This window comes from Mustela nivalis (genome assembly GCF_964662115.1).
Source record: "Mustela nivalis genome assembly, chromosome: 8".
NCBI classification, from domain to species: Eukaryota; Metazoa; Chordata; class Mammalia; order Carnivora; family Mustelidae; genus Mustela; species Mustela nivalis.
In genome coordinates this window covers 116,835,909-117,100,048 of record NC_139027.1, presented here as the reverse complement: position 1 = coordinate 117,100,048, position 264,140 = coordinate 116,835,909, and the positions used below count along the sequence as shown (strand labels likewise).

Genomic DNA, 264,140 nt, shown 5'->3' with positions numbered 1-264,140 from the left:
CCTGTGTTTACTTCGAGGCCCTAAATGCCCAGGGGCAGGGAGAGGTTGAGGAGGCATGGAAAGGGGAGTCTCCCTCAAGGCAGTGCTCACCTGTGAGTCCCAACAGCAGAACCAGCAGCAGATGAGGAAGAGAGCACATTGTGGAGGCCTGAGGGTCCCGCTTTCTGCAAATGTGTGTGCTAGGGCGATGGGGCCTCTGTTCTGTGGGGAGAAACAGCCCGCCCCATCTGTGATAGAAGAGGAAGGAAGCATCTATGATGCAGTAACAGGGTGGTGAGGCAGTGATCTGCTTCTGGATTGTGAAACAGACATCAGGCAGGGAGGCCTCACATGGTAAGAGGGGCCACTTCTTATATTTTGGTTTTTTAAATTTTTAATTATAATCATGTTTTGTTAGTCACCATATAGTACATCATTAGTTTTTGATGTACTGTTCCATGATTCATCGTTTGCGTATAACACCCAGAGCCCCATGCAATCCGTGCCCTTCTTAATAAGCATCAGTGGGCTCACCCATCCCCCCACTCCCCACCCCTTACAACCCTTTGTTTGTTTCCTGGAGTCCAAATCTCTCATTGGTGGTATCCTGCTCTGATCCCTTCCCCCAACTTTTTTTCCCTCCTGTTCCTAATGTCCTCCATGCTATTCCTTATGTTCCACAAATAAGTGAAAGCATATGATAGTTGACTTTCTCTGACTTATTTAACTCAGTATAATCTCCACATCCACCCATGTTGATGCAAAAGTTGGGTATTCATGCTTTCTGATGGCTGAGTAATATTCCATTGTATGTATGAATCACATTTCCTTTATCCATTCATCTGTTGAAGGGCATCTTGGTTCTTTCCACAGTGTGGCTATTGTGGATATTGCTGCTATGAACACTGGGGTGCCTGTGGCCTTTCTTTTCATTACATCTGTATCTTTGAGGTAAATGCCCAGTAGGGCAACTGCTGGGCTGTAGGGTAGCTCTAATTTTCTACTTTTTGAGGAACCACCACACTGTCTTCCACAAGGGCTGTACCAACTTGTGTTCCCATAAACAGTGTGAGATGGTTGCCCTTTCTCCACAACCACTCTAGCATTTGTTGTTTCTTCTCTTGTCAGTTTTTGCCATTCTAACTGGTCTAAGGTGATATCTCAATATGGTTTTAATTTTAATTTTCCTGATGGCTAATGATGATGAGCATTTTTTTCATGTGTCTATTAGACATTTGTATGTCTTCTTTGGAGAAGTGTGTGTTCACATCTTGTGCCCATTTTTTGACTTATTTGTTCTCTGGAAGTTGAGTTTGAGAAGTTTTTTTTTTTTTAAAGATTTTATTTATTTATTTGACAGACAGAGATCACAAGTAGGCAGAGAGGCAGTCAGAGAGAGAGAAGGAAGCAGGCTCCCCGCTGAGCAGAGAGCCCGATGTGGGACTCGATCCCAGGACCCTGAGATCATGACCTGAGCCGAAGGCAGCGGCCCAACCCACTGAGCCACCCAGGTGCCTGAGAAGTTCTTTATAGATCTTGGATACCAGCCCTTTATCTATAGTGTCATTTGCAAATATCTTCTCCAATTCCGTGGGTTGTCTCTTTGTTTGTTGTTGACTGTTACCTTTGCTGTGCAGAAGTTTTTATTTTGATGAAGTCCTAAAAGTTCATTTTCCTCTGTTTCCCTTGCCTTTGGAGACATGTCTTAAAAGAATTGGCTGTGGCCAATGTCAAAGAGGTTACTGCCTATGCCCTCCTCTAGAATTTTGATGGTATCCTGTCTCACATTTAGGTCTTTCATCCATTAGATTTTAAGCTAAAGACCATAGTTAGAGATACAGAAGGACACTATATCATTATTAAAGGGTCTATCCAAAAAGGGGATCTGATGATTGTAAATATCTATGGTCCCAGCATGGGAACAATCAACTATAAAAGGCAACTGCTAACCAAAATAAAGAAACATATTGATAATAAAACATTAATACAGGAGATCTCAACACTCCACTCTCAGTAATAGACAGATCCATCTAAGCAGAAAATCAACAAAGAAACAAGAGTTTTGAATAACACACTGGAACAGATGGACTTCATAGATACATACAGAACATTCCACCCTAAACCAATGGAATACTCATTCTTCTCAGTGCACATGGAACTTTCTACAGAATAGACCAGATTCTGGGTCACAAATTAGGTCTCAACCAATACCAAAAGACTGAGATTATTGCCTGCAATGTCTCAGACCACGGGGCTTTGCAACTGGAACTCAATCACAAGAAAAAATTTGGAAGAAATTCTTCTTATGTTTCAGAGAGAGTGGACAGGTCCAGCAGAAATGATGATTCCTGCCCACCTGGGGATGTTTTCTGCACTGGGCTCCTCCCCCACATCTTGAGGTCTTCTTGGTGATTCTCTACTTGGGAGCCCCAGGCCAAGAAGGATCAGCAGTTGGGGACTGTGTCCCATCTCCTGAGCTCTGGACACCTGGGGGTGGTTGGCTTGTGGCCTCATTCTGCACCAGCTTCCAATAAGAGTTACTGAGCTGGAGAAAGAAATGGGTTCATAAGGGCCCAGGAAATTTGGGGGTCAAATGAGGTCAGCTCCAGAAACGACTCCTTATTCCAACCCTTTATTGATGGAATAGTAAACTTAGCCCAAATGCACAGTTCAGTGAGGACTTCATAATCTGTATTTGCTTAGGGTATGTGGTTGGTTCAGTTGGTGAAGCGAGCAACTCTTGATATTGGGGTTGTGAGTTTGGGTCCCAAGTTCACTGTAGAGATTACTTAAAAAAAAATCATTAAAAAAAAAGTTGTATGTGCTTGCCTCCAACAAAAAACATCTTTTCTCCCTCTTTCAGGAGAGGAAGTGGGTTATATGTTCCAGAGATTACTCTCCCAGGCATTTATCTGAGCATAATGAAGGCTATAGCTTCACATAGTCTCTGTGTGAATGTTTATAGCAGCTTTTTTCATAATGGAAAAAAAATTGGAATCATGCAAAAATATCCAGTGATAAGTGAACAGTTGAACAAACTGTGGTGTATTCCTACCAGGAAATATTACACAGCAATAAAAAGGAATAACTTATTTACATGTGCACAGCTTGTGAGATTCCAAAGGCATTATGTGGAGTGAACAAGATCACTCTTAAAATGTCCATACTGTGGGACTCCACTTCCACAATATTCTTGAAGTTATAGAAAACATATTGGCATGTGCCAGAGGTTTGGGTGGTGGGGCTCGATGTCATAAGAGAGGCTAGCACAAGGGTGAGCTCTGGGGCCATGGTATTGTTCTGTACCCTGAATATGGTGTTGGTTACCCAAAACACACATGAGCAGATCAACACACACAAAAGCTTGGAATGTTACACGGTTGAGACACTTGATATAATAAGCACTGGGTGTCATATGTTGCTGATGAATCACTAAATTCTACCCCTGAAACTAACACTACACTATATGTAAACTAACTCTGATTTACATAAAATCTTGAAGGAAAAAAGGATTGAGTATAAAACAAAATGTCATTGCCATTATAATGTGGACACTAATTATGACATTATCTAAATTTAAAATATGAAGGGGGTAGGGTAGAAATATGCACATGTAGTGTTGTTTCCATAGTAACAGAGCATTGCATCCCCATCATCCATCTTCCCACTGGGAAGACAGTTAATAATGCACATGGGTGAGAAGTCAAGAAGAGAAAATATATGCATGCTCTATGAGATCTGGTTATAGAATCTGGAAGAATCAGTTAAAAATTATCAATTAAAGGAGTGGAAAATGGTTGCCTCTGGGGTGGAAAATAGTGGGAGGTCGGGAGACTCCAGTTTTCACACATAGAAAGTATAGAACTATTTGCCTGTTGAAGCATGTGCATGTGTAACTTTAATGAAGGTAAAAACTAACCTAGGTGAGATGATTGATGTTGTAAGAGTTACACAGAAGGGAATGTCCGTACAGTAGTCTGAGTGTGATAAACCTGATGGATAGAAGATCAATGTTCAAAACTCAATTACATTCTCATACAGAAGTCACAAACCCGTAATAATATATTTTTTTTTTGAGCAGAAAATAGTTATTTATTTATTTATTTATTTTTTAATATTATTTTTTATTTTTTATAAACATATATTTTTATCCCCAGGGGTACAGGTCTGTGAATCACTAGGTTTACACACTTCACAGCACTCACCAAAACACATACCCTCCCCAATGTCCATAATACCACCCCCTTCTCCCAAACCCCCTCCCCCCAGCAACCCTCAGTTTGTTTTGTGAGATTAAGAGTCACTTATGGTTAGTCTCCCTCCCAATCCCATCTTGTTTCATTTATTCTTCTCGTACCCACTTAAGCCCCCATGTTGCATCACCACTTCCTCATATCAGGGAGATCATATGATAGTTGTCTTTCTCCGCTTGACTTATTTCGCTGAGCATGATATGCTCTAGTTCCATCCATGTTGTCGCAAATGGCAAGATTTCATTTCTTTTGATGGCTGCATAGTATTCCATTGTGTATATATACCACATCTTCTTGATTTTCAACATAACAGTATTCATTATTTTTGCACCACACCCAGTGCTCCATGCAATCCATTCCATCTCCAATACCCACCACCTGATTCCCCCAACCTCCCACCCCACCGCCACTTCAAACACCTCAGATTGTTTTTCAGAGTCCATAGTCTCCCATGGTTCACCTCCCCTTCCAATTTCCCCCAACTCCCTTCTCCTCTCTAACTCCCCTTGTTCTCTATGCTATTTGTCATGCTCCACAAATAAGTGAGACCATATGGTAATTTTAAAGATTCTGTACACCAGAAAGTATTAAAGATAGCTCTATGGATTGCATGGAACACTGGGTGTGGTGCAAAAGCAATGAATACTGTTACGCTGAAAAGAAATAAAAAAAAATAGATAGCTCTAAGTAAGGATGCAAAAGCACATCATGGGACTAAAAAAAAAACCACAAAAACAAAAAAACAAAAAGCCCTGTAAACTGGTGAGCTGAAAGTCATCAGAGAAAATCTAAAACACCTCATGTCCGTGAGCGGCAAAACTCAGTGTCAGAAAGATGTCAATTTGCACACATGGATATACAAATTGAAATCAATCAAATCATAATTTTAAGAGGGTTTTTAATGAAACTTGACAAAGTGATTCTAACTTGCATCTGGGCCAAGGAGAGCCATAGCAGTTCTGAACAACAAGATGAGGTGGGAAGTTTTGCCCAAAAGAGGTATTGAAACATATTATAAAGCTGTTCTAATTGGGACAGAGCCGTTTTTAAATACACACAAACACACTTGTGTGTGTGTATATATATATATATAGTATCAGCAAAACTCTAATTGACGTAAATATATGTTCTTCAGTGGAGCTCTGATGAAATCTTTTTTATGCACATAAAAATGTGATTGTCCATCTTCTTGCTGCTTTGTTGTTACAGTTCTTTAAATATCCTCTCAGCCATTGCAAACTTCTTTTTAGAGGGCCGGACAGTAAATGCCTTATGGCTGCCGCCCTTCAGGTCTGGGCTGCAATCACTTCTCTCTGACACCTCAGCCTGAAAGAAGCCATCGATTATAAACTTGATTAGTACAAACAGGCAGTTGTCCCCAATCCAAGTCCTTCATTAGATTTCACGTGACAATTATTTTGTCCCAGTCAATAACCTTCCTTTTCTTTTTATTAACAGTATCTTTTGAAGAATAAAAGTCTTAAAGCTCATGAAGTCAAATGGATCAATGTTTTCCTTTATTGATTGTGTTTCCCCATCTTATCTATAAACTGTCTGCTAACCCAAGACCAAAAAGATTGAGTTTTGTGCCTCCCCCACAGTTTTTTCTAGAAGCTTTATTGCTTCATATTTTATATTTAGGTGTGATCCATCTGATCATTGTTCATAGTATTTTTGGTGTGTTGTTCACTAATATTGTTATTAGGTAATATTATTTTAGGAAGGAGATTATGCTGAGTGAAATAAGTCAGAGTAGGTCAATATGCCTTCACTTATTTGTGGAACATAAGGAATAGCATGGAGGACATTAAGAGAAGGAAGGGAAAAATGAAGGGGGCAGAGAATCAGAGGGGGAGAGAACTATGGACTCTGGGAAACAAACTGAGGGTTATAGAAGGGAGGAGGGTAGGGGGACAAGTGAGCCCAGTGATGGGTATTAAGGGGGGCACAGATTGCATGGAGCACTGGGTGTTATATGCAAACAATGAATCATGGAACACTACATCAAAAACTAATGATGTACTGTATGGTGACTATCATAACACAATAAAAAAGGACAATATTAAATTTTGTGTGTAAAGAAATAGTTAAGATACTTTTCTTTCTTTCTTTCTTTCTTTCTTTCTTTCTTTCTTTCTTTCTTTTTTGAACATACAAGTATCTAATTGATTTATGGCCATTTGTTGAAAAGATGGTGAATTGTTTTGGAATCTTTGTCAAAAAATCACTTGGCCAGGGCAAAGAAGTAGCAGGCTGAGATGACACCAGGTAGCAGGAGATCAGCTAGATGGTTTATCAAACCATTCCGAACACCTACAATTCCAACAAGAGATCAAAGGAAAGAAGAGCAGCAATTCTAGAAACAGAAAATCGACCACTTTCTGAAAGGTAGGACCTGAGGAGAAGTGAATCCAAAGAGGGAAGATAGACCACAGGGAAGGGTCTGGATCCTGGCCCGCAGTGGAGCAATGGAGCACAAAATCAGAACTTTTAGGTCTGCTCCACTGAGGGACATTGCTCCAGAGGCTAAGCTGGGGTCAAGCCAACACAGGGACTGTGTGTTCTCAGTTCCTGCAGGGTCACAGAAGGATCACAGGTGTCTGAGTTTCACAGAGCTCACAGGTATTAGAGCAGGAAAGCTGGCTACAGAGACAGAGCTGAAGAGTAAGCTCTCAACTTGGGGTTACCTTAACTGTGATCCGTGGCACAGTCAGGCCACTGCTCTGTGAGCAGAGACCCCCACAATATCAGGGGAGATCCCCCTGGAAGAGTTCAGGGATGATGGGTTTGGAGACTCCAGGTAGGGCTGTGTGCCGGAAACAGTGATGCTTGGTCACAGGCTGGGTGAGCTCAGAGCGCAGATGGAGGCCAGGGAGATGGAAGTGATTGAGTGCTTTTCTCCGAGGGCACACTGAGGGATGGGGCCCTGAGATCTTGGCTCCTCTGGACCGGAGATTGGAAGGCCACCATTTTCATTCACTTCCTCCAGAGCTCTACGAAAAGCATTCAGGGAACAAAAGCTCCTGAAAGTGAACCCTAACGGATTATTTAGCCCAGCCCTTATTAAGGGTGGTGCAATTCTGTCTCAGGCAAAGACACTTGAGAATCACTACAACAGGCCTCTCCCCCAGAAGATCAGCAAGAAATCCAGCCATGACCAAATTCACTTGCCAAGGAGAACAGTGGAATTCCAGAGGAGGAGAAAGCAAAGTATGGAATTCATGGCTTTCTCCCCATGATTCTTTAGTCTTGCAAAGTTAATTAAAATTTTTTAATTTTATTTTTTCTTATGCAAATTTTTCTTTTACGCTTTCCTCTTCTAACGTTTTTAAACTAGTTTATCTTAACAATACATTTCATAAAAAAATCTTTTTGAACCTTCATTATTATAGTCATATTTTATCCTTCATTGTATCTAACTTTGTTTTTTGTATACACATAGGGTTTTTTGTTCTAAAAAATTCTGGGATAAAACTTCTTCTAATAGATCAAAATATATCTTAAATCTAGGACAGAGCTTTGTTCTAGTCTCCAGCCTGAGCAAATTCCCTCCACTTTCTTTTTCTTTATTCTTCCAACCAACTTATATTATCAACTCCTCTCAGAAATTTAAAAAAAAATTTTTCATCTTTATAGTCATATTCCATCCTTTCATCGTGTTTACCCTTATTTTCTGTGAATGTGTGTATATATGTGTGTGTGTGTATGTGTATATATATATATATATATATATATATATATATATATAATTCTTTAAAATTTCGGGAGGTAGTTTCTTCTAAGGGACCAAAATACTCCCAAAGTTAAGTGGGTGACTCAGTTTTATTCACCAGTCTCATCCATATATATATATATATATTTTTTTTTTTTAAATATTTTTTCTTTTCTTAATTTTTTTCCCCTAAACTTCTGTTTACCCTCTTTCTTCCCCCCACAATTTGAGGTCTCTTCTGATTTGGTTAAAGCACATTTTCCTGCATTCTTTGCTACACTTTTAGTATTTTATTTGCTCCTTCATAAATTCTTATCTGGATAAAATGACAAGGCAGAAAAACTTACCACACAAAAAAGAACAAGAGACAGTACCTAAGACTATGGACCTAATCAATATGGATATTGGTAATATGTCAGATCTAGAGTTCAGAATGATTACTCTCAATGTGCTAGCTGGGCTCAGAAAAGGCATGGAAGATATTAGAGAAACCCTGTCTGGAGACATAAAAGCCCCTTCTAGAAAGAAAAAAAAATGAACTAAAATCTAACCAAGTTGCAATCAAAAAAGCTATTAATGAGGCACAAAAAAAATGAAGGCTCTTACTGCTAGGATAAATGAGGCAGAAGAGAGAATGAGTGATATAGAAGACCAAATGACAGAGATTAAAGAAGTTGAGCAAAAGAGAGACAAACAATTACTGGACCAAAGGGGAGAGTTCGAGAGATAAGTGATACTATAAGATGAAACAACATTAGAATAATTGGGATTCCAGAAGAAGAAGATAGAGGGGATCAGAAAGTATATTGGAGAGAATTATTGTAGGGAAATTCCCTAATATGGCAAAGGGAACAAGCATCAAAATCCAGAAGGCGTAGAGAACCCCCCGCAAATCAAGAAGAAAAGGTCCACGCCCCATCATCTAATAGTAAAATTTACAAGTCTTAGTGACGAAGAGAAAATCCTGAAAGCAGCCTGGGACAAGAAGTCTATAACATACAGTGGTAAAAATATTAGTTTGCAGAAGACTTATCCAGAGACTGGCAGGCCAGAAAGAACTGGCATGATATATTCAGACACTAAATGAAAAAAACATGCAACCAAGAATACTATATTCAGCTAGGCTATCATTGAAAATAGAAGGAGAGATAAAAAGCTTCCAGGACAGAAAAAAACTAAAAGAATTTGTAAACACCCAAAGAGCTTTACAAGAAATATTGAAACATCAAATATTGGACATCAAAAGACAGCTGGAGTGACAATCCTTATATCAGATCGGTTAGATTTTAAGCCAATGACTAGACTAAGAGATGAGGAAGGACACTATATCATACTCCAAGGGTCTGTCCAACAAGAAGCTCTAACAATTTTATTTTATTTTTTGTTTTGCATTGCTTTATTTTTTTATTGCTTCTTTTTATTTTCTTGTCATTGCTTTTTTCTTTTTTTTTTAATTTAATTTTTCAGTGTAGCAAATTTCATTGTTTGTGCACAACACCTAGTGCTCCATGCAACATATGCCCTCCATAATACCCACCACCAGGCTCCCCCAACCTCCCACTCCCCTCCCTTTCAAAACCCTTGATTGTTTTTCAGAGTCCATAGTCTCTCATGGTTCATCTCCTCCTCCAATTTACCTCAACTCCCTTCTGCTCTCCATATCCCCATGTCCTCTGTGTTATTTCTTATGCTCCACAAATAAGTGAAACCATATAATAATTGACTCTCTCTGCTTGCCTTATATCACTCAGCATAATCTCTTCCAGTCCCGTCCATGTTGCTACAAAAGTTGGGTATGCATCCTTTCTGATGGAGGCATAATACTCCATAGTGTATATAGACCACATCTTCCTTATCCATTTTTCCATTGAAGGGCATCTTGGTTCTTTCCACAGTTTGGTGACCGTGGCCATTGCTGCTATAAACATTGGGGTACAGATGGCCCTTCTTTTCATGACATCTGTATCTTTGGGGTAAATAGCCAGTAGTGCAATTTCAGGGTCATAGGGAAGCTCTATTTTTAATTTCTTCAGGAATTTCCACACTGTTCTCTCAAGTGGGTGCACCAATCGGAGAGGTTACTGCCTATGTCCTCCTCTAGGATTCTGATGGGTTCCTGTCTCACGTTGAGTTTACTTTGTGTACATGTAAGAGAATGGTAAAGTTTCATTCTTCTACATATAGCTGTCCAATTTTCCCAGCACCATTTATTAAAGAGACTCCCTTTTTTCCACTGTATACTTTTTTCCTGCGTTGTCAAAGGTTATTTGACCATAGAGTTGAGGGTCCATATCTGGGCTCTCTACTCTGTTCCACTGGTCTTTGTGTCTGTTTTTATGCCAGTATGAGATTGAAGCAGTGATCAAAAACCTCCCAAAAAACAAGAGCCCAGAACCAGATGGATTCCCTGGAAAATTCTACCAAACTTTCAAAGAAGAAATAACACTTTTTCTCCTGAAGCTGTTTCAAAAAATTGAAGCAAACTGAGGGTTGCTGGGGGGAGGGGGTTTGGGAGAAGGGGGTGGGATTATGGACATTGGGGAGGGTATGTGCTTTGGTGAGTGCTGTGAAGTGTGTAAACCTGGTGATTCACAGACCTGTACCCCTGGGGATAAAAATATATGTTTATAAAAAATAAAAAATTAAAAAAAAAAGCCACATAACTTGGGTCTCCGGTCATGCCCTATAAAACCAGCCTGTGAGATCAGGACGGGGTTTCCCTCTTCGGAGGTGGCCCTGACCGGTCAGTCTGACTTCTGATGCCTGGCATAAAAATAAAGCTTTGCCTTACTTTCAAAAAAAAAAAAAATTGAAGCAGAAGGAAAACTTCCAGGCTCTTTTTATGAAGCCAGCATTACCCTGATCCTCAAATCAGGCAAAGACCCTACCAAAAAGGAGAATTTCAGACCAATATCACTAGTGAATATGGATGCAAAGATTCTCAACAAGATCCTAGCAAACAGGATCCAACAACACATTAAAGAGATTACCCACCATGGCCAGGTGGGATTCATCCCTGGGTAACAAGGATGGTTCAACATTCTCAAATAAATCAATGTAATAGAACAAATCAATAAGAGAAGAGAGAAGAACCACATGGTCCTCTCAATTAATGCAGAAAAAGCATTTGACAAAAGCCAGCATCCATTCCTGATTAAAACGCTTCACAGTATAGGGGTAGAGGGAACATTCCTGAACTTCATAAAATCTATCTATGAAAGACCCACGGCAAATATTATCTTCAGTGGGAAAAAGCTCACAGCCTTCCCGTTGAGATCAGGAACACGACAAGGATGCCCAGTCTCACCACTCTTGTTCAAAATAGTGTTAGAAGTCCTAGCAACAGCAATCAGACAACAAAGAGAAATAAAAGGTATCTAATTGGAAATGAAGAAGTCAAACTCTCTCTCTTTGCAGATGACATGATACTTCATATGGAAACCCAAAAGACTCCATCCCCAAACTACTAGAATTCATGCAGCAATTCAGTAATGTGCCAGGATACAAAGTCAATGTATAGAAGTCACTTGCTTTCTTATACACTAACAATGAAAACACAGAAAGGGAAATTAGAGAATTGATTCATTTACTATAGCATCAAGAACCATACGTTAACTGGGAATAAACCTAACCAAAAAGGTAAAGGAACTGTGCTTGAGGAACTACAGAACACTCATGAAAGCAACCAAAGAAGACACAAAAAGATGGAAGACCATTCCATGCTCTTGGATTGGAAGAATAAACATTGTTAAAAAGTCTATACTGTATCAAAAACTTTTGTAGCAACATGGACGGGACTGGAAGAGATTATGCTGAGTGAAATAAGTCAAGCAGAGAGAGTCAATTATCATATGGTTTCACTTATTTGTGGAGCATAACAAATAGCATGGAGGACATGGGGAGTTAGAGAGGAGAAGGGAGTTGGGGTAAATTGGAAGGGGAGGTGAACCATCAGAGACTATGGACGCTGAAAAACAATCTCAGGGTTTTGAAGGGGCAGGGGGTGGGAGGTCGGGGTACCAGGTGGTGGGTATTATAGAGGGCACGGATTGAATGGAGCACTGGGTGTGGTGCAAAAATAATGAATACTGTTATGCTGAAAATAAAAAATAAATTTAAAAAAACCACAATGGTTCAAAATATGTGGGACACAACAAAAGCAGTCCTGAGAGGAAAATATATAGCGGTACAAGCCTTTTTCAAGAAACAAGAAAGGTCTCAGGTACACAACCTAACCCTACACTTAAAGGAGCTGGAGAAAGAACAAGAAAGAAACCCTAAACCTAGCAGGAGAAGAGAAATCATAAAGATCAGAGCAGAAATCAATGAAATAGAAACCAAAAAAACGATAGAACAAATCAACGAAACTAGGAGCTGGTTCTCTGAAAGAATTAATAAGATTGATAAACCCCTTGCCAGACTTATCAAAAAGAAAAGAGAAAGGACCCAAATAAATAAAATCATGAACGAGAGAGGAGAGATCACAACTAACACCAAAGAAATACAGACCATCATAAGAACATACTATGAGCAACTCTATGCCAACAAATTTGACAATCTGGAAGAAATGGATGCATTCCTAGAGACATATAAACTACCACAACGGAACCAGGAAGAATAGAAAGCCTGAACAGGCCATAACCAGTAAGGAGATTGAAACAGTCATCAAAAATCTCCCAACAAACAAGAGCCCAGGGCCAGACAGCTTCCCGGGGGAGTTACCAAACATTTAAAGACGAACTAATTCCTATTCTCCTGAAACTGTTCCAAAAAATAGAAATGGAAGGAAAACTTCCAAACTCATTTTATGAGGCCTGCATCACCTTGATCCAAAACCAGACAAGGATCCCAACAAAAAAGAGAACTACAGACCAATATCCGTGATGAACACAGATGCGAAAATTCTCACCAAAATACCAGCCAATAGGATTCAACAGTACATTAAAAGGATTATTCACCACGACCAAGTGGGATTTATTCCAGGGCTGCAAGGTTGGTTCAACATCCACAAATCAATCAATGTGATACAACACATCAATAAAAGAAAGAACAAGAACCATATGATACTCTCAATAGATGCTGAAAAAGCATTTGACAAAGTACAGCATCCCTTCCTGATCAAAACTCTTCAAAGTGTAGGGATAGAGGGCACATACCTCAATATTATTAAAGCCATCTATGAAAAACCCACCACAAATATTATCAATGGAGAAAAACTGAAAGCTTTTCTGCTAAGGTCAGGAACATGGCAGGGATGTCCATTATCACCACTGCTATTCAACATAGTACTAGAAGTCCTAGCCTCAGCAATCAGACAACAAAAGGAAATTAAAGGCATCCAAATCGGCAAAGAAGAAGTCAAATTATCACTCTTCGTAGATGATATGATACTATATGTGGAAAACCCAAAAGACTCCACTCCAAAACTGCTAGAACTTATACAGGAATTCAGGATATAAAATCAATGCACAGAAATCAGTTGCATTTCTCTACACCAACAACAAGACAGAAGAAAGAGAAATTAAGGAGTCAATCCCATTTACAATTGCACCCAAAACCATAAGATACCTAGGAATAAACTTAACCAAAGAAGCAAAGAATCTATACTCAGAAAGCTATAAAGTACTCATGAAAGAAATTGAAGATGACACAAAGAGATGGAAAAATCCTCCATGCTCATGGATTGGAAGAACATATATTGTGAAAATGTCTATATTACCTAAAGCAATCTACACATTTAATGCACTCCCTATTGAAATCCCATCCATTTTTTTCCCAAAGAAATGGAACAAATAATCCTAAAATTTATATGGAACCAGAAAAGACCTTGAATAGCCAGAGGAATATTGAAAAAGAAAGACAAAGTTGGTGGCATCTCAATTCCAGACTTCAAGCGCTATTACAAAGCTGTCATCATCAAGACAGTATGGTACTGGCACAAAAACAGACACATAGATCAATGGAACAGAATAGAGAGTCCAGAAAGTGACCCTCAATTTTATGGTCAACTAATCTTCGTTCGACAAAGCAGGAAAGAATGTCCAGTGGAAAAAAGACAGTCTCGTCAACAAATGGTGATGGGAAAATCAGACAGCCACATGCAGAAAAATGAAACCGAGCCATTTCCTTACACCACACATGAAAATAGACTCCAAATGGATGAAGAACTTTGATGTGAGTAAGGAATCCATCAAAATCCTTGAGGAGAACACAGGCAGCAACCTCTTTGACCTCAGCCACAGCAACTTCTTCCTAGGAATATCACCAAAGGCAAGGGAAGCAGGGGCAAAAATGAACTATTGGAATTTCATCAAGATCAAAAGCTTTTGCACAGCAAAGGAAGCAGTTCACAAAACCAAAAGACAACTGACAGAATGGGGGAGGATATTTTCAAACGAAATATCTGATAAAGGGCTAGTATCTAAACTCTATAAAGAGCTTAGCAAACTCAACACCCAAAGAACAAATAATCCAACCAAGAAATGGGCAGAGGACATGAACAGACATTTCTGCAAAGAAGACATCCAGATGGCCAACAGACACATGAAAAAGTGCTCCACATCACTTGGCATCAGGGAAATACAAATCAAAACCACCTCACACCAGTGAGAATGGCTACAATTAACAAGTCAGGAAATGACAGATACTGGCAAGGATGTGGAGAAAGGGGAACCCTCCTACACTATTGGTGGGAATGTAAGCTGGTGCAACCACTCTGGAAAACAGCATAGAGGTTCCTCAAAAAGTTGAAAATAGAGCTACCCTATGATCCAGCAATTGCACTACTGGGTATTTACCCTAAAGACACAAATGTAGTGATCAGAAGGGGCATGTGCACCCAAATGTTTATAGCAGCAAGGTCCACAATAGCCAAACTATGGAAAGAACCTAGATGTCCATCAACAGATGAATGGATAAAGAAGATGTAGTGTATATATATATATATATATATATACATATATATATATATATATGTATATATATATATATATATATATACATATAATGGAATACTATGCACCCATGAAAAGAAATGAAATCTTGCCATTTGCAACAACGTGGATGGAAGTAGGGGGTACTATCCTTAGCGAAGTAAGTCAATCAGAGAAAGAGAATTATCATGTGATCTCCTTCATATGAGGAAGTTGAGAAGCAACTGGGGGGGTTGGAGGGTAGAAGAAAAATGAAAGAAGATGAGACCAGGAGGGAGACAAACCATAAGAGACCCTTAATCTTACAAAACAAACTGAGGGCTCCCAGGGGGACAGGAGTAGGGAGAGGGTGGTGGGGTTATGGACATTGGGAAAGGTGTGTATTATGAAGTGGAATAACCTGGTGATTCACAGACCTGTACCTCCAGTGCTAATAATATATTATATGATTTTTTTGTTAATAAAAAATAAAAAATTATTTAAAAAACCACTTGGTCAAATACATATTATCCATGGGTCTTTTTCTTTTTCCATACAAAGGCAAGTTTTATTTTTAGAATATTTTTTAAAGTGTTTATTATTAAAGTTGTCATACAGTGCTGTATGTTTCAAATGCACAACACAGTAATTTGAAAATTCTATTCATTAGGCAATGTTCACCATAGTAAGTGTAATCACCCTCTGTCACTGCACTGTGTTATTCAAGAACTGTTATTCCCCTGGGCTGTTCTCACATCCCCATGACTTATACGGTGAGGAAGTTTTTTTTTTTTTTAAATATTTTTTTTACTACATTATGTTAGTCACCATATAGTACATCATTCATTTTTGATGTAGTGTACCATGATCCATTGTTTGCCTTTAACAAACAAAATGCCACATGCAATCCATGACCTCCTTAATACCTATCACTGGGTAACCCATCCCCTCATCTGCCTCTCCTCAGTTTGATTCCCAGAGTCCATAGTCTCTCATTGTTTGTCTCCCCCTCTGATTCTCCACCTCCTTCATTTTCCCCTTCCTTCCCTTAATGTCCTCCATGCTATTCCTTATGTTCCACAAATAAGTGAAAGCATATGATAATTGTCTTTCTCTGTCTGACTTATTTCGCTTAGCATAAGCTCTTCCAGTTCCATCCCTGTTGATGCAAAAGTTCGGCATTCATCTTTTCTTATGGCTGAGTAATTTTCCATTGTATATATGGACTACATCTTCTTTACCCATTCGTCTGTTGAATGGCATCTTGGCTCCTTCCACAGTTTGCCAGGATTCTTAACAAGATCCTAGCTAATACAGTTCAACAGTACATTAAAAGGATTATCCATCACCACCAGGTGGGATTTGTCCCTGGGAGGCAAGGGTGGTTCAACATCTGCAAATCAATCAATGTGACAGAACACAGAAGTAAGAGAAGAGACAAAAACCACATAGTCCTCTCAATTTATGCAGAAAAAGCATTTGACAAAATACAGCATCCTTTCCTGATTAAAACCTTCAGAATATAGGGATAGAGGAAACATTCTTCAATTATATAAAAATCATCTATTTAAAGCCTATAGTGAATATCATTCTCAATGGGAAAAGCTGAGAACCTTTCCCTTAAGATCAGGAACAGGACAAGATGCCAACTCTCACTACTATTGTTCAACATAGTACTGAAAGTCCTAACAATAGCAATCACTCCATGGTCAAATAATGTTCAACAAAGCAAGAAAAAATATCCAATGGAAAAAAGATACTCTCTTCTAATAAATGGTTCTGGGAAAATTGCACAGCCATATATAGAAGAATGAAACTCAGTCATTCTCTTAACAGCATCAACGATAAACTCTAAAAGGATGAAAGACCACAATATGAGGCAGGAATCCATCAAAATCCTAGAGGCGAACAGAGGCAGTCACTTCTTCAACATCAGCCACAGCAACTTCTTTCAAGACACGTCTCCAAAGGCAAGGGAAACAAGAGCAAAAATAAACTTTTAGGACTTCATCAAGATGAAAAGTTTCTGCACAGCAAAGGAAACAACAAAAAAAGAGACAACCTGCGGAATGGGAGAAGATATTTGTAAATGACACTACAGATAAAGGGCTAGTATCCGAGATCTATAAAGAACTTCTCAAACTCAACCCCCAGAGAACAAATAACCAAGTCAAAAAATGGGCATAAGACATGAACAGACACTTCTCCAAAGAAGACATACAAATGGCTAACAGACAGATAAAAAAAAATGTTCATCATCATTAGGCACAGGGGGAAGCTCAAATCAAAACCTCATTGAGATATTGCCTTACATCAGTTAAAATGGCAAAACTGACAGATAAGAAACAACAAATTCTAGAGTGGTTGAGGAGAAAGGGGAACCCTCTTACACTGTTGGTGGGAATCCAAATTGGAGCAACCACTTTGGAAAACATTATGGAGCTTCCTCAAAAAGGTGAAAATAGAGCTACCCTATGACCCAGCAATTGCACTACTTGGTATTTACCCCGAAGATACAGAGTAAAAAGAAGGGCCATATGCACTCCAATGTTCAAGGCAGGGAACTTTTGACGGAGATAGAAAAGTAGTTCAATAGCAATAAGACCTTCAAAAAGAATCACACATTTATGGAGTAGTCAGCTCTATGGCAAAGGCAGCTGTCTAATCAGTAAGTTCTGGACACTTTATCTCAATGGGAGAAAAAAAAAATAACATTCCTACCATCTCTAACACACACAAGCACAGAGCTCAGAAGAATAAAGCTAGATCAAAGATAAACAGAAAGAGCAAAACTTCATAAAAAATTGAATCCTTTTTTTATATTACAAAAGTTCCCAAAGGATACTAAAACTGTTGCTGCATGGGCCACAGCAGAGGAGCAGGAGGGACGCTCCCATGTGAGCCCATGGACACACAGAGAGAAATATTTCTTGCAAAGTTGTATTACCCAAAGAGCAGACAGAGCTTTCATACCATCCTGAGAAGAATTTCTAAGTTGTAGCATATTCTTATAAGAGAGCTACACAGTCATGGAAAATTGACAAAATGGAGCTATGTACAGCAACATGAAAATCCCACAAACTGTGTTGAGCATAAAAGAATAGAAGTTCCAGAATACTGTATATATATATAACAGCATTTATATAAAATTTGAAACATGCAAAGTAATACTACATATTGCTTAAGTACCTATAGTATGTTATAAAATAAAATCTAATTTGAGAATAATAAACAGCAAATTTAGAGTGGGGTTTTTAGAAGAAACAGAGGATTACAATGGCAAAATGTTAATATTTTGCAAAATTTGGGCACATTCTATGTGGCAGGCCCTCTCAAGAGGAGATTGATGGTGGAAATAAAAAAAAAAGAAGAACCCTATTCACTACAACCCAGCCCCTCTGCCTGAGTTATGAACTCTAACACATCCACAATATTCTGTGCCATTAGTTAAAGCCTTCCAGTCCTTCGTCAGCTCCATTAGTAAAGTTTAGTATTACTTTTGTTACTTACTCTGAAAGTAAGTCCTATGAAACTTGGCCTATGAAACAGCATATGGGGGCACTCTCTGAATTTTGGAGCTGAAAGCTTTGACCTTCATCCCATCTTCACATCTTGGACCCACACCCAGGATTCAAGTGACATCACAAAAAAGACTTCAAACTCCAGGGCACTGCAGGATTCATGACAGCTGGAAGTCTCTGAGATCTCCTACAGACATTTAGAGAAAACAAGACTGTTCTCAACATTTCTTTGAGGCTGGATTCACCCCTGATATGTGCTGTGTCAAATAGTGGCATCATCTTAGACTCCTCTGATCAGCCTATGATAGTGAACACGACCTCTCTCCTTATGGAGAGAGGCCTGTCCCCAACTCATCTGTTATAGCTCTGCCACCTGCAGATGTAGGTGACTGTGAAACTCATCACCAGTACCTTGAAGCCCAGAAGGAAAGCCACAAATGTAAGGGCAGGCATCTCTGGACTTACCACTAGGCAGAAGGAGACAGCAAATGGGACTCTGTGACTTTAAAGACCTCATGCCACTCAGTAGACAAGGGTGACACCCAGTAGCTCAGAGCAGTAGATGTGAGCTTACCTGAGCTTCCAGTGACCCGTGTATGTGGAGGGCTGCTGTGGACAGTAAGAGGTTGGCTTAGGTGGGAGGTTACACCTTATGCTGCACCTTATAGGTGAGGATCCACTTGGACTCCTGCCCCAACACATTCAGCAAATTCAAGCTTTCTAAAGTGTAAGTCCCATCGCTATTCTGCTTGGATGTGAGTTGCTTGGCTCCCTTGAACATAGGACACTTCTCTACCTACGTGAGATGTACATTCTGTGGATAGAATCTCTGCACATGGTAGCTAATAGGCACCAAGTCCAAGGGGAGTGAAGACTGGGACACTGTCACTATAGGGGGAACTGACATATTCCAGAGAAAGCAGAGAATTACTGCAGGAAATCCACCATGGATGCCGGGGGCCTCCTGGAAGATGGGCCATCTGCTCAGAATGAGGAAAATCTGAAAGATATTTAGATACTATAAAATATTATATATTTCAATAAATTTCGTACAGATACACAGCGTAGTTCTAACACTAAACCAAGGGCAGGCATATCTAGATTGTGGTCCTTGCAGTAACCACAGTCAAATGCAAGAGAATGGCAGGTAAGCCACCCATACTATATTTTTCAGCTTGAGGGAAATATGTAACTTTTCCATGGCCAGTTGGATGGCATGGAATGTAGCTGGACTTGAAGAGAACATTACTGAGGAAGACTAGTTTTCCCAGCAGAACATATGGACACACTAATCTCACTGCATTTAATGTAATTAATTCAGGGAGTGGCAAGAAAACACTGGTGGATCTCAGAGAATAAGAGAACAGCAGAGCTGGGGGGTAGACCAGGGCAGACCAGCGAAAGAGTAAGTGCCAGGAGAGTGACTCTTCCCTTCCAGGACAGCTTTTCCAAACAAGACCTGGATATGAATGACACACAAGACCCCTCCTTCTAGTCTCCTGGCCCCCCAGAAGTCATAGTAGGAAACCACACTCACTCATTGACTTTCTGTGTGAAGTACAGGTCCCTGACTGCACTGTGGGGACCCCTCGTGACCGGCCACTGGGCCTCAATCACATTAAACTTAGAAATGGATGAGTAGAATTGTGAAGGCTTGTAGAGGTTCTGTCTGCCTGAGGATCCCTTTGTTTTGATTTAGGAGCAAGTAGGCTTGGCGGCTAACCACACCCATGTTGAGATTTCATCCAAATCCAGAAGCTAACTTGTGGCTACAAGGACTGTGAGTGAAGGGTAGAGAGTCAGAAAACAGGCTACAATAGACACAATGTATATTCTTGAGGTCAAGTTTGTCCCTATACCTCAGAAAGGCCAATCAGACTTCTAGGCTCAGTTCACAAACTTTTTGGACCATGCAATGCACACTTTGGGTTGCACTTTACCTACTGAATATCCTTTTATTTTTTAGTTTCTTTTGCCTGGTGTTTCAGTTTGGGGGGTTGTGCCATCAAAGAAGAGCACGGTTTGTCAATATGGCTTGATTCAATATGGGGCATAGGGTCCATGACTATTAGAAGGGCCAGCTACAGAATCCCAAACTACAAGGTGTTCATGGGTTAAGGGGCATAGTATCCAGTGTATAGTGATGATTTGGTACATGTTTCAGGTTTTGAAAATTTTATTTTTACAAGCCAAGGAAATGGAGTTTCTCAGGCTGTACTCACCATTCACAGACACATAGGTGCGTGGATGAGGTCCATATGCCGTGTCAGGATGCCCTATTACTTGTAAAGATTGATTGATTGATTGATTTTAGAGATGGAGAGAGAGAGCCCGACCCGGGGCTCATTCTCACAACCCTGAGATCATGAGCTGAACCAAACATGAAGAGCGAGATACTGAACTGACAGAGGCACCGGACACCTACAGATGCCCTCTTGTTCACGTCATACAGTAACAGGTGCCCACATCTTTGGGCTATATTTCACTGATGAGATGGAAGAGTGAGTTTGATTGACCTCTGTGTTTTCTACTTGGTGTATTCAGTGGCAGTGGTTTCCACTGAACCTGTAGATTAATTGCTGTTCTTGCCCATTTTCCCAGAACCACAAGACAGGCCCTGCTGGGGAGAGAGCAGACACATTGCAGTCCAGGGTCAAGGTCTCTCCTGCTCTGAATGAAACTGAACTCTCAGGCTGGGGCACCTGGAAGTCTTGACCCGAAGTTCCTGGAAAGAAAATTGGCTTCAGTTCTCATGTTCTTTGTTTTGGTCCAAGATGATGTGAGGGTCTGGTTCTAGTTCAAGGTGGAGACTCGTTACATACTCTTAGCAACGTGTACTGACACAAATTGATGAAAATTAAAAATTGCGTTGGTATATGGGATAAGGGGAAAGGGACCCATGTACAGAAAGGGGGCGGGTACCTTCCTTGTGCATTATGATAGAATGGCCTGGAGCACAGTCGATGCTGTGTAAACAGGGGAACTTGCTGCATAACAAATTACCACAAACTTAATAGTTTAAGAAAACACATATTATTTCATAGTTTCTGTGCACCAGGAGTTTAGGCACAGCTCAGCTTAGCTGTCATACACAAGGGAAGATGATGTGAAGATAAAGGGGAATGCCATGTACAGTTCGAGGATGGTCTGAAGCTACCAGAAGCTAGAAGAGAGGCCTGGAACAGATTCCTCCTCGCAGTTTATAGCAGCGTTAGTTATAATTGCCAAGCTTGAAGGCATCCAAGAAGACCTTCAGTAGGTGAATGGATATAGAAATTGTGATACATCCTGACAGTGGAATATTATCCAGCACTAAAAAAAATGAGCTAGCAAGTCTTGATATGGAGGTAACTTTAATGCTTAGAATTGATTGAAAGGAAAAGTCTGCATACAGCAGGATTCCAACTATATGACATTCTGATAAAGGCAAAATGTGGTGAATGTAAATATATCAGTGATTGCCAGGAGTAGAAGGAGGTTAAAAGGCAGGGCAATGAAACTACTCCGTAAAATACAATAAAAGTTGATATCAAACCCCTAGACTATGCAATACTAAGAGTGAACCACAATGTGAACTATGGATTTTGAATGCTAATGACATTTCAGTGTAGGTTCATAATTTTAAATAAATGTATCACTCTGGTGGAAGATACTGATAATAGCAGCAGGTGTGATGTGTGGGGATGGGAGTCTCACGGGAAATCTCTGCACCTTTTGCTCAATTCTATTGTGAACCTAAAACTGCTTTAAGATAGAAGTCATACTATCAAAAAAAGTAATCCAGGGGCCCCTGGGTGGCTCAGTGGGTTAAAGCCTCTGCCTTTGGCTCAGGTCATGGTCTCAGGGCCCTGGGATCTAGCTCCGCATCGGGCTCTCTGCTCAGCAGGGAGGAGGAATCCTCTCTCTCTGCCTGCCTCTCTGCCTTCTTGTGATCTCTCTCTCTCTGTCAGATAAATAAATAGATGTTTAAAAAAAAAAGCAATCCAAATCAAAGATCATCTAGATTTTCTTCCATGGTATCTACTAGGAATTTTATACTTTTGTGTTTTATGTATGTTTTTTTTTAAGATTTTATTTATTTATTTCACCATTTGCTGAAAAGACTGTCTTGGTCCTTCTCAAAGACAGTCTATATTTATGAGGGTGTATTTCTGGACTTTCTATTCTGTTGCATTGATCTGTGTGTCAGTTCTTTCACCAATACCACTGTTTCAATTACTGTAGCTTTCTTGGAAGTCTTATAATCCAATGGTATCAATCTTGAGTTGGCTATTCTAGGTATTTGGACCAATGGCCTTGGGGAAGAGACTCCACAGCTCATTTAACATTTTCAGCAAGTAGAGACAGAAATTCATAGTTCTCTGGAGAGCCTGCAGGATTCAGCTTCCATCACTGACCCAGAGAGACCTCTAGTGACCACTTCTGGCCAATATTCCATGAGCACAAAAACTACAAATTTTTAACATTGATTATCTTTGGATGGAAGCATTGTAGATTCTTGTCCCGCTTTATAATTTCATGTTCTCCAACATTTGTTGTTCTTTGAGAGGTAGCATCTCTATGATGGTAGTAAATTGAAAAGACAGGTTCTTTGTTCTTAGTGGCTGGGGGATGAGAGTTCTGATGTGTGTGCTGTGCTCAGGCCTGTGGCCATTAGCGTGCACCCATTCCCTGAACAAAAGTGTGTGGGACAGACACAGCCATTGGGAGTTATTGTGAGCTGGGAACCCTTCCAATTTAGTTCTGTAAATGCTGGGGAGGACAGAAAAATTCTCTCCCCAAGAAATTCTAGGTAAACAGGTGAAAAGAGCACAGAAAACAGGCATAGGGGTGTCCCCAGCAGATACACCTGAGGACCCATTCCCCTGTAAATGCCAGCAGCAGTGTCAGGAGTAGGGATGGGGGATCCAGACAAGATAGTGGGGAAGTAGGAGGAGATGCCATTTCAACCTGTACCCTAAAGTGAGCTGATTACCCCTGCTGACATAGAGGCTCAAAGACATGGTGTGGAAAAAGGTTAGAGTTTTGGAGATGGTGATAATTTTTGTCTTCGAGGATGGAAGGGGCTCCATCCCCATGTTGATGAGACACTGGATGTGGCAAGGTCCCAGGCTTGACCTTGGGCATGGGGGATTTCCTCAGCTGAGGCCATCTCAAAGAGGGATGACAGCTGAGGGCCATCTCCTCAGGCCTGGTGTATCACAGCATCCACCACCCTCTGCAGAGCCCTTTCCACCCAACTTGATTGGGAACAGGACACAGATTAACTTCATCCACCACTGAGGTCTTAAAGCTACCCTACTTCAAGCACGCAGAGTTCCCTGACTCCACCTGATCTAACCTGGGCTTCACTAATTGGAAACATTTAGAGTGAATATCATGCGGGACTGAGAAGCAGGTTCTTCTGGGATCTCTGGGTGTCAGGCTTTGGAGTGAGCTCTAGCAGAGGACAGAGGACAGAGAAAGGAAGAGGAACCTTAGACCTGTGAAGTAAGATAAAATCTGGGTATAGAAACGCAGACATCTCCCTACCACACATTTCCTCGAATTGCCCTCCAAGGGGCAGTGATCCAGCTGAGGACAAGATGTTGACTTTTTTTTTTTTTTTAGAATAGAGTTACATTTTTGGAACAGTTTTACATTTGGAGAAAAGCTGAGACAATCACACAGATTTCCAATATATAGGTGCATACAGTTTCCCCTATTTATAGCATTTTACAGTAATTTGTTGCATCTGTTATAATTAGTGAACCAATATTGGGGCATTGTTATTAACCAAAATCTATAGTTTAATTTTGTCTTAGCTTGGGCCACTATAACAAAACAGCATAAACTGGATGCCTCAAAACAACAGAAACTTATTTCTCATAGTCCTGGAGGCTGGAAGTCCAAGATCAGGGTTGTGATGAGATCTCTCTTTGAAGTTGCAGACTGCCAACAACTTGTATTTTCACCAGGTGGATGGAGTGAGCTGCCTGTCTGGCCTCTTTTCATGAAGGCAATGATCCCCTTCATGAGGACTCCACCCTCATGATCTCATTATCTGCAAAGTCCCCCACCTCCAAATCCCATGAGCATTTGAGAGATACAACTATTTAGTCCAGAAGAGATTTCCTTAATTTTCACTCCATGTCCCTTTATGTCCTAGAATTCCATGCAGGATACCACATTGCATGTCCTTGTCATGTCTCTCTAGGCTCCTTTCAGCTGTGAGAGCTTCTTGGACTTTCCTTGATAGCAACAGCCTGACAGTTTTGCGTGCTGCTCAGGTATATGGTGGAATGTCCCTCATTGCAATTTGTCGGATGCTTTTCTCATACACAGACTGGGGGAGTGGTTTTGGGGAGGAAGGTCACAGAGGAAAAGTGTTGTTTTCATCACAATATATCAGAGAGCACACTGTGGCCGTGGCTTATGAGTATTGGTGAACTCATGATCATGTGGCTGGACTGTATTTGTCAGATGTTCCCTCTGTAGTTTAATTAGGTTATGAGCTGTGGGAACACAGAGTGAGAGAAAGGAACTGATATTTTATACAGGGTGGTTTATGGAAGGGACTTTTTAATAAAGTGACGTTTAAAAAGAGCTTCAAAGAGGGAGAGAGTGTCATGCAGATCTTTAGGGGAAGAAGCAGAGGAAAGACACAGTTTGACTTCCATTGCCACGGAATCACTGTAGCTGAACCTGGAGAGCCTGTAAGAGATGAAGAATGGTCCAGGAAGGTGTGCTGGTGGCCAGGACCAGGGAGCAGCCTTGGGGTTAGCAGTGTACAGATTCTGGGTATAGCTCACTGGTTTGGGGAGGAGGCTTGCACTCACACCTGAGAGCTTCTCAGGAATTTTATAAGCAAGTTGTTAAACACTGTTAGCTTGCGTTGATCACATCAGGAGTGTTGACAACACAAAGTCCACAAGTACTACAAATCAGGCTTCTTTTCCTTTCCCTGAGTAGATTACTTCACATTTACCATATTGCCACTGCACACAGCATTCTGAAGGCAGAATTGAATATGGCATATAAAGTAAGAAAATCAAGGATGGCTCCAGACTTCTGGACTGCCACCTTATGTTCATGAGCAGTGGGGCTGGGAAGAAAGAAGGGGACAGAAGAGCTAGTGTTCCCATCACAGGGAAGAGGGCATTTTGTCCCTGGGACTGAGGAGTAGGACATGTAGGCAAAGGGAAAGAGAATCATTTCTCTTATTCAAACCAGGATGAGATTCATCTTATTTAAGACCCAGTGAAGAACCTCACTAAGGCTAGAATGTCTAGGGGTTGGAATAAATAACCCCCAACATGGACATGAGCATGTAGTTCATGGCCATAGTCCCCAGAAGATGAATGATAGACACCTGGTAAGTGTAGGTGTGACATACCCATACTCAGGCACATACCCATGCATCAGTCCCCAGAGAAATTTCCTATGGCCCCTCTGAGGACCTGGTATGAAGACCCAGCTCTGAGGGCATCAAGGATTGTGAGAAGGAGCAGAAGGGACTGTGAGAAGGTGGTCTCTGGAAGAAGAAGGCATTTGGGGCAGAGTTGGGAAGCTTTTAGTTGTTCCTTTTCTTTAACTGGGCCCCTCAAGGAAGGAAGGAGGCAGCAGAGACTGAGGGTGACATGTAGTAGGAGAGGAAGGGAGAAGTTGTGGGGCCCATGTTCACAGTTGATTATAGGCTCAACATTCAAGAAATATTCCCCATGTGTCTCTTATGTCCTCGGTGCTATTTTCCTCCTGGGACACCTGTTGTGAAAGGACAGGCAGCCCCTGATAAAGGACTCTGCCACTTTAGCCTTCCTCCCTTCCTCCCTTAGGGCTTGATCCCCTCTCTCCATCACCTCCATCACCTCCAGTATGTCCCACAGAGGATCAGATTGGAAAAATTCCTGAGAGCAGCCCTCTGGCACCTGTCAGCATTCCTCTAAATGGAGAAATCTTGTGCCCAAAGGAGACCCAGTTCTTCGTTATCTAGTGATGGTTTCCAAGGGATCCTCCCACCCAGCTGCCTCTCATTCAGCCTCTCTGCCCACTTCCGTCCCAGAATCCCTAGGACTCTGTCCACACTCTTTGATAGCCTTTGACCCTGCCCACATTTTATAGGCTAAATGCCCCCTCCCCCAACACCTCAGGGAATTGGAACCCTGAGACTCCCAAGGGTATCAAGGAAGGTGTGTCACATGTTCTTTACTGCAGGTGGGCACTGACCCTGTGTGACCTGTGAGCTGTCCCTCTTCCTGACCTGGCTCTTTCTGGGACTAACCATGGCCGGCCCTCCCTGACCCACAACTTACAATTGGGCGCTCCCTTCTTGTAGACATAGATGGCAGAGATAGTGATGAGCAGCAGCAGCAGCAGCTTCGGGCCCAGGGTGACAGCTATCAGGATGGGAGTAGATGGCCTTGACTCTGGAAAAGAAGGGATAGGAGGCACCATCAGAGGGGGGCACCTTGGAGTCCATTACCAAGGTCCTCTACTTAATCTGAAGTGACTCAGTCTTATCAGCACTCTGAGACTCATGAATTCTTCCCCTGCTCAAGGCAGAATTCGGGGTAAGACATTCCTCACCTCAGTCACCCTTTTCACACTTCCAGGTGTCCTTCTTGAGGGAAGAGGTGGGGAGAACGAGCACTCAGGAATGGGTAAGTTTGGTTTACTGAATTGGTTCTCACACCCAGTGGGGCAGGTCACACAGCCTCTTTCTGATGAGCCAACAGGCTCCTAGTTTACAGATGGTGGGCAGATGAGGTGGATAAGACCCAGGGAACCCCCTCACTGCTGGCCTGCAGGATGACTCTGAGACCTTGTCTTTGGCCCAGGACAAAGCCAAACTCTCTGGGCCATAGGGTCAAATGTCTTCTTGGCCTCAAGTGGAGTGAGAACAGATGTCACGGTCAGTTGGGGATAAGGCTGCACTGCTTTGCTCCATGCACATGGTTTGACGACTCCCATGTACAGAGGTGAGGAGGGGGTCCTCAGGATAACCTGACCTCAGGAGACCTGCTGGGTCTAATATCCTGGGAAATCAAGGAAATGGGGTCTAATGCTCAGGAGAGTTTCAAACACCATCAGACCACCTGAACCCCACTGCCACTGTCGGCTGACGTCTGTCTCTTGGACATAGACTGTTGATCTGAAAGAACAGCTTCCAATATTTTTTTATATTCTAAATTTTTAATTTTACATAATGATAAAATTTATAAAACTTAAAACTGTTACAAAATATTTTAAAAATTATTTATTCCATTGTTTACCTAGGTAATATGAAAAAATTTAAATGATTTTGTAAATTCCTAGCAGGTTTCTGGTTATTATATGGAACTGTGAAAAGAGTCTTTGAGTCAAAAAGTTTAAAATGCTGTCTTGATTGCTTTAGTACTCAAAATAAAGAGCTTGGGAAGTGAAATACTAGCTAACATTTGATATTTTAGGGATAATGTGATGAGTATCCCTTTTTTTTTATTTTTATTAATTTATTTATTTTCAGCATAACAGTATTCATTATTTTTTTTTAACCACACCCAGTGCTCCATGCAATCCGTGCCCTCTATAATACCCACCACCTGGAACCCCGACCTCCCACCCCCCCGACACTTCAAACCCCTCAGATTGTTTTTCAGAGTCCATAGTCTCTCATGATTCAATTCCCCTTCCAATTTACCCTAACTCCCTTCTCCTCTCTAATACCTCTTGTCCTCCATGTTATTTGTTATGCTCCACAAATAAGTAAAACCACATGATAATTGACTCTCTCTGCTTGACTTATTTCACTCAGCATAATCTCTTCCAGTCCCGTCCATGTTGCTACAAAAGTTGGGTATTCATCCTTTCTGATGGAGGCATAATACTCCATAGTGTATATGGACCACATCTTCCTTATCCATTCGTCCATTGAAGGGCATCTTGGTTCTTTCCATATTTTCGTGACCGTGGCCATTGCTGCTATAAACATTGAGGTACTGATGGCCCTTCTTTTCACGACATCTGTATCTTTGGCGTAAATACCCAGGAGTGCAATTGCAGGGTCATAGGGAAGTTCTATTTTTAATTTCTTGAGGAATCTCCACACTGTTCTCCAAAGAGGCTGCACCAACTTGCATTCCCACCAACAGTGGAAGGAGGTTCCCCTTTCTCCACATCCTCTCCAACACATGTTGTTTCCTTTCTTGTTAATTTTGGCCATTCTAACTGGTGTAAGGTGATATCTCAATGTGGTTTTAATTTGAATCTCCCTGAGGGCTAGTGATGTTGAACATTTTTTTCATGTGTCTGATAGCCACTTGTATGTCTTCATTGGAGAAGTGTCTGTTCATATTTTCTGCCCATTTTTTGATATGATTGTCTGTTTTGTGTGTGTTGAGTTTGAGGAGTTCATGGTCCTCTCAATTGATGCAGAAAAAGCATTTGACAAAATCCAGCATCTGTTCCTGATTAGAACACTTCAAAATATAGGGATAGAGGGAACATTCCTGAACCTCATCAAATCTCTTTATGAAAGACCCACAGCAAATATCATCCTCAATGGGAAAAAGCTTGCAGCCTTCCCGTTGAGATCAGGAACACGACAAGGATGCCCACTTTCACCACTCTTGTTCAACATAGTATTAGAAGTCCTAGCAATAGCAATCAGACAACAAAGAGGAATAAAAGGTATCCAAATTGGCAACGAAGAAATCAAACTCTCTCTCTTCACAGATGACATGATACTTCATATGGAAAACCCAAAAGACTCCACCTCCAAACTACTAGAACAAATACAGCAATTCATCAACGTGGCAGGATACAAAGTCAATGTGCAGAAATCAGTGGCTTTCTTATACACTAATAATGAAAATACAGAAAGGGAAATTAGAGAATCGATTCCATTTCCTATAGCACCAAGAACCATAAGATACCTGGGAATAAACCTAACCAAAGAGGTAAAGATCTTAGTTGAGGAACTATAGAACACTCATGAAAGAAATCGAAGAAGACACAAAAAGATGGAAGACCATTCCATGCTCTTGGGTCGGAAGAATAAACATTGTGACAATGTGTATACTGCCTAGAGCAAAATTCCACTGGTATTCTTCAAAGAGCTGGAGCAAATAATCCAAAAATTTGTATGGAATCAGAAGAGACCCCGAATCACTAAGGAAATGTTGAAAAACAAAAATAAAACTGGGGGCATCACGTTACCTGATTTCAAGCTTTACTACAAAGCTGTGATCACCAAGACAGCATGGCACTGGCATAAAAACAGACACATAGACCAGTGGAACAGAGTAGAGAGCCCAGATATGGACCCTCAACTCTACGGTCAATTAATATTCGACAAAACAGGATAAAATATACAGTGGAAAAAAGACAGTCTCTTCAATAAATGGTGCTGGGAAAACTGGGAAGCTATATGTAGAAGAACGAAACTCGACCATTCTCTTACACCATACACAAAGATGAACTTGACCATTCTCTTACACCATACACAAAGATAAACTCAAAATGGATAAAAGACCTCAGTGTGAGACAGGAATCCATCGGAATCCTAGAGAAGAACATAGGCAGTAATCTCTTCGATATCAGCCGTAGCAACTTCTTTCAAGATATGTCTCCAAAGGCAAAGGAAACAAAAGCGAAAATAAACTTTTGGGACTTCATCAAAATCAAAAGCTTCTGCACAGCAAAGGAAACAGTCAAAAAAACGAAGAGGCAACCCACAGAATGAGAGAAGATATTTGCAAATGACAGTACAGACAAAAGGTTGAGATCCAGGATCTATAATGAACTCCTCAAACTCAGCTTCCAATTTTTTGACTTTATACAATGACCCATTTTTTATTTTATATTTGAGTTTTAAAAATCCAAATATTTTTTGAAATATATAGAGCAATCTTAAAAGGAGTAGGTCCTCAGCATATTTGCCCCTGGCATGTTAGAGGATGTCAGTTCTCTGCTTTGGGGCCCCTGGACATTTTCTGAGTTGAAAGAGCTTTATTGGCCATGTTTGTACCCGTTTCTAGAGGGGAGCCAGCAGGAGAAGCCTTGAGAAAGTGGGGGTACAGAGGCTAAACAATTCCTCTCCATTTAAAACAACTCACGAAGAGCAGGCAGCTTGCTTGCCCTCTGTCTGGCTGAGTCTTGCCGTCCTGAATTGTGTCAACATCTCCCTCTGCCAGTCCTGCCTCCTTCACTCTCACACGCAGGATCAGGCAGCAACCCCACAGTGAGCTTTCTCTCTTCTCATATCATCCGAGAGTCTCCCTCCATGGGTCACCTGATGTGTGGAGTTTATCTGGTTGGGGCCTGGAAAGCCAACTCTAATGGGCCCATTTGGACTGGGGTCTCTTTCTGCCAGCTGGTCATGAGGCCCCCAGCCCTGTGGGAGGTAGAGCAGGGTAGGTGTCGGCTTGCCCTGCCCTTGTCACTGCTGAAGCCTCACCACGTTGACCTGGGCTGGTGTAAGCAGAAGCAGGGAGTATCCTAACATTCTGGAAATGATGTGATAATTACAAGAACTACGGGTTGGGTGGCTGTTGCAGGGCATCAACCATTCGGAGAAAGTGCAAAGCGAAGACTGATCACATGTGAAAGGTTATGTGTGAATGTCTGGGGACTTCTGAGTAACACTGCAGACTCTTACCTCCTAGAGCTGGAGGACAGAAAAAGCTGAGGACACAGTTGGGTCCAACATAAACATAAGAGTATCAGTGCTACAGAGCGGACTGAATTCTCAGCTACACTGCACTTACTGTGCTGGAGTAGGGCCCTGATGGGGAATTACGGGAGATGGATACCAAGATGTGGGATAGGGACACTGGGCCCAAGACTTTCAAAGCCCTCTGGGCACTTTTTAATGTGCTGCTGAGTACAAGACAGAGGCTTAACTACTCATCTTCAAATATAGCCTCTCAACCCAAAGGAAAAACAACAAAAGGACAGTAATAAATTCTATGGAAAACTGGCTCTCGGTAGTCCTTGAAGAGCAATGCCCAAACTGCAGAATCTCTGGAGACAAAAGAGAAAAATCTCCACGTCCAAATGCACATCCCCTTATGCCATTCCCCTGCCACCTCCACCAAACGCAAGCGCAGGAAAGGGCAGGAGATGGTACGGACTCATCTATCTCTCCCACCTCTCCTGGCTCAGTAGAAGCCTGCCCCCTGGAACTCATGTGAGGTCCATCCATGGAGGGCTCTGAAAAGTGGAAGAGGAAGGCAACTGGGCTAGTTGCTTCCATTCTGGAGGAGGAACCTACACCAGGTATCCTGGGTCCACACTCCCAATTTCCCAAGACCAGAGGAGGCCCAGGTGTGGCCTCCTTGAACAAAGAATAGTCTAGACTTGATAATATTTTTCCCATTCCAAAAAAAAAAAAAAAAAAAATGAGGAGGAGCAAAATAAGCCCAAAACAAGAGAAGGAAATAAAGAAAGAGGAGAAAAAGTAAAGAGATTAACAACAAACAATAGAGAATATCACTGAAATGAACGTGAGTTCTTTGAGAAGACTGATAAATTTGAAAAACCTCTAGCCGTTGTGACAATGAAAAAAAAAAAAGAGAGAGAATTGACACATTTCCAATATCAGGGATGAAACGGGATACCCTACAGACATCACAAGGATTACTAGGTAATACTATAAAAAGATCTATGTGCAGAAATTTGACAACACAGAGAAAAAGACCACATTTCTCAAAAGCACAGCCTACCACAAGCATCCAATATGAAATGAAGAATTTGATTAGCCCCAGATATTCAGATTCTATTCAGAAATAAAAAAATCGGGCGTCTGGGTGGCTCAGTGGGTTAAACCTCTGCCTTCGGCTCAGGTCATGAACCCATGGTCCTGCGATGGAATCCTACATTGGGCTCAGTGCTAAGCAGGGAGCTTTCTTCCACCTCTCTCTCTCTCTCTCTCTCTGCCTCTCTGCCTACTTGTGATCTCTCTCTCTCTGTGAAATAAATTTTAAAAATTGGAAAAAAATCATGGGGACCCTGGTATTTCACATGAAAATTCTTTTAAACATTTACAGGTGAATTAAAACCAAGTTAGGTCCATAAAATAAAGTTAATAGAAGGAGCTTTGGAAAATTGGAATGTATACTCCATTTTAGATGATACTGGAATTATTGTTAATTTTACTAAGCGTGTGATAGTATTGGTTTTATAGAAAGAACCATGTCATTAATCACATGACCACACAAGTGTGGACTCCATTTGGAGCTGGATGTGGATCCATGACTAAGTCATTAGTGGACACAATTAGGCAACTTCTGCATACCTCTATTCCCAATTTTAAGGGAAATTGTTCCTTTTCTCCTTCCTATCTCTAGTCAACTGGCCAACAGTGACATGAACACTTGGTGGCCCAGTGTTGACTCAGAATACTGTCATTGGGCACCTTAGAAGGAACATGGACCTTTGAAAGATCTTCTGGAACAAAGACTCCTGGAAAACTGGCTTGACCTCTTCCTGATGTTACACAAGAGAGAAATAAGGAATGCGTTAGTTGTAGAAAGGGGACTCCATAGTTCTTTGGGACAATGCTCCCCTGCTATAATTAATCCCCCACTTTTTTTGCACAGGTTGCTGGTCCATCTTCAGGGACTCAGGTTTCCCTCGACTAGCTTAGCTCATCAGCTGTACTAAGGGCAGAAAATGTTCATCATCTGTCCTCATTGTTCCCTGAGTCCCTTCTGTAAAATTCCCAGTCACAGGGTTGGTTAAGCAGGAAAGGAGACCAGAAATGAGTTGTCATTGGCATAATGTAAATGTACTGTGAGCAACCATGACTATTGCTGATCTGCTGTCACAAATAAAGGGAGAGAGGAGACCCCAGGTGTGACCACACATGGTCACCCGGGATCCTGGTCAAGACTCAAAACTCCAGGTCCTGAAGGTCCCTTTGGAATTTCAGAGTGCAAAGTGCAGACATTTTCTGCCATGATGATGGAAAAGCATAGAATGGATAGAGATCATGCCAGGTGCGAAATAACAGGGGGACGGGGTGTCTGGCCAGGCATAGTGACTTAATCATTGTCAGGTGAAGGAACAGGGAGCAGGACACATGAAATAGGATCACTGAGGTCTCACCCTGGGTTTTATGGGTTTCCTGGTCCTTCTGGTGGGCTGAGGCCACAAGGGTATGGTTTCTGGTGACCGCGGGCTGCCCGTCATGCTGCACCAGGCAGGTGAACACAATGCCTTCCCTGTGGGCAGATGAGTTCACCAGGAGCCAGCTTGTCCAGTTAAAGGTCCCATCCTTGTTCTCTACGAGGTTCGAGGCCCTTGAGGCCATTTCTGTTCGGGACACGTTGCCATTCTCTAACCAGGTCAGCTGGAGGCGCTGGGGGTAGAACTTCTTCACTTGGCAAGTGACCTTCACCTGGTCCCCTGACACGGGCTGCTGGGAAACCTCCAAGGTGGGTGGAACTGAAACAGCACAGGGCAGAAACTCTCACCTTATGGAACAGACAGGAACAGTTATCTCCCCCCCACACAGCAAGAGAGTCACCCAGAACAGGGCTAGGCATGCAGCTGGTGCTCAAACACTGAGGGTAGTGTTTGCATATGAATGAAATCCCTAAGCACAGTGCCCAGCACACAGTAGGTGCTCAAGGAATGATGGCTCCTCATAGGCTAAGACTGACTGAAATCAAGATTCTCATCCCCATGCATACAGTTGGAATAGAATAACTGTAGCAAAACAAATGACCCCACCAAGCACACTGTGGCATAAAGTACAGCAGGTGCTCAATAATTGGAATTGCTACGGTAAAGTAAGGGATACAACCGAGCGCAGTAATTGGCACATGGTAGGTGTTCACCACCCAGCAGCCATGGAAACAGTAGGAGGGGACGGCACATCTAGGTGCAGGTAACCTGGAGGGTCTGCCAGGGGTCAGATCCAGGAAATGGAGGGCCTGGGGCAGGAAGCAGGGGAGGGGCAAGCTCAGGGGCTTGGGGGCCAGACCCAGGCTGGGGCTGGGGAGGAGGGGCATCTACCTCGGAGGACCTCAGACAGGTTGGCAGTCCCACGAAGAGGAGGGCCCCCCTGCAGGGTCACGTGGGTCACCTCGCAGATGACCTGGGAGTGAACATCCCCCAGGGCCAGCACCAGTCTGGTTGTGCTGGAGATGCTGTAGGACGTTCTGTCTCCCTCTGGGTCCACGCTGGTCTGGGAGGCTGCCAGCTCATTCCCGTTTCTGAACCATCTCAGGGTGATGTTTCTGGGAAAGAAGCCATGGGACTTGCAGGTGAAGTTCACTGTCTGCTCCGGAGAGGCCCTGGCCGTGGGGCCCGACACCATTGGGGGAGATGGTTTGGCTACAAAAGAACATTTTTGAACAGTCATCATGACTATGGTCCTCAGCATTCAGGATATGTGTGAGGTGCTGTGGAGAACCTGCTGTTCTTCTGAGAGTGTGCGGAGGGCGGTGTTCTCCTCTTCACACAGAGGAAGGCATTAAATACCATAGCTCAACACTGAGTCGGAGGCAGGGCCCAGGTGCAGTTCTAGGCCCCTTTTTCTTCCATGCCAGGTGACTTCCCACCAATCTGGGCACAAGAAGGACGTTTCTGATGGGTCTGAGTGTTGGCATCAACTGCTCCTAGCTGCCTTCCTGGAAATTTCACCGAGGTCAGAGAGCATGTGCAGCAGTCAACGCAGGGGGCAGGGGACCCCCAAGAAAGCCGCAACCAGCTGGCCAGCTGAACACTAGTGGGGCTGTGGCAAAGCATGGCTCCTCCTCTGTGACATGGGATAGGAGAGATTTCTCCTTCTGGGGTTGCAGGGAGGGGCGAGTTAGGGAATGTAAGCAGTTTTGCTTGGAATTTCTCACTGGAAATGGAGATGGAAAAGAGCAGATGAATCAGAAAGTCAAGCAGAATGAGTCAATTATCACATGGTTTCACTTATTTGTGGAGCATAACAAATAGCATGGAGGACATGGGGAATTAGAGAGGAGAAGGGAGTTGGGGGAAATTGGAAGGAGAGGTGAACCATGAGAGACTATGGACCCTGAAAAACAATCTGAGGGTTTTGAAGGGGCGGGAGGTGGGAGGTCGGGGTACCAGGTGGTGGGTATTATAGAGGGCACGGATTGCATGGAGCACTGGGTGTGGTGCAAAAATAATAATAAAAAAAAACCCAAAAATAAAAAAGAAAAGAAAGAAGATCCTAAAAGTTCTCATCAAAAAAAAAAAAAGAAGAAGAAGAAGAAGAAGAAGAAGAAGAAGAAGAAGAAGAAGAAGAAGAAGAAGAAGAAGAAAGTGGCTGACAGTAACCTCAGTCTCATTACTGTGTAAAAATCTCCCTCTGAATATTCTTCTCCAGCCCTAATACAGAGAGCCTACTTGCCCCTGTTCTGCATCATGGCTTTGGAAATAATTCCCTGTGATCCCTTACCTGTAAAATAAAGACAGATTTGTGAGGAAACTTCCCCGGGATGGTCTTTGTCTGTCCCTCACCAAGGAGCCAAGCTCCTTTGGTCCTGTTACAATGGGACTGCTCCTTACTGGTCATTGCATCCCAGGGGGACTTCCTGTGGCCTCCAGCTGTTTCATTCACAACAGAGCAAATGTCCCACCTTCTCCAGCCTGACAGTGACAGCCACCCTCCTTTTCCATCTGACTTTCTCACTGCAAGTGGTTATGTGGAGGGGTCCCTCCAGGTGTTCAGACATGTTGACTGGACAAACACCAGATGGAAGATGTGGGGTCCCGACAACTGAGTCTAGAATATGAACTCTCGCTCACAGAGCTGAACGCCCTCCAGGATGTGCCTCCCAGTCATCCTTAGTCTGCAGAGCCAGGAATGGAACGCCCAGTGTTGTTGGGATTTCTAAAGTTGGGGACACCCACCGCAATGCCTGATTCTTAGCTGTTGGTCAGATAATGGAGGGCATTCTTATTGGCTTGTTGTCACAACCACAGGACAAATGAAGCCCAGGCCGTACTCACCACTCACAGTGACCTGGGTGCCTGGTCCAGACTTAAACTCCACATCAGGGGTCCCTCTCTGGAACTTCACACAGTAGTAGGTTCCAGTGTCTGCTGGGGTGATGTTACTGATGCGGATGGAAAAGTCCATGTTGTTTCTCCTTGTGGTGTCTGAAGCATTTGTTACTCGGGGAAAGTGGCCTCCTTTGTAACTGAAGATTAACTCCCGGCCTGGCCCTGTCCCCCTGAACCACTGAACTGTCCCTATGGGGCTCAGGGAGGTCATGGTGCAGCGCAGAGTGGCTGTCTGTCCGGCTGCGACAGACACTGACTTGTCAGGCTGGATCACCTGCAGCCCCGCCTCACCGGCCACACCTGGAGGGAAAACAGAGCAGTGGTCTACTCATCCTGCTGTGATCCTGCGTGTCTCCTCACGAGTTTACGCACAACAGCTCCCTGACCAAGTGCGCACCAGGAGTGGCCCTCCCCCGGAGCCTGTATTGAGACACTCCATCACAACTGAGGAAACGAAACAAAGACACAGAGAGGCTCAGTGATGTGTCACAGAGCAGGTTTGAATTCGCAGCTGGATTTCCTGCCTTGGTGACTAGCTAGTCTCTGGAGACATCAAGAAACAGAAACTCTTTCCTTCTTACGTTAAGTGTCTTCAAAACTGGGCAGCGACAGAAATCAGAGAAGCAGGCTGCTGGTGCATCATACAAAATTGTTCTTTTCCATTTCTTTCCTTCTCCTCAGGGAGGAAATTTGTGGTTCAACCTTGCAACATGTGAGTTGGTAAAACCCATGCACTTAGCGGTATTTGCAACCAAGCATGCCTCTTAAGGAGGACAGGTATTACAGGCAGGTCCTAGGTGTGCCAAGAACAATACGTACTTTGGTTTCAAGTCTGGAGAAGACTGGGGTCAGGACACTGAACTGCTAGGAGAATAATGGAAAGTAACAGGAATGCACCATGGAGGGAGACATGGAGGGAAAATGGAAGAGGAGAGGGAAGAGGATCAGATGGTCACCAGGAGCCAAGGAAAGGTGAAATAGCTACCATTTGTGTATCTATAATCCTCTTATTACTATTTCTGGCCCAGGCCTTGCCTCTGAGCTATGCACTTAGGTTCAAACACCATTCGACCTTTTTCTTAGCTAGGAGTAAACCTCTCACAGCTAACATGTCCTAAACTGAACTCAGTTTCCCACACACCTTTGCACATCCCAGCAGAGGCACCTTTATTTTCCTCGATGCTTATTGTCCCGACCCTTGGGTACCTTTCCTTCCCACCTCAATTCTTATGCACCAGGACATCCTAATGGCTCCCCTACTGCAGGCACCCACAGTCTGACCTCTTCCCCTTTTCTCTGCTGGCTGCTGTCTTGCTGCAAACCACTTTTCCTTGTTCTCATGGATGCACTGAGCTCTTGAGGGCTCTAGATGCTTCTCTCTATGTCCTGTGGCACTCCATTCTCAACCAAATGTTAGAATGAAACTCATGTCAGATTGTGTCACTTCTGTCTTCAAAACCTTACATAGGTACCATTTCTTTCAGAATAGAACCCCAAATCCTTGAACAGAGCAAGAGGATTCTGCTCTCATGCTGTTCCCATGCTATTTGGGAAACCTCTTCCCCCAGAAAATCACATGGCTCACTCCCCCGCCTTCTTACAATCTTTGCTCCAGGCTACCTGTTTAAGTACATCCCACCCTAGCATTCTCCAATTGTCATATCCAGCTGTACTGTCCTGTTTTTTTCCCTTAACGCTCCTCACTTTCTGTATTCTGTTACTTACTGATTTATTTCATCTATAGTTTCCTGTCCTTCCCTCCACTATGATACAACTTCTACGAGGGCAACTACTTTGCCTCTTTTATTCATCAATATGCCCTACATTAATATAACTGTTCTTATCACCTAGTAGATATATAGTTAATATTTGTATAATGTGTAAGTGCCCAATGTGACCCCTTTGACCCCTTTCTGATACCAGGAACTCTATTTTCAGCAAAGAATTTCTCAGGACTGTATATCAGAACCTGAGTTTCCCACATAGATGACTTGGAGGAAATAAACACTTGCATATACCCAGAATACAGAAGCACTTGAAAGAAGCAAACCGCAAACGTTCTTCACCACACCACTCCCTTCCCCACACTGATTGGAAGATCTGCAGAAATATCATGGGATGGATGTGGGGTCATAGGGTTTGAAAAGAGCAATGATTAGACCTGTGAGATCTAGAATCGGACTGCCTAGGTTCAAATCCTAGCCCTCCCACTTATACTCAGTGACCTTGGCCTTTCCTGTGTCTTCTTTTCTTATCTCCAAGGTAGAAGTGATAGGAATGTCTACTTTGGATACAAAGATTGCATTACGTAATACACATAGGTATTTCCAGGTGTGTGTGTGGCACATGGTGAGTGCTCAGGAATTTAGAAGGTTATCACTCAGGAGATTTCCGGAGGCATGGAGGCATCAGTGGATACCAGATAATTGGGATTGGGATAGGAAAATGTATATAATTACAGATGCAGATCACACAGGCAGGAGTCTCTGAATTTGTGACTGTTCTTTCCTCAACCACTTGAATCCAGCATGGAGGCATTTCCAACGTAGTAATGCACAAGGTTCTACTCATTTTACCAAGAGAGAAGTTTGTTTAACTTGAGAGCTTGGTGAGGGGTGAGAGGTAGGTTTAGAGAATTAAAAAGGAGGATGAGTAGCTCAGAGATAGGGAACCAAACATCTGTCCAATGTGCATTTCACGCAGAAGTGAAATTATTATGAGGAGAAAAAGCAAAGTGTTTTAAGTGTTTTTAAAAATCCCATGTGTGTGCACACAGACACATGTGGACCTTTCCCTATGCCCATTCCTATGCACACATGCATGTACGCACACACAAAGAGGTAAATGCATTCCCTGTGTATGTACAGTGTGGCCCAGCATGCTAGTATATTGATTGTTTTGAGGATTAAATGAAATTATAGTATATGTTAAACTTCAGTAATAATTTTGGCACCTTGAAAACATGCAGCACATAATCAACAAGAGTTTAAGAATACACACAGCACAGTGGAACTCTGAACACCTCTGCGTGTGCTGTGTGATGGCTCTTCTACTGTTTGCCTCTCTGTGTTTCTGATGTTTCTGCACTTGGCCTCCACTGAGGAACCAGGCAGAATAACATGGTTAACAGGGTGAACTGTGGAGCTCACTGGGTTGGACATGAACCCCAGCTGCTCCAGGTACTTTAGTAGGTGACTCTGGGCTGGTGGCTCTCTCTGCCTTGGTTTCCCCATCTGCGATCAGGAGTATAGTCATAGATTTCAGGCAGGGATGTTGTGAAGATTAGATCAATGAACATGCACAAAGCTGTCATTGTTACCCACTGAAGCATTGATTCTTTGGTTGCCGGTGATAACCAGCTACAAGTGATGGATCCCCAGAAGAAATGCTCAGATCCCTGATTTCAAGCTCAGATGAGATCCAGTCCTTGGCTTTCTGTGGAGGGTGTGAGTAGCACACCTGTGTTTATGTGGAGGCCCTAAATGCCCACGGGCAAAGAGAGATTGAGGAGGTAGGGAAAGGGGAGTCTCCCTCAAGGCAATGCTCACCTGTGAGTCCCCACAGCAGAGCCAGCAGCAGATGAGGAGGAGGGCAGGGTCCGGAGGCAGGGGCCCACATTGTGGAGGCCTGAGGGTCCTGCTCACTGCAAATGTGTGTGCTAGGGCGATGGGGCCTCTGTTCTGTGGGGAGGAACAGCCCGCCCCTCTCGTGATGGAAGAGGAAGGAAGCATCTATAATGCAGTGACACAGCTGTGAGGCAGCGATCTGCTTCTGGATTGTGAAACAGACTTTGGGCAGAGAGGCCTCACATGGTGTTAGGGACCTCTTCTTCCATTTTGGGTTCTGTGTGTGTGTGTGTGTGTGTGTGTGTTTTCTTTATTTGAATCTATTTATTTTCAGCATAACAGTATTCATTATTTTTGCACCACACCTAGTGCTCCATGCAATCCGTGCCCTCTATAATGCCCACCACCTGGTACCCCGACCTCCCACCCCCTGCCCCTTCAAAACCCTGAGATTGTTTTTCAGTGTCCATAGTCTCTGATGGTTCACCTCCCCTTCCAATTTCCCCCAACTCCCTTCTCCTCTCTAACTCCCCATGTCCTCCATGCTATTTGTTATACTCCACAAATAAGTGAAACCATATGATAATTGACTCTCTCTGCTTTACTTATTTCATTCAGCATAATCTCTTCCAGTCTCATCCATGTTGCTACAAAAGTTGGGTATTCGTCCTTTCTGATGGAGGCATAATACTCCATAGTGTATTATCATGTTATGTTAGTCACCATACACTACATCATTAGTTTTTGATGTTGTGTTTCATGATTTATCCTTTGCGTATAACACCCAGTGCCCCATGCAATCTGTGCCCTCCTTAATACCCATCACTGGGCTCACCCATCCCTCTACTCCCCTCCCCTCTAAAACCCTCCATTTGTTTCCTGGCCTCTATAGTCTCTCATTGTTGGTCTCCTGCTCTGATACCCCCCACCTTTATTTTCCCCTTCCTTCTCCTAATGTCTTCCATGCTATTATTTATGTTCCACAAATAAGGAAAACCATATGATAGTTGATTTTCTCAGACTTATTCACTCAGCATAATCTTCTCCAGTCCTGTTCATGTTGATACAAAAGTTGGGGATTAGTCTGAAATTCTCCTTTTTGGTGGGGTCTTTGCCTGGTTTGGGGATCAGAGTAATGCTGGCTTTATAAAAAGAGTCTGGAAGTTTTCCTTCTGCTTCCATTTTTTGAAACAGCTTCAGGAGAATAACAAATAACCTGGAGGACACGGGGAGATGGAGAGGAGAAGGGAGTTAAGGGAAATTGGAAGGGGAAGTGAACCATGAGAGACTACGGACTTCGAAAAACAACCTGAGGGTCTTGAAGGGGCGGGGAGTGGGAGGTGGGGGGAACAAGGTAGTGGGTGTTAAGGAGGGCACGTATTGCATGGAGCACTGGGTGTGGTGCAAAAACAGTGAACACTGTTACACTGAAAAGAAATTAAAAAATTTATTGGGTATTCATCCTTTCTGATGATTGAGTAATATTCCATTGTACATATGAACCACATCTCCTTTATCCATTCATCTCTTGAAGGGTATCTCAGCTCTTTCCACAGTTTGACTATTGTGGATATTGCTGCTATGAATATTGGGGTACATGTGGCCTTTCTTTTTACTACTTCTGTATCTTTACACTAAATGCCCAGTAGAGTGTTTACTGGGCTGTAGGGTAGCTCTGTTTTCTATTTTGAGGAACCTCCACAGTCTTCCATAGTGACTGTACCAACTTGCATTCCCGCCAACAATGTAAGAGGGTTCCCCTTTTTCAACAATGAATCCAGCATTTGTTGCTTCTTGTCAGTTTTTGCCATTCTAACTAGTGTAAGCTGGTATCTCAATATGTTTTTGATTTGAATCTCCCTGATGGCTAATGATGATGAACATTTTTTCATATGTTTGTTAGCCATTTGTATGTCTAATTTAGAGAGTGTCCGTTCATGTCTTCTGCCCATTTTTTGACGTGATGATTTGTTCATTGAGGATTGAGTTTGAGAAGTTCTTTAGAGATCTTGGATACCAGACCTTTATCTGTAGTGTCATTTACAAATATCTTTTCCCATTCTGTGGGTTGTCTCACTCACTCTCTCTCTCTCTCTCTCTTTTACTTTGTTGAATGTTTCCTTTGCTGTGCAGAAACTTTTTATTTTGGTGAAGTCCTAGAAGATAATTTTCACTCATTTCCCTTGACTTTGGACACATGTCTTGAAAAAAGTTGCTGTGGCTGATGTTGAAGAGGTTACTGCCTATGTTTCCTCTAGGATTTTGACAGATTCCTGTCTCACATGGAGATTTCATCCATTAGATCTTAAGCTAAAGATCATAGTTAGAGATACAGAAGGACACTTTATCACTGTGTGTTGTATGCAAAGAATGAATCATGGAACACTACGTCAAAAACTAATGATGTACTGTATGGTGACTATCATAAAAGTAAGAAAAGACAATATTAAATTTTGTGTGTAAAGAAATAATTTAAGAGTCTTCTTTTTTTAAGTTTATTTTCAGCATAACAGTATTCATTATTTTTGCACCACACCCAGTGCTCCATGCAATCCATGCCCTCTATAATACCCATCACCTGGTACCCCAACCTCCCACCCCCCCGCCACTTCAAACCCCTCAGATTGTTTTTTCAGAGTCCATAGTCTCTCATGGTTCACCTCCCCTTCCAATTTCCCCCAACTCCCTTCTCCTCTCTAACGCCCCATGTCCTCCATGCTATTTGTTATGCTCCACAAATAAGTGAAACCATATGATAATTGACTCTCTGCTTGACTTATTTCACTCAGCATAATCTCTTCCAGTCCTGTCCATGTTGCTACAAAAGTTGGGTATGCATCCTTTCTGATGGAGGCATAATACTCCATAGTGTATATGGACCACATCTTCCTTATCCATTCGTCCGTTGAAGGGCATCTTGGTTCTTTCCGTAGTTTGGCGACTGTGGCCATTGCTTCTATAAACATTGGGGTACTGATGGCCCTTCTTTTCACGACATCTGTATCTTTGGGGTAAATACCCAGGAGTGCAATTGCAGGGTCATAGGGAAGTTCTATTTTTAATTTCTTGAGGAATCTCCACACTGTTCTCCAAAGTGACTGCACCAACTTGCATTCCCACCAACAGTGGAAGAGGGTTCCCCTTTCTCCAAATCCCCTCCAACACATGTTGTTTCCTGTCTTGGTAATTTTGGCCATTCTAACTGGTGTAAGATGATATCTCAATGTGGTTTTAATTTGAATCTCCCTGATGGTGGGGAATCCTGATTGCTCAGAAGTGTTCCAGGGTACACCTTGACTGCACCACGGTCAATACATACAGCTACATCTGTTCAGTCATCTCTCACCAAAATGACTAGGAGGAGGAATGCCCAACAGAAGAAAAATACAGAGGATGGACCTTCTACAACAGAGCTAATGGCTATCAAAATAGACAATATGTCGGAAAGAGAATTCAGGCTAACAATTATCCAGGCAATAGCTAGGTTGGAGAAAGCCATGGATGACCAAACAGAATTGATTAGTGCCAAGCTGAAAGTGACCAGAGATGATGTTCACAATGTTAGGGCTGAGCTAAAAGCTACTAGGGCTGAGGTTCACAATGCTCTCAATGAGTTCCAATCTAATCTAAATTCTCTCAAAGCTAGAGTAACTGAGACAGAAGATAGAATTAGTGATCTGGAGGACAAACAGATAGAGAGAAAGGATCAGGAGGAAGCCTGGAACAAACAGCTTAGAAACCATGAAAACAGAATCAGGGAAATAAATAATGCCATGAAACATTCCAACATCAGAATTATTGGAATCCCTGAAGGGGAGGAGAAAGACAGAAGTCTAGAAGTATAGTGGAACAAGTTCTTCATGCAAATTTTCCCAATCTCGTGAATGAAACCAGCGTTCATGTACTAGAGGCTGAACGGTCTCCACCCAAGATTATACATTCCAAAAAAAACCACGACACCTGATAGTCAAATTGAGGAATCATAATTGTAGGTATAAACTCTTGAAAGCCGCTAGGACAAAGAGACTCCTTACTTACAGAGGAAAGCCCATCAGAATAACATCAGACCGGTCCACAGAGACCTGGCAAGCCAGAAAGGGCTGACAAGATATATTCAGGGCACTAAATGAGAAGAACATACAGCCTCTTTTTTTTTTTTTTTTGACTGTTTCCTTTGCCGTGCAGAAGCTTTTGGTTTTGATGAAGTCCCAAAAGTTTATCTTTGCTTTTGTTTCCTTTGCCTTTGGAGACATATCTTGAAAGAAGTTGCTATGGCTGATATCGAAGAGATTGCTGCCTATTTCTGCTCTAGGATTCTGATGGATTCCTGTCTCACGTTGAGGTCTTTTATCCATTTTGAGTTTATCTTTGTGTACGGTGTAAGAGAATGGTTGAGTTTCATTCTTCTACATATAGCTGCCCAGTTTTCCCAGCACCATTTATGGAAAACCCAAAAGACTCCACCTCCAAACTACTAGAACTCATACAGCAATTCAGCAACGTGGCAGGATACAAAGTCAATGTACAGAAATCAGTGGCTTTCTTATACACTAACAATGAAAATACAGAAAGGGAAATTAGAGAATCTATTCCATTTACTATAGCACAAAGAACCATAAGATACCTGGGAATAAACCTAACCAAAGAGGTAAAGGATCTGTACTTGAGGAACTACAGAACACTCATGAAAGAAATCGAAGAAGACACAAAAAGATGGAAGACCATTCCATGCTCTTGGATCGGAAGAATAAACATTGTGACAATGTCTATACTGCCTAGAGCAATCTATACTTTTAATGCCATTCCGATCAAAATTCCACTGATATTCTTCAAAGAGCTGGAGCAAATAATCCAAAAATTTGTACAGAATCAGAAGAGACCCAGAATCGCAGAGGAAATGTTGAAAAGCAAAAATAAAACTGGGTATGAGAAGAATAAATGAAACAAGATGGGATTGGGAGGGAGACAAACCATAAGTGACTCTTAATCTCACAAAACAAACTGAGGGTTGCTGGGGGGAGGGGGTTTGGGAGAAGGGGGTGGTATTATGGACATTGGGGAGGGTATGTGCTTTGGTGAGTGCTGTGAAGTGTGTAAACCTGGTGATTCACAGACCTGTACCCCTGGGGATAAAAATATATGTTTATAAAAAAAAAATAAAAATAAAACTGGGGCCATCATGGTACCTGATTTCAAGCTTTACTACAAAGCTGTGATCACCAAGACAGCATGGTACTGGTATAAAAACAGACACATAGGCCAGTGGAACAGAGTAGAGAGCCCAGATATGGACCCTCAACTCTATGGGCAAATAATCTTCGACAAAACAGGAAAAAAATATACAGTGGAAAAAAGAGTCTTCTTTTTTTTAACATACTAGTATCTAATTATTTCACGGCCATTTGTTGAAAAGATGGCCCTTTCCACATTGAATTGTTTTGGAACCTTTGTCAAAAATCACTTGGCCAGGGCAGAGAAGTAGCAGGCTGAGATGACACCAGGTAGCAGGAGATCAGCTAGATAGTTTATCAAACCATTCTGAACACCTACAATTCCAACAGGAGATCAAAGGGAAGAAGAGCAGCAATTCTAGAAACAGAAAATCAATCACTTTCTGAAAGGTAGGACCTGTGGAGAAGTGAATCCAAAGAGGAACGATAGACTGCAGGGTGAGGAGCTGGCTCCCAGCAAACAGTGGAGCAATGGAGCACAAAATCAGAACTTTTAAAAGTCTGCTCCACTGAGGGATATCACTCCAGAGGCTAAGCTGGGGTCAAGACCACATGGGGACAGAGTGGTCTCAGTTCCCGAGGGGTCACAGAAGAATTGGGGGTGTCTGAGTTCCACAGAGATCACAGGCACTAATGCCTGTGGTAAAGCCAGCTACAGAGACAGAGCTGATGAGTGAGCTCTCAGCTAGGGGTTACCTTAAACCTAATCCATGGCTCAGTTAGGCCACTGCTCTGTGAGAAGAGACCCCACAAGGCCTAGCAAGAGCCTCCTGGAAAAGTGCAGGGATCTGATGGGTTTGGAGACTCTAGGTAGGGCTGTTTGCCAGAGAGGGAGACACTTGGTCACAGGCTGGGTGAGCTTGGAGTGTGGCTGGAGGCCAGGGAGATGGGAGTCATTGCATGCTTTTCTCCGAGGGTGCACTGAGAAGTTGGGCCCTGAGATCTTGGCTCCTCCAGGCCAGAGATTGGAATGCCACCATCATTCTTCCAGAGCTCAACAGAAAGTGTTCAGGGAACAAAAGCTCCCAAAAGCGAACCCTAGCAGATTACTTAGCCCAGCCCCTATTAAGTGTGGTGCAATTCCGCCTCGGGCAAAAACACTTGAGAATCAATAAAAAATCCCCTCTCCCAGAAGATCAGCAGGAAATCCAACCACAACCAAGTTCACTTACCAATGAGAACAGTGGAATTCCAGAGGAGGAGAAAGCAAAGCATGGAATTCATGTCTTTCTCCCTATGATTCTTTGGTCTTGCAAAGTTAATTAATTTTTAAAATTTTTTTTCTTATGAAAAAATTTTAAAACATTTACTGTTTCCTCTTTTAACTTTTTTAACTAGTTAATCTTAACAATACCTTTCATAAAAATATATATTTTTGAACGTTCATTATTATAGTCATATTTTATCCTTCATTGTATCTAACTTTGTTTTTTGTATACAGATAGGGTTTTTTGTTCTAAAAAAATCTGGGATAAAACTTCTTCTAATATGTCAAAATATACCTTAAATTTAGCACAGGGCTTTGTTCTAGTCTCTAGCCTGAGAAAATGCCCTCCACTTTTTTTTCTTTATTCTCACAACCAACTTATCAACTCCTCTTTTAGAAATTAAAAAAATATTTCAGCTTTATATTCATATTCCATCTTTTCATTGTGTTTACACTTATTTTGTGTGTGTATAGACACACACAAACATATATATATATATATATATATATATATATATATATATATATACATTCTTTAAAATTTGGGGAGGTAGTTTCTTCTAAGAAACCAAAATACTTCCAAAATTAAGTGGGTGACTCTGTTTTATTCACCAGTTTAATATATATATTTTCTTTTTTATATTTTTTATTTTCTTTATTTTTTTTCCTGAACTTCTTTTTAACCTCTTTCTTCCACCCACAATTGGAGGTTTCTTCTGATTTAGTTAAAGCACATTTTCCTGTGTTCTTTGCCAAACTTTTAGTATTTTATTCACTCCTTCATATATTCTTATCTGGATAAAATGACAAGGCAGAAAAACTTACCAAAAAAAAAAAAAAAAAAAAAAAAAAAGAACAAGAGACCATACCTAAGGCTAGGACCTAATCAATATGGACGTCGGTAATATGTCAGATCTAGAATTCAGAATGACTCTCAAGGTGCTAGCTGGGCTCGGAAAAGGCATGGAAAACATTAGAGAAACACTGTCTGGAGAAATAAAAGCCCTTTCTGGAGAAAAAAGAGAACTAAAATCTAACCAAGTTGAAATTAAAAAACGTGTTAATGAGGTACAAAAAAAAAATGGAGGCTCTTACTGCTAGGATAAATGAGACAGAAGAGAGAATTAGTGATATAGAAGACCAAATGATGGAAATAAAAAAGTTGAGTAAAAGAGAGACAAACAACTACTGGACCACAAGGGGGAATTTGAGAGATAAGTGATACCATAAGACGAAACAACATTAGAATAATTGGGATTCCAGAAGAAGAAGAGAGAGGGGAGCAGAAGGTATATTGGAGAGCATTATTGTAGAGAATTTCCCTAATATGGCAAAGGGAACAAGCATCAAAATCCAGGAGGTGCAGAGAGCCCCCCTCAAAGTCAATAAGAAGAGGTCCACACCCCATCATCTAATAGTAAAATTTATAAGTCTTAGTGACAAAGAGAAAATTCTGAAATCAGACCAGGACAAGACGTCTGTAACATACAAAGGTACAAATATTATATTGCAGCAGACTTATCCACAGAGACCTGGCAGGCCAGAAAGTATTGGCATGATATATTCAGAGCACTAAACGAGAAAAACATGCAGCCAAGAATACTATATCCAGCTAGGCTATCATTGAAAATAGAAGGAGAGATAAAAAGCTTCCAGGACAGACAAAAACTAAAAAGAATTTGCAAACACCAAACCAGTTTTACAGGAAATATCAAAAGCAGTCCTCTAAGCAAAGACAGAGCCTAAAAGTAATAAACCAGAAAGGAACAGAGACAATATACAGTAATAGTCACCTTATAGGCAATACAGTGGCACTAAATTCATATCTCTCAATAGTTACCCTGAATGTAAATAGGCTAAATCAAAAGACACAGGGTATAAGAATGGATAAAAAAAACAAAACCCATCAATATGCTGCCTACAAGAAACTCATTTTAGAACCAAAGACACCTCCAGATTGAAAGTGAGGGGGTGGGAAACAATTTACCATGCTAATGGACATCAGAAGAAAGCTGGGTTGGCAATCCTTATATCAGATCAATTAGATTTTAAGCCAAAGACTTGAATAAGAGACGGGAAGGACACTATATCAGACTCAAAGGGTCTGTCCAACAAGAAGACCCAACAATTTTAAATATCTATGCCCCTAACATAGGAGCAGTCAATTATATAAACCAATTAATTAAAAAAATCAAAGAAACACATTGACAATAATGCAACAATAGTAGGGGACTTTAACACTCCCCTCACTGAAATGGACAGATCATCCAAGCATAAGATCAACAAGGAAATTAAGGCCTTAAATGACACTGGACCAGATGGACATCACAGATATATTCAGAACATTTCATCCCAAAGCAACAGAATACACATTCTTCTCTAGTGCACATGGAACATTCTCCAGAATAGATCACATCCTGGATCCCAAATCAGGTCTCAACCAGTATCAAAAGATTGGGGTCATTCCCTGCATATTTTCAGACCACAGTGCTCTGAAGCTAGAACTCAATCACAAGAGGAAATTTGGAAAGAACCCAAATACATGGAGATTAATTAGTGTCCTTCTAAAGAATGAATGGGTCAACCAGGAAATTAAAGAAGAATTGAAAAAATTCATGGAAACAAATGATAATGAAAACACAATGGTTCAAAATCTGTGGGGCACAGTGAAGGCAGTCCTGAGAGGAAAATATGTAGTGGTACAAGCCTTTCTCAAGAAACAAGAAAGGTCTCAAATACACAACCTAACCCTACACCTAAAGGAGCTGGAGAAAGAACAATAAAGATATCAATGAAGTAGAAACCAAAAGAACATTAGAACAAATCAATGAAACTAGGAGCTGGTTCTTTGAAAGAATTAATAAGATTGATAAACCCCTGGCCAGACTTACCAAAAAGAAAAGGAAAAGGACCCAAATAAATAAAATCATGAATGAAAGAGGAGAGATCACAACCAACACCAAAGAAATACAACAATTATAAGAACATAAGAGCAACTACACACCAGCATATTTGACAATCTGGAAGAAATGGATGCATTCCTAGAGACATATAAACTATCACAACTGAACCCAGGAAGAAAGAGAAAATCTGAACAGACCCATAACCGGTAAGGAGATTGAAGCAGTCATCAAAAATCTCCGAAAAAACAAGAGCTCAGGGCCAGAGGGCTTCCCAGGGGAATTCTACCAAAAATTTAAAGAAGAACTAATTCCTATTCTCCTGAAACTGTTCCAAAAACTAGAAATGGAAGGAAAACTTCTAAACTCATTTTATGAGGCCAGCATTACCTTGATCCCAAACCAGGCAAGGATCCCATCAAAAAGAAAATTACAGACAAATATCCTTGATGAACACAGATGCGAAAATTCTCACCAAAATACTAGTCAATAGGATCCAACAGTACATTAAAATGATTATTCACCACGACCAAGTGGTATTTATTCCAGGGCTGCAAGGTTGGTTCAACATCCGCAAATCAATCGATGCAATACAATACATTAATAAAATAAAGAACAAGAACCATATGTACTCTCAATAGATGCTGAAAAAGCATTTGACAAAGTACAGCATCTTTTCCTGATCAAAACTCTTCAAAGTGTAGGGATAGAGGATACATACCTCAATATCATCAAAGCCATCTATGAAAAACCCACCACAAATATCATTCTCAATGGAGAAAAGCCATTAATGTCCATTATCACCACTGCTATTCAACATAGTACTAGAAGTCCTAGCCTCAGCAATCAGACAATAAAAAGAAATTAAAGGCATCCAAATTGCAAAGAATAAGTCAAACTGTCACTCTTTGCCAATGATATGATACTATATGTGGAAAACCCAAAGACTCCACCCCAAATCTGCTAGACCTTGTACAGGAATTCAGTAAGTGTCAGTATATAAAGTCAATGCACAGAAATCAGTTGCATTTTTTTACACCAACAACAAGACAGAAGAAAGAGAAATTAAGGAGTCAATCCCATTTACAATTGCACCCAAAACCATAAGATACCAAGGAATAAACCTAACCAAAGAGGCGAAGAGTCTATACTCAAAAAACTATAAAGTACTCATGAAAGAAATTGAGGAAGACACAAAGAAATGGAAAAATCCTCCATGCTCATGGATTGGAAGAACAAATATTGTGAAAATGTCTATGCTACCTAAATCAATCTACACATTTAATGCAATCCCTATCAAAATCCCATCCATTTTATCAAAGAAATGAAACAAATAATCCTAAAGTTTATATGGAACCAGAAAAGACCTCAAATAGCCAGGGGAATATTGAAAAAGAAAGACAAAGTTGGTGGCATCACAATTCCAGATTTCAAGCCCTATTACAATGCTGCCATCATCAAGACAGTATGGTACCGGCACAAAAACAGACACATAGATCAATGGCACAGAATAGAGAGCCCAGAAATAGACCCTCAACTCTATGGTCAACTAATCTTTGACAAAGCAGGAAAGAATGTCCAATGGAAAAAAGACAGTCTCTTCAATGAATGGTGATGGGAAAAATTGGACAGCCACATGCAGAAAAATGAAACTGGACCATTTGCTTACACCACACATGAAAATAGACTCAAAATGGATGAAGGACATCAATGTGAGAAAGGAATCCATCAAAATCCTTGAGGAGAGCACAGGCAGCAGCCTCTTCAACCTCAGCCACAGCATCTTCTTTCTAGGAACATCATCAAAGTCAAGGGAAGCAAGGGCAAAAATGAACTATTTGAGACTTCAATAAGATCAAAAGCTTTTGTATAGCAAAGAAAACAGTTTACGAAAGCAAAACACAACTGACAGAATGGGAGAAGATATTTGCAAACAACATATCAGATAAAGGGCTATTATCCAAAATGTACAAAGCACTTACCAAATTCAACATCCAAGGAAAAATAATCCTGTCAAGAAATAGGCAGAGGACATGAACAGACATTTTTGCAAAGAAGACATCCAGATGGCCAACAGACAAATGAAAAAGTGCTCCACATCACTCGGCATCAGGGAAATACAAATCAAAACCACAATGAGGGGTGCCTGGGTGGCTCAGTGGGTTAAAGCCTCTGCCTTCAGCTCAGGTCATGATCCCAGGGTCCTGGGATCAAGCCCCGCATCAGGCTCTCTGCTCAGTGGGGAGCCTGCTTCCTCCTATCTCTCTGCCTGCTTCTCTGCCTACTTGTGATCTCTGTCTGTCAAATAAATAAATAAAATCTTAAAAAACACACACACACAATGAGATACCACCTCACACCAGTCAGAATGGCTAAAATTAGCAAGTCAGGAAATGACAGATGCTGGCAAGGATGCAGAGAAAGGGAAACCTTTCTACACTGTTGGTGGGAATGCAAGCTGGTGCAACCACTCTGGAAAACAGCATGGAGGTTCCTCAAAAAGTTGGAGATAGAGCTACCCTACAACCCAGCAATTGCCCTACTGGGTATTTTCCCTAAAGATACAAATTTAGTGTTCTGAAGGGGCATGTGCACCTGAATTTTTATAGCAGCAATGTCCACAATAGCCAAACTATGGAAAGAACCTAGATGTCCATCAACAGATGAATGGATAAAGAAGAGGTGATATATATGTATATAATTTCAAGAAATGAAATCTTGCCATTTGCAATGACATGTATGGAACTAGAGGGTATTATGCTTAGCGAAGTAAGTCAGTCAGAGAAAGCCAATTATCATATGATCTCCCTGAAATGAGGAAGTTGAGAGGCAACGCGGGGGGGTTGGGGGTAGGAGAAGAATAAATGAAACAAGATGGGATCGGGAGGGAGACAAACCATAAGAGACTCCTAATCTCACAAAACAAATTGAGTGTTGCTGGGGGGAAGCGGGTCGGGATAGGGTGGTGGGGTTATGTACATTGGGGAAGGTATGTGCTATGAAGTGGGATAACCTGTACCCCTGGGGCTAATAAAATATTATATTTTTTTATGTTAATAAAAAATAAAATATTATTTAAAAAATCACTTAGCCAAATACATATTGTGCATGGGTCTTTTTCTTTTTTCATGCAAAGGCAAATTTTATTTTAAGAATATTTTTTAAAGTGTTTTTTATTAAAGTTGTCATACAGTGCTGTATTAGTTTTAAATGCACAACATATCGAGGAGGAGTCAAGATGGCGGAGAAGTAGCAGGCTGAGACTGCTTCAGCTAGCCGGAGATCAGCTAGATAGCTTATCTAAAGATTGCAAACACCTGAAAATCCATCTGCAGATCGAAGACAAGAAGAACAGCAATTCTGGAAACATAAAAGCAACAACTTTCTGAAAGGTAGGACCGTCGGAGAAGTGAATCCAAAGCGACGGGAAGACAGACCCCGGGGGGAGGGGCCGGCTCCCGGCAAGCGGCGGAGCAACAGCACACAAAATCAGGACTTTTAAAAGTCTGTTCCGCTGAGGGACATCGCTCCAGAGGCTAAACCGGAGTGAAGCCCACGCGGGGTCAGCGTGGCCTCAGGTCCCGCAGGGCCACAAAAGGATTGGGGGTGTCTGAGTGTTGCAGAGCTTGCGGGTATTGGAACGGGAAAGCTGGCTACAGAGACAGAGCCTATAGTAAGCTCGCAGCTCGGTGTTACCTTGAACCAGTCGCAGGCTCGGTGAGCTCGGAGCGCGGCCGGAGGTCAGGCAGACGGGAGTAACTGGGCGCTGTTCTCTAAGGGCGCACTGAGGAGTGTGGCCCTGGGCTCTCGGCTACTCCAGGCCGGAGACCAGGAGGCCGCCATTTGTATTCCCGTCCTCCGGAACTCTACGGAAAGCGCTCAGGGAACAAAAGCTCCTGAAAGCAAACCCAAGCGGATTACTCACCCCGGCCCCTGGTAAGGGCGGTGTAATTCCGCCTCGGGCAAAGACACTTGAGAATCACTACAACAGGCCCCTCCCCCAGAAGATCAACAAGAAATCCAGCCGAGACCAACTTCACCTACCAAGGAGTGCGGTTTCAATACCAAGGAGAGCAGCAGAATTCCAGAGGAGGAGAAAGCCAAGCACGGAACTCATGGCTTTTTCCCTGTAATTTTTTTTTTAGTCTTGCAGTTAATTTAATTTTTTTCTTTTTCATTTCTTGTTGTTTTTTTTCTCGCCTTCGGGTAAAATTTTTTTTTTAACTGTTACCTTTTTCTTTTTTAACGATTTTTTACTAGTTTATCTAATATATATATATTTTCTTTTTTACATTTTTCTTAGGTGTTTTCTTTTTTTAAATTCTTTTCTTTTCTTTTTTTTCTTTTTTTCTTTTTTTTAATTTTCTTTCTACCTTTTTTAACCTCTTTTTATCCCCTTTCTCCCCCCTCACGATTTTGGATCTCTTCTAATTTGGTTAAAGCATATTTTCCTGGGGTTGTTGCCAACCTTTTAGTATTTCACTTGCCCCTTCATATACCCTTATCTGGACAAAATGACAAGACGGAAAAATTCAACACAAAAAAAAGAACCAGAGGCAGTACCGAAGGCTAGGGACCTAATCAATACAGACATTGGTAATATGTCAGATCTAGAGTACAGAATGACAATTCTCAAGGTTCTAGCCGGGCTTGAAAAAGGCATGGAAGATATTAGAGAAACCTTCTCAAGAGATATAAAAGCCCTTTCTGGAGAAATAAAAGAACTAAAATCTAACCAAGTTGAAATAAAAAAAGCTATTAATAAGGTGCAATCAAAAATGGAGGCTCCCACTGCTAGGATAAATGAGGCAGAAGAAAGAATTAGTGATATAGAAGACCAAATGACAGAGAATAAAGAAGCTGAGCAAAAGAGGGACAAACAGCTACTGGACCACGAGGGGAGAATTTGAGAGATAAGTGACACCATAAGACGAAACAACATTAGAATAATTGGGATTCCAGAAGAAGAAGAAAGAGAGAGGGGAGCAGAAGGTATACTGGAGAGAATTATTGGGGAGAATTTCCCCAATATGCCAAAGGGAATGAGCATCAAAATTCAGGAGGTTCAGAGAACGCCCCTCAAAATCAATAAGAATAGGCCCACACCCCATCACCTAATAGTAAAATTTACAAGTCTCAGTGACAAAGAGAAAATCCTGAAAGCAGCCCGGGAAAAGAAGTCTGTAACATACAATGGTAAAAATATTAGATTGGCAGCTGACTTATCCACGGAGACCTGGCAGGCCAGAAAGAGCTGGCATGATATTTTCAGAGCACTAAATGAGAAAAACATGCAGCCAAGAATACTATATCCAGCTAGGCTATCATTGAAAATAGAAGGAGAGATTAAAAGCTTCCAGGACAAACAAAAACTGAAAGAATTTGCAAACACCAAACCAGCTCTACAGGAAATATTGAAAGGGGTCCTCTAAGCAAAGAGAGAGCCTACAAGTGGTAGACCAGAAAGGAACAGAGACCATATACAGTAACAGTCACCTTACAGGCAATACAATGGCACTAAATTCATATCTCTCAATAGTTACCCTGAATGTTAATGGGCTAAATGCCCCTGTCAAAAGACACAGGGTATCAGAATGGATAAAAAAACAAAACCCATCTATATGTTGCCACCAAGAAACTCATTTTAAGCCCGAAGACACCTCCAGATTTAAAGTGAGGGGGTGGAAAAGAATTTACCATGCTAATGGACATCAGAAGAAAGCAGGAGTGGCAATCCTTATATCAGATCAATTAGATTTTAAGCCAAAGACTATAATAAGAGATGAGGAAGGACACTATATCATACTCAAAGGGTCTGTCCAACAAGAAGATTTCACAATTTTAAATATCTATGCCCCCAACGTGGGAGCAGCCAACTATATATACCAATTAATAACAAAATCAAAGAAACACATCAACAATAATACAATAATAGTAGGGGACTTTAACACTCCCCTCACTGAAATGGACAGATCATCCAAGCAAAAGTTCAGCAAGGAAATAAAGGCCTTAAATGACACACTGGACCAGATGGACATCACAGATATATTCAGAATATTTCATTCCCAAGCAACAGAATACACATTCTTCTCTAGTGCACATGGAACATTCTCCAGAATAGATCACATCCTCGGTCCTAAATCAGGACTCAACCGGTACCAAAAGATTGGGATCATTCCCTGCATATTTTCAGACCACAATGCTCTAAAGCTAGAACTCAACCACAAAAGAAAGTTTGGAAAGAACCCAAATACATGGAGACTAAACAGCATCCTTCTAAAGAATGAATGGGTCAACCGGGAAATTAAAGAAGAATTGAAAAAAAGCATGGAAACAAATGATAATGAAAATACAACGGTTCAAAATCTCTGGGACACAACAAAGGCAGTCCTGAGAGGAAAATATATAGCGGTACAAGCCTTTCTCAAGAAACAAGAAAGGTCTCAGGTACACAACCTAACCCTACACCTACAGGAGCTGGAGAAAGAACAAGAAAGAAACCCTAAGCCCAGCAGGAGAAGAGAAATCATAAATCAGAGCAGAAATCAATGAAATAGAAACCAAAAAAACAATAGAACAAATCAACGAAACTAGGAGCTGGTTCTTTGAAAGAATTAATAAAATTGATAAACCCCTGGCCCGACTTATCAAAAAGAAAAGAGAAAGGACCCAAATAAATAAAATCATGAATGAAAGAGGAGAGATCACAACTAACACCAAAGAAATACAAACTATTATAAGAACATACTATGAGCAACTCTACGGCAATATATTCGACAATCTGGAATAAATGGATGCCTTCCTAGAAACATATAAACTACCACAACTGAACCAGGAAGAAATAGAAAGCCTGAACAGACCCATAACCAGTAAGGAGATTGAAACAGTCATTAAAAATCTCCAAACAAACAAAAGCCCAGGGCCAGACAGCTTCCCGGGGGAATTCTACCAAACATTTAAAGAAGAACTAATTCCTATTCTCCTGAAACTGTTCCAAAAAATAGCAATGGAAGGAAAACTTCCAAACTCATTTTATGAGGCCAGCATCACCTTGATCCCAAAACCAGACAAGGATCCCATCAAAAAAGAGAGCTATAGACCAATATCCTTGATGAACACAGATGCGAAAATACTCAACAAAATACTAGCCAATAGGACTCAACAGTACATTAAAAGGATTATTTACCACGACCAAGTGGGATTTATTCCAGGGCTGCAAGGTTGGTTCTACATCCGCAAATTAGTCAATGTGATACAACACATCAATAAAAGAAAGAACAAGAACCATATGATACTCTCCATAGATGCTGAAAAAGCACTTGACAAAGTACAGCATCCCTTCCTGATCAAAACTCTTCAAAGTGTAGGGATAGAGGGCACATACCTCAATATCATCAAAGCCATCTATGAAAAACCCACCACAAATATCATTCTCAATGGAAAAAAAGTGAAAGCTTTTCCACTAAGGTCAGGAACACGGCAGGGATGTCCATTATCACCACTGCTATTCAACATAGTACTAGAGGTCCTAGCCTCAGCAATCAGACAACAAAAGGAAATTAAAGGCATCCAAATTGGCAAAGAAGAAGTCAAATTATCACTCTTTGCAGATGATATGATACTATATGTGGAAAACCCAAAAGACTCCACTCCAAAACTGCTAGAACTTATACAGGAATTCAGTAAAGTGTCAGGATATAAAATCAATGCACAGAAATCAGTTGCATTTCTCTACACCAACAGCAAGACAGAAGAAAGAGAAATTAAGGAGTCAATCCCATTTACAATTGCATCCAAAACCATAAGATACCTAGGAATAAACCTAACCAAAGAGACACAGTATCTATACTCAGAAAACTATAAAGTACTCATGAAAGAAATTGAGGAAGACACAAAGAAATGGAAAAATGTTCCATGCTCCTGGATTGGAAGAATAAATATTGTGAAAATGTCTATACTACCTAAAGCAATCTACACATTTAACGCAATTCCTATCAAAGTACCATCCATCTTTTTCAAAGAAATGGAACAAATAATGCTAAAATTTATATGGAACCAGAAAAGACCTCGAATAGCCAAAGGGATATTGAAAAAGAAAGCCAACGTTGGTGGCATCACAATTCCGGACTTCAAGCTCTATTACAAAGCTGTCATCATCAAGACAGCATGGCACTGGCACAAAAACAGACACATAGATCAATGGAACAGAATAGAGAGCCCAGAAATAGACCCTCAAATCTATGGTCAACTCATCTTCGACAAAGCAGGAAAGAATGTCCAATGGAAAAAAGACAGCCTCTTCAATAAATGGTGCTGGGAAAATTGGACAGCCACATGCAGAAAAATGAAATTGGACCATTTCCTTACACCACACACAAAAATAGACTCAAAATGGATGAAGGACCTCAATGTGCGAAAGGAATCCATCAAAATTCTTGAGGAGAACACAGGCAGCAACCTCTTCGACCTCTGCCGCAGCAACATCTTCCTAGGAACAACGCAAAAGGCAAGGGAAGCAAGGGAAAAAATGAACTATTGGGACTTCATCAAGATCAAAAGCTTTTGCACAGCAAAGGAAACAGTTAACAAAATCAAAAGACCACTGACAGAATGGGAGAAGATATTTGTAAACGACATATCAGATAAAGGACTAGTGTCCAGAATCTATAAAGAACTTAGCAAACTCAACACCCAGAGAACAAATAATCCAATTAAGAAATGGGCAGAGGACATGAGCAGACATTTCTGCAAAGAAGACATCCAGATGGCCAACAGACACATGAAAAAGTGCTCCATATCACTCGGCATCAGGGAAATACAAATCAAAACCACAATGCGATATCACCTCACACCAGTCAGAATGGCTAAAATCAACAAGTCAGGAAATGACAGATGCTGGCGAGGATGCGGAGAAAGGGGAACCTTCCTACACTGTTGGTGGGAATGCAATCTGGTGCAGCCACTCTGGAAAACAACATGGAGGTTCCTCAAAATGTTGAAAATAGAACTGCCCTATGACCCAGCAATTGCACTATTGGGTATTTACCCTAAAGATACAAACGTAGTGATCCAAAGGGGCACGTGCACCCGGATGTTTATAGCAGCAATGTCCACAATAGCCAAACTATGGAAAGAACCTAGATGTCCATCCACAGATGAATGGATCAAGAAGATGTGGTATATATACACAATGGAATACTATGCAGCCATCAAAAGAAATGAAATCTTGCCATTTGCGACAACATGGATGGAACTAGAGCGTATCATGCTTAGCGAAATTAGTCAAGCAGAGAAAGACAACTATCATATGATCTCCCTGATATGAGGAAGTGGTGATGCAACATGGGGGCTTAAGTGGGTAGGAGAAGAATAAATGAAACAAGATGGGATTGGGAGGGAGACAAACCATAAGTGACTCTTAATCTCACAAAACAAACTGAGGGTGCTGGGGGGAGGGGGTTTGGGAGAAGGGGGTGGGATTATGGACATTGGGGAGGGTATGTGCTTGGGTGAGTGCTGTGAAGTGTGTAAACCTGGCGATTCACAGACCTGTACCCCTTGGGATAAAAATATATGTTTATAAAAAATAAAAAATTAAAAAAAATAAATGCACAACATAGTAATTTGGAAGTTCAATGCATTGCCAATGTTCACCATAGTAAGTGCAATCACCCTCTGTCACTGCATAGCGTTATTCCAGAACTGTTGACTGTATTCCCCTGGGCTGTCCTCACATCCCCCCATGACTTATACAGTGATGAAGGATTTTTTAAGATATTTTTTTATTATGTTATGTTACACCATACAGTACATCATTAGTTTTTGATTAGTGTTTGATTAGTGTTTCATGATTCATTGTTTGTCTATAATGAACAATGTGCTTCATGCAATCCACTCCCTCCTTAATACCTATGACCGGGCTCACCCATCCCCCCACCCGCCTCTCCTCAGTTTGATTCCCAGAGTCCACAGTCTCTCATTGTTTGTCTCCCCCTCTGATTCTCCACCTCCTTCATTTTCCCCTTCCTTCTCTTAATGTCCTCCATGCTGTTCCTTATGTTCCACAAATAAGTGAAAGCATATGATAAGTCTCCTTCTCTGTTTGACTTATTTCGCTTAGCATAAGCTCCTCCAGTTCCATCCATGTTGATGCAAAACTTGGGTATTCATCCTTTCTGATGGCTGAGTAATATTCCATTGTATATATGGACTACATCTTCTTTACTCATTCATCTGTTGAATGGCATCTAGGTTCCTTCCACAGTTTGCTAAATTCTCAACAAGATCCTAGCTAATAGGGTCCAACAGTACATTGAAAGGATTATCCATCACCACCAGGTGGGATTTATTCCTGGGAGGCATGGGTGGGTCAACATTTGCAAATCAATGTGACAGAACACATAAGTAAGAGACAAGAACCACATAGTCCTCTCAATTGATGCAGAAAGAGCATTTGACAAACTCCAGCATCCTTTCCTGTTTAAAACCTCCAAAACATAGGGATAGAAAGAACATTCTTCAATTACATAAAAAACCATCTATTTAAAGCCTACAGTGAATATAATTCTCAATGGAAAAATCTGAGAGCCTTTCCTTTAAAATCAGGAACATGACAAGGATGCCCACTCTCACTGTTATTGTTCAACATAGTACTGAAAGTCTAGCAACAGCAATCACTCCATGGTCAAATAATCTTCAACAAAGCAAGAAAAAATATCCAATGGAAAAAAGACAGTCTCTTCAATAAATGGTGCTGGGAAAATTGCACAGCAATATACAGAAGAATGAAACTCAGTCATATTCTTACACCATCAACAAAGATAAACTCTGAATGGATGAAAGACCACCGTGTGAGACAGGAATCCATCATAATCCTACAGGAGAGCATAGGCAGTCACCACTTCAACATCAGCCACAGCAACTTCTTTCAAGACACGTCTCCAAAGGCAAGGGAAACAAAAGCAAAATAAACTTCTAGGACTTCATCAAGATAAAAAATTTCTTCACTGCAAAGGAAACAGTCAACAAAAAAAGAGACAACTCACGGAATGGGAGAAGATATTTGTAAATGACACTACAGATAAAAAACTAGTATTCAAGATCTATGAAGAACTTCTCAAACTCAACCCCCAGAGAACAAATAATCAAGTCAAAAATGGGCACAAGACATGAATAGACACTTCTCCAAAGAAGACATACAAATGGCTAACAGATACATGAAAAAATGTTCATCATCATTAGCCATCAGGGGAGACTCAAATCAAAACCTCATTGAGACACTGCCTTACAATAGTTATAGTGGCAAAAACTGACAAGAAACAACAAATTTTGGAGTGGTTGAGGAGAAAGGGGAACCCTCTTACACTGTTGGTGGGAATCCAAATTGGAGTCACTTTGGAAAACAGTATGGAGCTCCCTCAAAGAAGTTGAAAATAGAGCTACCCTATGACCCAGCAATCGCACTACTGGGTATTTACTCCAAAGATACAGATAGAGTGAAAAGAAGGGCCATATGCATTCCTATGTTCAAGGCAAGGAACTTTTGACAGAGATAGAGAAGTAGTTCAATGGCAATAAGACCTCCAAAAAGAATCACACATTCATGGAATGGTCTGCTCTATGGCAAAGGCAGCTTTCTGATCAGTAAGTTCTGGACAATTTATCCCAGTGGGAAAAAAAAATAACATCCCTACCATCTCTAACACACACAAGCACAGAGCTCAGAAGACTAAAGTTAGATCAAAGGTATAAACAGAAAGAGCAAAACTTCATCAAAAACTGAAAGTTCTTTTTATATTACAAAAGCTCCCAAAGGATACTAAAACTGTTGCTGCATGGACCACAGCAGAGGAGTTGAGGGATGCTCCCACATGAGCCCATGGACACAGAGAGAAACGTTTGTTGCAGAGCTATAATACCTAAATGGCAGAAAGAGCTTTCATACCATCCTGAGAAGAATTTCTAAGTTGTAGCATATTCTTGTAAACGAGAGCTACAGGGTCATGGAAAACTGACAAAATGGAGCTATGTACAGAAACATGAAAAATCCCACAAACTGTGTTGAACATAAAAAAATGAAAGCTCCAGAATACTGTATATATATAAAAGCATTATTTAAAATTTGAAACATGCAAAGTAATACTACATATTGCTTAAGGACTTATAGTATGGTATAAAATTATAAAATCTAATTTGAGAATAATAAAGACCCAATTCACAATGGTGTTTTTAAAAGAAAGAGAGGATAATAATGGCAAAATGTTAATATTTTGAAATTTTGAGCACATACTATGTGGCAGGCACTCTCAAGATGAGATTGATGCTGCAAAGCAGAAAAAAGACCCCTACTCACTGAAAACCAGCCCCTCTATCTGAGTTATGAACTCTCCCACAACCACGATCATCCATGCCACTAGTTAAAGCCTTCCAGTCCTTCATGAGCTCCATTAGTAAAGTTCAGCATTACTTTTCTTAATCATTTAGAAAGTAAGTCCTAAGAAACTTGGCATATGAAACAGCATATGGGGGCACTCTCTGGATTTTGGAGCTGAACACTTTGACCTTCATCCCACCTTCACATCTTGGACCCCCACTCAGGATTCAAGGGAATTCACTGAAAAACCTGCAAACCCCAGGGTACTGCATGATGCATGAGAGCTGGAAGCCTTTGAGATATCCTACAGACATTTAGAGAAAACAAGGCTGTTCTCAAACTTTCCTTGAGGCTGAATCCCCCCGTGGTTTGTGCTGTGTGAAATAGTGGACTCATCTTGGACTCCTCTGATCAGCCTATGATAGTGACCACAACCTCTCTCCTTATGTACTAAGGCCTGTCCCCAACTCACCTGTTATAGCTCTGCCACCTGCAGATGTCTGTGATTGTGAAACTCATCACCAGCACCTTGAAGCCCAGAAGGAAAGCCACAAACACAAGGACAGGCATCTCTGGATTTACCACTAGGCAGAAGGAAGCACCAAATGGGACCCTGTGACTTTAAAGAACCTCATGCCACTCAGTAGCTCAGAGCAGTAGAGGTGAGCTTACCTGAGCTTCCAATGACCTGGGTATGTGAAGGGCTGCTGAGGACAGTAGGAGGTTGGCCTAGATGGGAGGTTGTACCTCATGCTGCACCTTATAGACGAGGATCCACTCAGACTCTTGCCCCAACACATTCACCAAATGCAAGCTTTCCAAAGTGTAGGTCCCATCACTATTCTGCTTGGATGTAAGCTGCTTGGCTCCCTTGAACATAGGACACTTCTTTATCCATGTGAGATGCACACTCTGTGGATAGAATCTCTGCACATGGTAGGTAATAGCCACCAAGTCCAAGGGGAGTCATGACGGGGGCACTGTCACTATAGGGGGAACTGATACATTCCAGAGAGAGAAGAGAATTATACAGGAAATCCACAATGGGTGCCAAGGACCTCCTGGAAGATGGGCCATCTGCTCAGGGCCTGCTCCAGAGGAGGATGCAGATACCCATTAACAGGTCCATGCATAAGTAAATGCATTGCTGACTGAGAGAGTGCATTGAGTGAATGAATGCTTGATGTGTGAGTGAATGGGGAATGCATGCATGAAAGAATGATGGAATTGAGGAAAGCCATCCAAATCTCTCCATTTTTTCCCACTTTGGCTATGAAAGATGAACATTCCATTCCATTTAAGAACCTCTAAATCAGAACATTCCATTTAAGAACCTATCACTCCTTCTGTGACTTGAGAATTCTAAAATTTGAGGAAAAGACACTACATGGTTATGAGTCCAAGATTTTACATAGGAAGGAACTAGGGTTTGGAGAAGTTCAGTAAGTAGCCCAAGGTCAGGAGTGGCAAACCTCAGATTATTGCAGATGCAGCACGTTTTACCATCATGCTCATCTAACAACTTTAAGGCTATATGCATTTGTGATTCTTGGCTTCTGCAGTCATTACCTATGCTTCTAGAAGTCTTTTCAACTGGAATTTCAGCTGTACAGTAGAATGTGTTCATAATGAGGAAAACCTGGAAGATATTTAGGTATTTAGATACCATAAAATATATATTTCAGTAGATTTCATACACCTACACAGCATAGTACAGCGTAACACTAAACCAAGGGCAGGGAGATCTAGATTGTGGTCCCTGCACTAACCACAGTCAAATGCAAGAGAATGACAGGTAAGCCACCCATACTATATCTTTCAGTTTGAGGGAAATATGTAACTTTTCCATGGCCAGTTCTGTAACGAGCATGGAATGTGGCTGGACTTGAAGAGAACATTACTGAGGAAGACTAGTTTTCCCAGCAGAACAGATGGACACGCTTATCTCATTGTATTTAAAGTAATTAATCAGGGAGTGGCAAGGAGCAGAAAACACTGGTGGATCTCAGAGAATAAGAGAACAGCAGAGCTGGGGGTAGACCAGGGCAGACCAGCGAAAGATTAAGTGGCAGGAGAATGACTTCACCCTTCCAGGATACCTTTTCCAAACAAGACCTGGATATGGATGACACACAAGACCCCTCCTTCTAGTCTCCTGGCTTCCAGGAAGCCATAGTAGGAGATCACACTTACTGATTGACTTTCTATGTGAAGAACAGGTCCCTGACTGCACTGTGGTGGCCCCTCGTGACCGGCCACCAAGCCTCAATCACATTACAGTTAGAAATGGGAGTGGAGTTGTGAAGGCTTGTAGAGGTTCCGTCTGCCTGTGGGTCCCTTTGTTCTGATTCAGGGGCAACTAGGCTTGGCAGCTAACTACACTCAAGTTGAGATTTCATCCAAATCCGGAAGCTAGCATATGGCTACAAGGGCTGTGAGTGGAGGGTAGAGAGTCAGGAAACAGGCAATAATAGACACAATGCATATTCTTGAGGTCAGGTTTGTCCCTACGCCTCAGAAAAGCCAGTCATATTTCTAGGCTCAGGTAATGAACTTTTTGGACCATGCAATGCACACTTGTGGTTGCACTTTACCTACTGAATATCTTTTTATTTTTGAGTTTCTCTTGCCTGACGTTCAGGTTTTGGTGGTTGTGCCATCAAAGAAGAGCACAGTTTGTCAATATGGCTTGATTCAATATGGGGTATAGGGCCCCCAACCGACGGAAAGGCCATCTACAGTATCCCAACCTACAGGGTGTTCATGGATTAAGGAGCATAGTATCCAGTATATAGTGATGATTTGGTACATGTTTCAAGTTTTGAAAAATTTGTTTTCATGATCTAAGGAAATGGAGTTTCTCAGGCTATACTCAGCATTCACAGACACATAAGTGCCTGAACCAGATACATATGCCAAGTCAGGATGCCCTATTTCTTTTTAAGATTGATTGATTGATTTTTGATTGATTGATTCGAGAGAGAAAGAGAGAGAGCCTGACTCAATGCTCATTCTCATGACACTGAGATCATGAGCTGAGCCAAAACCAAGAGCCAAATGCTAAACTGACAGAGCCACCAGACACCCTCTTGCTCATGTCACACAGTATCGGGTGCCCACATCTTTGGGCTCCATGTCACTGATGCAGATGGAATAGTGTGTGTGGTTGACGTCTGTGTTTTCTACTTGGTGTATTCAGGGATAGTGGTTTCCACTGAAACTGTAGATTAGTTGCTGTTCTTGCCCATTTTTTCAGAACCACAAGACAGGTCCTGCTGGGGAGTGAGCAGACATGTTGCAGCCCCGGGTCAAGGTCTCTCCAGCTCTGACTGAAACTGAACTTTCAGGCTGAGTCACCTGGAAGTCTTGATCTGAAGTTCCAGGAAAGAAAATTGGCTTCAGTTCTCATATTCTTTGTCTTGCCCAAAATGATGTGAGGGTCTGGTTCTAGGTCAAGGTGGAGACTCATTACACCCTCTTTTAGCAACATGTACTGACACAAATATACGAAAATTACGAATCAGGTTGCTATATGGCATAAGGGGAGAAGGACCCATATACAGAAAAGGGGAGGGTACCTTTCTTCTGCATCATGACAGGAGAATGGCCTGGAGCAAATAGATGCTATATAAACAGGAAAACTTGCTGAATACCAAATGACCACAAACCGAATAGTTTAGGAAAACATAGTATTTCTTAGTTCCTGTGGACCAGGAGTTCAGGCACAACTCAGCTTAGCTATCATACACAGAGGGAAGATGATGTAAAGACACAGGGGAAATGCCGTATACAATCCGAGGATGGTCTGAGTGTACCAGAAACTAGGAGAGAGGCCTGGAGCAGATTTCTCCTTGCAGTTTATAGCAGCTTAATTATAATTGCCAAGCCTGAAGGCAACAAAGATGACCATCAGTAGGTGAACGGATATAGAAATTGTGGTACATCCAGACAGTAGAATATTATTTGGCACTAAAAGAAATGAGCTAGGACGTCATGAGAGGATATGGAGGAAACTTAAATGCTTAGCATTAATTGAAAGGAAAAGCCTGCTTACTGCATGATTCCAACTATATGACATTCTGGAAAAGGCAAAACTATGGTGAATGTAAATGTATCAGTGATTGCCAGGGTTTAGGGTGGAAAGAGATGAAAAGAGCATAGAGGATTTTTAGGGCAATGAAACTACTCTGTATAATACTATAAAAGTTGATATCAAACCCATAGACTATGCAATACTCAGAGTGAACCACAATGTGAACTATGGAGTTCAGATGCTAATGACATTTAAGTGTAGGTTCCTTTTTGTAATAAATGAGCGCTCTGGTGAGGATGTTGATAATGGCAGCAGCTGTGATGTGTGGGGAAGAGAGTCCCATGGGAAATCTCTTCACCTTCTGCTCAATTCTGGTGTGAACCTAAAACTGCTTTAAGATCTGAAGTTAATCTATTAAAAAAAAGTAATCCATATCAAAGCTCATCTAGATTTTCTTCCATGATATCTACTAGAAGTTCTATAGTTTGGGCTTTTATATATGAGTTATTTTTATGAAACCTGCTAGGTCTGTACGGAGAAGCAATTTTTTTTTTTTTTTTTTTTGTCTGTCCCGATGTCCTGATGTTCACCATTTGCTGAAAAGACTATCTTGGTCCTTCTCAAAGATCAGTTGGCTGTATTTATGTGGGTGTATTTCTGGACTTTCTATTCTGTTGCATTGATCAATGTGTCAGTTCTTTCACCAAAGTCACTGTTTCAATTACTGTGCTTTCATGGAAGTCTTATAGACCAATGGTGTCAATCTTGAGTTGGCTATTCTAGGTATTTGGACCAACAGCCATGGGGAAGAGACTCCACAGCTCATTTAACATTTTCAGCAAGTAGAGACAGAAATTCATAGTTCTCTGGGGAGCCTGCAGGGTTCTGCTTCCATCACTGACCCAGAGAGACCTCTAGCGACCACTTCCGGCCAATATTCCATGAGCACAAAACCTCTGCAAATTTTTAACAGTGATCATCTTTGGATGGAAGCATTGTAGATTCTTGTCCTGCTTTATAATTTCATGTTCTCCAACATTTGTTGGAGGTAGCATCTGTGTGCTGGTAATAAATTGAAAAGACGGGTTCTTTGTTCCTAGGGGCTGGCAGATGAGAACTCTGATGTCTGTGCTGTGCTCAGCCCTGTGACCATTAGCAGAACAAAATATTTCCTGAACAAAATTGTGTGGGACAGACACAGCCATTGGCAGTTTTTGTGAGCTGGGAACCCCTCTAATTTAGTTCTAAAAATTCTGGCGAGGACAGAAAAATTCTTTCTCCAAGAAATTCTAGGTAAACAGATGAAAAGAACCCAGTAAAAAGGCATAGGGTTGTCCCCAGCTCATACACCTGAGGACCCATTCCCCTGTAAATGCCAGCAGCGGTGTCAGAAGTAGGGATGGCAGAGGTGGGCACAGTGGGGAGGCAGGGACAGGCATTGTGGTGACCTCTGGAGCCTTCTCTGTCTGAACACTGTCCTAGAGAGGCCAAGGACTCCATGCTCTGGGGAGAAAAGACACTCCATGCTTCCATGATGTCAGAGGAAGGGGATTATGATGAAGGAATGACCATGAAGTTTTGACACTTATTCTTTGAGATTATTACATGGACAGGCAAGGTGGCCACAAGCTGAGAACCTACTGGGCCAGTTGTTTGGGATTCCCAGAGCTTATGGCATCCACAAGCATGTGCTCATTCCTGAGGCTCATCCCATCCCAGTTTCACCAGGCTGCATTCCTGCTGACGTAGAGGCTCAAAGACATGGTGTGGAATGAGGTTAGAGTTTTGGAGATGGTGATTATTTTTGTCGTAGAGGATGGCAGGGGCTTCATCGCCATGTTGATGAGACACTGGATGTGACAAGGTCCCAGGCTTGACCTTGCGCATGGTGGCTTTCCTAGACTGAGGCCATCTCAAAGAGGGCTGACAGCCAAGGGTCATCTCCTCAGGCCTGATGTATCACAGGATCCACCACCCACTGCAGAGCCCTTTCCACCTCAGTTGCTTGGGGACAGGACATGGATTAAGTGCATCCACCACTGAGGTCTTAAAGCTACCCTACCTCACCAAAGCACGCAGAATTCCCTGACCCCACCTGAACTAACCTGGGTTTCACTAATTGGAAATATTTAGAGTGAATATCATGGGGGACTGAGAAGCAGGTTGTTCTAGAATCTCTGAGTGCCAGGCTTTGGAATGAGCTCTAGCAAGGACAGAGGACAGAGAAAGAAAGAGGAACCTTAGACTTGTGAAGTAAGATGTAATCTGGGTATAGAAACGCAGACATCTCCCCACCACACATTTCCTTGAATTGCCCTCTAAGGGGTGCAAGAGGCAGAGATCCAGATGAGGACAACATATTTACTTTTTTTTTTTTTTTTTTTTTAGAATAGAGCTACTCTTTTGGGACAGTTTTACATTTAGAGAATAATTTTGACAAGCACACAGAGTTCCAATATATAGGTGCATTGCATATAGTTTCCTCTCTTTATAACATTTTATAGTAATTTGTTGCATCTGTTACAATTAATGAACCAATATTGAGGCATTGCTATTAACCAAAATCCATAGTTTGATTTTGTCTTAGCTTAGACTGCTATAACAAAACAGCATAAACTGGATCCCTTGAAGCAACAGGAAATTATTTCTCACAGTCCTGGAGGCTGGAAGTCTGAGATCAGGGTGCCATGATAGTTGGGTTGTGATGAGATCTCTCTTTGAAGTTGCAGAATGCCAACTACTTGTATTTTCACCCGGTGGATGGAGTGAGCTGGCTGTCTGGCCCCTTTTCATGAAGGCAATGATCCCACTCATGGGGACTCCACCCTCATGACCTCATTATCTGCAAAGTCCCCACCTCCAAATTCTATGAACGATGGAGAGATACAACCATTCAGTCCAGAAGAGATTTCCTTAGTTTTCACCCCATGCCCCCTTCTGACCAGAATTCCATGGAGTATACCACATTATATTTCCTTGTCATGTCTCTCTAGGCTCCTCTCAGCTGTGAGAGCTACGTGACTTTCCTTGATGGTGACGGCCTGACAGCTTTGAGTGCTGCTCAGGTATATGGTGGAATGTCCCTCATTGCAATTTGTCAGATGCTTTTCTCATACACAGACTGGGGGAGTGGGTGTGTGGAGGAGGATCACAGAGGAAAGGTGTTGTTTTCATCACATTGTATCAGGGAGCACACTGTGGCCATGGTTTATGACTATTGGTGAACTCGTGATCACATGGCTGGACTGTATTTGTCAGGTCTTCCCTCTGTAGTTACTCCCTATTCCTCCTTGCCATTCTGTCGTCTTTGAAGGGGAGTCACACTAGTTCCTGTGCTCCAGGAGTAGGCAGTTAAGCTCCCTTCTGAGGGTGAAGTGTCTGTGTAAATCATTTGGAACTTTGCTATACAGGACAGCAAAGTTTATTAATTTATTTATTTACTTATATCAATATGGGTTCAAAGATATTTATATGGGCTGCTATAATTGGTCTTAGTCAATTCAGGCACCTATAACAAACATCCCAGACTCAGTGCCTAGGAAACAAAAGAAAGCTCTTGCTCATAGTTGAAGAGGCTGGAGTCTGAGATCATGGAGCCAGTGCGGTTGGGAGAGGGCCCTCACAGATTTCCCCTAGTGTCCTCACATGGTTGTAGTAACAGGGTAGCCCTTGTTGGGGGGTCTCTTCTATAAGGGCTAATCCCACTCATGAGAGTGGAGCACTCATAACCTGCTCTCCTTCTGGAGCACGCCCTGTCAACACAATCATGTGGGCTTGTGGATTCTAACACTCAGTTTGTGGGGACTCGAACATTTAGACCATAACAAATGGCTAGGCCTTAACCCCACTGAGCAAATCTGTTATGGTCTACTTTACTTATTTGTTGCCCAAACTCTTGCACATGGGCCACTGTGAGCTCCCCCAGAAGGTTCCTGTACCCATTCTTGTACTACAATCGTTGGGTTATTGTTTTGTTTTTTGAAAATCCACCTGCTTGCTTTCTGGAGGATATAAAGTTCTGATAGAACATTCAAACACAAGGAAGAGAGAGTAGTATTTATTGAAATGGTTTTAGGTACATGTACCAGTGTAGAATGAAGTGAAATGTATTTTAAAATCCAACATTTGGTAGAAACTGATGTTTTCAGTGACCTATTCCTCGATCTATGTTTTAAAAATGTGATGGCCTAACACGTGGCTGTCATTGTCTGGCAACAGGGACTGAGTTTCTGTGGTGCAAGCATGCATGAATGTCAGTCAACACAGGTCAGTTAAATACCATCAGTCCCCCAACACGTGATTTCAGTTTCATTTGGCACAGAGGAATTTTCCATGAGCAAATGCATGAGGTACAAATTTTGCTGCCAGCTCGTCCTCAGGCCACAGATCTCTATGTAACCAACAGGTGCTCATCATGATAAGTAAGCATCATGTCTTTCAAAGCCGATAGTGGTGGTTCTCTGTGACTCTATTACTCACTTTACCACAGACAGCAATGCAGGTGATTGTGTTGTATCCTGCTCTCCCAGAGAGGAACCAAGATGACATTATACAAAAATGAATAGTGGCCAAAGGGATTGGCACAAAGCTGAAAGTATGATGGAGAAATGAGAAGAGATGTGGCGAAGGTGAAGTTCAAATTGATTGCAAGTGGGGCTCATGAAGGCATAGCTACCAGGGGAATGGTGACAGGAGTGTTGGTCCCCAGAGTGTGGATGTGCAGCCAGAGGAGCAGAGTGAGATAAGTTTACCACATCCTTGAAGAAGATGGTGGGAGGGAGAGTGAAAAGGTCCCGGAGGATGTGATAGCAGAAGAATTCAAATTAATATGGTAAGGATTTCACAACATTGAAAGTACAAGGGATGGAAGCTCAGATCCCAACTGAGACTGGAGTGAGGTAATTCAGATGTTGGCCCTATATGGTCAACCATGCGATTGGAAGAAGGCAAGCACTGTGGGAACTGTTCATGATGAATCTTCAGGAAAAACAAAATGCCATTTGCGACAACATGGATGGAACTAGAGCGTATCATGCTTAGTGAAATAAGTCAAGCAGAGAAAGACAACTATCATATGATCTCCCTGATATGAGGAAGTGGTGATGCAACATGGAGGCTTAAGTGGGTAGGAGAAGAATAAAAGAAACAAGATGGGATTGGGAGGGAGACAAACCATAAGTGACTCTTAATCTCACAAAACAAACTGAGGGTTGCTGGGGGGAGGGGGATTGGGGTGAAGGGGGGTGGGGTTATGGACATTGGGGAGGGTATATGCTTTGGTGAGTGCTGATTCACAGACCTGTACCCCTGGGGATAAAAATACATGTTTATAAAAAATAAAAAATTAAAAAAAATGCTTCCTCTTTCAGTGTTTCAATATTTGAAATGACAGTGCACAAAATAAATAATGGTTCTATTGTTTTTTCATTTTTCTATACATTCATCATTGATATTTGGAAACTTTCTGAGTTTTTTTTTTTTAAGATTTTTAAAATTTATTTACTTGACAGAGATCACAAGTAGGTAGAGAGGCAGGCGGGATGCGGGGGGAGGCAGGCCCCCTGCCAAGGAGAAAGCCCAATGCAGAGCTTGATCCCAGGATCCTGGGATCATGACCTGCGCTGAAGGTAGAGGCCTTAACCCCACTGAGCAGCCCAGGTGCCCCAACTTTCTGTGTTTTAAAAGACATTTTTAAAGGTCACAGAAAAATCATTATTCTCCCATTGACTGTTGAGATCACTTTGCGTGGTTTCAGCTGCACCATTATTGTTCTGTCCTGCACTATTTTACAAAGTGAGCACTGCCTCCACTTACCATGTCGGCTAATCCGAAGTTCTAGGGAAACAATTTAGTGATGTTGTTTCACCAGTTTATGTCGAGCTGTGTGCTTTCTCTCATGGATATGTGTGGGACTTGGTGAATCCTTTCAACGTTAAGAACTCACATTTTTCTTCAGTTTTGGGACATTTCCTTCTATTATGTTTCTAATTATAAATTCTACATATTCCTCTTCTAATTCTTGAGCTCATTATTTGGAGAAGTAGCATGAAAGTTTTCTTTTTTTTTTTTAAGATTTTATTTTTATTTATTTGACAGACAAAGATCACAAGTGGGCAGAGAGGCAGCCAGAGAGAGAGGAGGAAGCAGGCTCCCCGCTGAGCACAGAGCCTCATGCGGGGATCAATTCCAGGACCCTGAGATCATGACCTGAGCCAAAGGCTTTAACCCACTGAGCCACTGAGGCGCCCCTCTAGGGAAACAATTTAATTGGGTTATGGGCTGTGGGAACACAGAGTGAGAGAAAGGAATTGATATTTTATATAGGGTGGTTTATGGAAGGGACTTTTTAATAAAGTGAAGTGTAAACAGAGCTTAAAAGAGGGAGAGAACACCATGTAGATCTTTAGGGGGAAGAAGCAGAGGAACGACACAGTTTGACTTCCATTGCCATGGAATCACTTTAGCTGAAACTGGAGAGCCTATAAGAGATGAAGAATGGTCCAGGAAGGTGTGCTGGTGGCCAGGGCGAGGGAGCAGCCTTGCGATGAGCATTGTGCAGATTCTGGATGGAGCTCACTGGTTTTGGGAGGACGCTTGCACTCCCTATTGAGAGCTTTTCCAGAATGTTGCAAGCACGTTGTTAAACTGTTGCTAGCTTGCCATTGGTCACATTGGGAGTACTGACACCATGGAAGCCCACAAGCGCTACAAATCAGGCTTCTTTTCCTTTCCCTGAGTAGATTGTTTCACATTTACCATCTCGCCACTGGACGTGGCATTCTGAAGGCAGAATTGAAGATGGGATATAAAGTAAGAAAACCAAGGATGGCTCCAGGCTTCTGGACTGCCAGCCTATGTGCATGAGCAGTGGGGCTGGGAAGGATAAAGGTGACAGAAGAGCTAGCGTTCCCATCACTGGGAAGCGGGCATCTTGTCCCTGGGACAGAGGAGTAGGACATGTAGACAAAGAGGAAGGAGAATCATTTTTCTTCTTCAAACCAGGATGAGATTCATTTTATTTACAACCCAGTGAAGAACCTCAACAAGGCTAGAATGTCGGGGATTAGCAGAAATAACTCTCAAGAACATGGATGTGAGCACGAAGTTCAGGCCACAGTCCCCAGAATATGAATGAGAGGCACCTGGTACGCATAGATGTGACTTGTTTCTTACATTCAGGCAGATACCCATGCATCAGTCCCAAGAGCAAGTTCCCATGACCCCTGCTGAGGACATGCTGTGAACACCCAGCTCTGGGGGCATCAAGGATTGTGAGAAGGAGCAGAAGGGACTGTGGGCAGGTGGGTCTCTGGAGGAAGCAAGGTATTTGGCGCAGAGTTGGGGAAGCTTCTCCTTGTTCCTTGTCTTTGCCTGGGCCCCCAAGGAAGGAAGGAGGGAGCAGAGACTGAGGGTGGCAAGTAGTAGGGGAGGAAGGGAGGAGCTGTGGGACCCATGTTCACAGTTGATTATCGGCTCAGCATTCCAGAAATGTTTCCCATGTGTCTCTTATGTCCTCGGTGCTATTTTCCTCCTGGGACACCTGTTGTGAAAGGACAGGCAGCCCCTGATAGAGGACTCTGCCACTTTAGCCTTCCTCCCTTAGGGCTTGATTCCCCCTCCCCTTCCCTCTCCCCTCCAATATTTCCCACAGAGGGTCAGATTGGAAGCAGTCCTCAGAGCAGCTCTCTGGCACCTGTTAGCATTCCTCCAAATGCAGACATCTTGTGCCCAAAGGAGCCCCAGTCTCTGTTATATAATGATGGTCTCCAAGGGATCCTCCCACATAGCTGCCTGTTGTTCAGCCTCTCTGTCCACTTCCTTCCCAGAATCCCTAGGACTCTGTCCACACTCTTTGATAGCCTTTGACCCTGTCCATGTTTATAGACTAAAGGCCGTCTCCCCCAACACCTCAGGAAGCTGGGACCCCTGAGACCGAGCGTATCAAGGGAGGTGTGTCACATGCTCTTTACTGCAGGTGGGCTCTGACCCTGTGTGACCTGTGGGTTGCCCCTCTTCCTGATGTGGCTCTTTCTGGGAGTAAACTTGGCCTGCCCTCCCTGACCCACAACTTACAATCCGGCGCTCGCTTCTTGTGGACATAGATGGCAGAGACAGTGATGAGCAGCAACAGCTTCAGGGCCAGGCTGACAGCCATCAGGAATGGAGTAAATGGCCTTGACTCTGGAAAAGAAGGGATAGGAGGCACCATCAGAGGGGGGCACCCTGGAGTCCATGCCCTGGGTCCTCCACTTACTGTATCTGAAGTGACTCAGGCTTATCAATGCTCTGAGGTTCATGAATTCTTCCCCTGCTCAAGGCTGAATTCGGGGTAAGATGCTCTTCACCTCATTCACGCCTTTCTCACTGCCAGGTGTCCTTCTTGAGGGAAGAGGTGGGGAGAACGAGCGCTCCACAATGGGTAATTTTGGTTTACTGAATTGGTCCTCACACCCAGTGGCGCAGGTCACACAGCCTCTTTCTGATGAGCCACAGATGAGGTGGACAGACCCAGGGAAACCCCTCACTGCTGGCCTACAGGATGACTCTGAGACCTTGTCTTTAACCAGGACAAAGCCAGACTCTCTGGGCCATAGGGACAAATGTCTGCCCGGCCTCAAGTGGGGTGAGAACAGACGTTACAGTCAGTTGGGGGTAAGGCTGCCCTGCTTTGCTCCACGCACATGGTTTGACGACTCCCATGTACAGAGGTGAGGAGAGAGTCCTCAGGATGACCTGACCTCAGGAGACCTGCTGGCTGGACAGTATCCTGGGGAGGCAAGGAAATGGGGTCTAATGCTCAGGAGAGTTTCCGACACATCAGGCCACCTGAACCCTATTGCCACTTTCAGCCGACATCTCTCTCTTGGACATAGACTGTTGATCCGGAAGGACAGCTTCTGATTTTTTGACTTTATACAATGACCCATTTTTGGTTTTGTATTTGAATTTTAAAAATCCAAATTTTTTCTGAAATATAGAGTAATCTTAAAGGAAGGAGTAGGTCCTGAGAATATTTGCCCCTGGCATGTTAGAGGATGTCAGGTCTCTGCTTTGGGGCCCCTGGACATTTTCTGTGTTGAAAGAGCTTTATTGGCCATGTTTGTACCTGTTTCTAGAGGGGAGCCAGCAGGAGAAGGCTTGAGGAAGTGGGGGTACAGAGGCGAAACCATTCCTCTCCATTTAAAAAAACTCACGAAGAGCAGGCAGCTTGCTTGCTCTCTGTCTGAGGCTGAGTCTTGCTGTCCTGAATTGTGTCAACATCTCCCTCTGCCAGTCCTGCCTCCTTCGCTCTCTCACATAGGTGGATCAGGCAGCAACCCCAGTGAGCTTTCTCTCTTCTCATATCATCTGAGAGTGTCACTCACGGGTCACTTGATGTGTGGAGTTTGTCTAGTTGGGTACTGGAAAGCCAGCTCTAATAGGCACATTTGGACCTAGGTCTCTATCTACCAGCTGGTCATGAGGCCCCCAGCCCTGTGGAAGGTAGAGCAGGGTAGGTGTCGGCTTGCCCTACCCTTGTCACTGCTGAAACCTCACCGTGATGACCTGGGCTGGTGTAAGCAAAGGAGGGGAGTATCCTGGCATTCTGATGACGTGATAATTATAAGAACAACGGGTTGGGTGGCTATTGCAGGGCATCAACCATTCAGAGAAAGACATGCAAAGCGAAGACTGATCACATGTGAAAGGTTATGTGTGAATGTCAGGGGACTTCTGTGCAACAGTGCAGACTCTTACCTTCTAGAGCTGGAGGGCAGAAAAAGCTGAGGACACAGTTGGGTCCAACATAATCATAAGAGTATCAGTGCTACAGAGAAGACTGAATTCTCAGCTACACTGCACCTACTGGGCTAGAGTAGGGCTCTGATGGGGAAATATGGGAGATGGATACCAAGATATGGGATAGAGACACTGAGGCCAAGCATTTCAAAGTCCTCTGGGCACTTTGTAATGGGCTGCTAAGTACAAGACAGAGGCTTAGCTACTCATCTCCAAATACAGCCTCTCAACCCAAAGGAAAAACAACAAAAGGACAGGAAATTTTATGGAAAACTAGCTTGTGGTAGTCCCTGAAGAGCAACGCCCAAACTGCAGAATCTCTGGAGACTAAAGAGAAAAATCTCCACGTCCAAATGAACATCCCCTTATGCCATTCCCCTGCCACCTTCATGAAGCATAAGAAAGGCAAGGAATGGTGTGGACTCATCTCTCCCACCTCTCCTGGCTCAGTAGAAGCCTGACTACTGGAACTCATGCGAAGTCCACCCATGGAGGGCTCTGAAAAGTGAAAGAGGAAGCCAGGTGGGCTAGATGCTTCCATTTTGGAGGAGGAAGCCATACCAGGTATCCCAGGTCCACACTCCCGATTCCCCAAGCCCAGGAGGAGGCCCAGCTGTGGCAATCAAACAAAGAAAAGTCTAGATTTGATAATGTTTTTCCCATTTCAAAAAAAATGAGGAGGAGCAAAATAAGCTCAACACAAGAGAAGGAAATAAATTAAAAAAAAAAAAAGAGGAGTTAAAGCAAAGAAATTAACAACAAAAAATAGAGAATATCACTGAAACGAAAGTGGGTTCTTTGAGAAGAGTGATAAATTTGAAAAACTTCTAAACGTTGTAACAATGAAAAAAAAATGAGAATTGACCAATTTCCAATATCAGGGATGAAATGAGATACCCTACAGACATCACAAGGATTACTAGGTAATACTATGAGAAGCTCTATATATGCAGAAATTTGACAACTCAGAGAAAAAGACCACATTTCTCAAAAGCACAGCCTACCACAAGCATCCAATAGGAAATGAAGAATTTGAGTAGCCCTAGCTATTCAGATTCTTCTCAGAGCAAAAGAAGGATAGGGTGCCTGGGTGACTCAGAGGGTTAAGCCTCTGCCTTCAGCTTAGGTCATGATCACAGGGTCCTGGAATCCTATCAGGCTCTCTGCTCAGAAGGGACCCTGCTTCCCCCCTCTCTCTGCTTGCCTCTCTGCCTACTTGTGATTTCTCTCTCTGTGTGTAAAATAAATAAATAAATAAATAAATAAAAGAATCATGGAGACCCAGGTATTTCACAGGAAAAATTTTTGAAACATTTACAAGTGAATTAAAACAAAGTTAGGTCCACAAAATAAAGTTAATAGAAGAAGCTTTAGAAAATTGGAATATATACTCCATTTTAGGTGATATTAGGAATTATTGTTAATTTTACTAAGAATGTAATATTATAGGTTTTATAGAAGAAACCATGTCATTAATCACATGAGCACACAAGTGTGGACTCCATTTGGAGCTGGATGTGGATCCATGACTAACTCATTAGTGGACACAATTAAGCAACTTCTGCATACCTTTATTTTTAAGAGAAATTGTTCCTTTTCCCCTTCCTATCTCTAATCTCCTGGGAAGAAGTGGCATGAACACTCGGTGGCCCAGTGTTGACCCAGGCAAGAGGACACTGTCATTGGGCACATGAGAAGGAACATGGGCCTTTAAAGATCTTCTGGAATAAAGACTGCTGGAAAACTGGCTTGACCTCTCCTGATGTTACACGAGGGAGAAATAAGGAATGCTTTAGTTGTAGAAAGGGGACACCGTAGTTCTTTGGGACAATGCCCCTGCTATAATCACACACACACCCGTTTTTTTGTACAGTTGCTGGTCCATTTTCAGAGACTCAGGCTTCCCTCGAATAGCTTAGCTCCTCAGCTGTCCTAAGGGCAAGAAATGTTTGCCATCTGTCCCTCACTGTCCCCTGAATCCCTTCTGTAAAATTCCAGGCCAACAGGTTGGTTAAGCAGGAAAGGAGACCAGAAATAAATTGGAATTGGCATAAAGTAAATGTGCCTTGAGCGATCATGACTATTGCTGATCTGCTGTCACAAATAAAGGGAGAGAGGAGATCCCAGATGTGACCACACACGGTCACCCAGAAGCCTCGTCAAGACTCAAAACTCCCAAGTCCTCAGGGTCCCTTCTGGAATTTCAGAGTGGCAAGTGCAGGCATTTTCCATGCTGATGATGGAAAAGTGTAGAAGGGACAGAGACCATGCTAGGTGGGAACGAACAGAGGGAGACATGGCTGGCCAGACATGGTGACTTAATCATTGTCAGGTGAGGGCGCAGGGAGCAGGACACAAGAAACAGGACCATTGAGGTCTCACCCTGGTCCTTCTGGTGGGCAGAGGCCACAAGGGTATGGTTTCTGGTGACCGCAGGCTGCCCGTCATGCTGCACCAGGCAGGTGAACACCACGTCTTCCCTGTGGGCAGATGAGTTCACCAGGAGCCAGCTCGTCCAGTTAAAGGTCCCATCCTTGTTCTTTACAAGGTTCGAGGACCTTGAGGCCTTTTCTGTTCGGGACGCGTTGCCATTCTCTAACCAGGTCAGCTGGAGGCGCTGGGGGTAGAACTTCTTCACTTGGCAAGTGACCTTCACCTGGTCTCTTGACACTGGCTTCTGGGAAACCTCCAAGGTGGGTGAAACTGAAACAGCACAGGGAAGAAGCTCTCACCTCATGGAACAGACAGAACACGGGAAGGGGCTTGAGAACGTAGCCCCCCCCCCCCCCACAGCAAGGGAGTCACTCAGAACGGAGCTAGGCATACAGCTGGTGCTCTAACACTGAGGGTAGTCTTTGCATATGGATGAATCCCTAAGCACAGTGCCCAGCACACAGTAGGTGCTCAAGGAATGATGGCTCCTGGTAGGCTAAGAATTAGTGAAATCACGATTCTCAGCCCCACGCATACAGCTGGAATAGAATAACTGTAGCAAAACAAATGACCCCACCAAGCACACGGTGACATGGAGTACAGCGGGTGTTCAATAATTGGAGTTGCTATGGTACAGTAAAGGAAATGACTGAGAGTAGTATTTGGCATGTGGTAGGTGTTCACCCCACGGCAGCCATGGAAACACTAGGAGCGGAAGGCACATCTAGGTGCAGGTGACCTGGAGGGTCTGCCAGGCATCAGACTCCAGGGAACAGAGGGCCTGGAGCAGGAAGCGGGGGAGGGGTAGGCTCGGAGACTTGGGGGCCAGACCCAGGCTGGGGCTGGGAAGGAGGGGCATCTACCTCGGAGGACCTCAGACAGGTTGGCAGTCGCACGAAGAGGAGGGCCCCCCTGCAGGGTCACGTGGGTCACCTCGCAGATGACCTGGGAGCGAACATCCCCCGGGGCCAGCACCAGCCTGGTTGTGCTGGAGATGCTGTAGGACATTCTGTTTCCCTCTGGGTCCACGCTGGTCTGGGAGGCTGCCAGCTCATTCCCGTTTCTGAACCATCTCAGGGTGATGTTTCTGGGGGAGAAGCCGTGGGACTTGCAGGTGAAGTTCACTGTCTGCTCCGGCGAGGCCCTGGCAGTGGGGCCGGACACCACGGGGGGAGAGGGTTTGGCTACAAGAGGAACATTTGTGAACAGTGAGCATGACTGTGGTCCTCAGCGCTCAGGAACCTGTAGGGCGCTGTGGAGAACCTGCCACCCTTCTGAGAGTGTGCGGAGGGTGGTGTCCTCTCCTCCTTGCACAGAGGAGGCCCTGACGTTCCAGAGCTGAACTCTGACTCAGGGATAGGGCCCAGGTGCAGTTCTAGGCTTGAGTTCAAATCCCCCCCTCACTTCTCTGCCAGGTGACTTCCCACCAATCTGGGCACAGGAAAGACGTTTCTGATGGGTCTGACTGTTGGCATCAACCGTTCCTAGCTGCCTCTCTGCAAACGTCACTGAGGTCAGAGAACATATGCAACAGACTGTATAGTGAACAGGGACCCCTAAATAGGCCAGAACTGGGCTGGCCAGCTGACCACAATGGGGCTGTGGCACGGTGAGGCTCCTCTTCTGTGACATGGGACAAGAGGCACTTCTCCTTACCGGGATTGCAGGAAGGGGCAAGTAAGGGAATGCAACTAGTTCTGCTTGAAATTTATCACTGGAAATGCAGATGGAAAAGAGCAGATGAATCAGAAAGTGGCTGACAGTAACCTCAGTCTCATTATAGTGCTAAAATCCCCCTCTGAATATTCATCTGCAGCCCTAATATATAGAGCCTACTTGCCCCTGTTCGGCATCATGGCTTTGGAAATTATTCCCTGTGATCCTTTACCTGTAAAATAAAGACAACGTTGTGAGGAAACTCCTCCAGGGTGGTCTCTGTCTCTCCCTCACCTAGGAGCCAAGCTCCTTTGGTCCAGTTACAATGGGACTGCTCTTTACCGGGGGGACTTCCTGTGGCCTCCAGCTGTTTCATCCACAACAGAATAAATGTCCCACCTTCTCCAGCCCGACAGTGACAGCCACCCTCCTTTTCCATCTGACTTTCTCACTGAAAACGGTTATGGGGAGGGCTCCCTCCGGGTGTCCAGACATGTTGACTTGACAACAACAGAGGGAAGATGTGGGGTCCCGACAGCTGAGTCTAGAATGTGAACTCTCGCTCATGAAGCCGAATACCCTCCAGGATGTGCCTCCCAGTCATTCTTAGTCTGCAGAGCCAGGAATGGGGTGTCCAGTGTTGCTGGGATTGCAGGGGCCACTCTGCTCTGTCCAGGATGGTGCCCCAGGATGCTCAGTGAAGGAGAAACACAACCCAACTGGGGAAAGACTCTGGATGCTCTTACACGTGAGAAGCCATGTCCTCCAGGAACAGGCTTGACACTTCACCAGATGTTTGCATACCTGTCTGATCTCGGGGTGCAAAGCTAGCCCACCTCTTCCCATGTTTTCTTAATGTTTACTGCTGAAAAAGAGAACCGTACAAAATTTACAAGAGTTTCAAGGAGAGGGTGGGCACTTTCTCCCACTTTGGCCAGCACAGTGAGTGTGCAGAGAGCAGGGCTGTGAGTCAGGCTGTGGCTCACTCCCCTGCTCAGGCCAGATCTGCTGAACCTCAGTGTCCTCATCTGTAAATGAGCTGAGGTGGTCTCTCCAGCTTCATCTATTCCAACTAGGGCATCCCCTGTGTGGGCAGCTTGGGAAAGAGGAAGGAGAGCTCTCCCAGGAGGAACAGATCTACCCGGTGCTAGAGCCACTTACTAGGGCTAGTGCCCAGGCAAGGAACATACCACTGGGAACTCCTGTAACACCTACACAATCAGGATAAAACAACCGGCATGCCTATGTCCTGGGGCTGACGGGAGATTCAGTGCTCTTATGGAAGTCAGTCCCTGAATTGCACGATGCTTTTTGGACAGACCCACAACAAATGCTCAGCCTCTGGCATCTTCTCCATCCTGGGCTCTCAGCGTAAACAGTGAGTTTATACCTCTTCTCACTGTGATTATTCTACGTTGCAAGAAAAACATATCCCACCTCCCTGCCCTGGGTGCATTTGTCCACAGGAAGGGAAGGGAACGTGAGCTTCATGGAAAGGAGTCCTTGGCTGTATTGTTCCCTGCTTCCCCTGCACATAGACAAGAGCCTGCACATAGCAGGTGCTCAGTAAGTGTTGAGTCGAGAAGACTCAGCCATATGGAGGGGACACTCTCTGGAGGCAGGAGTTAGATTGGGTCATGTGACTGGTCAAGCCACTCAAACTGTAAGTTCCTCATCCCTGGAACCAGAGGGCTGCTCAGGATTGGAAAAGGTGAGAATGATGGACCCACAGACTGGGGTTCTAGACTTTCCCACCATTTATCAGGGTACTTGAGCAAGCGTCAGGACCTCTCTAGGCCTCAACTTCCCTGATCCGTGGAAGAGGTTGAAGTCAGGAACACCCACCACAACGCCTGATTCTTAGTTGTTGGTCAGACAATGGAGGATATTCTTATTGACTTGTTGTCACAACCAGGAGACAAGGAGGCCCAGGCCATACTCACCGCTCACCGTGACCTGGGTGCCTGGTCCAGACTTAAACTCCACATCATCAGGGGTCCCTTTCTGGAACTTCACACAGTAGTAGGTTCCGGTGTCTGCTGGGGTGATGTTACTGATGATGATGGAAAAGTCCTTGGCGTTTCTCCTTGTGGCATCAGAAGCATTTGTTACTCGGGGGAAGTGGCCTCCTTTGAAACTGAAGATTAACTCCCGGCCTGGCCCTGTCCCCCTGAACCACTGAACAGGCCCTGTGGGGAGCAGGGAGGTCATGGTGCAGCGCAGAGTGGCTGTCTGTCCAGCTGTAACAGACATTGACTTGTCAGGCTGGATCACCTGCAGCCCCGCCTCACCGGCCACACCTGGAGGGAAAACAGAGCAGTGGTCTACTCATCCTGCTGTGATCCTGTGTGTCTCCTCACGTGTTTACGCACAACAGCTCCCAGACCTAGTATGCACGGGGAAGGGCCCTCCCCCCCCCCCGAGCCTGTAACGGGACACCCCACCACAACCAAGGAAACAAAGTCACAGAGACTCAGTAATGTGGCACAGAGCAGGTTTGACTTCATAGCTGGATTTCCTGTATTGGTGACAAGCTAGTCTCTGGAGACATTCAGAAATGCAAACTCATTCTTTCTTAGGTGAAGTGTCCTCAAAACCAGGCAGGGATAGAAATCAGAGAAGCAAGCTGCTGGTGCATCAGACATACACCCAGTGTGCTTTTCCATTTCTTAGCTACTCCTCAAGGAGGAAATTTGTGTTTCTTCCTTGCAGTGTGTGAGCTGGTAAAACACATGCACTTACCAGTATTTGTAAATAAACATGCCTCCTAAAGAGGGCAGGAGCTATTACAGGCACGTCCTGTTTGTGCCAAGAACCTCAAATACTTTGGTTTCTAAGTCTGGAGCAGGCTAGGGTCAGGAAGCTGAAGTGCTGGGACAAAAATGGGAAGAAACAGGAATGCACCATGGAGGGAGTCGTAGAGGGACAATGGGAGGGGAGACGGAAGAGGATTAGGTGGTTATGAGGAGCCAAGGAAAGGTGAAAATTCTACTATTTGTGTGTCTATATTCCTCCTATTTCTATTTTTGACCCACGCCTTGTCTCTCAGCTATGTATGTATGTACAAACACCGTTTGAACTTTTTCTTAGCTAGAAGTAAACCTCTCACAGCTAACACGTCCTAAAATGAACTCAGTTTCCAACGTATCTTTGCACATCTCAGCGGCGGCACCTTTATTTTCGCAGATGCTTATGATCTTGAACTTGGGTGCCTTTATTTCCCATCTCAATTCCTATGCTAATGGCTAAAGACTCCCCTACTGCAGGCATCTGCAGGCTGACCTCTTCCTCTTCCTCTCCTGGTTGCTGTCTTGCTGCAAACCAGTTTACCTTGTTCACATGGAAGCACTGAGCTCTTGAGGGCTCTAGCTGCTTCTCTCTATGTCCTGTGGTCCTCCATTCTCAACCAAATGCTAGAATGAAACTCATGTCAGATCATGTCACTTCTGTCTTCAAAACCTTGCAATAGCTACCATTTCATTCAGAATAAAAGCCTGGATCCTTGAACAGAGCAAGAGGATTCTGCTCTCATGTTGTTCCCAGTGCTGTTCAGGAAGGCTCTTCCCCCAGAAAATCACATGGCTCACTCCCCTGCTTCTTACAATCTTTGCTCCAGACTACCTGTTTAAATATATCCCACCCTAGCAGTTCTCTCATTGTCATATCCAGCTGTACTGTCATGTTTTTTCCGTAATGTTCATCACTCTCTGTACCTCTGTTATTTACTGATTTATTGCTTCTGTTGTTTCCTGTCATTTCTTCCACTATGATACAACTTCTAAAAGGTGAACTATTTTGTGTCTTTTATTCATCAACATGCCCTATGTTAATATAACTGTTCTTTTTGCCTAGTAGCTATATAGTTAATATTTGTATAATGTGTGAATTGCCCAATGTGACCCCTTTTGGAGACCATGAGGTCTATTTTCAGTGGAGAATTTCTCAGGACATTATATCAGAAGCCGAGTTTTCCACATAGATGACTTGGAGGAAACAAACACTTGCATATACCCCGAACTCAGAATACAGAAGCACTTGAGAGAAGCAAACCACAAATATTCCTCACCACATCACCCCCTTCCCCACACTGATTGGAAGATCTGCAGAAATCTCATGGAATCAACCTAGGGTCATAGGGTTTGAAAAGAGCAATGATTAGACCTGTGAGATCTAGAATCAGACTGCCTAGGTTCCAATTCTACCTTCCCACTTATACTCAATGACCTTGGCCCTTTCTGAGCCTTGTTTTCTTATCTGCAAGGTAGGGGTGACAAAAATGTCTACCTTGGATACAAAGATCACATGACATAATGGACATAGGCATTTCCAGGGGTGTGTGTGTGGCACATGGTTAGTACTCAGGAATTTGGAAAGTTATCACTCATGAGATTTCCTGAGGCACGGAGGCATCAGTAGACACCGGATAATTGGGATTAGGATATGAAATTGGATATAATTACAGATGCAGATCACATAGGCAAGAATCCCTGAATTTTTGACCCTTTTCCCCTCAGCCTCTTGAATCCAGCATGGAGGCACAAGGTTCTACTCATTTTACCAAGAAAGAAGTTTGTTTTTAATTTAAGAGCTTGGTGAGGGGTGAGAGGTAGGTTTAGAGAATTAAAGAAGAGGGTGAGTAGCTCAGAGACAGGGATCCAAACATTGTTCTAATGTGCATTTCACGTAGACTGGCTGCATTATGAGGAGAAAAAGCAGTGTTTTCCAAAATCCCATGTGTGTGTGCACATGCATGTGTGTACCCCTCCCTATGCCCATTCCTACGCATGCAAGCACGTGCACACACACACAGAGGTAAGTGCATTCCCTGTATATGTACAGTGTGGCCAAGCATGCTAGTATAGAGATTTTTTTGAGGATTAAGTGAAATTATAGTACATGTTAAACTTCAGTAACAATTTGGCTCCTAGGAAACATGCAGCACATCATTAACAAGAGTTTGTGAGTACACGCAGCACAGTGGAATTCTGAAATCCTCTGCATGTAATACATGATGGCTCTTCTACTATTTGCCTCTCTGTGTTTCTGATGCTTCTACACTTGGCCTCCACTGAGGATCCAGGAAGCATAACATGGTTAAAAGATGAACTGTGGAGCTGAGTGGGCTGGACATGAACCCCAGCTGCTCCAGGGACTTAAGTAGGTGACTCTGGTCTGGTTACTCTCTCTGCCTCCCTATCTGCAATCAGGAGTACAGTCATAGCTATCAGGCACGATGTTGTGAGGATTAGACTAATGAACATACACAAAGCTGTCGTTGTTACCCATTGAAGCACTGATTCTTTGGATGTTGGTGGTAACCAGCTACAAGTGATGGATCCTCAGAGGAAATGTTCGGATCCCTGATTTCAAGCTCAGATGAGACCCAGTCCTTGGCTTTCTGTGGAGGGTGTGGGTAGCACACCTGTGTTTACCTGGAGGCCCTAAATGCCCAGGGACAGGGAGTGGTTGAGGAGGCAGGGAAAGGAGAGTCTCCCTCAAGGCAATGCTCACCTGTGAGTCCCAACAGCAGAGCCAGCAGCAGGTGAGGAGACAGGCATGGTCCGTAGGCAGGGGCCCACATTGTGGAGGCCTGAGGATCCCACTCGCTGCAAATGTGTGTGCTGGGTGATGGCCTCTGATCTGTGGAGAGGAACAGCCTGCCCCTCTGGTGATGGAAGAGGAAGGAAGCATCTATAATGCAGTCACACAGCTGTAAGGCTGAGATCTACTTTTGGGTTGTGAAACAGGGAGTGGTTGAGGAGGCCTCATATGGTGAGAGGGACCTCTTTCTACGTTTTAGTGGGGTTTTTGTGTGTTTTTTGAGAAGGGAGTTGAGAGAAATTGGAAGGGGAGGTGAACCATGAGAGACTATGGACTCTGAAAAGCAATCTGAGGGTTTTGAAGGGGTGGGGGTGGGAGGTTGGGGAGCCAGGTGGTGGGTATTAGAGAGGGCACGGATTGCATGGAGCACTGGGTGTGGCACAAAAACAAGGAATACTGTTACGCTGAAAAGAAATAAAAAATTTAAAAAATTATTATCTGTTTCCTTTGCTGTGCAGAAGCTTTTGATTTTGATGAAGTCCCAAAAGTTTATTTTCGCTTTTGTTTCCTTTGCCTTTGGAGACATATCTTGAAAGAAGTTGCTGTGGCTGATATCGAAGAGATTACTGCCTATCTTCTCCTCTAGGATTCTGATGGATTTCTGTCTCACATTGAGGTCTTTTATCCATTTTGAGTTTATCTTTGTGTACGGTGTAAGAGAATGGTCGAATTTCATTCTTCTATATATAGCTGTCCAGTTTTCCCAGCACCATTTATTGAAGAGACTGTCTTTTTTCAACTGTTTATTTTTTCCTGCTTTGTCGAAGATTAATTGACCATAGAGTTGAGTGTCCATATCTGGGCTCTCTACTCTGTTCCACTGGTCTATATGTCTGTTTTTATGCCAGTACCATGCTATCTTGGTGACCACAGCTTTGTAATAAAGCTTGAAATCAGGTAATGTGATGCTCCCAGTTGTATTTTTGTTTTTCAATATTTCCTTAGTGATTCGGGGTCTCTTCTGATTCCATAAAAATTTCTGGATTATTTGCTCCAATCTTTGAAGAATACTGGTGGAATTTTGATCGGAATAGCATTAAAAGCATAGGTTTGTCTAGGCAGTATAGAAATTTTAACAATGTTTATTTTTCCGATCCAAGAGCATGGAATGGTCTTCCATCTTTTTGTGTCTTCTTCGATTTCTTTCATGAGTGTTCTGTAGTTCCTCAAGTACAGATCCTTTACCTCTTTGGTTAGGTTTATTCCCAGGTATCTTATGGTTCTTGGTGCTATAGTAAATGGAATCAATTCTCTAATTTCCCTTTCTGTGATTTCATTGTTAGTGTATAAGAAAGCCATTGATTTCTGCACATTGACTTTGTATCCTGCCACATCCTGGGTATTTACCCCAAAGATACAGATGTCGTGAAAAGAAGGGCCATCTGTACCCCAATGTTTATAGCAGCAATGGCCACGGTCGCCAAAATATGGAAAGAACCAAGATGCCCTTCAACGGATGAATGGGTAAGGAAGATGTGGTCCATATACACTATGGAGTGCTCCATCAGAAAGGATGAATACCCAACTTTTGTAGCAACATGGACAGGACTGGAAGAGATTATGCTGAGTGAAATAAGTCAAGCAGAGAGAGTCAATTATCATATGGTTTCACTTATTTGTGGAGCATAACAAATAGCATGGAGGACATGGGGAGTTAGAGAGGAGAAGGGAGTTGGGGGAAATTGGGAGGGGAGGTGAATCATGAGAGACTACGGGCTCTGAAAAACAATCTGAGGGGTTTGAAGTGGTGGGGGGTGGGAGGTTGGGGTACCAGGTGGTGGGTATTATAGAGGGCATGGATTGCATGGAGCACTGGCTGTGGTGAAAAAATAATGTATACTGTTATGCTGAAAATAAATAAATTTAATTAAAAAATTATTATCATGTTATGTTAGTCACCATACAGTACATCATTAGTTTTTGATGTACTGTTCCATGATTCATCATTTGTGTATAACACCCAGTGCCCCATGCAATCTGTGCCCCCTTAATACCCATCACTGGGCTCACCCATCCCCCTACTCCCCTCCCCTCTAAAACCCTCAGTTTGTTTCCTGGCATCTATAGTCTCTCATTGGTGGTCTCTTGCTCTGATTCCCTCCACCTTTATTTTTCCCTTCTCTCTCCTAATGTCTTTCGTGCTATTCCTTATGATCTACAAGTAAGGGAAACAATATGATAGTTGAATTTCTCTGCCTTATTTCATTCAGCATAATCTCCACCAATCCCATCCATGTTGATACAAAAATTGGGTATTCATCCTTTCTGATGGTTGTGTAATATTCCACTGTACATATCAACCGCATCTTCTTTATCCATTCATCTGTTGAGGGGCATCTCCGCTCTTTCCACAGTTTGGCCATTGTGGACATTGCTGCTATGAACATTGGGATGCATATGGTCTTTTTTTTTTCACTACTTTTGTATCTTTGAGCTAAATGCCCAGTAGAGCGATTGCTGGGCCATAGGGTAGCTCTATTTTCTACTGTTTGAGGAACCTCCACACTGTCTTCCACAGTGGCTGCACCAACTTGCATTCCCACCTACAGTGTAAGAGGGTTTCCCTTTTTCCACGTCCACTCCAGCATTTGTTGATTTTTGTCTTGTCAATTTTTTTCCATTCTAACTGGTGTAAGGTGGTATCTCAATAACGGTTTTGAATTGAATCTCCCTGATGGCTAATGATGATGAACATTTCTTTTTTGTGTTTGTTAGCCATTTGTATGTCCTCTTTGGAGAGTGTCTGTTCATGTCTTCTGCCCATTTTTTGATGTGATGATCTGTTTGTTAAGGATTGAGTTTGAGAAGTTCTTTAGAGATCTTGGATACCAGCCCTTTATTTACAGTGTCATTTGCAAATATCTTCTCCTATTCTGTAGGTTGTCTCTTTTTTTGATGCTGCTGAGTGTTTCCTTTGCTATCCAGAAACTTTTTATCTTGGAGAAGTCCCAAAAGTTTATTTTCGCTCTTGTTTCCCTTGCCTTTAGAGACATGTCTTGAAAGAAGTTGCTGTGGCTGATGTTGAAGAGGTTACTGTCTATGTTTCCTCTAGGATTTTGACAGATTCCTGTATCACATTGAGGTCTTTCATCCATTATATTTTAAGCTAAAGACCATAGTTAGAGAGACAGAAGGACACTATATGATTCTTAAAGTGTCTATCCAACAAGGGGATCTAACAATTGTAAATATCTATGGTCCCAACATGGGAGCAATCAACTATAAAAGGCAACTCTTAACCAAAATAAAGAGACATATTGATAATAAAACATTAATAATAGGAGACCTCTACACTCCACTTTCAGCAATAGACAGATCCATCTAAGCAGAAAGTCCACAAAGACACAAAAGTTTTGAATGACACACTGAACTAGATGGACTTCATAGATACATACAGAACATTCCACTCTAAAACAACAGAATGCCCATTCTTCTCAAGTTCACATGGAACTTTCTCCGGAATAGACCAGATTCTGGGATACAAATTAGGTCTCAACCAATACCAAAAGACTGAGATTATTCCCTGTAATTTCTCAGACCACAGTGCTTTGAAACAGGAACTCGATTAAAAAAACAAATTTGGAAGGAATTCTTTTTATGTTTCAGAGAGAGTGGGCAGGCCCAGAAGAAATAATGCTTCCTGCCTGCCTGGGGCCTCTGCTTTCTGCACTGGGCCCCTCCCCCCACCTTGAGGTCTTCATGGTGATTCTCCACTTGGGAGTCCCAGGCCAAGAAGGACTGCAGTAGGGGACTGTGTCCCATCTCCTGAGCTCTGGACACCTGGGGGTGGTTGGCTTGTGGCCTCATTCTGCACAAGCTTCCACAAGAGCTACTGAGCTGGAGAAAGAAATGGGTTCATCAGGACCTAAGAAATTTTGGGGTCAAATGAGGTGGGCTCAAGAAATGACTCCCTATTCCAACCCTTTATTGATGGAATAGTAAACTTAGCCCAAATGCACAGTGCAGTGTGGATTTCAGAAGTTGTATTTGATGACGGTATGTGGTTGACTCAGTTGGTGAAGCGAGCCACTCTTGATGATGGGGTTGTGAGTTTGGGTCCCAAGTTTGGTGTAGAGATTACTTAAAAAAGAAATAAAATCTTTTAACAAAAGAAGTTGTATATGCTTGCCTTCAACAAAAAGCACCATTTCTTCCTCTTTCTGGAGAGGAAGTGGGTTTTATGTCCCAGAGATCACTCTCCTGGGCATTTATCTGAGCAAAATGAAGACATAGCTTTACGCAGTCTCTTCATGAATGTTTAGAGCAGTTTTTTCATAATGGAAAAAAACTGTAAACATGCAAAATTCCCAGTGATAAGTGAATTGTTGAACAAACTGTGGTGCATTCCTATCAGGATATACTATACAGTAATAAAAAGGAATACCTTATATACATATGCGCAACTTGTGAGATTCCAAAGGCATTATGTGGAGTGGAAAAAAAATCACTCTTAAAATGTCCATACTGTAGGACTCCTCTTCCACAACATTCTCAAAGTTATAGAGAATAGATCGGCATGGGCCAGAGGTTTGGGTGGTGGGCTGGCTGTCACTAAGAGAGGCTAGCACAAGAGTAAGCTCTGTGGTCATGGAATTGTTCTGTATCCTGAATATCATGATGGTTATCCAAAATAGACATGAACAGATCAATGTAAGCAAAAGCTAGGAATGTTACAAGGTTGAGACACTTGATGTAATAACCATTGGGTATCATATGTTACTCGTGAATCACTAAATTCTACCCTGAAACTAACACTACACTATATGTAAACTGACTTTAATTTAAATAAAATCTTGAAGGAAAAAAAGGATTGAGTATAAAACACAATGTTATTGGCATTATAATGTGGATACTGACTATGACATTATCTAAAATTAAAATGTTAAGGGGGTGGGGTAGAAATACGCACATGGGGTGTGATTTCCATAGTATCAGAGCATTGCATCCTCATCATCCACAGTGGGAAGTCAGTAAATAATGTCAAAGGGTGAGAAGTCAAGAAGAGACAATATATGCATGCTCTATGAGATCTGGGTATAGAGTCAGGAAGAATCAGTTAAAAATTATCAATTAAAGGAATAGAAAATGGTCGCCTCTGGGAGGTGGAAAATAGTGGGAGGTCAGGAGACTCCAGTTTTCATACATAGAAAGTACAGAACTATTTGCCTGTTGAAGCGTGTGCATGTGTAACTTTAATGAAGGTAAAAACTAACCTAGGTGAGATGATTGATGTTGTAAGAGTTACACAGAAGGGAATGTCCATACATTAGTCTGAGTGTGATAAGCTTGATGGATAGAAGATCAATGTTCAAAACTCAGTTACATTCTCATACAGCAGTCCCAAACCCATAATAATAATTTTTAAAGATTCCATACACCAGAGAGTATTAAAGATCGCTCTAAGTAAGGATGCATAAGATCATCATGGGACTAAAAATCCCTGTAATCTGGTGAGCTGAAAGTCATCAAAGAAAACCTAAAACACCTCATGTCTGTGAGTGGCAAAACAGGATCAGAGGATGTCAATTTTCCCACATGAATACAAAGTGAAAGCAATCAAATAATAATTGTAAGAGGGTTTTAATGAATGTTGACAAAGTGATTCTAAAATGCATCTGGACCAAGGAAAGCCATAACAGTTCTGAACAACAGGTGGGAAGTTTTGCCCAAAAGAAGGATTGAAATGTATTTTAAAGCTGTTCTAACTGGGACATAGCAGTGTTTTTTTTTTTTTTAATTCAATTTTTATCAGCAAAACTCTCACTGATGCTCATATATGTTTTTGGTGGAGCTCTGATGAAATCTTTTTTATGCACATGAAAAATGTGATTATCTATCTTCTTGCTGCTTTGTTGTTAGAGTTTTCTAAATATTCTCTCAGGCATTGCAAACTTCATAGAGGGCAAGACAGTAAATGTCTTATGACTGGCAGCCATCAGGTCCAGGCTGCAATCACTTCTTTCTGACATCTCAGCCTGAAAGAAGCCATGGATTATAAAGGTGATTAGTACAAATGGGCAATTGTCCCCGATGCAAGACTTTCATTAGATATCATGTGACAATTATCTTCTCCCAGTTGGTAACCTTTCTTTTCTTTTTACTAACAGTATCTTTTAAAAGTATAGACTGCTCTAGGCAGTATAGACATTTTAACATTTATTCTTCTGATACAAGAGCATGGAATGGGTCTTCCATCTTTTTGTGTCTTCTTCAATTTCTTTCATGAGTGTTCTGTAGTTCCTCAAGTACAGATCCTTTACCTCTTTGGTTAGGTTTATTCCTGGGTGGGAATGCAATCTGGTGCAGCCACTTTGGAGAACAGTGTGGAGATTCCTCAAGAACTTAAAAATAGAGCTTCCCTATGACCCTGCAATTGCACTCCTGGGTATTTACCCCAAAGATACAGATGTAGTGAAAAGAAGGGTCATCTGTACCCTAATGTTTATAGCAACAATGGAAACGGTCGCCAAATTGTGGAAAGAACCAAGATGCCCTTCAATGGACGAATGGAAAAGGAAGATGTGGTCCATATACACTATGGAGTATTATGCCTCCATCAGAAAGAATGAATACCCAACTTTTGTATCAACATGGACAGAACTGGAAGAGATTATGCTGAGTGAAATAAGTCAAACAGAGAGAGTCAATTATTATATGGTTTCACTTATTTGTGGAGCATAACAAATAACATGGAGGACAAGGGGAAATGGAGAGGAGAAGGGATTTGAGGGAAATTGGAAAGGGAGGTGAATCATGAGAGACTATGGACTCTGAAAAACAATCTGAGGTTTTTGAAGGGGCAGGGGGTGGGACGTTGGGGGAAGCAGGTGGTGGGTATTAGAGAGGGCACGGATTGCATGGAGCACAATGAATACTGTTAACGCTGAAAAGAAATAATAAATTTAAAAAAACAGTATCTTTTTTTCATAAAAAAATTAAATGAATTTTAATTGAAAAAGAATGACTTGCATTTATAATAAGGAACTATTTTCGTGATTTTCAACATTTGTTGCTTTTTTACAGTTTTTTTTTAAATTTTTTATTTTTTATAAACATATATTTTTATCCCCAGGGGTACAGGTTTGTGAATCACCAGGTTTACACACTTCACAGCACTCACCAAAGCACATACCCTCCCAAATGTCCATAATCCCACCCCCTTCTCCCAAACCCCCGCCCCCCAGCAACCCTCAGTTTGTTTTGTAAGATTAAGAGTCACTTATGGTTTGTCTCCCTCCCAATCCCATCTTGTTTCATTTATTCTTCTCCTACCCACTTAAGCCCCCATGTTGCATCACCACTTCCTCATATCAGGGAGATCATATGATAGTTGTCTTTCTCTGCTTGACTTATTTCGCTAAGCATGATACGCTCTAGTTCCATCCATGTTGTCGCAAATGGCAAGATTTCATTTCTTTTGATGTCTGCATAGTATTCCATTGTGTATATATACCACATCTTCTTGATCCGTTCATCTGTGGATGGACATCTAGGTTCTTAACATAGTTTGGCTATTGTAGACATTGCTGCTATAAACATTCGGGTGCACGTGCCCCTTTGGATCACTACGTTTGTATCTTTAGGGTAAATACCCAATAGTGCAATTGCTGGATCATAGGGCAGTTCTATTTTCAACATTTTGAGGAACCTCCATGCTGTTTTCCAGAGTGGCTGCACCAGCTTGCATTCCCACCAACAGTGTAGGAGGGTTCCCCTTTCTCCGCATCCTCGCCAGCATCTGTCATTTCCTGACTTGTTGATTTTAGCCATTCTGACTGGTGTGAGGTGATATCTCATTGTGGTATTGATTTGTATTTCCCTGATGCCGAGTGATATGGAGCACTTTTTCATGTGTCTGTTGGCCATCTGGATGTCTTCTTTGCAGAAATGTCTGTTCATGTCCTCTGCCCATTTCTTGATTGGATTATTTGTTCTTTGGGTGTTGAGTTTGCTAAGTTCTTTATAGATTCTGGACACTAGTCCTTTATCTGATATGTCGTTTGCAAATATCTTCTCCCATTCTGTCAGTTGTCTTTTAATTTTGTTAACTGTTTCCTTTGCTGTGCAAAAGCTTTTGATCTTGATGAAATCCCAATAGTTCATTTTTGCCCTTGCTTCCCTTGCCTTTGGCGTTGTTCCTAGGAAGATGTTGCTGCGGCAGAGTTCGAAGAGGTTGCTGCCTGTGTTCTCCTCAAGGATTTTGATGGATTCCTTTCGCACATTGAGGTCCTTCATCCATTTTGAGTCTATTTTCGTGTGTGGTGTAAGGAAATGGTCCAATTTCATTTTTCTGCATGTGGCTGTCCAATTTTCCCAGCACCATTTATTGAAGAGGCTGTCTTTTTTCCATTGGACATCCTTTCCTGCTTTGTCGAAGATTAGTTGACCATAGAGTTGAGGGTCTATTTCTGGACTCTCTATTCTGTTCCATTGATCGATGTGTCTGTTTTTGTGCCAGTACCATGCTGTCTTGATGATGACAGCTTTGTAATAGAGCTTGAAGTCCGGAATTGTGATGCCACCAACGTTGGCTTTCTTTTTCAATATCCCTTTGGCTATTCGAGGTCTTTTCTGGTTCCATATAACTTTTAGAATTATTTGTTCCATTTCTTTGAAAAAGATGGGTGGTACTTTGATAGGAATTGCAATAAATGTGTAGATTGCTTTAGGTAGCATAGACATTTTCACAATATTTATTCTTCCAATCCAGGAGCATGGAACATTTTTCCATTTCTTTGTGTCTTCCTCAATTTCTTTCATGAGTACTTTATAGTTTTCTTTTTTTTTTTTTTTTTTTTTATTATTTTTTTTTTTTACTTTATAGTTTTCTGAGTATAGATTCTGTGCCTCTTTGGTTAGGTTTATTCCTAGGTATCTTATGGTTTGGGGTGCAATTGTAAATGGGATTGACTCCTTAATTTCTCTTTCTTCTGTCTTGCTGTGGGTGTAGAGAAATGCAACTAATTTTTTTGCATTGATTTTATATCCTGACACTTTAATGAATTCCTGTAAAAGTTCTAGCAGTTTTGGAGTGGAGTCTTTGGGGTTTTCCACATATAGTATCATATCATCTGCGAAGAGTGATAAATTGACTTCTTCTTTGCCGATTTGGATGCCTTTAATTTCCTTTTCTTGTCTGATTGCTGAGGCTAGGACCTCTAGTACTATGTTGAATAGCAGTGGTGATAATGGACATTCCTGCCGTGTTCCTGACCTTAGCGGAAAAGCTTTCAGTTTTTTTCCATTGAGAATGATATTTGCGGTGGGTTTTTCATAGATGGCTTTGATGATATTGAGGTATGTGCCCTCTATCTCTACACTTTGAAGAGTTTTCATAAGGAAGGGATGCTGTACTTTGTCAAATGCTTTTTTAGCATCTATTGAGAGTTTCATATGGTTCTTGTTCTTTCTTTTATTGATGTGTTGTATCACATTGACTGATTTGCGGATTTTGAACCAACCTTGCAGCCCTGGAATAAATCCCACTTGGTCGTGGTGAATAATCCTTTTAATGTACTGTTGAATCCTATTGGCTAGTATTTTGGTGAGAATTTTCGCATCTGTGTTCATCAAGGATATTAGTCTATAGCTCTCTTTTTTGATGGGATCCTTGTCTGGTTTTGGGATCAAGGTGATGCTGGCCTCATAAAATGAGTTTGGAAGTTTTCCTTCCATTTCTATTTTTTGGAACAGTTTCAGGAGAATAAGAATTAGTTCTTCTTTAAATGTTTGGTAGAATTCCCCCAGGAAGCCGTCTGTCCCTGGGCTTTTGTTTGTTTGGAGATTTTTAATGACTGTTTTAATCTCCTTACTGGTTATGGGTCTGTTCAGGCTTTCTATTTCTTCCTGGTTCAGTTGTGGTAGTTTATATGTTTCTAGGAATGCATCCATTTCTTCCAGATTGTCAAATTTATTGGCGTAGAGTTGCTCATAGTATGTTCTTATAATAGTTTGTATTTCTTTGGTGTTAGTTGTGATCTCTCCGCTTTCATTCATGATTTTATTTATTTGGGTCCTTTCTCTTTTCTTTTTGATAAGTCAGGCCAGGGGTTTATCAATTTTATTAATTCTTTCAAAGAACCAGCTCTTACTTTCATTGATTTGTTCTATTGTTTTTTTGGTTTCTATTTCATTGATTTCTGCTCTGATCTTTATGATTTCTCTTCTCCTGCTGGGCTTTGGGTTTCTTTCTTGTTCTTTCTCCAGCTCCTTTAGGTGTAGGGTTAGGTTGTGTACCTGAGACCTTTCTTGTTTCTTGAGAAAGGCTTGAACCACTATATATTTTCCTCTCAGGACTGCCTTTGTTGTGTCCCACAGATTTTGAACCGTAGTATTTTCATTTTCATTTGTTTCCATGATTTTTTTCAATTCTTCCTTAATTTCCCGGTTGACCCATTCATTCTTTAGAAGGATGCTGTTTAGTCTCCATGTATTTGGGTTCTTTCCAAACTTCCTCTTGTGGTTGAGTTCTAGCTTTAGAGCATTGTGGTCTGAAAATATGCAGGGAATGATCCCAATCTTTTGATATCGGTTGAGTCCTGATTTAGGACCGAGGATGTGATCTATTCTGGAGAATGTTCCATGTGCACTAGAGAAGAATGTGTATTCTGTTGCTTTGGGATGAAATATTCTGAATATATCTGTGATGTCCATCTGGTCCAGTGTGTCGTTTAAGGCCTTTATTTCCTTGCTGATCTTTTGCTTGGATGACCTGTCCATTTCAGTGAGGGGAGTGTTAAAGTCCCCTACTATTATTGTATTATTGTTGATGTGTTTCTTTGATTTTGTTATTAATTGGTTTATATAGTTGGCTGCTCCCACGTTGGGGGCATAGATATTTAAAATTGTTAAATCTTCTTGTTGGACAGACCCTTTGAGTATGATATAATGTCCTTCCTTATCTCTTATTATAGTCTTTGGCTTAAAATCTAATTGATCTGATATAAGGATTGCCACTCCTGCTTTCTTCTAATGTCCATTAGCATGGTAAATTCTTTTCCATCCCCTCACTTTAAATCTGGAGGTGTCTTCGGGCTTAAAATGAGTTTCTTGGAGGCAACATATAGATGGGTTTTGTTTTTTATCCATTCTGATACCCTGTGTCTTTTGACCGGGGCATTTAGCCCATTCACATTCAGGGTAACTATTTGAGATATGAATTTAGTGCCATTGTATTGCCCGTAAGGTGACTGTTACTGTATATGGTCTCTGTTCCTTTCTGATCTACCACTTGTAGGCTCTCTCTTTGCTTAGAGGACCCCTTTCAATATTTCCTGTAGAGCTGGTTTGGTGTTTGCAAATTCTTTCAGTTTTTGTTTGTCCTGGAAGCTTTTAATCTCTCCTTCTATTTTCAATGATAGCCTTGCTGGATATAGTATTCTTGGCTGCATGTTTTTCTTGTTTAGTGCTCTGAATATATCATGCCAGCTCTTTCTGGCCTGCCAGGTCTCTGTGGATAAGTCAGCTGCCAATCTAATATTTTACCATTGTATGTTACAGACTTCTTTTCCCGGGCTGCTTTCAGGATTTTCTCTTTGTCACTGAGACTTGTAAATTTTACTATTAGGTGACAGGGTGTGGGCCTATTCTTATTGATTTTAAGGGGCGTTCTCTGAACCTCCTGAATTTTGATGCTCGTTCCCTTTGCCATATTGGGGAAATTCTCCCCAATAATTCTCTCCAGTATACCTTCTGCTCTCCTCTCTCTTTCTTCTTCTTCTGGAATCCCAATTATTCTAATGTTGTTTCATCTCATGGTGTCACTTATCTCTCGAATTCTCCCCTCATGGTCCAGTAGCTGTTTGTCCTTCTTTTGCTCAGCTTCTTTATTCTCTGTCATTTGGTCTCTATATCACTAATTCTTTCTTCTGCCTCATTTATCCTAGCAGTGAGAGCCTCCATTTTTGATTGCACCTCATTAATAGCTTTTTTTTTATTTCAACTTGGTTAGATTTTAGTCTTTTATTTCTCCAGAAAGGGCTTTTATATCTCTCGAGAGGGTTTCTCTAATATCTTCCATGCCTTTTTCGAGCCTGTCTAGAACCTTGAGAATTGTCATTCTGAACTCTAGATCTGACATATTACCAATGTCTGTATTGATTAGGTCCCTAGCCTTCGGTACTGTCTCTTGTTCTTTTTTGTGTTGAATTTTTCCGTCTTGTCATTTTGTCCAGATAAGAGTATATGAAGGAGCAAGTAAAATACTAAAAGGGTGGCAACAACCCCAGGAAAATATGCTTTAACCAAATTAGAAGAGATCCCAAATCATGAGGGGGGACAAGGAGGATAAAAAGAGGTTCAAAAAGGAAGAAAGAAAAAAAAATAGAAAAAAGAAAGAAAAAAAAAGAAAAGAAAAGATCTTAAAAAAAGAAAACAAATAAGAAAAATATATAAAATATATATATATATATTAGATAAGCTAGTTAAAAAAACGTTAAAAAAGAAAAAGGTAAAAGTTAAGAAAAAATTAACCAGAAGGCGAGAAAAAAAAAACAAAAAATGATAAAGAAAAAAATTAAATTAACTGTAAGACTAAAAAAAATCACAGGGAAAAAGCCATGAGTTCCGTGCTTTGCTTTCTCCTCCTCTGGAATTCTGCTGCTCTCCTTGGTATTGAAACTGCACTCCTTGGTAGGTGAACTTGATCTCGGCTGGATTTCTTGTTGATCTTCTCGAGGAAGGGCCTGTTGTAGTGATTCTCAAGTGTCTTTGCCCCAGGCGGAATTGCACCGCCCTTATCAGGGGCCAGGTTGCGGAATCCACTCGGGTTTGCTTTCAGGAGCTTTTGTTCCCTGAGCGCTTTCCGTTTAGTTCTGGAGGACGGGAATACAAATGGCGGCCTCCTGGTCTCCGGCCCTGAGGAGCCGAGAGCCCAGGGCCCCACTCCTCAGTGCGCCCTCAGAGAACAGCGCCCAGTTACTCCCGTCTGCCTGACCTCCGGCCGCGCTCCGAGCTCACTGAGCCTGCGACCGGTTCAAGGTAACACCGAGCTGCGAGCTTACTGTCGGCTCTGTCTCTGTAGCCGGCTTTCTTGTTCCAATACCCGCAAGCTCTGCGACACTCAGACACCCCCGATCCTTCTGTGACCCTGCGGGACCTGAGGCCACGCTGACCCCGCGTGGGCTTCGCCTTGGTTTAGCCTCTGGAGCAATGTCCCTCAGCGGAACAGACTTTTAAAAGTCCTGATTTTGTGCACTGTTGCTCCGCCGCTTGCCGGGAGCCAGCCCCTCCCCCCGGGGTCTATCTTCCCGTCGCTTTGGATTCACATCTCCGCCGGTCCTACCTTTCAGAAAGTGGTTGTTTTTCTGTTTCCAGAATTGCTGTTCTTCTTCTCTTCGATCTGCCGATGGATTTTCAGGTGTTTGCAATCTTTAGATAAGCTATCTAGCTGATCTCTGGCTAGCTGAAGTAGTCTCAGCCTGCTACTTCTCCTCCATCTTGACTCCTCCTCCCAAACAGTATCTTTTGAAGAATAAAAGTTTTAAAGCTTCATGAAGTCAAATGGGTCAATGTTTTCCTTTATAGACTGTTTTTCTCCTGTCGTATCTATGAAGTGTCTGCTAACCCAAGAGCAAAATGATTTAGTTTTGTTTCCCCCACAGTTTCTTCTAGAAACTTCATCATTTTAGATTTTATATTTAGGTATGATCCATCTGATCATATTAATTTGTTCTAAGTATTTTTGTGTGTGTTGTTCAGTAATATTGATATTAGGTAATATTATTTTAGGAAGGAGCTTATGCTGATGAAATAAGTCAAACAGAGAAAGTCAATTATCATGTGGTTTTACTTATTTGTGGAACATAAGAAATAGCATGGAGGACATTAAGAGAAGGAAGGGAAAAATGAACGGGGCAGAGAATCAGAGGGAGAGAGGACTGTGGACTCTGGGAAACAAACTGAGGCTTATAGAAGGGAGGAGTGTGGGGAGATGAGAGAGCCCAGTGATGGGTATTAAGGAGGGCACATATTGCATGGAGCACTGGGTGTTATATGCAAACAATAAATCATTGAACTCTACATCAAAAACTAATGATGTACTGCAAGGAGACTAATATAACACAATTAAAAAAAGACAATATTAAATTTTGTGCATAAAGAAATAGTTAAGGGTCTTTTTTTTTTTAACATAGAAGTATCTAATTGTTTCATGGCCATTTGTTGAAAGGATGATCCTTTCCACATTGAGTTGTTTGGGAAATTTTGCCAAAAATCACTTGGCCAACTATGTATTTTGAATGGGTCTTTTTCTTATTTGATGCAAAGGCAAATTTTATTTTTAAAGTATTTTTAAAGTTTTAATTATTAAAGTTGCTATATGGTGCTGTATTAGTTTTAAATGCACAACGTAGTAAGTTGAAAGTTCTAGGCATTATGAAACGTTCACCATAGTAAGTGTAATCACCCTCTGCCCCGACACAATGTTATTCCAGAACTGTTGCCTGTATTCCCCTGTGCTGTACTCTCATGCCCACAACTTACAGGGTGAGAACATTTCTTTTTTTTTTTATAATTTTTTTATTATGTTATCTTAGTCACCATACAGTACATCATTAATTTTTGATTTCCATGATTCATTGTTTGCCTATAACAAACAATGTGCTTCATGCAATCCATGCCTCCTTATTACCTATCAACAGGCTCACCCATCCAGGCTCACCCCCACCTACCTCTCCTCAGTTGGATTCCCAGAGTCCATAGTCTTTCATTGTTCATCTCCCTCTCTGATTCTCCACCCCTTCATTGTTCCCTTCCTTCTCTTAATGTCCTCCAAGCTATTCCTTAAGTTCCACAAATAAGTAAAAACACAGGATTATTGTCTTTCTCTGTTTGACTTATTTCACTTAGCAAAAGCTCCTCCAGTTCCATCTATGTTGATGCAGAAGTTGAGTATTCATCCTTTCTGATGGCTGAGTAATATTCCATTGTATATATGAACTACATCTTCTTTACCATTCACCTGTTGAATAGCATCTTGGTTCCTTCCACGGTTTGCCAAAATTCTCAACATGATCCTAGCTAATAGGGTCTAAAAGTACATTAAAAGGATTATCTATCACCACCAGGTGGGATTTGTTCCTGGGAGGTAAGGGTGGTTCAACATTTGCAAATCAATGTGACACATTTATAAGAGAAGAGACAAGAGACAAAAACCACATAGTCCTCTCAATTGACGCAGAAAACGCATTTGACAAAATACAGCATCCTTTCCTGTTTAAAACCTTCAGAATATAGGAATAGTGGGATCATTATTCAATTTCATAAAAACCATCTATGAAAAGCCCACAGTGAATATCATTCTCAAAGGAGAAAAGCTGAGAGCCTTTCCCTTAAAATCAGGAACACGACAAGGATGTCCATTCTTGCTGCTATTGTTCAACAGAGTACTGGAAGTCCTAGCAACAGCAATCACTCCATGGTCAAATAATCTTCAACAAAGGAAGAAAAAATATCCAATGGAAAAAATACAGTCTCTTCAATAAATAGTGATGGGGAAAGTGCACAGCTATATACAGAGGATGAAAGTCAGCCATTCGTTTACACCATCAACAAAGATAAATTCTAAAAAGATGAAAGATCCCAGTGTGAGATAGGAATCCATCAAAGTCCTGGAGGAGAACACAGGCAGTCATCTCTTCAACATCAGCCACAGCAACTTCTTTCAAGACACATCTCCAGGTGCGCCTGGGTGGCTCAGTGGGTTGGGCTGCTGCCTTCGGCTTGGGTCATGATCTCAGGGTCCTGGGATCGAGCCCTGAATCGGGCTCTCTGCTCAGCGGGGAGCCTGCTTCCCCCCCCCCTCTCTCTCTTCCTGCCTCTCTGCCTACTTGTGATCTCTGTCTGTCAAATAAATAAATAAAATCTTTAAATAAAAGAAAAGACACATCTCAAATGGCAAAAGAAACAAGAACAAAAATAAACTTTTAGGACTTCATCAAGATAAAAGCTTCTGCACAGCAAAGGAAACAGTCAACAACAACAAAAAAAAAATAAACAACCCAAGGAATGGAAGAAGATATTTGTAAATGACACTACAGATAAAAGGCTGGTATCCAAGATCTATAAGGAACTTCTCAAACTCAACCCCCAAAGAACAAATAATCAAGTCAAAAAATGGGCACAAAACATGAACAGACACTTCTCCAAAGAAGACATACAAATTGCAGGAATGACCTTGCATCAAACTCTACAAACTACACAATTTGTACAGAAGTGGCACAAGAATGCTAGCAAGGCCTGGAATCAACAAACGTTCATAGATCAAAAATTAGATGAACGTGTCTCTGATTTAGAAACAGCCATGATATATATAGGACATGATCTTCAGAATATAAAGCTTAGACTTCATACTTTATGTGATTGGAATGTTTCTTCTTTCTGTGTTACTCCCCATGCCTATAATGAATCAGAAGTATCTTGAAGCAAAATTCGCCGACATATTACTAATCATTATGGTGATAATCTAACCTTAGATATTAAACAACTTCAAGATACAATTCTAAGTATTTCTCACTCATCATTACAATCTGTTCCAGGAGTGAGTTTTACTCAAAGAATTAATGATATTCTGTCTGATTTAAACCCTTCTACTTGGATCACACAAACTGGTCTCGGTGTTATAAGTGGATTGATTATTCTTCTTATTGCTGTAATCTTTTTATGTTTAGTCTTCAGAAGCACGTGAAAATCCCTCCAACTGAAAAATCAAGAAGCTGCAAAATCAACTTTTCTACTTCTTCGCAAAACAAAAGGGGAGAGATGCTCTTGCCCCTCGGAACAATTTGCTACTTAAACTGTAACCCCTGGAGGATTTTACTAGTTACCAAGCACATTTAGATATGGCCTTAAGAACTACATATACTGGCAACAGGTCTTTGGGGAGAAGGATGATGTACGACCCTGAAGCTGGGCAGCTGGGGATCCCCGGCTTGCTCAGGGTGGAATGCCACCCCTTCACAGAAGCTGGGCAGCTGGGGATACCTGGCTTCACTCAGGGTGGAATGCCGCCCCTTCACAGAAGCCGGGAAGCTGGGAATGCCTGGCCTGCCCAGGGCGGAATGCCCCTGCTTCAGGGAAGCCGAGCACCCGGGAACACCCGGTCAGCTCAGGGTGGAACAAAAACCGCCTGCTTCCCTTATCCGTTATCACTCTTTTTGCTTCCCAGAAGTGCCCGTTGTTAGTTAGATGAGTCCTTTGAATGTGCTTGTTTAACTATAAACTTTATCTTCCTCCTTGCTTGTCTGCAAGATGGGATTAACGTTTGACCTTCATCAATCCTTCTATTGGCTATTGTTTTCTATCCAATAAAAGTGAGACTGTGGAGTTGGTCATGGCAGCAGTCCTTTTCCACTGTTGTCCCCTGCTCCCAATCTCTTGCAACTGACTTGTTTGTGCCTAATTCTTCTCTCGTCACAGACTGGAAGCGGCACAAATCGCTAACAGACACATGAAAAAATGTTCATCATCATGAGCCATCAGGGAGATTCGTATCAAAACCACATTGAGACACTGCTGTACATCAGTTAATATGGCGAAAACAAGACAAGAAACAACAAATGCTGGAGTGGTTGTGGAGAAAGAGGGAATGGTGGGAATCCAAATTGGAGCAAGCATTTGGAAAACAGTATGGAGCTTCCTCAAAAAGTTGAAAATAGAGCTACCCTAGGAATTGCACTACTGGGTATTTAACCCAGAGATACAGATAGAGTGAAAAGAAGGGCCATAGGCACCCCAATGTTCAAGGCAGGGAAGTTTTGACAGAGATAGAGAAGTAGTTTAATGGCAATAAGAACTCTAAAAAGAATCACACATTTGTGGAGTGGCCTGTTCTATGGCAAAGGCAGCTGTCTAATCAGTAAGTTCTAAATAACTTATGCCAATGGAAAAAAAAATAATAACATCCCTACCATCTATAACACACACAAGCACAGAGCTCAGGAAAAATAAAGCTAGATCAAAGGTATAAATGGAAAGAGCAAAATTTCATCAAAAATTGAATGATTTTCGCTTTTGTTTCTTTTGCCTTTGGAGACATATCTTGAAAGAAGTTACTGTGGCTGATATCGAAGAGATTACTGCCTATGTTCTCCTCTAGGATTCTGATGGATTTCTGTCTCACGTTGAGGTCTTTTATCCATTTTAAGTTTATCTTTGTGTATGGTGTAAGAGAATGGTCGAGTTTCATTCTTCTACATAGAGCTGTCCAGTTTTCCCAGCACCATTTATTGAAGAGACTGTCTCTTTTCCACTGTATATTTTTTCCTGTTTTGTCGAAGATTAATTGACCATAGAATTGAGGGTCCATATCTGGGCTCTCTACTCTGTTCCACTGGTCTATGTGTCTGTTTTTATGTCAGTACCATGCTGTCTTGGTGATCACAGCTTTGTGATAAAGCTTGAAATCAGGTAACATGATGCCCCCAGTTTTATTTTTGTTTTTCAACATTTCCTTAGTGATTTGGGGTCTCTTCTTATTCCATGCAGCAAATGAAACAGTCAAAAAAACAAAGAGGCAGCCCACAGAATGGAAGAAGATATTTGCAAATGACAGTACAGACAAAGGGTTGATATCCAGGATCTATAATGAACTCTTCAAACTCAACACACACAAAACAGACAGTCATATCAAAAAATGGGCAGAAGATATGAACAGACACTTCTCCAATCAAGACATACAAATGGCTATCAGACACATGAAAAGCTGTTCATCATCACTAGCCCTCAGGGAGCTTTAAATTAAAACCACATTGAGTTATCACCTTATACCACTTGGAATGGCCAAAATTAACAAGACAGGAAACAACATGTGTTGGAGGGGATGTGGAGAAAGGGGAACCCTCTTACTCTGTTGGTGGGAATGCAAGTTGGTGCAGCCTCTTTGGAGAACAGTGTGGAAATTCCTCAAGAAATTAAAAATAGAACTTCCCTATGACCCTGCAATTGCACTCTTGGGTATTTACCTCAAAGATACAGATGTCGTGAAAAGAAGGGCCATCTGTACCCCAATGTTTATAGCAGCAATGGCCATGGTCACCAAACTATGGAAAGAACCAAGATGCCCTTCAATGGATGAATGGATAAGGAAAATGTGGTCCATATACACTATGGAGTATTATGCCTCCATCAGAAAGGATGAATACCCAACTTTTTTAGCAACATGGATGGGACTGGAAGAGATTATGCTGAGTGAAATAAGTCAAGCAGAGAGAGTCAATTATCATATGGTTTCACTTATTTGTGGAGCATAACAAATAGCATGGAGGACATGGGAAGTTAGAGAGGAGAAGAGAGTTGGGGTAAATTGGGAGGGGAGGTGAATCATGAGAGACTATGAACTCTGAAAAACAATCTGAGGGGTTTGAAGTGGCAGGGGGATGGGAGATTGGGGTACCAGGTGGTGGGCATTATAGAGGGCACGGGTTGCATGGAGCACTGGGTGTGGTGAAAAAATAATAAATACTGTTATGCTGAAAATAAATTAATTAATTTAAAAAATTGAATGCTCTTTTTGTATTACAAAAGCTCCCAAAGGATACTAAAACTGTTGCTCTGTGGACCACAGTGGTGGAGCTGGAGAGACGCTTCCATGTGAGCCCATGGACACAGAGAGACCGAAAGCTTGTTGCAAAGCTGCATTACCCAACCAGCAGACAAATCTTTCATACGATCCTGAGAAAAATTTCTATCCTGTAGCATATTCTTATAACAGAGAACTACAAAGTCATGGAAAATTGACAAAATGGAGCTATGTACAGCAAATGAAAAATCCCACTATCTGTGTTGAACATAAAACAATAGAAGTTCCAGAATACTGTATACATATAACAGCATTTATATAAAATTGAAAACATGCACAGTAATACTGCATATTGCTTAAGTACTTAGAGTATGTTATAAAATTATAAAATCTAATTTGAGAATAATAAACACCAAATTCAGAATGTTTTAAAAGAAACAGAGGATCATAACGGCAAAATGTTAATATTTTTAAAATTTGAGCACATACTATGGGCAGGCATTATCAAGATGAGATTGATCATGCAAATTAGAAAAAAGACCCTACTCACTGCAGCCCAGCCCCTCTTTCTGAGTTCTGAACTCTCCCACATCCACGATCATCTGTGCCACTAGTTAAAGCCTTCCAGTCCTTCGTCAGCTCTAGTAAAGTTTAGCATTGCTTTTCTTATTTATTCTGAAAGTAAGTCCCATGAAACTGCATATGAGGACACTCTATGGATTTTGGAGCTGAAATCTTTGACCTTCATCCATCTTCACATCTTGGATCCCCACCCAGGATTCAAGGGACTTCACTGAAAAACCTGCAAACCCCAGGGCACTGCATGATGCATGAGAGCTGGAAGTCTCTGAGATATCCTACAGACATTTAGAGAAAACAAGACTGTTCTCAAACTTTTCCTGAGGCTATATCCCCCATTATATGTGCTGTGTGAAATAGTGGGCTCATCTTGGATTCCTCTGATCAACCTATGATAGTGACCTGACCTATCTCCTTTTGTCCTAATGCCTGTCCCCAACTCACCTGTTATAGTTCTGCCACCTGAAGATGTAGGTGACTATAAAACTCATCACCAGCATCTTGAAGCCCAGAAGGAAAGCCACAAACACAAGGACAGGCATCTCTGAATTTACCACTAGGCAGAAGGAGGCACCAAATAGGACTCTGTGACTTTAAAGATCTCATGCCACTCAGTAGACAAGGGTGACCCAGTAGCTTAGAGCAGTAGATGTGAGATTACCTGAGCTTCCAATGACCTGGGTATGTGGAGGGCTGCTGTGGACAGTAAGAGGTTGGCCTAGGTGGGAGGTTGTGCCTCATACTGCACCTTATAGATGAGGATCCACTCGGACTCCTGTCCCAACACATTCACCAAAGGCAAGCTTTCCAAAGTGGAGGCCCCATCGCTATTCTGCTTGGATGTGAGTTGCTTGCCTCTCTTGAACATAGGATACTTCTCTACCCCGGTGAGATGCACACTCTGTGGATAGAATCTCTGCACATAGTAGGTAATAGCCATCAGATCCAAGGGGAGTGAAGACTGGGACACTGTCACTATAGGCAATTTTTTCAGGCAAATTCCAGAGAAAGCAGAGAATTACTAGGAAATCCACTATGGGTGCCGGGGACCTCTTGGAAGATGGGCCACTGCTCAGGGCCTGCCCCAGAGGAGAATGCAGGTACCCCTTAACAGGTGCATGCATAAGCAAATGCATTGCTGACTGAGAGAGTGAGTTGAGTGAATGCATGCTTGATGTGTGGGTGGATGGGGGAATGTATGCATGAAAGAATGATGCGATTAAGGAAAGAGTAAATCTCTCCTTTTCTTTCCACTTTGGCTATGAAAGATGCAAAGATGAACATTCCACTCCATTTAAGAACATGTAAGTCAGAACATTCCATTTAAGAACATATTACTCACTCTGTGAGTTGATAATTCTAAAATTTGAAGATTCACAAACACTACATGGTTATGAGTCCAAGATATGAGATTTTACACAGGAAGCAACTAGGCTTTGGACAAGTTCAGTAAGCAGCCCAAGGTCATGATGGAAAAAACCTCAGATTATGCCAGATGCATCATGTTTTACCATCATGCTGGTCTTACAGATTTAAGGCTCTATGCATTTGGAAATCCTGGCTTCTTAAGTTATTACCTATGACTTCTAGAAGTCTTTTCAACTGGATGTTCAGCTGTGCAGTAGAATGTATTCAGAATGAGGAAAATATGGAAGATATTTAGGTACTATAAAATATTATATATTTCAGTAGATTTCATACACATACACAGCTTAGTACACTGTAACACTAAACAAGGGCAGGGAGATCTAGATTGTGGTGTTTGCGCTAAGCACAGTCATATTAAAGACAATGGCAGTAAGCCACCCATACTATATTTTTCAGCTTGAGGGAAACTTTTCCCTAAGAGTTACTCAGCTTGAGTAACTTTTCCATGGCCAGTTGGATGGCATGGAATGTGGCTGGACTTGAAGAGAACATTACTGAGGAGGACTAGTTTTCCCAGCAGAACAGATGGACACACTAATATCACTGCATTTAATGCAATAAATTCAGGGAGTGGTAAGGAACAGAAAACACTGGTTTGATCTCAAAGAATAATAGAACACTAGAGCTGTGGGTAGACCAGGGCAGACCAGCCAAAGATTATGTGACAGGAGAATGACTCTGCCCTTCCAGGACAGCTTTTCCAAACAAGACCTGGGAATGGATGACACACAAGACCCCTCCTTATAATCTCCTGGATCCCCAGAAGCCAAAGTAGGAAACCACACTCACTCATTGACTTCCTCTATGAAGAACTCCCTGACTGCACTGTCGTGGCCCCTAGAGACTGGCCACTGGGACTCAATCACATTAAACTTAGAAATGGATGAGTGGAATTGTGAAGGTTTCCAGAGGTTCTGTTGGCCTGTGGATTCCTTCATTTTCCTTCAGGAGATACTAGGCTTGGCATCTAACTACACCCATGTTGAGATTTCATCCAAATCTGGAAGCTAACATGTGGCTACAAGGGTCTGTGAGTGAAGGGTAGAGATTCGGGAAACAGGCTACAATACACACAATGCATATTATTGGGTCCCTACACCTCAGAAAGGCCAGTCAGACTTCTAGGCTCAGTTTACCAACTTTCTGGATCTAGCAACTGCACACTTTGGGTTGCACTTTACCTACTGAATATCTTTTTATTTTTAGATTTCTCTTGCCTGATGTCCAGGTTTTGGTGGTTGTGCCATCAAAGAAGAGCATGGTTGGGGCGCCTGGGTGGCTCAGTGGGTTAAGCCGCTGCCTTCGGCTCAGGTCATGATCTCAGGATCCTGGGATCGAGTCCCGCATCGGGCTCTCTGCTCAGCAGGGAGCCTGCTTCCTCCTCTCTCTCTGCCTGCCTCTCTGCCTACTTGTGATCTCTCTCTCTGTCAAATAAATAAATAAAATCTTTAAAAAAATAAAAATAAAAAAAAAAAAAAAAAAAAAGAAGAGCATGGTTTGTCAATATGGCTTGATTCAATATGGGGCATACAGTCTGTGACTATCAGAAGGGCCAACTACAGAATCCCAACCAACAGGGTGTTCATCGATTAAGGGGCATAGTATCCATTGCATAGTGATGATTTGGTACATGTTTCAGATTTTGAAAAATTTATTTTTACAAGCCAAGGAAATGGAGTTTCTGAGGCTATACTCATCATTCCTAGACACATAGGTGCCTGAACCAGATGCATATGCCATGTCAGGATGCCCTCTTTCTTTTTAAGATTGATTGATTGAATGATTGATCAATTGATTTTGAGAGAGAGAAAGAGAGCCTGAGCCGGGGCTCTTTCTCATGACACTGAGATCAGGTTTTTGAGCTGAGTCAAAAACCAAGAGCCAGATGCTAAACTGACAGAGCCATGAGACACCCCCAGATGCCCTTTTGTACACTTCACACAGTGACAGGTGCCCATATCTTGGGACTACATGTCACTGATGCAGATGGAATAGTGTGTTTGGTTGGCCTCTGTGTTTTCTACTTGGTTTATTCAAGGGCACTGGCTTCCATTGAAAGTGTAGATTAGTTGCTGTTCTTGCCCATTTTCCCAGAACCAGAAGACAGAACCTGTTGGGGAATGAGCAGACACATTGCAGCCCAGGGTCAAGGTCTCTCCAGCTCTGACTGAAACTGAACTCTCAGGCTGGGGCACCTGGAAGTCTTGATCTGAATTTCCTTGGGAAAAAAAAAAATGGCTTCATTCCTCATGTTCTTTGTCTAAGCCCAAGATGATGTAAGGCTTGGGTTCTAGGTCAAGGTGGAGACTTGTTACACCCGTTTTTAGCAACATGTACTGACACAGATGTATGAAAATTACAAATCGGGTTGCACTTTGGGATAAGGAGAGGGGGACCCAGGTACAGAAAGGAGGAGGGTACCTTCCTTCTGCATCATGATAGGAGAATGGCCTGGAGCATAGTAGATGATGTATAAACAGGGGAACTTGCTGAATACCAAATGACCACAAACAGAATAGTTTAAGAAAACACATATTATTTCATAGTATCTGTGGACCAGGAGTTCAGACACAGCTTAGCTAAGCTGTCATGCACAGAGGAAAGATAATGGGAAGAAACAGGGGGAAAGCTGTGTCCAATCTGAGGATGGTCTGAGGCTACCAGAATCTAGGAGAGAGGCCTGGAGCAGATTCTTCCTTGCAGTTTAGAGCAGCTTTAGTTATAATTGCCAAGCTTGAAGACAACCAAGATGACCTCCAGTATGTGAATGGATATAGAAATTATGGTATATCCAGACATTGGAACATTATCCAGCACTAAAAGAAATGAGCTAGCAAGTGTTGAAAGGATATGGAAGAAACTTAAACTTAAACACTTAGCATTAGTTAAAGGAAAATCCTGCTTACTGCATGATTCCAACTATATGACATTCTGGAAAAGGCAAAACTATGGTGAATGTAAATATATCAGTGATTGCCAGGGTTTTGGGTGGAAAGAGGTAAAGAGACAGAGCATAGAGGATTTTTAGGGTAATGAAACTACTCTGCATGGTACTATAAAAGTTGTTATCAAACCCATAGACTATGCAATACTCAGAGTGAACCACAATGTGAACTATGGACTTTGGATGCTAATGACATTTCAGTGTAGGTTCATATTTGTAATAAATGTATCGCTCTGGTCCAGGATGTTGATAATGGCAGCAGCTGTGATGTGTGGGGACAGGGGTCCCATGGGAAAACTCTGCACCTTCTGCTCAATTCTGGTGTGAACTGCTTTAAGATATGAAGTCAATCTACTAGAAAAAGTAATCCATATCAAAGCTCGTCTAGATTTTCTTCTATGGTATCTACTAGGAGTTTTATAGTTTGGGGTTTTATATATGAGTTATTTTTATGAAGGCTGCTAGGTATGTATGTAGAAGTAATTTTTTTTTTTATTTGGCTGTCCTGATGTCTTGATGTTCCCATTTGCTGAAAAGACTATCTTGGTCCTTCTCAAAGATCAGTTGGCTCTATTTATGTGGGTGTATTTCTGGACTTTCTATTCTGTTGCATTGATCTGTGTGTTCTTTCACCAATGCCACTGTTTCAATTACTGTGCTTTCTTGGAAGTCTTAGAGTCCAATGATGTCAATCTTGAGCTGGCTATTCTAGGTTTTTGGACCAATGGCCTTGGGGAAGAGACTCCACAGCTCATTTAACATTTTCAGCAAGTAGAGACAGAAATGCTTAGTTCTCTCGAGAGCCTGCAGGATTCAGCTTCCATCACTGACCCAGAGAGACCTCTGGTGACCACTTCTGGCCAATATTCCAAGAGCACAAAAACTCTGCAAATTCTTTACAGTGATCATCTTTGGATGGAAGCATTGTAGATCTTTGTCCTGCTTTATAATGTCATGTTCTCCAACATTTATTGTCCTTTGAGAGGTAGCATCTCTATGGTGGTAGTAAATTGAAAAGAGAGGTTCTTTGTTCTTAGTGGTTGGGGGATGAGAGTTCTGATGTGCGAGCTGTGCTCAGTCCTGTGACCATTAGCATGCACCCATTTCCTGAACAAAAGTACGTGGGACAGACACAGCCATTGGTGTTTTTTGTGAGCTGGGAAACCTTCCAATTTAGTTCTATAAATTCTGGAATGGACAGAAAAATTGTCTCTCCAAGAAATTCTAGGTAAACAGGTGAAAAGAGCACAGTAAACAGGCATAGGGTTGTCCCCAGCACATACGCCTGAGGACCCATTCCCCTGTAAATCCAGACAAGATGGACAGGTCTGATGTTATTCTGATGGGCTTTCCTCTGTACGTAAGGAATTTCTTTGTCCTAAATGTCCTGCCCCAGGACCAACAGCATCATGTGGGCTTGACGACTCTAACACTCAGTTTTGTGGAGACTCAAACATGTAGACCATAACAGAACCAGATACTACTTTACTTATTTGTTGCCCAAACTCTTGCACATGGGCCACTGGGAGCTCTTCCAGAAGGTTCCTGTACCCATTCTTGTACTCCAATCAGTGGGTTAGTCTTTGTTTTTTTGAAAATCCACCTGCTTGCTTTCTGGAGGATTTGAAATTCTGATAGAACTTTCAAAGACAACGAATTGATATGGTTTTAGGTACATGTACCAGTCTTTTAAGCCTTGCCAGTCTTGGAAACTCTTTACCTCTCCATCCATTTTGAATGTCAGTCTTGCTGGATAAAGTTCTTGGCTGCATGTTCTTCTCATTTAGTGCCCTGAATATATCTTGCCAGCATTTTCTGGCTTGCCAGGTTTCTGTGGACAGGTCTGACGTTATTCTTATGGGCTTTCCTCTGTAAGCAAGTATCCTCTTTGTCCTAGCGGCTTTCAAGAGTTTATACCTACAATTATGATTCCTCAATTTGACTATCAGGTCTCGTGATTTTTTTTTTGGAATGTATAATCTTGGGTGGAGACCGTTCAGCCTCTAGTACATGAACACTGGTTCCATTTGTGAGATTGGGAAAATTTTCATGAAGAACTTGTTCCACTATATCTTCTAGACTTCTTTCTTACTCCTCCCCTTCAGGGATTCCAATAATTCTGATTTTGGAACGTTTCATGGCATCATTTATTTCCCTGATTCTGTTTTTGTGGTTTCTAAGCTGTTTGTTCCAGGCTTCCTCCTGATCCTTTCTCTCTATCTGTTTGTCCTCCAGATCACTAATTGTATCTTCTGTCTCAGTTACCCTAGCTTTGAGAGAATTTAGATTAGATTGGAACTCATTGAGAGTATTGTGAACCTCCTCCCTGGTAGCTTTAAGCTCCGCCCTAACATTGTGAACATCATCTCTCATTGCTTTCAGCTTGGCCCTAATCAATTCCATTTGGTCATTCATGGCTTTCTCCAACCTAGCTATTGCCTGGATAATTATTAGCCTGAATTCTCTTTCTGACATATTGTCTATGTTGATAGCTGTTAGCTCTGTTGCAGAAGGCCCATCCTCTGTATTTTTCTTCTGTTGGGCATTCCTCCTCCTAGTCATTTTGGTGAGAGATGACTGAACAGATGTAGCTGGTTGTATTGACCATGATGCAGTCAAGGTGCACCATGGAACACTTCTGAGCAATCAAGATTCCCCACCCAAACGAGAGACAAAAGAAAAGAAAAAGGAAAAAAAAAAAGAGAGAGAGAGAGAGGAAAGAAAGGGAAGATGTAAGAGAAGGTTCAGCCCAAATGGGCCCCAAGGTAAGATTTATGAAGTAGACAAACAAAAACAGACAAACAAAAAGACTGATAAAAGTATATGACAAGAGAAAAAATATATATATGCAAATAAAGGAAGAACCTCGTCAAAAAGAACCCCAAGTGTAAGATTTATATGCTATCAGGACAAACAAAAACACAGAAACACTGGTGGAAGAAAAAGATGGGAGAGTGGTTATAAATTCTCAGTGTGTGCGAGGAAGGTTGTTTTGATTCTTCCTGGATGTATCTTGATATCTTTGTTAAAGTTGTACCAGTGTTGAATAAAAAAATGGTATTTTTAAATTCAACATCTGGTAGAAACTGATGTTTTCAATTATCTGTTCCCCAATTTATGTTTTAAAAAATGTGAAGGCCTAACACATGGCTATCATTGACAACTGATGACTGAGTTTGTGTCATCATGCAAACATGGTGCAGACGTGCATGAACATGGTGCAGACATACACAAACATCAGTCACCACAAGTCAGTTAAATACCATCAGTCCCCCAACACATGATTTCAGTTTCATTTGCCATGGAGGAATTTTCCGTGAGCAATTTCATGAAGTACAAACTTTGCCATTAACTCTTCCTCAGGCCACAAATCTCTATTTAGCCAACAGGTCCTCATCACGATAAATAAGCATCAGGTCTTTCAAGGCCGGAAGTGGTGGTTCTCTGTGACTCTGTTACTCAATTTACCACAGGCAGCAATGAAGGTGGTCATGTTGTCTGCTGTTCTCCCAATGAGGGACCAAGGTGACATTATACAAAAGTGAATAGTGGCCAAATGGAATTGGCATAAAGCTGAACGTATGCTGGAGAAATGAGAAGAGTTGAGGCTTCAGGTAGTGTTGAAATTGATTGCGATTGGGGCTCATGAGGGCACCAGGGGAATGGTGACAGGGGTGCTTGTCCCCAGAGTGTGGATATGAAGCCAGAGGAGCAGAGTGAGACAAGCTTACCATGTCATTGAAGAAGGTGGTGAAAGGGAGGGTGAAAATGTCCAAGAGGATGTGACCCCAGAAGAATTCAAATTAATATTGTAAGGATTCCACAACATTGAAAGTACAAGGGATGGAATGTTGGAAGCTGATCCCAATTGAGACTGAAATGAGGTAATTCAGACCTTGGCCCTATATGGTCAACCATGCAATCGGAAGAAGGCTTGCACTGTGTAAACTGTTGATGAAGATTCTTTACAAAAAAACCAGAATGCTTCACCTTTCAGTGTTTCTAATATTTGAAATGACAATACACCCAATAAACAATGGTTCTATTGTTTTTTTCAGTTTCCTATACATTCATCATTGACATTTGGAAACTTTCTGTTTGGGAGAAGGGGGTGCTTTAAAACGTTTTTTTTTTTTTTTTTTTTCCAAATAAGAGGAATTTATTACCTTTGAATCAAAGCATGTGGATTTGTTCAAACTGGCAATAAAGGAATATGGAAACACAAACCATAGAAAGTCATATTTTAGATTTCTAAAAGACTTCATAGTGAAGAGTATATATTTTTTAAATGCTACATAATGACAAGATGACAGGTTGTGACAAATAGCATTTTACGTTTTTAAAGGTCACAGAAAAATTGTTATTCTCCCACTGATTTTTGAGATCACTTTGCATGGTTTCAGCTGCACCATCAGTGTTTTTCCTGCACTACTGTGCAAAGTGAGCACTGCTTCCACTTATCATGTCAGCTAATTCGAAGTTCTAGGGAAACAGTTTAATTAGGTTATGAGCTGTGGGAACACAGAGTGGGAGAAAGGACTTGATATTTTATTCTGGGTGGTTTCTGGAAGGGACTTTTTAATAAGGTGATGTTTAAACAGAGCTTCAAAGAGGGAAAGAGTGTCATGCACATCTTTAGGGGGAAGAAGCAGAGGAAAGACACAGTTTGACTTCCATTGCCATGGAATCACTGCAGCTGAAACTGGAGATCTGTAAGAGACAAAGAATGGTCCAGGAAGGAGTACTTGGTAGCAGGTAGCAGGCTTGGGGTGAGCAGTGTACAGATTCTGGGTGGGGCTCACTGGTTTTGGGAGGAGGCTTGCACTCACTTCTGAGAACATTTCAGGAATTTTATAAGCAAGTTGTTAAACACTGTTAGCTTGCCGTTGGTCACATTGGAAGTGTTGACACCATGGAAGTCCACAAGCGCTACAAATCCGGCTTCTTTCTCTTTCTCTGAGTAGATTACTTCACATTGATTATCTGGCCACTGCAAGCAACATTCTGAAGGCAGAATTGAATAGGGGATATAAAGTAAGAAAACCAAGGATGGCTCCAGACTTCTGAACTGCCAGCTCACATACATGAGCACTGGGGCTGGGAAGGATGAAGGTGACAGAAGAGCTAGTGTTCCCATCACAGGGAGGAGGGTGTTTTGTCCTTGGGTCTAAGGAGTAGGACGTGTAGGCAAAGAGGAAGGAGAATCATTTCTCTTCTTCATACCAGGATGAGATTCATTTTATTTAAGACCCTGTGAAGAACCTCACGAAGGCTAGAATGTCTGGGGGTTGGCAGAAATAACTCCCAAGAACATGGACATGAGCATGTAGTTCATGGCCACAGTCCCCAGAAGATGAATGAGAGACACCTGGTAAGTGTAGATGTGACTTTTTTCTCACATTCAGGCAGATATCTGTGCATCAGTGCCCAGAGAAAGTTCCCATGGCCTCTGCTGAGGACCTGGCATGTAGTCCCAGCTCTGGGGACATCAAGAATTGTGAGAAGGAGAAGAAGGGACTGTGGACAGGTGGGTCTTGGGAGCAAGCAAGGTATTTGGGGGCAGAGTTGGGGAAGCTTCTCATTGTTCCTTTTCTTTGGCTTGGCCCCTCAAGGACGGAAGGAGCAGAGACTGAGGGTGGCATATAGTAGGGGAGGAAGGGAGGAGCTGTGGTACCCATGTTCACAGTTGATTATTTGCTCATCATTCCAGAAATGTTCCTCATGTGTCTCTTATGTTCTTGGTGCTATTTTATTCTTGAGACACCTGCTGTGAAAGGACAGACAGCCACTGATAGAAGACTCTGCCACTTAAGCTTCCTCCCTTTGGTCTTGAACCCCCATCCCCATCCCCTCCGGTATGACCCACATAGGGTCATTGGAAGCTGTCCTCAGAGCAGCCCTCTGGCACCTGTCAGCCTTCCTCTAAACACAGACCCTAAAGGAGCCCTAGTTTCTATAATCTGGTGATGGTCTCCAAGGGATCCTCCCACCCAGCTGCCTCTCATTGAGCCTCTCTGCCCACTTCCTTCCCAGAATCCCTAGGACTCTGTCCACACTTTTTGATAGCCTTTGACCCTGCCCACCTTTTATAGGCTAAATGCCCCAACACCTCAGGGAATGGGAACCCTGAGATTCCCAAGGGTATCAAGGAAGGTGTGTCATATGTTCTTTACTCCAGGTGGGCACTGACTCCAGGTGACCTGTGTGCTGACACTCTCCCTGACCTGGCTCTTTCTGGGACTAACATTGACCTTCCCTCCCTGACCCATAACTTACAATCAGGCCCTCGCTTCTTGTGGACATAGATGGCAGAGACAATGATGAGCAGCAGCAGCTTCGGGCCCGGGGTGACAGCTATCAGGATTGGAGTAGATGGCCTTGACTCTGGAAAAGAAGGGATAGGAGGCACCATCAGAGGGGGGCACCCTAGAGTCATGCCCTGGGTCCTCCACTTACTGTATCTGAAGTGACTCAGGCTTATCAACGCTCTGAAGTTCATGAATTCTTCCCCTGTTCAAGGCAGAATTTGGAGTAAGACGTGTCTCACCTCACTCACCCCTTTCTCACTGCCAGGTGTCCTTCTTGAGAAAAGGTGGGGAGAACGAGCACTCAGGAACGTGTAAGTCTGGTTTACCGAATTGGTTCTCACACCCAGTGGAGCAGGTCATACAGCCTCTTTCTGATGAGTCAACAGGCTCCTAGTTTACAGAAAGTGGACAGATGACATGGCTCAGATCCAGGGAACCCCCTCACTGCTGGCCTGCAGGATGACTCTGAGACCTTGTCTTTGGACAAGGACAAAGCTAAACTCTCTGATTCATAGAACCAAATGTCCAGCTGGCCTCAAGTGGAGTGGGAACAGATGTCACACATGGGGTTAAGGCTGCCCTGTTTTGCTCCATGCACATGGTTTGACAACTCCCACATACAGAGGTGAAGAGGCAGTCTGTAAGGTGACCTGACCTCAGGAGACCTGCTGGCTGGACAATATCCTGGGGAGACAAGGAAATTCGGTCTAATGCTCAGGAGAATTTCAAACACCATCCAGCTCACTCGTACACCATTGTCACTGTCAGCCAAAGTCTTTCTGTTGGACATAGACTGTTGGATCTGGAAGGACAGCTTCTGATTTTTTTACTTTATACATAGACCCATTTTTGGTTTTATATTTGAATTTAAAGAATCCAAATTTTTTTTTTGAAATATATAGAGTAATCTTAAAGGAAAGAGTAGGTTCTCACCATATTTGCCCCTGGCATGTTAGAGGATGGCAGGTCTCTTCTGGGTGGGGCCCTGGACTTTTTCTGAGGTGAAAGAGTTATATTGACCATGTTTGCCCCTGTTTCTAGAGGGGAACCGGCAGCAGAAGGCAGGCAGAAGTGAGGATACAGAGGCTAAGCCAATCCTCTCAATTTAAAACAACTCATGAAGAGCACTCACCTTGCTGTCTCTCTGTCAGTAATTGAGGTTTGCCATGCTGAATTGTGCCAACATCTCCCTTTGCCAGTCCTCCCTCCTTTGCGCTCTCACACAGGTGGATCCTGTAGCAACACACAGTGAGCTTTCTCTCTTCTCATGTCATCTGAGAGTCTCCCTCCTGGGAGATGTGTAGAGTTTGTCTGCTTGGGGTCTGGAAAGCCAGCTCTAATGGGAACATTTGGACCTAGGTCTCTGCCAGCTGGTCATGTGGCCCCCAGCCCTGTGGGTGGTAGAGCAGGGTAGGTGCTGGCTTGCCCTGTCCTTGTCACTGCTGAAACCTCACCGTGGTGACCTGGGCTGGTGTAAGCAGAGGAGGGGAGTATCCTGCCATTCTGCAAATAATGTGTTAATTTCAAGAACTATGGATTGGCTGGCTGTTGCTGGGGGAGAAGCTGTGGAACTTAGGTGAAGTTCACTGCTGCTCAGGAGCAACACCACACAACAGGGGAAAGACTCCAGATGCTCTTACACATGAGAAGCCATGTCCTCCAGGAACAGGCTTGACAATTCACCAGATGTTTTTCATACCTGTCTGATCTGGGGGTGCAAAGCTAGCCTGACTCTTCCCATGTTTTCTTAATGTTTACTGCTGAAAAAGAGAACCATACAAGATTTATAAGAGTTTCAAGGAGAGGGTGGGCACTTTCTCCCACTTTGGCCAGCACAGTGAGTGTGCAGGGAGCAGGGCTGTGAGTCAGGTTGTGGCTCACTTTCCTGCTTAGGCCAGATCTGCTGAGCCTCAGTGTCCTCATCTGTAAATGGGCTGAGATGGTCCCTCCAGCTTCATCCATTCTCAACCAGGGCATCCCCTGTGTGGGCAGTTTGGGGAAGAAGAAGGAGACTCTCCCAGAAAGAACAGATCTCCCTGGTGCTGGAGCCACATACTAGCGCTGGTGCCCAGGCAAGGAACGTACGACTGGGAATTCCTGTAACACCTGCACAATCAGGATAAAACCACCCGCATGCCTATGTCCAGGAGCTGAGGGAGACTCAGTGCTCTTATGTGAGTCAGTCCCTGAATTGCAAGATGCTTTTCTGCACAGACCCACAACAAATGCCCAGCCTCTGGCATCTTCTCCATCCTGGGCTCTCAGTGTAAACAGTGACTTTATACCTCTTCTCACTGTGATTCTTCTACATTGAAAGAGAGACATAACCCACCTCCCTGCCCTGGATGCATTCATCCACAGGAAGGGAAGGGAATGGGAGCTTCATAAGAAAGGAGATCTTGGGGCGCCTGGGTGGTTCAGTGGGTTAAGTCTCTGCCTTCAGCTCAGGTCATGATCCCAGGGTCCTGGAATCTGGCCCCAAATGGGGCTCTCTGCTCAGCGGGGAGCCTGCTTCCTCCTCTCTCTCTGTCTGCCTCTCTGCCTACTTGTGATCTCTGTCTGTCAAATAAATAAACAATTAAAAAAAAAAAAGAATTGTTTAAAAAAAAAAAAAAAGAAAGAAAGGAGCCCTTGCCTATATTGTTCCTTGCATCCCCTGCAGGCAGACGAGAGCCTGCACACAGCAGATGCTCAGTACCTGCCGAGTAGAGAAGAGTCAGCCACATGGAGGGGACACTCTCTGGAAGTAGGAGTAAGACTGCGTCATGTGACTGTGCAAGTCACTCAGACTATAATCCCCTCATCCCTGGAACCAGAGGGCTGGTCAGGATTGGAAAAGTCAACAGCTTTGGACCCACAGACTGGGGTGCTAGACTTTCCCACCATTTATCAGGGGCCTTTGAGCAAGCATCAAGACCTCTCCAGGCCTCAACTTCCCTGATCTGTGGAATGGGCTGAAGTCGGGGACACCCACCACAACGCCTGATCCTTAGCTGTTGGTCAGAAAACGGAGGGCATTCTTATTGACTTGTCACAACCAGGAGACAAAGGAGGCCCAGGCCATACTCACCGCTCACAGTGACTAGAGTGCCTGGTCCAGACTTAAACTCCACATCAGCAGGGTTCCCTTTCTGGAACTTCACACAGTAGTAGATTCCGGTGTCTGCTGGGGAGATGTTACTGATGCAGATGGAAAAGTCCATGTTGTTTCTCCTTGTGGTGTCTGAAGCATTTGTTACTCGGGGGAAATGGCCTCCTTTGTAACTGAAGATTAACTCCCGGCCTGGCCCTGTCCCCCTGAACCACTGAACAGGCCCTGTGGGGAGCAGGGAGGTCAGGGTGCAGCGCAGAGTGGCTGTCTGTCCGGCTGTGACAGACACTGACTTGTCAGGCTGGATCACCTGCAGCCCCGCCTCACCGGCCACACCTGGAGAGGAAACAGACAGTCATCTCCTCATCCTGCTGTGATCCTGTGTGTGTCCTCACATGTTTACCCACAACAGCTCCCTGACCTAGTGCACACTGGGATCGGCCCTTGCCCTGAGCCTGTAACAGGACACCCCATCATAACCGAGGAAACAAAGACACAGAGAATCACAATGACGTGTCACAGAGCAGGTTTGACTTTGCAGCTGGATTTCCTGCCTTGATGACTAGCTAGTCCTTGGAGACATCAAGAAACGCAAACTCATTCCTTCTTATATGAAGTGTCCTCAAAAACCAGGCAGGGATAGAAATCAGAGAAGCAGGCTGCTGGTGCATCAGACATACACCCAGTGTCCTTTTCCATTTCTTAGCTACTCCTCAGGGAGGAAATTTGTGGTTCACCCTTGCAGAGTGTGAGCTGGTAAAACCCATGCACTTAGCAGTATTTGCAACCAAACATGCCTCCTAAGGAGGGCACGAGCTGTTACAAACAGATCCTGGATGCACTAAAATATCACATACTTTGGTTTCCAAGTCTGGAGAAGACGGGTCAGGAAGCTGAAGTGCTAGGACAAAAATGGGAAGAAACAGGAATGCACCATGGAGGGAGTCATGGAGGGAAAATGGGAAGGGAGAAGGAAGAGGATCAGGTGGTCATGAGGAGCCAAGGAAAGGTGAAAAATCTACCATTTGTGTGTCTATAATCCTCTTTTTTTTTTTTAAGATTTTATTTATTTATTTGACAGAGAGAAATCACAAGTAGATGGAGAGGCAGGCAGAGAGAGAGAGAGGGAAGCAGGCTCCCTGCTGAGCAGAGAGCCCGATGCAGGACTCGATCCCAGGACCCCAAGATCATGACCTGAGCCGAAGGCAGCGGCTTAACCCACTGAGCCACCCAGGCGACCCTATCTATAATCCTCTTATTTCTATTTCTGGCCCAGGCCTTGCCTCTGAGCTATGCTTTGTAGGTCCGAATACCATTCGAACTGTTTCTTAGCTAGAAGTAAACCTTTCACAGCTAACATATCCTAAACTGAACTCAGTTTTCCACAAATCCTTGAACATCTCAGCAGAGGCACCTTTATTTTCCCAGATGCTTAGGTTCTGAGCCTTGGGTGCCTTTTTTTCCCACCTCAATTCCTTTGCCCTAGGACATCCTAATGGCTCCCCTACTGCAGGCACCCACAGTGTCTCCTCTCTCCCTTTTCTCTGCTGACTGCTCTCTTGCTGCAAACCACTTTTCCTTGTTTGCATGGATGCACTGAGCTCTTGAGGGCTCTAGCTGCTTCTCTCTATGTCCTGTGGTACTCCATTCTCAACCAAATGCTGGAATGAAACTCATGTCAGATTGTGTCACTTCTGTCTTCAAAACCTTGCATAGGTACCATTTCATTCAGAATAAAATCCCAAATCCTTGAAGAGAGCAAGAGTATCCTGCTCTCGTGCAGTTCCCATGCTGTTTGGGAAGGCTCTTCCCCCAGAAAATCACATAGCTCACTCCCCCACCTTCTTAAAATCTTTGCTCCAGGCTACCTGTTTAAATACATCTCACCCTAGCAATTCTCCCATTTTTGTATCCAGCTGTACTGTCATGTTTTTTCCTTAATGTTCATCAATCTCTGTACCTCTGTTATTTACTGATTTATTGCATCTATTTTTTCCTGTCCTTTCCTCCACTATGATACAACTTCTACAAGGGCAACTACTTTGTCTCTTTTACTCCTCAACATGCCCTATGTTAATATAACTGTTCTTGTCACCTAGTAGGTATATATTTGTATAATGTGTGAATTGCCCAATGTGATCCTTTTGGAGGGAGTCTATTTTCAGTGGAGAATTTCTCAGGACATTATATCAGAAGCTGAGTTTCCCACATAGGTGACTTGGATGAAACAAACACTTGCATATACCCAGAATATAGAAGCACTTAAGAGAAGTGAACTACAAACGTTCTTCACCACACAACCCCCTTCTCCACAGTGATTGGAAGATCTGCAGAAATCTCATGGGATGGAAGTGTGGTCATTGGATTTGAGAAGAGCAATGGTTAGACCTGTGAGATTTAGAATCAGACTGCCTAGGTTCCGATCCTAGATCTCCCACTTACACTCAGCGACCTTGGCCCTTTCTGTGCCTTCTTTTCTTATCTCCAAGGTAGGGGTGACAGGAATGTCTGCCTTGGATACACAGATCACATGACATAATGGACATAGGCATTTCCAGGTATGTGTGTGGCACATGGTGAGTGCTCAGGAATTTAGAAAGTTATCACTCATGAGATTTCCTGAGGCACGGAGGCATTATATCCCAATCCCAATCAGATAATTGGGATTGGGATATGAAAATGGATATAATTACAGATGCAGATCACATAGGCAGGAGTCTCTGAATTTGTGTCCCCTTCTTTCCTCATCCACTTGAATCCAGCATGGAGGCATTTCCAAGGTAGTAATGCACAAGGTTCTATTCATTTTACCAAGAGAGAAGTTTGTTTTTAATTTAAGAGCTTGGTGAGGGGTGAGATGTAAGTTTAGAGAATTAAAGAAGAGGGTGAGTAGCTCAGAGACAGGGATCCAAACATCGTTCTAATGTGCATTTCACGTAGACTGGCTGCATTATGAGGAGAAAAAGCAAGGTGTTTTCCAAAATCCCATGTGTGTGTGCAAATGCGTGTGTATACATTTCCCTATGCCCATTCCTATACATGCACACACGTGCGCACACACACACAGAGGTAAGTGCATTCCCTGTATATGTACAGTGTGGCCCAACATGCTAGTAGAGACTGTTTTGAGGATTAAGTGAAATTATAGTACATGTTAAACTTTAGTAACAATTTGGCACCTAGGAAACATGCAGCACATCATTAACAAGAGTTGTGAGTCCACACAGCACAGTGGAACTCTGGAGACATCAGTGCTCAGGATATGCATGAGGTGCTGTGGAGAACCCGCTCCCCTTCTGATAGTGTGCGAAAGGTGTTGTCCTCTCCAATTCCCACAGAGGAGGTTCCAGAACTGAACTCTGAGTCAAGGCCAGGACCCAGGTGCAGTTTCAGGTGCAGTTCAAGTGCAGTTCAGGTGCAGTTCAAGTTGCCCCTTGTCTTCTCTGCCAGGTGACTCCCTACCAGTCTGGGCATAGGAAGGTCATTTCTGATGGGCCTGACTGTTGGCATCAACCACTCCTAGCTGCCTCCCTGCACACCTCACTGAGGTCAGAGAGAGTGTGCAGCAGTCCCTTCAGGGGATAGGGGACCCCTAAGAAAGCCGGAACCAGGCTGCCCAGCTGACTGCAGGCACTGCCATGGCACGGTGTGGCTCCTCTGTGACATGGGACAGGAGGCATTTCTCCTTCCCTCTCCTACCACACAGGGTTGCAGGAAGGGGCAAGTAAGGGAATGCAAGCAGTTGTGCTTGGGATTTATCATTGGAAACACAGATGGAAAAGAGCAGATGAATCAGAGAGTGGCTGACAGTAACCTCAGTCTCTCTCTCTCTCTTTTTTTTTTTTTTTTGTTCTTTCACAACTCCTATTTAATGTTGTGTTGGAGAAAAGAAATAAAGGCCATTAAGATTTAAAAGGAAGAAGTAATATGTTATGGTGTATACAGAAAAGTCAAATGCATCTAATGTGACAGAACTAGAAAAAGAATTAGCAAGACTATAAGATACATCAATGCAAAAAAACTAATTTGACTTAATATTAAAAAATTAGAGAAAAAATTATATACATTCTAGCTTATTAAAAACTAAGTTATATTAAAAATACTCTTGTTTTATTTCTTTAAGAAAATGAAGTCTTTTATAAAGCAATCTAGTACCATATGTCAAATTTTAATAGCATTCACTTTCTTAAGATAACTAAAACACTATTGTTCATTAGGATAGACCTTTGTTTAAAGCTAGTTCCTTGTAGTAAACAAATTCCACTAATTTTCCATTAGCTTAAAATTGTCTCATAAACTATACTTAAGTTTCAGAATAAATGACAATGTATAGCAGTGTTTACGTAAATGAGATAAAATTCTCATGAGCAAAAATGAACTATTGGGATTTCATCAAGATCAAAAGCTTTTGCACAGCAAAGGAAACAGTTACCAAAATCAAAAGACAACTGACAGAATGGGAGAAGATATTTGCAAACGACATATCAGATAAAGGCCTAGTGTCCAGATTCTATAAAGAACTTAGCAAACTCAACACCCAAAGAACAAATAATCCAATCAAGAAATGGGCAGAGGACATGAACAGACATTTCTGCAAAGAAGACATCCAGATGGCCAACAGACACATGAAAAAGTGCTCCATATCACTCAGCATCAGGGAAATACAAATCAAAACCACAATGCGATATCACCTCACACCAGTCAGAATGGCTAAAATCAACAAGTCAGGAAATGACAGATGCTGGCGAGGATGTGGAGAAAGGGGAACCCTCCTACACTGTTGGTGGCAATGCAAGCTGGTGCAGCCACTCTGGAAAACAGCATGGAGGTTCCTCAAAATGTTGAAAATAGAACTGCCCTATGACCCAGCAATTGCACTACTGGGTATTTACCCTAAAGATACAAACGTAGTGATCCAAAGGGGCACGTGCACCCAAATGTTTATAGCAGCAATGTCCACAATAGAATGGATCAAGAAGATGTGGTATATATACACAATGGAATACTATGCAGCCATCAAAAGAAATGAAATCTTGCCATTTGCGACAACATGGATGGAACTAGAGCGTATCATGCTTAGCGAAATAATTCAAGCAGAGAAAGACAACTATCATATGATCTCCCTGATATGAGGAAGTGGTGATGCAACATGGGGGCTTAAGTGGGTAGAAGAAGAATAAATGAAACAAGATGGGATTGGGAGGGAGACAAACCATAAGTGACTCTTAATCTCACAAAACAAACTGAGGGTTGCTGGGGGGAGGAAGTTTGGGAGAAGGGGGTGGGATTATGGACATTGGGGAGGGTATGTGCTTTGGTGAGTGCTGTGAAGTATGTAAACCTGGTGATTCACAGACCTGTACCCCTGGGGATAAAAATATATGTTTATAAAAAATAAAAAAATTATATTAAAAAAAATTCTCATGAGCATCAGAACCTTCACTCTTGCTGAAGTTGTGATTATCACACTAGTTAAGTATATCCTCTCTATTCTGAGTAATATCTTCTAAGATGATTGCCATACTTATTATCACAGCTCTTTAACTATATAAGATGGTTTTCCTCCTGTATATAAATTTATTAAAATTAACTTATTTATTTTTGTTAAGGTATTCTGAAAATTTTTACATGATCCTTCTGACTTAAGATCCTAAGGAAATGAAGTCGGGTAAAGGCACTGGGGAATTTTTTACTGAGGTTAAATTCTTAAAAAATAATTAAAATAGTTTTCTTTTTCTCTTCTGTCTCTCTTTTTATTTTTTCTTATTCTTTTCCCACTGTTATTTAAATTTCTCTTCTCATACTCTCTGTTCTTATTTTTCATCACCTTTACAAGTGACCCTTGAATAACATAGGGTTTAGTGGCACCAACCCCCACACAACCGAAAATATGCCTGTACTGTCATTTGCAAATATCTTCTCCCATTCTGTGGGTTGCCTCTTTGTTTTGTTGTTTGTTTTGTTTGCTGTGCAGAAGGTTTTGATCTTGATGAAGTCCCAAAAGTTCATCTTCGTTTTTGTTTCCTTTGCCTTTGGAGACATATCTTGAAAGAAGTTGCCTCAGTCTCATTTTAGTGTTAAAAACCCCCTCTGAATATTCATCTCCAGCCCTAATATATAGAACCTGCTTGGCCCTGTTCAGTATCATGGATTTGGAAACTATTCCCTGTGATCCATTAACTGTAAAATAAGGACAACTTTGTGAGGAAACTCCCCCTCCGTGGTCTCTGTTTCTCCCTCACCAAGGAGCCAAGCTCCTTTGGTCCTAGCAGAGCAGGGCTCCTCCTCAGGGCTCCTCCTCTTCCACTTCCTGTGGCCTCCAGCTGTTTCATCCACAACAGAGCAAATATCTCACCTTCTCCAGCCCAACAGTGACAGCCACCCTCCTTTTCCATCTGACATTCTCCCTGCAAGCGGTTATGGGGAGGGGTCAAACCCGGTGTCCAGACATGTTGACTTGACAACAGAGGGAAGATGTCGGGTCCCGACAGCTGAGTCTAGAATGTGAACTCTTGCTCACGGAGCCAAATACCCTCCAGGATATGCCTCCCAGTCTGCATATCCTTAGTCTGCAGAGCCAGGAATGGGGTGCCTGGTATTGCTGGGATTGCAGGGGCCCCACTGCTCTGTCTAGGCTGGTGCCCCAGGCTGCTCAGTGAAGAAGCATCACCACATATCTGGGGAAAGACTCCAAAGGCTCTTACACATGAGAAGCCGTGTCTTTCAGGAACAGGCTCGACACTTCACCAGATGTTTGCATACCTGTCTGATCTGGGAGTACAAAGCTAGCCCACCTCTTCCCGTATTTTCTTAATGTTTACTGCTGAAAAAGAGAGCCATACAAGACTTACAAGAGTTTCAAGGAGAGGGTGGGCACTTTCTCCCACTTTGGCCTGCGCAGTGAGTGTGCAGAGAGCAGGGCTGTGAGTCAGGCTGTGGCTCACTTCCCTGCTCAGGCCGGATCTGCTGAGCCTCAGTATCCCCATCTGTAAATGCGCTGAGGTGGTCCCTCCAGCTTCATCCATTCTCAACTAGGGCATCCCCTGTGTGGGCAGCTTGGGGAAGAGGAAGGAGAGCTCTCCCAGAAGGAACAGATCTACCCCATGCTGAAGCCACCTACTAGTGCTGGTGCCCAGGCAAGGTGGGTACGACTGGGAACTCCTGTAACACCTGCACAATCAGGATAAAACCACCCGCATGCCTATGTCCAGGAGCTGAGAGGAGATTCAGTGCTCTTATGTGAGTCAGTCCCTGAATTGCAAGATGCTTTTCTGCACAGACCCACAACAAATGCCCAGCCTCTGGCATCTTCTCCATTCTGGGCTCTCAGCATAAACAGTGAGCTTTTACCTCTTCTCACTGTGATTCTTCTACATTGAAAGAGAGACATAACCCACCTCCCTGCCGTGGTGCATTGGTCCACAGGAAGGGAAGGGAACGTGAGCTTCATGAGAAAGGAGCCCTTCCCTGTTTTGTTCCCTGTTCCCCCTGCAGGCAGACGAGAGCCTGCACACAGCAGGTGCTCAGTAAGTGTTGAGTAGAGAAGAATCAGCCACATGGAGGGGACACTGTCTGGAAGCAGGAGTTAGATTGGGTCATGTGAATGGACAAGTCACTTAGACTGTAAGTCCTTCATCCATGGCACTAGAGGGCTGGTCAGGATTGCATAAGGCAAGAACTATGGACTTACAGACTGGGGTTCTAGACTTTCCTACCATTTGTCAGGGGCCTTGAGTAAGCAACAGGACCTCTCTAGGCCTCAACTTCCCTGATCTGTGGAAGGGGCTGAAGTCGGGGACACCCACCACAATGCCTGATTCTTAGCTTTTGCCCAGACAATGGAGGGCATTCTCATTGACTTGTTATCACAACCAGGGGACAAATGAGGCCCAGGCCGTACTCACCACTTACAGTGACCTGGGTGCCTGGTCCAGACTTAAACTCCACATCATCAGGGGTCCCTTTCTGGAACTTCACACAGTAGTAGGTTCCGGTGTCTGCTGGGGTGATGTTACTGATGCGGATGGAAAAATCCATGTTGTTTCTCCTTGTGGTGTCTGAAGCATTTGTTACTCGGGGAAAGTGGCCTCCTTGGACACTGTAGATTAACTCCCGGCCTGGCCCTGTCCCCCTGAACCACTGAACCGGCCCTATGGGGCTCAGGGAGGTCATGGTACAGTGCAGAGTGGCTGTCTGTCCGGCTGCGACTGACACTGACTTGTCAGGCTGGATCACCTGCAGCCCCGCCTCACTGGCCACACCTGGAGGGACAACAGAGCAGTGGTCTAGTCATCCTGCCTTAATCCTGCGCATCTCCTCATGTGTTTATGCAGAACAACTCCCTGAGAGAGTGCCACTGGTAGCGGCCCTCGCCCCGAGCCTGTAAAGGGAGATCCCATCACAACTGAGGAAACAAAGACACAGAGAGGCTCAATGATGTCGCACGGACCCTTTTGAATTTTCAGCTGGGTTTCTTGCCTTGGTGACTAGCTAGTCTCTGGAGACATCGAGAAACACAAACTCATTAAGTGAAATTATAGTACATGTTAAACTTCCGTAACTATTTGGCACCTAGGAAACATGCAGCACATCATTAACAAGAGTTTGTGAGTACACGCAGCACAGTAGAACTTGGGAGACCTCTGCGTGTGATGTGGGATGTCTCTCCTGTTAGCCTCTCTGTTTCTGATGTTTCTGCACGTGGCCTCCACTGAGGAGCCACTCAGCATAACATGGTTAACAAGATGAACTATGGAGCTGAGTGGGCTGAACATGAACCCCAGTAGCTCCACTAACGTAAGTAGGTGGCACTGGTCTGGTTGCTCTCTCTGCCTCAGTTTCCTCATCTGCAAGTCCGGAGTATAGTCATAGCTCTGAGGCAGGCCTTCTGTGGAGAGTCTGGGTAGCACACCTGTGTTTACCTGGAGGCCCTAAATGCCCAGGGCAGGGAGAGGTTTAGGAGGCAGGCAATGGGGAATCTCTCTCAAGGCAATGCTCACCTGTGAGTCCCAACAGCAGAGCCAGCAGCAGGTAAGGAGGAGGGCAGGGTCTAGAGGCAGGGGCCCACATTGAGGAGGCCTGAGGGTCCCGCTTTCTGAAAATGTGTGTGCTAGGGCAATGGGGCCTTTGTTCTGTAGGGAGGAACAGTCCGCCTCACTTGGGATAGAAGAGGAAGGAAGCATCTATGACGCAGTAACAGGGTGGTGAGGCAGCAATCTGCTTCTGGATTGTGAAACAGACATCAGGCAGAGAGGCCTCACATGGTGAGAGGGGCCTCTTCTTACATTTTGGTTTTTTTTTTAATTTTTAATTATAATCATGTTTGTTAGTCACCATATAGTACATGATTAGTTTTTGATGTACTGTTCCATGAGTCATCATTTGCGTATAACACCCAGAATCCCATTGCAATCCGTGCCCTCCTTAATACACATCACTGGGCTCACCCATCCCCCCACTACCCACCCCTTACAACCCTCTGTTTGTTTCCCAGAGTCCAAATCTCTCATAGTTGGTATCCTGCTCTGAATCTCTCCCCAACTTTTTTTCCCTTCCTGTTCCTAATGTCCTCCATGCTATTCCTTATGTTCCACAAATAAGTGAAACCATATGATAGTTGGCTTTCTCTGACTTATTTCACTCAGTATAATCTCCACATCATCCATGTTGATGCAAAAGTTAGGTATTCCTTTCTGATGACTAAGTTATATTCCATTGTACATATGAACCATTCTTTATCCATTCATCTGTTGAAGGGCATCTTGGTTCTTTCCACAGTTTGGCTATTGTGGATATTGCTGCTACGAACATTGGGGTGTCTGTGGCCCTTTTTTTCACTACATCTGTATCTTTGAGCTAAATGCCCAGTAGAGCGATTGCTGGGCCAAAGGGTAGCTCTATTTTCTACTTTTTGAGGAACCACCACACTGTCTTCCACAGGGGCTGTACCAACTTGTGTTCCCACGAACATGTGAGGTGGTTTCCCTTTCTCCACAACCACTCCAGTATTTGTTGTTTCTTCTCTTGTCAGTTTTTGCCATTCTAACTAGGCTAAGGTGGTATCTCACTATGGTTTTGATTTCAATTTTCCTGATGGCTAATGATGATGAGCATCTTTTCGTGTGTCTATTAGCCATTTGTATGTCTTCTTTGGAGAAGTGTCTGTTCACGTCTTGTGACCATTTTTTGACTTGATTATTTGTTCTCTGGGGATTGAGTTTGAGAAGTTCTTTATAGATCTTGGATACCAGCCCTTTATCCGTAGTGTCTTCTCCAATTCCGTGGGTTGTCTCTTTGTTTGGTGTTGTTGACTGTTACCTTTGCTATGCAGAAGTTTTTATCTTGATGAAATCCTAAAAGTTCATTTTTCCTTCTGTTTCCCTTGCCTTTGGGGACCTGTCTTGAAAGAAGTGGTTGTGGCCGATGTCAAAGTGGTTACTGCCTATGCTCTCCTCCAGAATTTCGATGGTATCCTGTCACACATTGAGGTCTTTCATCCATTAGATTTTAAGCTAAAGACCGTAGTTAGAGATACAGAAGGACACTATATCATTCTTAAAGGGTCTATCCAACAAGGAGATCTAACTATTGTAAATATCTATGGTCCCAACATGGGAGCAATCAACTATAAAAGGCAACTGCTAACCAAAATAAAGAAACATATTGATAATAAAACATTAATACAGGAGATCTCAACACTCCACTCTCAGCAACAGACAGATCCATCTAAGGATAAAATCAACAAAGAAACAAGAACTTTGAATGACTCAGTGGAACAGATGGACTTCATAGATACATATAGAACGTTCCACCCTAAACCAATGGAATACTCATTCTTCTCAGTGCACATGGAATTTATCCAGAATGGACGACATCCTCGGTCACAAATCAGGTCTCAACCAATACCAAAAGCCTGAGATTATTGCCTGCAATGTCTCAGACCACGGGGCTTTGAAACAGGAACTCAATCACAAGAAAAAATTTGGAAGAAGTTCTTCTTATGTTTCAGAGAGAGTGGACAGGCCCAGCAGAAATGATGCTTCCTGGCCGTCGGGGGCTCTGTTTTCTCCACTGGGCCCCTCCCCCCATCTTGAGGTCTTCTTGGTGATTCTCTACTTGGGAGCCCCAGGCCTACAAGGATCTGCAGTTTGGGGCTGCATCTCACCTGCTGAGCTCTGGACATCTGGGGGTGGTTGTCTTGTGGCCTCATTCTGCACCAGCTTCCACTAAAAGCTACTGAGCTGAAGAAAGAAATGGGTTCATCAGGACCCAAGAGATTTTGGGGACAAATGAAGTCAGCTCCAGAAATGACTCCCTCTTCCAACCTTTTATTGATGTAATAGTAATCTTAGCCCAAATGCACAGTGCAGTGTGGACTTCAGAAGCTGTATTTGCTGAGGGTATATGGTTGGTTCAGTTGGTGAAGCGAGCAACTCTTGATCTTGGGGTTGTGAGTTTGGGTCCCAAGTTCACTGTAGAGATTACTTAAAAAAAAAATAAAATTCTTTAAAAAAAGAAGTTGTATGTGCTTACCTCCAACAAAAAACCACCATTTCTTCCTCTTTCAGGAGAGGAAGTGGGTTTTATGTCCCAGAGATCACTCTCCCAGACATTTATCTGAGCAAAATGAAGACCATAGCTTCACACAGTCTCTGCATGAATGTTTAGAGCAGCTTTTTTCATAATGGAAAAAAATTGGAAACATGCAAAATACCCAGTGATAAGTGAACATTTGAACAAATTGTGGTGTATTCCAGCAGGAAATATTACACAGCAATAATAATGAATAACTTATTTACATGTGCACAATTTGTGAGATTCCAAAGGCATTATGTGGAGTGAAGAAAATCACTCTCAAAATGTCCATACTGTGAGACTCTGCTTCCACAATATTCTCGAAGTTATAGAAAATAGATTAACATGGGCCAGAGGTTTCAGTGGTGGGGTTGGCTGTCACTCAGAGAGGACACCACAAGGGTGAGCTCTGGAGGCATGGAATTGTTCTTTTCCCTGAATACAGTGGTGGTTACCCAAAATACACATGAGCAGATCAACACACACAAAGGCTGGGAATGTTACATGGCTGAGACACTTGATATGTTACTGGTGAATCACTAAATTCTTCCCCTGAAACTAACACTACACTATATGTAAGCTAACTCTAATTTACATAAAATCTTGAAGGAAAAAAAAAATTGAGTATAAAACACAGTATCATTGTCATTATAATGTGGATACTGCCTATGACATTATCTAAAATTAAAATGTTAAGGGGGTAGGGTAGAAATATGCACATGGAGTGTGGTTCCCATAGTAACAGAGCATTGCATCCCCATCATCCAGAGTGGGAAGTCAGTAAATAATGTCAAAGGGTGAGAAGTTAAGAAGAGAAAATATATGCACACTCTATGAGATCTGGGTATAGAAACTGGAAGAATCAGTTAAAAATCATCAATTAAAGGAGTGGAAAATGGTTGCCTCTGGGAGGTGGAAAATAGAGGGAGGTCGGGAGACTCCAGTTTTCATACTGGAGAAAGTATAGAACTATTTGCCTGTTGAAGCGTGTGCATGTATAACTTTAATGAAGGTAAAAACTAATCTAGGTGAGATGATTGATGTTGTAAGAGTTGCACAGAAGGGAATGTCCATACATTAGTCTGAGTGTGATAAGCTTGATGGATAGAAGATCAATGTTCAAGGAGGAGTCAAGATGGCGGAGAAGTAGCAGGCTGAGACTACTTCAGCTAGCATGAGATCAGCTAGATAGCTTATCTAAAAATTGCAAACACATGCAAATCCATCGGCAGATCGAAGAGAAGAAGAACAGCAATTCTGGAAACAGAAAAATAACCACTTTCTGAAAGGTAGGACTGGTGGAGACATGAATCCAAAGCGACGGGAAGATAGACCCCGGGGGGAGGGTCCGGCTCCCGGCAAGCAGCGGAGAAACAGAGCACAAAATCAGGACTTTTAAAAGTCTGTTCCACTGAGGGACATCGCTCCAGAGGCTAAACCGGGGCGAAGCCCCCGCAGGGTCACAGAAGGATCAGGGGTGTCTGTCGCAGAGCTTATGGGTATTGGTACGGGAAAGCCGGCTACAGAGACAGAGCCGACAGTAAGCTCACAGCTTGGTGTTACCTTGAACCGGTCGCAGGCTCTGTGAGCTCAGAGCGGGGCCGGAGGTCAGGCAGACGGGAGTAACTGGGCGCTGTTCTCTGAGGGCGCACTAAGGAGCGGGGCCTCAGGCTCTCGGCTCCTTCGGGCTGGAGACCAGGAGGCCGCCATTTGTATTCCCGTCCTCCGGAACTCTACGGAAAGCGCTCAGGGAACAAAAGCTCCTGAAAGCAAACCTGAGCGGATTATTCAGCCCGGCCCCTGGTAAGGGTGGTGCAATTCCGCCTGGGGCAAAGGCACTTGAGAATCACTACAACAGGCCCCTCCTCCAGAAGATCCACAAGAAATCCAGCCAAGACCAAGTTCACCTACCAAGGAGTGCGGTTTCAATACCAAGGAGAGCAGCAGAATTCCAGAGGAGGAGAAAGCAAAGCACGGAACTCATGGCTTTCTCCCTGTGATTTTTTTTTAGTCTTGGAGTTAATTTATTTTTTTTTCTTTTTCATTTTTTGTTTTTTTTTCTCGCCTTATGGTAAAATTTTTTTTTAACTTTTACCCTTTTCTTTTTTAACGGTTTTTAACTAGTTTAATATATATATTTTTTCTTTTTTATATTTTTCCTTATTCGTTTTCTTTTTTAAATTCTTTTCTTTTCTTTTTTTTTTCTTTTTTTCTTTTCTTCCTTTTTGAACCTCTTTTTGTCCCCTTTCTCCCCTCTCACGATTTGGGGTCTCTTCTGATTTGGTTAAAGCATATTTTCCTGGGGTTGTTGCCACCCTATAAGTATTTTACTTCCTCCTTCATATACTCTATTCTGGAAAAAAAGACAAGTAGGAAAAATTCACCACAAAAAAAAGAACAAGAGGCAGTACCGAGGCTAGGGACCGAATCAATACAGACATTGGTAATATGTCAGATCTAAAGTTCAGAATGACGATTCTCAAGGTTCTAGCCGGGCTCGAAAAGGCATGGAAGATATTAGAGAAACCCTCTCGAGAGATATAAAAGCCCTTTCTAGAGAAATAAAAGAACTAAAATCTAACCAAGTTGAAATCAAAAAAGCTATTAATGAGGTGCAATCAAAAATGGAGGCTCTCACTGCTAGGATAAATGAGGCAGAAGAAAGAATTAGTGATATAGAAGACCAAATGAGAGAAAAAAGAAGCTGAGCAAAAGAGGGACAAACAACTACTAGACCACGAGGGGAGAATTCGAGAGATAAGAGACACCATAAGACGAAACAACATTAGAATAATTGGGATTCCAGAAGAAGAAGAAAGAGAGAGGGGAGCAGAAGGTATACTAGAGAGAATTGTTGGGGAGAATTTCACCAATATGGCAAAGGGAATGAGCATCAAAATTCAGGAGGTTCAGAGAACGCCCCTCAAATCAATAAGAATAGGCCCACACCCCGTCACCTAATAGTAAAATTTACAAGTCTCAGTGACAAAGAGAAAATCCTGAAAGCAGCCCAGGAAAAGAAGTCTGTAACATACAATGGTAAAAATATTAGATTGGCAGCTGACTTATCCAGAGAGACCTGGCAGGCCAGAAAGAGCTGGCATGATATTTTCAGAGCACTAAATGAGAAAAACATGCAGCCAAGAATACTATATCCAGCTAGGCTATCATTGGAAAATAGAAGGAGAGATTAAAAGCTTCCAGGACAAACAAAAACGGAAAGAATATGAAAATACCAAACGAGCTCTACAGGAAATATTGAAAGGGGTCCTCTAAGCAAAGAGAGAGCCTACAAGTGGTAGATCAGAAAGGAACAGAGACCATATACAGTAACAGTCACCTTACAGGCAATACAATGGCACTAAATTCATATCTCTCAATAGTTACCCTGAATGTTAATGGGCTAAATGCCCCTGTCAAAAGACACAGGGTATCAAAATGGATAAAAAAACAAAGCCCATCTATATGTTGCCTCCAAGAAACTCATTTTGAGCCCGAAGACACCTCCAGATTTAAAGTGAGGGGGTAGAAAAGAATTTACCATGCTAATGGACATCAGAAGAAAGCAGGAGTGGCAATCCTTATATCAGATCAATTAGATTTTAAGCCAAAGACTATAATAAGAGATAAGGAAGGACACTATATCATACTCAAAGGGTCTGTCCAACAAGAAGATTTAACAATTTTAATATCTATGCCCCCAACGTGGGAGTAGCCAACTATATAAACCAATTAATAACAAAATCAAAGAAACACATCAACAATAATACAATAATAATAGGGGACTTTAAGACTCCCCTCACTGAAATGGACAGGTCATCCAAGCAAAAGTTCAGCAAGGAAATAAAGGCCTTAAACGACACACTGGACCAGATGGACATCACAGATATATTCAGAACATTTCATCCCAAAGCAACAGAATACACATTCTTCTCTAGTGCACATGGAACATTCTCCAGAATAGATCACATCCTTGGTCCTAAATCAGGACTAATTGGATCATTCACTGCATATTTTCAGACCACAATGCTCTGAAGCTAAAACTCAACCACAAAAGGAAGTTTGAAAAGAACCAAAATACATGGAGACTAAACAGCATCCTTCTAAAGAATGAATGGGTCAACCGCAAAATTAAAGAAGAATTGAAAAAATTCATGGTAACAAATGATAATGAAAAAACAACGGTTCAAAATCTGTGGGACACAACAAAGGCAGTCCTGAGAGGAAAATATATAGCGGTACAAGCCTTTCTCAAGAAACAAGAAAGGTCTCAGGTACACAATCTAACCCTACACCTAAAGGAGCTGGAAAAAGAACAAGAAAGAAACCCTAAACCTAGCAGGAGAAGAGAAATCATAAAGATCAGAGCAGAAATCATTGAAATAGAAACAACAAAAAAAAATAGAACAAATCAATGAAACTAGGAGCTGGTTCTTTGAAAGAATTAATAAAATTGATAAACCCCTGCCCGACTTATCAAAAAGAAAAGAGAAAGGACCCAAATAAATAAAATCATGAATGAAAGAGGAGAGATCACAACTAACGCCAAAGAAATACAAACTATTATAAGAACATACTATGAGCAACTCTACGCCAACAAATTTGACAATCTGGAAGAAATGGATGCATTCCTAGAAACATATAAACTACCACAACTGAACCAGGAAGAAATAGAAAGCCTGAACAGACCCATACCAGTAAGGAGATTGAAACAGTCATTAAAAATCTCCAAACAAACAAAAGCCCAGGGACAGACGGCTTCCTGGGGGAATTCTACCAAACATTTAAAGAAGAACTAATTCCTATTCTCCTGAAACTGTTCCAAAAAATAGAAATGGAAGGAAAACTTCCAAACTCATTTTATGAGGCCAGCATCACCTTGATCCCAAAACCAGACAAGGATCCCATCAAAAAAGAGAGCTATAGACCAATATCCTTGATGAACACAGATGAGAAAATTCTCACCAAAATACTAGCCAATAGGATTCAACAGTACATTAAAAGGATTATTCACCACCACCAAGTGGGATTTATTCCAGGGCTGCAAGGTTGGTTCAACATCTGCAAAACAGTCAATGTGATACAACATATCAATAAAAGAAAGAACAAGAACCTTATGATACTCTCAATAGATGCTGAAAAAGCATTTGACAAAGTACAGCATCCCTTCCTGATCAAAACTCTTCAAAGTGTAGGGATAGAGGGCACATACCTCAATATCATCAAAGCCATCTATGAAAAACTCACCACAAATATCATTCTCAATGGAGAAAAACTGAAAGCTTTTCCGCTAAGGTCAGGAACACGGCAGGGATGTCCATTATCACCACTGCTATTCAACATAGTACTAGAGGTCGTAGCCTCAGCAATCAGACAACAAAAGGAAATTAAAGGCATCCAAATCAGCAAAGAAGAAGTCAAATTATCACTCTTTGTAGATGATATGATACTATATGTGGAAAACCCAAAAGACTCCACTCCAAAACCGCTAGAACTTATACAGGAATTCAGTAAAGTGTCAGGATATAAAATCAATGCACAGAAATCAGTTGCATTTCTCTTACCAACAGCAAGACAGAAGAAAGAGAAATTAAGGAGTCAATCCCATTTACAATTGCACCCCAAACCATAAGATACCTAGGAATAAACCTAACCAAAGAGGCACAGAATCTATACTCAGAAAACTATAAAGTACTCATGAAAGAAATTGAGGAAGACACAAAGAAATGGAAAAATGTTCCATGCTCCTGGATTGGAAGAATAAATATTGTGAAAATGTCTATGCTACCTAAAGCAATCTACACATTTAATGCAATTCCTATCAAAATACCATCTATATTTTTCAAAGAAATGGAAAAAATAATTCTAAAATTTATATAGAACCAGAAAAGACCTCGAATAGACAAAGGGATATTGAAAAAGAAAGCCAACGTTGGTGGCATCACAATTCCGGACTTCAAGCTCTATTACAAAGCTGTCATCATCAAGACAGCATGGTACTGGCACAAAAAAAGAAACATAGATCAATGGAACAGAATAGAGAGCCCAGAAATAGACCCTCAACTTTATGGTCAACTAATCTTCGACAAAGCAGGAAAGAATGTCCAATGGAAAAAAGACAGCCTCTTCAATAAATGGTGCTGGGAAAATTGGACAGCCACATGCAGAAAAATGAAATTGGACCATTTCCTTACACCACACACAAAAATAGACTCAAAATGGATGAAGGACCTCAATGTGTGAAAGGAATCCATCACAATCCTTGAGGAGAACACAGGCTGCAACCTCTTCGACCTCAGCTGCAGCAACATCTTCCTAGGAACAACGCCAAAGGCAAGGGAAGCAAGGGCAAAAATGAACTATTGGGATTTCATCAAGATCAGAGGCTTTTGCACAGCAAAGAAAACAGTTAACAAAATAAAAAGACAACTGACAGAATGGGAGAAGATATTTGCAAACGACATATCAGATAAAGGACTAGTGTCCAGAATCTATAAAGAACTTAGCAAACTCAACACCCAAAGAACAAATAACCCAATCTAGAAATGGGCAGAGGACATGAACAGACATTTCTGCAAAGAAGACATCCAGATGGCCAACAGACACATGAAAAAGTGCTCCATATCACTCGGCATCAGGGAAATACAAATCAAAACCACAATGAGATATCACCTCACACCAGTCAGAATGGCTAAAATCAACAAGTCAGGAAATGACAGATGCTGGCGAGGATGCGGAGAAAGGGGAATCCTCCTACACTATTGGTGGGAATGCAAGCTGGTGCAGCCACCCTGGAAAACAGCATGGAGGTTCCTCAAAATGTGGAAAATAGAACTACCCTATGACCCAGCAATTGCACTATTGGGTATTTACTTTAAATATACAAACGTAGTGATCCAAAGGGGCATGTGCACCTGAATGTTTATAGCAGCAATGTCCAAAATAGCTAAACTATGGAAAGAACCTAGATGTCCATCAACAGATGAATGGATAAAGAAGATGTGGTATATATACACAGTGGAATACTATGCAGTCATCAAAAGAAATGAAATCTTGCCATTTGCGACATCATGGATGGAACTAGAGCGTATCATGCTTAGCGAAATAAGTCAAGCAGAGAAAGACAACTATCATATGATCTCCCTGATATGAGGAAGTGGTGATGCAACATGGGGGCTTAAGTGGGTACGAGAAGAATAAATGAAACAAGATGGGATTGGGAGGGAGACAAACCATAAGTGACTCTTAATCTCACAAAACAAACTGAGGGTTGCTGGGGGGAGGGGGTTTGGGAGAAGGGGGTGGGATTATGGACATTGGGGAGGGTATGTGCTTTGATGAGTGCTGTGAAGTGTGTAAACCTGGTGATTCACAGACCTGTACCCCTGGGGATAAAAATAAATGTTTATAAAAAATTAAAAATTAAAAAAAAAAGAAGATCAATGTTCAAAACTCAATTACATTCTTATAAAGAAGTTGCAAACCCATAATGATAATTTTTAAAGATCCCATATACCAGAATGTAGTAAAGATTGCTCTATGTAAGGTTACATAAGCACATCATGGGACTAAAGAACCCTGTAAACTGGTGAGCTGAAAGTCATCAGAGAAAACCTAAAACACCTCATGTCCGTGAGTGGCCAAAACTCAGTATCAGAAAGATGTCAATTTGCACATATGGATATACAAAGTGAAAGCAATCAAATCATAATTGTTAGAGGGTTTTTAATGAAAGTTGACAAAGTGTTTCTAACTTGCATCTGGGCCAAGGAGAGCTATAGCGGTTCTGAACAACAAGACGAGGTGGGAAGTTTTGCCCAAAAGAGGTATTGAAATGTATTATAAAGCTGTTCTAATTGGGACAGAGTGGTTTTTAAATAAATACACACACACACACACACACACACACACACACACACACATATGTATGCTGATACCATATACATATGTATGTATATATATAGTATCACCAAAACTCTCATTGACGCAAATATATGTTCTTCAATGGAGCTCTGATGAAATCTTTTATATGCACATAAAAAATGTGATTGTCCGTCTTCTTGCTGCTTTGTTGTTAGAGTTCTCTAAATATTCTCTCAGCCATTGCAAACTTCTTCTTAGAGGGCCAGACAGTAAATGCCTTATGGCTGCCGGACTTCAGGTCCAGGCTGCAGTCACTTCTCTCTGACACCTCAGCCTGAAAGAAGCCATCGATTATAAACGTGATTAGTACAAACAGGTAGTTGTCCCCAATCCAAGTCCTTCATTAGATTTCACGTGACAATTATTTTGTCCCAGTCAGTAACCTTCCTTTTCTTTTTATTAACAGTATCTTTTGAAGAATAAAAGTTTTAAAGCTTCATGAAGTCAAAGGATCAATGATTTACTTTATCGATCGTGTTTCCCCTGTCTTATCTATAAACTGTCTGCTAACCCAAGACCAAAAAGATTGAGTTTTGTGCCCCTCCACAGTTTGTTCTTGAAGCTTTCTCATTTCAGATTTTATATTTAGGTATGATCCATCTGACCATTGTTCATAGTATTTTTGTGTTTGTTGTTCAGTAATACTGATATTAGGTAATATTATTTTAGGAAGGAGATTGTGCTGAGTGAAATAAGTCAGTGTAGGTCAATATGGCTTCACTTATTTGTGGAACATAAGGAATACCATGGAGGACATTAAGAGAAGGAAGGAAAAATGAAGGGGGCAGAGAATCAGAGGGGAGAGGACTATGGACTCTGGGAAGCAAAGAGAAGGTTATAGCTGGGAGGAGGGTAGGGGGACTAGTGAGCCCAGTGATTGGTATTAAGGAGGGCATGGATTGCATGGAGCACTGGGTGTTATATGCAAACAATGAATCATGGAACACTACATCAAAAACTAATGATGTACTGTATGGTGACTTTCATAACACAATAAAAAAGGACAATATTAAATTTTGTGTGTAAAGAAATAGTTAAGAGTCTTCTTTTTTTTTTTAACATATGAGTATCTAATTGATTTATGGCCATTTGTTGAAAAGATGATCCTTTCCACTTGAATTGTCTTAGGAAACTTTGTCAAAAATCACTTGGCCAGGACAGAGAAGTAGCAGGCTGAGATGACACCAGGTAGCAGGAGATCAGCTAGATAATTTATCAAACCATTCTGAACACCTACAATTCCAATAGGAGATTGAAGGGAAGAAGAGCAGCAATTCTAGAAACAAAAAATCCACTTTCTGAAAGGTAGGACCTGTGAAGAAGTGAATCCAAAGAGGGAAGATAAACCACAGGGGAGGGGCTGGCTCCCAGAAAGCAGTGGAGCAATGGAGCACAAAATCAGAAATTTTAAGTCTGCTCCACTGAGGGACATTGCTCCAGAGGCTAAGCTGGGGTCAAGCCCACGTGGGGACAGCGTGGTCTCAGTTCCCGTGGGGTCACAGAAGGATCAGGGCTGTCTGAGTTTCACAGAGCTCACAGATATTAGAGCGGGAAACCTGGCTACAGTGACAGAGCTGAGGAGTAAGCTCTCAACTCAGGGTCACCTTACTGTGATCCTTGGCACAGTCAGACCACTGCTCTGTGAGCAGAGACCCCACAAGATCAGAGGAGAACCCCTGGAAAAGTGCAGGGATCTGATGGGTTTGGAGACTCCAGGTAGGGCTGTGTGCCAGAGACAGAGATGCTTGGTCACAGACTGGGTGAGCTCAGAGTGCAGATGCAGCCAGGGAGACGGAGGTGATTGAGCGCTTTTCTCCGAGGATGCACTGAGGAGTGAGGCCCTGAGCTCTTGGCTCATCCAGACCAGAGGTTGGAAGGCCACCATTTTCATTCACGTCCTCCAGAGCTCTACGGAAAGTATTCAGGGAACAAAGCTCCTGAAAGCGAATTACTTAGCCCAGCCCAGTTAAGGGTGGTGCAATTCCACCTCAGGCAAAGACACTTGAGAATCACTACAACAGGCTTCTCCCCCAGAAGATCAGCAAGAAATCCAGACACCAGCAAGTTCACTTACCAAAGAGAACAGTGAAATTCCAGAGGAGGAGAAAGCAAAGCATGGAATTCACGTCTTTCTCCCCATGATTCTTTACTCTTGCAAAGTTAATTAATTTTTTTAATTTTATTTTCTTGCAAAGTTAATTAATTTTTTTAATTTTATTTTTTCTCATGCAAAATTTTTTTAACTTTTACTCTTTCCTATTTTAATGTTTTTTAACTAGTTTATATTAACAGTACCTTTTATTAAAAAAATCTTTTTTGAACCTTCATTATTGTAGTCATATTTTATTCTTCATTGTATCTAACTTTGTTCTTTGTATAGACATAGGGTTTTTTATTTTTATTTATTTTCAGCATAACAGTATTCATTATTTTTGCACCACACCGAGTGCTCCATACAATCCGTGCCCTCTATAATACCCACCACCTGGTACCCCGACCTCCCACCTCCCACCCCTTCAAAACCCTCAGATTGTTTTCAGAGTCTCTCATGGTTCACCTCCCCTTCCAATTTTCCCAAACTCCCTTCTCTGTATCTCCCCATGTCTTCCATGGTTTTTTGTTCTTAAAAAATCTGGGATAAAACTTCTTCTAATAGATAAAAATATACCTTAAATCTAGCACAGGGTTTTGTTCGAGTCTCCAGCCTGAGCAAATTTCCTCCACTTTCTTTTTCTTTATTCTCCCAACCAACTTATTTTATCAACTCCTCTTTTAGAATTTTTTTTTAAAGATTTTATTTATTTATTTGACAGAGAGAAATCACAAGTAGATGGAGAGGCAGGCAGAGAGAGAGAGAGAGGAAAGCAGGCTCTCTGCTGAGCAGAGAGCCCGATGCAGGACTCGATCCCAGGACTCTGAGATCATGACCTGAGCCGAAGGCAGCGGCTTAACCCACTGAGCCACCCAGGCGCCCTAGAATTTTTTTTAAATATTTCATCTTTATAGTTATATTCCATCCCTGCATCATGTTTACCCTTATTGTGTGTGTGTGTGTGTGTGTGTGTGTGTGTGTGTGTGTGTGTGCATGTGTGTGCATGTGTGTATTTCTTTAAAATTTTGGGAGGTAGTTTCTTCTAAGGAACCAAAATGCTCCCAAAATTAAGTGGGTGTCTCTGTTCTATTCACCAGTCTAATATATATATTTTCTTTTTTTTATATGATTATTTATGTATTTATTTATTTATTTTCAGCATAACAGTATTCATTATTTTTGCACCACACCCAGTGCTCCATACAATCCATGCCCTCTATAATACTCACCACCTGGTACCCCAACCTCCCACCCCCCTGCCACTTCAAACCCCCCAGATTGTTTTTCAGAGTCCATAGTCTCTCATGATTTACCTCCCCTTCCAATTTACCCCAACTCCCTTCTCCTCTCTAACTCCCCATGTCCTCCATGCTATCTGTTATGCTCCACAAATAAGTGAAACCATATGATTATTAACTCTCTCTGCTTGACTTATTTCACTCAGCATAATCTCTTCCAGTCCCTTCCATGTTGCTACAAAAGTTGGGTATTCATCTTTTCTGATGGAGGCATAATACTCCATAGTGTATATGGACCACATTTTTCTTATCCATTCATCCATTGAAGGGCATCTTGGTTCTTTCCACAGTTTGGCAACCATGGTCATTGCTGCTATAAACATTGGGGTACATATGGCCCTTCTTTTCATGACATCTGTATCTTTGGGGTAAATACCCAGGAGTGCCTATGACCCTGCAATTGCAATCCTGTGTATATTTTCTTTTTTAGAAGTCCAATGCTCTATCCATTGCACCACGTCTTTATTTTTTTTCCCTGAACTTCTTTTTACCCTCTTTCTTCCCCCCCACAATTTTAGGTCTCTTCCTATTTGGTTAAAGCACATTTCCCTGGGGGTCTTTGCCACACTTTTAGTATTTTATTCACTCCTTCATATATTCTTATCTGGATAAAATGACAAGGCTGAAAAGCTCACCACAAAAAAAGAAAGAAAGAAAGAAAGAGAAAAAGAAAAAATAGAACAAGAGACAGTACCAAAGGCTCAGGACCTAATCAATACAGACATTGGTAATATGTCAGATCTAGAGTTCAGAATGATGATTCTCAAGGTGCTAGCTGGGTTCGGAAAAGGCATGGAATATATTAGAGAAACACTGTCTGGAGAAATAAAAGTCCTTTCTGGAGAAATAAAAGAACTAAAATCTAAACAAGTTGCAATAAAAAAAAAGCTATTAATGAGGTACCAAGAAAATGGAGGCTCTTGCTGCTAGGATAAATGAGGCAGAAGACAGAGTAAGTGATATAGAAGTCCAAATGACAGAGATTAAAGAAGTTGAGCAAAAGAGAGACAAACAACTACTGGACCACAAGGGGAGAGTTCGAGAGATAAGTGATATCATAAGATGAAACAAAATTAGAATAATTAGGATTCCTGAAGAAGAAGAGAGAGGAGAGCAGAAGGAATATTGGGGAGAATTATTGTAGGGAATTTCCCTAATATGAAAAAGGGAACAAGCATCAAAATCCAGGAGGCATAGAGAACCCCCCTCAAAATCATGAAGAAAAGGTCCTCACCCCATCATCTAACAGTAAAATTTACAAGTCTTAGTGAAAAAGAGAAAATCCTGAAAGCAGCATGGGACAAGAAGTCTGTAACATACAATGGTAAAAATATTAGGTTGCAGCAGACTTATCCACAGAGACCTGACAGGCCAGAAAGAACTGGCATGGTTTATTCAGACATTTAACGAAAAAGACATGCAGCCAAGAATACTATATCCAGCTAGGCTATCATTGAAAATAGAAGGAGAGATAAAAAGCTTCCAGGAAGACAAAAACTAAAAGAATTTGTAAACACCCAAAGACCTTTACAGAAAATATTGAAACATCAAACCTTGGACATAAAAGGAAAGCTGCGGTGGCAATCCTTATATCAGATCAATTAGATTTTAAGCCAAAGACTAGACTAAGAGATGAGGAAGGACACTATATCATACTCCAAGGGTCTGTCCAAAAGAATATCTAAATATTTTAATTTATTTTTTGTTTTGCATTGCTTTATTTTTTACTGCTTTCTTTTGATTTTCTTTTCATTGTTTTTTTCTTTTTTTAAAATTTAATTTCAGTGTAAAAAATTTCATTGTTTATGCACCACATCCAGTGCTCCATGCAATATGTGCCCTCCATCATACGCACCACCAGGCTCCCCCAACCTCCCACCCTCCTCCTCTTCAAAACCCTCAGATTGTTTTTCAGAGTCCATAGTCTCTTGAGATTCATCTCCACCTCCACAATTTTCCACAACTCCCTCCTCCTCTCCATCCCCCCATGTCCTCTGTCTTATTTCTTATGCTCCACAAATAAGTGAAACCATATGATAATTGATTCTCTCTGCTTGACTTATTTCACTCAGCATAATCTCTTCCAGCCCCATCCATGTTGATACAAAAGTTGGGTATTCATCCTTTCTGGTGGAGGCATAATACTCCATAGTGTATATGGACCACCTCTTCCTTATCCATTCATCCATTGAAGGGCATCTTGGTTCTTTCCACAGTTTGGCGACCATGGCCATTGATGCTATGAACACTGGGGTACAGATGGCCCTTCTTCTCGCTTCATCTGTATCTTGGGTAAATACCCTTGCAATTTCAGGGTCATAGGGAAGCTCTATTTTTAATTTCTTGAGGAATCTCCACACTGTTCTCCAAATTGGCTGCACCAACTTGCATTCCCACCAACAGTGTAAGACGGTTCCCCGTTCTCCACATCCTCTCCAACATACATTGTTTCCTGTCTTGCTAATTTTGGCCATTCTAACTGGTGTAAGGTGTTATCTCATTGCAGTTTTGATTTGAATCTCCCTGACGGTTAGTGATGATGAACATTTTCTCATGTGTCTGATAGTCATTTGTATGTCTTCATTGCAGAAGTGTCTGTTCATGTCTTCTGCCCATTTTTTTGACACGATTATCTGTTTTGTGTGTGTTCAGTTTGAGAAGTTCTTTATAGATCCTGGATATCAACTTTTTGTTTGTATTGTCAGTTGCAAATATCATCTCCCATGCCATGGGTTGCCTCTTTGTTTTGTTGAGTGTTTCCTTTGCTGTGAAGAAGGTTTTGATCTTGATGAAGTCCCCAAAGTTTATTTTTGCTTTTGTTTCCTTTGCCTTTGGAGACATATCTTGAAGTTTCTGTGGCTGATATCAAAGAGGTTACTGCGTATGTTCTCCTCTAGGATTATGGTGGATTCCTCACGGTGAGGTCTTTTATCCATTTTGAGATCACATTGTGTATGGCGTAAGATAATGTTTGAGTTTCATTCTACATAGAGCTGTCCAATTTTCCCAGCACTGTTTATTGAAGAGACTGTCTTTTTAAACTCTATACTTTTTTCCTGCTTTGTCAAAGGCTATTTGACCATAGAGTTGAGGGCCCATAAATGGGTGCTCTACTCCGTTCCACTGTTCTATGTGTCCGTTTTTAATGCCAGTATGAGATTGAAGCAGCCATCAAAAACCTCTCAAAAAACAAGAGCCCAGGACCTATGGATTCCCTGGGGAATTCTGCCAAAATTTCAAAGAAGAAATAACACCTATTCTCCCGAAGCTCTTTCCAAAAATTGAAGCAGAAGGAAAACCTCCAGACTCTTTTTATGAGGCCAGCATTACCCTGATCCCCAAACCAGGCAAAGACACTACCAGAAAAGAGAATTTCAGACTACTATCCCTGATGAATATGATACGAAGATTCTCAGCAAGATCCTAGCAAATAGGATCCAACAGCACATTAAAAAGATTAACCACCATGACCAGGTGGGATTCATCCCTGAGTTCCAAGGATGGTTGATTATTTGCAAATCAATCAGTGTAATTGAACAAATCAATAAGAGAAGAGAGAAGAACCACATCATCCTCTCGATTGATGCAGAAAAAGCATTTGACAAAATCCAGCACGTGTTCCTGATTAAAACGCTTCAAAGTATAGGGATAGAGGGAACATTTCTGAACTTCATCAAATCTATGAAAGACCCACAGCAAATATCATCCTCAATGTGAAAAATCTTGCAGCCTTCCCGTTGAGATCAGGAACACGACAAGGATGCCCACTCTCACCTCACTTGTCCAATGTACTATTAGAAGTGCTAGCAACAAAGTGGCTGCACCAACTTGCATTCGCACCAACAGTGGAAGAGGGTTCCCCTTTCTCCACATCCTCTCCAACACATGTTGTTTCCTGTCTTGCTAAATTTGGCCATTCTAACTGGTGTAAGGGGTATCTCAATGTGGTTTTAATTTGAATCTCCCTGACGGCTAGAGATGATGAACATTTTTCATGTGTCTGATAGCCATTTGTATGTCTTCATTGCAGAAGTGTCTGTTCATATCTTCTGCCCATTTTTTGATATGATTGTTTTGTGTGTGTTGAGTTTCAGGAGTTCTTTATAGATCCTGGATATCAACCTTTTGTCTGTACTGTCATCTTCTCCCATTCCATGGATTGCCTCTTTGTTTTGTTGACTGTTTCCTTTGCTGTGCAGAAGCTTTTGATCTTAAGTCCCAAAAGTTCATTTTCACTTTTATTTCCTTTGCCTTTGGAGACATATGTTGAAAGCAGTTGCTGTGGCTGATATCAAAGAGGTTACTGCCTATGTTCTCCTCTAGGATTCTGATGGTCTCCTCTCTCACGTTGAGATCTTTTATCCACTTTGAGTTTATCTTTGTGTACGGTGTAAGAGAATGGTCGAGTTTTATTCTTCTGCATGTAGCTGTCCAGTATTCCCAGCACCATTTATTGAAGAGACTGTCTTTTTTCCACTATATATTTTATCCTGTATTGTCAAAGATTAATTGACCATAGAGTTGAGGGTCCATATCTGGGCTCTCTACTCTGTTCCACTGGTCTATGTGTCTGTTTTTATGCCAGTACCATGCTGTCTTGGTGATCACGACTTTGTAGTAAAGCTTGAAATCAGGTAACGTGATGCCCCCAGTATTATTTTTGTTTTTCAACATTTCCTTAGTGATTTGGGGTCTCTTCTTATTCCATACAAATTTTAGGATTATTTGCTCCAGCTCTTAAAAGAATACTGGTGGAATTTTGATCAGAATGGCATTAAAAGTATAGATTGCTCTAGGCAGTATAGACATTTTAACAATGTTTATTCTTCCGATCCAAAAGCATGGAATGGTCTTCCATCTTTTTGTATCTTCTTCAATTTCTTTCATGATTGCTCTGTAGTTCCTTGAGTATAGATCCTTTTCCTCTTTGGTTAGCTTTTTTCCCAAGTATCTTATGGTTTTGATTTGTATTTCCCTGATGTAGAATGACATGGAGCACTCTTTCATGTGTCTGTTGGCCATCTGGATGTCTTCTTTGCAGAAATGTCTGTTCATGTCCTTTGCCCATTTCTTGGTTGGATTATATGTTCTTTGGGTGTTGAGTTTGCTAAGCTCTTTATAGATTTTGGATACTGGCCCTTTATCTGATATTTGGTTTGCAAATGTCTTCTCCATTCTGTCAGTTGTCTTTTGGTTTTGTGAACTGTTTCCTTTGCTGTGCAAAAGCTTTTGATCTTGATGAAATCCCAATAGTTCATTTGTGCCCCTGCTTCCCTTGCCTTTTGGCAATGTTCCTAGAAAGAAGTTCTTGTGGTTGAGATCAAAGAGGTTGCTGCCTGTGTTCTTCTCAAGAATTTTGATGGATTCCTTTCTCACATTGAGGTCCTTCATCCATTTTTAATCCATTTTCATGCATGGTGTAAGGAAATGGTCTGATTTCATTTTTCTGCATGTGGCTATCCAATTTTCCCAGCACCATTTGTAGACAAGACAGTCTTTTTTCCATTGGACATTCTTTAGTGCTTTATCGAGATTAGTTGACCATAGAGTTGAGGGTCTATTTCTGGTCTCTCTGTTCTGTTCCATTGATCTGTGTGTCTGTTTTTGTGCCAGTACTATACTGTACTGATGATGACAGCTTTGTAATAGAGCTTAAAGTCTAGAATTGCGATGCTACCCACTTTGTCATTCTTTTTCAATATTCCTCTGGCTATTCGAGGTCTTTTCTGGTTCCATATAAATTTTAGGATTATTTGTTCTATTTATTTGAAAAAAAATGGATGGGATTTTGATAGGGATTGCATTAAATGTGTAGATTGCTTTAGGTAGCATAGACATTTTTGCAATATTTGTTCTTTCAATCCATGAGCATGGAAGATTTTTCCATTTTTTTGTGTCTTCTTCAATTTCTTTCATGAATACTTTATATTTTCTGAGTATAGAAAATACTTTGCTTCTTTGGTTAGGTTTATTCCTAGGTATCTTATGGTTTTGGGTGCATTTGTAAATGGGATTGACTCCTTAATTTCTCTTTCTTCTGTCTTGTTGTTGGTGTAAAGAAATATAACTGATTTCTGTGCATTGACTTCATATCCTGACACTTTACTGAATTCCTGTACAAGTTCTAGCAGTTTTGGAGTGGAGTCTTTTGGTTCTTCCACATATAGTATCATATCATCTGCAAAGAGTGATAGTTTGACTTCTTCTTTGCAGATTTGGATGCCTTTAATTTCTTTGTATTGTCTCATTGCAGAGATTAGGACTTCTAGTACCATGTTAAATAGCAGTGGTGATAATGGACATCCCTGCCATGTTCCTGACCTTAGCAGAAAAGCTCTCAGCTTTTCTCCATTGAGAATGATATTCCCGGGGGGTTTTTCATAGATGGTTTTGATGATATTGAGGTATGTATCCTCTATCCCTACACTTTGAAGTGTTTTGATCAGGAAAAGATGCTGTACTTTGTCAAATGCTTTTTCAGTATCTATTGAGAGTATCATATGGTTCTTGTTCTTTCTTTTATTAATATATTGTATCACATTGATCGGTGTGTGGATGTTGAACCAACCTTGCAGCCCTGGAATAAATCTTACTTGGTCTTGGTGAATAATCCTTTTAATGTACTGTTGGATCCATTCGCTACTACTTTGGTGAGAATTTTCACATTTGTGTTCATCAAGGATATGGGTCTGTAATTCTTGTTTTTGATGGGATCCTTGTCTGGTTTGGGATCAAGGTGATGCTGGCCTCACAAAATGAGTTTGGAAGTTTTCCTTCCATTTCTAGTGTTTGGAACAGTTTCAGGAGAATAAGAATTAATTTTTCTTTAAATGTTTGGTAGAATTTCCTTGGGAAGCCGTCTGGCCCTGGGCTCTTGTTTCTTGGAAGATTTTTGATGATGACTTCAATCTCCTTACTGGTTATGGATCTGTTCAGGTTTTCTATTTCTTCCTGGGTTCATTTTGTGGTAGTTTATATGTCTCTAGGAATGCATCCATTTCTTCCAGATTGTCAAATTTGCTGGCATATAGTTGCTCATAATATGTTTTTTTTTTTAAAGATTTTATTTATTTGACAGAGAGAGATCACAAGTAGGCAGAGAGGCAGGCAGAGAGAAGGAGGAAGCAGGCTCCTTGCTGAGCAGAGAGCCCGCTGCGGGACTCGATCCCAGGGCCCTGAGATCATGACCTGAGCCGAAGGCAGCGGCTTAACCCACTGAGCCACCCAGGCGCCCCGCTCATAATATGTTCTTATAATTGTTTGTATTCTTTGGTGTTGGCTCTGATCTCTCCTCTTTCATTCATGATTTTATTTATTTGGGTCCTTTCTCTTTTCTTTTGGGTAAGTCTGGCCAGGGGTTTATCAATATTATTAATTCTTTCAAAGAACCATCTCCTAGTTTCTTTGATTTGTTCTAATGTTCTTTGGTTTCTATTTCATTGATTTCTTTTCGATCTTTATGATTTCTCTTCTCCTGCTGGATTTAGGCTTTCCTTGTTGTTCTTTCTCCAGCTCCTTTAGTTGTAGTGTTAGGTTGTGTATTTGAAGCCTTTTTTGTTTTTTTGACAAAAGGCATGTATCGCTACATATTTTTTTTCTCAGGACTGACTTTGCGGTGTCCCAGATTTTGAACCATTGTGTTTTTCTTACTTTCTTTCCATGAATTTTTCCAATTCTTTTTTAATTTCCTGGTTGATTCATTCATTCTTTAGAAGGATGATCTTTAGTCTCCGTATATTTGGTTCTTTCCAAATTCCCTCTTATGATTGAGTTCTAGCTTCAGAGCATTGTGGTCTAAAAATGTGCAGGGAATGATCCCAATCTTTTGATATCAGTTGAGACCTGATTTGTGACCCAGGATGTGATCTATTCTGGAGAATGTTCCATGTGCACTAGAGAAGAATGTGTATTCTGTTGCTTTGGGATGGAAGGTTCTGAATATATCTGTAATGTCCCTCTATCCCACTGTGTCATTCAAGGCCTTTCTTTCCTTGCTGATCTTTTGCTTAGATAATCTGTCCATTTCAGTGAGGGAAGTGTTAAAGTCCCCTACTATTATTATATTATTGTCCTTGTGTTTATTTGATTTTGTTATTAATTGGTTTATATAGTTGGCTGCTCCCATATTAGGGGTATCGATATTTTAAATTGTTAGATCTGTTTTAATGCCAGTACCATGCTGTCTTGTTTTTCTCATTTAGTGCTCTGCATATATCATGCCAGTTTTTTGGTCTGCCAGGTCTCTGTGAATAAGTATGCTGCCAATCTAATGTTTTTACCCTTGTATGTTGTAGATTTCTTTTCCTGGGCTGCTTTCAGGATTTTCTCTTTGTCGCTAAGACTTGTAAATTTTACTATCAGGTGACGAGGTGTGGACCTATTTTTACTGATTTTGAGGGGCGTTCTTTGCATCTCCTGGATTTTGATGTTTGTTCCCTTTGCCATATTAGGGAAAATCCCTACAATAATTCTCTCCAATATACCTTCTGCTCCCCTCTCTCTTTCTTCTTCTTCTGGAATCCCAATTATTCTAATGTTGTGTCATCTTATGGTGTCATTTATCTCTCAAATTCTCTCCTCATGGTCTAGTATTTGTTTGTCTCTCTTTTGTTCAGCTTCTTTATTCTCTGTCATTTGGTCTTCTATGTCACCAATTCTTTCTTCTGCCTCACTTATCTGAGCAGTAAGAGCTTCCATTTTTATTGCACCTCATTAATAGCTTTTTAAATTTTAATTTGGTTAGATTTTAGTTCCTTTATTTCTCCAGAAAGGGCTTTTATCTCTCCAGAGAGGGCTTCTCTAATATCTTCCATGCCTTTTTTGAGCTTGGCTAGAACATTCAAAATTGTCATTCTGAACTCCAGATCTGTCATATTACCAATGCCCATATTGATTAGGTCCCTAGCCTTCAGTACTGCCTCTTATTCCTCTTTTTGTGGTGAGTTTTTTTGCCTTGTCATTTTGTCCAGATAAGAATATATAAAGGAGCAAATAAAATGTTAAAAGGGTGGAAAAGACCCCAGGGAAATGTGCTTTAACCAAATCAGAAGAGATCCCAAATCATGGGAGGGAGAAAGGGGATAAACAAGAAAAGGAAAAAAAAGAAAGAAAGAAAGGAAAAGAAAGAATAACAAATAAGGAAAAAATATTAAAAAATATATATATATGTATATACAAAAAATAGAGTTAGATACATGAAGGATAAAATATGACTATAATAATGAAGGTTCAAAATAATTAATTAATTAATTAATTAATATATTTGGTAAGGTATTGTTAAGATAAACTAGTTTAAAAAAGTTAAAAGAGGAAAGGGTAAAATTTAAAAAAAAATTAGCAGAAGAAAAAAGAAAGATCTATATTAACTGCAAGACTGAAGAATCATGGGGAGAATGCCATGAATTCCTTGCTTTGCTTCCTCCTACTCTGGAATTCCGCTGTTCTCCTTGGTAAGTGAAGTTGGTCTTGGTTGCGTTTCTTGTTGATCTTCTGGGGGAGGGGCCTGTTGTAGTGATTCTCAAGTGTCTTTGCTCCAGGCAGAATTGCCCCACCCTTACCAGGGGCCAGGCTAAGTAATCTGCTCAGGTTCACTTTCAGGAGCTTTTGTTCCCTGAAAGCTTTCTGTAGAGTTCTGGAGGACGGGAATGAAAATGGTGGCCTCCCAATCTCCGGCCCAGAGGAGCCAAGAGCTCAGGGTCCCGCTCCTCAGTGCGCCCTCAGAGAAAAGCATTCAATTGCTCCCATCTCCCCGGCGTCTGGTCGCGTTTGGAGAAAAGTGCCCAGTCGCTCACACTTGGAGAAAAGCGCTCAGTCACTTCCGTCTCTGTGGCCTCTGGGTGCACTCCAAGCTTACCCAGACTGTGCCTGGTTCAAGGTAACCCCGAGCTGAGAGCTCACTCCTCAGCTTTATTGCTGTAGCCGGCTTCCCTGCTCTAATACCTGTGAACTCTGTGACACTCAGAAACACCCAGTCCTTCTGTGATCCCGCGGGACCTGGGATTACGCTGACCCCGTGTGGGCTTCACCTAGGTTTAGCCTCTGGAGCAATGTCCCTCAGTAGAGCAGACTTATAAAAGTCCTGAGTTTGTGCTCTGTTGCTCCGCCACTTGCCGGGAGCTGGCCCCTCCCCCCTCAGTCCCCTCTTCCCGTCACTTTGGACTCACTTCTCTGTAGGTCCGACCTTTCAGTAAGTGACAAGTTTTCTTTTTCTAGAATTGTTGCCCTTCTCTTCGATTTCCCATTGGATTTGTAGGTGTTCACTATGTTTAGATAAGCTATCTAGCTGATCCCCTTGCTACCTGATGTCATCTCAGCCTGCTACTTCTCCGTCATCTTGACTCCTCCGCCTATATATAACTTTTTAACCTATTTGCCATCACACCGAGATGTCCAGTACATCAAATTCCATAATAATCTTTTAACCTGAACTTTCTGATACATATACTTATGTTTTTCATTTGATTTTCTATTTTTTAATTTTTTAAATATTACTTTATTTTAGTTTAGTTTATTCTTTTTTAATATTCATAATTCATATTCATATTCATAGAGTTAAGATTCAAGGTAATACCTTTCCTTCATCAATGCTACCCCTGTTGGAGGCAGGCCCCTGGCCAGGGTGGCCTCCGCCATTAAAAGATGGTGCCTGGGGGAGGAGGAGTAAAGATGGCAGAGAAGTAGCAGGCCGAGACTACTTCAGCTAGCCGGAGATCAGCTAGATAGCTTATCTAAAGATTGCAAACACCTGCAAATCCATCAGCAGATCGAAGAGAAGAAGAACAGCAATTCTGGAAACAGAAAAACGACCACTTTCTGAAAGGTAGGACCGGCAGAGAAGTGAATCCAAAGCGACGGGAAGATAGACCCTGGGGGGAGCAACCGCGCACAAAATCAGGACTTTTAAAAGTCTGTTCCGCTGAGGGACATCGCTCCAGAGGCTACCCGGGGCAAAGCCCACACGGGGTCAGCGTGGCCTCAGGTCCCGCAGGGTCACAGAAGGATCGGGGGTGTCTGAGTGTCGCAGAGCTTGCGGGTATTGGAACGGGAAAGCCGGCTACAGAGACAGAGCCGACAGTAATCTCGCAGCTCGGGGTGACCTTGAACCGGCCGCAGGCTCGGTGAGCTCGGAGCGCGGCCGGAGGTCAGGCAGACGTGAGTAACTGAGCGCGGTTCTCTGGGCGCGCACTGAGAAGTGCGGCCCTGGGCTCTCGGCTCCTCCGGGCCGGAGACTAGGAGGCCGCCATTTTTATTCCCGTCCTCCGGAACTCTACGGAAAGCGCTCAGGGAACAAAAGCTCCTGAAAGCAAACCCAAGCGGATTACTCACCCCGGCCCCGGGTAAAAGCGGTGCAATTCCGCCTGGGGCAAAGACACTTGAGAATCACTACAACAGGCCCCTCCCCCAGAAGATCAACAAGAAATCCAGCCGAGACCAAGTTCACCTACCAAAGAGTGCGGTTTCAATACCAAGGAGAGCAGCAGAATTCTAGAGGAGGAGAAAGCAAAGCACGGAACTTATGGCTTTTTCCCTGTGATTTTTTTTAGTCTTGCGGTTAATTTAATTTAATTTTTTTATTTTCTTTTTTTTTTTTTGGCCTTCGGGTAAAAAAATTTTTTTTTAACTGTTACCTTTTTCTTTTTTAACGATTTTTAACTAGTTTATCTAATACATATATATATTTTTTTCTTTTTTATATTTTTCTTAGGTGTTTTCTTTTTTAAAAAATTCTTTTTTTCTCTCTTTTTTCTTTTTTTTTTATTGTTTCCTTTTTGAACCACATTTTATCCCCTTTCTCCCCCCTCACGATTTTGGATCTCTTCTAATTTGGTTAAAGCATATTTTCCTGGGGTTGTTGCCACCCTTTTAGTATTTTACTTGCCCCTTCAAATATTCTTATCTGGACAAAATGACAAGACGGAAAAATTCAACACAAAAAAAAGAACAAGAGGCAGTACCGAAGGCTAGGGACCTAATGAATACAGACATTGGTAATATGTCAGATCTAGAGTTCAGAATGACAATTCTTAAGGTCTAGCCGGGATCGAAAAAGGCATGGAAGATATTAGAGAAACCCTCTCGAGAGATATAAAAGCCCTTTCTGGAGAAATAAAAGAACTAAAATCTAACCAAGTTGAAATCAAAAAAGCTATTAATGAGGTGCAATCAAAAATGGAGGCTCTCACTGCTAGGATAAATGAGGCAGAAGAAAGAATTAGTGATATAGAAGACCAAATGACAGAGAATAAAGAAGCTGAGCAAAAGAGGGACAAACAGCTACTGGACCACGAGGGGAGAATTCGAGAGATAAGTGACACCATAAGACGAAACAACATTAGAATAATTGGGATTCCAGAAGAAGAAGAAAGAGAGAGGGGAGCAGAAGGTATACTAGAGAGAATTATTGGGGAGAATTTCCCCAATATGGCAAAGGGAACAAGCATCAAAATTCAGGAGGTTCAGAGAACGCCCCTCAAAATCAATAAGAATAGGCCCACACCCCATCACCTAATAGTAAAATTTACAAGTCTCAGTGACAAAGAGAAAATCCTGAAAGCAGCCCGGGAAAAGAAGTCTGTAACATACAATGGTAAAAATATTAGATTGGAAGCTGACTTATCCACAGAGACCTGGCAGGCCAGAAAGAGCTGGCATGATATTTTCAGAGCACTAAATGAGAAAAACATGCAGCCCAGAATACTATATCCAGCTAGGCTATCATTGAAAATAGAAGGAGAGATTAAAAGCTTCCAGGACAAGCAACAACTGAAAGAATTTGCAAACACCAAACCAGCTCTACAGGAAATATTGAAAGGGGTCCTCTAAACAAAGAGAGATCCTACAAGTGGTAGATCAGAAAGGAACAGAGACCATATACAGTAACAGCCACCTTACAGGCAATACAATGGCCCTAAATTCATATCTCTCAATAGTTACCCTGAATGTTAACGGGCTAAATGCCCCTGTCAAAAGACACAGGGTATCAAAATGGATAAAAAAACAAAACCCATCTATATGTTGCCTCCAAGAAACACATTTTAAGCCCGAAGACACCTCCAGATTTAAAGTGAGGGGGTGGAAAAGAATTTACCATGCTAATGGACATCAGAAGAAAGCAGGAGTGGCAATCCTTATATCAGATCAATTAGATTTTAAGCCAAAGACTATAATAAGAGATGAGGAAGGACACTATATCATACTCAAAGGGTCTGTCCAACAAGAAGATTTAACAATTTTAAATATCTATGCCCCCAACGTGGGAGCAGCCAACTATATAAACCAATTAATAACAAAATCAAAGAAACACATCAACAATAATACAATAATAGTAGGGGACTTTAACACTCCCCTCACTGAAATGGACAGATCATCCAAGCAAAAGTTCAGCAAGGAAATAAAGGCCTTAAACGACACACTGGACCAGATGGACATCACAGATATATTCAGAATATTTCATCCCAAAGCAACAGAATACACATTCTTCTCTAGTGCACATGGAACATTCTCCAGAATAGATCACATCCTCGGTCCTAAATCAGGACTCAACCGGTATCAAAAGATTGGGATCATTCCCTGCATATTTTCAGACCACAATGCTCTAAAGCTAGAACTCAACCACAAAAGGAAGTTTGAAAAGAACCAAAATACATGGAGACTAAACAGCATCCTTCTAAAGAATGAATGGGTCAACCGGGAAATTAAAGAAGAATTGAAAAAAATCATGGAAACAAATGATAATGAAAATACAACGGTTCAAAATCTGTGGGACACAACAAAGGCAGTCCTGAGAGGAAAATATATAGCGGTACAAGCCTTTCTCAAGAAACAAGAAAGGTCTCAGGTACACAATCTAACCCTACACCTAAAGGAGCTGGAAAAAGAACAAGAAAGAAACCCTAAGCCTAGCAGGAGAAGAGAAATCATAAAGATCAGAGCAGAAATCAATGAAATAGAAACCAAAAAAACAATAGAAAAAATCAACGAAAGTAGGAGCTGGTTCTTTGAAAGAATTAATAAAATTGATAAACCCCTGGCCCGACTTATCAAAAAGAAAAGAGAAAGGACCCAAATAAATAAAATCATGAATGAAAGAGGAGAGATCACAACTAACACCAAAGAAATACAAACTATTATCAGAACATACTATGAGCAACTCTACGGCAATAAATTTGACAATCTGGAAGAAATGGATGCATTCCTAGAAACATATAAACTACCACAACTGAACCAGGAAGAAATAGAAAGCCTGAACAGACCCATAACCAGTAAGGAGATTGAAACAGTCATTAAAAATCTCCAAACAAAAAAAAGCCCAGGGCCAGACGGCTTCCCGGGGGAATTCTACCAAACATTTAAAGAAGAACTAATTCCTATTCTCCTGAAACTGTTCCAAAAAATAGAAATGGAAGGAAAACTTCCAAACTCATTTTATGAGGCCAGCATCACCTTGATCCCAAAACCAGGCAAGGATCCCACCAAAAAAGAGAGCTATAGACCGATATCCTTGATGAACACAGATGCGAAAATACTCAACAAAATACTAGCCAATAGGATTCAACAGTACATTAAAAAGATTATTCACCACGACCAAGTGGGATTTATTCCAGGGCTGCAAGGTTGGTTCAACATCCGCAAATCAGTCAATGTGATACAACACATCAATAAAAGTAAGATCAAGAACCATATGATACTCTCAATAGATGCTGAAAAAGCATTTGACAAAGTACAGCATCCCTTCCTGATCAAAACTCTTCAAAGTGTAGGGATAGAGGGCACATACCTCAATATCATCAAAGCCATCTATGAAAAACCCACCGCAAATATCATTCTCAATGGAGAAAAACTGAAAGCTTTTCCACTAAGGTCAGGAACACGGCAGGGATGTCCATTATCACCACTGCTATTCAACATAGTACTAGAGGTCCTAGCCTCAGCAATCAGACAACAAAAGGAAATTAAAGGCATCCAAATCGGCAAAGAAGAAGTCAAATTATCACTCTTCGCAGATGATATGATACTATATGTGGAAAACCCAAAAGACTCCACTCCCAAACTGCTAGAACTTATACAGGAATTCAGTAAAGTGTCAGGATATAAAATCAATGCACAGAAATCAGTTGCATTTCTCTACACCAACAGCAAGACAGAAGAAAGGGAAATTAAGGAGTCAATCCCATTTACAATTGCACCCAAAACCATAAGATACCTAGGAATAAACCTAACCAAAGAGACACAGAATCTATACTCAGAAAACTATAAAGTACTCATGAAAGAAATTGAGGAAGACACAAAGAAATGGAAAAATGTTCCATGCTCCTGGATTGGAAGAATAAATATTGTGAAAATGTCTATGCTACCTAAAGCAATCTACACATTTAATGCAATTCCTATCAAAGTACCATCCATCTTTTTCAAAGAAATGGAAAAAATAATTCTAAAATTTATATGGAACCAGAAAAGACCTTGAATAGCTAAAGGGATATTGAAAAAGAAAGCCAACGTTGGTGGCATCACAATCCCGGACTTCAAGCTCTATTACAAAGCTGTCATCATCAAGACAGCATGGTACTGGCACAAAAACAGACCCATAGATCAATGGAACAGAATAGAGAGCCCAGAAATAGACCCTCAAATCTATGGTCAACTCATCTTCGACAAAGCAGGAAAGAATGTCCAATGGAAAAAAGACAGCCTCTTCAATAAATGGTGCTGGGAAAATTGGACAGCCACATGCAGAAAAATGAAATTGGACCATTTCCTTACACCACACACAAAAATAGACTCAAAATGGATGAAGGACCTCAATGTGCGAAAGGAATCCATCAAAATCCTTGAGGAGAACACAGGCAGCAACCTCTTCGACCTCAGCCGCAGCAACATCTTCCTAGTAACAACGCAAAAGGCAAGGGAAGCAAGGTCAAAAATGAACTATTGGGATTTCATCAAGATCAAAAGCTTTTGCACAGCAAAGGAAACAGTTAACAAAATCAAAAGACAACTGACAGAATGGGAGAAGATATTTGCAAACGACATATCAGATAAAGGACTAGTGTCCAGAATCTATAAAGAACTTAGCAAACTCAACACCCAAAGAACAAATAATCCAATCAAGAAATGGGCAGAGGACATGAACAGACATTTCTGCAAAGAAGACATCCAGATGGCCAACAGACACATGAAAAAGTGCTCCATATCACTCAGCATCAGGGAAATACAAATCAAAACCACAATGAGATATCACCTCACACCAGTCAGAATGGCTAAAATCAACAAGTCAGGAAATGACAGATGCTGGCGAGGATGCGGAGAAAGGGGAACCCTCCTACACTGTTGGTGGGAATGCAAGCTGGTGCAACCTCTCTGGAAAACAGCATGGAGGTTCCTCAAAATGTTGAAAATAGAACTGCCCTATGACCCAGCAATTGCACTATTGGGTATTTACCCTAAAGATACAAATGTAGTGATCCAAAGGGGCACGTGTACTCGAATGTTTATAGCAGCAATGTCCACAATAGCCAAACTATGGAAAGAACCTAGATGTCCATCAACAGATGAATGGATCAAGAAGATGTGGTATATATACACAATGGAATACTATGCAGCCATCAAAAGAAATGAAATCTTGCCATTTGCGACAACATGGATGGAACTAGAGCATATCATGCTTAGCGAAATAAGTCAAGTGGAGAAAGACAACTATCATATGATCTCCCTGATATGAGGAAGTGGTGATGCAACATGGGGGCTTAAGTGGGTACGAGAAGAATAAATGAAACAAGATGAGATTTGGAGGGAGACAAACCATAAGTGACTCTTAATCTCACAAAACAAACTGAGTGTTGCTGGGGGGAGGGGGTTTGGGAGAAGGGGGTGGTATTATGGACATTGGGGAGGGTATGTGTTTTGGTGAGTGCTGTGAAGTGTGTAAACCTGGTGATTCACAGACCTGTACCCCTGGGGATAAAAATATATGTTTATAAAAAATAAAAAATTATATTAATAACAAAAAAAAAAAAAAAAGATGGCGTGGGGGGTGCCTGAGTGGCTCAGTGGATTAAGCCGCTGCCTTCGGCTCAGGTCATGATCTCGGTGTCCTGGGATCGAGCCCCACATCGGGCTCTTTGCTCAGTGGGAGCCTGCTTCTCTCTCTCTCTCTGCCTGACTCTCCGCCTACTTGTGATTTCTCTCTCTGTCAAATAAATAAATAAAATCTTTAAAAAAAAAAAAAAAAAAAAAGATGGCGCCTGGCTAGTTGCCAGGTTAGGATTGCCTCATGAGACTAAGCAGAATGCCCAAAGAGGAAGTAAACAGCATTGGTTGCTAGTGAAGTTGTTCGTTTAGGTGCACAGCCTGATTCGCTCCCTCTTGTACCCTGCTCGCTGATTGGTCATGTAAACGTATATAAGTGTGTAGACTTGCGGAAATAGAGAGAGAGAAGATACATCTGAACTGGGGTTTCTTGTCGTCCTTGCGGGTCGAGGGCAATAAATGGTGCCAGCACCTGGGAACGCATAAAGGATTCTTGCAAGGTAATCAGCAGGTAAGCGGGGACATTAGCCACATTCAAAAGTGGGAATTCCGCGGTAAAGCAGGGAGTAAAGGTTGACTGAAGTATATGTGTATAAAAAGTTAATGTGTGTGTTAATGTCTTTAACGTCTGCGTCTGTTGTCTGTGTGTTCATAATGGGATCTGAAGTATCTAAAGTGCAGTTGGAAGGGTATTTAAAAGACCTGCTGAAAGCCATTGGAACTCCACTAAAAGCAAAAACTGCTTGGGCCTTTTTGAATAGAGTGGAAAAGGCGGCTCCATGGTTCCTAGATGAAGGCTTGCTAAACATACCTCAATGGGACCACTTGTGATCCAGGGTTTGGCCCCTGTGAAGCCTATTAATGCCTCAGGGCCATATCAACCTTTTAAGTTGGAAGGTGCATCAATAATAGGGTATGGCCACCGGAGTGGTCTGGATGTCAGAGTACCTTGCGCTCAGTTTACATCAATGAAATGCATAGCTTTACATTTACTCCATGATTTCCTACTTATAAAAGTAATACCTTTACAGGGTACAATTATTCCTTTCAAAATCCTAAGCAAGGCAATCCCTCCTCTTCCTTTGATGCATGACAGGTCTGTAACTTGCTAGGAGCATGTACTGATATCTCAGCAGTGTCCATGTTAAATGGTGGCAAATTCCTCAACTGTTCTTATAAACAAAGTGACTCTAGTACCTTTGAGACAACAGTTAATGTGTCCTGTCCCAATAATATTACTTATCAGCCCACTCCCATATGCGTCTCTCCACCATTCCTTTTCCTCGTAACAAATGCTAGCAAGCTGAATGATAAGTTGAATTGAACTAAGAATTGTTATCTTTCCCAGTGCTGGAATGTCATGGCCTTCAAGCTGGCTGTGATTATGCGTATCCCTACTCATGTTCCTATCCCAGTTTCCATTCCAGAGGACAAGTTACCGGTGGTACTATCCAGAAAGAAGAGAGATTTTTGGTATCACAACCGCTGTTGTGACAGCATTGGCTATATCTACAGCAGCTGCCACGGTAGCAGCAGTCTCGCTTGCTGCAACTATACCCACTGCGGAAGCTGTGAACACCCTTGCAGAAGGATTGGCGGCTGCCCTTCAAACACAAACTCAGATCAATGCACATCTGTAAGCAGGAATCCTGATAGTCAACCAGAGAGTGGATTTGGTTCAAGAACAAGTGGACATATTGGGGGCCCTATTGGAACTGGGATGTATAGCACCCTTCCCGGCATTTGTGTAACTCTCATAGCCTATACTAATATGAGTAACTTACAGAATGTCTCCCGACAGCTCTCCAAATACTTGCGGGGGAATTAGTCTGCAGAATTCCAAAACTACACTCAGCACCTGCTACTAGGCATAACAAGAATAAATAACACCAGAGTTGAGCTTGCAACCCTCCCAGAGATAATCAAAACATTGCAAGATGTGTTAACCTTTATGAAACAATGGGCTAGCGTAATTGGTCTGATGACAATCCTCATAGTGGGCTTGATTCTACTAGTAAGGAAACTGCAAATTTGGAGGCGACAGCAACCTAGGCAACAGCAAGCCATGGTACAGGTCTTGTTATCCATCGAGGCTGGAACATCCCCCCAAGTGTGGCTAAGTATGCTGGATCGGTAGTCAACGACGGGTAAGATTGGTGGGGGAAATATACCAACCTAAGACAGTATGCAGATCATTGATAACTGCCGTCTGATGACGGGTAAGGATATTCCCCGCCACTGACAACCTAAGACAGGCACAATCCCCACCATAATAGAAAAAAGGGGGAGATGTTGGAGGCAGGCCCCTGGCCAGGGCGGCCTCCGCCATTAAAAGACGGCACCTGGCTAGTTGCCAGGTTAGGATTTCCTCGTGAGACTAAGCGGAAAGCCCAAAGAGGAAGTAAACAGTATTGGTTGCTAGCGAAGTTGTTCATTTAGGTGCACAGACTGATTCGCTCCCTCCTGTACCCTGCTCGCTGATTGGTCATGTAAACGTATATAAGTGTGTAGACTTGCAGAAATAGAGAGAGAGAAGATACATCTGAACTGGGGCTTCTTGTCGTCGTTGTGGGTTGAGGGCAATACCCCTATAGGTAAACCAGTTTTTAATCCCCCTTTATCTTAGGAAAATTGAGTCCTTTAACAAAGATATCAAGATACATCCAGGAAGAATCAAAATAACCTTTCTCGCCCACACTGAGAATTTACAACCACTCTCCCATTTTTTTTCTTCCACCAGTGTTTCTTTGTATTTGCTTTTTTCCTGGTAGTATATAAATCTTATACTTGGGGTTCTTTTTGGTGAGGTTCTCTTTTTTGTTTGTTTTTATATATTTATTTTATTTCTCTTGTCATCTACTTTTGTCGGTCTTTTTGTTTGTCTGTTTTTGTTTGTATACTTCATAAATCTTTGGATTTGGCCTTCTCTTTTATTTTATCTTTCTTTCTTTTTTCCCGTTTCTCTCTCTCTCCCTTTTTTTTTTCCTTTTTTCTTTCTTTTGGATGGGGACTCTTGATTCCTCAGAAGCATTGCAGGGTGCCCCTAGCCTGCACCATGGTTGATACATTCAGCTACACATCTGTTCAGCCATCTCTCACCAAAATGAGTAGAAGGAGGAATGCCAAACAGAAGAAAAATTCAGAGACTGGGCCTTCTGCAACAGAGCTAATGGGTATGGACATAGACAATATGACAGAAAGGGAATTCAGGCTAACAATTATCCAGGCAATAGCTAGGTTGAAGAAAGCCATGGATGACAAAATGGATTGATTAGAGCAGAATTGAAAGCCACCAGGGATGATGTTCACAATGATCTCAATGAGTTCCAATCTAATCTAAATTCTCTAAAAGCTAGGGTAACTGAGACAGAAGATAAAATTAGTGATCTGGAGGACAAACAGATAGAGAAAAAGGATCAGGAGGAAGCCTGGAACAAAGAGCTTAGAAGTCATGAAAACAGAATTAGGGAAATAAATGCCATCATGAAACATTCCAACATCAGGATTATTGGAATACCTGAGGGGGAGGAGAAAGGGAGAAGAATAGAAGATATAATTGAAAAAATTCTCCATGAAAATTTCCCCAATCTCGCGAATGGAACCAGCATTTCTGTGCTAGAGGCAGAACGATTTCCCCCCAAGATCATAGAATCTAGAAAGACCTCAAGACACCTGCTAGTGAAAATGATGAATCAAAATTGTACACAGGAATTCTTGAAAGGAGGTAGGACAAAAAAATTCCTTACATACAGAGGAAAGTCCATCAGAATAACATCAGACCTGTCTACAGAAACCTGGCAAGCCAGAAAGGGCTGGAAAAATGTATTCAGGGCACTAAATGAGAAGAACATGCAGCCAAGAATACTTTACCCAGCAAGACTGACATTCAAAATGGATGGAGAGATAAAGAGCTTCCAAGACCGGAAAGGTTTAAAAGAGTATGTGACCACCAGGTCAACACTGCAGGAAATATTAAGGGGGTACTATAAAAGAGGAAAAATCCTAAGAATATCATTGAACAGAAATATATGGAGACAATCTATAGAAACAAAGACTTCACAGGTAACATGATGTCAATAAAAATGTATATCTCAATAATCACTCTCAATGTGAATGACCTAAATGTGCCCATAAAATGACACAGGGTTGCAGATTGGATAAAATGACAGGACTCATCCATACCTTGTCTACAAGAGAGCCATTTCGAACCCAAGAATACAACCAGACTGAAAGTAAAGGGATGGAGAAGCATCTTTCATGGCAATGGGCCTCAGAAGAAGGCTGGGGTAGTGATTCTCATATCAGATAAATTAGATTTTAAACTAAAGACTAGTCAGAGATACAGAAAGGCACTACATGATTCTTAAAGGGACTATCCACCAAGAAGAAATAACAATTGTAAATATTTATGCCCCCAATATGGGAGCAGCTAATTACATAAGAAAACTGTTAATCAAGATAAAGAGACCTATTGATATGAATACATTAATAATAAGAAATCTTAACTCGCCACTCTCAGTAATAGACACATCATCCAAGCAGAAAATCAATAAAGAAACAAGAGCATGAATGACATATTGGACCAGATGGACCTCATAGATATATACAGAGCATTCCACCCTAAAACAACAGAATATTCATTCTTCTCGAGTGCATATGGAACCTTCTCCAGAATAGACCACATACTGGGTCACAAATCAGGGCTCAACAGATACGAAAAGATTGAGATTATTCCCTGCATCTTCTCAAATCACAGTGCTTTGAACTGGAGCTCAACCACAAGGAAAAAGTTGGAAGGAACTCAAACACCTGGAAGCTAAAGACCACCTTGCTAAAGAATGCTTGAATCAGCCAGGAGATCAAAGAAGAAATTAAACAATTCATGGAAACCAATGAGAATGAAGACACTTCAGTTCAAAACCTATGGGATACAGCAAAGGTGGTCCTATGGGGGAAATATATAGCCATCCAAGGCTCCCTCAAAAAAATTGAAAAATCCAGAATACACCAACTTTCTTTACACCTTAAAGAACTGGAGAATCAACAACAAATTAAGCCAACTCCACACACAAGAAGGGAAATAATATTTATTAGAGCAGAAATCAATGAGATAGAAACTAGAGATACAGTAGAACGCATCGATGAAACTAGAAGCTGAATAGAATCAATAAGATCAATAAACCATTGGCCAAACTAATCCAAAAGAAAAGAGAGAAGGCCCAAATTAATAAAATTATGAATGAAAAGGGAGAGATCACAGCTAACACCAAGGAAATAGAAACAATAATCAGAAATTATTATCAACAGTTATATGCCAAGAGGTTAGCAACCTAGATGAAATTGATGCATTCCTGGAAAACTATAAGCTTCCAAAATACAACCAGGAAGAAACTGACAACCTGAATAGACTAATATCTAGTAACAAGATTGAAGCAGGGATCAAAAACCTCCCAAAGAAACAAGAGCCCAGGACCTGATGGATTCCTGGGGGAATTATCAAATTTTCAAAGAAGAAATAATACCTATTCTCCCGAAGCTCTTTCAAACAATTGAAGCAGAAGGAAAACTTCCAGACTCTTTTTATGAAGCCAGCATTACCCTGAACCCCAAACGAGGCCAAGACCCCACCAAAAAGGAGAATTTCAGACCAATATCCCTGATGAATATGATACAAAGATTCTCAACAAGATCCTAGCAAATAGGATCCAACAGCACATTAAAAAGATTATCCACCATGACCAGGTAGGATTCATCCCTGGGCTGCAAGGATGGTTCAACATTTGCAAATCAATCAATGTGATAGAACAAATCAATAAGAGAAGAGAGAAGAACCACATGGTCCTCTCAATTGATGCAGAAAAAGCATTTGACAAAATCTGGCATCCGTTCCTGACTAAAACGCTTCAAAGTAGAGGGATAGAACTTCATAAAATATATCTGAGAAAAACCCACAGCAAATATCATCCTCAATGGGAAAAAGCTCACAACCTTCCCATTGAGATCAGGAACACGACAAGGATGCCCACTCTCACCACTCTTGTTCAACATAGTATTAGAAGTCGTAGAAACAGCAATCAGAAAACAAAGAGAAATAAAAGATGCCCAAATTGGCAATGAAGCAGTCAAACTCTCTCTCTCTCTGCAGATGACATGATACTTTATATAGAAAACTCAAAAGACTCCACCCCCAAACTACTAGAACTCATACAGCAATTCAATAACGTGACAGGATACAAAATCAATATACAGAAATCAGTGGCTTTCTTATACACTAACAATGAAAACACAGAAAGGGAAATTAGAGAATCAATTCCATTTACTATAGCACCCAGAACCATAAGATACCTGGGAATAAACCTAACCAAAGAGGTAAAGGATCTGTACTTGAGGAAAGACAGAACACTCATGAAAGAAATCGAAGAAGACACAAAAAGATGGAAGACCATTCCATGCTCTTGGATCAGAAGAATAAACATTGTGACAATGTCTATACTGCCTAGAGCAATCTATACGTTTAATGCCATTCTGATCAAAATTCCACTGGTATTTTTCAAAGAGCTGGAGAAAACAATCCTAAAATTTGTAAGGAATCAGAAGAGACCCCGAATTGCTAAGGAAATGTTGAAAAAGAAAAACAAAACTGGTGCATCACGTTGTCTGATTTCAAGCTTTACTACAAAGCTGTGATCACCCAGACAGCATGGTACTGGCATAAAGACAGACACATAGACCAGTGGAACAGAGTAGAGAGCCCATTTATGGGCCCTCAACTCTATGTTCAAATAATCTTCAACAAAGTAGGAAAAAATATACAGTGGAAAAAAGACAGTCTCTTCAATAAATGGTGCTGAGAAAAATGGACAGCTATTTGTAGAAGAATGAAACTCGACCATTATCATATGCCATACACAAAATAAACTTGAAATGGATAAAAGACTTCAACGTGACACAGGAATCCTCCATAATCCTAGAGGAGAACATAGGCAGTAACCTCTTTGATATCAGCCACAGCAACTTCTTTCAAGATATGTCTCCAAAGGCAAAGGAAACAAAAGTGAAAATGACCTTTGGGGAATTCTTAAAGATAAAAAGCAACTGCACAGCAAAGGAAACACTCAACAAAACAAAGAAGCAACCCACGGAATAGGAGATGATAATTGTAACTGACAGTACAGACAAAAGGCTGATATCCAGGATCTATAAAGAACTTCTCAAACTCAACACACAAAAAACAGATAATCATGTCAAAAAATGGGCAGAAGTCATGAACAGACACTTCTCCAATGAAGACATACAAATGGCTATCAGACTCATGAAAAAATGTTCATCATCACTAGCCATCAGGGAGATTCAAATGAAAACTACATTAAGATACCACCTTACACCAGTTAGAATGGCCAAAATTAGCAAGACAGGAAACAACATGTGTTGGAGAGGATGTGGAGAATGGGGAACCATCTTACACTGTTGGTGGGAATGCAAGTTGGTGCTACCTCTTTGGAGAACAGTGTGGAGATTCCTCAAGAAATTAAAAATAGAGCTTCCCTATGACCCTGAAATTGCAAGGGTATTTACCCAAGATACAGATGAAGCGAGAAGAAGGGCCATCTGTACCCCAGTGTTCATAGCATCAATGGCCATGGTCGCCAAACTGTGGAAAGAACCAAGATGCCCTTCAATGGATGAATGGATAAGGAAGAGGTGGTCCATATACACTATGGAGTATTATGCCTCCATCAGAAAGGATGAATACCCAACTTTTGTATCAACATGGATAGGACTGGAAGAGATTATGATGAGTGAAATAAGTCAAGCAGAGAGAATCAATTATCATATGGTTTCACTTATTTGTGGAGCATAAGAAATAAGACAGAGGACATGGGGGGATGGAGAGGAGGAGGGAGTTGTGGAAAATTGTGGAGGTGGAGATGAATCTCAAGAGACTATGGACTCTGAAAAACAATCTGAGGGTTTTGAAGGGGAGGAGGGTGGGAGGTTGTGTGAGCCTGGTGGTGGGTATAATGGAGGGTACATATTGCATGGAGCACTAGTTGTGGTGCATAAACAGTGAATTCTCTTACACTGAAAAGAAATTAAATAAAGAAAAAAAGAAGAAGAAGAAGTAGGGTTGGCAGAGGTGGGCACAGTGGGGAGTCAGGGACAGGCATTGTGGTAGCCCCTGGAGCCTTCTCTGTCTGAACGCTGTCCTGGGGATGCCCAGGACTCCATGCTTGGAGGAGAGAAGACACTCCCTGCCTCCATGATATCGGAGGAAAGGGATTATGATGAAGGAATGACCATGGGACTTTATCACTTTTTTTTCAGATTACCAAATGGACATGCAAGGGGGCCACAAGCTGAGATGCTACTGGGCCAGTTGCTTGGGATTCCCAGAGCTTATGGAATCCACAAGCTTGTGCTCATTCCTGAGGCTCATCCCATCCCAATCTCACCAAGCTGCACTCTTGCTGATGTAGAGGCTCAAAGACATGGTGTGGAATGAGGTTAGAGTTTTTGAGATGGTGATTATTTTTGTCTTCGAGGATGGAAGGGGCCCCATCCCCATGTTGATGAGACACTAGATGTGGCAAGGTCCCAGGCTTGACCTTGGGCATGGGGGATTTCCTCACCTGAGTCCATCTCAAAGAGGGCTGACAGCTGAGGGCTATCTCCTGAGGCCTGGTGTATCACAGAATGCACCACCATCTGCAGAGCCCTATCCACCTCAATTGCTTGGGCACAGGACATGGATTAACTTCATCCACCACTAAGGTCTTAAAGCTACCCTACCTCAAGCACGCAGAGTTCCCTGACTCCATCTGATCTAACCTGGGCTTCACTGTCGGTTCCCGAGCGGCTTGTAGCGCATGCGCGGTGATGCTTCTGGGCTCCGCCGTGCCTGCTCATTGCCTCGCCGCCCCTGCCTCAAGCCACCGCTGCCTCAAGCCGTCGCTGCCCCAGGGTGGCAACAGTGCGGAGCTGCTCCAGCTGGGCCCCCCCCCCGGGGGGGGGGGGGGCGGGCGCCACACTACTTTTTCGGTGCCCGAAAGTAAACACGCCATTAAGATGGCGGCTGGATGCGAGCCAGTAGGCGGAACTTAGGATTTTGTATCTATGTGGCTGCGAGTGATTGGTTGTGCAACCTTGGTATATATAGACATGCACCGGCGGGGGAGAGGAGGATCCCAACAGCTACGCAGAAATAAAGCTTGCTTCGCTGAGGTCTCCTGGTCGTTCTTGCTGGCGAGAGCGACACTTCACTAATTGGAAATATATAGAGTGAATATCATGGGGGACTGAGAAGCAGGTTGTTCTGGGATCTCTGAATGCCAGGCATTGGAGTGAGCTCTAGCAAGGACAGAGGACAGAGAAAGGAAGAGGAACCTTAGACCTATGAAGTAACATAAAATCTGGGTATAGAAACACAGACATCTCCCCACCACACATTTCCTTGAATTGCCCTCCAACGGGGTGCAAGAGGCAGAGATCCAGCTGAGGACAAGATGTTGACATTTATGGAATGTCAACCTTATAGGATGTAGACCTTATAGATGTCAACCTTATAGAATAAGGTTATATTTTTGGAATAGTTTTACATTTAGAGAAAAACTGAGACAATCACACAGAGTTCCAATATATAGGTGCATACAGTTTCTCCTCATAGCATTTTACAGTAATTTGTTTCATCTGTTATAATTAGTGCACCAATATTGGAGCATTGTTATTAACCAAAATCCATAGTTTGATCTTGTCTTATCTCCAGCCATTATAACAAAACAGCGTGAGCTGGATGCCTTGAAACAACAGGAACTTATTTCTCATAGTCCTAAAGGCTGGAAGTCTGAGATCAGGGTGTCATGATAGTTGGGTCGCGATAAGATCTCTATTTGAAGTTGCAGACTGCCAACTACTTGTATTTTCACCTGGTGGATGGAGTGATCTGGCTGTCTGGTCCCTTTTCATGAAGGCAATAATCCCATTCATGAGGATTCTACCCTCATGACCTTATTATCTGCAAAGTCCCCACCTCCAAATCCCATGAGCATTGGAAAGGTACAAGTATTCAGTCCAGAAGAGATTTCCTTAGTTTTCACTCTATGTCCCTTTCTGTCCCAGAATTCTGGGACAGAAATTTCTGTCCCAGAAAATTACATTTTCTTGTCATGTCTCTCTAGGCTCCTCTCAGCTTTGAGAGCTTCTTGGACTGGTATATGGTGGAATATCCCTCATTGCAATTTGTCGAATGCTTTTCTCATACACAGACTGGGGCAGTGGTTTGGGGAGGAAGGTCACAGAGGAAAAGTGTTGTTTTCATCACATTATATCAGGGAGCATACTGTGGCCGTGGTTTATGACTATTGGTGAACTCGTGATGATGTGGCTGGACTGTATTTGTCAGGTGTTCCCTCTGTAGTTTAATTAGGTTATGAGCTGTGGGAACACAGAATGAGAAAAAGGAATTGATATTTTATACAGGGTGGTTTATGAAAGGTACTTTTTAATAAGGTGATGTTTAAACAGAAATTAAGAGAAGGAGAGAGTGTCATGCAGATCTTTAGGGGAAAGAAGCAGAGGAAAGACACAGTTTGACCCCATTGCCATAGAATCACTGTAGCTGAAACTGGAGAGCTGTAAGAGACAAAGAATGGTCCAGGAAGGAGTGTTGTTGGCCAGGACCAGGGAGCAGGCTTGGGGTAAGCAGTGTACAGATTCTGGGTGGAGCTCACTGGTTTGGAGAGGAGGCTTGCACTCACACCTGAGAGCTTCTCAGGAATTTTATAAGCCAGTTGATAGACACTGTTAGCTTGTCATTGGTCACATTGGGAGTGTTGACACCACGGAAGTCCACAAATATACAAATCAGGATTTTTTTCCTTTCCCTGAGTAGACTGCTTCACATTTACCATCAGGCCACTGCACACAGCATTCCAAAGGCAGAATTGAATATGGGATATAAAGTAAGAAAACCAAGGATGGCTCCAGACTTCTAGACTGCCAGCTCATGTACATGAGCAGTGGGGCTGGGAAGAAAGAAGGTGACAGAAGAGCTAGTGTTCCCATCACAAGGAGGAGGGTGTTTTGTCCTTGGGACTAAGGGGTAGGACATGAAGGTAAAGAGGAAAGAGAATCATTTCTCTTCTTCAAACCAGGAGGAGATTCATTTTATTTAAGACCCAGTGAAGAACCTCACAAAGCCTAGAATGTCTGGGGGTTGGCAGAAATAACTCCCAAGAACATGGATGTGAGCATGCAGTCCATGGCCACAGTCCCCAGATGATGAATGAGAGACACCTGGTATGTGTAGGTGGGACTCTTTTCTCATATTCAGGCAGATACCCATGCATCAGTCCCCAGAGCAAGTTCCCATGGCCCCTCTGAGGACTTGGTATTAAGACCAAGTTCTGAGGTCATCAGGGATTGTGAGAAGGAGCAGAAGAGACTGTGGGCAGGTGAGTCTCTGGAAGAAGCAAGGTATTTGGGGCAGAGTTGGGAAGCTTCTCAATGTTCCTTGTCCTTGGCTGCACCCCTCAAGGACTGAAGGAGCAGAAACTGAGGGTGACATGTAGTAGTAGAGAAAGGGAGGAGCTGTGGGACCCATGTTCACAGTTGATTATGGGCACAACATTCAAGAAATGTTCCCAACGTGTTTCTTATGTCCTTGGTGCTATTTTCCTCCTGGGACACCTGTTGTGAAAGGACAGGCAGCCCCTGCTAGAGGACTCTGCCACTTAAGCCTCCCTCCCTTAGGGCTTGATCCCCTCTCTATCCCCTCCAGTATCTCCCACAAAGGATCAGATTGAAAAAAGTCTTCAGAGCAGCCCTATGGTACATGTCAGGATTCTTCTAAACACAGACGTCTTGTGCCCAAAGGAGCCTCAGTTCTCCGTTATCTAGTGATGCTCTCCAAGTGATCCTCCCACCCAGCTGCCTGTCGTTCACCTTCTCTGCCCACTTCCTTCCCAGAATCCCTAGGACTCTGTCCACACTCTTTGACAGCCATTGACCCTGCCCATATTTTATAGGCTAAATGCCCCCTCCCCCAACACCTCAGGGAGCCTGGACCCCTGAGACTCCGGAGGGTATCAAGGGAGGTGTGTCACATGCTCTTTACTGCAGGTGGGAGCTGATCCTGTGTGACCTGTGGGCTTCCCCTCTTCCTGACGTGGCTCTTTCTGGAACTAACTGTGCCTGCTCTCCCTGACCCATAACTTACAATCGGGTGCTTGCTTCCTGTGGACATAGATAGCAGAGACAGTGATGAGCAGCAACAGCTTCGGGCCCAGGGTGAGAGCCATCAGGAATGGAGTAAATGGCCTTGACTCTGGAAAAGAAGGGATAGGAGGCACCATCAGAGCGGGGCACCCTGGAGTCCATTCCCTGGGTCCTCCACTTACACTATCTGAAGCGACTCAGTCTTATCAACACTCTGAAGCTCATGAATTCTTCCCCTGCTCAAGGCAGAATTCGGGGTTAGACATTCATCACCTCACTCACCCCTTTCTTACTGCCAAGTGTCCTTCTTGAGGGAAGAGGTGGGGAGAACGAGCACTCCACAACAGGTAAGTTTGGTTTACTGACTTGGTCATCACACCCAGTGGGGCAGGTCACACAGCCTCTTTCTGATGAGCCAACAGGCTCCTAGTTTACAGAGGATGGAGAGATGAAGTGGCTCAGACCCAGGGAACCCCCTCACTGCTGGCCTGCAGGATGACTCTGAGACCTTTTCTTTGGACCAGGAAAAAGCCAAACTCTCTGGGCCATAGGGACAAATGTCTGCCCGGCCTCAAAGAGTGAGAACAGACGTCACGGTCATTGAGGGGCAAGGCTGTTCTGCTTTGCTCCATGCACATGGATGACTCCCATGTATAGAGGTGAGGAGGGAGTCCGCAGGATGACCTGACCTCAGGAGACCTGCTGGCTGGACAATATCCTGGGGAATCAAGGAAATGGAGTCTAATGCTCAGGAGAGTTTCAAACACCATCAGGCCACCTGAACCCCATTGCCACTTTCAGCCGACATCTGTCTCTTGGACATAGACTGTTGATCTGGAAGGACGGCTTCCGATTTTTTAACTTTATACAATGACCCATTTTGTTTTTATATTTGAATTTTAAAAATCCACATATTTTGGGGAATATATAGAGTAATCTTAAAAGAAGGAGTAGGTCCTCAGCATATTTGCCCTAGCATGTTAGAGGATGTCAGGTCTCTGCTTTGGGGCTGCTTGACTTTTTCTGAGTTGAAAGAAATTGGCCATGTTTGTACCTGTTTCTAGAGGGGAGCTAGCAGTAGAAGGCTTGAGGAAGTGAGGGTACAGACGGTAAACCATTCCTCTCCATTTAAAACAACTCACAAAGAGCAGGCAGCTTGCTTGCTCTCTGTCTGAGGCTGAGTCTTGCCGTCCTGAATTGTGTCAACATCTCTCTTTGCCAGTCCTACTTCCTTCGCTCTCTCATGCAGGTGAATCGGGCAGCAAACCACAGTGAGCTTTCTCTCTTCTCTTATCATCTGAGAGTCTCCCTCCTGGGTCACCTGATGTGTGGAGTTTATCTGGTTGGGGTCTGGAAAGCCAACTCTAATGGGCCCATTTGGACTGGGGTCTCTTTCTGCAAGCTGGTCATGAGGCCCCCAGCCCTGTGGGAGTTAGAGCAGGGTAGGTGTTGGCTTGCCCTGCCCTTGTCACTGCTGAAACCTCACCGTGGTGACCTGGGCTGGTGTAAGCAGAGGAGGGGAGTATTCTGGCATTCTGATGATGTGATAATTACAAGAACTACGGGTTGGGTGGCTCTTGCTGGGCATTAACCTTCGGAGAAAGACAGTGCAAAGTGAAGACTGATCACATGTGAAAGGTTATGTGTGAATGTCAGGGGACTTCGCAACAGTGCAGACTCTTACCTCCTAGAGCTGGAGGGCAGAAAAAGCTGAGAACACAGTTGCGTCCAACATAAACATAAGAGTATCAGTGCTACAGAGAGCTGTATTCTCAGCTACACTGCACCTACTGTGCTGGAGTAGGGCCCTGATATGGAAATTTGGGAGATGGATACTGAGATGTGGGATAGGGTCAATGGGGCTGAACATTTCAAAGCCCTCTGGGCACTTTGTAATGGGCTGCTGAGTACAAGACAGAGGCTTAACTACTCATCTCCAAATATAGCCTCTCAACCCAAAGGAAAAACAACAAAAGGACAGTAGATTCTATGGAAAACTGGCTCTTGGTAGTCCTTGAAGAGCAATGCCCACACTGCAGAATCTCTGGAGACAAAAGAGAAAAATCTCCACGTCCAAATGCACATCCCCTTATGCCTTTCCCCTCCCACCTCCACCACACACAGGAAAGGGCAGGAGATGGTGCGGACTCACCTCTCCCACCTCTCCTGGCTCAGTACAAGCCTGCCCCCTGGAACTCATGTGAGGTCCACCCATGGAGGGCTCTGAAAAGTGGAAGAGGAAGGCAACTGGGCTAGTTGCTTCCATTCTGGAGGAGGAACCTATACCAGGTATCCTGGATCCACACTCCCAATGTCCCAAGCCCAGAGGAGGCCCAGCTGTGGTATTCGAACAAAGAAAAGTCTAGACTTGATAATGTTTTTCCCATTCCAAAAAAAAAAAAAAGAAAAGAAAAAAATGAGGAGGAGCAAAATAAGCACAAAGCAAGAGAAGGAAATTAAAAAAAGAGAGAAAAGGCAAAGAAATTAACAATGAACAATAGAGAATATCACTGAAATGAATGTGGGTTCTTTGAGAAGACTGATAAACTTGAAAAACTTCCATCAGTTGTGATAATGAAAAAAAAATGAGGATTGACACATTTCCAATATCAGAGATGAAATGGGATGCCCAACAGACACCACAAGGATTACTAGGTAATATTATGAGAAGCTCTATGTGCAGAAATCGGACAACTCAGAGAAAAAGACTGAATTTTTCAAAAGCTCAACCTACCACAAGCATCCAATATGAAATGAAGAATTTGAGTAGCCCTAGCTATTCAGATTCTATTCAGAGCAACAAAAGAATCATGGAGACCCAGATGTTTCATAGGAAATATCTTTGAAGCATTTACAGGTTGAATTAAAACCAAGTTAGGTCCACAAAATAAAGTTAATAGAAGCAGCTTTGGAAAAATTGGAATATATACTCCATTTTAGATGATACTAGGAATTATTGCTAATTTTACTAAGAGTGTAATAGTATTGGTTTTATAGAAGGAACCATGTCACTAGTCACATGACCACACAAGCATGGACTCCATTGGAGCTGGATGTGGATCCATGACTAAGTCATTAGTGGACACAATTAAACAACTTCTGCATACCTCTAGTTTTAAGGGAAATCGTTTCTTTTCCCCTTCCTATCTCTAGTCTCCTGGGCAGCAGTGACATGAACCCTCAGAGGCCCAGTGTTGACCCAGGCAAGAGGACAATGTCATTGGGCATGTTAGAAGGAACATGGACCTTTGAAAGATCTTCTGGAACAAAGACTCCTGGAAAACTGGCTTGATGTTACACGAGAGAGAAATAAGGATTGTTTTAGTTGTAGAAAGGGGCCTCTGTAGTTTTTGGGACAATGCTCCCCTGCCATATTTAATCCCCCCCCCTTTTTTAACAGGTTGCTGGTCCATCTTCACGGACTCAGGTTTCCCTGGAATAGCTTAGCTCCTCAGCCGGCCTAAGGGCAGGAAATATTCGCCATCTGTCCCTCATTGCTCCCTGAGTCCCTTCTGTAAAATTCTAAGTCAGAGGGTTGGTTAAGCAGGAAAGGAGACCAAAAATGAATTGGAATTGGCATAAAGTGAATGTGCTTTGAGCGATCATGACTATTGCTAGTCTGCTGTCACAAATAAAGGGAGAGAAGAGACCCCAGGTGTGAAAACACACAGTCACCCAGGAGCCTGGTCAAGATACAAAACTCCAGGTCTTCAGGGTCCCTTCTCGAATTTCAGAGTGGCAAGTGCAGACATTTTCCATGGTGATGATGGAAAAGCATAGAAGCAATAGAGACCATGCTAGGTGGGAAATAACAGCGGGAAGGGGGTGTCTGGACAGGCATGGTGACTTAATTGTGGTCAGGTGAGGAAAGAGGGAGCAAGAATCCTTGCGCAGGATCACTGAGGCCTCACCCTGGGTATTATGGGTTTCCTGGTCCTTCTGGTGGGCAGAGGCCACGAGGGTATGGTTTCTGGTGACCGCGGGCTGCCCGTCATGCTGCACCAGGCAGGTGAACACCACGTCTTCCCTGTGGGCAGATGAGTTCACCAGGAGCCAGCTTGTCCAGTTAAAGGTCCCATCCTTGTTCTCTACGAGGTTCGAGGCCCTTGAGGCCATTTCTGTTCGGGACACGTTGCCATTCTCTAACCAGGTCAGCTGGAGGCGCTGGGGGTAGAACTTCTTCACTTGGCAAGTGACCTTCACCTGGTCCCCTAACAGGGTCTTCTGGGAAACCTCCAAGGTGGGCGGAACTGAAACAGCACAGGGCAGAAGCTCTCACATCATGGAACAGATGGACCATGGGGGAGGGGCTCGAGAAATTAGGTCCCCCCACACAGCAAGGGAGTCACCCAGAACAGAACTAGGCATGCAGCTGGTGCACAAACACTGAGTTTTTGCATGTGAATGAGATCCCTAAGCACAGTCCCCAGCACACAGTAGGTGTGCAAGAATTGATGGCTCCACATAGGCTAAGAATGAATGAAATCAAGAGACTCAGCCCCACACATACATTTGGAACAGAATAACTGTAGCAAAACAAATGACCTCACCAAGCACACAGTGGCATGTAGTACAGCAGGTGCTCAATATTTGGAATTGCTATGGTAAAGTAAGGGAAACTACCAAGCGCAGTGCTTGGTACATGGTAGGTGTTCACCCCGTAGCGGCCATGGAAACAGTAGGAGGTGACGGCACATCTAGGTGCAGGTGACCTGGAGGGTCTGCCAGGAGTCAGACTCCAGGGAACAGAGGGCCTGGGGCAGGGAGTGGGGGAGGGACAGGCTCAGACACCTGGGGGCCGGACCTGGGCTGGGGCTGGCGGGGAGTGACATCTACCTCTGAGGACCTCAGACATGTTGGCAGTCCCACGAAGAGGAGGGCCCCCCTGCAGGGTCACGTGGGTCACCTCGCAGATGACCTGGGAGCGAACATCCCCCGGGGCCAGCACCAGCCTGGTTGTGCTGGAGATGCTGTAGGACGTTCTGTTTCCCTCTGGGTCCACGCTGGTCTGGGAGGCTGCCAGCTCATTCCCGTTTCTGAACCATCTCAGGGTGATGTTTCTGGGGGAGAAGCCGCGGGACTTGCAGGTGAAGTTCACTGTCTGCTCTGGCGAGGCCCTGGCCGTGGGGCCAGACACCACGGGGGGAGAGGGTTTGGCTACAAGAGGAACATTTGTGAACAGTGAGCATGACTGTTGTCCTCAGCGCTCAGGAACCTGTAGGGCGCTGTGGAGAACCTGCCACCCTTCTGAGAGTGTGCGGAGGGTGGTGTCCTCTCCTCCTTGCACAGAGGAGGCCCTGACGTTCCAGAGCTGAACTCTGACTCAGGGATAGGGCCCAGATGAAGTTCTAGGCTTGAGTTCAAATCCCCCCCTCACTTCTCTGCCAGGTGACTTCCCACCAATCTGGGCACAGGAAAGACGTTTCTGATGGGTCTGACTGTTGGCATCAACCGTTCCTAGCTGCCTCTCTGCAAACGTCACTGAGGTCAGAGAAGATATGCAACAGACGGTACAGTGAACAGGGACCCCTAAAGAGGCCAGAACTGGGCTGGCCAGCTGACCACAATGGGGCTGTGGCACGGCGAGGCTCTTCTTCTGTGACGTGGGACAAGAGGCACTTCTCCTTACCGGGATTGCAGGAAGGGGCAAGTAAGGGAATGCAACTAGTTCTGCTTGAAATTTATCACTGGAAATGCAGATGGAAAAGAGCAGATGAATCAGAAAGTGGCTGACAGTAACCTCAGTCTCATTATAGTGCTAAAATCCCCCTCTGAATATTCATCTGCAGCCCTAATATATAGAGCCTACTTGCCCCTGTTCGGCATCATGGCTTTGGAAATTATTCCCTGTGATCCTTTACCTGTAAAATAAAGACAACGTTGTGAGGAAACTCCCCCAGGGTGGTCTCTGTCTCTCTCTCACCTAGGAGCCAAGCTCCTTTGGTCCAGTTACAAAGGGACTGCTCTTTACCGGGGGGGACTTCCTGTGGCCTCCAGCTGTTTCATCCACAACAGAATAAATGTCCCACCTTCTCCAGCCCGAAAGTGACAGCCACCCTCCTTTTCCATCTGACATTCTCACTGAAAACGGTTATGGGGAGGGCTCCCTCCAGGTGTCCAGACATGTTGACTTGACAACAACAGAGGGAAGATGTCGGGTCCCGACAGCTGAGTTCTAGAATGTGAACTCTCGCTCACGGAGCCGAACACCCTCCAAGATGTGCCTCAGTCATCCTTAGTGGGCAGAGCCAGGAATGGAGTGCCCAGTGTTGCTGGGATTGCGAGTCCCTTCTGCTCTGTCCAGGCCGGTGTCCCAGGCTGCTCAGTGAAGGAGCAACACCACACAACAGTGGAAAGACTCTGGATCCTGTTACTCGTGAGAAGCCATGTCCTCCAGGAACAGGCTCGACACTTCACCAGAGGTTTGCATACCTGTCTCATCTGGGGGTTCAAAGCTAGCCCACCTCTTCCCATGTTTTCTTAATGTTTACTGCTGACAAAGAGAACCATACAAGATTTACAAGAGTTTCAAGGAGAGGGTGGGCACTTTCACCCACTTTGGCCGGTGCGGAGAGTGTGCAGAGAGCAGGGCTGTGAGTCAGGCTGTGGCTCACTTCCCTGCTCAGGCCGGGTCTTCTGAGCCTCGGTGTCATCTGTAAATGGGCTGAGGTGGTCCCTCCAGCTTCATCCATTCTCAACCAGGGCAACCCTGTGTGGGCAGCTTGGGGAAGAGGAAGGAGAGCTCTCCCAGGAGGAACAGATCTGCCCAGTGCTGGAGCCACCTACTAGTTCTGGTGCCCAGGCAAGGAATGTACAACTGGAAACTCCTGTAGCACCTGCACAATCAGGATAAAACCACCCGCATGACTATGTCCAGGAGCTGAGGGGAGACTCAGTGCTCTTATGGAAGTCAGTCCCTGAATTACATGATGCTTTTTGGACAGACCCACCACAAGTGGCAGCCTCTGGCATCTTCTCCATCCTGGGCTCTCAGCATAAACAGTGAGTTTATACCCCTTCTCACTGTGATTCTTCTACGTTGAAAGAGAGACATGTCCCACCTCCCTGCCCTGGGTGCATTCGTCCACAGGAAGGGAAGGGAACATGAGCTTCATGAGAAAGGAGCCCTTCCCTGTTTTGTTCCCTGTTTCCCCTGCAGGCAGACGAGAGCCTGCACACAGCAGTAACACAGTAAGTGTTGAGTTAGAGAAGAGTCAGCCACATGGCAGGGACACTCTCTGGAGGCAGGAGTAAGACTGGGTCATGTGATGGGCCAAATCACTCAGAGTGTAAGTCCCTCATCCCTGGAACCAGAGAGCTGGTCAGGATTGAAAAAGGCAAGAATTATGGATCCACAGACTGGGGTTCTAGACTTTCCCACCATTTATCAGGGGCGTTGAGCAAGCATCAGGACCTCTCCAGGCCTCTCCTTCCCTGAATCATGGCAGCGGCTGAATTCAGGGACATCCACCACAACGCCTGATTCTTAGCTGTTGGTCAGACAATGGAGGGCATTCTTATTGACTTGTTGTCACAACCAAGGGACAAGAAGGCCCAGGCCGCACTCACCACTCACAGTGACCTGGGTGCCTGGTCCAGACTTAAACTCCACATCATCAGGGGTCCCTTTCAGGAACTTCACACAGTAGTAGGTTCCGGTGTCTGCTGGGGAGATGTTACTGATGCGGATGGAAAAGTCCATGTTGTTTCTCCTTGTGACGTCTGAAGCATTTGTTACTCGGAGGAAATGGCCTCCTTTGAAACTGAAGATTAACTCCCGGCCTGGCCCTGTCCCCCTGAACCACTGAACAGGCCCTGTGGGGATCAGGGAGGTCAGGGTGCAGCGCAGAGTGGCTGTCTGTCCGGCTGCAACAGACACTGACTTGTCAGGCTGGATCACCTGCAGCCCCGCCTCACCGGCCACACCTGGAGGGAAAACAGAGCAGTCGTCTCCTCATCCTGCTGTGGTCCTGCACTTCTCCTCATGTGTTTATGCACAACAGCTCCATGACTGAGTGCACACCGGGAGCAACCCTTCCCCCGAGCCTGTAACTGGAGACCCCATCACAATGGAGAAAACAAAGACACAGAGAGGCTCAGTGATGTGGCATAGAGCAGGTTTGACTTTGCAGGTGGATTTCCTGCCTTGGTGACTAGCTCATCTCTGGAGACATCGAGAAACAGTAACCCTTTTCTTCTTACGTGAAGAGTCCTCAAAACCAGGCAGGGACAGAAATCATAGAAGCAGGCTGCTGGTGCATCACACACACACCCAGTGTTCTTTTCCATTTCTTAGCTACTCCTCAGGGAGGAAATTTGTGGTTCATCGTTGCAGAGTGTGAGCTGGTAAAACCCATGCACTTAGCGGTACTTGCAACCAAACATGCCTCCTAAGGAGGGCACGAGCTATTACAGGCACGTCCTGTGCGTGCCAAGAACATCATGTACTTTGATTTCTAGGTCTGGAGAAGACTGGGGTCAGGAAGCTGAACTGCTAGGAGGAAAATGGAAAGAAACAGGAATGCACCATGGAGGGAGACGTGGAGGGAAAATGGGAGGGGAGAGGGAAGAGGATCAGGTGGTCTTGAGGAGCCAAGGAAAGGTGAAATACCTACCATTTGTGTATCTATATTCCTCCTATTTCTATTTTTGCCCACACCTTGCCTCTCAGCTATGCTATGCATGTCCAAACACCGTTCGAACTTTTTCTTAGCTAGAAGTAAACCTCTCACAGCTAACATGTCCTAAACTGAACTCAGTTCCCCACATATCCTTGCACATCTCAGCGGAGGCACCTTTATTTTCCTGGATGCTTATGGTCCTGACCCTTGGGTGCCTTTTTTTCCCCACCTCAATTCCTATGCTAGTGGCTAAAGACTCCCCTACTGCAGGCACCCGCAGGCTGACCTCTTCCTCTTCCTCTCCTGGCTGCTGTCTTGCTGCAAACCAGTTTACCTTGTTTACATGGAAGCTCTAAGCTCTTGAGGGCTCTAGCTGCTTCTCTCTCTGTCCTGTGGTCCTCCATTCTCAACCAAATGCTAGAATGAAACTCGCGTCAGATCATGTCACTTCTGTCTTCAAAACCTTGCAATAGCTACCATTTCATTCAGAATAAAAGCCTGAATCCAAGGGGTGTTTGTTAGAGAGGAGACTGGAGTTGGGAGAAATTGGAAGGGGAGATGAACCATGAGAGGCTATGGACTCTGAAAAACAATCTGAGGGGTTTGAAGTGGCAAGGTGGTGGGAGGTTGGGGTACCGGGTGGTGGGTATTATGGAGGGCACGGATGGCATGGAGCACTGGGTATGGTGAAAAAATAATGAATACTGTTTTTTTGAAAATAAATAAATAAATTTATTTAAAAAAAAAAAAAAGCCTGAATCTTTGAACAGAGCAGAGGATTCTGCTCTCATGCGTTCCCAATGCTGTTCAAGGAGGCTCTCCCCCCAGAAAATCACATGGCTCACTCCATCGCCTTCTTACTATCTTTGCTCCACGCTACCTGTTTAAATATATCCCACCCTGGCAGTTCTCCCATTGTCGTATCCAGCCGCACTGTCATGTTTTTTCTGTAATGTTCATCACTCTCTGTACCTCTGTTATTTACTGATTTATTGCGTCTATTGTTTCCTGTCCTTTCCTCCACTATGATACAACTTCTAAAAGGTCAACTATTTTGTGTCTTTTATTCATCAACATGCCCTATGTTAATATAACTGTTCTTGTCGCCTAGTAGGTATATAGTTAATATTTGTATAATGTGTGAAATGCCCAATGAGACCCCTTTTGGAGACCATGAAGTCTATTTTCAGTGGAGAGTTTCTCAGGACATTATATCAGAAGCCGAGTTTTCCACATAGATGACGTGGAGGAAACAAACATTTGCATATATCCAGAACTCAGAATACAGAAGCACTTGAGGGAAGCAAACCACAAATATTCCTTACCACACCACCCCCTTCCCCACACTGATTGGAAGATCTGCAGAAATCTCATGGGATCGACCTAGGGTCATAGGGTTTGAAAAGAGCAATGGTTAGACCTGTGAGATCTAGAATCAGACTGCCTAGGTTCCAATCCTACCTTCCCACTTATACTCAGTGGCTTTGGCCCTTTCTGTGCCTTCTTTTCTTATCTGCAAGGTAGGGGTGACAAGAATGTCTACCTTGGATACAAAGATTACATGACATAATGGACATAGACATTTCCAGGTGTGTGTGTGGCACATGGTTAGTGCTCAGGAATTTGGAAAGTTATCACTCATGAGGATTTCCTGAGGCATGGAGGCATCAGTGGACACCAGATAATTGGGACTGGGATATGAAAGTGGATATAATTGCAGATGCAGATCACACAGGCAAGAATCCCTGAATTTTTGACCCTTCTTTCCTCACCCACTTGAATCCAGCATGGAGGCATTTCCAAGGTAGCAATGCACAAGGTTCTACTCATTTTACCAAAAGAGAGGTTCGTTTTTAATTTAAGAGCTTGGTGAGGGGTGAGAGGTATGTTTAGAGAATTAAAGAAGTGGGTGAGTAGCTCAGAGAAAAAGATCCAAACATCGTTCTAATGTGCATTTCACATAGACTGGCTGCATTATGAGGAGAAAAAGCAAAGTGTTTTCCAAAATCCCATGTGTGTGTGCACATGCATGTGTGTACCCCTCCCCTATGCCCATTCCTATGCATGCACGCACGTGCACACACACACAGAGGTAAGTGCATTCCCTGTATATGTACAGTGTGGCCCAGCATGCTAGTATAGAGATTTTTTTGAGCATTAAGTGAAATTATAGTACATGTTAAAATTCAGTAATAATTTGGCTCCTAGGAAACATGCAGCACGTCATTAACAAGAGTTTGTGAGTGGAATTCTGAAGTCCTCTGCGTGTGATACGTGATGGCTCTTCTACTGTTTGCCTCTCTGTGTTTCTGATGTTTCTGCACTTGGCCTCCACTGAGGATCTAGGCAGCATAACCTGGCTAACAAGATGAACTGTGGAGCTGAGTGGGCTGGACATGAACCTGAGCTGCTCCAGGGACTTAAGTAGGTGACTCTGGTCTGGTTACTCTCTCTGCCTCCCTATCTGCAATCAGGAGTACAGTCATAGCTATCAGGCACGGATGTTGTGAGGATTAGATCAATGAACATACACAAAGCTGTCATTGTTACCCATTGAAGCACTGATTCTTTGGATGCCGGTGGTAACCAGCTACAAGTGATGGATCCCCAGAGGAAATGCTCGGATTCCTGATTTCAAGCTCAGATGAGACTCAGTCCTTGGCTTTTTGTGGAGGGTGTGGGTAGCACACCTGTGTTTACATGGAGGCCCTAAATGCCCAGGGACAGGGAGTGGTTGAGGAGGCAGGGAAAGGGGAGTCTCCCTCAAGGCAACACTCACCTGTGAGTCCCAACAGCAGAGCCAGCAGGAGATGAGAAAAAGGGCAGGGTCTGGAGGCAGGGGCCCACATGGTGGAGGCCTGAGGATCCCGCTCTCTGCAAATGTGTGTGCTGGGGTGATGGGGCCTCTGTTCTGTGGGGAGGAACAGCCCGCCCCTCTGGTGCTGGAAGAGGAAGGAAGCATCTATAATGCAGTCACACAGCTGTGAGGCAGCAATTTGCTTCTGGATTGTGAAACAGACGTCAGGCAGAGAGGCCTCACATGGTGTTAGGGATCTCTTCTTCCATTTTGGGTTGTGTGTGTGTTTTCTTTATTTGAATTTATTTATTTATTTATTTATTTATTTATTTATTTATTTTCAGCATAACAGTATTCATTCTTCTTATGTTTTGGGGGGTTTTTTTGGTGTGTTTTTTTTTTTAATTCTTATCATGTTATGTTAGTTACCATACAGTACATCATTAGTTTTTGATGTAATGTTCCATGATTCATCGTTTGTGTATACCACCCAGTGCCCCATGCAATCTGTGCCCTCCTTAATACCCATCACTGGGCTCACTCTTCCCCTCACTCCCCTTCCCTCTAAAACCCTCTGTTTATTTCCCGGCGTCTATAGTCTCTCATTGTTAGTTTCCTGCTCTGATTCCCCCCACCTTTATTTTTCCCTTCCTTCTTCTTTTTTCTTAAATTTTATTTATTTATTTGACAGAGAGACAGATCACAAGCAGGCAGGCAGTGAGAGAGGAGGAAGCAGACAGCCCAATGTGGAACTCAATCCCAGGACCCTGGGATCATGACCTGACCTGAAGGCAGAGGCTTTAACCCACTGAGCCACCCAGGCACCCTCCCTTCCTTTTCCTAATGTCTTCCATGCTATTCCTTATGTTCCACAAATAAGGGAAACCAAATGATAGTTGACTTTTCCTGACTTATTTCATTAAGCATAACCTCCTCCACTCCTGTCCACGTTGATACAAAAGTTGGGTATTCATCCTTTCTGACAGTTGAGTAATATTCCATTGTACCATTGTAAAGAACCATATCTTCTTTAAACATTCATCTGTTGAAGGACATCTCAGCTCATTCCACAGTTTGGCTATTGTGGACATTGCTGCTATGAACATTGGGGTGCATGTGGCCCTCCTTTTCACTACTTTTGTATTTTTGATCTAAATGCTCAGGAGAGCAATTGCTGGGCCATAGAGTAGCTCTATTTTCTAATTTTGAGGAACCTCCGCACTGTCTTCTACAGTGGCTGTACCAACTTGTATTCCCACCAACAGTTAAGAGGGTTTCCCTTTTTCCACAGCCACTCCAGCATTTGTTGTTTCTTGTCTCGTCAGTTTTTGCCATTCTAACTGGTGTAAGCTGGTATCTCAATACAGTTTTGATTTGAGCCTCCCTGATGGCTGATGATGATAAACATTTTTTCATATGTTTATTACCCATTTGTATGTCTTCTTTGGAGAGTATCTGTTCATGTCTTCTGCCCATTTTTTGATGTGATGATTTGTTCATTGAGAATTGAGTTTGAGAAGTTCTTTTTTTATTTATATTTTATTTCTTTTCAGTGTAACAGTATTCATTGTTTTTGCACTGCACCCAGTGCTCCATGCAATCCGTGCCCTCTCTAATACCCACCACCTGGTTCCCCCAACCTCCCACCCCCTGCCCCTTCAAAACCCTCAGATTGGTTTTCAGAGTCCATAGTCTCTCATGGAGAAATTCTTTATAGATCTTGGATACCAGCCCTTTATCTGTAGTGTGACTGCCAAATATCTTCTCCCATTTCATGGGTTGTCTCTTTCTTTTCTTTTTTTTTCTTTCTTTCTTTCTTTTTTTTTATGTTGTTGACTGTTCCTTTGCTGTGCAGAAACTTTTATCTTGGTGAAGTCCTAGAAGTTTATTTTTGCTTGTTTTCCCTTGCCTTTGGAGACGTGTCTTGAAAAAAGTTTCTGTGGCTGATGTTGAAGAGGTTACTGCCTATGCTCTCCTCTAGGATTTTGACGGATTCCTGTCTCACATTGAGGTTTCATCCATTAGATTTTAAGCTAAAGACCGTAGTTAGAGATACAGAAGGACACTATATCATTCTTAAAGGGTCTATCCAACAAAGGGATCTAGCAATTGTAAATATCTATGCTTCCAACATGGGAGCAATCAACTATAAAAGGCAACTCTTAACCAAAATAAAGAGACATATTGATAATAAAACATTAATAATAGGAGACCTCTACACTCCACTTTCAGCAATAAGCAGATCCATCTAAGCAGAAATTCAGCAAAGAAACAAGAGTTTTGAATGACACACTGAACTAGATGGACTTCATAGATAAATACAGAACATTCCACCCTAAAACAACAGAATACTCATGCTTCTCAAGTGCACATGGAACTTTCTCCAGGACAGACCAGATTCTGGGGCACAAATTAGGTCTCAACCAATACCAAGAGACTGAGATTATTCCCTGCAATTTCCCAGACCACAGTGCTTTGAAACTAGAATTCAATCACAAGAAAAAATTTGGAAGAAATTCTTTTTATGTTTCAGAGAGAATGGACAGGCCCAGCAGAAATGATGCTTCCTGCCTGCCTGGAGCCTCTTCTTTCTGTACTGGGCCCCTCCTCCCATCTTGAGGTCTTCATGGTGATTCTCCACTTGGGAGTCCCAGGCCAAGAAGGATCTGCAATTGAGGGCTGTGTCCCATATCCTGAGCTCTGGACACCTGGGGGTGGTTGGCTTGTGGCCTCATTCTGCATCAGCTTACACTAAGAGCTACTGAGCTGGAAAAAGAAATGGATTAATCAGGACCTAAGAAATTTGGGGATCAAATGAGTTTGGCTCCAGAAATGACTCCCTATTCTAATCTTTATTGATGGAATAGTAAACTTAGCCCAAATGCACAGTGCAGTGTGGACTTCAGAACTTGTATTTGCTTAGGGTATGTGGTTGGCTCAGTTGGTGAAGTTAGCAACTCTTGATCATGGGGTTGTGAGTTTGGGTCCCAAGTTTGGTGTAGAGATTACTTTAAAAAGAAATAAAATCTTTTTAAAAAAGAAGTTGTGTATGCTTGCTTCCAACAATAAGCATCATTCTTCCTCTTTCCAGAGAGGAAGTGGGTTTTATGTGCCAGACATCACTCTCCCAGGCATTCATCTGACGAAAATGAAGACCATAGCTTTACACAGTCTCTGTATAAATGTTTAGAGCAGCTTTTTTCATAATGGAAAAAAATTGGAATCATGCAAAATGCCCAGTGATAAGTGAATGGTTGAACGAATTGTGGTGCATTCCTATCAGGAAATACTATATAGCAATAAAAAGGAATAACTTATATACGTGTGCACAACTTGTGAAATTCCAAAGGTATTATGTGAAGTGAAAAAAATCACTTTCAAAATGTCCATACTGTGGGACTCCACTTCCACATCATTCTCAAAGTTATAGAGAATAGACTGGCATGGGCCAGAGGATTGGGTGGTGGGCTGGCTCTCACGAAGAGAGGCTAGCACAAGGATAAGCTCTGCGGTCATGGAATTGCTCTGTATCCTGAATATGGTGATGGTTTCCCAAAATAAACATGAGCAGATCAACACACACAAAAGCTGGGAATGTTACAAGGTTGAGACACTTGATGTAACAAGCACTGGGTGTCATATGTTACTGATGAATCACTAAATTCTACCCCTGAAACTAACACTACACTATATGTAAACTAACTTTAATTTAAATAAAATCTTGAAGGAAAAAAAGGATTGAGTATAAAACACAATGTCATTGCCATTATAATGGCATTATAAAAGCAATGTATAATGATAACTGACTATGACATTATCTAAAATTAAAATGTTAAGGGGGTGGGGTAGAAATATGTACATGTGGTGTGGTTTCCATAGTAACAGAGCATTGTATTTCCATCATCCAGAATGGGAAGTCAGTAAATAATGCCTATGGGTGAGAAGTCAAGAAGAGACAATACATGCTCGCTCTATGAGATTTGGGTATAGAATCTAGAGAAAAATTATCAATTAAAGGAGTGGAAAATAGTTGTCTCTGGGAGGTGGAAAATAGCAGGAGGTCGGGAGACTCCAGTTTTCATATGTAGAAAGTATAGAACTATTTGCCTGTTGAAGCGTGTGCATCTGTAACTTTAATGAAGGTAAAAACTAACCTAGGTGAGATTATTGATGTTGTAAGAATTACACAGAAGGGAATGTCCATGCATTAGTCTGAGTGGGATAAGTTTGATGGATAGAAGATCAATTTTCAAAACTCAATTACCTTCTTTACCCGAGTCACCCAGATGCCCCTCAATTACATTCTTATACAGCAGTCCCAAACACATAATAATAATATTTTAAGATTCCATACACTAGAAAGTATTAAAGATAGCTCTAAGTAGGGATGCATAAGACCATCATGAGACTAAAAAGCCCTGTAAACTGATAAACTGAAAGCCATCAAAGAAAACCTCAAACACCTCATGTCCGTGAGTGGCAAAACTCAGTATCAGAAAGATGTCAAATTTGCCCACATGGATATACAAAGTGAAAGCAATCAAATCATAATTGTAAGAGGGATTTTAATGAAAGTTGACAAAGTGATTCTAAAATGCATCTGGGCCAAGGAGAGCCATAGCCATTCTGAACAACAAGATGAGGTGGGAAATTTTGTCCAAAAGAGGGATTGAAACATATTATAAACTGGGACAGAGCAGTCTTTTTTTTTTTTAATACATTTTGCATCAGCAAAACTCTCATTGATGCTCATAGATGTTTTTTGGTGGAGCTCTGATGAAATCTTTTTTATGCACATAAAAAATGTGATTGTCCGTCTTCTTGCTGCTTTGTTGTTAGAGTTCTCTAAATATTCTCTCAAGCATTGCAAACTTCTTAGAAGACCAGATAGTAAATGCCTTATGGCTGCCAGCCTTCAGGTCCGGGCTGCAATCACCTCTCTGACATTTCAGCCTGAAAGAAGCCACCAATTCTAAAAGTGATTAGTACAAACAGGCAGTTGTCCCCAATCCAAGTCCTTCATTAGATTTCATGTGGCAATTATTTTCTTCCAGTCGGTAACCTTCCTTTTCTTTTTATTAACAGTATCTTTTGAAGAATAAAAGTTTTAAAGCTTCATGAAGTCAGATGGATCAATGTTTTCCTTTATAGACTGTTTTTCCCCTGTCTTATCTATGAAGTGTCTGCTAACCCAAGACCAGAAAGATTTAGTTTTGTTGGGTTTTTTTCCCCCCAATGGTTTCTTCTAGAAGCTTTATCTTTCCAGATTTTATATTTAGGTATGATCCATCTGATCATACTAATTTGTTCTTAGTATTTTTGTGTGTTGTTCAGTAATATTGATATTAGATAATATTATTTTAGGAAGGAGATTGTGCTGAGTGAAATAAGTCAAACAGAGAATGTCAATTATCATATGGTTTCACTTATTTGTGGAGCATAAGGAATAGCATGGAGGACATTAAGAGAAGGAAGGAAAAATGAAGGGGGCAGAGAATCAGAGGGAGAGAGGACTATAGACTCTGGGAAGCAAACTGAGGATGAGTGAGCCCAGTGATGAGTATTAAGGAGGGCACATTATCACATGGAGCACTGGGTGCAAACAACGAATCATGGAACACTATATCAGAAACTACTGATGTATTGTAAGGTGACTAACATAATACAATAAAAAAAGAAAATATTGAATTTAGTGTATAAAGAAATAGTTAAGAGTCTTCTTTTTTTAACATTGGAGTATCTAATTGTTACATGGCCATTTGTTAAAAAGATAATCCTTTCCACATTGAATTGTTTTGGAAACTTTGTCAAAAATCACTTGGCCAAATACGTATTATGTATGTGTCTTTTTCTTTTTCCATGCAAAGGCATATTTTAATTTTTAGAATATTTTTAAAGTTTTTATTATTAAAGTTGTCTTACAGTGCTAATTAGTTTTAAATGCACAGTAATTTGAAAGTTATATGCATTAGGCAATGTTCACCACAGTAAGTGTAATCAACCTCTGTCACCACACAACGTTATTCTATAACTGTTGACTATATTCCCCTGTACTGTACTCTCATCCCCATGACGTACAGAGTGAGGATGTTTTTTTAAATAATTTTTTTATTATATTATGTTAGTCACCATACAGTGTATCATTAGTTTTTGATGTAGTGTTCCATGATTCATTGTTTGCATATAACACCTAGTGCTCCATGCAATCCGTGCCCTCCTTAATACCTATCACCGGGCTCACCTATCCCCCCACCCACCTCTCCTCAGTTTGATTCCCAGAGTCCATAGTCTCTCATTGTTCGTCTCCCCCTCTGATTCTCCAGCCCCTTCATTTTCCCCTTCCTTCTCTTAATGCCCTCCATGCTGTTCTTTATGTTCCACAATTAAATGAAACCATGTGACAACTGTCTTTCTCTGTTTGACTTATTTCACTTAGCCTAAGCTCCTCTAGTTCCATCCATGTTGATGCAAAAGTTGGTTATTCATCCTTTCTGATAGCTGAGTAATATTCCATTGAATATATGGACTACATCTTCTTCACCCATTCATCTGCTGAATGGTATCTTGGCTCCTTCCACAGTTTGCCAAAGTTCCTTACAGGATCCTAGCTAATAGGATCCAGCAGTACATTAAAATGATTATCCATCACCACCAGGTGGGATTTATCCCTGGGAAGTAAGGGTGGTTCAACATTTGCAAACCAATCAATGTGACAGAACACAGAAGTAAGAGAAGAGAAAAGAACCACATAGTCCTCTCAATTGATGCAGAAAAAGCATTTGACAAAATACAGCATCTTTTCCTGATTAAAACCTTCAGAATATAGGGATAGAGGGAATATTCTTCAATTATATAAATATCATCTTTTTAAAGCCTATAGTGAATATCATTCTCAATGGGAAAAGCTGAGAGCCTTTCCCTTAAGATCAGGATCAGGACAAGATGCCCACTCTCACTACTATTGTTCAACATAGTACTGAAAGTCCAAACAACAGCAATCACTCCATGGTCAAATAATGTTCAACAAAGCAAGAAAAAATATCCAATGGAAAAAAGACAGTCTCTTTAATAAATGGTGCTGGGAAAATTGCACAGCCATATAAAGAAGAATGAAACTCAGCCATTCTCTTACAGCATCAACAAATATAAACTCTAAAAAGATGAAAGACCCAAGTGTGAGACAGGAATCCATCAAAATCATAGAGGAGAACATAGGCAGTCACCTCTCCAACATCAGCCAGAGCAACTTCTTTCAAGACACATCTCCAAAGGCAAGGGAAACAAGAGCAAAAATTAACTTTTAGGACTTCATCAAGATAAAAAGCTTCTGTGCAGCAAAGGAAATAGTCAACAAAAAAAGAGACAATGCATGGAATGGGAGAAGATATTTGTAAATGACACTATAAATAAAGGGCTGGTATCTAAGATCTGTAAGGAACTTCTCAAATTCAACCTCCAAAGAACAAATAATCAAGTCAAAAAATGGGCACAAAACATGAACAGACACTTCTCCAAAAAAGACATACAAATGGCTAACAGACACATGAAAAAAATGTTCATCATCATTAGCCATCAGGGAGATTCATATCAAAACCACATTGAGACACTGCCTTACATCAGTTAAAATGGCAAAAACCAACAAGACAAGAAACAACAAATGCTGGAGTGGTTGAGGAGAAAGGGGAACCCTCTTACACTGTTGGTGGGAATCCAAATTGGAGCAACCATTTGGAAAACAGTATGGAGCTTCCTCAAAAAAGTTGAAAATAGAGCTACCCTATGACCCAACAATAGTATTACTGGATATTTACTCCAAAGATACAGATAGAGTGAAAAGAAGGGCCATATGCCCCCAAATGTTCAAGGCAGGGAAGTTTTGACAGAGATAGAGAAGTAGTTCAATGGCAATAAGACCTCCAAAAAGAATCACACATTTATGGAATGGTCTGTTCTATGGCAAAGGCAGCTTTCTGATCAGTAAGTTCTGGACATTTTATCTCAATGGGAGAAAAAAAATAAGATCCGTACCATCTCTAACACACAAGCAAGAGCTCAGAAGAATAAAGCCAGCTCAAAGGTATAAACAGAAAGAGTAAAACTTCATAAAAATTAAAAGCTTTTTTTGTATTACAAAAGCTTCCAAAGGATACTAAAACGGTTGCTGCACAAACCACAGCAGAGGAGCTGGAGGGACACTCCCATGTGAGCCCATGGACACAGAGACAGAAATGCTTGTTGCAAAGCTGTATTACCCAAACAGCAGACAGAGCTTTCATACCTCCTGAGAAGAATTTCTAAGTTGTAGCATATTCTTACAAAAGTGAGCTACAGGGTCATGGAAAATTGACAGAATGGAGCTATGTACAACAACATGAAAAATCCCACAAATCGTGTTGAGCATAAAAGAATGAAAGTTCCAGAATACTGTGTACATATAATAGCATTTACATAAAATCTGAAACATGCAAAGTAACATTGCATATTGCTTAAGGACTTATAGTATGTTATAAAGTTATAAAATCTAATTTGAGAATAATAAGCACCAAATTCAGGATGGTGTTTTTAAAGAAACAGAGGATCCTAACAACAAAATGTTAATATTTTGCAAAATTTGAGCACATACTATGTGGCAGGCCCTCTCAAGATGAGATTGATGGTGCAAATCAGAAAAATTACCCCTACCCACTACAGCCCAGCCCCTCTGTCTGAGTTCTGAATTCTCCCCCACACACAATCATCTTTGCCACTAGTTAAAGCCTTCCACTCCTTCATCAACTCCATTAGTAAAGTTTAGCATTACTTTTCTTATTTATTCCAAAAATAACTCCTATGAAATTTGACATATGAAACAGTATATGGGGGCACTCTCTGGAGTTTGGAGCTGAAAGCTTTGACCTTCATCCTACCTTCACACCTTGGACCCCTGCCCAGGATTCCAAGGGACTTTACTGAAAAACCTTCAAACCCCAGGCCACTACAGGATGTATGACAGCTGGAAGCTTCTGAGATCTTGCTCAGACATTTAGAGAAAACAGCAGTGTTCTCAACCTTTTCTTGAGGCTGTGTGAAATAATGGACTCACCTTGGACCACTGTGGCCAGCCCATGACCATGTCATGACCTCACTCTCTATGTACTGAGGTCTACCTCCAACTCACCTGTTACAGGTTCCGCCGCCTGCAGATGTATGTGACTATGAAACTCATCACCAGCAACACCTTGAAGCCCAGAAGGAAAGCCACAAAGATAAGGACAGGCATCTGTGGACCTAAGTACCAATGGGCAGAAGGAGACAGCAAATGGTGCTCTGTGAGTTTAAGGACCTCACTCCACTTACTAGACAAAGGTGACCCAGTAGCTTTGAGCTGTAGAGGTGAGCTTACCTAAGCTTTCCATGGGCTTGTATGTACCGTGGGCTGCTCTGGACAGTATGAGGTTGGCCTGGATGGGAGGTTGTGCCTCATGCTGCACCTTACAGGTGAGGACCCGCTCAGACTCCTGCCCTGACACATTCACTAAATGCAAGCTTTCCAAGGTGTAGGTCCCATCGCTATTCTGCTTGGATGTAAGTTGCTCGGCTCCCTCGAAGGTATGACAGTTCTCTGTCCAGGTGAGATGCACACTCTGTGGATAGAATTTCTGCACGTGGCAGGTAATAGCCACCAAGTCCACGGAGAAAGAAGCCTGGGAAGCTGTCACTGTGGGGGGAACTGACACAGTCCGGAGAATGCAGACAATTACTATAGGAAGTCCACAGTGGGAGCCCAGGAGCTCATTGAAGATGGGTCACTTGCCCAGGGCCTGCCCCAGAGGAGGACTCGGGACCCGGTAACAGGTGCATGCATGAGTAAATGCAGGACTGAGAGTGCATTGAGTGAATGCGTGTTTGATGCATGGATCCATGCACAGGAATGCATGGATGAAAGAATGATAGGATTGAGGAAAGTCATCCAAATCATCTCTCTCTCTCTCTGCTTTTTTTTTCCACTTTCACCACAAAAGATGCAAAGATAAACATTAAATTCTATTTAAGAATCTACAAGTCAGCTGCCTCATTCTATGGCTTGATAATAATAAGATCTGAAGATGTACAGATTCTATATGGTTATGAGTCCAAGCCACTGAGATTTTTAAACAGGAAGGAACTAGGGCGTGGAGAAGTTCAGAAACTTGCCCAGGGTCACAGGGGGGCAAAGCTGGGATTATAACAGATATGGCATATTTTACCATCATGTTCTCAACTTTAAGACCATATGTGTTTGTGATCCTGGCTTCTGAAATTATGATCTAAAAACTTCTGTAAACTGATTTCCAGCTGTGCAGTAGAGTGTATTCATAATGAGGAAAATATGGAAAGTATTAGATACTATAAAATGTTATGTATTTCAGTAGAATTCATATGAACACACAGCATGGTACTGTCTAACCTTAAACCAAGGGCAGGAAGGTCCAGATTGAGGTCTTACACTAACATCACAGTCAAACGCAAGAGCTTGTTGAGTCACTTTCCCTCTGTCTCCAAAATTCTTAAGTCATGCAATTGTCCAAGGCCAAATCATGTGTCGCTGGCCTAGTTAAGACATTTCCTTCATTGGTCTTGGGGAGAGAAACTCCTTCTGTTGAGTCATAGAAGAAACAAAGGGCATCTGATCAACCCACCCAGCCTCATAAAATTCTGTCAGTGCTGCTTAAAGGATGGGTAGACATGGCAGGCCAACACCAGAAGGTCTTTATCTGTACTCACCATTTCCCCTTCAGCACATAAGCAGGGATTGCTCCCAAGCAAAGGGTAGGGGGACCCTGAGGAGGGAATATTCAGACCTCGGAACTGGGGTGATGTCCAGGAAGGATAAGCCAGGATAAGGTATCCCCAGGCCAGGGTTATGGACCATGAAAGATGCTCAAAGGAGGGAGAGGTTCAGATGTCCCTTCTAGCTGCCAGGGAGTTCTCCTGGCTGTGTGGTGTCCAGGCAGTGCTGGGAGGACAGAGACCCCGGCACAGCGAGTGATCACTGCTCCCACGCACGCAATGGCAGCACATATGATGCCTTGTTGAATCCTCACAAAACCAAATGAGCTAAACACAGAAGGCTACTTGGTATCAGAAAACAACAGGGGCGCCTGAGTGGCTCAGTGGTTAAGCCTCTGCCTTCGGCTCAGGTCATGATCCCAGGGTCCTGGGATTGAGCCCCGCATCGGGCCCTCTGCTTAGTGGTGAGCCTGCTTCCTCCTCTCTCTCTGCCTGCCTCTCTGCCTACTTGTGACCTCTGTCTGTTAAATAAATAAAATCTTAAAAAAAAAAAAAAAAGAAAGAAAACAACAAAAAGCCACTTAGAAGAAACACATACAAAACAGGCCCCAATTTCATAGACACTGTCAAGGAAGAATGGGTTGCAGTTTCATCCTGAAAAACATTTCAGTGATAAAACTAATTTTTTAAATTTATATTTTAATTAAATGTAATAAATAACCACAACTATGCACCAACTCTTAGAAGGAATGAGTGTTGGGAGTATAAGAAGGTAGATATAGTTTTTCCCAAAACCTTACACGACAGTACCAACAAATCCATATGGTACCTACAGATTCCACATTCACAGCACCATTATTAAAAGGTATTGGAAACCTGGTGATTCACAGACCTGTACCCCTGGGGATAAAAATATATGTTTATAAAAAATAAAAAATTATAATAAAAAAAGGTATTGGAAAAATTATTTGAAAGCTTTTGAATATTCTATCAATTTTCACCAGGACCAGAGGACACCTGTCCTCCAATGATGTTAACGGAATCATGAGCATCGTGAATCTTTTTCTACCTTGAAGCACTCAGAGGCTTCGCCTGTGATCCCAGCAGTTCCCCTGCATCACCGGCATCAACTTCTTGCAACACAACTTTGGCAAGATCTCTGATTTCACTTTGCAATGGATGCAGATTCTTCCTCACAGTGTGGTGTCTCACTGGCCACACTTCAATCAAGGCAATGCTGTTCAAGAGCAGAGGGTTTCTGAGCTCTACTTCCCCTCCCCCACACTACTCCGTCTCAGAGCAGCTGAGCTGGGATGTGCCTCTCCCTCCTGCAACTCCCGCAACACTTCCCAGATCTGCTGCCTTGGGATTTCTCCCTAACCACCAAATGCCACCCAGACCGTGTGGGCACATTCCCAGCTCCCTTCCCCACCCAGGGGTAGTTACCTAGTTCTGAGGACGAGCATTCTGAGGAGAAGTCTACCTAGTTCCTGAGGGTGTCCCAGCGGTGCCGAGCCTCAGCTGCCCACCAGGGCACCCGTTCAATAACTCACACTTTCTTAGGTGTCCTGCTTTCCCTGTCCAACATTCCCCATCCCTTATCCCAAGCTCCGTGCCTCTGTGGATCATTTCCCAAACACATGCACCCAGTTCTGGTTTGAAGTTCTGCTTTCAGGGGAGCCCAGACAGAGACACCCACAGGGGCATTTCCGTGATGGAAAACCCAGCAGAGACGCAGGGATATTAAGCAGGGAGGGGTTGGAGTGGGGTTAATTTTATAAGTAATTAATTCATTTGTCCATATTTGTATTTTCTATGATTTTTGCTTTTCTATATGCTTGTCCCAACTCTGGGAAATTATATAATAAATGCTCAGATAAGGGGGACCCCCTAAATGATCATTTTCCTACTTTATACTCAAAGACACCGAAGCAGGTGATCCCACGATGGTAAAAAGCAGTTAGAAGCCTGAATTCATGCAAAAGCTCTCACTCACCAGCTTTACAACCTGGGGCAGAGTGCCTCTTCGAATCTCAGTTTCCTTGTGTAAATCACCAGTGGGACAAACAGTATAGGTCAGTGGCACACATTAAATGAATCAGCTCACACACGTGTGCTTTACTGGCTATGTGCTAAGCTCATTTGAGGTGTTAATATCAGTATTTTTATTCATGTGACATAATGCCTTTATTGCCATGATAATAGAAAAAAATATTGAGGAAACTATTTTATAGGCTTTAAGGTCCTATACATATTTAAGGAATTAATTTTCCTGCTATGCAACCTTGGACTACTCACTTGCCTTCTCTGGGCTTTAGAGTTGTCATAAACAATGGGATGATTGCTATAATTCCTTCTGGTCATGATACATATGACCTCACTGAATTTACAGACCTGTCAAGCATTCAAGCAGGCCAGGGAAATCAAGCACAACAAAAATATCAGATGATTAAAAAAAAAAAAAGACTTTGACATGTTCTTCATATAAAACAATAATAAAAAAGCAAAATTCCCAGAAGATACTGTTCCCCATTTTACAGGTGAGGAAACTGAGTCCAGAGAGGGGATGTGGATAGGACAAACAAGAATGAGTAGCTACAGAGCAACTGCCACCCAATTGGTTAGCATGAGCAAGGCCTGTGTTATGTAAATGGCAGTTCTTAGTTTGCTGAATTCTTGCCACAACCAAGTGAGAGCTGTACCATTTTCAGAGGAGGCAACTGAGGCAGAGACACGCACGGCCCAGCTCTGGGCTGACCCACCTGAACAGGGAAAATGTCCTTACCAAGGAGGTACTGGTCCAGGCTGATGTTTTTGTGGAGCACCAGCATGGACTTGTGACTGACGTGGCACTGGACCACGGAGAGCACGTCGTCAGCCAGCAGAGGGACGAGCACTCTGCTGGTCACGTTGTACGTGTCGTCTCCGCTGGCGTGAACGTGGGTCTGCTGCTTGGGGAGCTCGCGGTTCTTCTTCAGCCAGGTCACAGTCACGTGACGTGAGGGGAAGCCAGAGGACATGTAGGTCAGCTGGATGCTTGTGCCCGGCTCTGATCGCTGGAGGGGGCCTTGCAAGGAGGAAGGGTGGATGCTCCGACCTGCAGGGAGAGAGCCCTCCCGTGAGAGGCAGGGAGGTGCCCAGATGCCGGCGGCTCCCTGAGCAGCCCCATGGCTTCCTCCCCCATAAGGTATAAAGGTTATTTCTGATGGAAGTTGGATTCTGAAGCCGACATCAGCGGCCAGGCAATGACAGCATGGTCATTGCCGACTCCCGGCAAACACCCACATTGCCAGACTCTGCTGTCCAGCTCTGACTCACCAGGTTATCACTGCAACCGTAGGAGGTGGGGATGCTTACTAGCTCCATTTCACAGATGAAGACCCCGAGGCCCAGATCAGGCTAGGTAGTCAGTCAGTGGCAGAGCTGCAGTTCTTAGTTGGACAGTCTGGCCCCAAGGTCTATGTCTGCAGTCTTGGCTCAGGTCTGTCCTCCATACCCAGAAAGGGAACATCTCCCCCACACTCTAGCCCAGGTCTTATAGAAAAGCAGATGGCCCAGAGACGAGGTTAGGAGCACTGGCTTTGGGGTCACCCTCAACTGGAGTTTGCATTCCCGGCCCCTTCCCTGGCTGAGCCCGAGCAACCTAGCTCTCGATGACCCAGCTTCCCCATCTGCAAACTGCAGATGATTCTTAATTCTGAGTTAATAAAGTAAAGGAACTAGAGTAGAATATAGTGATCCCATAATGACCCCTCTTTAAATGATCTACCATCATCCTATATTCACAATAACCATCTGAGAAATTGTTGTTAATTGTATTTCTGATGTTAGGGAAAGAAACGGCTCAGAGAGGGTTGGTAATGTTCCCACGGGCCTCACAGCAAACAGAACCCATGTTCTAAACCAAGGGTTATGACTTCAGGTTAAGGGCTCTTTCTGTTACATCACGGCTGCCTCTACTTTTCTATAGTTGGTCCCATAATGATCAGTGAACTTGAGTTCATTTCTTCCTGCAGCCCAGCTTTGGACTGTGTACCCTGGGGACTGCAAACAGTCATGGCCCAGTGCCCTTTGTGTGCCCCCTTGTTCGGTTCCCAAGCAGGGGTCAAGGAATGTGCCATGAGGCAGGTGCCACAGCTGTTAAGACAGAGATGCAAAACTGATCCCAGGACTGGCAGCGCCTTGCCTGAGGGCACAGACGGTTGGTGGCAGCCCTGTGATGGGACACCCACCAACTTAGCTCCAGAGTCTGGCCACCTACACACACAAGATACAGAGTCTGCTTCAGAGGAGTGAGGATCCCATCTCGGAGGAGATGGGAAAGCGACAGAGCCCAGCAACAGGAGGCCCCAGGGGCCCAAGTAACACAGCAGGGCCATTCAGGGAGAAGGCAATCCCAGAAATAGAGGGTGTAAGACTGAGATTCCAGAGGAGACATGAGAACACCCCGAGGTCTGTATTCTCCAGAAGAAGGGGGGACAAATATACAAAAGAGCACATTGAATTTCTGGACAGACTTCCAGCTTTCTGACCCCAGCTCAGACCTCTGGCCCTGGGCCCTCCGCGGCGTGTCAGCCGAGCCATGCGAGCACGCCTAGGACACGGTAAGTGCCCTGCAGGTGCCAGCCCAAGGCCAAAGGAGGCCCTAGGTAAGGATGCTGAAGAAGCGGTCTGTGGGCTAGACTGGGGAGGTCTAGCTACGCAGGTCCGCTCACCCAATACAGGAGAGGCCCCGAGCGCCCGAAAAGGAAGGAAAATGAGACAACGAAGAAAGAGCTCGCAGTGAGTCAGCAAAGAAGAGTCAGAAAGATTAAAGACACCGTTTCAGAAGAGAAAAGACTAATTTGAAGTTTTCCACCCCGATCCCTGTAACCCACTGGGTAAACGGTTCTCTTATTTCTGCTGGACAACAAACAAAAAGGAACCCGAGAAACTGAATGGCCAGTGGGATCAATCCCCCACGATTTCTTAGAGCAGGCAGATCAGGGCCCGATCTGTGGGGGGAGAGATGGGATGCAGCGTGGAAGCCCCTGCCAGGGAGACGTGCTGTTTCGCCAGCCGCGCCTCCACCCATCCTTCGCGGGGAGCAGCGTGGGCGCCGGCACCCGCACGCAGACGCAGCGGCTCACACCTGCTGGAGCGAGCGGTCCTTCCCCACTTCGTGCGGCCCCGAGAGCGGTCAGTCCGCGCTGGGCTCACCCAGGCCTGGCCAATCACAATACTCTCTTCTCTTCCCACTCAACATCCCTCCCCACGCCTCGCCGGCCCTCCCAAGGGGGTGCAGGCTGGACCCAGAAAAGCCGCGCGCGCTCCTGGGTCTGAAGCGCTAGCAGGCAGCTCCCCCTAGTGGACGAAGTCATGTGCGGCCGAAAAGGAGGAGAGATGGGAAAAGGAGAGGAGGATTAGGATGGGGAGGAGGGAGGGTAGAAAGAGGAATACGAGGAGGGGGTTGGAGGAGAGAAAGAGAGACAGAGAATACTGAATAGTAGAGAGGAGAATCTTGCTCCAGCACCCACTCCGTTTCCCACCTAAGAGAGTCAAGAATTCTGGCCTCTCTTTAAAACTTACTCCCAGAGGGGTGCCTGGGTGGCTCAGTTCGTGAAGTGTCTGCCTTGGGCCCAGGGCAGGATCCCAAGGTCCTGGGATCGAGTCCCGCATTGGGCTCCCTGTCAGTGGGGATTCCGCTTCTCCCTCTTTCTCTGCCTCTTCCCTGGCTCGTGTGTCCTCTCGCTCTTGCTCACTCTCTCAAATAATTAAAAATCTTTTAAAATAAAATGAAACAGACTCCCAGAAACTTCCAGCGGAACCAGTCGTGATTAAAAGCCTCCCTGGAAGAGACTTTGGTACCCAGCCGCTGGTAATCTCTGCCATTTCCTGCAGGCAGAGAACTTTCTACCTGAGGAACACAGGGAATTGGGAAAGGGAAGTCCTGCTCCTTCTTCTTAGTGAGGGTGTGGGGGAGGGAGGGAATTTAGGGGTGAATGGCTCAGAGTTTTATCACCAGCCCCGGGTATCCTTCCTTCCTTCACTTTCATCCAGGGCTGCCCTGAGTCTCTGACCTACTGCTGCCTACACCCTACAGGCTAATGGTTGGTGTCTTTATGCCCTCCAAGCCAGGCTGCCCAGAAGGCCCCAGCAAGAGACCACACCCACCTTTCCCTGACCTTGGCCCCTGGGCCTGCAGGGTGATGTTGGCCTGGACTGGGGGCTGCTCATCCTGGACCACCCAGCAGGCAAACTCGCTCCCCTCCAGCGTGGCCTCTGCCTGCCAGATGTGCTCCAAAGAATAGGTCCCATCTGGGTTTCTTGTGACCTGCGGCGACTCCACCGTCTGCACCTTGTGTCTGTTCTCCATCCAGGTGAGACGCAGGTGGGAGGGGTAGAAGTGGCCCGCGTGGCAGGTGAGATTCACTCTCTGATGCACATGGATGTGTATCCCCGAGGTCTTGGTGGTGATCTTCAGGGTGGGGACAACTAGAATAACGAGAAGCATCTGTTGAAGTTACTCCTGCCTGCCCAGCCTGTTCCTACTCCCAGGGTCCTGCCACGAGACCTCTCACATTCTCGTTGGTTATGGTTTTTTGTTTGTTTGTTTTTGTTTTTTAGAAATAATGTTTTCTTGTATCCTCAATGTAAGGCGAATAAAGTGAAATGTTAATGTTCTTTAAATATGGTAGGGGTCACTAGGGGTCTGGTATATTAGTCTTTGCATGTTTGAAATATTTCATCTCATGAAATATAATGTTAAGAACGACTAAAATAGGGTGCTCACACAGACGGGGATTTCATTTTATTGCTGTATCCACAGCCCCTAGAACAGTGCCTGGCACGCAGTAGCTATTCATTACTGGCTGAATGAATAAGACATTTTTCTAATTTAAAAATAATAACAATGATATTAATAGAGCAAAGATGTTTGGAAAATGGAAGATTGCAGCCAGGTCATAAGATAATAGAAGATTATAAGGATGATAAGTGGAAGGTTGGGACCAAACATTTGTAAACAACTTACTGGGGGCCAGGTACTGTTCTGAGTGCTTAAAACATTCAATACTCACCTGAAACCTACAAGGTGGTTTTATTTCTATTTGCATTGTAAGAGGGGATCTGAGGCACAGAGAGGTTAAGTAACTCACCCAAGGTCACCCATGTAGAGTGGTATGGCCAGGATTCAGTCCCCATGTTCAGCCTGTAAAACCTATGCCTTTCCTGGCCACACTGTGTGGTCAGCTATGGCAATGAGGAATTCTGGGCTCCCTGTTGTGAGCTGGGGTTCTGGGCAGAAGACTCTAGAAGCCAGTGTTGTTGGGAAAATAACATCCCCCCAACACACACACACATATACACACACCTACTGCCCACCCACCTTGGAGTACTTGGGACAGGTTCATGGTCTTCCGCAGGGGCTCCTCAAGCTCTCTGTGGGTGACCTCACAGGTGATCCCCAGTAAGATATCTTGGCGAGCCAGTGTCACCCACACCTTGCTGGTGACAGAATAGTTGCCTTTGTCGTTAGTCACTATGTGCTGAGCTGAGGCTGGGTGCTCATCTCTGCCCTTCATCCAGGTGACATTGAAGTCCCAGGAGCTGAAGGGGCCAGCAGTACAGTTGAAAGGCACCGGATTTCCAGGGGTTGTCCTCTGAGATGGGCCCGTCAGAGAAATGAAGGGCTTTCCAGCTGTGAAAGAGAGCTTGTGACCCCACAGGACAGGACACGTCGCACACTCAACAGCCTGTAAGGGCTGCCTGTGGCACATCAGGTCTTGTGGGCTGACTGTGCTCTGTGTCTGGTTCCAAGTTTGGGAACGTAAAACAGATGATAAGTAAACAAGCAAATTTATCATTAAAACTGGGGCTCAACTTCAGGGACACTAGAAGTGCAGAGGTAAAGAAAAAAAAATGTCAGAAGGCTTAGTCTAGAAGAGAATGGAGAAGGTTTCCTGGAGGAGATGACATTTTGAGCTGAATCTGAGGGACAGAGAGGAGCCAGCCATGAGAAGGGGCAAGGGAAGAACATTCTAGAAAGTGGGATAAGCAGGTGAGGATACATTGGGAGTAAGGGCTTGGTGGGCTTGAGAGGCTGAGAAACTTATAGGACTCCAGCCTCATGGACAAAGAGGTCCATTGGGAAGAGCCTGTGGCACAGGGTGATGACCCTGACTCTGTTCTGAGCGTGATGGGAGGCCACTGGAGACTGTGAACACAAGGGCAGGTGACCTCGTGGACGTGGTTTAGAAGGAAATTGGTTCCCGTGTGGGGGATGGGAAGGAGGGTGACGGGACAGGAGCTGGGACACCAGCGAGGAGGCGGTGTAGGCTTGCCTGGCCCAGGAGAGAGAGACCCATGTGGCAGATATGCCTTGCAGCACTTGGTGACAGGCTGAAGAGATGTGGGGGATACAGTGGGTCATAAGGAAATGTCTCCCAGGCTTTTCTCTTGGACATCTACGTGGATGGTCCTGTTTGGAGGGAGAAGTGTGGTAAAGACTCAAGATTTCCCTCTTGAACATCAGTGTGAAGTCAAGAGCTACTGTGGATAGGGATGTTTGGGCCTCCTAATCAGATCTTCTGATTGGGTGTCCATCTACCCTCTGCTTGCTCACCTCTGGGGATGGGGAGTTCTCTCCCCCTGAGGCAATTTTGCCCACCCTCTTCTAGCCTAGCCTCTGTGTCCTAGAGTCTTCCCAAGACAACTGCAGGGCTAGATACCCCTCCCTTCAAATTATTCTGAACACCCAAGAAACTGATTAGAAGTTTTAGAGAACGAAGCTGCATGTCTACAAAGCAGAGAAGTGACCCGTGGAAGATGGAATTCACCGCACAAGAGATGGAGACAGAGAAGTTTAGTGACTTGTACAAGGTCACCCAGCCTGTCGGGGGCTCAGGAAGGATGTGAAGCGGGTCTGTCCACCTGAGAGTCCTGTACTTTTCCCACGTTGCCCAAGGTGCCAACATTCGAGGTCCTCTCCCTCTGTCTCTCTGGCCCTCACACCCTCTCGGACCTAGAGCAGCCAGCCACTCAGACCAGAGCTGACATCAGGGAGACTGGGTGAAAGGTGGGCCCCTTCCCACACCCTGTCCTTCCCCAGTCTCTCACCCTCGAGTCCTCCTGACCCCCATCACCTCCGTTTCCACACAAGGTCTGCAGTGAGAAAGGGACACAAACTAGCACCCTGGCAGGTGGGCAGAGGGCTCAGCGAGGTACTCGGGGACCCAGACCTCTGCAACACAAGGAAGCTGGGTTTAGTAACCCCCAAGGGCCTCTGTACTAGCTCTGGGCAGCAACCAGGACTTACCTGTGAGTCCCAGCAGAAGGGTGAGGAGGGAGCCCAGGGTCTGGCCACGTGTAGCAGCCATGGTGAGGAGGCTCAGTGTCTCTGATCCACACTCGGTACCCACCCTGGAGGAGGCTCCGCTGGAACCCAGGAGCCACGGCTAGGTTTCCCAGGAGCCCATGCGTTTCCTGGACACATGCCCACTTGGGGCCCGGAGCAGTGGTTTGAGCCACAGGGAGAGAAGTGGTCCCTGTGGCCCAGGCTTCTTTCCAAACCCCAAACCCTCAGGCCTGGGGTCTGTGGCTGGGGAGGTGTCTGCTGCCTGTAGCCTGGATGCTGACTATCCCTTAGGCCCCAGAACAGGGGAGTCGGAAATGGCTGGGCTCCACCTGAGCTTGGAGCCACAGAGCTCCTGCGATGGGCTGAGTCTCCTCCGTGCTGAACAAATGTGAGAGACAGCCTGCTCTGACCCAGGCCATGGTGGCTCCAGGGCCTGCAGAGCAGGCTAAATGCCACCCAAGAAGGGCTAGTGAAGCAAGCTGGGACATACATGAGCAGATAAAACCAAGATAAAACCAAGGATTGCTGTCTTTGGTTCATTGCTGTGACCCGCACCTCACACTGTGCTGAGCACATAGTAGGTCCTCAATAATAATGAGTGGGACCAGGTAGGTGTTCAGGGCTAAGAAAAAGCAACCAAGTCTGTCTGGGCCCCCAGCCATCCCTCCTCCCCCATGTTCTCTGTTCACCCACCCAGCTGAGGACCAACCTGTTAGCCTGAGGGGGACTGCTTTGGAATCTCTTCTCTTGTCACCTCAGCCAAGCAGGCCCCCATAAATACCTCTTAGGGATAGGGGTGCCTGTGGGAAGAGGAAGTCAGCTCTTCTTCTCCAGGTTTCTCATGAGGCAGACAGTGGACTTGCCGTACTAGCAAGAGAAAAAGGAACTGAAGAGAGAGAAGGTGGTGGAGGTGTGGTCTGGACTTCCCCCGCATGGTATGGCTGGGCGTCAGGTCCTCAGAGAGCCCCTAGGAAGGAGGATGGGTAAGCTTAGAGCAACCTGTCAGCAGCCCCCTCAAGAAGGCTCCAGAAGCGAGAGGTTGCGGCACGGATTCTGGGGGCAGAGCCACAGAGCTGAATCAGATCATGCGCAGGAGAGTTATGCCTTGGGCACCCCTGCACTACACACATGCATGCCCCTAGGCATGCCCCCAGGCACGCCCACACACAGGTGCGCACCTACAGGGCCCTTGGAAGGACTCACCTGGGACCCGACTCAGGGACAGGAGGAGAAACCACTCCCAGATGCCGATCCCACAGCAGAGACACGGGGGGCAGCGCTGGCCAAGGTGAGGGGAGGAGCAATGTTGGCCTGACGTTGGATGTGATGGTGGCATCTGGAAACAGCTCTGGTGGGTCTGGGCTTTATACAGGGCCTGACACAGAAGAGCTTTTTCATAAAAGTTTGATAAAGTGATTCATCCGTGGTCATCCATTTGTTTAACTATTCTAGAGCATCTTCCAGGAAGTTTCCAGAAGCATGGGCTCTGCCTAAGAGACAGAGAGGCAGGCAGAAGGAATGTGACAGAGACAGGCTGGAAGCTGGATTCGGAGACAAATAAAACCAGTGCAGGCCAGGCCCCCCTGCCCTGCCAGGCTCGAAGTCATTGCACCAGTCACAGGACCTTGGTCAAACCCAAGCCTCGATTTCCTAATAGGTAGCAAGATGCTAGTGATATCAACCTGGGACTGAGTTATGTGCATGGAATGTCTAAAGTCCCAAGCACAAAATAAAAGCTAAATAAATGTGAGTTTCCATCCCGAGAAACGTGAGCCCATCTCTGTACCTCTCAGATTTCTTCCACCTGTTATCTCCTTGCACTCACCTTTCTGCTCTTTGCTCGGCTCTCTCCACAGAAATACAGGGGGAGCCACAGGGAGCTTCAGATGTCCAGTATCCATGCGGGAAAAGTAAAAAGAAAGATGAAATTAATTTTAACTAACATATTTTAACCCAACATCTGAAATCATATCATTTCAATAAATAAATGCTATGAAAAGACTGATGTTTTACATCATTCTTTCTTTGTTCTTTGAAAGTTTCAACGAAGTGTAGTCCTACCAAAACAATAAAGCAGTATTTAATAAAATATACATATTTTTACACTGCTTCAGTTTTTGAATTTAAGTTTTAATTAATTAAATTTAAATGCAATTAAAAACTCTGTTCCTCCACCAATATTTTTTCACAGAAATAGAGCAAATACGAAAATTTGCATGAAACCACAAAAGACCCCAGATAGCCGAGGCAATCTTGAAAAGGAAGAACAAAGCTGGAGGCATCACAATCCCAGATTTCAAAATATACTATGAAGTTCTTGTAATCAAAACAGTATGGTACTGGCACAGAAGCAGACACGTCGATCAGTAAAACAGAATAGAGAGTCCAGAAATAAACCCATGCTTTTATAGTCAATTAATCTACAACAAAGGAGGCAAGAACATACACTGGGGAAAAGTCGGTCTTTCCAATAAATGATGCTGGGAAAACTGAACAGTGCTAAAGAATGAAACAGAACTCCTTTCTCATGCCATACACCAAAAAAAAAAAAAAAAAAAAAAAACCTCAAAATGGATTAAAGACCTAAATGTGAGACCTGAAATCACAAAACTCCTTAAAGAAAAGATGGGCAGTAATGTCTCGGACATCCTCCTTAGTAACATTTTACTAGACACGTCTCCTGAGGTAAGGGAAACAGAGGAAAAAATAAACTCTTGGTGTTACATCAAAGTAAAAGGCTTTTACACAGAGAAGAACCACTAACAAAATGACAAGGCAACCTCCTGAATGGGAGAAGGTATTTGCAAGTGATATGTCCAATAAGGGGTTAATATGCAAAATACATGAATTACTTCTACAACTCAACACCAAAACACTCCCCAACAATGTGATTTAAAAACAGGCAGAGGACCTGAATAAGCATTTTTCCAAAGAAGACATACAGATGGCCAACAGACTCACTGAAAAGATGCTCAACATCACTCATCATCAGGGAGATGCCAATCAAAACCACAATGAGATATCACCTGTCAGAATGGCTCAAATAAAAAAGATAAGAAACAGTAAGTGTTGGTGAGGGTGGGGAGGAAAAGGAACCCTTGTGCTCTGTTGGCGGGAATGCAAACTGGTGCAGCCCCTGTGGAAAACAGTATGGAGCCTCCCTAGAAAGTGAAAAATAGAACTACTTCAAGATCCAGTCATTCCATTCCTGGGCATTTACCCAAAGAAAATAAAAACACTAATTTGAAAAGATATATGCACCCCTTTATTATTGCATTATTTACAATAGCCAAGATATGGAAATAACCTAAGTATCCATCCACAAATGAATAAAGAAGATGTAATATATGTACACAGAGGAATATTACTCAGCCGTAAAAGAGAACAAGATCCAGCCATTTGTGAGAATATGGATGGAACTGGAGAGTATAACACTAAGGAAAGGATTCTGAAAGAGAAAGACAAATACCATATGATCTCACTTACATGTGGAATTTAAGAAAAAAGACAAATGAACAAACTGAGAAGAAGAAACAAATGAACAAAACCCCTCTTGAATACAGAAAATAAACTGGTGGTTACTGGAGTGGAGGTGGGTGGGGGGATGAGTGAGACAGGGTTAAGAGTACCTTCATCATCATGAGCCCTGAGTAATGTATAGAATCGCTGAATCACTAGATCATATACCCAACTAATATAATACTGTATGTTTACTTTTATTTTAAAATATATGTGTGTTTATATATTATGTTTGTATTAATGTATTAATATAATTAATATTGCATTATATTACATGATAACATAATTAATATAATATAATTAATACTAATATAATGCATAGTGAACATATATATATATATTTTTTTTAATTCATTTCCTTTATGGTACTGGCCACTTTTCAAGCATTTAGTAGCCACCTGTAGCTAGTGGTCTCCATTTTAAATAGTACTGTCTTGGGTTGAACATTCCTTCTTCAGGAAAGCCATTCCTACCCTAACACACACACACACACACACACACACACACACACACACACCTGCCCTGTAGATTTGGTACCTCTCTCGCATAGCGTTTATCAAAGCTGTAATTTTTTTTAAGATTTTATTTATTTATTCATTCATTCATTCATTTATTTATTTATTTTACAGACAGAGATCACAAGTAGGCAGAGACGCAGGCAGAGAGAGAGGAGGAAGCAGGCTCCCCGCTGAGCAGAGACCCTGATGCAGGGCTCAATCCCAGGACTCTGGGATCATGACCTGAGCCAAAGACAAAGACCTGAACCCACTGAGCCACCCAGGCACCACTGTAATTTACTTTTTAATTTGCAATTAGTTGCATAATTTCCTTCCTTAGACTGTAAGCTCTATAAGGGCGAGTGCCATGTTTTAGTTCCCCACTATGAATAAGTGCCAGGGGGAATAGTAAGTGCTCAATGAACATTTGTTGGTTGGATGGATGGAGGTTTAGATAAACAAACAAACAAGAGAGAATGTGTGCTCTGGGGGTAAGGGGAAGGAGGAGGTGCTACCAATGAGAAAGCAAGGAGGCTTCCTGGAGGAAGTGACTTTGTCTTCAAGGGCCCTTTTTGGCCCTTAATCTTCAATCATACCATCTGCAAGAAAGGAAAGGACTGGCCACATCAGGCTGGGGCTGTAGGGGGTGCATAGTCATGGGCAGTCTGCCTTGTGAAGCTGGAAGGCTTGAGAAATGGGTGATTGGAATGGTCTCAGGGGTGGTCTGAAGAGTGCCAAGATAACCACAGGGCTCCCCTAGGCTGGGCATCATGCCCACTGGGTGAAGTTGAGTTTCCTGAGTGGAGCCACGCCAGTCTTCTTCCTGATTCCAGTGGCAGCAGGAAGTGAATCTCAAACAGTTTGCAAGCACAGTGTCGTATGGATGGAGGATCCCAAGAGAGTTCATCGTGGGTGTGGACCCCAGCCCTGGCGCAATGCACTGAGGAGCCCAAGAGACAGAGGAGCAACAATAGTCCTTAAAACCCAGCCCCTTCCAGCAAGGACCCATGACTATTCCCCCACCTCATCTCCTTACACTCAGCTTAGACAAGCCACTCCTGTCACCCTATTGCTCCTCCAACAATGTGTGTCTCCCCAAGATGGTGACCTAACTCCCTGAAGGCAGGAACCATTGTCCACTTGCTCCATGTCTGAGTCCTCAGTGCCTAGCACAACGCCCAACACAGAATAGCCTCCCAACACGTTTGCAAAGTGACTTCATTTCATTATGAGTTTGCTTCTTCCTACCACAGCCCTCTACAGGACACCAGTTATGTGCCAGGCCCCAGCAAGTCCCCGAGGAAGTGAGCAGTGAGCAGGACAGTCTCTACCCTCCGGGAAGCTATGTTCTGGAGGGAAGCTTGCAAATAAAGGAACACATATGCCCCATGACTTCAGAGAGGGTTAACTGGGAAGACCTGGCGGGGATGGAGGCACGTGAGCTGAGACCTGAATGAAGGGAAGCCATGGTGCCATCCTGGGGAAGCGTGCTGCAGAGGATGGGTGTTGAGGCAGGATGGGGTGCAGTTGGATGACAGCATGGTCACTGCATGGGAGCAGGGGGAGGGAAGCAGACAGTCGTGGGAGAAACCACAGGGCTTCATCTTGTGGGCTGTGGTAAGGAGGTTGGATTGCAATCTGGGCACAACGCATCAAAAGGCTGAGGGCAGAGGTGTGATGAGATCTGAGTTGCAAATTAAAAACTCACACACAGGTGGCTGGGAGCTGGGTGGGAAGAGGGGCCAGGAGGGGCTCAGCAGGGCGATGGTGTAAGGGGTGGGAGGAGGGAAAGAAAAGCAAGAGGCCATTGCAGCTGTGGAGCCTGGGGGAGAGACAGGGATGGTGGGGAGGAGGAGCTAGGCATTTGCAAAGTGTGTGCATGGGGAGGGTTTCCATGCTGCATGGGGTAAGGGCAATTGGGAAACAATGGAGAGGAGAGAGAGGGGGAGGGTCCCAGCGCTGGGGCTGTGATCTGGCTCTGCCATCAATTTGCAGGGTGACCTTGGGCCATCTTTCTGGGCCTCAGATTCCACAACTGGACATGGAGAAGTTTGGGTCAGGTGACCACTAAGGACTCTCTTGCCTGACTGTTCACAAGCTGGGTTCATTTCCTGCAGTCTGGGGTCCCTCCCAGCCCCAGCCCCCTTCACACAATGTCTGCTGAGCCTACTTCCCCAGCAAAGAGCAGGGTCAGCATCAAGGTCGTGAGACCCCTGCAGCTGTGGAGGGACCAAAGCGGGACAGACTCACACTTGATGTCCTGCTCTGCTACTACTGTCTGGAAACATTTAATGATTTTTGAACAAGGGGGCCCTGCCTTCTCAGTTTGCACCTGGCCCTGTTAGTTACGTGGTTTGTGTTCCCGAGTGCCCTTGACCTCCTCGGTGAGCTAAGAACTGCCACAGACATGGAAGCATCCTGCAGCAGGGAGGGGAGGAGCCCCTGAGGCCACTGCGCACCAGGACTGAGGACCCCAGCTAGGCCCCTCTGTGGCCATCACGGGCACCTCCCCACACCTCCCAGACACTCTGATATCCCCCACGGTCCCAAAGACTTCCCCGTTCCAGGACGGAAGACTTTGACCACTTGGATGGACTGACTCTAGTGACCCCACTCCCACAAAGCAAAAGAAAATAAAAGCAAATAACAGGAGATGACAGGTGAAGATCAAGGCTCAAAGAGTGGCTTTGATGATGGACTTACGGGTTCCATGCACTTGAGGAGGGGGGCACATGTGTGGGAATGGGAGGAAGAAAGCGAAGCCAGGGGAGATGAAGTGACTCGTTTGATAGAGACCCGCAGCCGCACGGGAGCCCACGGGGAAGTTCCAGGAAGGTGCCTTTCAGAGAAAGAAGGGCTTTCTAACAATGACCGCTCTCCAATAGTGAAACCTCTTACCTTCTAAGAGGGAACTTCCCCTCACCAGGGGCGTGCAAATCACTCATGTCACGAGACAGGACGCGTGTCACGGATGCCAAAGAAAGGGACTAGGGAAGTGTGGGGTTTTTTTTTTCAAACTATTGGCCAAAATGCAATCCTAGGGTATTAAATCAGTTGAATGGACCTAAAGCAGCATTATTTTTTTTTAAGAATGGAAAAGATAGGAGACGAGACAAGAGAAGACAAGAGGAAATGCCATGGGTTTATCTCACGTAGTAAGGAAAAAAGCTGGATCTTGAAACTTTCCGTGTACGCGCGCGCGCGCGTGCGTGCGTGTGTGTTTGCACTGGATGGCAACAGAAAGGCCATTACTCACCATGGGTGCTAGTCAGAAAGACTGAAAGCCTCAGGAAGTTCTTCTTCAAGAACCTTCCAACTTTGCAGTCATCGGAAGCAAGGTTTTTAGATTTTATGTGTGAAATTATGAGACTGGAATTCTAAGATTCATTTCTTTCTTTTTCATTCATTTATTTCACATTTATTTAATAGCTCTTGTAAGCCATGCTGCAGTGCTAGGGGTATGGAGATAGATCAGAATCAGTCCCTGCCCTCAAGTCAAGTGATGGAGACAGATATTTAAGCAGATCATTATATACAGTGTTGCAAGTGCTTCAGTAAGCACTTGGCCAAGATGTGTGCATAGTTTACCCAAACCTGTGAGGGAGGTGCTTTTCTCAGCACCAATCTGCAGGTGAGAAAAAAAAAAAAAATCAAGACTCAAATGGTCACACAAAGGAGTAATCAAAGACATCCAGCAAAGCCCTGATTTGCACCCAAGTCCACCTGAGGGTACAGGTGGGGAAGTTCGGAGGGTCAAGGAAAAAGGGTCTGTATTGAGCCGCTGGGATTGGTTAGGGAGAGTCAGGGAAAATGTCACCGTTCACCCTTGAACGGTCATGAAGGAAAAGTCGGAGTCTGATGGGATGCCCAGGCAAGGTGGCAGAGGCATTCCTTTCTTCAAGAGACAGCCAGGAGCCATGCTGAGAATAGAGAAGGGTGGGATTTTAGAGCGGGCAGCCCTGGTTTGAACTTTAGTTCCAGCTTTTACTAGGTGTGTGACCCTGCACAAGTTGCCTACCCTCTCTGGGCCTCCATTTTCTCATGGGAAGTTAGCATTAGATTAGAGACCCCATAAGTAATGTATCTAGCATTAGCACAATAGTGGGAACTTCATGCTGATTACAACCCATTGATGAGGTTTCCCTGAGTTCAAATCCCATCTTTGGCAGTTACCATCTACCCGGGTGACCTAGGGCTAGTTACTCACCTCTCTGTGCCTCATCTTTAAAACCACATAAGGTATGAAAATAAATCAATGCATGTGAAGTGCTTAGAAGAGCATCAGGCACAAATCAGGTGCATGATAGAGCTCGTCCACCGTTAATATTTCCATGTGCTACACGCTGTGTTAAGAGCTTTATAATTTTATTCATTAATTAGATTAACAAATGACTGTTGAGGGGGTCACCATGTTGCAGGCAATGTTCAAGGTTCATCAGAGAGTCTCATTAATTCAGCACATGGCTGGAACCCTGAGTGTGATACTGAGGTCATCTTCTGGAGGGAGCAGCAGTGGGGACAGGATTGGGTGGGAGGTGAGATGGGTGGTGAGAAATGAGGCTGGAGAAAGGAGATGGTTCAGATAATGAAAAACATTTTATGTCACATCACCCTATAAGCAGGGGAGAGCCCCAGGTGATTTTCAATCTGGGGGATTTTTATTCTTAGAATTTATGATTCCCCCGGTGCAAAACTCTAAGTCTAGATGCCGAAGTCTTTATGATCCCAAGATTAGAGTCCTATGATTTTGTGACCCTTAATACTTCTTGCTTGCAATGGTAGATTGATATAAAAAATGGCCATAATCGGAACTTCTGGTTTCAACTCTGACACGTAAAGAGCTTAAAAGCCATTACTTCTGTCATAACAATAAGAAAAAGTTGGGTGAGCTGAAAAACAATGACTTTTCTTGAAAGAGAACTGAGGCTGCAGGGCAAATGGCCACCCCAGAGTCTGAGGAGTCGGGTGCATCCAAAAAGATATGTCACCCAAAACTGGCTTAGCTGTAGCAATGCCCAGAATTGATGGGAACACCTAGGCATTAATTCTGATGAATTGCTGAAGGGAATTTAGACACCAGCCTAAGATACAGAAGCCCCTGAGGAGCCCTGGTCATAGGCAGTTGGGAAGACCTCTTACTTTTGCAGATTTTTTCCTCTGGGAAAGAGAGCTCTCCAAGAGCGGCCATGGTGAGGCCCTCCTGGAACCTTTCCCCTCAGTTCCAGTGGATAGGACTTTGCCAGAGCGCAGGTCAGAGAATTTAGCCCAGCTAAGGCCAAAGAAATGCTGCACAACTCCAGACTTCGCCAGACTTCCTGTTTCAGTGGCCGGGGCGGAGGGTGGGGGGGCGGTTTCCAAGGTTGGAGAGGGGGGTAGAACACACACACACACACACACACACACACGTCGTAGACCACACAGTAAATAAGCTGGACTGTTGTAGCCAGAGAAGAGACCAGAAGCGGGGGGAGGGGAGCTCTACCTCAGAAGGAGGAACAGAAATACTTCCAAAAGGCCACACCTCTGAGATAAGAGGAACTCTACTAAAAGCCTGAAACTTCATTAGAAGGTTCGGAATGTACACCCTCCACTCAGCTCTACCGGCACATCAGTAAGCCTCCCATATAATAACAGTGGATTACAGCTGAAATGGCTGTAAACCACATACTTTTCTGAGGAAACAAAGGGAAACTCCAGAGCCAAAAAGGAGAGAACAAGGACACAAAGGAACTTGAACACCCCCCACCCCCCCACCCGCGCGCAGCACCCCTCCTTCCCGTGCCTAGAGCTACAAGCATCAAGAGCAGCTCAGTGCGTAGAAAGATTAACAACAATCCTCACACCAAAGTTCTATCCCTTAGTATTTACTATCCTATACAACATGTCCAGCTTTCAATGAAAATTTACGAAGTGTGCTTGTATTCGCTTCCCCGAGGCTGCTGTGATGAATAACCACAAGCTCAGTGGCTTAAAACAACAGAAATGGATTTCCTTACTGTTCTGGAAGCCAGAAATCCATAATCCCTATCACTGGGCTGAGACTAAAATGTCAGCAGGGCCACCTCCCCTTGAAGGGACCCTAGGGGGGATTCTCTTCTTTGCACCTTCCAGCTTCTGGCAGCAGCTGCCATTCCTTGACTTGTGATGGAGTCACTCTGTTCTCCCCCTGGTCCCCTCACCTTCTCTTCTGTGGGATTCCTGGATGGATGTGACTGCATGCATCCTGGGTAATCTTCTCCTCTCAAAGACAAGACAAGACAAGACAAGACAAGACAAGACAAGACAAGAAAAGAAAAGAAAAGAAAAGAAAAGAAAAGAAAAGAAAAGAAAAATCACGGACTGCAGAGACAAAACAGACATGAGAAGCAGACTCAGATATGACACTGATGCTGGAATGATCAGACAGGGAATTTAAAATAACTACAACTATAATGTGAAAGATTGTAATGGAAAAACTTTCCCCGGGATTCTATATATGTTAGGCCACACACACACACAAAAAGTCTTAATAAATTTTAGAGGATTGAAATTACATGGAGAAAAGATGGCCTTTTAACAATCAGTGCTGGAACAGTTAGATGTCCGTGTGAGTAAAACAAAAAGATCCTTGGTCTAGGCCTTGTACTTTTACTTATGAAAAATAACTAAAGAGAACTCAAATTGATCATAGACCTAAAGGTAAAGCACAAAACAATGAAAGTCCAGAAGAAAACAGGAGAAAATCTGCTTGACTTTGGGTTTATGGTGTGTTTTTAGATACAATACCAAAAATGCAGTCCACAGGAGAGAAAAAGGTGGTAAGTTGGACTTTTTCAAGCTTTTGTTCTGTAAAATGCACTGTTAATAGGGTGAAAAGACAGGCCAGAGATTGGGAGTAAATATTTACAAATCACATCTCCAAGGAAAGATCATATCCAGAATATGCAGAGAAGTTCTAAAACTCGCCAAGAAGAAAACAAACAATGCAGTCTTAAAATGGGCAAAAGAGGGGCGCCTGGGTGGTTCAGTGGGTTGAGCCTCCACCTTCAGCTCAGGTCATGATCTCAGGGTCCTGGGACCGAGTCCCACATCAGGCTCTCTGCTCAGCAGGAGCCTGCTTCCCCCCCCCCCCTCTGCCTGCCTCCCTGCCTACTTGTGGTCTCTTTCTCTCTCTCTCTGTCAAATACATAAATAAATAAAATATTTAAAAAAAAATAAAATGGGCAAAGGATAGGAACAGACACCTTCCCAAAGAAGGTACACAGGTGGCATCATTTATCTTCAGGAAAAACAAATGAAAATAAAAATACAAATGAAAACAACAACTACATGCCTGTTAAAATGGCCAAGTTCCACTGCCACCACCCAACCCCCCCACATACACACACACACACACAAAATTGGCAAAACCAAGTGCAGATGAAGATGTAGAGGAGAAGACACTCTTACGGCTGTTGGGAATGCAAGATGTCACAGTTACTTTGGCAAACAGTTTGGCAGTTTCTTATAAAGCTAATCATAGATTTACCATATGACCCAGTAATTTACCCAACTGGTTAGAAATATTATGCTCACACAAAAGTCGCACACAAGACTTCTACTCCTGATAAAGCTGGCAACAGCAAAGATGTCCTTTACTAGGGGAATGGATAATGGTGGTCCATCTATACTATAGAGTGGTCTTCAGTGATCAAAAGGAACCAGCTGCTGAGCCAGACAACAGTATGGATGCATCATAAATGCATATTGCTAAATGAAAGAAGCCAGTCTCAAAAGGTTACATACTATTTGATCCCATTTATATGATTAGCAAAAAGGCAAAACTCTAGAGATCAAAGACAGACCAGTGGCTGCCAGGGATTTGAGGAGAAAGGGATAGTGGACTGGGTGAAGCCCTGTGGATATTTCTGAGCCACGAGACCATTCTGCACAGCACTGGAGTAAAGGATATATGACTCTCCATTTGTGAAAACTCACAGAGCTTGACCGAACAAGAATCAAAGTGAATCCTAATGTAGGCAGATTTTAGAAAAGCGTTTAACTATGTTACAAACATAGGGCATCATCTCACTGAATGATGGGGACGGTAGATGCAAGGACCTGAATAACTTAAGAAATAACTGTAAATAAGACGAAAGACCAAAGAACTGTCCGTAAGCGCTGTACTCTAGTTGGTGAAGTTATTTCTCATGGGAATATGGGTTGACAATTCTGAAACTCCTGTGCATGGGTGCTAGAATTGAACAGTGAAATAAATGAGTACACCAGATGGTAGGAACAGGCATCTCACTGTTGAAGTGGGGGGTTATAGATAAGCGGGGGGAGAATGACAGAATGAATGGCGTGAGTGGATTTGAGTTGGAGGCAACAGCCTGAACTCATGATTAGGTTCATGTGGATACTAATGGATGGATATGGAAAGAGTGATAGTGATTTGTATACACAGGCTAGTACGTGTGTATGTATGTATGTATACACAATACCCACTAAGAATGGACCTCAGTTGTCACAAGCACACTCAGGACCTAGGTCTTGATTTTTTACTTGCATTTTTTAAAAGATTTTATTTATTGATTTGACAGACAGAGATCACAAGTAGGTAGAGAGGCAGGCAGAGAGAGAGGAGGAAGCAGACTCCCTGCCGAGCAAAGAGCCCGATGCGAGCCTCGATCCCAGGACCCTGAGATCATGACCCTAGCCGAAGGCAGAGGCCTAACCCACTGAGCCACCTAGGCGCCCCTGGACCCAGATCTTGATTTTTTAATACAATTTTCCAATAAAAGGAAACAGGCTCCTTGGAGAAATGGCTGATTCTAGAGCTGGAGAAGAAAATAAAGTCGATGAAGTTTGAGGCTTTTATGGTGCCAAAATGTAAGGAAGTGTTCAAAAATAAAAGTAAAAACAAAACAAAAATGAAGAGATTATATCACAAGGGCGCAGAAGTCAACACTCATCTTGATAGCCCAAACTGGAAAAATGTGAGCAACAAAACAGACAACACAGTATTAGATGGTGATGCAAAGTATAATTAAATACCAGTGAGTCCACACGGACATAATAAATGATTGAATAAACAAATAACAGGACAATTCCAAATAACTTACGTAGATTCTGCCCCCTTATGGAAGCAGAGATTAACTTTTCATCTCTTAAATGTGGGCTGTGCACAGTGACTTCCTTTTACATAGATGGAAAGGGGGAGAAAACAGTAACATTCCAGCAAAGAAACCTGGCAACCTCTACCTTAACTAGGTGATTAAGGTTAACATCATTAATGGTAAATGATGCTGATAGCTTTTTCTCTTGATGTCATGCATTGAAAAGGACACTGGGCTTCTGTGGTCTTCTTCCTCAAAACCCAGAACTCTGTCTAATGGTGAGAAAAACACCTGACAAACCCTAATTGAGGGACAGCCTACAAAAAAATCTGACTAGCATGCCTCAAGACTGTCAAGGAATCAAACACAAGGAAAGTCTGAGAAACTGTCACAGCCCAGAGAAGCCTTGGGAGCTAAGATGATTAAAGGTAATACGGTATTCTGGATGGGATCCTGAAACAGAAACAAGACATTCAGGAAGAACTAATGAAATCTCAATAAAGTATGGAGTTTAGTTGATAGTTAGCCATTGGTTCTTTAGTTGGGACAAATGTACTCCAGTAATATAAGGATTACCAATGGGGGAAACTGGGTACAGGGTAGAGAGGAACTCCCTGAATCACCTTCACAACTTTTTTTTTCTTTTCGGTAAATCTAACTCCTGTAAACTAAAAACATTATTTAAGTATATTTTTTAGTGACCGCAGTAGTTCATGTCCCTGACCTCATACCCTTTGCAATATAACTTTGCCTCTCCTCCCTTGGAGAGCTGGTTTCTATTTCCCCATTGAATCTGGGCTAGCTCATGACTTGCTTGGACTCAAAGAATGTGATACCAGTGGAATGTGAGACCAGTCAAGGAGTCTCAACAGGCCTTTGCAAGTTGCCTGATGATGAACCATGGCCCAGGCACCCTTCTTACCCCCAGCCAATGGCCAGCCAAACGCCAGCCACATGACAGAGCCGATGCTTCTAAACTAGCACCCCCCACCCCCACAGACCTGCCCTCTGATCTAGACACAAGAGGGCAAGACAAAAGGAGCCTGGCCTCACCCCGATCCACAGGGCCACAAGTGATTTATATAAATAATAACAAAATCTTTTTGTGATACGGCAATAGCTAAGTGATTCATTCACATCTGAGCATAATGGTGTGTGTACAAGGTTATTTGTTGTAATGATATGATTGTAAAAGATTAAGAGCCTCCTAAAGGCTCATCAGCAGGACACTATCAAATAATGATGAGATCTGTACAATGGAATATTATGCAGCTGTTCAAAAGAATGAGGCCTCTCTGAACCATGAATCACTATAGAAAAAATCCCACGATGCACTTTCTGAGTGAAGTCGCGAGATGCAGAAGAGCATATAGGGGAAGCTGGGGATCCTTTAAAATATTTATATGTGCATAAACTTTCAGCTGGAGGATACACAAGAAACAGACAATGGCTGCCTCTAGGAAGGGGAACTAGTCGGCTGGGAACAAGGGGAAGGGACATTTCCTTTTCACTCTACCATCTTTTTTATCTTTTGAATCATGTAAATGTGTTATCTATTCAAAAATAAATAAAAGCAGAATGACAAAAACCCTCCTGTGCCTTTCAATTTCGGTCTATTATTCTCTACTCCCAAGATTTCCCAGATCCACGGGGCTACAAATAGCTGTGGGGGAGCCAAGCTGTATTTTCTCCAAGCAGCCTCCAACGTGCCAAGTGAAGCCAGTTTCCTTGTTAGCGAGCTTTGCCAGGCCCGCACAACCTCGCCTGCCCACTGGGGGGCAGTAGGAGGCTTCCTTTCCGATAAGAAACTGCAGGGAGATCAAGGTCTGCCCTGAAGGCAGGCTCCTACAGAAAGGACTGGGGCCTTCCCTATTAAAATAATAACAACAAAACAATTAATAATAATTATATTATTATTATTAATAAAATATGTGGTTTCGAGTCAGGACAAAAACATCCCAGAACCCCCTCCAGGCGCTGGATCATCCAGCGATTGACCACAGTGTCCCTAGGGGAAGCCTGAACTTCTGGGGTTGGGTCAGGGGTGGGGGGTGGGGTGGCAGAGAGGATGGGGTGGGGAGAGGAGGGAGATGACCGGAACCTCCTAGTCCCTCGCCTCCCCTGGGGCTCTATAAAGCCTCTGGGAAAACTCGACCTTCAGGCAACTCAGACTTAGATTTGGAGGGCTTGTCATTGACCGTCTGCTGCGACCTTGAAAAAGCCCCTTTCCACCTTGAACCTGCTCCACATTTGTGAACTGGAAGCGGTGATTGTAAGAAAGAATTAAGCAATTAATTTGGGCCACTGAACTAAGGACCTTCTAGACTGCTTTACCCCCATTCTACAGAAGCTGGGGCCCGTGCGGCAGAGTGGCTTGCTCCTAGCTACACAGTCCGCAAGGGGCGGGACAGGATTTGAATCCAGGTTTCCTTGGCTCCTAACGCCCAGTTCTTACCGCTGAACTCATCCAGCCTCTGAGGGCTGCCTAGAGGGAGTGCACAGGAGAGGTGGCCGAGAAGGCGCGTTGGAAAGGGGCTCGAGGCCGCGTTCACGACCTAGTTGCTTCTGTGTGCCGGGCGGACGCGCATCCCTCAGGGAAGCTGCTTTCCCCTGGAGACAGACTGCGTGACCTTTGCGCCCCCTTGGGACCCGCGAGCAGGAGACCTGCGGCTTGCGGGGCTCTGCGCCCCCCCCGGATAGTCTAGATGAACGCGCAGCGCCGCCCTCCCCTCCCGCGGCCCGGCGCCCCCACGGCCCGGGGTAGGCTGGGCAGGGCTCGCAGCTGCGGGGCCGCCGGCACGCTGCGCTCCGCAAACCCCGCGTTTCTGCAAGCGCTGGTAGTGTTTGCGTGCGCAGGCCTCTGTTCGCGCACTGGGGACCGAGGGGACTGAACGGCTGCTTTTCAGCGATCGCTTCTGTCGCGTCTTGAAACACAGGCGCCGGAACAAAAACGCGCCACGGCGGAAACCCGCGCTCAGCGCGGTTCCTCTGCAGGTGCAGCGGGACGAGTTCCTCCCAGGCACTCCGCCCCTGCCTCAGTTTGTTCGTCTGCTCGGGGAGTTGGTGGGTAGAAGGGCTCAGCCCAGTGCCAGGTCCGAGCAGGAATGCGTTTTGGTTTTGTGTGTGTGTGTGTGTGTGTGTGTGTGTGTGTTGTGCTCCCTCCCCCCACCCCAGGCACAGCGGGAGGCAGCGGGGAGGCTGCGGTGGGGAGTTTGTGCTTCCCAGAGGAGTAAAACAATAAACAAGTACAGGAAAAAACAGACAAGATAATTTGAAACAGCAAGTTTTAATATAATAGAAGCACTAGTATACAGCTTGTGCCAAGCTCCGTTCTGAAAGCGGTGGGATGTCTGTTGCCCCCACCCCCACCCCGCAAGCTCACGGAGAACCTGGGATGGAGTCATTCTCACCCCCTTTCACATATGGGAAAATGGAGGTTGACTCGCCCATTGGAGGGAAATGAGAAGTTGAAGAATCTACTCAAAGCAGTTGAGAAATTTCCTTGAGTGTCCAGGCGATGGTGGAGACCGGATTTGGACGGCTCCCAAGGACTGGGCTCCAAGTGTGGCCTCTTAATGCTCCAGTCTGTCACTCGGGCTGTGCGATGTCAGAAAGAGAGCCCCTGAGGCTAGAGCGGAGAGCTACTCCCAAAGGCGTGTCATGGACGGTCACTGCTGAGGGAGGCCATCAGCCGAGGCCAGAGCAATGGGAATACCCAGCCATGCAAAAAGCTGGGTGTGCCAGGAGGCAAGAACAGCAAGGGCAACAGCCCTGAGGGGGAACAGTGGGCTGATATACCCATTAAACACAAGCAAGGTCAAGGGTACAGGAAGTGATCCAAAAAACAGCAAGAGGGGTGGGCGAGGAGGCCCCCGGTGGCCAGAGGCCAGGTGGAGCAGGTTTGGCAAGGAGATGGGATTTCTTTCCTGTTATGATGGGAAGTCCTGTTGGGATGTCCGCTGAGGGTGCTGAGATGATGAACAGCTTGGACTAGATGGTCGTCCTCCCGGCTCTGCCAGGCTTCCTTGGAGAAAGAAGTTGGCCTCTTAACTCCCAAAAATACCCCCTTGCCTTTGGATCTCCTGGCCTCTATGAGATTCTTGATGACATTCACCAGCCCTTGGCCTCCAACACAAATCTGGAGAAGTCAGATCAGTGAAGCCCTCATTTTATAGAAAGGGTGACACCGAGACCCAGACGGAAGGAATGGATCAGGTATCCTGTTGATATGTTTCAGTTACCAGCATAGGCCTGACCTGACCCTTAGACCTAGGCAAGGGGGACCAACCCTTGCTGTCCTCACCAGCTAAAGGGGGCCTCCCCTGCTCTTGTCCTCATGAGTTAAAGGGCCTCTCTCGGGCCGTCTTCTAGTTGTTTTTCCCTACCCCCACCCCAGGGCCAAGGAGACACAGCCAGCCATGCCTTTGTCCCCTTTCTAGATATACTGTGGGTTCCCAGGATCCCTGAAATTCAAAGGTCCCAAGCCTGCTTCCAGGGCCTATGGATTCCAGGGCCTCTGATTCTTCCTGTTGTGTTCTCTGAAGGCAGAACAGTGGACTGGGGGAGTCAGGGTCGGCGGGGGGCAAAGGGCAGTGTGGCTCGTGGGGGTGGAGGGAGCTTATAAAGGCATAGGATGTCTACACATACGCACGTGGGGTCTGCGTGGCGCAGTGTGCAGCTGGGGAGGGAAGGGGGCAGGCTCGGGGCCGGGGGCCAGCTCTCCCCATTCCCACGGTTCTGCATTTCAGGGCAGGCATCTGAGGAGTCTGAGATTTCCAAACTGAACCTGGCTGTTATGAACTTATATTCATCGAGGAAAAGAATAGAGCATTTAAAAAAAAACAATATATTAGCCTGATGTGTAATGTTTAAATATTTAGATTTGGGGAGGTGTGGATGAGTGGGCCCCCGGCCCTACCAATATCAGGAGCAGGTCTGGCTTAGCACCTAGGAGATATTCAGTATTTATCAACCAGATGGATTAATCTCATTTAATTTAATCCTCACACAGACTCTACAAGGGAAATAGCATCGTCTGTGTTTTATTGATGAGGAAACTAAGCTTGGAGAGATTTAGTGACTGGTCCAATTTGTCACATTAGAAAGTAGCAGAGCTGAGCCTCCAGCTCTAACGTATCTGATTCTAAAAATCCATTGCACTTGGTTCCTGACAAGTTCACCCATTATGAACACATGAAATGTATTATAGCAGCTTGAGCATGTCACTTGGTCTTTTTAGATATGTGCACTGTTTATATTACATGAAAAAGGTCTCTTCTTGATTCTTAGTCTATCCCCTAAGGTACTGTAGGAGGTAACAGCGCAGGCATTAATGCTCTGTTGAATAATTGTGGGGAGACTGAGGCCCGTGAGCAACAGCCCAAGGTATCACCAAAGCTTAAACACATAGGGTTTACTTTTCTTGGATGACAAGAAATCCGGAGGCAGCCAGACATCCAGAGGGTGTAATTGTTGTGCCGTCCTCAGCAAATATCTTCTACCTCATCTGTTCTGGTTATTTATTGCTACACAACAAACAAACCCCAAACAATAATCATTTTATTATTTTCTATAATTTTGTGGGTCATAAATTTGGGCAGGGCTCAGTTTGGTAGTCCATGGGCATTGACTGGTCACTTGGTCATGTTCAGCTGATAGTTGGGTTCTTCTGGAGGATCAAGATGGTTTTACTGGGAAGACTGCAATGCTGAGCTCATTCATGAATTCTCAAGGCCTCTTCAGGTGATCTTTCCAGAAGAATGGTTTGACCTTTTCCATGGCAGTTCATGGATACAAGAGGCCATAATGGAAGCTGCCAGTTTGCTTAAGGGCAAGGCCTAGAATTAGCAAAGCATCATTTCCACTATCCTCTGTCCAAGAAGTCACAGGATGGCCCAGATTCAGGCAGAAAGGAAGTATACTCTGCCACATAAAGTCTTCCTCTTGAAGGAAGAAGGACTAAAGAATTGGTAGCCATCTTTAATTCATCACATGGTCCAAAATAGCTGCTGAGATCCAGTCATCATATCGTAAATTCCAGCCAGCAGAGAGGAAGAAAGGAGTAAGGCGTATACCCTCCCTTTTAAGACATTTTCTACAAGCCACACAAAACATTTCTCTTCAGTAAGAACTCACCATACCTAGGCCATACCTAGGATATGGAAAGGAAGAAGGGAAGTGTAATCTTCATTCCAGGCTGCTATGTGTCCCACTGAAATTAGGAAATCTATTGACTAAGGAAGAGGAGAGAGTGGATATCGAGGAAAAACTAGAAATGTGTCACGCTGTTGGATTTTTTGCTAACAGCAAAAAAAAACACATCTTTTTTTTTTTTTAAGGATTTATTTATTTATTTATTTATTTGAGAGAGAAAGAGAGTGCACGAGCCGTGAGGGGTCAGAGGCAGAGGGGAAGAGAGGGAAAGAGAGAGAGAGAATCAATAAGCAAACCTCCCTCCGAGTACAGAGCCTGACACAGGGCTTGATCCCAAGACCTCAAGATGATGACCTGAGCTGAAACCGAGTTGGCCACTTAATGGACTGAGCCACCCAGGCACCCTGAGCCAAACGCATTCTTTTTTTTTTTTTTTTTTATAATTTTTTTTTAAGATTTTATTTATTTATTTGACAGAGAGAGATCACAAGTAGGCAGAGAGGCAGGCAGAGAGAGAGGAAGAAGCAGGCTCCCTGCTGAGCAGAGAGCCCGATGCGGGACTCGATCCCGGGACCCCGAGATCATGACCTGAGCCGAAGGCAGCGGCTTAACCCACTGAGCCACTCAGGTGCCCGCCAAACGCATTCTTAATGGACATGTTTCAATTCCAGTCTTGTCCCCCCGATACATCCTCCACACTGAACCAAAACAACCTTTCCTTTTTAATTATTTTTTAATGTTCCTAAAAGGTAAATCTTTCAATCATTCCCATGCCAACAGCAAGTTCTGAGGGTTTTTTTGTGTGGGGATCATGGGATTTTAATGCCTAAAATAACAAATTCATTGGCCTTACCAAGCACCGTATGAACAAATCTTACTCTTACTCTGTCCTCACAGTAACAGGATGAGAAAAGATTATACACGAGGAAACAGGAGCCCAGAGAGGCTAAGTGGCTTGCCTCGGGCCACACAGTGAATAGATGCAAGGTGGAGATTCAAACCCTGTCTGTCAGATTTCAGGGATATCCTGAGGCACCCACGTATGTGAACCCCAGGGACCATACATTGGTAACCACCCCGGAGTGTGGACAAGGCCCATGGTTGGAGTGGAAGTGTTAGAAGAGGTGAACACAAGCCACGAACCTGCAGGTCCTCCCCCGCCCCCCTCCCTCCGCAATCTTTTGGTGGGAAGTCAGACGGACATATCTCAGGAATTTAAGCTGGCACCAGGAACTCATGTCATTCTATTTCCTTTATACCCTGAATGAACTCCAGACCAGGAATGGGAAATGGTAGAATTGGCATCTGTCAAATAGGAGGACTAATCCCCGCTCTGCTGACTTATCCAGGTGTGGAGGACCACACGGGACAAGGGATAGGAGTGACCTTTGCAGAACAGAGCTGGTGAGGCATGCAGAACCCACTTTGGCAGATTGCATTGTCAATCTGGACAGCAGAGGGGGCTGGGATGGGGATAGGGGTAAGCAACGTGCTGCCCCTGCTGGGGGACTCCTAACCACAGCCTCACAGAAGAAGTGGCCCACGGTGGGCAGTTACACACAGACGGCGTCAGGGGACATGGTGATTCAGAGCAGTGGTGCCGGAGCCAGCTAAACCTGTCTTGGAATCCCGGCACCACCTCTCATTAGGTGAGGGACCCTTGGATAAGTCATAATTACCTCCGTTTTCACATCTAGATGGTGGAATTAAACACAGAAACTGTTGCACTGGCATTATGTGAAGAACGGCGTGAGAACCTGCCTTTAAAACACTTAAGTGCAGATAAACTGTCCAGCCAGTAGTAATGACAACAGTGATTATACTTTTAATTACATTTTTCAATGCAGCGCTAATTAAATATGTCCTATAGGTGTTTCATTGGCTAGCTTAGTACTCTTTGCTGCAACGCTAAGATGTAGTTAACATTATTAATTCCCCACTTAGAGATGTAGAGATGGAGGTGCGGTTGGATGGAAAGCTGCCCAAGGTCACCATAAGTGGGGGTTGGGAGCAGGATTTGAACCTAAACCCAAGCTGTCTGATCCAGAACCCACCTTAGCCAATATGCCACGCTCTTGTACTAAGATTGCCCTCCTAGTGTGGACCTTCTATTTTGTGCCCACCTCCACAACTGCCCCAACAGCTGATTGGAGCATGAGAAGTCACCTGACCCAAAGGTTGCCAAGAGATAGGCTGGCCAGCAGCCAATTGATATAGCCTGGGGCAGAAGCTCCTCCCAGGAGGTCTGAGCACAGTTACCTAATCAGCGCCAATCAGGGCCGCCAGTTTGGGTTTGGATCCAAGGGAGTACAGGCAAATGCACAAAAGCTGGAAGACAGGGCGATTATCAGTCGGTGCAAAGACAGTGTGAAGGTGCAGGGTTAATGAGGAAGCCCAGACTTCTGGAGGGGGAAGGGGGGAGGAAGACCAGCAGACACCTGCTGCTGAGGGGGCCATGAGCGAGCTCGGGTCCCAAATGGTCTGGGTCCCGAATGCTCTCCCAGTGGCTAAACTGCATTGTGTGGGGCGTGGTCAGAATTCCTGCCTTCTGATCCCTGAGTGTAGCATAATAATCCCCGTGGCTCCGTGCAAGACCCAGGCCAGACGCGGGCGTGAGGAGGCCAGGAGAGACAGCCGGGTTGGGTTCCTGGTACAGGAGAAGCCTAGGTCAGCCCTTGGTCCACTGCCGGTCTATGACCAGGCTCTCACACATCATCTGGGGGGATGCCAGGCCTGGCCTCTCTGCTGCACCCCAGGTTCATTTGTCCGGTGGATGGTTCAATATCTGCATTTGGTGTTGCCCACGCATCTCAATTTTAACCTGTTCCAAACAGAACATCCCACCATGCCTCCCAAACCCATCCCTTCTGCAGGATTTCCATTTCAGGAAATGCCAAACTTCCACTTCTAGTTGCTGAGATTAAACATCTTGGCGTCATCCCTGACCCCTCTTCTGGTCTCATACTCCAACATTCCTCCAGCCAGCAAAGCCCATTGGCTACCTTCCAAGCATTTCCAGGGACTGACCACCTCTGACCACGCCCACCAAGACCACCATGGTCTGGGTCACCATCCTCTGTCTCTTGGGATGACTGCAGTAGCCTTCTCCAGCTTCTGTCCTCGCTTTCTGCAATCGTTCTTCACTCAGCAGCCAGAAAGGTCCCGTTAAAACAAAAGCCAATCTGCCCATCCCCTTGCTCAAAACCTACCAAACACTTCCCTTCTCACCCCAGAAAAATAAAGGTCTTTACAAAGGCCTTCAAGGACTTACACTCTGCCCTGACCAGTTTCTCATAAACATCAGCCTCCCTGACCTCACCTGACCATCTTGTCTCCACTCTCCCTCTGCTTCCGCTGCACAAGGAGCTCACTGATCTTGGAAGGAATGTTCTCACCACGGGGTTTTGCATTTGCTGTTCCCTCTGCCTGGAGAATTCCTGGCTCATGGGTCACCTCACCTTGTTGGGTCACTTTGACAGATTCCCTGGGCACTTTACTAACGGCTGTTCCTCCTTACCAACGACTATCACCCACCCCAGTCTACTTTCCTGGTCTATTTTTTTCTGCAGCACGAGCGCTACATGTCACAATCTGACTCACTATCCATCATACTTACTGTTTATTATCATGGCCTGCGCTAGATCGTGCGAACCCAAGACTTAGAACACAGTCCCCGGCACGTAGGAGGTGCTCTGTGAATTTTCGTCTTCGGAGGAACAAAAGAACAACAGAAGAACACAACGAGGAAAATGAGGACTTCCTGGAGACATTCTGACCCAGCTGCCCCTCTCTGGGTGTTCCCAGACTAGTCATTCACCTCCTTGATCCTATCAGGGGGTAAGTCCCAAGGCCCCGCCCCAGACATGAGAACCAAGCAGACCAGTCATGGAGGGATTAGTACAAATAAGTGGCGATTTCTTTATAAACATGACTTTTGTTTCCCCTTAATACTAAAGTCCTGTGTCACAGCTCTTGGCTGTCCTGTCAAATCACATTTTACCCCAAGAGCTTGGCGCTGCAGCTCTGTGGTCCAGCCAAGGATCTGGTGTCACGGAATCCCTGGTGAACCATGTGGGCCTTACAGGAGGTTCCCAGGGAAGCTGGGGCTCATCGCCTCCCTATAGCACATATCTCAAACCCCCTCACACATGAGGGACTCCATGCTGCTGACGGAGGAGGCCGGGAACAGGTAATGGGGTTGTTGTGCAAGTCCCCTCACTTTTCTGTAGTTTGAAATTTTCCTTAAAAGAAAAAAAAAAAAGTGTTTTCTCTGAAGTTCCTGCTCCTGAACACATCCCCATAGGACTTGCGATCACCCTTCCTTCTCTACCATCCCCACCCACAAATTATCTTCCCCTCCCCTCTGCTTTGACCAGAGATCAGTTCAGCTTCCCTTACCAGCAGCCTGTTGGCATCCTGGAGTCATCTGAGGACACTTAGAAACCTTTGGTGCCCTCTTGTTTCCCCATTTCCCGAGATTTGGAACCAGATGGTCTGGTGTGGGGGTGCTGGGCACTGGGTGTAGTGAATGCTACCGTGGGCATGCTGGCATTTTCCCGAGTTGAGCAACCATCTTGTCAACCAAGACCAGTCCCTGATTTTGGGTGGCACCCAGGGGCCTCCTGGTAACAGGGCCCAGCTTTCTTGGAAGGCAGCTTAGCAACACCTTTTGTCACCTGAGCCCCTCCCTGGGGTCTCCCTGGGGTCCCACCAGAACTGACTTAAAGAGTTATTTCTTTCAGACCCAGACAATGTACTTCATTCGCCACCAGGCCGTCTGGTGGATGACGGTCTTTCCATTACCTTATGCAACGTGGGTTCGCGGTCACCGTTTGGAAAGCACAGAGAAGCTCACAGGAGCCGACCACAGCTCTGCTTTGGCCCAGTAATTCTTGAACAGAAAGGATCCGTTGTCACTGAGTTGCTTTAAGGGAACAGCTAAAAAACACATTCAAAGGGCCCTGATGATAATGAGTATGCTAATGTGATTTCCATTGGGTGCCTGTGTTCCCTCCAAAAACGCTGTCTGACCTTCCTCATGGATTCAAAGCTTCCATTGAAGTCGACAGGGGATTTGGGTTAAAATAACATCAAAGTTTTCACTTAAATGGGTGAAACTGGGGAGTCGTGAATTAAGGGTGAGTTTCACAGTGGCCTCGACACTGCTGACCTTGAGGGGAAGATGGGTGCTCAGGTGGGTTGTTGAGTGGGGCTTCCAGCCAGGCAGCTGTTGCCTTTGGGTGGGCTGATCCAAGTGGTCAATGGGGGTCCCTTTTACAGGACCCACCAGCTTGGGAGGCCTGAGTTCAAATCTCAGCTCTCTACTCAGTAGCCAGATGACCTTGGGCAAGGCAAATCATTTCTCTGATTGAGCTTCAATGTAATCTGTAAAATGGCACAGATGAAACATCCTTTGCTGAGTTGCTTCCCAGATTAAAGAAGTCTGTCTGGGGGTGCCTGGGTGGCTCAGTGGGTTAAAGCCTCTGCCTTCGGCTCAGGTCATGATCCCAGGGTCCTGGGATCAAGCCCCGCGTTGGACTCTCTGCTTGGCAGAGAGCCTGCTTCCTCCTCTCTCTCTCTCTCTGCCTGCCTCTCTGCCTACTTGTGATCTCTGTCTGTCAAATAAATAAAATAAAATCTTTAAAAAAAAAAAAAAAAGTCTGTCTGCAGGAGGAAGCTGGGAAGTGGAGGACATTTCGGAGTTCTCCACCCTCTCACCGAGTCGGTGGAACAGCCTCCGGTAGGGAGCCCAGCCTCCTGCCTCCCAGCCCTTCCTTCTTTCACTCAGTCACTGTCTGGGTGCTGGGGAGTCAGTTATGAACAAACCAGATGAGTTCTGCTCTCATTGAAGCCATCCTTCCAGTGGGGGAGAAAGACACCAAACCTGGGCACAGAAATAAATCCCCAAGTGGTGACAAGCGTGACGGAGAAGAAAGAGAAAAGTCCCGGCAAAGGGGGCAGAACTTTAGAATCAGACAGACCCGAATTCAAAACCCAGCTCTCCCCTTGCCGGCTGTGTCATTCTTGGGAGAGTAATTTTATCTCCCTGACAATCTTCTCATATGTTCAGTGAGATCTGCTGATCATTCATCCACCCATTGAACAAATATTTATAGGATTCTGTCTTGAGTCAGGCATTCTTCTGCATGTTGGAAAGCTGGCAATGAATAAAACAGACGAAAATCCTTGCCCTTGGAAGCTTAAGCTCTAGAGGAGAGAAACAGGCATGGAACGAGTGTATGCATTTCGGGTGATGAAGGAAAAGCAAGGTAAGGAGTGGAGAATTGATGGAGAAGGCTGCCTTTTCATGTAGGGCGCTGGGGAAGGGCTCTGCGGGGAGGCAACATCAGAGCTGAGGCCTGAGGTCTCGGGGGAATTAGCCCTGTGGGCATCTGGAAGAAGAGTTTTCCCAGCCAGGGCGGAAAGCAAGGACAAAGGTCCTGAGGTAGGTCTGAGCACTGCTGTTGGGAGGACTGGAGAAGCAGCAACAAGATGGCACGGCACCTGGCTCTGAGCTGGAGCTCAATACATAAGGGTCATTATTTGTGCCCCCTTCATGACAAATGGGGGCTAAGTCACTTGCCACTATCATAAATGTTCTCTGGGTTTCTATAGACTGGTGACCTGATCATTTTTCTCTTGTTCTCCAAGTGAGAACCAGCAAGCCAGACTCCATGGCCTGTCTCCAGGCCCAGCGGGCAGGGATGGTGGCCATGACTGGGGGACGGGCATGTGTGTTGAATGATGGTCCTTAAACACTAATGCCGCATCCTGAGTCTCTTTTGTCTCCGCAGTCTTGCGAACGAGACGCCCCGGCCACACTGCGCCTGCCGCCAAGACGTGCCTCCATCTGGGGTGGAAGGCAACATCTGCTGAACAGCTGGATCTTAGTTAAGGGTTGTTGCTTAATTAAATTACTCCACTCGGGTAGGGGCCGGCGGAGCTGAGCAGGAAGGGCCAGCGGGCACAAGCGTGCATGCGGCCCCTCCCCAAGCTGGCCCAAACTCCCTTCTCCCCACCTCTCCCAGCATCCTAGGCTCCGGGGATCACCTCCCACGAGCTCAGGCGTACCTTGTCCTGGAACGTCGCGTACCCTTACATTGCAGTGTCGCGACCGCTGTGAGCTGCTGGTGGTTGTGAACCAAGTTTAATTCATCTTTCTAATCCCAACATTGTGCCTGACTCCCCATAGATGCTTAACAAATGTTTGGTTAGTAAGTGGATGGATGGGGGGGCCTGGGGGGCTCAATCTGTCCAGTGTCTGCCTTCGACTGGGGTTGTGATCCCAGAGTGCTGGGATTGAACCCCACATGGGGCTCCCTGCTCAGGGAGGACTCTGCTCCTCCCTCTCCCTCTGGCCCTCCAACCCCCTCACTTGTGTTCTCTCTCTCTCTCAAATAAATAAAATAGAGAAAGGGATGGAGGAAGAGAAGGAAGGAAGAAGGGATCGGTGAACAGATGGAAACATTTTAATGTCACTGCTCCCCTGTGGACCCAAGCCATCACCACTTTTTTTTTTCCCCTAAGATTTTTATTTATGTATGTATATATTTGAGAGAGAGAGAGAGAGAAAGTGGGAGAGAGCTTGAGATGGGAGAAGGTCAGAGGGAGAAATAGACTCCCCATGGAGCTGGGAGCCAGATGTGGGACTCGATCCTGACAGTCCAAGATCATGACCTGAGCAGAAGGCAGTCGCTTAACCAACTGAGCCACCCAGGTGCCCGCTGCTACCACTTCTTATGGGGACACATGCCTCTGTCTTTTACTGGCTTTCCAGCTTCCACTCATACCACCAATAGTTCATTGTACTTGGAGCACTCAGAATCTTTTAAATATGGAATTATATTCCATCACTCACTGTTTAAAACCTTCCAGTAGCTTCCACATTCCTAACCCTGGCCTATAAACCCCTGAGGGATCCAGGCCCTTCCTACCTGTCTACTCACATTGTCCTGCACTCCTGCTGCCTTGGGAACCAGCCAAGCTCCCTCACCACAGGCCCTTTGAATCTGCTGTTCTCTCTACCTGGGACCGTTCTGCCCTGGCTGTCTGCGAACCTGGCATCTTCTAAGTCCTCAGGTCACAGCTGTCATGCCACCTCCTCAGAGAGGCCTTTATCCTCCTCTTCAAAATATCCACCATCTTGATCCCCAAAGGCAAAGGGGACCTGAGCAAGCCATCCAGAGCATTGGCTGCTGAAATCTGATGGGCTCCCAGAGCGCGAGCCTCACCTGGGGCCAGCCCCCAGCCACCCCTTAACCCAGGCGCTCACTCCTCCTCTCCATCAACTGATGACCCCTCATGAATGGGCTTGTCTGTAGCTGCTGCAATTAAACCATCGGAGCAACATTGGACCATTTGTTTACTATGGCACTTAGAGCTGGAATGGCTTGTTGTTTTGACGGTTTCTATTTTCAGCTCCATTTCCTGGGGGTAGCGGGGAGAGGGTAGGCAATGAATCCTGGTCTATTCAAGCAAAAAGATGCTTCAGTGAATCCTAACGTCTCAGAGTCACAAAATTCTAGAATCCTTCTCATGGAATGTGAGAGCAGTAAAAATCTGTCACTTTAGTTGGAGGTTCTTAGATTCGTGGAATTCTAGAATCTTACACCACGGAGATCAGCATCTTCCTGTCAAACCAGTTTAGTCTCAAAGCCTTAGAGGGATGGACTCCTGGAGGTTCGCTCACTTTGCTGAGTTCTCTGATCCTGAGTCACGAGTGGGGAGACCTTCTCTGATGACCTTCCCCACAACACACGCCCACACCCCTCTCTGTCACTCTATTGTTTCACTCGGCTTCATTGTTCTTCCCAGCACAGCTCACCACCTGACATCTGAGGTAGTTCTCTGCTTATTTGCTTATTGCCTGTCTCCCCCACACTTTGGATTGAGGTCAGGAACTCCGCTTTGTTCACAGCCTAGAAAGTACTGTGAAAATAGTGCCTGGCCCGCCATAAAGATTAAAATAAAATAAAAGCCCATTCATCCAACAAATATTTATTGAGTGCCCCCTTCTTGTCGGCCCCTCGGAGATCATTGTTTCAGGATAGAAGATGGGCCTGCTTGCAAGCCACATCCCATTGGTGGTGGTCTCCCAGAGCCCGGGTTGAGAAGAATCCTTGGGGCTCATCCAAGCTCCGTGGGGAGGGCGCTCCATCAGCGATGTCTGGCAGGATCCAGCGATGGAGAGAGGCCGACACCTCTACACTGGGCTCTTATATTATACTTAACAACCCGAGGTCCAGAAAGGGGGTGGAAGGGCACCAGGGTCAGCCAGCGTGGGGGGGGTGCTGCCTCAGCAGGGGGGTTGGGGAAAACGGGGTGGGGGTGGGGTACAGGTTTAACGCCTGCCCGCTCACCTGGGCTTTCCGCTCTCCCTCTGCCCCGGCCTTCCCGGGAGCGAGAGGCTGCCAAACTGCCTGGCCTTGAACCCCAGCCTGGGAACCCAGTTCTGGAACACTGCCTGAACACACAAGCCGGTTATTTTTAAAAATCCAAAAAGAAAAGGAAGAAAGAGCAAACTCACTGCTTCGGTCTATGCACCAGCCCCAGCTGAGAGAATAGAGGCTTGAAAGGAACAAAGAATTTCCTCAAACACGGCAGATCAAGGGCTTGGCTTATGCGGTAACCGGTGGCCGACCACAGCGCTTTGTGGCTTTGTGACGGAGCCCTCAGAAGGCAGCGGTTCCTGCTGCAATGTGTGGGGGCAGGGGAGCAGGGAACACCCTCCCCACCCCCACCCCACCCAGCGCAGGCCTCTCGCAATGACGGACTTCGAAAACCTGGGGCGTTAGATCCCAAAGGCCCTTTCAGAGCCTGCCATCAGATGCCCTTGGTCAGATGGGCAGGCAGAAACCCTGGAGGGGCTCCAGGTCGCCCTGGGAACCTTGGGCCAACGCATTTCCCTTCTTACCAGCTCCCCTTTCAGGGAGATGGTGACCCATTTCGTAAATCTGACTCCCCTTACCTCGTGTACCCGCCAGGGCTGCCTGGAAAAGCCTTCTCAGAATCTCCCCCAGCCTTGAAAACTTCCTGTTTTCCCCCACCCCTCACCTGCCCAGATTTCCCCTTCTGGGGTACCTGTGGATTACGGGTTTTATCCCTAGGCATTCAGCACGGATGGGTTCTGAGCTCCAAGGAAGGAGTGTGGTTGAGCCCTAGCCTTTAAGGTGGATGGCGTCCCTGGTTCTTGTGAGGTGGCGACCCAGGCACTGGGCCAAGGCCATTACAGGTGGGTGCCTCATACAAGCGGCACCATCACCCCAGGATTGGGGATCAGCGTCCCCATGATGCAGATGAGAAAACCAAGTTTCCAAAGACTGAATGACGTGCCTCAGGGGACACGACAGTGATTGGCAGAGCTGCTGCCGGAGCTCAGGTCCCCCTGTCTCCCGAGCCAGGCTCCTGTTGACCTCTGCCCTCTGCCCCCATCCCTCCCTGGGTGTCAAAGGTCAGCAAGTCTTAACGAGAGTCATGGGACTGAGGCAGGTGCTGGTGCTGGAGAGCCCAGGCCAGGGATGAGGAGCTTCCCTCCATCGGGCCCGTGAGCCACTCCTGTGTCCCCAACACAAGCCGTCCTTCAGCCCGAGGGTGGCACAGGCCCTTCCGGTTTCCTTGTCACCCCTCCTTGCCGCCCCCCACACCCCTGTGTCACTGTCTCTCTGCGTCTGTCTCTCATGGATCTTTTCTACCCGATCCGTTCATCCGTGTTGACTCCGTTCTGCAGCCCTTTGGCCTCACGGCCTCCGCCGACCCTCCCAGAGTCTCTGCTCCCCTGTCCTCCCTTTCCCCTGCTGCTTCTGTGTGCTGCTTTCTGTCTCCACATTCTGTGTCTTCCCTAATCCTCCGCCCAAGCTCGGGATCTCTCACAGCCCATCGCTGTAGGTATAACGTGTCTCTCCCTCTCTCCCCAGAGCTGTTTCTCTCTCTCATTCTCTCCGTCTCTCTGCCTCCATCTCTGCAGTCCTCCTCCCCTCCTCTCTTCTCCCCTCCCCTCCGAGCCTGCTCTACCTCTCTCACACCCCAATGCTGATGCAAAATATTCCAGCAAATCCCAGTTTAGCTGTAGGGGGACAAGGAGGGATTGGTCGGGGATACTCCAAAAGGTGGACTTGGGGGCAGGGTCATGCAAAAGGAAACGGAGCCAGCCTCCTCCTCTCTTCCTTGGAAATGACTGGCTGCTTTCCTGGGAGGCAGACAAGAAAGTCCCTGAATAGGGATTTAAAGCACTAAGCTCTGATTCCTTCTTTTTAATATTTATAAAGAGAGAAAGGGGATAATTTCAGGAAGATCATTTCAAGGCGAAAACCCACATATTTTCAATAGAATTATTCCAAAAGCCCCTTTCCGGCTCATTGGAGTGTATAATTTTGTAAGTTAAAGACACGAGGCCTGGTTTCCAAGTTCCCTAAAATGACGCAGCTAAGTGAGGGCCAGAAAGGAAGTGTAAGATGAGAAGGGGGGGGGTGGCAACCGAGAGGGCCAGACAGACCACATGTGGGCCAAGGGACAGCAGCAGCCAGCATCCTGCCTGAGTCTTCTCTCCTCTGCCTCACTTCTCAACCAGCCAGCCAAACTCAGGGTACAACTATCATCTAATACTTGCTCCCTAAGCCCAAGACCCCTCCCTGGGTCCAGACATGCAGAGCCAACAGCCAGGGCAGAGGGTTCACAGGCTCCTTGAGCAAGTCACGCCCGGAGCTGTCACTGTCCTCCTCCCCACATCTCTGCTGCCCTTAGCCATCCTCTCCGCTGTCCAGTTGCTTGAGCTGGCAATGCGGGAGTCCTCCCTGGGTCCCCCTTCACCCCTGCCACCTCTATGTAGTTGTCAAGCCTGTTTACCACCTCATACGTCTGGAATCTCCCCCCATCCACACACTCTCACTGGCTGAACTTGGGCTTCAGCATCCCTGGCCTAGACCACTGATCTGGCCCAAGGTAAGATTCAGGGCCACGGTCCGTGCAGAGGCCCAGCTTGAAGGATGGTCCTTCCTTCCTCCGAAAGAATCACAGGCCCCCACCACCTCCAGCGTGCAGACCAAACTCCCCCACTCTGGCCTCCATGATCCAGCCACAATCTAACAACTTGATTTCCTCCTGCTCACCCTCCTGCCACAAACTCTTCACTGTGGCCCAGGTGAGCCGCTCTTTTCTGTCTTCCCAAAAGGAAGAAGAGCCTTGGCAGAGGTTCCTCCTCCTGTGGTGGCCGGTGCAGCTCCCTCCCCACTTCAGGGTCCCTCTCCAATGACATTCTTCTGTGAAGCACAATGTAAGGCAGATTCTTTTTCTTTCTCTTCCTGACATTTCACTTTGAACATGAGACGGGCCATGAGGTCCGAGGGCGGGTCAACTCTCTGGCTAAGACATGTTCTCAAACCAAATCAAGCTGGATTCTGTGGTTCTGGTGGGTTCCTAAGATGGCTGGCAAGGTCCCCAGCTAATAATTACACGGTTATCGCAGTGATCAGCAATGTCATTGACAAGATCAATTACTGAGCACTTACCAGGAGCTGCACATCTACTGAGTGCTTTGTTCACATGATCTCACGTAGTTTGTGATAACCCAGGGTTGTGGGGGCTGTCATTACTGCAATGGTACACACCAGGAAGCTGGGGCTCAGAGAGGGGCAGCAGCCCACACAACTTCTCGCTGTGAGTCAGAGGGTCCATCAGGACTCTGGCTAGGCCAGCCCAACTCTAGAATCTTTGTGTTTAACCTCAGATACTCTGAGAATCCCGACTCCTCGGTGGCAGTAGGAACCAAGGGATGCTGCCTGACTAGGACCCCACTGAAGAAGACCCACCTGTTTGGGGGGTCAGAGCCACACCCCTTCCCTAGGGCTCATGCTTCCGCATCCTCTCAATGGTCAAGTTCCCACTCGAAAAACAGGGATCTCTTCAGCTGCCAGCTCTGCAAACCTCAGCAGGCACAGCTTGTCTTCTTTTCCCTGCAGAAAGGCACAGCTGGGCAAGAGGAGAGCAGAACTTCAAAGGCAGCCCATGGTGGCGGGAAAGGGACAGACACAGCCCCCTTCCACACAGCCTGCCCCAGCACTAGACCAGGTCTCTCCCCTGCTCCACCTCTGCAAGCCCTCAGGAATGCGGCCATGTGACTCCTGCCCAGGGCTGCCTCCTACTTTGAAGACTCCAGCTCCATTTCTCACCAGGGCATCCTCCTCACTGACCCTCCGCTTCTACTCTAGGCCTTATCTAAGCAGCAGCCTTGTCGTTTTCAACACAAAGCCCAAGTTCTCTCTAGTTCTTAAAGCCCTCCCATGAGTTTTCATTACAATTAGAATAATGCCCAAATCGCTCATCCCACGGGGCTGCTCCGTGTGCCTTGGCCACCCAGGCCTCCGTGGGCTTCAGGGACATTAGCCTTCCAACAGGGCCCAGGGCCAACCTGGTTCTTTCCTACCTGGGGGTCTTTGTTCTCACTCTTTTCTCAGTTTCTTTCTTGGATTCTTCCTTTCTTGGATTTCCCTTCCTCAGCTGAAAAATCACCCCTTCCCGAAGGCCTTTCCTGATTCCAATTATCCCGTAGCAGCTTCTTCGGCCCTGCAAGCATTCACATTAGCAATGCGGTTCATTTCCCTGCATCGTGCAGTTAGACATTTGAGCATTTCTAGTGTATGGTCCATCAGAGGCGGCAAAATGGCAGATTGGGAAGCCGGGGAGGCTCTAAGCTCTCATCCCTCACATGCAAGGATCAAAAACAAAAAACGAAAATCCAGAAACTGCGCTGAACTCATATAAAAGCTCTGGGAAATAGTCAAAGATTTACAGCAACCTGGTGAATAGCCGATCAAGAAAAAGCCACCTTCAAAATAGGAGGAAAGGTTCTGTGGCAGTTTTACCATCCCTTGTCCCCTCCTCTCCCTGGAAAAACAGTGTTCTTGGTCTGGACAAGGCTGCAGCCCAGTTCTCTCTCTCAGATCAAAGGTTGCAAAGCAGACCTCATTTGCAGCATTCTAACTTGGTAAGGGCTGCCTGAAAGGCTGGTCTCTGTTTCCTCTAACTTGGATCTCCCGAAGGAAGAAGCAGCAGGCATTGCTCATGAAAACTGCAAAGAGACCATAGATCCCAGATGCCTGGATCCATAGATGGTCTACTGTAGGTGCCCATTCGTAATATCTTGCCCCAGGCATATTGACTGGATGTTCAGTCGGTTTCTGTAAACCTTTGACTGTTTTCCAGAACCTCTATATTAATTAGTTCAGTGCAGTTTCTGCTTTTTATTTTTGTTTTGTTTTTGTTGAGTCCATGAGGGGAACAAGAGCTTGGAACTCCTAGTCTGCCATTGTGCTACCCAAGATGATGAGTGACACATTTGAGACTGAAGGAAGAAGCTGTGAATTTGAAGATAAGAGAGTTGAAATAGGGGCACCTGGGTGGCTCAGTGAGTTAAAGCCTCTGCCTTCAGCTCAGGTCACGATCCCAGGGTCCTGGGATCAAGCCCCGCATCAGGCTCTCTGCTCCGTGGGGAGCCTGCTTCCTCCTCTCTCTGCCTGCCTCTCTGCCTACTTGTGATCTCTCTCTCTCTCTCTGTTAAATAAATAAATAAAATCTTTAAAAAAAAAAGAGAGAGAGTTGAAATGACTGAGTCTGAAGAGCAGAAAGAAAAAAAAGAAGAATGAAGAAAAGTGAACAGAGCCGAAAGGACTATGGACAGCATTAACGGAGCAATATCCGTATTATGAGAGTCCTCATAAGATGAGGAAAGGGGCAGAGAGATTATTTAAAGAAATAATGGCTAAAACTTCCTGAATTTGATGCAATATACATACATACATACAAGTCCTAGAAGCTAAGCCAATCCCCAAGTGGGATATATTCTGATCCACACTGAGATGCATTATAATCGAACTGCAGAAAGTCAAAGCCAAAGACAAAATCTTGAAAACAGTGTGAGAGAAGGGACTCATCCCATACAAGGGATCCTTAATGTGATTATCAGCCGGATTTCTCAGCAGAAAATTTGAAGGTTATAAAGTGAGGGGGTGGGGAGGAAGGGATACATTTATAACATTAAAAGAGGAAAAACAAAACAAAAAACCTTTCAACCAAGAATTCTATATCCAAAAAAAAAGAAAGAAAGAAAGAAAGAAAGAAAGAAAGAATCACCTATATTCAGCAAAGCTGTCCTTCAAAAATGAGTAAGAAATTAAGTCATTTCAAAATAAAAGTTGAGGAATTCCATTACCATTAGACCCACCCTACAAGGTATGATAAAGGGAATCCTTCCATAGTATAGCTCAAAGCTGTATGAAGTAAAGACCTCTAGTAAAGGTAAATACTTGGGCAAATATAAAGCAAATATTATTATAATTTTGGTTTGTGACTCCATTTTTAGATTTTCTACAAGGTTAAAAGATGAATAAAAAATAATCATAAATCTATGTGAGTGGGTATACAATGTAAAAGATGTCATACAAAGTAGGAGAAAAGGGGCAGAGCTGTATTGGAGTAGAATTTTTGCATGCAATTGAAATTAAGTTGGTATCAATTAAAATTAAATTGTTATAACTTTAGGAGTGTCTATATAGTCTCCATGATAACCATTAGAGGGTCTAGATTTTGTAGCTATTTCTATAGATGTCACAAATATCTAGGGCCTATACACAAAAGGAAATGAAAAGGGAATCAGAACATGTCACAACAACAAAATCAACTGAACACAAGGAAGTAACATAGGGAATAAGGGACAGAAAGACTCTATGACACATAGAGAACAGCCAAATGACAAAAGTTAAGTTCTTCCTTCTCTGTGATTACTTTAAAGAAAAATGTATTAAACTCTCTGATCAAAAGTCATAAATAGACAGAGTAGATTAAAAAAAAAAAAAAAAAAAAAAAAAAAACACAGGTCTAACCGTAGGCTGCCTACAAAAGACTCACTTTGGATCCAAAAACACAAATAGGTTGAAAGTGAACGGATGGATTGAAGACGCCATGCATATAGTCACCAAAAGAAAGCTGGAGTGGCTGTACTAATATCAGACAAAACAGACTTTAAGCCACACACTGTTACAAGAGAAAAAGAAGGGCATTATAGAGTGATAAAAGTGTTGATTCCACGAGAAAATCTAACAATAATAAACATATATGTAGCAAAGAGAGGAGCTCCACAGCATTGTCCCTACAAGTTGGTTCTATGAGAGCAAGAACCAGATCCGTGCTGCTCATGGCTCTTGTTCTAGTGCTGAGCACATTGCTCGGCATTCATCTGTTCCGTTCCCACTGCTCCCAGCAGGGGATCCCCGGAAAAGCAGACAAGGACTGGGGTATTTGTCACTAACCCTGAGGGAGGGGTGCTGACCACTGACTGTCCTCAGCTCTCCCAACAGGCCCCTCCAGGAGTTTAAGAACCTTTCTTTGCCATCTTTGGGCCAATGGTGACGGTGAAAAGGAAGGTGTTTGGGAGAAGGGGGCAACTTGATTCTATCCAGCCAAGCACCTGTAGCAGCATGACAAGGACTCCAAGGGCCCGAGGGAGGGTGCACCAGTGGAGGTCACCCAGTCTGGCTGGCTCTTGTTACCTATGAAGACATTGAGCTCCAGAGAGGGCAGGGGACCAGCCAAAGGTCAAGCTAACGGCAGCAAGCTAAGGGCAGAGCTGACATTTGGACTCACGTCTGCAGACTGCTCGCCACAAGCTAGTTCTGTAACTTGCCCAGGAAACTGCCCCAGGGACAGCCCCTAACAGCAGCCCATAATAGCAGGTCCCCTAAGCTATCCACTTCACGTTCCCTTTCCCCCACTCTTGGCTTCTCCATTTCTGCACCACATTCTGTGCTCCCTATACCTACAACACACCAGGCCACGGAGGGCCTTTTCTAGGTGTGAGAGTTACAATACCTTTTTGGACCCTCACTAAGGCGCAAGAAGGAAGTAGGATTTTTAAGCCTCACTTTACAGATAAGATATGCAAAGCTGTGAGATAGGAAGAGGTCAGCCAGTGAAGCAATGTGGGGCTAGAACCTTTCCCAGCTTCTCCAGATTCCAGATTTCAAGGTCAGGTATGCCTTATCAGATGCCCTTGTAGGGACCTAGAGACTTGTTTTCGCAAAACCCATCAGGCTCATTTCCTAGGGAAGCCTTCCTCCCGTTCCTCCTACGGATCTCCCCTGTCATCTCAGGATGGCCATGGCTAGAGATGAGACTCTCCAGACTGGAGCACACAGAGAGGCGGCGGCCCAGACGCCAGACCGGAGGCGCGGGTGAGGGTGTGCCCATGTGTGGATAACCTCCATCTCAAAAGACTCTGTGCACTTGCCCCTTGGTAGGTACTGAGCTAAGTGCTCTGCAGATGGGATCTTAAGTTCATGCCCACCATGCTCAATAAGCTCACAGACTCAGTTCCATTCCGCAGTGGAGGACACAGGTTCAGAAGAGGAAGGGGCTTGCCCAAGAGTAGGAATGGCCATTATTAGCCGATCTGTTGGACATGTTCTTAACCCCCTCAGTGTCTTGGATCATGGGCCACTGGAGTCTATGGGAGGGGGTGCGTGAAAAACCCTGGGAATATATGGAACTGAGTCTGCATGAGCGTGGGGATTTTCCCAGGCCACCTGGCATCATCACGTGATTTCTCAGAAGTAAGGAGCAGTGAGGGTTGGGGTTGAAGAAGCCAACCCCAGCATATTTTTTGCTCAAACCATTTGTCGGAGACCTATTTCTAAAGGGGCCTGACCCACACGGGGAAGGGGCAGAACTGCAAGATGGTGGGGGTATGGCTAAGGCCTGAGTTGGATGGCAGGGGGAGGGGGGGCGCTTCAGAACTCTGCCGTTCCTCCCTCCAGCCAGTGGGGGGGAACCCAGGACTGTGGCCAGTGGTCTGCGGGGGGCTGGGGGTGTGGGGGAGTGGAGGGTGATTCTTTCTGGTGTGGGGGATGAAGTACCTGTTTCATCCCTGATCCTGATAGGAGCGGGGATGGGACCCCTGTGAGCGGTTGGCTGGCTGCCCCAAGTACTCACTGCCTGGAGTTTCTCTCACCCTCCTCACTTGATTCTCTGACTTTTCCTGTCAGCGAGGAAGCTGTTTACTCCCAGAAAGTCATTCATTCCTGATATGATCAGCCTCATTGTTAACCAGACTTCTTACTTCCTGCCCGGGAGGAGGGAAAGGGTGAGATTCCAACATTCAGAGCAGCATAAACGGCATAAATGCTCAGTGTGAGGGAGGCTTGAGAGAACACACAGCTCTCATCCAAAAAATGGGGAAACTGAGGCCCCAGGAGAGGGAGAGTCAGGGAAAGAGCCAGTGTGAGCTGAAGCCCAATCCAGCCTCCTGAGATTCCCAGGCCAGGAGTCACTTCTGCACCCCAGCAAAGCCCCCCAACAATTCCAATGAGCTGGCTTTTGATTTTAAGATTCAACATGTTCCCCGAAGAAAACATGCTAACAAAACATTCCGACACAATATTTTATTGTAACGCTCTACTATGCTCTTAGAACAGAACATTCAAATATAACATTCTGACATAGCTTAATATTCTAATTCAACATTTTAGGACAGTTCTAACCCACATTCTAACCCAACACTCCAAAGCAACACACTACTCTAACACATATCATTATGTAACGTCCTGCTACAGTATTATAAGACATTGTAACACAACATTCTAATCGAGGCTGCTAAGATGCTATGACATTTCTATATTGTGTGAACACAATTCTAATGCAACACTCTAATATAACTTTCTAAGTTGTTACTCTAATAAAGGACTCAGATTCTAAGCCTCCAGATCCCACTGGGTAAGGTGACACTGAGAGACCCCAGGCATGCTGACCATGCTCATGGTTCCCCACATCTGGCCATGCCCAGCCTTTCTGATCTGCAAGGCTGGGGAACCTGCCTGTGTTGGCGACCCCCAGGACCCAGGTCAGATGGACTCAGCTTCCCAGCCTCATGGAAGATACACCTTCCTGAGAGATGGGGTGGGGCTCTCTTTACTCTGGTGGCTACCTCCCCCCCCCCATCCCCCAAAGCCCCATGCTTCAGAGGGCTGGGCTGGGCTGGTGAGGAAGAAAGAGGAAGAGGCTGGTTCTGATCCCATTGTGAGTACATTGGGACAGGTAAGGACAAGCTCAATATTTGGATCAGGCTCTTCGTGTGGCCTCCTACTAGGGTTACTAGGGTAGAGGGGAAGAAGATATATCAAGGAGACAGAGGCAGGAAGAGGAAGAGCGTTGGGACCTCAGCACAGCATTCTCTCTGCCAGGCCTGGGGAACCAGGCTGCTGGAGCTTACTGATTAGTCAGAGCCATGGCCTCTGAACTTTTTCTTGGCCAAGGGGTCACCTGTTTATCCAGAATCTTAACCTGGCCACCCCCTTCCCTCAGGTTCCCCATGATTCAGTCCCTCACTTTCTTTGGGTCCTTCCTGTGTCCCCTCCCCAGTAGCCCTCTCTGACCAAGTTGTCTTTCTTCAAGATTTTAAAAATTTATTATTTACTTTAGAAAGAGAGAGAAGGAGAGCAGACCAGGGAAGGGTAGAGGGAATGGGAGAGAATCCTGAGGCAGACTTCCTGCTGAGCCCAGAGTGTGATGCTGGGCTCTATCCTGCCACCCTGAGATCATGACCTGAGCCGAAATCAAGAGCTGCACACTTACCAGACTGAGCCACTCAGGCACCCCCCTGACCAAGTTGTCTTGAACAGTGGCCCCATCATGTCTGGGGAATAGAAGGTGCTCAGTAAATATCCATTAAATAAACACATTTGATACAATATTTCTATTAAAAAATTTTTTCCACACAGCGATCATTTCATTTTTATTTTTTTAAAGATTTTATTTATTCATTTGACAGAGAGAGAGAAAGCAAGCACAAGCAGGGGGAGCAGCAGAGGGAGAGGGAGAAGCAGGCTTTCCACCGAGCAGGGAGCCCAATGCAGGGCTCAGTCCCAGGACTCGGAGATCATGACCTGAGCCAAAGGCAGAGGCTTAACCAACTGAGCCACCCAGGCGCTGCAGCAAACATTTTAAATAGTACAAAAGACTTCCCAATGAAGAGTGAATTTCCTCCTTCCCTGGGCTAAGTTGAGTCTTAAAAGGCAAGACAGCATGATCCTGCCCTCCACCTCCACCCCACCCCTGAAAAGGACATGTGCAGCAGAGCACACAGCATGTACAAAGGCCGGGAGGTGTGAGCCAGAGCTAGTCTCTGCCTCTTGCACTATTTCTGCCTTGGCGACTCTTTCACGATCTCTCAATCTGTCAGCCGGGGCCTTTCCAGAATACCTCAACTCCCCAGGGATTCAGATTCTCAAAATTTCCTTCAAGCCTCAGTTTCTTCTTCAGCCAAAAGAAATGATTACCCTCCCTCCTGAGAGAGGGTTAGAGCGTAGCATTCCGAGCGGGTAACGAGGGTGGATGTAAAGCGATGTATAAACTGTGAAGTCCTGTGCCTCCCAATGACCAAGGGCCCTCTCTCTGTGCCAGCCACGTGCCTTAGTGTTTAAAGATGCCATCTCATTGAGTCTACACAACTGCTGGGGGTGAATTACTCTCTTGCCATTTTGCAGATGGGTAACAGAGAGGCGGGGTGACTTGTCCAAGGTCATCGGACCTAGGGCCAAACCCCAGAAGGCTGTTCTTCTCCAAAGGTCGTGGAAGCTTCAGGGCCTCTCGGCCCCTCCAGTACAAGGTCGGTGGGATAGCAGACTTCCCAATTCCACGAGCACCAGGTGGCCAAGACAGGGCAGACAGTCTGGTTTCGCGATTTATTTCAACTCCCGCCCGATTGTTTGCCAAAGGGAGGGGTGTGGGGGATGCTGGCGGCTAGGAGCCTGGGCTGTCCAGTCACGGGGTGGACTTGTCTGACCGCCAGCCAATCCCGGCTGTCGGAGCTGGTGTTGGAAAGGCCCTGGCCCCATCTTGCCGGGACACTCTATCTTTGTCCCTGGACACAAAAGGGGCCTTGTTTTGGCCCTCCAATGCTTATTGCACATGCTCCCGACTGCCCCAGCCCCTCGGCCTCAAGAAAGGCCCACTTTGTAGAGTCAAAAGACTAACTTGTTTCTTTTTCATCAAAACGTGTTGACTGACCTGGTTGATTTATCTTGGGAAAGTGGTGGGCGGGGGAGGGGAGTGAGGTGACAGAGACCAATCAAATCCAGAAGGCCATATAGTCTCGCCTGACTTGGGGGGGGGGGGTGGGCATCCAGCTCTCACCTGAGCCAGAAGGATAGTTGCATACTGAATCTGATCTCAGGGAGTCAGGACAGTCCCACAACCTCACTAGTAGCAGAGATTCCACCATTAGCTATTCATTTCTTTGGCTTCAACTTTGGAGGGCAGCTGAAAATGAAAACTTCCTTTCAATGGGAGTGCTCTGCTCTCGCACCTGGGTGTGAATTAGTTTTCCTGAAAATAGGGGTGAGTCAATAGCAAGAGAGAGCAAACATCAGAGAGGGGCCACTAGGAGCCCCGAGGAGAACTAGGAGAGAGAAGGAGGACACTACTCATGGATAAAGTGGGATTAAGTGAGGAAATATAAATAGACTTTTTTCTTTGGTAATTTTTGCCCAAGATTAGTCCTTCTCTGTCCACATCCACCAGCATCTAGTACTTGGTCTTTTCACCCAACCAACCATCCATCCATCCATCCATCCATCCAAGAAGGTACCAGGACCACAATGGAGAATAAGACCTCTGCCTTTGGGAAACATCCACTCTTATCAGGGCTCCATTGATAAACAAATAAGCAGAGGAACTAACAGAGTCACCAGGACAAAGCTATGGACCGTGAGGAAGTAAGACAAGGTGGCAGAGCAGAGAGTGGCTGAGGCTGGGTGGCAGCTGCCCAAGGGGGATGCTTACCCTGAGGTGGGGAGGATAGAAGGAACCCATCATGGGGACTCTGGGGGACAAGTGTTTGAGTCAGAGGGAACAGCACATAGGAAGGCTCTGAGGTAGGACCAGCGTGGAATCTTCCAGATACACTGAGGTGGTCAACATGACTGGAACCAAGTTCACGATGGGGAGAGTAGCTAGAGGAAGGACCAGGGGCAGGGGCCAGATCCGTAGGGCACGCTGGATCCTTAGTATTGCCTTGGACTTGGATTTTGAGTGAGACTGGAAACTGTAGGAGTGTGCAAGGGGGTAGCATGATCTAATTTTTATTTTTATTTTTAAAAAAACTCCTCTGGTTGCTCTGGGAAGAATGAGAGGGGCTTCTGCAGCCACCCAGGGGAAAGCTCTCAGGGGCTGGCCCCTCAGGGGTGACCCTATCTGCCCCTCAGGAATGGACAGAATTGAGATAGATATTTTTAGAGGTAGGACATAGAATATGAACAAAGAATATGAACGAATGAATGAACAAATGAACGGACCCTTGAGGTGGGAGCCAGCAAACGTGGGCTCTAACTCCTCTTCTGTCACTGAGTATTTGACCCCAGGGGAAACCTTTCCCCTCTTGGGGCCTCAGTTTCCCCATTTGCAAAGTGAGGGCCAAGAAGGCTGGAACAGCTGACACCAAGGTCTCCTGTGGCAGAAGGCAGGGACAGCCAGGGCTGAGTCCCTGAGCCCCTGACATTCTCAGAGGCGGGGACTGTGATCCAGTTACTAATCCAGTCAGGCCTGCTGGCCCGAGGGCAGCTGCGGAAACCTGGTCCTGATGCGGTGACTCACGCTTGGTCCTTCTGCTGTTGGCAGAAACTGGGACAGCCAGGGGCCAGAGACTTACCCGCAGGCTCGGGGAGGCTGGCAGGATGCCACCACACAGCTGGGGGAAGGGAGCAGGCTGCCAACACTGGGCTTCCTGAACGCCTCTGTGGACTAACGTTCCAGCCACTGGAGCTACAACACATCCCCCCTCAACCCAGGCATGGCTCTGCCCAACCTCAGTAGGCTAACAGGAGCTGGTGGTAGAACATGACCCACTGTGTGCCCACTCAATCCTCTCTCTGCCCGGCACTCGATGAAGCAGAAATTACAAACCCCATTTTATTGATGGAGACACTGAGGCCCAGAGAGTTATAGGTGGCAGAGACAAGGGTCGTTCTAGATTTGACTGATTCCTAGCATTGCTCTCCTATGATTTCCTACGTATGGAGAGAACAGAAGTGAAAGAGAGAAAAAGAGACGTTAAATATCTTTCAGTACGTAGAGAAACTCTAGTTCACACCCTCATGCTTCACCAGGGCTGAGGACTTTCCAACAAAACCTTCTTTTAGCAGCCGAAGTATAGCCTTTTTTTGAAACGTGGCTAAGCCACTTGGCCATTGTTTGCAGCTCCCTTGCTGCTCGTTTACTTATGGGTATGTTCGCCAAATATTTCCTCATAGCGTCCTAGGTGCCAGGGACAACACAAGGGTCTGAGGAGGGACACGCAACAATGAACGAGGATTGACTTGGCAACCACACTCCCCGGCTTGTCCTGTAAAGGATGAGACAGAGAGTAACAGAAACGTTTGGAGATGCATCATTTTCTGACTGTAGCTTTGAGTAAGTTATTTCCTTCTCAGAGCTTCAGTGCCCTCTGGTCTGAATTCCTCCCTCGTGGGTCACGGGAAGAGTTGGAAAATATTCTGCCTGGTCCATAGTAGGGGCTCCTGAAATAGTTGTAGCTGTGATCGATTGCTGTGAGTGACATAACTTCAACAGCCTACCATTGCTGACTGTGTTAGTGCGGTCCCACTGAGAAGCAGATGTCAAGATTGGATTTGACAGGCAAAAGATTCTGGGAGAGAGAGGGAGACGGAGAGAGAAAGGAGGAGACCGTAATGACACAGTTTGGATGATCAGGGATGGAGAGTGGGGGAGAAGGTAGATCGGGTGGTGGAAAGCATCTTGGACAGCAGCCCGATTCTAAGGGTTGAGCCATGCTGATGGGGAGCCCTTGAGCCAAAGTCATTACTGGAGGAGTATCATGGCTTTCCAGGGTGGTCTTGCCTTGGTGTCCCCGTCATGCACAGTCGAGGGGCTGAGAGCACCCCCAGGAAATGGGGGCCCATCTTGAGCAAGGTGGTGTAGCCTCAGGAGCAGTAGTTGAGGCTCTGGGTCAAGCATGCCCCCGACAGCAGGAGGGCTGAGAAAGGTGTGTTCATAGCTGCCACAGAAACCAGACTTGGGAGTCCCCAAATCCTCCCCCAGCTTGTCACAGCGAGTTCCCGCAGCCTTCTGTGCCCTCGGCGAGTTAAGTCAACTGGCTAGGGGAACTTTGGGGAGGGTATATGGCCAACGTCAAGAGACACACACTTTCCAGACAAGTTTTTAGATTGTGCAAAGTGGAAAATACTATGGGAACCAAATCAATGAGGGCCCATTTGGACCAGACACGGCTGATTTCAGGAAAGGGAAGTTAAAACCCGTCTTATACCAGTACGACAAATCCAAAAATACACCAAGGAGACAGCTGAGAGAGCCCTTTCTGTTCAGGGGAGATGAACTCTGGGGAGGGAACCAACTCCATGGAAGAGAGACCACTGGAGGGCCTGGGTCCCACCCAGTCACAAGGGTCTGAGATTTCCAGTGAAACATCCCCATCCTGTGTGGGAAGGGACTTTGCTCACTCATCTGGCCCAACTCTCTTATTACAAAGACAGAGAAATGGGAAGCTTAATGGGGGCAACAGCTGCACGAAGTCCTCTAAGAGTTACAAGCTGCTGAGCTGAGTCTTGAGCCAGGATTCCCGACTCCCAGAGCAGGGCCGAGTGCCCCGCAGCCAAGCCTTGCCAACATGGACCAAGGGTCTGCAACGGCAGGTGGGAGGGAGGTAGAGTGGGGACAGACACCCAGAGAGGGAGACGGGTGGGCTCAGAAAGGGGAGGGATGATATCCAGAAAAGGACGTGGAGAGTCAGCAAGGAGGCTGCGGTTCAGAGAGAGGCAGGAGAGTATAAGAAGCGGGTGGATAGTCCGAAGGGGATGTGGCTGAGAAGGCAGGAGCCCTGACGGAGGAATGGGACCAGGACGGGCATGTCCAAGGGCTGAGTGCAGGCTCTGGGGACTCACTGGGGTCCCAGACATGTTGGCAGCTCTTGGAGGTGGCAGGATTCTCTCCCCGCCACTGCACTCTCTCATGGTTCCCTGCCTTACACTTCTGTACTCTCGCCACCCGGAGCAGGAGGGACTGTCACTCTTGGGCATTAGTCAGCTCCTGGTGGTTAAAAAAAGCAGCTTTGGGAACGCTCATGAAGAATGCATCTCCCAGCTTTGGGACCCAAGGGGCTGGGCACCCAGCAGCTGGGCTCTAGCACGGGGAAGAGGTGGGGGAAAGGGGTGCACAGGAGGTGGTGCCTGGAAAGGGCAGAAACCCTCACTCCCCTGAGACTAGCCTTCCTCCCACCCGGAACCTTTGAAATGATACTAAAAAGGACAAAGATGAGTAGACTCATTTGTGAAATCTTTATTCTTGCAGGGGCCCAGGTTGGTGGGGAGCACTCCAGTCCCCACCCTGCCCAAGGGCTGTTCACGTCCAGATGCCCCATCTTCTGGGCCATGTGGAGGGCATGGCGAGTGTGGGCCTGGTTGGAAGAGTGGCCTGTGTGTAGTTGCAAGCTTCAAAGGGCCTCAGAGGTTCCCCACTCGACCCCACCTCCCACTGAGCAGATAGGAGAGCTAGGGTGTTGGAGGAGGTAACAGTCCAAGATCACCCTGCAGGTGGCTTGGGGCTCCTGTGTCCTGGCCAGCGGTCATTTCTGCAAGCCCTCTGGTGTTTGAAGAGTCTGTCCCCACCTCCCCAACCCATCCCACCCCCGCACCCCCAAAGAGATGGACACCTACCATTTGCTGGTGCTGACTTCACCAGGCTGGCTCGGAGGCAGGCATCGCTGTGGATCTCATCTATGACAGGAGGGAGTTGAAATGAGGTACCAGGGGCCACAGAGCTGGAAACTGGTTGGACCAGGACCTGAATCTAGGCAGGCGAGCAGGCAGGCTCCAGGGCCCCTACAGCGACCCAGCAGGCAGCTTGCCTCCAGGGAAGCAGGCACAGACAAGACTCAGGTCATAATAATGGTTGTGTATTGGAAGCTACATTCTTTGACACTTACCGTGGAGGGTGCTGTGCTAAGTGTTCCATGAAAATGCAACATCCACTGACTTGCTTGCAGATCCAATAAACACTGAGTGGCTGCTAGGGGTCAGACACCGGGCATACAGCCGTCCAAAAGAGTCAGGATGCCTGCCTTCCTACAGCTTCCATCCTAACCCTCACATGAATAGGTGTTTTTATCTCCATGTTTAGATGAGGCACAGAGACGGGGTGTCACTTGCCTATGATCACATAGCAAGGAGCAGCAAAGCCCACTTTTTTTTTTTTTTAAAGATTTTATTTATTTACTTGACAGAGAGAGATCACAAGCAGGCAGAGAGGAGGAAGCAGGCTCCCTGCTGAGCAGAGAGCTCGATGTGGGGCTTGATCCCAGGACCCTGGGATCATGACCTGAGCTGAAGGCAGAGGCTTTAACCCACTGAGCCACCCAGGCACCCCAGCAAAGCCCACTTTTAAGGCTGAGGACTTGCCCTCTGCTCTCCAGGACCCCTGTCCGGCAGCATCCCCAAAAGGGCCTGAACCAAAGATGTCTCACTGGCATTTGTCTGGAGCTCAGACCCTTTCCGAGTCCCCCCACCCCACCGCCTGCCTTGGCCTTGGTCCCCAGCTGGCAAATGGACTGACGGCTCAGCCCTCCGCAAGCTGTTTGGAGGATTCCTTCCTTCCTCTCCCCTCCCCTCTCTCCCAACACTAATTATGATGCCTCATGACATTGCATAGACATCAGAGTTTGTGAAATCCCCTTTCCCTTTTCTGGAGGCTATTTTTACTCTATTGTACCAAGCAGAAAACCCAGGGGGCTCAGAGAGATGAAATGATCCACCCAACTCAGTGACCCAATCAGAGTTGGAGCCCAGACAAGTGCTTTAAAGTGATCCCAGTCAGGGTCCCGGCAGGAGCAGAAGGAACCATCCAGTTAGGTCTTTTGATTTGAGTTTAATAAAGGGATTATTTATAAGGGATTATGTCTAAGGGAAGCCGCTGTCATCGGGAGACAGAGCGAGTCCCCCGACAGCATCGGTGGCCTTCAGTTGGCCAGCGTGAGATGGCCTTGCAGGGAGGGAGTCGGGGAATAAACACCCTGACCTTACCTTCTGTCCTCGCCTGTCCTGACAGTGCTCTCCAAGGGCCAGATCCAGCTGGACGCCCGAGAGGAATGAAGTCACCTTTCCAGGCAAAGTCACCGACAAGGTCCCTAAAGGCCAATATCCCAGGACAGAGAGCTGGGAGAAGGGTGGGAAGAGGATCCAAGAGGAAAAATCACAAGATCTTCAGACAAAGTCAGATGCATTCCACACACATAGGCAGGTTCCATTACCTAGACAGGCAAGGTCACGAAGGGGCCTGCCATAGTCAGTGTGGCCAGGTCATGGTGCGAAAACACACAAACCCCCAATCCTCAAGGTTTCGAATGGGGTGAAAAATTTAAGGCCCGCCAGCTGGCCACTTCACTTTATAAATACAGTTTCATCAGAACACAGCCACAAGCATGCCTTCTCTCACACATTGTCTACAGCAGAGTCAGGGGCCTGTGACGAGCCTAAAGTCTTCATTCTCTGCCTGAGAAAGTTGCCAACAAGTGGCTTAAGAACAGAAAGGTGGGTTTCTCACTCCTGTGACATGTCCACCTCTAGCTGGCAGGGCCTCTGTTCTGTATCGGCCTCGGTCAGACACCCAGGGTGGCCAGCTCTCCCTAAAAGAGCCCACTAGCCTCCCCCACAGGGCAGGGATGGCAACCGCTCAGCCCTCTCCAGGCGTCCACTGGCGAGAGGCCTGCCTCACTTGTGCGCCCCGGTCTTTGACTCAACCACGCCCCACAGCCATGCCTGACTTCAGGGGCAGGAAACACCTTCCTTCCAGGTGCCCTACACAACGAGAACCAGAAACGGCCAGTGGGCGGCCCTTCTGGGAACTGCCTCCCATGAACTCGGCCAACGGTGTTGACATGAGGGGAGGCGGACGCCATGTTTTGCCGCAAACCTCACCAGACTTCCTAGTGAGCACAGGGCTCAGCTAAGCCGGGCCGGCTTAAGCCTCAGGGGTGCAGAAACTGGAGAAAACAGACATGGCACACCCCAGCCTTGCTCTCCGACCTCATCGTGGCTCCTGTGGCGTCAACAAGTGTGAGACCAGAGGATCCCTGGGTCCTTTCATCAGGACACAGCCTCGAATGGGTGTATGTGATGAGACTGGGGCTGGTGAAGGGGGGTCTTGGACACAGACTCCCAGGAGCTCCTTTCTTTCCTCATCAGGGACCTGAAGCTAGCCGAGAGCCCAAGAGGTCTTGGCTCATTTGCTGGTTTTGTGACCGGATGCCTTCCAGCCATGCGGTCTCAGCAGGAGACTTCCCTCCTCTGAGCCTCCGTTTTCTTGGCTTTAACCACCTAGTGGTTCTCAAGATGAGGTCCCAGGATCAGCAGCCTCAGCACCCCAGGCAACTGATGGGCAATGCACATTCTCAGCCGTACCCACATCTGCTAAACAGAAACCCCGGCCGGCCGGGGGTGCTTAAACCCTGTACTCCAGGTTTTTGTTTTTGTTTTTTTAGATTTTATTTTTATTTATTTGACAGAGAGAGATCACAAGTAGGCAGAGAGGCAGGCAGAGAGAGAAAGAGAGAGGGAAGCAGGCTCCCTGCTGAGCAGAGAGCCCAATGCGGGACTCGATCCCAGGACCCTGAGATCATGACGTGAGCCGAAGGCAGCGGCTTAACCCACTGAGCCACCCAGGCGCCCCTGTACTCCGGGTTTTAACAAGTCTCTCAGGTGACTGACATTCGCTCAAGGGTGACAAGCGCTGGCCCAAAATGAGGTTTCACCAGCAGGTTCCCCGCCTCCCTGATGGCAGCTCCATCCTCCCTGAAGCCCGAAGAGCCCAGAGCCCTCCCAGATCAGGGTTCTCCTAGCCTGCGCCTATGGCTGCAACTTCAGTTTCCACGAGGAGGGACAAACTTCCAGTTACCAAATAAATTCATCACGGGGAGGGGAAGTACAACATCAGGAATGTAGTCAATAATATTGTGATAATGCCGTGCAGGGACAGATGGCGACCCGACTGCCCGAGAGCGTTGCGTGATTTCCATAAATCTTGACTCACGACTCTGTGCACCTGAAGCGAATATAATATGGGACGTCGGCTATGCTCCAATTAAAACATGTGTGTCGAAGGGTGCCCCTCGCTCACCACCTCCTCCGCTCCCACGGCACTGGCCGCCTTCTTCTGGCACTTACTGTAATAACTTCCCAGCCCACCCCTGCCCTTGCCCCTACAGGACCTCCTCACCCCTGCGTCCAGAGGAACCTCTTAAAAATGAAATCAGATTATTCCACTCCTCCGCTCAGAACCTCCAACGATTCCCATCTCGCTGTGCTCTCTGCCAGGCCTGACTCCCACTGACCTCCCACCGCCACCACCCCCACCCCGCTTCCCCTCAATAGCCTCCCCTCGTTGGCTCCGCATCTCCTCCAGCCTGCCAGCCACGCTCCCACCCCAGGGCCTGGGCTCCAGCTCGTCTGCCATACACCCTTCTCTGGGTGTCCGCTCACACCTCGCACACTCACCAGCCAGATCCCCTTCAAATGTCACCACCTGCGTGCTAAAGGGTCTCTCTGGAGCCATGGTGTGCTGTCCCCTCCCTCCTCTTGCCTTTTTTTTTTTTTTTCCTTCCTCCATAGCACTTACCACCACATGACATACATCTTTATTGTTTCTCCTCTTCCCGCTCAGACGCCAGGTCCGTGAGGCCGGGACCGTGGGGTTTTGTCCACTGCCGTTTCTGCCAAGCCTGCAGTATTGCCTGCACAGAACAGGCCCTTTGCAAATGTTTGCCAAGTGGATGAATGCGTAAAGAAATGACTTTTTACAAAACCAAATAGGTAAATGCCCATTGCACCTCCTGCTCCTACTGTCAGTGACTCTGCCCCAGGGCCCTAGCCAGTTCTAGGCCACCCCGTGGGCGCTCCATGGAGTGACACTGCAGAAAGATCCCCGGACTGGAGACCTGGGCTCTGGTGCATTGCTCTGGGATCAGCAGGTCTGGGTCCCCGACTCAGCTCTCCAACTGTCTAGCCCTGAGATCAGGGGCCGATCACGCCCCTTCTCTGATCCTGTTTTCTCATCTCTAAGACGGGGATGGTGATAACAAAGGGCACCTTACACCTTCTGGGCCAGCTGCAAGGACCTGGTAATGAATACATGTGAAGGGACCTACCGGGCACACAGTATGCAGGAACTACTACCACAGTTATTGCCGTTGTTTTGTTTTCTTCTTAATTTTGCAGTGGCCTAAGGCATTTGGATAGCCAGGGGGGTTATTAATAGGATACTTGGCTTCAGGGAAAGGGCACCTGGGTTTGAACCCTAGCAGCTGCTACCTTGCTGTGTGACTTTGCCCAAGTCACTAGCCCTCTCTGGGCTGCCAGTTCTCCATCTGAGGAATGGGAGTATGGGGTGTGGAAGGAGACCGGGTCTATGATCCTTGCAGCTTGCCACCGCCCCCTTTCGGAGAACCAGACCCACACTCTTGGATCCCTCTCTGTGTGGCGCACACCCAAGGAGCTCCCTTGCTGCCCTCCCACCTTCTGCACTGGTGTCTCCAGGAGGGCTGGGAGGAGCCCTGCTTGGGCCGAGAGGCAGTATGAAGTTGGCTCTGGGAAAGCCTGAAGTCAAGGTCTAACTTGGAGCGCCACCTCCCAGAGCTGTGCAACCTGCAGGGAACAGTTCAGCCTCTTGTGCCTTGGTGCCCTCATCTGGAAAATGGGAATAATCATAACATGTGAGAACAAAGTGAATCATTATGCACAAAGCATTTAGACAAGTGTTCGACACAGAAGACCGTTATTTATTTGACTATTAGCTGTTGATATTACTGATAGGCCCAGCCAGTCTTTGAACCAGGCACCATGCTAAATATTTTACTAACTTTGATTTAATTCTCACGAAAACCCTATTTGTCTCTGTTTGAGAGGTGAACAAGTTTGGCTCAGAGACATATGCGCCTTGCCCAAGGTCACACAGCTTGCAGGTAGAGCTGGGTGTTAACCCAGTTCTCTATCAAATCCACTTCCTTCCCTCACTGCGCTGTTTTGCCTCAGTTTTGTTATAGTGATGGGGAAACTGAGGCTCAGAGAGTTCAATCCCGGCCTCCAGTCCTGCTGGGCCTTTGACCAGGGGCTTCTTGGATCCAGGCAACGTGGTCCTCAGAGGCCATACCATAGCGCAGGTTTACTCCCATTCATGGAGAAGAAAGCTAAGCTCCAGAGATACAGGGCCTCTCCCCAGGTGAGCTTGGGGGCAGAGGCAGGAATGGGACGGTGGATGGTGAGGTCTCCAAAGGAAGGGGCCCATCTCTCCGCCCTCTAGCCCCCACTCCTCTTCCCATCCCTCTGCTTTATGACCTGTTTTATGAGCACGGCCTGGCGGCTTCCACGTTACCATGGGAACCAGCCTGGTGCGGACTCCCGGCAGCTCCATCTGGGATTGGCAATTTTAAGTCAGGAGCTGATCCTGGGGGGTGGTGGGGATCCAAAGATTGGGGTCTATGGGGTCCCAGAGATGCATGGTACCTGCCTGTCCCCCTGCTCTGCCCCAGATGCCAGGTACCTAGGAGCACTGGGCCTCAGAGCTGGGAGATCGTGGGGCTCTTGGAGTCCTAGGGAGGACTGGAGTTGACTGGGAAATGAGATGGGCCACTGTGTGGGGGCACGGACAGCCAACAGAGCTAGGTGGGTAGACCCACATGCTCAGATACACACACAGACACAAGGACAACCAACATGGAAGTCCTCCTATGGTATACATAGATACACACACACACACACACACACACACACAGGAACAGAGATACGCACACAGCAGGCCCCAGGAATGATGCAGAAACCCAGAAGGATGCTCAGGTTTCCAGAGACATACCCTGAGGACACCTGAGCTCCCAGAGACACCTGTAGACTCACACAGAGACATACAAAAGGACATACAGACATGCACCCCTCACCAGCTGTGTGATCTAGGTATATTGCCGAACTCTCCAAGACTCAGTTTTGTCACCTGTCAAATGGGCACCATCATACCCCACTCATGAAGACAGGGAAGGAGTAACGAGAAAAATGTCTACAAGTTCTTCGATGCCTTCACTCATCCACTCAACTAATATATGTACAGTTCACCTACTATGTGCCAGGCATCTCTGCTGAGCTGCAAGAAGTGAGCTAACAAGGGCCTGCTCTCAAGAAACTTGCAGTCTAGTTGGGGAGATAAACACGAACAAAACAATTTTGAATTGTGAGACCTGCCATGAAAATAATAAAACAAAATAAGTGATGCGGTAGAGAGAGAGATTGGGGTAGTCAGGAGGCTTCTCTGAGAGGAGGTACTATGAGCACAAATTGGATGATGGAGCTGGACATGGAAGGGTGTAGAGAAGAGCATTCCAATCAGCAGGAACAGTGGGTGCAAAGGCCCTGGGGTCAGAGCCAAGTGCCTCTAGAGCACCAAAGAGGACAGTGCAGCTGCAGCCGAGGGTGAGGGGTGCACGATGAGTCCAAAGGTAACCAGGGACCAGATCGGGTAGGACCTTTCAGGCTAAGTTAGGAACTCTGGGTTTCCTTCCACATGAGATGGGACCCATTAAAGGGTTTCCATCAGGAGATAACCTCATCAGAATTGCATTTGAGTAAAATCACTTCAGCTGCTGAGAGGAAACTGCCTTGATGGGGCAGGACTGGACTTGGGAAGACCAGAGTGGATGATGTGGCAGCATCCAGCAGAGAGATGACTATGGGCTGAACCAGGGCACTCACAATGGTGGTGGACTGAGATGGTCCACAAATTCATCCACTCATTGCATTTTTGTTGAGCTCCTACACTGTGGCAGGTACTGTTCCAGGCACTGGAGACACAGCAGCAAACCAAACAGAAATCCCTGCCCTCGTGGGGTGTATGCTCTCGAGGGAAGAGAAAGGCAAATGAGTAAATAAATTATAACAGAATGATTGGCAGGTGATGAATGATACTGAGTGTATGCAGAGAAACAAAGCAGGGAAGGGAGGAATGGGGGTGGGTGCGGAAAGTCTTCATGGAAAAGGTAACATTGGAGTGAAGATCTTAAGGAAGTGCAGGAGTGAAATCAGGGTTCAGAGAGTTCCAGGCGGAGGGAACAGCGAGTGCAAAGTCCCTGAGGCAGGATCATAGCTGGGGGGTTTAAGGAGAGCAAGGAGGTCCATGTGACTATGGTGAAGTAAGATAGGGTGAAGGCAAGAGAGGGAAGGAGAGAGGAGGAAGAAAGGAGAGAGGGAACCATGGGAGGGAGAGAGGGGCCTGGATCTTCATAGGAGGAAGGGGAGCCAGTGGGAGAGGGCAAGAGCTCCAGGTCACCTTGCCCGATCCCCATTTGCCCAGGGAGACCTGACTCAAGGAAGCAGAAATTCTTCCTTTTATCCCCAAATCTTTATCAGCCAAAAACTTTAAAAAAAGAGGGGAAGGTGGGGGAGGAGGGAAAAAATGTCCCTTGGAAAGGAAGCCACTACAACTGTGCCCTCACTCAGGACAGACTCCCGGCAGGTCGAAAGGGACTTCTTCCCGCGACTCTGTCACAATTCCTGCTGCCCACAGGTGCAAAGGGGGAGGTGGTGGGGAGGGTGGGGGTGGCCAACAGAGCTTCAGAGTCAGGATGACCTGTATCTAGCACTTTCTCCCAGTGTGACTTGGGCAGGTCACCCTGGAGCACCTGCTGGTGGCCTGGCAATCCCCTTCTCCCTGGGATAGCAGGATGGAATTGGGAGTGTGTAGGACAGAATTCAGGGAAGGCTGGTTCCCCCATTCATTTTCCTGAGCAGGTATCTTAAGGGGGCCTGTGGCCGGGGAAGGGGTGGTGCCCTCAGACAGGTCTCGCAGGGTCTCGGGAGTCACAGAAAGGAGTACAGCAATTGGTGACTGGTTTCAGGGCTCCTAATCCTATTCATAGACACCCCAGCCCTCATGCAAGGGAGCAGATGGTCTGCAGAGTTGAGCCCCCTCAGCTTCCAGGGACAGAACGGATTTCCCAGGCAACAGGCCGTGCATCAGGGCGCTGCCTCCCACATCTCACCAGGCCCTGGGATGCCCTGGAACAGATTTCAGGCTCATAGTGTCTTGACACGGACACAGTGAGCTCTCCTGCTGCCCAGCCCTGCCTGACAGGAGTGGGGAACCCGAGGGGCGATTAACAGTGACATGGTACTATCCCACAACCCAGTCACCTCAAGGCAGGCCTGGGTTCATACAGCTGGCCGAAGAGTACCCCATCCCTGCCCAAGCCTCAGCTGTCTGTGTCCCAAAGAGATCAGAAGCCCTTTCCCCCGCTGACACCCAGGGCCAAGAGGAGGTAGATTCAAGCACGGAAGTCAGAGTGGCCAGAATCATGAAGGAGACAGGGAGCCCTCCGCATGCCACCCAAGAGGGGGTCTAAGGACAGCATTAGTGAGGAGCAGCCTGCCCCTCTCCCTGCTTCTGCTCTCCCCCGCGGCCCCTCTCCCCACAGCCCTGGGATGCCCATTGCCAAATGTCAGATTGGAGAACAGCCGTGGGATCCAGCAAGGCCACTTCCGGCCGTAAATCCAAAACACCGAAAGCAGGGACCCGACCAGATTTTTTTTTTTTTTTTAAGATTTTTATTTATTTATTTGACAGAGAGAGGTTACAAGTAGGCAGAGAGGCAGGCAGAGAGAGAGAGGAGGAAGCAGGCTCCCTGCTGAGCAGAGAGCCCGATGCGGGACTCGATCCCAGGACCCTGAGATCATGACCTGAGCTGAAGGCAGCGGCTTAACCCACTGAGCCACCCAGGCGCCCCCGACCAGATTTTTGCACACCGTGTTCAGAGCAGCGTTTTCACAATAGTGCGGAGCTGGAAGCGATCCAAGTGGCCCTGGATGGATGAAAGGACCGAGACACACCCATACAATGGAGTATTATTCAGCCCTTAAAAGGAAGGACATCGTGACACCTGTTACAACATGGAGGAGACTCAAGGACATCATGCTAAGTGACACAAGGCAGGCGCAAAAGGACAAATACGGTATGATTCCTTGTCTATGAAGTCCCTCAGTTGGTCGAATCCATAGAGACAGACAGTGGAAGGGTGGTTACCAGGCACTGGGAGAGGGCTGAAAGGGGGAGCTACTGTTTAATGGGGACAGAGTTTCAGATTTTCAAAATGAAAAGAGCTCTGGACAGCGGTGGCCATGGCACAGTGATGTTTAGTACCACTGACCCCATACTTACCGATGGTTCACATGGTATCTTTCATGTTGTGTATGTGTGTTTTATCACAGTAGAAAATCCTGCGTGCGCACACAGACACACATGAAAAATCCACATTAGACCAAGCCTCTCTTCTGCTCCGTATCTTCCTGCAGCTCTCTTCCCACTTCCGGCTCACTGCAGCCCTCATAGCACCCCCTCCCCTGCGCTGTGCCCCCCAGCCTCCCTGCCCACACTGCCTCCCTCCCCCGCTCACCCCACTCCAGCCCCATTGGCCTCCTTGCTCTTTCCAACCCACTAATTTCATGCCAGCCTTGGGGCCTTGGCACCCGCTGTCCCTTCTGCCGGGAAGGCTCTGCCCCAGATTTCCACAGGGCTGCCTCCTCCTCAGCCGCCAATGCTCGGGTCAGATGTCACCTCCTCAGAGCACTCCCTGACCAACCACCTGCACTCACGGTCCCCAGCCCCACTCCTGTCATTCCTGCCCCCTTTTCCTGAACTTAGGTCTCCTCCGAGCATCTATCACCACCTGAAGCAATACATTATACTTACCTTACTTTTTTAAAATGTCAACTCCGGAAGGCAGGAATCTCGCCTTTTTATGCCCTAGAATAATACCTGGCACATAGTAGGTGCTCACGAAACCATCTTAAGGGGTGGAAAGAGGACCCCATTGATGGACAGTATTTGTTCCATCTGTGCAGATGTGAATATACAGGAAAGACCTAGAAGAGTGCTTCCCAGACCCACAGTGGTGAATTAAGGAGAGTGGGTAGAAGGCGTTACGAGCAGCAGACCTTCTGTGGTTTACTCAGTACGCCCAGGTATTGCCTGAGACCAACAGTGGGGAGCGAGGGCAGTCATGCAGGCCCTCTCTGGTCTGAGTTTGGGATGCCGTATGCCATGGAGTAATATCGCCAGGTGGTTTTCTCATCTCACCTTCCATAGCCCCTAGGGGGGAATGACCACTATCCCCCACCCCTTTCCCAATGCATCTCATTCTCCATCTCTCAGAGAGTCACTATCTGCCAGGAACTGTTCTGGGCTCAGGGACACCAGAGGGAAGAAACAGTCCCACCTTCATGGAGCTTACACTTTAGGTGGGGGGAAGATGAGCAGTTAACAGATAAATAGAAATTGCCTACGGGGGACTAATGTTGCAGATAAATGGAAAACAGTAACAGGGTGGGGGCAGGGGTAGCAGAAGAGGTATATGGAGGAGAGGTTGCAACTGAATCAGGGAGATCACAAAGACCCTCACCCTGAAGGTCACATATAAGCAAAGACCAGAAAGTAGTAAATGAGGAAGCGAGCCATGTGGATCAGTGCAGGCAAAGGCCAGTGCAAAAGTCCTGAGGCAGCAGTGTATATGGGGTGCTGGAGCTCTAGTGAGGAAACCACTGTGGCTAGGGAGCTTGCTCTGGGTTGGGGAGTCTCAGAAGGGTGAAGTCACTGGCCTCAGCAGGAGGAGGGCAGCGGAGAGTGGTATGTCAGACCCCACTGGAAAGCCAGCTTTCTTACCCACAAAGGGCCTGACCTGGAATGGGTTGAAAGCAAGTTAGGTGCCTGGCTCTGTACAAGGCACCCTAGGTAAGTGTGGGGGAAGCCCCACTCTTCTGGGGCTGTTGCTCTGAAGGAAGGAGGGGAGGAGCCTGCAAAGAATCAGCTGAGAGTGAGACCAGTTTCTGCAAGAACGCATGTGATGCTGTTTCCATGACTGTGTGTGTGGACGGGGCGGGGGCGGCGGGGACTCCAGGTGCTTGGGCATGCGGCGCACCCTTTCTAAGTGTGAGTCTAAGCGCATATGCTGCTCACGGCCCAGGCGGGGGGCTGGAGTAAAGTGGTGGTCTACTCCGCGCCCCACAGCCAGGGCAGTGTGAGTGAGCACAGGCACCCTGTCTAGCCCCTGGAGCTGTGCATACCAGAAGGGTTCCGGGTCTGTCTTGGGGCACATTATCTGTGTCCACATGTCTACAGCAGAGATTGAGTCACTGGTGTATGCGATGGTGAAACGCTGTCTCAGCAGCACAATTCCCGGGTTAGAGTCTAGATTCTGCCACTTACTCAGTATGGCCTCTGACAAATTACCTTAGCCTTCTCGGCCTCGCTTTCCCCATCAGAAAAATGGGGATATTCATAAGGTTGTTGTGAGGATCCGATACATTAATATATGTGAGATGCTGGGACGGTGCCCGACACACACCGAAAGCCATGTGTGAGCCATCGTGACGTTAGAGATCTGTCTGCAGACACGTCTGTTTGTCTGTGGGCCCCATCTGTGTACCTGTCTGCACACACAGCCTCATTCTTAGCCCTGCGATTGGAGAGCTTGGTCTCCTCTCTGGCCACTGAGAGCAATGGCAGGAAGGGGCTCCTTCCCCAGCCTGGCCAGCTGGACTTTTCACAGCCCAGGGCCTCTGTCCCTCAGAATGGCCAAGCAGCTAGACAGGCAGGCACAGGAGGACCCCCTCCCACGGCTGCCGAGAGCCAGAGCTTGAGCCATCACTAGCCCCAACCCCATGGCTGGGGTCTCCATGTCACATGTTCTCGGATTAGGAGATGCCAGAGGGCAAGGCTGAGTCTGAGCCATCTGAGTCGCCCTGTCACAGCCTTCCATCCGTGACACGGCAAGCTGGCTGACTTACTGAATCCTCACAGGGGCTTGCCAGGATAGGTCCTCCCATTGTCCCCACTTTACAGATGGGGAAACTGAGGCACAGAGCAATGAATTGCTTATGTAAGTAAGTCACACAGCTGGTGAGTAGAAGACCAGAACTCAAAGCTGGTTGTCAGGCTCCAGAAGCCGGCATCTTCTACCCCATCTCTTTTATTGCGATAAATATACTGAATTAAATTTACTGATTAAATATATGTGAGATGAGTGAATCAGTGAAAGAGAGAGACAGAGAGCAAGGTTTGGAGTGGGCCCAGGCGGCTGAGAAAAATGTGGGGAGTGATTCTGGCAGAAGAGGGAACCTGCTTTGTGCCCTGCTGGGAAGCCCTGGGAATGGGACGGGAAGGTGGCTGAGCCCAGGTGGTGGGGGTCTGCAGGGCCAAGCAGAGGGGCTGGGATCCGAGCGGCTCCACTCTTCAGAAACCTGGCCACACTGATGTGCCACGTGGACAGGCCACCTGGATCCTTCTTACCTAAACTGGTAAGCTGAGTCCAGGCCTCCAGGAGCTCATGGCAGAAGGTGGACTAAGGGAGTGGGATAGGACAAAGGCTCCACAGCCATTGTGGGGCTGGAACCCCTTCACCCTTGCCTCCTGACCAGCGTCCCTTGGGGCAAGTCACCTCCTGTTATCAAACCACAAGTTCCTCATCTGAATCAATGCGTTGATGAGATAAAAGTCATTAGCACAATGCTTGACAGATACTTCTTAATAAATGACCCTCTGCTTGCAAACAAGGACTTAAAAAAAAACAAAAACTATAAAAATAACAACAACTGGGTGCCTGGGTGGCTCAGTGGGTTAAAGCCTCTGCCTTTGGCTCAGGTCATGATCCCAGGGTCCTGGAATCCAGGCCAGCATCCAGCTCTCTGCTCAGCAGGGAGCCTACTTCCTCACTCTGCCTACTTGTGATCTCTGTCAAATAAATAAATAAAATCTTTAAAAAAAAAAAAAACAATGACAACAACAATGAAAAGATCTAGTGGAAAAGGTGAACAGCATGCATAAACAGATGCGAAGTTTAGGGAGGGAACAAGAAACCACAAAAGAACAAAGTCTAACTGGAAATTCCAGAATTGCGCTAAAAAGAAAAATATGGTATCTGAGAGGAAATGTTCTTTTGATGAAGTTATTGGCAGACTGGACCCAGGAGAGGAACGTTAACTCGGTGATGGGGCAAGAGAAATTCCGCAAACCGGAAAGCGAAAATGAGAGTAAAAATTCATCGTGCAGGCTTCCTAGATTTGTTAAGACAGTTGAAGCCCGGTGCCAGACACATGCTGGTCAGAACTATCAGTCCTTCTCATACCTGACAAAAACGCATTTCACTGCTAAGATGCACCAGGTAGTGTTCTTAGTGAGGGATTGCCTGGTGAGCCAAAGGACAAAGGTTCCTGCCCTGTGGAGCACACACCTGAGACGTGAGTCAGAAAAAAAAAAAATAACTAAAACATAGAGTATGTAGAGATGCTCTAGCTTACGGAGAAAAACTTCAGGAGGGGGTCAGGGAGAGGAGATATGGGGGATGCACTTTATGGGAGAAACCATGTGATTATCTGGAAGAGCATTTGGAGCAGAATAGCAGCTGGTGCAAAGGTCCTGGGGCATGAGTGCTCACAGTATTTGTGGGAAATCTAGAAGGCCAGGGTGGCCAGAGCTGAGTGATCAAAAATGATGGAAAATCAGGCCAGAGAGGTAAGTGGGGAGTGAGGGCACCAAGAGGAAGGCAGATGATCCTGTAAGGATTTTGACTTCAACTGTGAATGAATTTGGGAGCCTTGGGAAGATTTTAACAAGAAGAGTCACATGACCAAACTTCTGTTTAATGGAATCCTGATGGCTGTTATGTGGAGAGCAGATAGTAGGGGACCAGGTGAAGCAGGGATGGTGAAACAGGGAAGTCTCCCAGTGACGTCCAGGAACAATCATGACACCTGGAACTGAGGAAAGGGCAGTGGAGGCCAAAGCAGGTTTTGGATTCAGGGTGCATCTCCAAGGCCTGGCTGATGTTGGGAGAATCGTAATTGTTGCCGTTGCTGTTGCTAGGGCTAATCAGCAGCTGGGAAGCTTTGTCAGGGAGTCCCCGCCCAGAGAAGCAGGAGGAAGCATCCCATCATCCCATCGGCCCTGTCCTGCAGGGAGGGGGGTGGATTACACTGATCCTGCTGGGGGGTGAGCTGTCAGTGACCTCCCGTCGGTCTCCGGACAGGCTCCTAGCCCCCAGGCAGCGAGGGCAATGGGGGCAGGCTCAGGTCTGCTCTGCTGGCCCCCACTCCACAGCTGTAAGGCTGAGCTGTTTACTCACAATCAGCAAAGGTCAACAACACATTCATCCGGAGAAGCTGGTTTCTGCAGCACCCGGTGGCCCCATGTCTCCCCCTGAACCTTCGTGGGGAGAGGAAGCAATCTCTCCCAGATAACCCATCTCTTGCATGACTCCCCACCCCTCCCTCTCCTTCACTGTGCACCGCCCAGGCTGGCCCCTGCCCTCCACCTGGCCGGCTCTCACGGGCCTCTTGCTGGGGCTTTGAATTCAATCCACTCTCTTCCATCCACCCCACTCAGAGCAGCTGAGGGGACTTTCTGAAAAATATGACAATGGTGCTGAGTCTGCTTCCTACATTTCTATACTGGGCAAACGTCCATTCATCCAGCATGTCCAAGATCAATGCTGTCCTCTCCAGGGGGGCCTTCCTTAACCATCTGCAGGCTGGCTTCCCCTTCTGGCTCCCACAGGCCCCGTGTGTCCTTCTCTTCATTGATTCACATTGCACTACAAGGAGGAACTTGCCACACACTCCCCGCCCCACCAGCTGTGGCAGACATCACTAAGCGATCAGGGTGCTCTTCCCCACTGAGCCTAGACCCAGCCTGGGGATTGCAGCATCCTAGGACTAACTGCAATTAGAAAGAGGTGAACAGACAAGTTAAAACCCATTTTTTCATCTGCAGTTCCTGGTTGATATTATACACACATACAGACACACACACACACTCACATGAGCTCACACGCATGTGAGCACACACATGCCCACACATACGTACAACCCTGTAGACCATGGCTTCCTTGAGGGCGGGGTGCAGTGTCTCACTCATCAGTCTCTCTGGGTTGTCACCGAGGGGCTGACGTTGTGGAAGTGCTCACCCAGGCTTGTCCTCCGCTCAGCCCCCGCTGTGGCCTACCGACGGCTGAGAAGTGTGTCACTGACGACTGCGCTCTGTCATGTTTCACAGGTGAGACCACTGTGGTCCGGGATCGGGCATCCCCCCGAAGCTACCCTCAAGGTCAAGCAGCACCCCAGGACTGGAGCTCGGTGATCTCTACCTCCCCTGGCCCTCAGAGGCTCTCTAGGCCACACTGAGCTTCCCGTAATGTCCTTTGCACCCAATTCCAATGAGCATTTGTGTCTACCTGTTCGACATTGGGTGTCCCTCAGGAGGAAACTCACAGACCATTTGAGGAGAAATTTGGGGAACTGAAACCTCTAACCTCTCTGGGCTCTTCCCCCATTTTGTCTACATTGACCGTCACGTCTCATCACAAGTTAAAAGCCAAGGTTTACGGGGTACGAGTTACAAATGCTTGACAGCATTTCTCAGTAATGTCCCATGTCCACAGATAAAAGAATTCTAGGGACATAGGTTCTGGAAATTCTATGTGAGACCTTCTCCTTGTGAAGCTTTGCACTTCACATAAAAGAATCTAACTCAGGCAAAAAAGAAAAAGTGTATTAAACTTTATCTGATCTGGTTCTTCAGACTTCTTTAACAGCATACCCCTTTTTTTTCAAAGTTCCTGTTTGCATATCTTTCAGTTACCATCCTGTGTGTTACATCAGAATCCTCAGTCGAGCTAGTCTAAACAACTAAAATAGTACGCTGGCTTTTGTGACTGATACGTCTTGAAGTCACAAGGGCCTCAGTTATAGTTACATCAAGGCTTAGCTCTGTTGCCAGGGATCACTATTCCCTCCTCTGGGCCTTTGTCAGCTTCCTTGTCTGACTTTCCTCATAGCAACAAAATGGCAGCCATAGTTCCGGGCATCCCATCCGCATACCTGCTTCACAGAGGAAGAGAAGCCTTCTCTCCTCCCCATGATGGACTGCATATTCTGGGCCTGCTTAGTCCAAGTGCTCATCCCTGAGCCAATCCCCAGGCAAGAGGAATGGGTCTTGAAAGCCCACCCCAAGAATGAAGTCATCGTGTTTTCTACAAAGCCTGTGGCAATGTCCTCTCTCTAGAAACACTCATCCCACCTGCCCCTACCCCCTTTCTTCCTGCTAAAATCCTAAGGAATGTTAGGCCTCTTCCTGAATCCTGGGTGTATATCATGATTTGTAGAGCCATGTAAT

The 264,140-nt window shown here is 44.5% G+C and overlaps 3 protein-coding genes, 3 long non-coding RNA genes and 1 gene segment (V, D, J or C); 1 reads left to right on the top strand and 6 right to left on the bottom strand.

Annotated features, from left to right (window-relative positions):
- Positions 1 to 17,973: 17,973 nt before the first annotated feature.
- On the bottom strand, positions 17,974 to 40,138 carry LOC309871508 (signal-regulatory protein beta-1-like). 6 transcript variants are annotated; one of them, XR_014315313.1, is made up of 7 exons: positions 39,913 to 40,138; positions 36,311 to 36,664; positions 34,355 to 34,675; positions 33,443 to 33,781; positions 26,668 to 26,781; positions 20,599 to 21,101; positions 17,974 to 18,563 (listed from the first exon to the last, which is right to left on the bottom strand). XR_014315313.1 is itself a non-coding variant. In XM_082744596.1 (6 exons), coding segments are annotated over exons 1-6 (1,200 nt in total). In that variant the 5' UTR covers positions 39,983 to 40,138; the 3' UTR covers positions 17,974 to 18,561. The 6 variants fall into 6 exon arrangements, 5 of the variants coding, with proteins under 5 accessions (XP_082600722.1, XP_082600721.1, XP_082600720.1 ...); XM_082744596.1 differs by lacking the exon at positions 20,599 to 21,101; XM_082744595.1 differs by lacking the exon at positions 17,974 to 18,563 and having other exon boundaries at positions 20,535 to 21,101.
- A 31,588-nt stretch (positions 40,139 to 71,726) lies between these two features.
- On the bottom strand, positions 71,727 to 128,139 carry LOC309871506 (signal-regulatory protein beta-1-like). 4 transcript variants are annotated; one of them, XM_082744588.1, is made up of 7 exons: positions 128,010 to 128,139; positions 126,915 to 127,271; positions 118,990 to 119,346; positions 78,751 to 79,071; positions 77,837 to 78,157; positions 73,748 to 73,855; positions 71,727 to 73,214 (listed from the first exon to the last, which is right to left on the bottom strand). In XM_082744588.1, the coding sequence occupies exons 1-7, from the start codon at positions 128,077 to 128,079 to the stop codon at positions 73,195 to 73,197; spliced, it is 1,554 nt and encodes a 517-aa protein (XP_082600714.1). In that variant the 5' UTR covers positions 128,080 to 128,139; the 3' UTR covers positions 71,727 to 73,194. The 4 variants fall into 4 exon arrangements, with proteins under 4 accessions (XP_082600714.1, XP_082600716.1, XP_082600713.1 ...); XM_082744590.1 differs by lacking the exons at positions 118,990 to 119,346; positions 126,915 to 127,271; positions 128,010 to 128,139 and adding exons at positions 81,487 to 81,843; positions 85,055 to 85,264; XM_082744587.1 differs by lacking the exons at positions 71,727 to 73,214; positions 73,748 to 73,855 and having other exon boundaries at positions 76,741 to 78,157.
- LOC309871509 (signal-regulatory protein beta-1-like) lies at positions 114,444 to 182,830 on the bottom strand. Of its 6 annotated transcripts, none has more exons than XM_082744599.1 (6): positions 182,536 to 182,830; positions 178,705 to 179,061; positions 175,972 to 176,292; positions 175,047 to 175,385; positions 115,888 to 115,995; positions 114,444 to 115,378 (listed from the first exon to the last, which is right to left on the bottom strand). In XM_082744599.1, exons 1-6 carry the CDS (start codon positions 182,603 to 182,605, stop codon positions 115,356 to 115,358), a joined length of 1,218 nt encoding a protein of 405 aa, XP_082600725.1. In that variant the 5' UTR covers positions 182,606 to 182,830; the 3' UTR covers positions 114,444 to 115,355. The 6 variants fall into 6 exon arrangements, with proteins under 6 accessions (XP_082600725.1, XP_082600727.1, XP_082600728.1 ...); XM_082744601.1 differs by having other exon boundaries at positions 114,444 to 115,375; XM_082744602.1 differs by lacking the exons at positions 114,444 to 115,378; positions 115,888 to 115,995 and adding exons at positions 138,296 to 138,781; positions 171,137 to 171,244.
- Positions 182,831 to 185,168: 2,338 nt separating this feature from the next.
- LOC309870650 (Ig gamma chain C region-like) lies at positions 185,169 to 202,658 on the bottom strand. The segment is given in 7 exons: positions 202,598 to 202,658; positions 200,669 to 200,980; positions 199,456 to 199,776; positions 196,088 to 196,399; positions 191,936 to 192,262; positions 191,711 to 191,820; positions 185,169 to 185,319 (listed from the first exon to the last, which is right to left on the bottom strand).
- A 22,830-nt stretch (positions 202,659 to 225,488) lies between these two features.
- On the bottom strand, positions 225,489 to 226,777 carry LOC309871878. Its single transcript, XR_014315543.1, has 2 exons — positions 226,686 to 226,777; positions 225,489 to 226,123 (listed from the first exon to the last, which is right to left on the bottom strand). It is a non-coding gene; the product is annotated as an uncharacterized lncRNA (long non-coding RNA).
- Positions 226,778 to 247,287: 20,510 nt separating this feature from the next.
- On the bottom strand, positions 247,288 to 247,968 carry LOC309871137. 2 transcript variants are annotated; one of them, XR_014315054.1, is made up of 3 exons: positions 247,879 to 247,968; positions 247,610 to 247,736; positions 247,288 to 247,350 (listed from the first exon to the last, which is right to left on the bottom strand). It is a non-coding gene; the product is annotated as an uncharacterized lncRNA (long non-coding RNA). The 2 variants fall into 2 exon arrangements; XR_014315055.1 differs by having other exon boundaries at positions 247,610 to 247,669.
- A 12,958-nt stretch (positions 247,969 to 260,926) lies between these two features.
- Positions 260,927 to 264,140, top strand: part of LOC309872047 — a 4,608-nt gene continuing 1,394 nt past the window's right edge. Inside the window, exons 1-2 of the long non-coding RNA XR_014315638.1 lie at positions 260,927 to 261,208; positions 263,022 to 264,140. The exon at positions 263,022 to 264,140 is cut by the window's right edge and continues 1,394 nt beyond it. This is a non-coding gene — a long non-coding RNA (uncharacterized lncRNA). The remainder of the gene's footprint in view (positions 261,209 to 263,021) is intronic.

Coding starts and splice junctions, on each gene's coding strand:
- LOC309871506 (XM_082744587.1), bottom strand. CDS start 128,079: ATGTGGGCCCCTGCCTCTAGACCCTGCCCTCCTCCTTACCTGCTGCTG. Junction 79,072..118,989: donor CACTCTAGTCACTGTGAGCG/GTGAGTATGGCC, acceptor TTCCTCTTGTAG/CCAAACCCTCTCCCCCCGTG. Junction 78,158..78,750: donor CCTGTCTGAGGTCCTCCGAG/GTAGATGCCCCT, acceptor GTGCTGTTTCAG/TTTCACCCACCTTGGAGGTT.
- LOC309871508 (XM_082744592.1), bottom strand. CDS start 39,982: ATGTGGGCCCCTGCCTCCGGACCCTGCCCTCCTCCTCATCTGCTGCTG. Junction 36,665..39,912: donor TCTGCTGTGGGGACTCACAG/GTGAGCATTGCC, acceptor TTTTCCCTCCAG/GTGTGGCCGGTGAGGCGGGG. Junction 34,676..36,310: donor CACCCAGGTCACTGTGAGTG/GTGAGTACGGCC, acceptor GTTCTTTTGTAG/CCAAACCATCTCCCCCAATG.
- LOC309871509 (XM_082744597.1), bottom strand. CDS start 182,605: ATGTGGGCCCCTGCCTCCAGACCCTGCCCTTTTTCTCATCTCCTGCTG. Junction 179,062..182,535: donor TCTGCTGTTGGGACTCACAG/GTGAGTGTTGCC, acceptor TTTTCCCTCCAG/GTGTGGCCGGTGAGGCGGGG. Junction 176,293..178,704: donor CACCCAGGTCACTGTGAGTG/GTGAGTGCGGCC, acceptor TTCCTCTTGTAG/CCAAACCCTCTCCCCCCGTG.